Source organism: Chiroxiphia lanceolata, chromosome 24 (assembly GCF_009829145.1).
Source record: "Chiroxiphia lanceolata isolate bChiLan1 chromosome 24, bChiLan1.pri, whole genome shotgun sequence".
Taxonomy (NCBI): domain Eukaryota; kingdom Metazoa; phylum Chordata; class Aves; order Passeriformes; family Pipridae; genus Chiroxiphia; species Chiroxiphia lanceolata.
The window spans coordinates 5147254-5415553 of NC_045660.1; the positions used below are offsets into that span (position 1 = coordinate 5147254).

At 53.7% G+C, this 268300-nt stretch overlaps 22 protein-coding genes across 57 annotated transcripts; 13 read left to right on the forward strand and 9 right to left on the reverse strand.

Moving 5' to 3' along the window:
- Window positions 1-500: 500 nt before the first annotated feature.
- Window positions 501-6210, forward strand: SYNC (syncoilin, intermediate filament protein). Its single transcript, XM_032710024.1, has 4 exons — window positions 501-668; window positions 1944-3351; window positions 4512-4636; window positions 5759-6210. The coding sequence occupies exons 1-4, from the start codon at window positions 625-627 to the stop codon at window positions 5820-5822; spliced, it is 1641 nt and encodes a 546-aa protein (XP_032565915.1). The 5' UTR covers window positions 501-624; the 3' UTR covers window positions 5823-6210.
- Window positions 6211-6704: 494 nt separating this feature from the next.
- RBBP4 (RB binding protein 4, chromatin remodeling factor) lies at window positions 6705-15576 on the reverse strand. Of its 4 annotated transcripts, none has more exons than XM_032710160.1 (12): window positions 15405-15576; window positions 13914-14061; window positions 12866-13011; window positions 11678-11851; window positions 10906-11021; window positions 10603-10763; window positions 10365-10491; window positions 10179-10256; window positions 9023-9099; window positions 8853-8910; window positions 8645-8755; window positions 6705-7827 (listed from the first exon to the last, which is right to left on the reverse strand). In XM_032710160.1, exons 1-12 carry the CDS (start codon window positions 15418-15420, stop codon window positions 7762-7764), a joined length of 1278 nt encoding a protein of 425 aa, XP_032566051.1. In that variant the 5' UTR covers window positions 15421-15576; the 3' UTR covers window positions 6705-7761. The 4 variants fall into 4 exon arrangements, with proteins under 4 accessions (XP_032566051.1, XP_032566052.1, XP_032566055.1 ...); XM_032710161.1 differs by having other exon boundaries at window positions 13914-14058; window positions 15405-15534; XM_032710164.1 differs by lacking the exon at window positions 15405-15576 and adding an exon at window positions 14540-14672 and having other exon boundaries at window positions 13914-14058.
- Window positions 15577-15670: 94 nt separating this feature from the next.
- ZBTB8OS (zinc finger and BTB domain containing 8 opposite strand) lies at window positions 15671-22750 on the forward strand. Of its 2 annotated transcripts, XM_032710184.1 has the most exons (9): window positions 15671-15880; window positions 17176-17342; window positions 19144-19168; window positions 19728-19849; window positions 20076-20158; window positions 20665-20717; window positions 20887-20923; window positions 21583-21679; window positions 22567-22750. In XM_032710184.1, exons 2-8 carry the CDS (start codon window positions 17255-17257, stop codon window positions 21667-21669), a joined length of 495 nt encoding a protein of 164 aa, XP_032566075.1. In that variant the 5' UTR covers window positions 15671-15880; window positions 17176-17254; the 3' UTR covers window positions 21670-21679; window positions 22567-22750. The 2 variants fall into 2 exon arrangements, with proteins under 2 accessions (XP_032566075.1, XP_032566074.1); XM_032710183.1 differs by lacking the exon at window positions 22567-22750 and having other exon boundaries at window positions 21583-22417.
- Window positions 22751-24125: 1375 nt separating this feature from the next.
- On the reverse strand, window positions 24126-29982 carry LOC116798072 (zinc finger and BTB domain-containing protein 8A-like). 9 transcript variants are annotated; one of them, XM_032710175.1, is made up of 5 exons: window positions 29883-29982; window positions 27720-28681; window positions 25960-26129; window positions 24954-25274; window positions 24126-24775 (listed from the first exon to the last, which is right to left on the reverse strand). In XM_032710175.1, the coding sequence occupies exons 2-5, from the start codon at window positions 28651-28653 to the stop codon at window positions 24710-24712; spliced, it is 1491 nt and encodes a 496-aa protein (XP_032566066.1). In that variant the 5' UTR covers window positions 28654-28681; window positions 29883-29982; the 3' UTR covers window positions 24126-24709. The 9 variants fall into 9 exon arrangements, with proteins under 9 accessions (XP_032566066.1, XP_032566068.1, XP_032566063.1 ...); XM_032710177.1 differs by lacking the exon at window positions 29883-29982 and adding an exon at window positions 29587-29650 and having other exon boundaries at window positions 24937-25274; XM_032710172.1 differs by lacking the exon at window positions 29883-29982 and adding an exon at window positions 29587-29642.
- Window positions 29983-31751: 1769 nt separating this feature from the next.
- ZBTB8A (zinc finger and BTB domain containing 8A) lies at window positions 31752-38017 on the reverse strand. Its single transcript, XM_032710178.1, has 4 exons — window positions 37954-38017; window positions 35576-36543; window positions 34971-35140; window positions 31752-34592 (listed from the first exon to the last, which is right to left on the reverse strand). Exons 2-4 carry the CDS (start codon window positions 36513-36515, stop codon window positions 34260-34262), a joined length of 1443 nt encoding a protein of 480 aa, XP_032566069.1. The 5' UTR covers window positions 36516-36543; window positions 37954-38017; the 3' UTR covers window positions 31752-34259.
- A 3871-nt stretch (window positions 38018-41888) lies between these two features.
- On the reverse strand, window positions 41889-48865 carry ZBTB8B (zinc finger and BTB domain containing 8B). 2 transcript variants are annotated; one of them, XM_032710179.1, is made up of 4 exons: window positions 48813-48865; window positions 47149-48081; window positions 44413-44591; window positions 41889-43276 (listed from the first exon to the last, which is right to left on the reverse strand). In XM_032710179.1, the coding sequence occupies exons 2-4, from the start codon at window positions 48077-48079 to the stop codon at window positions 42953-42955; spliced, it is 1434 nt and encodes a 477-aa protein (XP_032566070.1). In that variant the 5' UTR covers window positions 48080-48081; window positions 48813-48865; the 3' UTR covers window positions 41889-42952. The 2 variants fall into 2 exon arrangements, with proteins under 2 accessions (XP_032566070.1, XP_032566071.1); XM_032710180.1 differs by lacking the exon at window positions 48813-48865 and adding an exon at window positions 48622-48791.
- A 25-nt stretch (window positions 48866-48890) lies between these two features.
- Window positions 48891-56394, forward strand: BSDC1 (BSD domain containing 1). The gene is made up of 11 exons (XM_032710181.1): window positions 48891-48955; window positions 49514-49574; window positions 50040-50156; window positions 50964-51134; window positions 51247-51301; window positions 51617-51732; window positions 52071-52139; window positions 52328-52409; window positions 52807-53319; window positions 54289-54392; window positions 54612-56394. The coding sequence occupies exons 1-11, from the start codon at window positions 48945-48947 to the stop codon at window positions 54642-54644; spliced, it is 1332 nt and encodes a 443-aa protein (XP_032566072.1). The 5' UTR covers window positions 48891-48944; the 3' UTR covers window positions 54645-56394.
- Window positions 56395-57131: 737 nt separating this feature from the next.
- KPNA6 (karyopherin subunit alpha 6) lies at window positions 57132-74072 on the forward strand. 3 transcript variants are annotated; one of them, XM_032710165.1, is made up of 14 exons: window positions 57132-57203; window positions 63332-63534; window positions 64208-64303; window positions 64991-65090; window positions 65383-65477; window positions 66480-66611; window positions 66836-66924; window positions 67835-67934; window positions 69213-69376; window positions 70090-70168; window positions 70261-70386; window positions 70931-71058; window positions 71457-71635; window positions 72546-74072. In XM_032710165.1, the coding sequence occupies exons 1-14, from the start codon at window positions 57200-57202 to the stop codon at window positions 72728-72730; spliced, it is 1680 nt and encodes a 559-aa protein (XP_032566056.1). In that variant the 5' UTR covers window positions 57132-57199; the 3' UTR covers window positions 72731-74072. The 3 variants fall into 3 exon arrangements, with proteins under 3 accessions (XP_032566056.1, XP_032566058.1, XP_032566057.1); XM_032710167.1 differs by having other exon boundaries at window positions 63332-63441; XM_032710166.1 differs by lacking the exon at window positions 57132-57203 and adding an exon at window positions 62792-62813.
- Window positions 74073-74747: 675 nt separating this feature from the next.
- Window positions 74748-83729, forward strand: TXLNA (taxilin alpha). Of its 3 annotated transcripts, none has more exons than XM_032710185.1 (12): window positions 74750-74923; window positions 76027-76169; window positions 77078-77386; window positions 77840-77931; window positions 78552-78722; window positions 79444-79638; window positions 80256-80375; window positions 80617-80691; window positions 81143-81235; window positions 81504-81599; window positions 82079-82183; window positions 82708-83729. In XM_032710185.1, the coding sequence occupies exons 2-12, from the start codon at window positions 76052-76054 to the stop codon at window positions 83077-83079; spliced, it is 1746 nt and encodes a 581-aa protein (XP_032566076.1). In that variant the 5' UTR covers window positions 74750-74923; window positions 76027-76051; the 3' UTR covers window positions 83080-83729. The 3 variants fall into 3 exon arrangements, with proteins under 3 accessions (XP_032566078.1, XP_032566076.1, XP_032566077.1); XM_032710186.1 differs by lacking the exon at window positions 74750-74923 and adding an exon at window positions 75527-75895; XM_032710187.1 differs by lacking the exon at window positions 82708-83729 and having other exon boundaries at window positions 74748-74923; window positions 82079-82673.
- An 843-nt stretch (window positions 83730-84572) lies between these two features.
- CCDC28B (coiled-coil domain containing 28B) lies at window positions 84573-87025 on the forward strand. 2 transcript variants are annotated; one of them, XM_032709857.1, is made up of 6 exons: window positions 84573-84695; window positions 85593-85766; window positions 85847-86001; window positions 86300-86454; window positions 86541-86563; window positions 86932-87025. In XM_032709857.1, exons 2-6 carry the CDS (start codon window positions 85612-85614, stop codon window positions 86981-86983), a joined length of 540 nt encoding a protein of 179 aa, XP_032565748.1. In that variant the 5' UTR covers window positions 84573-84695; window positions 85593-85611; the 3' UTR covers window positions 86984-87025. The 2 variants fall into 2 exon arrangements, with proteins under 2 accessions (XP_032565748.1, XP_032565747.1); XM_032709856.1 differs by lacking the exon at window positions 84573-84695 and adding an exon at window positions 84856-84983.
- Window positions 87026-87034: 9 nt separating this feature from the next.
- On the forward strand, window positions 87035-90621 carry IQCC (IQ motif containing C). The gene is made up of 5 exons (XM_032710313.1): window positions 87035-87245; window positions 87943-88104; window positions 89051-89390; window positions 89516-89625; window positions 89876-90621. Exons 1-5 carry the CDS (start codon window positions 87174-87176, stop codon window positions 89978-89980), a joined length of 789 nt encoding a protein of 262 aa, XP_032566204.1. The 5' UTR covers window positions 87035-87173; the 3' UTR covers window positions 89981-90621.
- Window positions 90622-90846: 225 nt separating this feature from the next.
- DCDC2B (doublecortin domain containing 2B) lies at window positions 90847-94783 on the forward strand. 5 transcript variants are annotated; one of them, XR_004360779.1, is made up of 9 exons: window positions 90847-90948; window positions 91378-91660; window positions 91744-91795; window positions 92260-92336; window positions 92513-92692; window positions 93152-93292; window positions 93702-93741; window positions 94069-94549; window positions 94692-94781. XR_004360779.1 is itself a non-coding variant. In XM_032709851.1 (9 exons), exons 1-9 carry the CDS (start codon window positions 91392-91394, stop codon window positions 94695-94697), a joined length of 1050 nt encoding a protein of 349 aa, XP_032565742.1. In that variant the 5' UTR covers window positions 90847-91391; the 3' UTR covers window positions 94698-94783. The 5 variants fall into 5 exon arrangements, 4 of the variants coding, with proteins under 4 accessions (XP_032565742.1, XP_032565743.1, XP_032565744.1 ...); XM_032709851.1 differs by having other exon boundaries at window positions 90847-91660; window positions 94069-94258; window positions 94455-94549; window positions 94692-94783; XM_032709852.1 differs by having other exon boundaries at window positions 90847-91660; window positions 94069-94252; window positions 94455-94549; window positions 94692-94783.
- A 1449-nt stretch (window positions 94784-96232) lies between these two features.
- On the reverse strand, window positions 96233-100478 carry TMEM234 (transmembrane protein 234). The gene is made up of 5 exons (XM_032709860.1): window positions 100401-100478; window positions 99076-99227; window positions 97847-97913; window positions 97597-97689; window positions 96233-96561 (listed from the first exon to the last, which is right to left on the reverse strand). The coding sequence occupies exons 1-5, from the start codon at window positions 100411-100413 to the stop codon at window positions 96464-96466; spliced, it is 423 nt and encodes a 140-aa protein (XP_032565751.1). The 5' UTR covers window positions 100414-100478; the 3' UTR covers window positions 96233-96463.
- Window positions 100447-104922, forward strand: EIF3I (eukaryotic translation initiation factor 3 subunit I). The gene is made up of 11 exons (XM_032709855.1): window positions 100447-100546; window positions 100776-100868; window positions 100952-101039; window positions 101720-101785; window positions 102376-102525; window positions 102614-102741; window positions 103028-103138; window positions 103541-103630; window positions 103901-103974; window positions 104147-104239; window positions 104542-104922. Exons 1-11 carry the CDS (start codon window positions 100544-100546, stop codon window positions 104621-104623), a joined length of 978 nt encoding a protein of 325 aa, XP_032565746.1. The 5' UTR covers window positions 100447-100543; the 3' UTR covers window positions 104624-104922.
- A 658-nt stretch (window positions 104923-105580) lies between these two features.
- LOC116797905 (myotubularin-related protein 9-like) lies at window positions 105581-109092 on the reverse strand. Of its 2 annotated transcripts, XM_032709846.1 has the most exons (11): window positions 108712-109092; window positions 108463-108522; window positions 108122-108230; window positions 107728-107853; window positions 107470-107643; window positions 107141-107358; window positions 106865-107026; window positions 106635-106776; window positions 106328-106548; window positions 106048-106199; window positions 105581-105929 (listed from the first exon to the last, which is right to left on the reverse strand). In XM_032709846.1, the coding sequence occupies exons 1-11, from the start codon at window positions 108891-108893 to the stop codon at window positions 105766-105768; spliced, it is 1710 nt and encodes a 569-aa protein (XP_032565737.1). In that variant the 5' UTR covers window positions 108894-109092; the 3' UTR covers window positions 105581-105765. The 2 variants fall into 2 exon arrangements, with proteins under 2 accessions (XP_032565737.1, XP_032565738.1); XM_032709847.1 differs by lacking the exon at window positions 108463-108522 and having other exon boundaries at window positions 108712-109089.
- Window positions 109093-110010: 918 nt separating this feature from the next.
- On the forward strand, window positions 110011-112139 carry FAM167B (family with sequence similarity 167 member B). Its single transcript, XM_032709859.1, has 2 exons — window positions 110011-110967; window positions 111596-112139. The coding sequence occupies exons 1-2, from the start codon at window positions 110683-110685 to the stop codon at window positions 111857-111859; spliced, it is 549 nt and encodes a 182-aa protein (XP_032565750.1). The 5' UTR covers window positions 110011-110682; the 3' UTR covers window positions 111860-112139.
- Window positions 112140-113075: 936 nt separating this feature from the next.
- On the forward strand, window positions 113076-122037 carry LCK (LCK proto-oncogene, Src family tyrosine kinase). Of its 2 annotated transcripts, none has more exons than XM_032709849.1 (13): window positions 113076-113200; window positions 115980-116086; window positions 116200-116281; window positions 116365-116455; window positions 116584-116682; window positions 116800-116903; window positions 116981-117130; window positions 117741-117893; window positions 118802-118981; window positions 119527-119603; window positions 119697-119850; window positions 120310-120441; window positions 121539-122037. In XM_032709849.1, exons 2-13 carry the CDS (start codon window positions 115985-115987, stop codon window positions 121739-121741), a joined length of 1527 nt encoding a protein of 508 aa, XP_032565740.1. In that variant the 5' UTR covers window positions 113076-113200; window positions 115980-115984; the 3' UTR covers window positions 121742-122037. The 2 variants fall into 2 exon arrangements, with proteins under 2 accessions (XP_032565740.1, XP_032565739.1); XM_032709848.1 differs by lacking the exon at window positions 113076-113200 and adding an exon at window positions 115342-115386.
- A 794-nt stretch (window positions 122038-122831) lies between these two features.
- Window positions 122832-135628, forward strand: HDAC1 (histone deacetylase 1). The gene is made up of 14 exons (XM_032710148.1): window positions 122832-122935; window positions 127286-127398; window positions 127808-127925; window positions 129595-129669; window positions 131185-131323; window positions 131854-131995; window positions 132809-132901; window positions 133191-133299; window positions 133414-133554; window positions 133764-133872; window positions 133966-134096; window positions 134697-134843; window positions 134927-134975; window positions 135304-135628. The coding sequence occupies exons 1-14, from the start codon at window positions 122887-122889 to the stop codon at window positions 135329-135331; spliced, it is 1443 nt and encodes a 480-aa protein (XP_032566039.1). The 5' UTR covers window positions 122832-122886; the 3' UTR covers window positions 135332-135628.
- Window positions 135629-139262: 3634 nt separating this feature from the next.
- MARCKSL1 (MARCKS like 1) lies at window positions 139263-141762 on the reverse strand. The gene is made up of 2 exons (XM_032710254.1): window positions 141651-141762; window positions 139263-140641 (listed from the first exon to the last, which is right to left on the reverse strand). Exons 1-2 carry the CDS (start codon window positions 141711-141713, stop codon window positions 140015-140017), a joined length of 690 nt encoding a protein of 229 aa, XP_032566145.1. The 5' UTR covers window positions 141714-141762; the 3' UTR covers window positions 139263-140014.
- Window positions 141763-157173: 15411 nt separating this feature from the next.
- Window positions 157174-169963, reverse strand: TMEM39B (transmembrane protein 39B). Of its 4 annotated transcripts, XM_032709949.1 has the most exons (10): window positions 164131-165000; window positions 163616-163956; window positions 163347-163523; window positions 160988-161207; window positions 160645-160728; window positions 159877-160031; window positions 158852-159188; window positions 158243-158430; window positions 157778-157898; window positions 157174-157560 (listed from the first exon to the last, which is right to left on the reverse strand). In XM_032709949.1, the coding sequence occupies exons 3-10, from the start codon at window positions 163472-163474 to the stop codon at window positions 157324-157326; spliced, it is 1470 nt and encodes a 489-aa protein (XP_032565840.1). In that variant the 5' UTR covers window positions 163475-163523; window positions 163616-163956; window positions 164131-165000; the 3' UTR covers window positions 157174-157323. The 4 variants fall into 4 exon arrangements, with proteins under 4 accessions (XP_032565840.1, XP_032565841.1, XP_032565839.1 ...); XM_032709950.1 differs by lacking the exons at window positions 163616-163956; window positions 164131-165000 and adding an exon at window positions 169947-169963; XM_032709948.1 differs by lacking the exons at window positions 163616-163956; window positions 164131-165000 and adding an exon at window positions 165504-165579.
- KHDRBS1 (KH RNA binding domain containing, signal transduction associated 1) lies at window positions 165812-191123 on the reverse strand. 8 transcript variants are annotated; one of them, XR_004360786.1, is made up of 12 exons: window positions 190790-191123; window positions 182956-183083; window positions 182243-182359; window positions 181053-181199; window positions 179186-179322; window positions 178152-178365; window positions 176280-176347; window positions 175957-176015; window positions 172988-173188; window positions 169947-170022; window positions 166576-166791; window positions 165812-166406 (listed from the first exon to the last, which is right to left on the reverse strand). XR_004360786.1 is itself a non-coding variant. In XM_032709951.1 (9 exons), the coding sequence occupies exons 1-9, from the start codon at window positions 191106-191108 to the stop codon at window positions 173091-173093; spliced, it is 1287 nt and encodes a 428-aa protein (XP_032565842.1). In that variant the 5' UTR covers window positions 191109-191123; the 3' UTR covers window positions 171780-173090. The 8 variants fall into 8 exon arrangements, 1 of the variants encoding a protein (XP_032565842.1); XR_004360783.1 differs by having other exon boundaries at window positions 166576-168229; XR_004360784.1 differs by having other exon boundaries at window positions 168101-170022.
- A 2267-nt stretch (window positions 191124-193390) lies between these two features.
- PTP4A2 (protein tyrosine phosphatase 4A2) lies at window positions 193391-214392 on the forward strand. Of its 2 annotated transcripts, none has more exons than XM_032709861.1 (6): window positions 193391-193537; window positions 201592-202302; window positions 204056-204148; window positions 209026-209156; window positions 211139-211213; window positions 212272-214392. In XM_032709861.1, exons 2-6 carry the CDS (start codon window positions 202207-202209, stop codon window positions 212378-212380), a joined length of 504 nt encoding a protein of 167 aa, XP_032565752.1. In that variant the 5' UTR covers window positions 193391-193537; window positions 201592-202206; the 3' UTR covers window positions 212381-214392. The 2 variants fall into 2 exon arrangements, with proteins under 2 accessions (XP_032565752.1, XP_032565753.1); XM_032709862.1 differs by lacking the exon at window positions 193391-193537 and adding an exon at window positions 195153-195367.
- The last annotated feature ends 53908 nt before the right edge of the window (window positions 214393-268300 follow it).

Here is a 268300-nt window from a genome sequence, read left to right on the forward strand (position 1 = left end):
GTGTTTGCAGGGCCAACCTGAGGCATCTAAAGAATCCTGAGATACTGGTGTTTAAGACACTGATAATCAATACTGAGGGGATTGTAACACCGTGCTCCCAGCACCCTCCCTCACCCGTGTACAGAATGAGGCCCTGGCATTTGCATCCTCTGGCACTTCCCCTTCCATCAAAGATGAACCTCCACAGCCCCAGGGGACCCCTCCCGGGCACCCCACTATCCCCATCCCAGCCCACCCCCATCCTGCCCAGGACCCCGGCGGGATGGGGACCTGCAGATCCCAGGAAAGGGCCGCGGGAAGGGGGGGCTTCGAGGCTGCACAGAACAAACCTCCACCATAAATCACGGGTGGGAACAGCCGGAGCGGGTGGGGGGCTGCGGGGACTGCTCCCTAGGGATGGGGGCTGGCTGCAGCCAGTCCCTGCGGCTGCCTCTGCCAGGGATGCAGACAGCCTGGCCTTCCCCGCCCTCCTCCTCCTCCTCTTCCTCCTCCTCCTCCCCGGGGCGGAGGAAGGCAGCGCCCGCAGCTGGCACTGCAGGCGGTGGCCGGGCGAAGCGGCTGCTCCGGGGAGTCTGATTTCCAGCCCTGTTTATTAATAACCCCCTCCCGCCCCATGCTAAGCCCATGTGCAGTGCAGAGCCGGAGGTGCTGGGCTCCAGGGGAGGAAGGTAAGAGCCCACCCGGGCTGGGCGGGGAAGGGGCTGATGCCCCTCGGAGGGTCCCGTGGGTGCGGGGTCCAGGGTGAGGTTGGGGGCGTGGGGCGGGCGAGGGGGCTGCCAAAGCCTTGGGTGCAGGGGTGGGGTGGGGGGATCTAAGGTTCAGCATTCCTAGACCCCCAGGAGTTTCCAGGGTGGTCCCTCTGGGGTACCCAGGAGTTCTGGGGTGCCCTGGGATGAGGGGTGGCGGGTGGAAGCGAGCCCCCACGCCCCGCCGGGAAGGCAGGGCTGTGTCCTCCCCTCCCGCCCTGCCCACTCAAAGCAGAGCCGAGAACTTTGAAAAATAAGGGCTGGCACAGAGGAGGGCAAGGAAAAACGAAGCAGAGGAGCCCTTTCCCCACCTTTCCGGGCGCTGCCCCCTCTCCAGCCGGCGGCCGTTGAGTCCGAGGCTGCGATGTGTCATCGGTGCCGAAAACTGCCTTATTAGGAGAGAAAGTATCGGTGAAAATCAGATCTTTCCTTAAAGCCGTTGCTCCGAGCCGAGGGCTGCCCGCGAGTGCCAGCCTGTGCTCATTCCTTAGGGAATGACTAGACATGAGCTCAGCGGCGTGGCCGAGAGGTGAGAGCATCCTCCCGCCGAACCCACCGGCCCCGGCTCCCGGGAGCAGCAGGAAAAGCCCCTGCTCGTACCCGGGGGTTGCTTTCTCCATCCTACCCCAAATAACGCCCGGGTGAACGTGAGACCGAGGATTTAGCGGTGGCAGCTGCGGGTACCGTGTCTGGGGACAATGCCGGGATCGGATGACTCTGCAAAGCGGCTCCTGCTGCAGGCGCTGCCGCTCACCCGGAGCTGTGCGTGCGGGGTTTGCTCCACCTCAGCCAGCCGGGAGCCTGCCTGGGCTCCAGCAGCACATTCCCGTGCCGTGAGGTTATGCCACATCGTTAAAATCCCGGGAAGTTTTAAAGGGAGTGCTCACACCGGTCGCGCCGGTGCTGCCGGGGAGGTTGGCCGGGACACGGTGGCTGTTCCCGTTGGCACCGGAGCAGCTCTTGGGTTTGGGGGCTGGGTTTGCATCCCTCCGTGGCATTCGGTCCCTTTAAGAGGGATTTCTTCCCTTGTTCTGGACAGTTTGGGTCCAAGTTGTCACTGGAATGCTGAGCACAGCCCGTCCAGCCTGTGGGTGACACGGGATGGTCTTGGCCTGCTCTGGGGGTCTCACAGGGTGGGAGGAAGGGCTGAGACCTGTTACACTCATTGCTCTGGTTCACATCTCCTCTCTCTTCCAGGGACATGATGGCACAGGCTGAGCCCCCTCCAGAGCTGCAGCTGGATGAAGCTGGAGCATCCTCAGCCCCTCAGGGAGCGGCTGCAGGCGCTGCTCCACACGTGGATCATCCACACAGCCCGTTAGACCCATCAGGGGGTGTGGGGGTGACATCCCCGCTCAGGGGCAGCCCAGACTCCAGCCAGGAGCTGCAGGCCACCAGCAGGGACACTTCCTTGGAGCTAAACATGCCAGGGACCCAGCTGGATGAGGATGCAGCCGGGGCTGGGATCCCGCTGGATGTGGACGTGGCAGGAGTCCCGCTGGACATGGATGCGGAAGGAGTAGGGGTTCCACTGGATGTGGATGGGGCAGCAATCCCGCTGGACACGGATGCAGGTGGGACAGGAATCCCACTGGACATGGATGCAGATGGAGTAGAGATTCCACTGGATGTGGATGCAGGTGGGACGGGGATCCCAGTGGATGTGGATGCAGCAGGGAGTCCACAGGACTTGAATGCGGGTGGGGCAGGGATCCCACTGGATGAGGATGCAGATGGAGCAGCAATCCCACTGGACATGGACACAGACAGGGCAGGGATCCCAGACGATGCAGACACAGACAGGGCTGAGGTTCCACTGGACATGGATGCAGAGGGAGCAGGAGGCCCTCTGGACGCAGACGCCACGGAACATCAGTGCCTGACCCTGGAAGAGCTGGGGAACTACTTCCAAGAGTGCATTGAAATCGTGGAGCAGCTGGAGAAGGAAAGAGACAGCCTGATCTCGGAGCTGGCCCAGCTCCGGGAGCCGGCGCTGCAGGAGATCCGCCATGCCCACGAGGAGATCCAGGCAGCCTGCAGGCTGCTGGCCAAGGTGGAGCTGGAGAGGGACAACCTGAGGGATGAGATCCGGCAGATCAAGCAGAAGCTGTTCAGGGTGACCAAGGAGTGCGTGGCCTGCCAGTACCAGCTGGAGAGCCGGCGGCACGACCTGTCCCAGCACGCCGCCTACCAGGGCGAGCTGGAGACCCAGGCCGGGCAGCTCTCGGGGGAGCTGTCCCAGCTGAAGGAGACCTGCGAGAAGGAGAAGGAGGCTCTGAGGCAGCGCCTGGAGGCCCCGCCGTGCCGGCAGGACAACCTGTACCTGCAGGAGAGCCGCCGGCTGTCCGCGGAGTTCGAGAGCTTCGTGGCGCAGAGCCGGCGGGGGCTGGAGGAGCACTACGAGCCCCAGCTGCTGTGGCTGCTGGAGCGGCGCGAGGCCGGGGCCAGGGCGCTGCAGGAGATGCAGGGGGAGATCCAGGGCATGAAGGAGGCCCTGAGGCCCCTGCAGGGCGAGGTCAGCCGGCTGAGGCTGCAGAACCGCAGCCTGGAGGAGCAGATCGTCCTCGTCAAGCAGAAGCGGGACGAGGAGGTCGGGCAGTACCGGGTACGTGCCCCCCCCGGGCACCCCACAACCTTCCTCTGGCAGAGCAGGGGTGGTTCTTTGCAGCCAGGGAAATGTGGGTGCTGCAGGTCTTGCACGCAGGGCCAAAGGGAGGAGTGGGGTACAAGAGGAGGGGGAGGATGTGGAATATCTCCTGCTGGTTGGAATCAAAGTTATCCCCCACCGGGCTGGCACGAAGCAGCAGCCCCTGGGCATAAGGCAAACCCAGGGACGTGGTGGGGAAGTTCTAGGGCTTTAACCAGCTTGGAAAATAGGTTTCTCCTGAATATATTCTCCCTTGGTTTTGGCCTGCCCCTTGGAAATGGCCCCAGCGAGCAGGGATGAGGTGAAGGGTTTGGAGGGTTCCTTCCCAAAGCTGCTGAGCACAGGCACCACACGTTTCCCACACAGGGCTGGGCCAAGGCACTTGGAAAAGCCAGTTTTAAATAAGTGTGGCTTTTCTTTAAAACCCAGTCCTGCCGGGGCAGATTCTGCCTTTCCCACTGCCGGGAAGGGTCCCATCTCCCATGCCCACAGCCCATGGGCTGGGCTGCCTCCTGGGAGGGTTATTTCTGGCTGGGCCAGGCCTTTTCCCCCCGGCACTTTGGTCTGAGGGACAAGGCAATTCAATATCTGCAAGAGCACATTTGGCAAAGAGGCTCCACAATTAATCTCCCCCCTTTCAACACTCTCTGTTCTCGGCTCGCAGGCGCTGCCTCCTCCCAGCCTGGCTCCGAGCACTTTCTGGAACTGATGTTCCCCTTCCATTGCAGCTCCTCCCTGCTGGAATGGGGACCAGGCCACCAGCACCCCTGACAAGGCTTGCCTTGGATTTCAGGGACCACTGTCCCTTGGAGGACAGGACTTTGGAGCATCCCTGGTGTGCCTCCACGTTTTCCTTTTCCCAAATTCCTCATTTATCTCCTTCTGACTCATGGGTTTTTAGAGTTCTGGCAGCTTCTCAAAACACACACTGAGTAGTTTAGGGGACAAAACGAAGCAGCTGGGAGAAGCCTAAGGACAAAACACATCCCAAATTCCCACCTTTGTAACCAAACAAAGCTTTTCTTGCAGAGGTTTTTAAAGAGGGTAGTCGGGCAGTGTCAGCCTGGCTGTGCATCTTCCTCCTCCAGCTAATCCATTCTTTTCTTTTCCCCCCCCAGGAGCAGGTTGAGGAGCTGGAAGACAGGCTGAAGGAGCTGAAGAACGGGGTCCAGCTCCAGCAGCGCAAGAACCAGGAGCTGGAGGAGCTGAGGACGAGCCTCCACAGGGAGCTCTCCATCTACAAGTGCGTTTGTGTCTCATCCCTGCGGGGCAGAGGGGTTGGGAAGAGGAGGAGGATGGTGGGGAAGAGTCTGGGGTCACACAGCTGTGGGACACCACGGGCTTCTGCTCCTGGTTCCTGGGGACACGGCTGGTGTGTGACCCAGGGGCCTGGTGGGGCAGCACAGCAGGAATTCCAGCCCCTTTGCCAAACAGCAAATAGGGATTTGCTGGAAATTCCTGCAGAGGAGTGGATTTGCTTCCCAAGAAGCAGGTGTGGCAACTTAAGTGGTGGTTTCCTCAGGAATATGTGGAAAGGAGCTGAGGTTTAGGTTTGGGAAGGTGTTGTGGATGCTCTCCAACGGGAGAGAACTGTGTTCTGCTCATAAAACTCTATGGCTGGGATTTTCCAAAGCTGCAGAAAACATCCTGGAGTTTGTGGACTGTTTTACTCACCAAGCCTGGAGCTGTTCTGTGTTACTCCAGTCCCAGCTGTGCACACTCTAAACCATTTTCCATAGCCTCATTGCTCCTTTAGCATTCCTTTTTCCCCTTCTCCATCCAAACCTCCTCACAGGATATTCCCTGCCCCAAATAGCTTTTATCCAGGTAAGACTTCGGCACGGCAAGCACGGGGAAGAGATCTCTAGCCTGTGTTCTCACCAGATGTATTCAGATCCCAACACCACCCTGTGTCTGCCGTGTGGGGTTCTCCTAAATCACAGACCAACATTTAATCCCGTGGACTCTCTTTTAACTCCTGGAATCTACAAACTGCCCTTCCTGGAAGCGACAGCACCCGAGGCTTCTCCGGTGTCAGGACACCTTTAATGAGGTCTCACATTCGCTCCAGGGAGCTCAGAGTTAAGTGCAGCTCTGAGCTGCCTCTTCCTGTAGCTCACACCAGAAATGACATTCCCGTCTGTCAAATCCTGTTTGCCAAAGGGCTCTGGAAGGGCTGGGCCAGGCCCACACCCCCCCAAAACCCACGCACTCACCGAGCCTCCTGAAGTGCTTCCCAATTCCTTTTCTTCCATACTGTGAAAAGAATGCTTTCCAGAAATAGCACCCCCCCTTCCCTTTTTTCCTTCAGCCAGAGTATTTATGTAAATATTCCATAGCCTAAGTTTCCTTTCTCCCCTTACAGGAGCTGCCTGGAAATCTATGGACACCTTTGCAAATCGGAGGAAAAGGCAGACCAGGACTGTTAGAACTGTGGAATTTTCCTCTTTGTAGCAAAAACAATGGACAGAGGATCTACAAGGGATGTCTCCTCATGCTGCTTTATCCTGCCTGAAGCACAGCTGCTGCCTGGAGTCAGGAATACCAGACAGTCCTTTCCCTGGGTGTGTTTCTCCAGGTGCTGCTGCTGCTGCTGCTGCTGATGTAGTAAAACTGCTTTTCCACAGAGGAGCAGAGCAAACAATCCTTGCACTGAACGATGGACATGGATGAGGAATAACAGATTTATGTTCTGCTGTGTTTGGGAAAACGTATCTTGCCTTGTCCCATAGATGGATTGTTTAAACCTGCACTGAAAGTTCTGGGGGGGTGTTGACTTTCAAAAGTTTACATGCAAGAGAAGCTTTATTCTTTGAACAGGATTTTCTTTTGTATTTCAAGGGTCTCTGCTGTACTGGGATGTGCCCCACAGAAAGGAGGTGGTGGGTAAGAGGTTTTCACTTTATATCGAGTCTCACACTGAAAATAAAGGTCAGGGTTTAAGGAGCCTTTTCATTCCCAAAGCTGCGCCTCCAAATCCCGTCTGTGTGTCCAACCTGGGTGTTTGTACCAGACTATTCATGCTGCAGATTAACAAAAACAGCTCTGTGGCAAGGGCTGAAGGCAGAGCCAGAAGGCAGACAGGCTTGAGGGGGAAGGAACAGCTCAGGGCTTTTGTGGCTGCTTGGGGATTTTAAGTGCTCATTGACTCATTCCACAAAGAAAACAGCAAAAAAATCTACCCCAGCACCCAGTCTCATGGGACACACAGAGGTGGAGACCACACCCTTCCTATCCCTGTTCCCTGAACAGGTCAACCTTACCCTGACAGAGCAGGAAGAAAAGAGCACAGAACTCCCCAAAACTCCACGGCGTTTACGTAGAAAACCTTTATTCCAACTGAAGGACTTACACGCAATTAGTCATGAGGAGATGGAGAGTAACAGGCTGCTGGTGGCACGGGACACCCGAGTGGAAGACGTGCAGGAACCAGTGGTCAAGGACTAACTCCTAAAAAAAGTAGTTCATCCACGTTTAATCTGCTCCACACCAGCTGCCAACGCTGCTCAGGGCACCGTGTCCGCTGGCACAAACGTACACCTTTTACAACTTGGGGGTCCCAAGTCTTAAAAACCATTTCACAGAAAGGAAAGAAACATCATGTGAAAAAACACAGCTCGAGAAACACACAATAGAGCAAAAAAACAAAAAACCAAAAAAACATGGGGAGGGGGTGAAGGATGCTCCGCAGGAATAGCTAAAGAATCCAAAGGGCTGTGGCCCAGCAGGTGGGAGAAAAGGGAGAGGGAGGAAGGAATGGAAAGCCCAGAATTGCCAGGAGAGACAAAAAAAAAAAGAAAGAAAAAAAACCCAGAGAAATTTCACTTCAAGTCAGAACTTGCAAGTGTGTTTTGCATCTGCAAAGGCAGAAAAATCCACAAGATAACTAAAGGAATTCCAAGGCCTCTGAGTTGCACTGAGGAGGCCAGGACCTTCCACACCATTTCTGAGCTGCCAGTGGATTAACACTTGTATCATCCCTATTGGCTCAAGCCCACTGGGCAGCTCTGCCAATTCAACTTTTGTTTAAATTAGGAAAAAGCCCGTGGTTGGAGCAAGGAAAGAAACCAAACCCAAGCTTGCTGTGTGATGAAAGGCAGCTAAAAGGGGACAGCCAGCCTGACACAAGAGGTTGCTGCAGGAATTCTGATCGAGGGGCTACAGCACAGACCTGGCTGAGGGGGCTGAGCCCTTTTTTTGGGGGTGGGTACTCGCTGTCTGGGTGAAAAAGCCTGTGATGGGATCTACAGGTGGATGGCTGAACACAAAGCCTACGTGTGTCTCAAAACCAGTGTTAAGTCAATATTCAGGGCTGAGAGGGAAGAGAAGGAAAAAAAAAAAAGACTAAAAAGAAGAAAAGGTTGTCATCTAGGATCCTTGACCTTCTGGATCCACGCTTCCTTCGGGATCTTCATCGTTATAGATGTTCTCAGCCTGCAAGACAGGGAGGGAGGGATTGAGGAAGCACTTCCCACTGCTCTGGACAGGATTCCACCCCCTCAAAAAGCTCTGGCAGCTTTTAATCTGCAGATACGGATCACCCAAGATCATTTAACATCAAAGCAGCAACACAAATGACCTTTTCCATAAGAGCCACATCTTCAAAACATTTCCCAAGTTTCCTCTAAATTGTTTTAGCTTAGGAATCTGCCTTGTTAAAGCAGAGGCCACTGCAAGGCTTACTTCAGTCAACACTGTTTTGTATGTATTTAGTAGATCCTCTACTTAGCTGCACCTTCCAAAAGAACCACATGGAAAGCTGCCAAGAACAAAATCTACAGGTAAATAAATAAAAAAAAAGGATTATGGTCTTCTCAAAGGTCAAGATTGTTTTCCAAAACCTTCAACAGCTGGGAATGCAGGGGCAGCAAACCATTCCCATTCTCCATCCTCAGGAGGGCATTTGTATCATTTACAAAGATTTTATTCCTCAGGACAGTAACTAACAGAAACCTTAGTTTCACTGTTGGTTCTCACACAGTGTTTTCCTTCAAGCATAGAAGGGAAAAATTTTCTTCTGCACCAGCACTTCCTTATTTTTTTTTTTTTTTAAATTCAAAACAGCTTCTGAGTATTTGGAAACCATTGTTCTGACCAAAGCTAAAGGGGGTTTCACTGTCCCTTTGAGATTTCAGCAATGCTACAAAACGAGCAACTCTGAGAGCTGCAAATAAAAGCAGGAATGCTGAAATCCAGGCATTTCAACACCACCTCTCACCTGCCACTTCCTGCACTCTCCCAAGCAACTCACCATTTGCCAGACTTGCATGATATTATCTTCTGATACAGAACAAATGACCCAGGGCTCGTTGGGATTCCAGGAGAAATCAGATATCTTTGCAGTATGACCACCATGAATAAACTAGGGTTGGGGAAACAAAAAGGGGAGTGGTTACAAATCTACCCTTGTACAAGGGAGCAACTGGTCAAAGTAATTTAATGAGATTGAAAAGACTCACCAACAGCTCTGGGGGCCCATCCTCAGCATCTTCAGGGGATTGCTCTTCTCCAATTTTACTGAAAAAAAAAGGAGAAAAAAAGAAAAGGTGGGGGTTGGTTTGTTTTTTAAGGTGTGATGCAATTAATGAACAACATTTTGTGGGGACAATGTGAGTAATTTGGGATTTACCTCAAGTCCCAGACGTTTAGCCTGCGGTCCGTGCCACTGGAGGCCAGTATGGTTTCATTATGGGGAGACCACTGAACCTACAGACAGGGATGAATTTGGAAATTAAGTTTTAAGAAGCTGTAACGTGACACTGACAACAAACACCACTTCACTGTGTGTCCTGAAAGCTCTGTGAGAATTCAAACTGACAATAACCCGGAATAAAAATACCCCCAACTGAGAACCCTGAGCACAGGAGGCAGTTTGTGAACATCCACACACCAAAAAGGCCTTTCAGCACCAAAAAGGTGCCACCTGGAACCTTTCCTCTAACAAAGCCCACGTGTCCCCAAGTGCAAACAGCTCCCAAGGGTATTGGCTGCTCCTTATCTCAGGAAGGATTATTGCACAAGGCAAACCCAGGGATTCCTTCAGCAGTAGGTGCAGTTCTCACACGAAAACAAATCACTGTAAGTTGAGCTTAGCTGCCCAAAAGCTCACATTTACCACTCCTGCTGGAGATAAAGCTCTCCAAAAACACACCACCTAATAGGATCACAGGATTAGGAAAGAACTCAGAATTCTGCACTTCAGGATTCCGTGTGTAGTTTTATTTAGACATAACCACGGTCTGAACTAATAATCCTCCCACCAAAAAGAAATCTCTGCATATTTTCCCCTCTGATTAAGGCAGGAGCTGGAGATGGAAATATTGTATCTGCTAAGCACGTGCCACCCATGATGTGAACATTCTATATTTACACCAGTAAAATTAGCAGTTGTTTGTTGTCAGAGGATGTTTTGGTGATCCTGCTAACGGGAAGCAGTTAAACCTTCCTCCAGGAGCAGGCTGAGGAGATGGAAACACTGCAGCCATTTCACTGGGGCCTCCTGCTTCAATCTGCTGCCATGAATAATTTAATGGACCCTGCACTGCTGCCATTTCATCCCTCTGCTGTGGTTAAAGCTCCAGAGCATTTCTCTGTTCCCAGTCTGGCCTTCTGGACACTCTTATCTGTACTGGAGCTCTGCAGCCCCACAACAATCACCCAGAAAATGATAAGCAGAGGAGAGAAAAGAATGAGTTTTAAAGTGAAAGTATCTCTAATAAAAAGAGAGTAGAAAAGACTGTTTTTCCAACTCTCTGTGCATAAAAGATAAAGACATTTTGTTATACCTGAAATATTTCATCTTTATGTGATTCAAAGGAGTGCAGCTTCAGTTTTAGGTTCCTCAAGTCCCACAGAGCTACAGTCTGTGAAAAAAAACACAAAACCACATTTTGTTGAAGTAACCAACGTGTACATCCCCACTCACACATCAGAAACAGGACAAGGATGTTGCAAGCTCAAGGTGGATGTACCTTATCAGCTGATCCTGTGGCCAGGATGAACTCACTGTAAGGGTTGAAGGAAAGGCAGTTGACTTCAGCTGTGTGAGCATCCACGGAATGACTGGGTTTGGAGGTGTTGTTTGACCGAGTGTCCCAGCTGGGAATGAAAAAAACATGGAATTGAAACAAAGGTTCCTGTCCCCTTTCCCCAAGGGACTAAGCAGCAAATGGGAAAACACTTGGGTTGTGAAGAGGTTCCCCCACTTACATCATGAGCTTCTGATCGTCAGCAACGGATCCAAAAAGGGATTCATGGAGCAGGTGCCAAGATACATCCTCCACCACTGCTGTGTGGCCCGTGAAGATGGTCTTTGCATCCACCACTTTGCCTTCTTTGGGAACAGCACTGATATCCCACAAGCAGATGGTCTTTGAAACAACAGGAAATTCAAAAAAATTACGTCTCCAGACAGATGATCTCTCCACCTCCTCCTCCCCCTCAAACCCAGAACATTCCTGACCTTCCCAGGGCACACAAAGTGCAGGTTTCAGCTCTATTTAAAGTACTCACATGATCATCAGAGGCACTGAGCAAGTGCCCACTGAGGTTTGGGTTCCAGGACAGCCCATAACCCTCCTTTTGGTGCCCACGAAGACGCAGGTCAGGGTTACACTCTCCAGAAGGATCTGTAACGAGGCAGTGCAAGAACTCCAGTGCCTGGTATCACTTCCAGCACATCCTGGAATATCTGCTTTAAGTTTTACTGTGCTTTTCTAAACTTTGCTGTGCCATTTTCAGCAGCCCAGGAGCCACCTCTCCATGCTTTGGCCTGAGTCACCTGGTCCAGCTGGATGGAGGAAGAGCAGCTCATCTCTCACTGCTCCAAAAACTCCTCCTAAACTGCTGGTGGGATATTTTTCTTTCCCTCATCATCTGTAACTGCACTTTTAAAATAACAAAGGCACTTCTGATCCTCCTCACAAGTGGCAAAACTATTTATACTATCTTGATGAGTTTATAGGTTAATATCTTGACAGGATATCAAGGGGAACAGCTCAGCTCCCCACTAAATAAATCACAGCTTCCAAAAAAACCCACCTTCTACCACCCCAATCACCACCACACACAGTGAGGCGACAAAATAACCAGCAAAAGCACAAGGTTTATCTTTCCATGGATACATTTGGAAGCTTCATACAAAATAACCTTACACTAAACACCCACTTTGCCCTAAACCCCCAAATGACAGGCAATCCAGGCAACTTTTTAAGCTCTTTTTCACCACATCAAGTTTTCCTTTGGGAAGGGCTGGCTGGTAATGTGAGAACAAAGCAGCACCCACCTGGTTTGGAAGGGTGTTTGGTGTAATCAAAGACCAGGACATCACTGGATGGAGTCTTGGTGGCAATGATACAGGGGTTCTGGGGCATGTAACGGGCTCTGTTCACTTCTCCCTCGTGGTTTATCTTGATTTCAATCTCAATTTTCCCACTGACTGACCCAAAGCCTCCAAACTCTAGAAATAAGAATTCAGGAGTTGTGAATAATAAGTTTCAGATCAAGACACAAGGATTCAGATTCAACTGGTGCTGCCAATTTCTTACTGCAAAATAGACAAGTTCTAGTAAAATCAAGTTGCAGTTGGGTCTGGAAAGCAACCTGCTAAAACTCCCTTATCTTTATACTTAAAAGTCACAGTAACTTAATATTTCACAAAATTGCACAGCACAATTCTGGCCAAAAGGAAGGGTTTGGGTTTGTTTTTAAATCGGAGTATGTATTTTTGAGAAATACTAAAATAGAATAGAAACCAAGTATTTATGAGACAATACTGTGCTCATGAACAACTCTTAAGAGGCCCAAAGATCAAAATACTCATTGCACAATCCAGACTTCCTGTAAAAAGAAGGGTAAACATTGGATCATTTAAGGACTTTCACCAGGTGGAAAGACTGATTCAGTCAAGTAAACATGAGAAATGTCTAACTTGTGGCAGTGCTGACACCCACAAAGGTTACAGGAAACATCCAATTCAAGCCTGATACACTGCATAAAACACAATAGAAACCAATTTCTACAATAAAACAGGGGCTGGCACAGCTATCAGGCTGTAAAAGAATATAAGAATATTCTTTTATACGAGTGACTCTCTCATTGGGAGAGTTTATGTAGTGCAAAAGTGACAGTAAAAACACCAATAAGCAGCACTGCATGGAATTCAGTGTCAATTCCTGATGAGAAACAGGGAGGGGTGAGGTTTCCCACAGACCAAAATGCTGTTGCAATAAGCCCCCACCTTCTGTTTTCATCATTAGATTCTTAAGACATCACATACATTCAAAAACCAGAGTGTTTATCCACGAAGGGGCATATTTGTCAGTTAATCTGGCCATTAAGGGGGTAACACAGAAATAAATGGTTCAGTTGAGAAGTAAAAGCGAATCTTGCTGCCTGAACATTGAGAGAAGGCGAATTTTCTATTGGGAAGGGAAGGAAAATGTGGTTAAAACTCACCCCTTTGGGGTCTTACCTCCTTTCTCACTGTCATAGTGTGAGGCATCAAACTGGGCATCGTCGTTGGGCAGCTGCACACTCGCTATGACCAGGTGATTCTGCTCATCTGAGGTGTGGGTGCCCAGGACTAACCTGTGGATACTGAAATCTTTGCCTTCAGGTCTGCGAGGGGAGAGGAGCAAAGCAGGGGTCACAACCACTGGGCTGGTTACAACACTTTTTATTGCGGTTTCTGACAGAATAAGGATCTTGAAATTTATGGTTGTTTTCCTGTCCCAACAGAAAACCTGCTTCCTCTGGAGGAAACCACTTATCACAGGTCAAGATGTCCCACAAGAAAGATGGAGAGGGACTTTTTACAAGAGCACAGAGTGTCAGGACAAGGGGGAATGGCTTCACACTGAAAGGAGCAGATTTAGATGGGATATTGGGAAGAAATCCTTCCCTGGGAGGGTGGGGAGGCCCTGGCACAGGTTGCCCAGAGAAGCTGTGGCTGCCCCATCCCTCGAAGTGTCCAAGGCCAGGCTGGAAAGGGCTTGGAGCAACCTGAGCTAGTGGAAGTTGTCCCTGCCCATGGCAGGGGGTGAGACTGGATGATCTATAACTTCCACTTCAACCCAAATCAGTCTGAGATTTTATGAGCTCAACCTAAAACTCTCTCAGCACAACAGACCACCACTCCCCTGCCTTCCTTTAAGAGATTTTAGCAGCTCAAGTACAACTCTGAACATGGTTATGGAAGCTTAGGACGAAATGGTGGTTTTTCAGATTATATCTAACTCTGTTTCTGATGAGTTTTTTGCTTATTGAAGGGGTGGGTGAACCTGGAATAAGAAAAACATTAAAATCAAATGTGTGAAAACATCTCGATAATACAAGATATTTTCCCAAATTAAAAATGTCTGTACTGATTATCTCTGGTGTTGAGTGTCCTCAATTTGCTGTTGGCAAGGCAGGGGGTTATTAAGACAGAAAGGAATTACACACTGCCTTACTTTAACAAAAAGTGATCCTGGATTTACTATCTATTCTGCTTTAACTAGAAAGCAAAAGGATTAATTTACCTTGTGACATCAGGAAGCCACTGAGCAGTCAAGCTGGGCCACTCCAGGGCGTGGGTCATCACCAGATCATACAAGAAGGGGGTGTTCTTTTTCCATATTTTATACTCCTCGTTGATCACACGTTCTTCCACCGCATCATCAAAGGCTGCTGAAGTGGGTTTTTAAAAAAATACATACAATTAATTAGCCTTTATGAATGCATTTACAGGCACACATCACCCTGAGCAGGCAATGGATCAGAGCCAACTACATCACACCCTGGTTTGCTGTTGGATGCTCTACTAGTTACTAGATAATTAAAAATACCCTGTTGCACACGCTAATCCTTTTATTCTGGATATATACTCGGAATTAATATTAACTATGTCAAATTTCATCCCTGGGAGTGTCCAAGGCCAGGCTGGATGGGGCTTGGAGCAACCTGGGCTAGTGGAAGGCGGCCCTGCCCATGGCAGGGGATAGGACTGGATGGGCTTTGAGGTCCCTTCCAACCCAAACCATCCTGTGGTGGTTCAATGATGATGATGTTGTCAGAAGCAGCACAAAAAAATTTTAAAACTTAGGGCACAGGGCACCACGGAGGCAAAGCCCAGACGTGTAACAACGTTTAAAAGCAGGACACCCACCAACTGCTGTTAAACAGACCAGTCTGGGCGCAGCCTTGAACTAGCAGTTCCCAAAAATCCAGTTTCCCAAGGCTCCTTCTGCTGCCTGGCTGTTCTCACACATTTTTCTCATCCCATCTGCCACCAGCCTCCGCCGCGGGAGGAGGAGAACGTGGGCGGGCAGACCTGGGGGAGCTCACCCGCGGAACGGGGACACCCCCGCGGAACCGGAGCGGCCCCACAGAACCGGGGATGTCCCGTGGAAACGGGAGCACTCCCACGGAAACGGGGGGAACCCACACGGAACGGGGGGCAGGCCCGTGGAACCGGGGCTCTCCCACGAAACGGGAGCAGCCTCACGGTACCGGGGATCTCCCCCAGGGAACGGGGGTTCGCCCCCGTGGTACGGGAGCTTATCCACGGAACTGTGGAACCGGGGGACACCCCTACGGAACAGGGGCATCCCAAAGGAACAGGGGGGGGGGGGGCGGCCCCGCTGAACCGGAGCTCCCGTACGGAACCGGGGCACCCCCACGGAACGGGGGCACCCCCGCGTGGCGCGGCAGCGGCCGGTGACACCTTTGTCTGCACCACCACGTCCTGCCCGCACCCCTCGCACGGCACGGCCCTTCCCTGCACCCCTCACCCCACCGAAGGGGGCCTCACAACCCCGCTCCTGGGGGCTCACGGAGGGTCCCGGTGGAACCCCCCGGCCGGTGCCGCGGGGAGTTGGCGGCGGCCATGACGGTGGGGGGGGGGCTCGAGCGCCCCCTGGTGGCGCCGCCCCCGCTCCTCTAACGCCGCGAGGAGGAAAGGCGGAGGGAGGGGGGGGAGACATCCCCGCGCCTCACGGCGGAGGCCGCGCCGCCCATACGGGAGCCTTTACCTTCCTTGTCCGCCATGGCGGGGCGCGGGGCTGAGGCGCAGGTGGGCGAGGCGGTCGCTGGGCTGGGCGCTCGGAGCCCTCACGGCCGCGGCTCCGTCCCTATTGTTTCCTGCCCCCGCTGCGCGCGGCTCCCCCGGGCGCCGCGCGCACCCCTTCGCGCGCCAACGCCGCCCAATCAGCGCCCGCCGCCGCCGCGCCGCGGCCAATCGCCGAAGGCGCGGGAGGGGGCGGGGCGGGGACGCGAGCGCGCGCCGCGGTCACGTGGCAGCGCTCCCTGCCCTCAGCGGGAGCCGCCATCTTCCCACCCCCCCAACCTCCGCTCGCGCTCTTAAAGGGGCCGCGACCCCCGCGCTGAGGGGGCGGCGGGTTTGGGGTTTGTTCCCGGTTCGCGATCCCGGTTCTCGAGTGGAAAGAACCGTGACCGCGGTTCCCTCCGGTCACCACAGAGCGTGTAGGAGCGGGATTGGACCCGACCGGTGCGTGTGTGGGCCGAGGCGCGGCCCGCCCTCCCTCCGCATAGGGCTGCCCCTGACGCCTTCGAGTATCCTCGCCTTGTTATTAATTATCTATAATCATTAATTATCTATAACCAGTAATTATCTGTAGGCATTAATTTCTTCTTTTCCCCCCACACAATTCGGCGGTGAGCTTTACAGGCGTAATATTTGCTGGTTCTGGTCGGCTGCTGAGGGTAACGTGGGGTCTCACCATCCACAGCCAACAGGTTTAAAATCGCATAGCAAATATCGAATATCGAATCAATATCTGGGTTTATTTCCCCAGAGGAGCCCTGGCTTCTCAGTTTCAGGCTTCTCGTTGCAACACACCTAAAAATCAAAATTGGAAATGCTGTATCTTGCTTCTAAACTTTGGAATAAGAACCAGCTCCTGTTTAAAAGTAGCCTGGATGTTATGGGATATCTATAAATCTCTAATTTGCGTTGTTTGGGGAAGTGTTGGGCTCCTCTGTGGGTAAATCTTAAAATGCACCCCAAAAAAAAAAAAAAAAAAAGAAATAGTGACAGTGGTTATTATGTCTGGAAATCTGGGGAGGAAAATTAATTGTCCTGGAGTTAATCAGATTCTTCAGTTTGAGTCTGGTGGACCTGCTAAGGTCAACTCTGAGAAATTAGGCTTTTAAATGGGGGTTTGATGCAGTTGTTTGGGTTTTTTCAGGGTTTTTTTTAATTAAAAAGAACTGGAAGAAAAGGAACTCAGGAGAACCTCTGCATTTGTGTGATGGCCAGATTTGCCAAGAATTCGCTTCTGGGGCTGAAGGTTTAAATCTAATCCTTGTCCTAAGAGAAAACTAGACTTTTTTTCCCCTGTAAGTCATGTCTAGGGGTTTTTTGGAGGCAGTGGTGTTGCAGGTGGCTGTGTGATGCACAGTGGGCTGAGCTGTAAAATTCAGGAGCAGTCTCCTGAAATATGAAAGTTCAATTCACTGTGCAGCTGTATTTTATTATCTGTGGATAGATGGAATGCTCAGCACACACAGTAAGGAGGGAGAAACATGATTATGCCCAGGAAAGCCCAAAGTCCACAATTTCCATGAGGAATGTTATCCCTTGGCTTCCGTGGCCGAACACACTCGTGGGGCGAGTGCTGTGGGATTGAACTCCCACCTCCCACTTCCCATCTGGGACAGAAACAACTGAAATTCTGTGTGTTGAGGACTCATTTGGAATAGCTGAGCCTGTGGCTGAGTGTTCCCAAGGTGCTCTCAGGGCAGAGAGGCTGAACTGAGAGGAATTCTCCCTGTTCTCCACGGCGTCAGCAGGTTGAGTCACTCCAGGACGTGGCCATGTTTTCCACCCCCAGGAAGTGAGGGAGAGTTGGATCCCACGGCCATGGCAGCAGATGAGAGGGATTACAACCTGACAGAGGAGCAGAAGGCTGTCAAGGCCAAATACCCTCCACTCTGTAAGAAATACGAATGTGAGTATTTACAATAATACAAATTTTCTACGTATTTTGTGTGTTTTATTATATTTTATATAATTATATATTTATACATTTTGTAAGTTTTGTATTTTAGAATTTTATCACACATTTTATATCTTTTATATATCCGTTTCTATATTTTATCTATTAGATATATTTTACATATTTTTTAAAATAATTGTATATATTTAAAATAATGACTTCCTGATCCAGTGTGTGTGTGACACTGCAATCACGAGGGCACAGAAAATAGCAGGACACAGAGAGAAAGATCTCCAATTTCCTTTGTCACAGACAAATGCTTTCCTTGCTTTGGGTGCTAAAAAAATCATGGTAAAAATAAATTACTGAAGTGTCACCCTGAAAACTTTCCCTGGGTGTCATTGCCTCCAAAAATCCCTTGACATGACTTATAGGAGGTGGTTTTTTTAGGGAAAAATAAAAGCCTAGCTTTCTCTTAGGACAAAGATTAGATTGAAACCTTCAGCCCTAGAAGCTCGTGTGTGGCAGATCTGGCTGTCACACAAGTGCCAAGGTTGTCCTGTGTCCCTTTGCTGATTCTTTTAATAAAACAAACAAAAACCCCCCGAAGAACTGTATCAAACATTTATCTCAGACCTGATCTCAGTAGTTGCAAATGTTCCTTCATAAATCCAGCAGACACACACCCAAGAATTCCAAGCCATTTCTTAGCAAGGCAGGACATTTTTCTACCTCTCTCATACAGGAAGAGATGTTCAAGAGTGTGTTGGTTTTCTCTGTGGTGTTTTTACTCCTACCTGCTCTACTTAAAGATCATTATCTCTCCTTTCCCCACCCCTGGAATGGCTTCTAAGGGGATGTCAAGTGAGTAGGTGGCAGCCCAAGGGCCAACTTCAGGCAGGAGACCATTCCCTGTCTGTTTTCCATGTCTGTCTGGAGGGACTGTGCCTATTCCTCTGTTAGAATTTATATTTTTAGGAGGTGTTCAGATCTTTATTTGATAGCAGAGCAGAGATACTGTGACATACTACAGTTTCCATAACTGGGAGAGGTTTTATCCTTCTTTTTACATCCACTGGAATTTGTTTGCTTTAGAGACTGTTGTTGAGAATCCATTAACAGTGTGTGAACTCTCTGAGCAGCATCAGGACAATCTTTTAGCTGAAGTGATGGTAGTGTGGCATTTATTTTGCATCCCAAATTAGTTCTGTTTCTGCCAAAATTTTGGGGTAATTTTGCATTTCTCTCATTCCTCTGAGTGAATATAAATGTAAAACTCGATACATGGTAATCATGTATTGTAAACTTTATTAGTAAAGTTTGCTTTCTGTTTTATACTACATACTCTGTTTTAAATTCTTCTCTTTGCCTAATGGGTGTTTTTGGGTGTGGACAGGTGTATTTCCTCACTGAGCTGGAAATATTTGCAAATCTCATCCTCTGCATGAATAATTTTCAGTCCTGCAGACTTCAGCATAAACTCTTTAGTCCTGGTTAAAGTTTCCTTTTTATTGCAGTTAACTTGTAGAAGCCTGTTGGGTTACAACAGCTAAACCCTGCACACAGAGCTGGACACAGAGGGCACTCACACAATCACATTAAACAAGGGGGTTTTTTATGCTTGGCAAAAATAATCCAAAATTCCCCCTGTGCTAAGTTTTTCTAATATACTGCAGAGTTAGATTTGTCATGTCTGAGGATGAGTGCAAAAAGTTCTTGTTAGAGAATCAGATATCGATGTTATATTTTATATAACCCCTGGGTTTTAAATAATTGTGGTGGCATCATGGCTTCTCTTTTTCCTTCCCCTCAGATCTGGATCACACAGCAGATGTGCAGTAAGTGTTGGGCAGCTGGGATTTCTCACTGTGATAAACTCATTATTTCTTGCACTGCTGTAAGTCTGGAGTAACTGCCAAAGACTGGTTGCAGATGTAACACCTGGTGGAACTATGAAATGTCATTCACTGCCTGTGTTGGGGGTAAATTTTGCTTCTGCTTTTGGGAGAACACAGAGTCATGTTCAGTTCCTTTTCTGATATTCCTGTGGTGCTTCTGACCAAGCCTCTGGAGTGTTATTTGGAAATGTCTTTTGAAATCTCATTTTCACCTCTTTTAAACCAGATTTCTTCTGCCTAGCTTGCTTTTGCAGACATCAATTAGCCATATCAAGGAAGAATTTCCTTGGTGGCTGTAAAACACTTATTTTCCATATTCTAAGAAGCTCTTCTCACAAACCCTTCTCTTTCTGGAAAGCAAGTTTTGGTTTTTTTGTTTGTTCATTCAGCTCCTCTGCACGAATTCTCCCGTTCTCATCGTTCTGGTTGCTCACCTGCACGTTGCTTTGGGGTTATTTCTCCTTGTCCCAGTGCAGTGAGTTGTCCCATGTCCTTTTAGGCTCCATGCCTGGGGAGACACGTTGGAAGAGGCATTTGAGCAGTGTGTCATGGCCATGTTTGGCTACATGACAGACACAGAGACCGTGGAACCCGTGGATACAGTAGAGGTGGAGGCAGAAGGTGAGGCTGTGTTGACTTTTCATGGGGGGAGTTATGAAACCTGAGGGGAAAAAGGTACCAAAAATCTGAATCTTTACATGGGGCAGCACAGCAGTTCATTAAAATCTAATTAAACATCACTAATCTGAGTCTTCTAATAAGCTGAACATCTGATGGATATCCTCTTAAAAAATGTTTGGATGTTCTTGCTGAGGCAACAACTGACATCTCTGCTTCAACCACACAGGACACGACATGTTGTCTCTCCTCTTCCACCTCCTGGATGAGTGGCTGTATAAATTCAGTGCTAATGAGTTCTTTGTACCCAGGGTAAGTGTCCTGGTTTGATCCTTTTCCATCTGTAGGACGAGGTTGTTCCCTGATAATACCAGCTCTGGAAGAAGTGGTGTTTTAGGAAAAAAAAGGAACATGACAAATGCAAGTCCAGGCTGGACAGGGCTTGGAGCAACCTGGGATAGTGGAAGGTGTCCCTGCCCATGGCAGGGGGTGGGACTGGATGAGCTTTAAGGTCCCTTCCAACCCAAACCACTCCACAATTCTCTGACTCTATTTCAGCACAACATGTGGGGAATTGGAACTCCCAGGGCAGAAAAACTTGAGAAATCCTTAAGCTTTGTTACCACAAACACCAATTATTAGCTGCTGTTACACATTCTGCTGCCTTGGTGTTCCAAGTAACAGTGTGTGTCAGGTTCTCTGACATTACATTCCACCTAAACAGTGAAATATGAGCCTTACAAGTGGGGCTTGCTGACATTTTCTGCCTGAAGGTGGGAGATGTGACTGAAATATTTCTCCTCTCCCTTTTTCTGCAGGAGGTGAAAGTGCTTCACATCGACCGAATGCAATTCAAAATAAGATCAATTGGGTGAGTTAAACCATCATCTAAAAAGTGGAGGGTGGACTTCTTTTTTTTTTTTTGCTACTTTTGAGGCTTTAAATGAAAATCTCACTGCTCTATACTCATCAGTGAAACTAATTATCACATTTGGTAAACACTACCAAAGTTCCAGCCTCTCTTCTTTTTGCTTTTACAGGTGGGGAGAAGAGTTCTCTTTAGGCAAACACCCACAGGTATGCAGTGGTTCCTCTGTCCACCTTTTCCATTTAGGGGTGAGAGGTGTGGTGTCTTTTAAATCAGAGTCCTCCAGGGATCCAAGTACAAACATGACTGGGTGGAATCACATGCACTAAACTTCTGGATTTTTTTTTTTTTTTTTGTGAATGTGTTCCTGAAGCTGTTGACCCGAGCCTGACTTCTCCTCAGCACTAGCAAAACTCAACAGTTGGCTTTGGTTTTGTGATGCTGATAACACAGAAAACCAACCATTATTCAGAATGTGCACGTGGGTTTGGGTTTCACACTACTGGCACAGCCTTTGGCTTAGTCAGTTTTTGCTTCTTTCTTCTTTTTTCCCCCCTCAAGAACTGCCAGAAGCAAATCCTGATCTCCTGCCAGCTCTTTAGCTCTGTGTCAGTTTTAGCACAGCACAGCATGTGGGGATGGTCTGTCAGAGGCAAGAGGAGGAATTTGTGGCATTAAGAGGCAATAAAATAAGGGAAGAGCTCCTTTTTTTTTTTAATAGTATGGCATTTTTCTTATCAGTCAATTTTTTGGGGGAGAAGAACTATGAAACTGGATAGCATTTGAGGGAAGTGGTAAGAACTGTGTGTTAGGAACTGTGACAAAGGATATCACTTAGAAAATCCGTGGGTTTGTGTTTCTTTTCCAGGGCACAGAGGTCAAAGCCATCACTTACTCAGCAATGCAGATCTGTGAGGATGAAAAGCCAGAAGTCTTTGTCATCATTGATATTTAAAGCAAGAAGAGCGTGGCCAAGTGGATATTATGGGCTGGCAAAAGTCCCCTAAAACTGTAATCCCTGTGAAAGTAACCAAGGAATTGGGCAGTTAAAATCATAAATTGAAGGGAGTAACTGCAGGGAATGTCAGGCAGTGTTTTCATGTGAAGATGGTGAGACAGAGAATAAAAAGAACTAGTTGGGGTTTTGGGGGATGTTGAGAAGAAGAGATCTGTAGGAGTTGGAAATCTCCCAGGAATGCTGGTAGTCAGCTTTTAAGGCTGGTACATATGTATGAAATACAGAAATTAGTGAAGGTCTTAACTAAAATGCTGCCTTTTTGTAGGGTGGCAGGAGATAATGTTCATCTACGTGATGTCCTTTGCAGATTCCACTATTCTAATTCTGAGCTGACATCCCTCCTCCATTTTATACAAATCCCAAATAGCTGCAGTGGCTCAGATTTAATGTGGAAAAAATTCTGACTGTTGAAAAGACACCTAAAAAAAAAATAAAATTAAACCAATTAAAAAAACCAAACCACCACACCTTTAAAAGTACTTAAAACCAAAAATCGTGCCAGCAGGTGGTGCTGAATTGCTGTAAATAAACTTCCACCTGAAATCCTAAAGCATGTGACCGTGTACCTGGAATCCTCACATCACCTCTGATCCCCCTAAAAAGTTGGCAGCTTTGCCAGGAGCTGCACCAGGTTGGAAAGGGGTGCCCCAGGCTCTCTGCAGCTTCACTCCCAGCTGTGTCTTGTGAAAAGAATTCTCTTTATAAAAGCAGATGGTTTGGATCACCCTTTAGAAAAGACAATGAAGACAGTCCTTTAATGTGAAAGGATTATGGGCTTCACTGAATCAAAATTAATCAAGGATGATGGAAGGTGTGTTTTGTTTTAAATCACAGGTTGGCAAAGGGGTGTTACCTGCCATTGCTATTTAAATGTGGGGAGCACAGCCCTGACCTCTTATTGTGAATGCTTCACGTGCCTCATCTCTGGAGGTAATGTCTTCCCTTCCAAAGTCAGCTTAAATAGATCTGGGTTTTATTTCCATATTGTAAAGACTGAGGGATAAAAACCCCTCTTATTTTTTAAGCGTGCCGAAATAAAACTGGGACTGAAAGGATCCCTGGATTTATGTGTGATTTCTGAGCAGCCAGTCCAGACACTTGTACTTTGCTCCCTGCTGAGGTGAGTGGACTCTTTTCTGAGGGCATCAGTGGGGAGGTGGGTGAGGGGCTGAGGGCAGCCTTTCCTTTTGTCCAGCTCTCTAAAAGGCGAGGAAAAAAAATTAACAGAGTTAAATTTTAACTTTATAGACCAGTGCTGAGATGCCCCGTGTGTCTCTGGCTGCAGCAAACCAGTGAAGTGCTCTGCTTTTTCAAGTGCTGGCAGGAACTTGCTAGAAAAACATTTGGAATGAACTAAGTAAGTGTTACTCATCTGTTTCTTTTTCAGTATTTGTTAAGTGCTTGTGTAAAACAGGCCTCAAATCCGCCTCATTCCATTTGCAGGGGCAGGTTTTAGCTCACAGTGTTGTTCTCCCAGGGCTTTACAGGAGCCCCATGCCTTGGCTTCAGCCTCTCACCGAGCTGGGGACCCACTGAGACAATTAACTGGGTAATTAAAAAACATGCTCAGACTGCAAACCCTTCTGGGGGTACCAAAGGATGCTGTTCATGGAGGAAGGTTAGATGAGTTTAAGGGCAGAGTGGTGGAGTACTTGGAAAAAACCTGCATTGGTGGTTCCTAAAGGTACAAATCCCAAGGCAAGGAAAACTCATAAACTGAAAAAGGCTGGAGTTTGGGAGAGTTGGGGAATTGTTATGCAGGCTTGCCCCATTCTCCTAGTTTAATGGCAACTCTTGGAGAACCTGGATGTGAATCAATAGGCCTGTTCTCAGATTCCCTGCAGGGAATTTTCACTTGCTTGGCAGTAACCTCAGGCTACAGATGCTGCTACCAGGAAAGAAAACACGGCACCAGGCGAGACATGAGACCAAACAGGGGCTCTTTATCAACAGTACCCACTGGGAGTGCCATTCTCTGCTCCCAGGCAGAATGTTTGTACTGTACACTCCCCCTGAGATGCATTTTTTCTAATCATTTTAGCACTGAGCATTTTCAGTTTCTCTACCAAGTGCAGGTTCTCTGATCCAAATGACTGGGGGGAAAAAATGCCATTAATAAAAAAGCTGAGGAGGCTCCAGAATTACAAAGGTTGCTTTGCCTCTGAGGGATTTTATCCTTAGAAACAAATGGTTTTTTATGCTGTCAAGCATCCTAAATTTGTATGAGCAGGAAAACCTTTCTTGAAGTAGCTCCGTGATCTAAGCCACAACTGTCCCACTGAAATTAAACTTGGCATCTTTATTCCTAGAATAAGATAGAACAGGAGTTTAAGGAAATCTTGCACCAGTCCTGAAAAAAAAAAATAATTAAGGAAAAAACCTGACAAGTGTACTTCCAGTGATTGCACTTTTATTTCCTTGGAACCACGTTGGTGTATCTTTCTATAAAATTCACAGTACAAAAGAGGCAAAGTCATACTACCCAAGTGCACTACATATGCTCTGGTCACTACTCTACTCTGGCTGTGGGAATTCTTTAATCATGCTTTTCTCAAGTCTAAGAAGCAGTTAAGTTCACTCAAAAAAAAAAAAAAAAAAAAAAGAAACAAAAACCCAAAGCTCTGGTCAATAAGTTCTTCAGCAGGAAGAATTCCACTTGTTTCCTTTGCTCCTTTCTTAGGAAGTTTTTGAAGCGTATGTACAAGTTAATTACAATGCCAGCAAAAAGAAAAGGTGTTTCAATGTTTCTTAGCTGCTCACTTCAGTAAGACTTTCTCAAAGCAAGTTTGCAATCTTTGCTTTATAAAAAATCTGTATCATACAGAACCTTTGTAGAACTGTAGGTTTGGTTCCTGCTTTCACTGTGAGCAGGAGCTCTGAGCAAGTCCTTGATGAAATATAAAGCAATTCTTCTAAATAGTTTCCAGATAATAAGTGAGGAGATGAACTGTGATGATCCTTGTGGGTCCCTTCCAACTCAGGATATCTTATGATTCTCAGTACATCCTGGATGACATTTAGAAGCAGTTACACTGTTCCATGTCTGCAAGTACAAAACAACTTGGTTTTAGCCCAAATTTTGCTTCTCAAAATAGAATTTCAGCAACACTTCATTTCAATTCAAGTAGCAAACCAGCGTTTAGTCGGTAGGACACGAGCAATTTAACCTCGAATACAACGAGTAACAAGTACACAAATATCTACCTAAGATTTGGTTTCACCTTTTCCTCTACCTCATCCGGAACATCATCATTAGTGTGTCGGACAACCAGATTATACGGCTCCTCCTCCGCTGTCTCTTCATCTGATTTCTGCTCCTCCTCCTCCTCCAGAGCCCATTTGGGGCGTTTGTTCCCCGCGGAGGAGGAGACGGGGGAATGTCCTGCATCGAAATCCTCGGGGGTGCTGCTGTCGAAACTGGCTTCTGCCAAGCACTTGTGGCACAGTCTGTAGCGCCGCGTCCCTTGCTGGACCACGCAGCCCGTCAGCTCCGTCACGTGGCGCTTGCACTTCCTGCAGATCAGTTTGCCGGCCTGGTGGATCTGGAGAGGGATCCGAGAAAAAAAAAAAAAGGACATGTTTGTTTTTTTTTTTGTTAGAAGGTGGAAATGGAACCATGCCAAAAAAAAAAAAAAAACCAGCAAACCAACAAAAAACCAAACGAAAAACCAACGAAATTTTAAATACAGTCTGCCAAGTTAAATAATGGATAATTAAGGTCAACGCCGCATGAGAGGAGCCCCGAAGAAAAGATACAGGGACTCCCTGAAACAACATCTCAGCCTTGGCCATACTGATCACCATAACTGGTCTACTCTGGCCTCAAATCGAGAGGCCTGGAGACACACCATCCATAACACAACTGTCTCCTTTGAGAACACACGCAGGATCACTCTCAAGGAGAAAAGACAACGCAGAAAGAACCGTGTCTTGCAGAATACACCACCTAAGGAGTCTTTCTGCTGTGCCTTCTGCAATCAGACATGTCTATCTCGTATTGGCCCCATAAGCCACCAGCGTGCCTGTAACAAATGTGGATAGAGCCCTTCCCAAATCTTCCTTTGCGAAGCCCAGCCATGAAAATTGGAAAATGAAGGTCAACGATGTGCAGCTTCAAGGAAGCTTTTGGGGTCCCCGGCGCTGGAAACGCCCCGGGCGGCTCGTACCGGCGGACCCTCCGTGGGTTAATTTCCTGGGATACATCCCAGCGGGAGGGCCGTACCGTACCGTTTGGAAGTGGTTGCGGAGATGCTCCAGGCGGGTGAACCTCTTCCCGCAGGCCTCGCAGGGGTACGGCCGCTCCCCGGTGTGGCACCGCAGGTGCCGCTTCAGGTCCGCGCGGCGCTTGACGGTGTGAGTGCAGAACGGGCACTTGAACCGCATGCGGGGCAGGTCACCTGCCAAGGGGGGGCACAGGGGAGGGCTGTCAGCTCGGAAAGGGGCAGTTCCTGCTCCGTCAGCAAATAGGGAAAACCCCCAAATATTTTATATAAATATATTATGTGTTAACTCGGTTGGTTGGGACGCGGTGCTGACAGTGCCAAGGCTGTGGGTTCCATCCCCACCCCACACGGGCCACTGATGACCCTTCTGGGTCCCTTCCCACTCAGAATATTCTGTGACACTATATAATATAGAATAATATGTAATATATATTCTATATAATATAGAATAATATGTAAAATATATAATATATGAAATACAAGCTACAAATATGTAAAATAGAATATATAATACATGAAATGCAGTCTACAACTATGTAAAATATGGGCTTCGGGGGTATATACACGTGTATATACACGTGTATGCACATATATAAAATGTATTTCATCTATAAAATGCATTTCATCTAAAAAATGCATTCCATCTAAAAAATGCATTTCATCTAAAAATGCATTTCATCTATAACATTTATTTCATCTGTAAAATTTATTTCATCCGTAAAATTTATTTCAGCTATAAAATGTATTTAATCTCTAAAATGTATTTCACCTCTAAAATTTATTTCACCTCTAAAATTTATTTCACCTCTAAAATTTATTTCATCTCTAAAATGTATTTCATCTCTGAAATGTATTTCATCTCTGAAATGCATTTAATCTATAAAATATATGAAATGGATAAAATACGTGAAGTAGATAAAATACCTGAAATATATAAAATATATTTAATATGTAAAATATATCTATCCCCCCCCCCAAGCCTGTACTTCTCACTGAGCATGTTAAATGGCCATTTTAAAGTGTTTTCTTTCTTACTGGGGGTATTTTTTAGACATACAGATGATCATAAATATGTAGCTATAATATATATTTGTACTGTCTGAACCATTAGCTTTTCCATCACCTAATGGTTCATAGCTTTGACGTTTATAATCTCTGTTTAATATATGAGGGTGCCTAAAGTCTTCAGAATATGCCATTACAATATGAATAATATGTTCATTTCCAAAAGAATACACATGAGAACAGACCTGTCAGCTTTATCCCACCCTCTCAGGCAGATGCTGACAGTCCATCAGGAGCTTGGATGCTTTATATTTGTGGCCAAACAGCCACAAAGTTTGGGCTGGTTGGACCCCAAGGGAAATGCAACATCCCAGCAGTGCCAGAACCTCTCATGTGAAGGAATTGAGTTGGATTGAGGTTGAATTATTAGTGCCAGGTTTGGGGATCTACAAGAGAAATTCAGTCCTTCGTGTCCCCAAGTCAATTACAGCTCTTGAGGCTTCATTAAGTTCCACTTGGGCACGAATAATCAGGCATGTTTTGTTTTAACTTTACCAGAATACCTGGGTAACACCCTCCCATCCCACTTCCCATGCCCTGTTCTGGCTGCAAAGTCATTCCTGAGTAGATAAATTCACCTCTAAGTCTAGGCACTATTTTGGTTTCCATGCAGCTCTACAAACTCTCTCCAAAACATCACCTGAATCCTCCTAGACAAAGCCAAACTTTTCCAAACCGTTCCTCTTTTTTTTTCTTTACCTTCGTTCCAACTACTCATTACACCCAAAATTGTGGGCATCGAGGTGTACAGTTCTTCTGCCTTTAGCTCCATGAACTCAGGAGTTCTGGAAAGTTCTTGTTCTAGCTGAGTAACAGACCATCTCTTGGGTACCGCCTCCGAGCCGCGATGACACCCGTAATCATCTCGACCCACGTCGTTCTCCGCATCGAACTCGGCCTCCTCCCCGACCCTGGAGATGGGGCTGGAATCCGAGGCGCCGGCTCTGTCCGGTTTGCCCTGTCCCAATTCCCGGCTCTGGGACAGGCCCAGGTGCTTCCGGCGCTTCCTGCCCGAGCCCTGTTTTCTGCCTCTTTTCGACAGCTGGGTCTCTGCCCGCTGCAGAATCACCTGCGAGGACAGGTAGCTGCCGTAGCTGCTCCAGGAGTTTTCGTTCACGCCGGGCTTTTCATCCGGGATGGAGTAGGAACGCCGGGGGTTGCTCTTTGCTTTCCTCCTGGAGCGATAAAGGGCGGGACGGGCAGGCTCAGTGCTCGTGCTTTTGGCCGAGAGGCTGAGGTAATGATCCTTCTCCTTTTCATTAATATCCAGGGAGGACTTGATGAAGGTCTTACAGACATTGAGAATATCTGTCATCTGCAGGTAGCTGGCAGCTGACATCACCTCGATCACATTCTGACCGGTTAAAGACAATATCCCTGAATACACAAAGTCCAGGATAACCATGAACGTCTCTGGAGAGAAGACCTCGAATGTAGCTATTGTTGGCTGACTCGTCTCCTTCGAGCTCTGTGAAAGGAGCATTTTGAAGTAGCCGCTGCTGGCAAACAGCACATTGCGATGGGCTTTGAAGACCTTTCCCTCCACCAGGATGTTGCAGTCGCAGAACAAGTCCTGCTTCCGCTGTTCGTTCAGCTGCTCCAGGAGGTGAGACTGGTGAGAAGAAATCTCCATCCCAGGCAGGGAGCAAGAGGAGGGTTTGCTGTAAAGGAAAAAAAACATCATCGTGACAATCTGCGTCGGCGTTGCCGAACCCTTATCTAAAGAGACGAGCCCCAATTCGAAAAACGTTATCACGTTCCCAGCGTATCTCCCAAGCCCCTGCGGCTGCTACAGGAACATGAGAGAAGAAACTTAACAACTCCAGAAGAGGCGGAAAGACGCGCCAGCGGGGATTACTTAGTATCCCGAAAGAACGGAGATCGCATCCGCCAAGGCGTTAATGGTTCTCGGACCGAGCGAGAGCGCTCGGCCCTCCCGCCCTGGGCAGAGCCACGGTGGGCGCAGCCCCTGCCCGGCGCACCGGGGGCCACTCTCGGTGGCGGCGGCGGCCTCCGTCCCTCGGAGCCGGTCCCTCCATCCCCGGGATGCCCGACGGCGCCCGAGCGCTCCCATCCCCATCCCCGGCACGGACCGCCCCGGGGCCGGGCGCGCCGGCCGCAGCCTCCCTCGGCGGGTTTTGCCGCTCCCTCGGTGCCGCCGCGCGATGCCCGCGGTGTTCCCGGTCCCCTATTGCCCGGTGTTCCCGGTGGTGCTCCCGCTCCCGGGTGCCGCGTGCCCGGCGCTCCCGCACCCGCCGCCCGCCCCGCGCAGCCCTTTGTTGCCGCGCCCGGGGCTGCAAATGGCGCCCGGCGGGGGGAACGCGGCAGCCCCGGCGGGCACCGAGCGGCTCCGTCCGGAGCCGCTCGGTGCCCGCCGGGGATGCCGCGTTCCCCTTCCCCCCGACCCGCCGCCGCCGCTCCCGCCGCCCGCCCGCTCCTTCCCACGGGTGTGCGGGGGCAGAAGGGGCCGCTCGGCGCTCGGGTGTGCGGGCGCTGCCGCCGCGGGCCGAGCGGGCGGGTTCGTGCGGGGGGTCCCCCCGCGGCCCCGCCTCGGGGCTCGCCGTGCCTTGCAGGCGACGCCGCCGCTCCCTCCTCCTCCTCCTCCTCCTCCTCTCCCGCAGCCCCCGCCAGAGCCCGAGCAAAAGGGGAGAGGAGAAACAAAAGGTATTTGCTGACGTGGGCGTTGGACACGGACGCCCGAGGGCTGGGGACACACAATTAAAGGGGCAACGCACCCGTTGGAAGCCGCAGCCCCAACGCCCGCCCCGGCCGGATGCCCCGCAGGCCCTCCCGCACACCCGGGTTTGTGAAAGCCCGGCCCGGGATAGCTTTGTCTGTCTGTCTGTCTGTCTGTCTGTGTACCTTTGAAGGCGCCGCCTGAGTGGGAAGCGTCTGTAGCCCTGCGGTGTGGGATTTGTCACATCGACTCGGTATCGCGGCACTTTTGTAACGGAATTTTTTCGTGCTCGAAGCACCGCGGGCGGGGGGGGGGGGGCGGCACACGGATCGCCCCGCTTTCCGTCCCGCGTGGAAGGTTGGAATCAGGATGCCAAAACTCAGGATGCCAATCGGGATGCCTGTTAGAGGATGAGACTCTTTCAATCTTATTCCTCGAGATCACTGAATCATTTTGAGAGGGAACCTCTGCAGCCATGGGTACAGTTCCCTCCTCAGAGCGGGCTGGGAGAACATGGTAAAAACCAGTTCCTATTTGCACAGTCAAGTGTCAGAGAGAACTTCAGTAGTGTTTAATTTAGTCCAACAGCTAAGCCAAGGCAGGGGAAGCTCTTTCCAGCCACTCCTCCCAGTTTTTTCACAGAACCTCTTGTCCTGTGTTCCTGCTGTGTTTAAAATTCTCGAGGCACCCAATAAGCCACCTCTTTGCATTTCACGAGTTAAACAGGATGAAAGGTTACACCAGCTCCCAACATGGAAGGGTTTTAAGTTAAACAGTATAGAAAATATTTAACTAAATGCTACTATAAGGTTTTCTTAGCAGCTTATCGAGTTATACCCATCACTCAACAGACATAACATTGGTACAGGTTTGGACCTAATGGTCTGGAGGCAGGGACTGGAGGATTGTAAGATCCTTTTCTGCAAAACTTTGGGGCAGAATTAGAGAATTTTTTTCTTCTATTTCATTCTTACATGTGTTGCCTCCAACCAACAATAACTAAAATATAAGAAAGGTAGATACTGGTGTGGTAATGGGGTAACTCTGGCAGTGACCAGATGCTTCACGGAAGAAATGTATATTCCATCATTTTATATCCAACAGAGATTTTTTTCTTTTTCCCCCCTAAGTTATCACTGAAAATTTGAGAGGCACCCCAAAATCCTGGAGGATGGAGCATTCCTGGAAGGAAACCTGCAGCAGTCAGTGTCAGTCCTCTGTGAGAGCTCTGTGGGCTTAGAGGTATTTTTAAAGATTATTTTAATCTCAATTCTTTAGAACTGGAATAGAATATAAATCAAAAGGTTGGAAAGGGAGATTAATTCTGAGGCTGGGTTGGTTTTTTTTGGAGTCTGCCTTTTTTTTTTTTTTTCTAATTAACTGGGGGAGCAAGGGAATCCAACAGTTGAACCTTTAGGGTAAGGACAAGTGACATTTTTTTTGATAGTAAATACAGATGCTCAGGTAATTTAATGGAAAACAAAAAAAAAAGGGAGATGATGTGAAAGAACTGATCAAGCATCACACAAGTCATAGGTTTATCTAGCAGGGAGAATTCTGTAAGAAATACCTGGAAAAGGGGCAAAGAGAATTTTTTAATTCAGCATTTCAGCCTTTGAAAGGATGGCAAGATATTGCCAGAAAACAGGGACAGTTAGAGGTGAGACACTAATCAGAGGATGATGATGACTTTTGTCTTCACTCTTGACTCTGGTTTGTGAACACAACAATAAACACAAGCCAAGCAAAAAGAATCACAAGTTTGGGTTAGAAAAGACCTTTAAGATCAAGTCCAGCACTAAACCTTGTGCCTTAGAGACATGAAGATGAAAGAAATGCAAGGAAAAAAATTAAAGTCAGTGGGAACATCCCTATATGGTCTTTACTTTCCTCCTTGAAAAGAAGGAAAATGTCATTCTGCTGCTGAGTGGGACATGATCCTCACAGGGATATGAAGAAGACAATCAGGCAATGGCAGGAGGCAAAAATAAAACAAATACTTTCATTTCGAGAAAAACAAGGAAAACGTGTGACTGGTTATGAAGGACGTAGAAAACAGAAGGCACTTAACATTTATCTCGTCTTGCAATACAAAAATAAGGAAACAACAACCAAAATTAAGGCAACAAATGCAAAAATGGTAACTTTTAAAAAATATAAAACGTAATTGACCTGTGGGAATCGCAGTCTTGAGCTAAAACTCCAAGCTTAATAAGATACTTTAAAAATGACTACAGATACCTAGTTATGCTACTGAGAATAACATCCACATATAAAACCAGTAAAAGCCCTTGTTTGCCCGGCAAATCAACGATTTATCTGCCTGTGTGTAAAAATTAATTTGTCTTCCTGTGGATAGACTGTTCCACTTGCCCATTTAGGGCCACTCCAGGTCTTGTTCTGAAGCATCTGGTCCTCAGCATTCTTAGATTTATGGTATCTAATTAAATTGAGTATTGATCCAAAAATCCCTCTGCTTCTAAAAACACCCCCCAACTATCAAGAAACGCTTAATAGTCTGACCTTTACAGTTGGCAGTTAAGATTTCAGGCCTAGAGAGACACTTTATTTTCCCCTCCCCTTAATCCATCCCAAACACACACAGAATAAGCCCAGTCACTTTGTATCCTGGGGACAGCAGGCACTGATACCTGGAATTTATTGTCTTACTGTTGGAAACATCTTGGAATGTGATCCAAGTCGCTCCGTATTCTTTGATATATTTTCTTGTTCTCTGATTTAGTTCAGGTTGCTCGGGAATATTTCTGAGCTGTTTAATAACAGGCATTTCAGGAGTAAAAAAAAAAAAAAAAAAAGCTCCAAGAAAATTAAATGTCTGTTTTCACACCGAGTCCATTTCTGGGCTGCTGACCAAGCACCAAATAAAATCGAGGCCAGTCTAAGTCTTGTTTGTAAAGATGTTTTCATGGTGGTCATCAGAAAGTTTTGTAAGTTCTCCCCTCCAAGTCCTAAGCCAGTGATGGTGATTTTTGTAGGACTGATAAAAAAACCATTTCTTGTTTCCTTGGGACATCCAAGCAGGGTGATTCCCATCAGCCTGGAATGTCTGAGGGGAGGGTGCTTAGTGCTTACACTGAGCACCAAGGAAGCACTTGAGTTATCATTTAAGAGACCCTGGGCTGGTCACCTGCAGCCTGGAATGATGGTACTAAAAACAAAAATCTCTGGTCATGATGATACTAATAAGGTTATACAGTTTTTACACGAATAAAAATAAAATAGTGATTTTTCAGCTGTCCCTGGGAAAGATTATATAGTGTATATATATATATACATATGGGATTGTTCTGTAATAAACCCCGGGGTTCAGCCAAACATGCTTACAAAGCTGTAAAAAAAGAAACAAATTGGAGTTTTCTAAGTCTTACAGCCATTGAGTCCCATGATCCCGGGATGAAGAACTGGAATAACACTCAGGTCTGTCCAAAAAATGCAGAGTAGCAGCACCCTGGGAGCATCTTCTGCTCCTCTCCCGTTTACAGTGCTGGGTAAGATAAACTCACTAAGCAACACAACAAAGTGGGTTATTTTGTTAGAGAAGTCAAATTTCTTCATCGTTCCCGACCTCTTGTAGCCTGATTGTAGGTGAAATTACACAAATACGATGCCTAGAACTTCCAGTACATCTTGTTCTCATGTTGTACAGGCTGGAGAAGGCTCACAGGATGGAATATCCTGAGTTGGAAAGGACCCACAAGGATCAGCCAAGTCCAGCTCCTGGCCCTGCACAGGACAACCCCAACAACCCCACCCTGTCTGGCACTTTTGAGAGGTTTTTAACAAAAGAGAGTATTTTATTAGTGTTTATTAAAACAGCCCAGTCCGAGAGCCCAATTTTGAGAACGAAACATCTACTGGCATCAATTAACGATCCATATTTATAGTTAATTTGTCTCTGGTGTGTTGACTAGGACTAGCATTCATGTGCTTATTTTCTTGTAAAGAAACAGGTCTTGCTAAAGATTTGCCTTATTCTAATAAATTTTACAGGAGTCCTTTTCCAGACAAAAGTGCCAAAACATTTTACATGCTCTTTCTTAATTAGCTGCCTTTTTCCTTATGAAGAATAACATGGAATTTCATGGAAGATTCTCTTCCCTTCTGAATACTGAAGGGAGGTTGTCTGGTTTGGGGGGGGTCTTTACACTTTGTTTATCACCCCATGACATAAACCCCACATCCCTACAAGTGTAAAAAGTGGGCAATTCGCAACACTCTGCGACTGTTTTTAAATATTTAGACCTCACTCCCTTGAAAAAAAGGCTTTGAGACGTGCCCCACTGTCTGCTATAAACAGTTATCCATGGAATACTGCAGTTTCCTCGTTCATCCACTATTTAAGGATGGGTTCTTTCTCACGAAGCAAAGTATTGAGGGTTCTGAGAACAAACCAGACCGGACTCAGCGGCGCGTCCATAAATACATGCAAGTCTGGACCTGCTCAACCACGTGTCTCTGTAGGATTAACAACAGCTGGTGGAGGGTGTGTGTGGTCAGTACATTCTCCCTCTTCCACGGGATTCCCGGTTCTCCTCTTGCAGCTACCTAATGTTTGGTTTCACATCCTTCTCGTCCGCCTCGTCCTCGCTGTCGTCGACTTGCTGGATGACCAGGTCGGTCGACCCGTCCTCCACTATCTCCACGTCAGACCTGTTGTCTTCGCCGTAGTGCCACCTGGAATCCTTGTCCCCGTCCTGTGGGAATTCCAGGGGTGCCTCGGCCTCCAAGTCAATGCGGATACTGTCTATGCCGGCCTCGGCCAGGCACTCGTTGCACAGTCTGTACCGGCGCGTCCCCTCCTGCACCACCTGCCCCGTCAGCTCCGTCACGTGCCGCTTGCACTTCCTGCAGATGGGCTTGCAGGCCTGGTGGATCTGGGAAAAGCGACACGGATGGTTTGGATGCAACATCCACAAAGGTGACAAAAAAAAGCAGGGTCGGAGTAGCGTCAAAATAGCGGCGTTAACTCGCTTTGAGGGACATTAAACATTAAACTGCCCCATCCCCGGCACTGTAGCTGCCCACTGAAGCTCCTTTACAGCACCTCTGCAAACCACCAATTAACCAAGAGATTCCTCCCCCACTTTCCTACAAATTAGGCTTCAAATTGCCTGCAGCAAAACCAAATTAATTTTCTATTACCTCTTTCTTTTACGGGAGTCGATTCTATCAACCAAACACGCTCGCACTGTGTTTAATTAGGCAGGGTTTGCACATTAAACAAAAATCAGGCAGTTCCTAAAAGTACGTACTGTTCGAAAATGGCTGCTGAGGTGATCCAGCCTGCTAAACCTCTTCCCACAGGCCTCACAGGGGTACGGGCGCTCTCCTGTGTGACAGCGAAGGTGACGCTTCAGGTCGGCTTTTCTTTTCACCACGTGGCTGCAGAACGGGCACTTGAACCTCATCCTGGCCAGGTCGTCTGTCAGAAGAGAAATTAAACCCCAAAAATGAAGTCATAACGTGTCACGTCACGCGTTAGGAAAAGGAATTTTACGAGCAGGATAGCACATGGCTTTTACTTAAAAAAAAAAAAAAATATTATCGTAGGTCCTTCGGAGCACAAAGATCCTGTGTTTTCCTGTAAATTACACAGAAGTGCAACAAAGGGGGAGTGGACCATTAGCTGTGTTATCACAGCCCAGGCAAGGCCAGGCTGGATGGGGCTCTGAGCAACCTGGACTCATGGAAGGTGTCCCTGCCCATGGCAGGGGTGGTGGAAGGAGATGGTCTTTAAGGTCCCTTCCCACCCAAATCATTCTGGGATTCTACGAAAATGAGGTTAAAAATATCCCAAAAGATCACAAGCTAGATTTACTTCGAAAGGCTGGTTTAACACCCCAGGTACCCCGCTCACCTTCGGCCCAGTTTCCCATGACTCCGAGGATGGAGGGCATGTTCCCGTACTGCTCGTCAGCCTTGGAGGACTTGGATTTGCCGGAGGGACGGGGCGACTCGTGCTCCTGCTGCGACACAGCCAAGCCCCTCGGCATCCCCTCGGAGCCCTGGCTGTACTGGTAGCCCACGTGAGGAGTTTCAACCTCCGTGTCGATGTGAACCTGCTCCTCGGGCGGCGCGGGGTGGCCGGCGGGCTCGGCAGCCCTGTCCTCCAGCTTGCTGGATTTATAGTGGGGGATGTCCGAAGGCTGCTGCAGTCCCAGGTGCCGGGATTTCTTGGCGGAATCCTGCCGCTGCTCGTGTTTGGACAGCTGCTGCTGGGCGTTCCTCTGAGAAGCCGGGTAGTAGCTGAAGTTGCTCCAAGTGTTTCCGCCCATCATACAAGTCCCTGGGTCTGGGCTGGAGTGGGAATGGGGGGGGCTGCTCTCTGCCCTCCAGCCCCCGCTGTACACGCAGGATCGGTCCACGCCGTTGGAACTCACATCTTTGTCCGAGAGGCTGAAGTAACGATCCTTCTCCTTCTCACTGATGTCCAGCGAGGACTTGATGAAGGTTTTACACACGCTGATAACGTCGGTCATCTGCAGGTAGCTGGCGGCCGACATCACCTCGATGACATTCTGACCAGTGAGAGACAGTTTGCCCGAATACACGAAATCTAGGATGACCGTGAAGGTGTCAGGAGAAAAGGCCTGGAAGGTGGCCGTCGTGGACTGACTCGTCTCCTTCGAGCTCTGTGAAAGGAGCATTTTGAAGTAGCCGCTGCTGGCAAACAGCACATTGCGATGGGCTTTGAAGACCTTTCCCTCCACCAGGATGTTGCAGTCGCAGAACAAGTCCTGCCTGCGCTGCTCATTCAGTTGCTGCAAGAGGTGAAACTGGTGAGAAGAAATCTCCATCCCAGAAAAGAGGAAACGAAACGTCGCTCTAAAAAAACGAAGAAAATAATTACACTCTTGACTTCGGCGCCCTGCGACTCAGCCAAAGACTCCAGACACGATTTTATGGACATCTTTTGAAAAATATAATCTCATTTACCGAAACCTATAATTATATTTAAATCACGATACGCACAACCAGAGACTCATTTTCCAAGAGAACTCGACAAAGCCAAGAATGCGTTATTTGGCAGAGGAGGGTGTGCTACAGCTGGGAGCATCTCCATCCCTGGATGTGGGGTTGGATAGGGGGCTGGATGCGGGGTTGGATGCGGGGCTGGATGTGGGAGTGGATGCGGGGTTGGATGTGGGGCTGGATGTGGGGTTGGACGTGGGGTGGGATGCGGGGTTGGATGTGGGGTGGGATGCAGGGCTGGATGTGGGGCTGGATATGGGGTTGGATGTGGGGCTGGATGTGAGGTTGGCATGGAGTTGGATGCGGGGTTGGATGTAGGGTGGGATGCGAGGTTGGATGTGGTGTGGGATGCAGGGCTGGATGAGGGGTGGGATGCGGGGTGGGATGCGAGGTGGGATGCAGGGCTGCATGTGGGGCTGGATGTAGGGTTGGATGCAGGGCTGGATGAGGGGTGGGATGCGGAGTGGGATGCAGGGCTGGCTATGGGGCTGGATGCGGGGTTGGACGTGGGGTTGGATGTGGGGTGGGATGCAGGGCTGGATGTGGGGTTGGATGTGGGGCTGGATGCGGGGTGGGATACGGGGTGGGATGCAGGGCTGGCTGTGGGGCTGGATGCAGGGCTGGATGCGGGGCTGGCTATGGGGCTGGATGCGGGGTTGGACGTGGGGTTGGCTGTGGGGCTGTATGCAGGGCTGTATGCAGGGCTGGCTGTGGGGCTGGCTGTGGGGTTGGGTGCAGGGCTGGATGAGGGGTGGGATGCGGGGCGGGATGCAGGGCTGGCTGTGGGGCTGGATGCGGGGTTGGACATGGGGTTGGCTGTGGGGCTGTATGCAGGGCTGTACGCAGGGCTGGATCCATGCCGCCCGCGGGGGCTGCGCAGCCTTCAGGCAGCTCCGACGAGACGAGCAGCCAAGAGCAGCCGCGACTGCGGCCGCGGCCGTGCCCGTCTCTCCCTCCTCGCCCCACTCCTCTCTCTCTCTCTCTCTCTCAGGCACCGGCATCCACCCGAATCAGCCGCTCGGTGCCCGGGACGCCCGACAGCGCCGGACCCACCGCCCGATCCCGCAGCCCTTTGTTGCCGCGCCCGGGGCTGCAAATGGCGCCCGGCGGGGGGACGCGGCAGCTCCGGCGGGCACCGAGCGGCTCCGTCCGGAGCCGCTCGGTGCCCGCCGGAGCTCCCGCGTCCCCCCCAAGACCCTCCGCCGCCGCTCCCCGGAGTCCCCCATCCCCGCCCCAAAGCCCCCGCCGCCCTTCCCGGCCTACCGGGTGTGCGGGAACCGGCGCTCGGGTGTGCGGGCGCTGCCGCCGCCGCCGCGGGCCGAGCGGGCGGGTTCGTGAGGGGAGTCCCCCCGCGGCCCCGCCTGAGGGCTCGCCGGTGCCTTGCAGGCGACACCGCCGCTCCCTCCTCCTCCTCCTCCTCCTCCTCCTCCTCCTCTCCCGCAGCCCCCGCCAGAGCCCGAGCAAAAGGGGAGAGAAGAAACAAAAGGTATTTGCTGACGTGGGCGTTGGACACGGACGCCCGAGGGCTGGGGACACACAATTAAAGGGGCAACGCACCCATTGAAGCCGCAGCCCCGGAGCCCGGCCCCGGCCCCGGCGCCCCGCGGGATGCCCCGCAAGGGGATGGGATGCCCTACATGCCGCCTTTTCGCACCTTTATCTATAGCCTGGGTGACCCAAATCCTTCCCCTTTCTCTCGCAGCTCCCTCCGAAGGACATGTGACATCTTCTCTTTTCTCTGTTGGGATCTGTTATCTCGCGTCTGAAAGGCGAAACCTGAACCTCTCACTTTCTCCCCTTCCAAGTTTGGTATCTTTTTTTTTCCTTCCTCTTCTTACCACCAGGGCCTTTTTCCGTGCTTTTCGCGCCCCGGTTATATCCCATAAATATTTATTTTCCCATGGAAGCCATTCTGCCTTAAACCGTGTCCTTTGTGTCCTTTTTGCCCTTCCCTTCCGTGAACTGCAGGCATTCCATCCAACCTGGCCTTGGACACTCCCAGGGATGGGGAAGCCACAGCTTCTCTGGGCAACCTGTGCCAGGGCCTCCCCACCCTCACAGGTCTCTCTCTTTCAGAGAACAATTTACAAATGACTCTAAAAAAACCCAACATTCTTCTTGCTGGTACAACCTCCTCCCTGGATCATCAAAGAGGGTTCTTCGCTCACCCTCTGATGGCCCTGGGCTGCCCTGCCCTGCTTTCCTGCTTTTCTTCCCCCACAAAAAGTCCTTTTCAGCAAGGATGGAGACAAGCCTGTGGCCCTCATTCCCCCTAAGTGCTGCAGCACCTCACATCTTCCGTGGAAAAAGATGGAAAACCTGTGTGCTTGCCACGAGATTTATATTTCCTCTTTGAATGAAAACAGTGAAAAGCAAGAGAGGATTGTTACAGTTTTCACTGATATTCTAAATCAAGAGGGAAACACAGTTTTGTTTGTGGATTTTCCAGTATAATTCAAAATTATCTGGAAAGAATATTTGGGAGTCTGTTGCCCCCATCCCCACGTGCTGTTCCTCCTAGCTCAGGTCAGTGGCTGATGCCCAGCATGAAAAATGAAAAGCTTTAGAGAGTTTAAAAAGTTCAGTTAGTATAAAACTACAAAGACTTCAGAAAGCCAAGTCAGTGTTAATAATACAAAAGATTTTCTAAAAAACCCACTTGGCCGGGGTTCGAGTGGACAGGATCCTTTTAGTCCTTTCCTACCAAGAACCTGATTCTTCTTGCAAACTGTCTGTCCCCAGAAATGCATATACCCATTTTTTAATTGGGTTAATTAAAGGGAGATAGTTGTTTTGTAATTTTAATTCAAGAAACTGAAACGTGAGCCTTAATCTAGACACTCCCAGGTTTACTCAGTCAACATCTGAATGGTAAAAAAATCAAAGCAACCCTCTCAGAGAGTTTTATTTTCTAGACAATCAAAAAAACTCCAGAATGCTCCAAGATCCACAAATATAGTTCAGTCACTTCTACAAATAAGGTTCAGTTTATAAGAATCTGTCATTGTAACTGGACTAAAGGACTTCAGTTATGAAACTGTCTTACAAAACATCAGGAAATCAAATGACCACGTTTGGAAGATTTACAAGGGCTTGCACCAAGAGGTTAAATGAGCTACAAATACCAGTGCAGCATGTATTCCTCCAGTGAAATACAGTGCAATTATGTGCAAAAATACATTAAAATGTACATTCCTAAACAAAGTCAAGTACATCAAGCTAAGACTTGAAGATATGTTCGTTCTGCACGGCCTTTAAAAACCTTTGAGAAAGAGATTGCATTAGAAATAACTTTCCTAAAAATGTTATTTCTGATTCTTCATCAAGCACCATTTCAAAACAGCCACATCATTTTCTCAAAGCTTGTAGAGGCTGGATCTACAACGGAAGATTTCAGGGAAAAAACACCCAAAAAACTAAGTGGAAAGCACGAGAAAAACAGATTTACATGAACACACCCCCCCCCAGGTCACAAGAATGTGGGTAAACTACATCCTTTTCTACTACAAAGGCTGAAGGACTCCATAGGAAACAAAGCAGCACAACATGACAATTCCAACAGGAAACACGAGTTTGGTGGTGACTTTCCACGTGGAATGTGCACGGCCAACCCCCCCCTCCCCTCACCCCTCACAGCTCCATTCTCTAGGCACAAGACACACAAGAACAATCTCTAAGACCAAAGAACAGCAGGTTGAAGGGAAGGGTCTCTGCAGACACACCCGCGGCTCTCTCGCGACACTCAGACCTCCCAAGAGGTTGGTTTGCCCTGCTCTGAGTGTCCCCACGGGCTCAGCCAGGAGCTGCATCTTCCCACAGCTGTGGAGCGCTGGCCAGAGCCAGGCTGGGCTGATATTCCATGCCTAGTGGCTTCTGCCAATATTTACAATGAGGTGGCACCTCCACGACCAGCAGTGGGGATGTCTGGTCACTGAGTGTCGTTTTGGATCCCTATTTGCATTCCACCACAAACCCAGATCCCTCGTGTCCCTTTTTCAGGTGCTCTCACATGCACAAGTCCCTCCTCCATCAGACAAGCAGATACCAAACAAACACCCCCCTGATGTTGGAGGGACTCACCAAAACATCGAGCAGGAGCCCAGAAGTCCCAAAAGACAAACCCTGGGAGGCTGGAGGTGGCATTTTCAATATTCCAGCAAGATTTACAAGCCCACCTTTGGCTCAAGAGCAATTAAGGACCCCAAAACCACAGCAGGATTTTCAGAGGAGCTCAGCTCCAAGCCTGGCACCTACAGAAGTTGTCCCTCTGATGGTTTAAATTCAGATGGGCTGAAACAGGGTCTGGAGCAGTGAATTTTGTAAAGGTCTTGCCCCAGTGATGACGTGTCACTGTGACACTGCTCAGCTGCTACAAACTCAAATTTGCAGATGCCCTGGAACAGGGATGACTGAAGCTTATCCAAACCGAGGGACAGAAAAATAAAAGCAGCACGTGGTGGTGGGATCTTGCAAAGGTGACACTCATCAAGAACCTGGACTTCAAAACAAGTCTCTTCATCTTCTGCTCTTTTCAGCAACCACCAGTGAAGTGACTTGCTTAAAAAGAACCTTGTTTCTTCTTTCCTCATCCTGTCTGATGGGGCAAGTGAACCCCTTGTGAGGGCAGAATCACCTCTCACAAGTAAATCCCGACATTGTGATGGGACTGTTTCGCTCAGGATGAAGCTCAATCGTTCTTTTTCAGCACACAAAAGAAAACCATGCAGGGGAAAAAAAAAAAAAAAAAAGGACTGGTTAAATCAGAGGGCTCTTTGCTTTTTTTTAGGTTTGCCAAGAGAGAAGCCTTTACACCAAAAACCTCAAGAAACGCTGCCTTAAGTGGGAGGAACTGCTCATCCTTTGTCGGCCAAACCTGCCTGCAGATTTCTGGTCCAGCCTTTGCTCCATCTAGAAAGACTCACAGAATTTGCCTTCTCATGAAACACTTATGAACAGCAGAGTAAAGAAGCATTAACAGTCTTATTTCACAGTATATTTCAGTTTTGTCCCTTCCTTAGGGAACAGGAGGTCACCCCTAAGCAAACAGGTGGTGTGTTTTCTTCCAAAGCTTCCCAGCCTGATTTTTTTGATAGCTTATATCAGCTTGCTACTGAAAAGGTAACAAATCTCACCTCCTTTGAAAACCTTGAGCTATCCCAGCAAAGAAACAGGAGGTTCACAGTGGAGGTGTTTTTTTTAAAAAAATAAATAAATACTCAGGGAAATTCACACAGCAACATAAACCATGAGAAGGATCCCCAAATTCTAAAAGAAATTATAGTAAAAGAGAAAGAAAGGGGTCCAAAAAGGGTGTTCAGAGCTCTGTTACAGCAGATCTTGATACTTCACTGCTCCTCAGCCACACCAGCTGTGGATCTACTTTTTAATCTGCCAGTGTCAGAATTCCCAAGGAACCTGCTCGACAGCTTTTAACTCCTGCTGTAAAAAGCTGAAGAGAATTTGGGCATTTCACTCAGTCTAAACCAAGAGACCAGGCCACCAGACACCATAATTTGCTTAATATTTCTCAGGCCAAGACTACTGGTGCCTGAGTGACATTAAAGACACATCTGAAGATCTGCAGCCCGAACTCTTGAGAGAGGAAGATGCAGTAAAAATTCAGGAAGAGAAACTTGATCTCCAAATTCCTGCGATTAAGGACACGTGAAATACAACTATTCTTACTGTCTATCCTTTCAGCAGCAGCATATTTTTTGTTATCCTGGTTTTTCTGCCCTGGTTTCCAGGTCAAACCCAGTCCAAGCAAACACTCCTGGTTTACAGTTCAGGTAATACTGTCCTAACACAGAAGGATCACAGTTTAAAGATTTAAAAAGTCCCAAGGTAAGAGATGTAAACTGCATTTCATGTCATCTTCAGATGTAAACTACATTTCATGTCATCTTCAGAGAGAAGGTGGTGCCCCTTTCAGGTCAGGGATTGAGGACCACAACAGCACTGTTTGAAGAAACCTGTTATCAAAACAACACAGAGATGTCCCACCTGCAAAATCAAAACCAGAGAGGCAAAGAAATTGCTCAAGTCCAAGCTCTGCGAACCTCAGAGAGGAGATTCTTCACAGATTTCTGGTGCACAGCACTGAAAACTTAAAAAGCGTTAAAAATTCCGATTTTCCCCACCGTTCTATTAAAAAAAAAAAAAAAGGAATAAAAACCAGCACAGTGTCACTAACTGGGGCAAACGTGCAGTTTTCTGTTGCTGCCAGGGGAGGCTCCCAGTTGCTCCCTCTCCCCTCCCACTGCTACATCAGCGCTTCCCTGTCCGACAAACTCCTGTGGATCTCCTGCTTGTCATCCCCCTCCTCCTCCTCCTCCTCCTCGTCGGCCGGGTCGTTCTCCTCCCCGGATTCCACGTAGATGGGCCAGTCACTGTCGGCATCCCCCTTCTCCTGGCCCTCGGAGGCCGTTTCCACGAGGCTGAGGTTGATGGGCACGGAGTCCTCGTGGGTGGTGGTGACGCACGTGCAGCTGTCGCAGAGCCCGAAGCGCCGCAGCCCCGGGGACAGGCTGTTGGTGAAGGTCCTCCTGCAGCCCTTGCAGATGATGGGCTTGTTGGAGCGGTGAACCTGCAGGGAAAGAAGGGAGACAAGCTGGGATTAAAAAAAAAAAAAAAAGCAGCAACCTGCTGGTTTGGAAATATTTCCAGAGTGGGGAAGCGGCTGCGCTGGAGCTGAAGGGGGGGTGATCCCACGTTTCCAGACACAAAGGTTTGGGCTACGTAAGAATCATGGAATCACAGGATGGTTTGGGTTGGGAAGGACCTTGAGCTCATCCAGTTCCACTCCCTGCCACGGGCAGGGACACCTTCCACCAGCCCAGGTTGCTCCAGCCTGGCCTTGGACACTTCCAGGGATGGGGCGGCCACAGCTTCTCTGGGAAACAGTGCCAGGGCCTCCCCACCCTCACAGGGAAGGATTTCTTCCCAATGTCCCATCTAAATCTGCTCCTTTCAGTGTGAAGCCATTCCCCCTTGTCCTGGCACTCTGTGCTCTTGTAAAAAGTCCCTCTCCATCTTTCTTGTGGGACACCTTGAGCTGTGATAAGTGATTTCCTCCGGAGGAAGCAGGTTTTTTACTGGGACGGGAAAACAACCATAAATTTAAAGATCCTTATTCTGTCAGAAACTGTAATTAAAAAATATTGTTGTAATCAGCCCAATGGTTGTGACCCCTGCTTTGCTCCTCTCCCCTCGCAGACCTGAAGGCAAAGATTTCAGTACCCACAGATGAGCAGAATCACCTGGTCATAGCGAGTGTGCAGCTGCCCAACGACGATGCCCAGTTTGATGCCTCACACTATGACAGTGAGAAAGGGGGTAAGACCCCAAAGGGGTGGGTTTTAACCATGTTTTCCTTCCCTTCCCAATAGAAAATTTGCCTTCTCTCAAAGTTCAGGCAGCAAGATTCACTTTTACTTCTCAAAGTAAAGTGCCAGGGCCTCCCCACCCTCACAGGGGAGACTTCCTTCCCTGTATCTAATCTAAATATCAAACACCTAATGAACCAAATACCTAAGTTATTGAACCCAATACCAGTGGCTTAAACTTATTATTAGAAACCTGACAACAGCTAAACTCTCCTGAGCCTGCCCTGCACCAGCAACGGCCGTTTCATCCGACGTATTTCGGGAAACGCGACTGGAAAATGCCAAAAAAAACCAACTTCCAGGATGAATTTCCCGAGGGACGCGGGCCCAAACTCACGCTCAGGGCGTGGCTCCGGAGGTGCTCCTGGCGGGTGAAGCGCTTCCCACAGGTCTCACAGGGGTAGGGCCTCTCCCCGGTGTGGGAGCGGATGTGCCTCTTCAGGATCCCCTTCTGCTTGGCCGTGTAGGGGCAGAAGGGGCACTTGTGCAGCTTGATTGGCACGACCAGCACGTCACCTTTGGGGGGGACAAAAAAACAAACACACACACACACAGAGCAGCGGGTCAGGCAGGGGCAGCACCGCTGGGAACTGCTGGGGGGGGTTCCTGTCCTGCTCCCCCCAGATCCCAGCCCAGGGAACTGCACCTCCCCTGTCCCTGGGCTGGGCTTACCTGGAATTCCCTCAGCCTGTGCACTTGCAGACACTGGTGCAGCTGCAGATGCCCAAGTGCCTTGGAAACGAGCCTTACACAGCTGATACCCACAACAGGAAAACATTCATTTTATTTTAAGAAGCCTCTAAGTGCCCCAAACCTGCTCTTAGTGCAGGGGGGGGTCTCTGCTCCATCTCAGCCACAGAAAGTTTCCTACTTCCTTTTTTTTTTATTATTATTATTAAACCATTAGCATCAAACAGCATCAGAAACTAAAATCTTTTAACACAGATTGCAGGTAGGAACACTGCACTGTGCCCCATGTGATCTTATATTTAAATGTGGGGAACCCATCTCAAAACATCAACACTTGTTTCTCCTGCTGTTCACTTCAGCCTTCCTGTTGGGAATAACAACAGGATAAAGGACTCCAGCACATTTGGTGACGATATTTCACTGTTCCTAAAATCAAAGTATGGGTGATATCCAATTTATGAGGTCAGGTGCAAAAAGAGAATTAAACTTGAAGGTCACATTTTACACCAACGTGAGCATTGCCAGGTTTGTCAGCATCAGCCAGGGGTGAGCTTCCCTTCCAGCAGAAGGGTGGAGATGTGATGCTAAAGGATTAGTTTTCCCTGTTTCAGGCACTGATTCAGGGCCTTGAGCTCTTCCACAAGCAGCTGAGGTTGCAGAACATCCCTTTATTAAGGTTTATCCAACCCACTATCAAAAAAGGTGTGTCTGATATTAATGGCATGTGAGTGAGAGCCACCTCACCCAATTCTGGACCTTCACAAGGTATTGCTAATCCCTGCTGGGCACTTAAAGCTCCATTAAAAATAAAAACCAAACCCAGTTCTTAGTCCTGACTTGCTTCCAGGCTCTCCAGAGGTGCCTGTTTACCCTCCACCTGCTGTGAAGGGGACCAGGATGACAAGAACAGATGTGGACACTAAAAAATATAAGTAGTATTCATCTGCTGTGCCAGCCTGAGTGCACCATTCCTCTGTCAGGACTTTGTATTTCTCATTCCCCTGGTGTCTTGTGAAAATGCTGAGGCAGCAGCACCAGTGAAAGCTGGGAAGAGAAACTCCCATTCTCCTCAATGCTTATGATGTCCTGTTTTAGCAGGGAAACACAAGGCTTGGTTTCCTTTCCCTCACTCCCACTTAAAGCACATCTACCACTGACACTTCTACTCCACTGCCAGGACATCTGGTGTTCTCCATCAAATTCTGGAAGCATCTCCCTTTTTAATGATTTATTAAACAGTTGGGAGATTTTAAGAGAGGAAAAAGAGAAGTGAAGTTTGTGTGTTTGATGCTCCTGCCTTGCAACACATCAAAAATTTACAGGCGTGATCTGTGACAGCCCTGAGAGCTTCTGGGGACAGTAAAACTGGATTTTGTGATTTTGTCAGCTCCCTGTTTTAAAGCAGTGAGAGAACAGGTCTGTTTTATTGGCTCTAGGATCACAGAGGCAGGCCTGAGCTGGAGATGAAGTGAGCACAAACTTGCTGGGTATGGCAGAGCACCCAGTGCCAGCCCTGTCTGTGCCCAAGGCACTGTGGCATTTGCCACATCCTCACTGTTTGTGGCACCTGCAGTTTGCCAGAGCCACCTCCCGTCTTCACAGGGCTGTTTGGGCAAGGCAATTATCAAAAAAACAGATAAAATGCCCAAATCTTTATTGTCCACTTCAGGGGAAATGCATATGGACATGAGTTTCTTCTTCTTCAGGTCCCTGACACTGCTCCTGGGAGATATTCCTGAGACATTCCAACAGGTGCTGGGCTTGGGGCAGCAGTGGAACCTTGGTGACCAACAGCTGAAAAGTGAGTTTGCCTCTAAAAAGACTCATCTTTATGCAGCACCACAGAGTTTAAAGCTTTTAAAGGACTTGTAGGTGTCCCTCAGTACTGGATTAAACTGATTTCTGCCCTTTGAAGTTCAAAGCAGGAGCAAAGAGACCATCACCCAGCAGATGTGCTGGCAGGAGCTCCGGTGGGATGAGCTCCTTCTGCTGTGCCAGGTCCTGCAGCAGATCCCTCTTGTGGCAGCTCAGCTCCTCCTGGATTGCTCCCTACAACATGACCATCACAAGAGGAAAAATTCTCTTTAAAAATTCACCTGCCATTCAAAGAGGTCTCAAGTGAGTTTGTTTATTTAGAGCAGAATCACCCACACTTAGCTCCAGTTTCTGTTCCAGAGGGGCTGTAAAGCTCTTGGGGATACTCACCTCCCACGGGCTGCACTGAACAAACAAGTACAGCCGCTTTGGAAGTCCACAACAAGAGTTTATTTCACTGTGCCACGACATTCACCGACATATTCCTGAGCAAGAACAGCAGCAACAAGAGAAGTCTGGGCACAACTGAGCGGTTTCCTCAGCCTGCACCCCCCCAGGGTCCTCTCACCTGTGTCCTCACCATACCAGTCGCTGTGAATGTCCACCATGGAGCTCATGGCCACCCCTGCGTCCTCCGTCCTGCCCTCAAACCCCCTCACAAAGTGCTGCACCACGTCCTCCTTCCTCTGGGCCGAGCTGTTGCGCAGCAGGGCCTCCAGGAACTGCTTCATGTGGTAGTTGTTGCAGGCCAGGTCCACGGGCTGCCCCTCCTCCATGTGCTCCAGGGACAGCGGGGCGGGGTACTGGGGCAGCCTCTCGCCCACCTCCACCTCCCCATCGTCGTCGGGGTCGAACTCCACCTTGGGTTCCACCCCCCTGGGCAGCGAGGAGTTCACCCCGTCCTGGGAGTCGCCGCCCAGGGGGTCCCTCACCACCAGCTCCAGGGGGTGGCAGCTGCTGCAGTCCCCGCACGGGGGGTCCCGCTGGCAACCCGAAAGCCCTTCCTTATCCTGCAGGGACGAGCCAGGGGCAGGGCACTGTCCCCGGGGGCCGAGGGACGTGCCCTCCCTGGCGGAGCTCCCGCTGTCCGCCTGGTAGAAAGCCGCCTCCCGCTCGATCTTCCTGCAGATGTCCAGGGAGGACCTGATGTAGGTCTTGCAGAAGTTGACCACGTCGGTCATCTGCAGGTAGCTGGCGGCCGACATCACCTCGATCACGTTCTCCCCGCACAGGTCGAGCTTCCCAGAGTACAGGAAGTCCAGGATGACGGAGAAGGCCTCGGAGGTGACGATGTCCAGGGAGGCGGTGCTGTGGCGGCCGCTGTCCTGGATGTAGTGGATGAGCAGGGCTCGGAAGTAGCCGCTGTTGGCGAACAGGATGTTCTTGTGCGCCTTGAAGATCCGGCCCTCCACGATGATGCTGCAGTCGCAGAAGAAGTCCCGCTTGCGCTGCTCGTTCAGCTCCCCCAGCAGTTTGGTGTAGTAGGACTGCACCTCCATGGCTGTGCCGGGAAACACGGGGCACCGTCAGCAACGGGACGTGCGGGGACCCCCGACGGGACACCAGGGACAGGGGACACCGGGGACAGGGGGAACGCCAGGGACAGGAGACAGAGGAGGGACACACGAGGAACAGGGGGGACACACCGGGTACAAGGAGGGACACACCGGGGACAGGGGGGACACACCGGGGACGGGAGTACAGGAGGGACACAGCGACAATAGGGGCAGCAGCACCAGCCCCCGCCCGCGGGAGGCACCGCCGATGCTCCGGGACACCAAGGACCGTCCGCACTGTCCTGCCCGGAACCGGGATCCCTCCCCTCTCCGAGGACTGTCCTGCCCGGTACACTGGGGGTGTCCGGAACACCAAGGACCGATCCTCCCGGTACCAGGATCCTTCGCTGATCCAAGAACGGTCCTTCCCGCTACCAGGATCCCTCCCTGCTCCAAGGACCGTCCTGCCCGGTACCGGGGATGCCCTGGAATGCCAAAGACCGTCCTCTGCGGTACCAGCATCCCTCCCTGCTCCAAGCACCGACCTTCCCGGTACCGGCATCCCTCTCTGTTCCAAGGACCGTCCTGCCCGGTACCGAGGGTGTCCCGAACGTCAAAGACGATTCTTCCCAGTACCGGGACCCCACGGAACGCCAAGGACCATCCGGACTTATCCTGCCCGGTACCGGGATCGCTCCCCGCCCCACGGCCCGTCCCGCCGGTGCTCCCCGCTCACCTCCGCCCGGTGCCGGTCGTTCCCGGTCCCTCCCGGCCGCCGTACCGGGGCCGCCCCCGGGGCGGTGCAGGAAGTGACGTCAGGATGCACGGGTGAGGGGTCGGTAAATATTGGTGACGTCACAGCGCCAAGATGGCGGAGGGGTGAGCTGGGCACGGGCGGGGGGCCGGGATGTGGGGCCGGGATCGGGGCCTGTGGTCGCTGATCTGAGGTCTGACTCGGTGTCTGGGATCTGGGATCTGGAGCTGGGGTCTGGATCTGGGATTTGGGCTTGGGATGTGGGCCGGGATCTGGGGCTGGGTTTGGATCTGGGTCTGGATCTGAGGTTTGGACTCGGGATCTGGGGTCGGGGTCTTGGATCTGGATCTTGGGTCAGGGTCTGGGATCTGGGTCTGGGGTTTGGGATCAGCATCTGGGATCTGGGGTTTGGGGTCAGGATCTGGGGCTGGGTCTGGGGCTGCAGTTGGGTCGGGGTCTGTGCAGTGTGATCTGGGGGCTGAGTGCCGGCTCTGAAGTCTGGGCTGGAGTTCTGGCTCAGGCTCCGCGTGCCTGTGTCTGTCTGCGTGTCTGTCTGTGTGTCTGTGTGGCTGTCTGTGTGTTTATGTGGCTGTCTGTGTATGTCTGTGTACCTGTCTGTGTCTGTCTGTGTGTGTTTCTGCGTGTCTGTGTGTCCTGACGCCGTGTCCCCCCCTGTCCCACAGGGAGGATGGGGGCTGGTGGCGCAGTTGGCTGCAGCAGAGCTACCAGGCCGTCAAGGAGAAGGTGGGACCTGCAGGGCTGAAGCACGGCCTGGGAGGGCTGAAACTCTGGGAGCTGGGCGGCCTGGATGCTGTGCAGGGATCTCGTGGCTCGGGGGAGCAGCACTGGGCTCTGTCACATGAGAATCACCCCCCCAAGCAGGGAGGGCTCTGTGATGTGTAACTTCCTGCCTGTGGCAGCACTGCTGGTGTTAATTATACACAACACTCAAAACAAGGCTTTTCCCAACCTGTGTTTTTCTATTCTTAGCTTAAAAAAAACACTCCTACTTTAATGGTTTGTGCACAGCAAATCCTGCTGTTATTCTGGTTGCTGTGGCCTTACTCATTACACTGGCTGGGGCAAGGGCTCAGCTGGGTTAAAGGCTCTCACACTCTAGTCTTTGTAACATGCTGGGTGTTCCTGGAGTGACCATGCCTTTGTTGGAGAGAAGAAAGGCTCCACAGCTCCTCTGTTGTCTCCTTGCAGTCCACAGAAGCCCTGGAGTTCATGAAGAGGGACCTGGCAGAGTTCACCCAGGTGGTGCAGCACGACACCGCCTGCACCATCGCCGCCACGGCCAGCGTGGTCAAGGACAGGCTGGCAGTGAGTTGGGGGCTGGCAGAGCTGTGGCACAGGGGAAAAAGGGGGTGCGCAGGGTGGTCCTGCCCCACAGGATGCTGGACAAACCCCAGTTGTGACCGTCAGGTGTCAGGTTTTCTCCGCAGGGCAGATTTGGTGCTGAGCACTGCGTGGGGTTTCCTTGTGGAACTGCTGGAGGTCATGAAATGGTTTGGGTTGGAAGGGAGCTTAAAAGATAATCCAGTTCTACTCCTCTGCCATGGGCAGGGACATCTTCCACTAGCCCAGGTTGCTCCAACCTGGCCTTGGACAGTTCTAGGGGGCAGCCACAGCTTCTCTGGGCAACCCGTGCCAGGGCCTCCCCACCCTCCCAGGGAAGAATTTCTCCTCAGTATCTATCTAACCCTGCCCTCCTTCAGCTTAAGGCCATTCCCCCTTGTCCTCTCTCTCCGTGCCCTTGTAGATGAGCAGAGGAAGGTTCCCTGTGGTTCCTCTCTCCCCTTGTGCTGTGTAGGTGGGATCCTGGCAGTGTCACTGTGCATGGCACTGGATCTCTCCATGAGCTGTCACCCTCAGCCTCAGCCATACACAGCTGCTGCTGTGACAGCCCAACCTCAAACCAGCCAGTCCCAAACCTGGCTGCGTCCTTCCCACAAAACCTGGGCTCAGTTCCCTACAAACCTGTTACAAATCCTGAGGTAGGAGCCTCCCACCATGCCCTTCCAGCCCAGGCACCTCCTCAGCACTTTTTTGAAGGGAGAGACATCCTGTTTCCTTAAAGGATCCTATCCAGGGACCGTCACTGACCCTGTGCTGGTTCCTCTCTTGAAGAGGACAGAAGGTTCCTCAGGTGCCACCGAGAAGGTGAGGAAGGGGCTGTCAGACTTCCTGGGGGTCATCTCGGACACATTTGCCCCCTCACCAGACAAGACCATCGACTGTGATGTTATAACTCTGATGGCAACACCCTCAGGTACCACCGAGCCCTACGACAGTGCCAAGGTGAGTGTCCCATTCCTGGAGGGAAGCTTGGGGATATGGAGTCCTGAGCCCTGTCCCTGGGGCTCTGCTGCTGCCCCTCCCCTCACAGCTCTGCCCTGTGTGTCTCCTCCAGGCTCGTCTCTACAGCCTGCAGTCCGACCCAGCCACCTACTGCAATGAGCCTGATGGTATGGGGGTGTCCAGGGTGGGGGGTCTAGGGTGCTACCCAGCCCAGCTGGGGGTCTGGGATCCATCTGGAATTCCCCAGAGGGGCTGCTGGCTTGGCCTGCAGCTGGAATCACCAGTCATGGAGAGCACATCTGTCTATTGTGTCAGGGACCAGCTTAGGCTAAATTTACTGGCCCAGTTTAAACTGATGCTCTTATGTGGGCCCCGTGTCTCCCTCCCCCTTTGCCCCAACAGCATCTTTCCAGTTAAACCTCCCAAAACTCTTCCTGGTTGTTTGTGCCAAGGCCTGTTATCCCTGTGCTTGTCCCACACAGGCCCTGCTGAGCTGCTGGAGGCCTGGCTGGCTCAGTTCAGCCTGGAGGAGAAGAAAGGGGAGGTGGCAGAGCTGCTGGCAACCAGCCCGTCCATCCGGGCCCTCTACACCAAAATGGTGAGTGAGGCCCTGCCTGCCTCCTGTGGGCAATTCCTCACTTGGGAAGTGCTGCAGGGAAACCCTGAGCTGCCTGGGCCCTGGGGTTGGTATGGAAATCACTGTGATTGCATGGGGATTAGGCAGCAGCTTGTAGTTTTATTCCATGCTTGTCACAGGCCTGGCACAGGAGTTCCTCTGGAACTACCCCAGTGCGTGTTGGAGCATCTTGCCTGAGGCTTGGCCCCGAGTCTGTGCACTGAAAACACAGTGCAGGGGGGTGGCTGCAAGGCCTGGGAGGAGGGAGGAGCACAGCAGCAGCTGCAGCCCTCCCTCTGAAGCAGCTCATCCCATTCCAGGTCCCTGTGGCTGTTTCCCACTCCGAGTTCTGGCAGCGCTACTTCTACAAAGTGCATCGCCTGGAGCAGGTGGGTCCCGGGCTGGGGGGCTCCCTGGGGGTGGGCACAGCAGACAAGGAGCCCTCCAGGGCACAGCAGAGGCTTTTCCTGAAAAAGCAGGGGGCCTGGGCTGCCTTCTTGTGGTCAGTGATGCTGCAGTGCTGTGGGGAGGAAGGGGCTGGGGACATGTGTGGCTGCTGACGGGGAATTCCCTGCAGGATGAAGCCCGGAGGGAGGCTCTGAAGCAGCGAGCAGAGCAGAGCATGCACCAAGAGGAGCCAGGCTGGGAGGAGGATGAAGGTGGGTCTTGATGAAGGTGGATTTTAGGGCTCTGTGGGTGCCTCCTCCTCGCTCCCACAAATCGTGAGGGGCAGCGGAGGAACAGTGACAGGACCCAGGGAACGGCTGGAGCTGTGCCAGGGAGTTGGGATGGATCTCAGGAAAAAGGTTCTTCCCCCAGAGGGTGGTTGGGCACTGAACAGGCTCCCCAAGGCAGTGGGTGTGGCCCCAAGGCTGCCAGAGCTCCAGGAGCATTTGGACAACTCTCTCAGGGACAGGATGGGATTGTTGAGGTGTCCTGTGGATGATCCTTGTGGGTCCCCTCCAGCTCAGGATATTTGTGAACTCCAGCTCCCAGCCCAGCTGCTGCTGCTGCTCTTGCTGAAACATCTCTCGCTTCTCTTCTGCCTCCCTACAGAGGAGTTCTTGGGGATGTCACCCCTGCCTTGTGCAAACATCACATTTCCAGAAGCAGCACAGAAAGAACCCGCCCCGGCAGCCCCGGAGGGAACCCACCCCACTGCTCCCCAGGGCCCCCCCGAGGGGAGCTGGGCCGTGCTCCCCCCGGAGCTGAGCCCCTCGGAGAGCAGTGAGAGCGTGTCCCTTGTGACTCAGATTGCAAACCCTGCCTCTGTGCCTGCTGCACAGCTACAGACTGGAGCACACCCCCCCGGGACCACAGACCTCTCCCAGAGGCTGGAGGAGGCCACCTTGGAAGAGCCAAAGCTCCCAGAACCTGCTCAGCCCTCTGCACCTGCACGGGAATCAGCAGCATCCTCGGAGCCAGCGGCTGGTACAGAGCTCAGAGAGGGGGAGAGCAAAGGCCAAGGCAGGACAGAGACTCTGAGGGAGGAAGGGCCCACGGATCTACGAGTCTTCGAGCTCAACTCGGACAGTGGGAAGTCCACCCCCTCCAACAACGGCAAGAAAGGTGAGTGTGTGGGGCCAGACGGGGCCTGGGGACCCACTGGGGGGGGGCAGCTTTTGGGGACAAGGCTCTGGTTTTATGGGGATGGGGGAGAGGAAAGGGATTTTGCCAAAATGCCCCGTGAAGGGTAGATCCTAATGGCTGAAACAAGTGGAAGTAAATCCTTATGCTGTTGGGTTGGTCACATCAGGTGGTGACAGCTGGTGTCACAGCCCCATTCCATGTTCCCTCAGGGGAACAAAGGGTGAGACTCCTGCAGGACCAGATTAAGGACATGTCACAGCTCTGGTTGTCTCCATTTCCAGGCCTTTCCTTGGGGTGATACTGCCTTGAGCAGAGCCTTGAGCTGCAGCTCTCCCAGGATAGTGGGTGTGCTGCTTTCTGGGGTTAGAAAGCCACTGGAACAACCCAAGATCCACCAGGGTGGCTGAGTGTCAGGAGCTGACTCTCTGTGTGGAATTAAACTGGACAAGAAATCAAAAGGCTGCTGGCTGAGCAGAGCAGGCCTTTGGCCTTGGGGTGCCTTTGGTCCCTGGATGCCAGGGAAAGGCTGGGAAAGGGAATGTGGCAATTCCTTCCCTCTGTCTGTCACCCCAGGAGTGTCCCTGCTGCTCCTCTGCCTCAGGAGGTTCTTTCTCTTGGGGGTGATGACAGTTCTCATATCCAAGTCATTCCCTATCTGTTGTATTTTCTGTGTGAGTGGAACCAGACACATCCCAGCTCTCCCAGGCCAGAGAAGGACATGTTTCAGCATCCACCTCTCCCACTTGTCCCAAGCCAGCCCTTGCTGTGAGGGAAGCACAGCTCAGTCCATCCCCTCTCTGTCAGGGAGCTGGGAATGTGGAGGCTTTCTCTCCTTGGGCAGGCTGTGGGAGCTCTGGCCCTCGGGAATGCCAAGGAATTGGGCAGCTCCAGAGTGTCTGGAGAGCAGGTGCAGCTCTGGAGGCTCAGTGGGGCTGTTTGTGGTTCCAGGCTCCAGCACGGACATCAGTGAGGACTGGGAGAAGGACTTTGATCTGGACATGACTGAAGAGGAGGTGCAGCTGGCACTCTCCAAGGTGGAAGTGTCTGGGGAGGTGAGTCAGGGGGAGCAAAATTGCTCCCCAAAACCATCACCAACCTGAGGGAGGGGCTGGCAGGGTGTGCAGGTTTCCCAAGGGGAACAGAGCAGGCAGATCCCTGCTGGGAGGCTGTGGGAGTATGAGGATACCTCAGGCTTTGTGCTGATTCAGGCTGGGCAGGAGGAGCTGTTGAGTTACAGAACCAAACTGAGGGATGTTTCCTTTTGCTTGCAGCTGGAAGATGAAGAGTGGGAAGACTGGGAATAAAGCAGCTGCTTCCAGTGTGTGTCACAGGCTCATTTCCACCATCGAACGTGAATCAAACCACGGACCGGCTGTTCCTTTGTGTGTGACTGTGCTGGGGGTTGCACTTCCAGGCTGGAGGAGTTTCATTCCCGCTAAATCCTGTGGGCAACTCAAGTGACCCCTTCAGATCCAGGAGGGGGAGGAAGCAGGAGGTCTCTGGCACACGTAGCCCGTCTTCTCTGTAGGTCCCAGAGACTGACCAGGCCAAGACTGACCGCCCTGACGTGTGGGGTGGAGGCAGAGTGAGGGGTCCCCATTGCACTGGGACCCCTGGCAGGGGTGTTTGGTGCTGCCAGGTGCCAGCTTGGCTCCTTGTTTGCTTGTGTGTGCACGTGTAACCCACAGCTGAGAGGCTCCTGGATGTGGCTGTTCCTGCTCCGCACTCCTGGCCCGGGAAGAACACACGGACAGGGCCTGGAAGCTGGAGGTGCTGCAGAAAAAAGGCACTTGGCTCGTGGCTTTGACCCTGGAAAGAGCCAAACCCCCTGCCAAACCCCGAGCTTCTGCCTGGCTTTTTGTCTTGGAAGCTTTTCCTCACGGAAACTCCCGTTTCCTGCTGTGAGAGCAGCAGCTCCTCGAAGGGCCAAGGCCTGCTGCTCCCCCCTTTGCAGCTGCACCACCTTCCTGCACTGGGCTTTGTGTCCTTCCTAGTTAAATTCTCCAAGCAAAGTACTCGTGGCTTGTCCTTACTTGAGCCCTGCTGGGTTTGGGTCACCCCTGGAGCAGAACCCCCTCGTTGTGGTGCCCACTTCAGCCCTTACAAAGCCCCAACCTGACCCACTGACCACTTTAACCCCTGCTTGGCCATTCCCTCTGCCAGCCTGGGGGGAGGCAGAGGCTCCCAAGTGTGGGTGGGACCTGTTGGCTGAGGCTGTGTGTCCCCTCCTGACCCCTCGTGTCCCACCTGTGCCAGGTCCCACAGCCACCAGGGCCACGGGCTTTGCTGTGCTCACTTGGATCCCTTCACTGAAGCCCCCATGACTGCTTGGCAACGCTTCCTTCAGCCCCACAACCTCTTTTTCTGGGGCAGTTTCCTTGTAATGACACACTGTGTTGCTAATACAGAGTTATCCCAAGGGGACAGTGCCCTTGGTGCTCCCCCTGGCCTTTGGGGTGGTGGTTTAGTATGTGATGCCTTCGTCCTACCCCTCCCAGGGCTGCCCCACCGGAGCTGTGGGTTCCCTGCTGGGTCTGGACAGCACTAAATGAGGTGCATTTGGAAGAGTTGGGGGGTTTGGGGTGTGTTTTCTGTGTTTTTTTTTCCCTCCTTTGTGGAGATTCCACCCACACAGGTGGGAGCATCCCAGTCCTGCCAAAGGCCTGGGGGCTGGGGACAGCTCTGCCTGGGGTGAGGTGGCTCCAGCCTTGTCCTTGCTCAGATTTAGCTGTGGTGGGCAGGGGACACCAGTGGGGTGTCGGGGAGGGGTCTCTGGGGGTTTGCTGGTGTCAGTCCCAGCTGGTCCCTGGGCAGAGCTCGAGAGGCAGCGCTCGCATCGGTGTCACTTTTCCTTTCTTCTTTAGTCCAATTAACCGTTGGGTTGGTCGTGCAATATTCTTCTGTTCTGAATCTCTGCATCTCCCTGAGCCTTTTCGAGCTGGGGTGAGAACCAGGAACAATTCTAACAGCTGGTAGTTTTGTAACGATGACTTTCTCCAAACCTTTTACAGACTTGCAGTTATAACAGCAATTAAAGGAATTCTCTGAGTCTCTGCCCTGTCTCAGGTGTTCTCGTTCCCTGTGGGATGGAGGGACACAGACAGGATAATTTAGAGCTCAAAACGCAGGTGAGGTGTATGGAGGGGACACTGGGGCAGGGCATGGGACAGGGTGTGAAGGGATGGGACACAAGGGATGGGTCACAAGGGACAGGGTATGAAGGGATGGGACATGAATGAGGTGGGACACAAGGGTCAGGATATGAGTGATGGGACACAAAGGGGTGGACATGGGATGGGACATGAGTGATAGGACATGAGGGGATAGGACATGAGTGCTGCACACTGGTGATCGGACGGGAGGGACATGAGGGGCAGGGTGGGAAGGAAAGGGATGTGAACGAGGGGGGAACACAAGGGCTGGGACACAAGGGTCAGGACATGAGTGATGGTACATGATTAATGGGACACAAGGACATGAGTGACGTGACACGAGTGACGGGACATCAGTGATGGGTGACAGGACGCCACTGACAGGACATGAGGAAATGGGACACAAGTGAAGGGACACGAGTGACAGGACACGGTGACAGGTGACACGACACGAGTGATGAGACACAGGTGACAGGACACGGTGACGGTGACACGACACGAGTGACACGACGCGACCTCCGGGCCAGTCCCGTCCCCGCCCGCTGGGGGGCGCCCGAGCGCCGCGGTCCCGCCCCTCCCCTCGCGACCGCCCCGCCCCTCCCCGCGCGCACAGGTTTGTCCCCGCGCGGCCACCGTCCGGCCCGCGCCCCGCCCGGTGCCGCCATATTGTGGCCGCCGCCGCCGGAGCCACCGCCGGAGCCGCCGCGATGGGTGAGGGACGAGAGGACTTTGAGGGGCTCGGGGGGCTGCGGGAGCGGCCGCGGGGGCTCCGGGCACGGTCGGGAGGACGGCACAGGGCTGAAGGGGTGACCCTGTGCCCGGGCGACGTGCACAGCCCGCCCGCCCCGCGCCGCCGCCGCCCGCGCCCCTCACCGGCTCCCCGGGGCTGAGGGCGAAGGGCCCCGCGGCGCCGCTGAGTCACCCCGGGGACAGCTCCAGGGGCTCGGGGGGACGCTGGGGGGGTTCTCAATGAGGGGCACGGGGCACGGGGGTTGTTACCGCTCCGGGCAGCGCCAACAGCGACTTTGGGGCGCTCCGGGGGGGAGCGGGAGCTCTGAGGGGGCTTAGTGCTGAAATCATCCGGGTTTGGGGGTTTGGTGCTGAAATCCCCCGGGTTTGGGGTGTCGGTACTCTAATACCCCTGGTTTGGGCTATTAATGCTGAAATACTCAGGTTTGGGGGTGTCAGTGCTGTAAAATTATGATTTTTGCGGTGTGTTAGTACTGTAATACCCCAGGTTTGAGGTGTCAGTGCTGAAATACTCTTGATTTTGGAGTATTTGGGGCTGTTCCTGCTGCACCCACCCAGGTCAAACCCTTGGGAGGGACCCGCTGCAGCCGAACCTCCATCAAAGGCTCTGTGGCTGCTTCATTTAAATTCTCAGATTGCTGTTCAGTTTAAATTCTGAACTTTGCAGGAGTTCAGGGCTCGGGTGAGATCCAAGTCACCTCTTCACGGTTCTGATAACCCAGCAGGGCTTTGTGTCTTCCGTAAAATAAACCTTCAGCCCTAGTGTCACCATAAACGTGGGTGGCACGGGCAGATGTGCAGGGAAGGAGTGGAGGAGTTTATTTCCATCTTTATAAACGCCAGTAAATACACTTAAAGGCTCCCAGAGGTTGCAAGCAGGTCTCTGATGGCCGCAAATAAATCACAGCTGAGCACTGCCCTTCAGAAGGTGCTTTAATACCAGCGGGTTTTTATTTTGATGTACCTGAAGTGTTCAGGGAGGAGAGGTGGCTTTTTTCTGAGGGCTCAAGTAGTAAGAGAGGGTTTGGATGGTGAGGTGGAAAAGCCAAGCCTGGAGCAGCTGTGTTCTCCTTAAAGCAGAGTGGGGATCCTGTGGAAGGAAGGATTAAGGTTTTATCATTTTTCCCTGGAATGTTGTCTTTTTTAACCAGACCTGCTTCAGAAGCTTAAAGTGTCAGAGAGTGGGTTTAGGTTGGATATTGGGAAGAAATTCTTCCCTGTGAGGGTGGGGAGGCCCTGGCACAGGTTGCCCAGAGAAGCTGTGGCCGCCCCATCCCTGGAAGTGTCCAAGGCCAGGTTGGAGCAATGTGGGCTAGTGGAAGGTGTCCCTGCCTGTGGCAGGGGGTGGAATGAGATGATCTTTAAGGTCCCTTCCAACCCAAATCAGTCTGGGATTCCATGAAGCTTTAAAAATACCCTTTGGGGTGGGCTCCTGCTTGTCATGATCCCATCAGGAACTTTCCTCTCCAACCCCGCCTGTGATGTTCCAGGACAAGTCTGGGACAGTCTCCGTGTGTGCAGTGGCTGCTGCACCTCCCCAACCCCGAACAGCTTTTAAATCTTAATTTATAACTCGAGATGTAAAACCTCAGCTGGCAGCTTTGAGGAGAAAAATGTCCTTGGGCCTCTTGTGAAACATCTGAAAACTGCTGGAGCACTTTTATCTGGAGCTGAGGAGTCTGCACAGGAGCTTCCCATCCTCCCCACCACTGCAATTTGAGTTTAATATCCCCCTCCCTTGAATTATCCTAATGAAACATTTATTTTAAAATAAACCTAGACTGATTTTTTTCATTGTTTTGGGTGAGAGGGTAAATGGGGGCAGCAGGGTTGTTACCCCTTCCTGCAAAGTGCAGGCTGAGGGTGCTGGATTTTTTTTGTCAGCAGTTGTGATATTGCTGGAGGTTCTCATTAGTTCACTCCTCATTTGCTATGCAAATTACATATTTAAATGCATTTATAGTGCTGTTTAACCCATAGACAAGTATATAATGCTCAATTCTTAATAAAACTCCTGTGCCTGATGAATTTAACAGTGAATTGGCTGGTTTGCTTTGTTTGCTTGTGTTCAGGAGAGCAAACATGAACTTTGTCAGGGGGAGAGTTTGATCATTACAGTGGTGCAAGAGTGAAAGTCCTGATTCCTTCAGGCTTTCAAAGTCCTGATTCCTTCAGGCCTCCAGCTCTGGGGCTGGGGAGGTCCAGATAAATCTGCTTAGCAAATCACACAGTCCTGCTTGTTTCTGAGGCAAAGCACACATTGGAGAGGATGGATTTATTGGAATTTTATATCCCTCTGAGTGTTTCTGGGGTTTTTTTAACCTGGAACTCTTGTGGGTTGATTTTGAGCTGATGTAGCCAAAGTTAATCCCTGGTTTAGGGACTGTTGCAAAGGACTCTCAGGTGACACTTGTGCTTGATCGTTCCACCCTTAAGGAAATTTGAATGTCTCAGGTTGAAGAGGATTTAAATCCCCCAAAACTCACATTTTTGAGGTGAAAAGATCAAATCAGGAGGAGGCAGCGTTGAAATTACCGTGTTGGCAACAGGGCTGAGGAGTGGGGTGGGTTCTTTTCCCACCCAAAGGGAATCCTAATCTTGGTGCTGTGAGACCTGATTTCCCCCAAAAAGAATTTCTGCCTGTCCCTTCCCCCTCCCAGCCCTGGCCCTCGGCGAGGATCGCACATTCCAGCGGTGATATCACATCCCTGGCTCTGGGAGCTGAACCGGGAGGGATCGAGCCGATGGAGCCAAATAGCTGCGGGGAGAAGGGATTTACCGGCACAGCGTGTCCCGGGGGGCGGGGACAGGGACCCGGGGACGGGGACAGGCTCTGGGGGAGCCTCTGTGGTGGCCTGTTCGTGGGAAACACTGGGATAACCCCTGTGAGAACGTGAAAGAGCAGAGCAAACGTGCAAAGCAGACCTGCAGGAGTGAGAGCCACTTTTCCAGGCTTTAAGGGCAGCTGGTGTAATTCCAGGGCTATAGGGAAAGCCCTGAGTTGCTGATTATTTGACAGGATTTCTTGTGTGGTTGTTCTCCTGTTTAGCTTCGTTTTCCCTCTGTCTTCTGAGCAAAGTGATTTTTTTTTGCCCCCTTTTCTTTTTCTGCAAAACTATCCAAGTGACAATAAAAGCCTCTGATTTTGGCTAATTTCTGGTAGCAGCTCAGAGCTGTCTTTTTATACAGTGTGTACAAATAATTCAACTACTTTTGTGTATTTATTACAACCAACTTCATTTAATTTGTGTTTAAGTAGCACAGATTATTTAGTCTTTTCTTTCTATAGTTTCAAATGATAAAGGAATCATGGACACGCTTTTTCTAGAAGAGAATCCTCTGGAGATGTTAAATATGTTAAACAGCAGGAGGAGCTGGGAGGCTCCTCTGGGATTTCTGGGAAGGGTATGACATGGAGAAACCCAGGGAATGTGATCCCATGAAACTCAGAAGTTCACTGAGTGTGTTTTGCTGCCACTTGTCTGATTTAGGGGAGGTTTTGTTGTAAATGACCAAGTTTATCCTATCCCAGGGAAAACTTGGGTGAAGGGGCCTTTGGAGGTCACCTGGCTCGGAGCTGGGAATGTCCCCAGCAGACACTAATTGGCAGATTAGTGCTGATGAAGTTCATCAAGTGTATTTATTTACACTTGCATCACTCCCCAGCCCTTCCCCACTCCAAGGGCTGTCAGCCCTCCTGGCCAGGCCGTGCCACAGGGATTAACAGACCCTTTTGGAAGGTTCCCTTTGGAAGATTCCCTCAGTGAAAGGGTGTTTTGGCTTAAAAAGAGCCATGTCAGGTCTGTCAGTGAGTTCCTGGCCTGGCCTTTCACTCTGACTCAGCAGCAGAAGTCCCTGCAGTGACTCAGCTCCCCAGGGTTTAATCAGCAGCTGAATAAAAGGTTTGAAGCAAATGCTTTTTGTCATGCAGAGAAATGGGAAGAGGCAGATCTGGATTCCTGATCCAGGAATATGAAGGAGCTGTTATAATCTTGGCCCTGGAAGTACAGTTTTGGCTGAGCTGCTGCAGTTTCTGTTGGCTTTACACAGGGTTTGAGTGCTCTGCTCAGCCTTCAAAGTCAACCTTTCACGCTGTTTTTCCTTTCTTTTAAGTGGTAAATACCTTCTCATCCCTCAATTTATAAGTATTGCTTCCCCATTCCTGACAGCCCAGCTTCTCCAACAGCCTGATTTTAGTGGGTTTTGTGGGTATTCCCACTGATAGAATTTGAGTTCATCATTCACACACAGCCTGACTTGCAGATGAACTGGATGTTTTGTCCTGAAACACCAGAGATACACAGTTTGTCCATGCCTGGAATCCTGCTGGAATCCATGATTCCTACAGTGTCTGACCTCACTGTGAGGTCCTGATCCTGCATTTGTCACATCCATCCATTGCCTGGAAATCATTCCAGATCATCATTCCAGATCCACATTCTCATGTCATTCAAATGCTGACACAGATGATGGGCTGGGAAAAGTCAACGGAAATCATCTGCAGAGATGAAAGGGTGGGAGAGAAAAATAGGAAATTTAGTCCCAGAAAGTGATGCACAGTGATGTGAAAAACCACTCTTGAGGGCTTGTTGTATCTTTGGGGTTTCCCTGCAGGATGACTGTGTTCTTGATGCTCTGGAACAAAAAAAGAAAGCCATAAAGGACAAAGTGCTGAATGTTCCTGAGTGTTCCTGGGTGTTCCTGAGCCCTCAGTGTGTCTCTGGCTGTTCCCCAGCTCTGGGGTTGCAGAGCTGAGTGGGGCTGGGCCAGTTTGGAGGCAGCTGAACTGTCATGTGTCCCTTGGCTATTTATATGACTGCCTTTTTCCTCCTCCTCTTCTTAAAAAACCACCTTTTAATTGGAGACTTCGGTTCTTAAATTGTTTTCAGGATTAAGCTTTCAGCTCTTACTCTCCTGTGTGGCTGCAGGAGCTGTCACCATTGGGGTGATAATATGAATACACAACCTATAATGTTTAACAGGTAGTTAAATACACTTTCTGAATTAAAATCTATATGTAGATGACACCTTGCTACTGTACAGACACAAATCTGTAGATTTGCATCTTGTTTGGTGTCTTTTGGGCTGTTTTGGGAAATCACAGAGCTGAAAGTATTTTGTTAAATGATTAATTTTCCCAGTTGTTTTCTCTTTCCGTAGCAATGAAATGCTGGATATTTGTGTGTTGTGTATGTCTCCTCTTGGCTTGTCTGTGGGTTTTAGGGACTGAAACTTCTCCACTTGATCTTGGAAGGGCTCCAGAGTGGCTGCAGGCAGTTGATAAGTCTGAAACTTTCTGTCAGCCACGGGGCTGAGGGTGCCTCAGGCTTCAAAGTGGGGCATAAGGAGATAACACTGCAAACACTGCAAACTTCCACAGAACACTTCCCCTGGCAGCTGGGAGAAAACAACCATAGTGGTGCCCAAGTGAGCTGTGGAGGAGTAACTTTGTTCAGGGTTAGCTGTGACTGCAATTCCTTCCTGTCCTGAGAAAGGCACAGATGTGCAAATAATCTGTATCCAAAACAGGAGAGCTTGGAGAGGTTCAGAAGGACTTTTGCAGCTGGATGGGTGAGGAACTGCCATCCTTTCATACTTGGCTTGCTGCTTGGCCCTGGCTGCCTTGAACTGTGCCAGATAGTGGAGTGTCACTTCCCTGACCTGGGGGCAAACACCCAGGGAATCAGGTTGGAATTGCTGCATTAGTCAGCTGTGAACCAGCAGAATAAGTAGGTCAGGGACTGAAGCAGCACCTGGTGGGACACACGTGGCCTGTACCTCGTGTACAGCTCTGTGCTTGCCAGGGGTTATTGTGATCATAAAATCAAGGCCGTGGTTCTGTTGGGTTTTCTTCTGCTTGGGGGTAAAAAATGTCCAGTTGTGGTTTATGCCGTGGTGATACCAGGGAAGTTGCTTTGGTTTTGGGTGGAAATTGAGTTTAGTTGTGCACTTGGGGTAAATAAATCTGTTTAGTCTGGGTATTCCCTGCTCCATGCACAGGGAGTTCCTTATCAGGAAGGGCACGTGGATGAAGGAGCAGAGAGTGACAGGAGCTCTGAGGCAGGATTCTCTTTGTTTTCTCTTCACAGAAAACTATCGAATGAAGAGTTACAAGAACAAAGCCCTAAATCTGGAGGAAATGAGACGGAGAAGAGAAGAGGAAGGAATTCAACTGCGCAAACAGAAACGAGAGCAACAGGTAACTGTCATCTTGAGTAGGTTGTGTTCAGCCTTAACACAACCAAGATTGTGCTGCTGCCTAACTGGAATCTTCAAGGATCTGTGCATTAAGGTTTGTTGGCAGTCCTCTTATTTTTTTTTCCTGTTTCTAACTGAGATCTTGCTTTTCTCTTTTTCTTTGTACCCAGTTCACACCAAGAGCTTTCCAAGCACTTTCTTCTTGGGGTACTGGAGGTTTTTTTTGTTCACAGATCCTTGTTGTTAAAGGTGGTGGTGGTTTTTTGGTGGTGTGTTTTGGGTTTGGTTTTTTTTTTTTAATTAGTGAATGGGATTATTTCCTCGAGAAACAGGAAGAGCAAGTGAAAGTTTGGGCTGTGTGTATTTCTTAACTCTGAGATGTGGGTTTTTTTGGCTTGGAGGTCTATGAAAGCACGAGGTGATGTGTGTGGTACTAAATATTTGCTCTATGAAAACATCACCTACCAGCTGCCTTCTGCCCAGTTTCCCTGACTCGTTAGATCAAATTCTGCACTGCCTGTACCAGTGTTTGAGTGACTTGGGCATTTGCATATCTGAGGGCAAGACTTAGCATGTTTTACTGTTGGGGTTTTACTGTGCCAGACTAGTCCTGAGAGAGCAGAGCTGTTATTAATGACCACTTTTTTTATTCAGGTTACCTTCAGTCTTAGCTGAAGGGATCTTGGTTGAGGAACAAGAATGTCTAGTTGTGGAGCCTGTTCACCATTGCTTTCTAATAACAATTCCTGTGCTTTGTTCCCCACCAGCTCTTTAAAAGGAGGAATGTGGAGTTGATCAATGAGGATGACTCCATGTGTGATAGTCACCTTGTGGATTCCTACGTTAGTTCCACAACATGTGGGGTAAGGTGCCTTTCCTTGTTCCAGCTGTGCCTTCAGATTTAATCCTCTGGGGGTGCTGAGGCCCTGGCACAGGTTGCCCAGAGAAGCTGTGGCTGCCCCTGGATCCCTGGAAGTGTCCAAGGCCAGGTTGGAGCAACTGGTCTAGTGGAAGGTGTCCCTGCCCATGGAAGGGAGTGGAACTGGATTATCTTTAAGGCCCCTTCCAACCGAGACCATTCTGGGTTTCTGTGATTGCACGGAAGTGACAGACATCAATATTTTTGTTTTATCCCTTTTTAGAGGACTGATGTCACTTGTGCAGCTGGAAGAGCCACAAACCCTTGGCCAGAATGCAAACAGTAAACTTATTCCCAGTGGGACCCCAGTGGAGCCCTGAGCCTTGTAAAGCTCAGCCAGGGAATCACCATCCCGCTGGGTTATCAAGGGTTATTTCCAGCTTGTCATGGTTTGAGATAAATCCTCCTCCAGAGCCTTCCACATTTACCCCCTTCCACCCAACAGCATTGCAGGTGTTACTGCAGTGAACTGGAAGAGTCTCTCAGGAAGTAAATAGTGTGCTGGGATCTCAGAGTTTTAATCTTGACTCACCAGCTGAGCACAAATCGTGGTGGGTTGTCACGTGTGCAATGCCTTAAATATCTTAGGCTGAAATGGAACCATTTTTCTGTCTCCTCTGCATCTTTTCAGGAGGGATTGATCACAGGAGAGATGGTAGAGATGCTTTTCTCAGATGACCCTGACCTACAGCTGGCAACCACTCAGAAATTCAGGAAATTGCTCTCCAAAGGTAAAAATAACTCATCCCTGCCACGGGATCTGGCTTTTGCAAGAATCTGTGCACGTGTTGCTGTACAGAAGCTTTGCAGCCTTGAGCTTGGGGAAAGAAAGCCATAAACTAGAAATGTGATAATTTACTGTATTGCTAAGGATTGACAGTTGTATGAACTGCACAGAAAGTGACTCTGCAGAGTTGTCCTGCTGAGTTCAGTACGACTTGGGATGATTAAATTAACCCTTCGTGCTTGTTACTCCCCTACATGAGGCCTGTACACTGTTCTGACACTGCTTTGCTGTTCCAGAGCCAAATCCTCCAATAGATGAAGTGATAAACACTCAGGGAGTGGTGGAGAGATTTGTTGAATTCCTGAAAAGAAGTGAAAATTGCACATTACAGGTAAAGGAGATCATGTTATTAATTCTTCATAGCTCTTTAACCTTTGCTTAGCAATGTGAACCCACACATGCTGTCAGGGAAAAGTGATGTTTTGAACCCAAAAAGTGCAGCTTGTATGATCTATAGGAGAAGACAAAGGTAGCCTGTAGTGCTTAGGCAAAAAAGGGAAATTATAAATTGCTCTGAATTAAATTCTCGAAGGAATTCTGGCAAAAATCACCCAAGAGAGTTTGGAATTCCCGTATCCGATATTTCTGCTGGGAGCTGGTGGAGCCATGGGATGAACATGCAGGAAGAAACTGTGTGAGGAGAAACCTCCATTATTAGAGGCATTTAAGTAGAGGCCAAGAGTCTGTTAGAAATGGGTTGGGCAGTGCTGCTCCTGCCCGGGGCAGAGGGATGGACTGGGTGGCTTCCTCAGATTCCTTCCAGCTTGGTAATAAGTCTGGTTGCTTTGGAGGGGTTAAAGACACTTCCATACATGGAATTTGATCCTAGTTGATGACTGCTTTCATCTCTCTTCCTACCCTCTGGCCCCAGGCCATGGACCAGAGGGGCTTAATTTCCAGAAGAACTGAGTGGGAAATCTGTATTTAAACCAAAGAAAGCCAAAACCAGGGAGTTGCTGCTCAGCTTCCCTTGAACTCGAGGAGCCTTTGGGGTGGCAGATGAAACGTAGAAAACTTTCTACTTTTGTGTGTTTGTGCTCTGTGTGTCTTCATTTCCCTTGCTGGGGAATGGTTGTGGAGGTGAAGTGACGTGGTGTGACTGGTGGTGACACCTTCCCTCGCTCGTCCTTTGAGCAGCTGTGGCCTCTGAGAAGGTTTTTAGCAGATGTGGCTCTTTTATTGCTCAAGAAAATAAAATCCTTCGATTGTTGAGGCCTCCTCTTGTGATGTGCTTCCTTTCCCTCACAGTGAAAGAATCACAGCCAAAATGTAATGATTTTGCCATATCAGGCTTGTTTTATTGATTCTTTTGTCACTGATTTGCCTGTTTCAGTTCGAAGCTGCGTGGGCACTGACGAATATTGCATCAGGGACTTCCCAACAAACCAAAATAGTCATTGAGGCTGGGGCAGTTCCCATATTTATAGAGCTGTTAAACTCTGACTTTGAGGATGTTCAGGAGCAGGTAAGGACCACTCCTTACTTTGGGACTGGGGGATGAACCACAGTGGGTTGCACACCATAAAATGTGGTGTTTAAAGTCAGTGACTGGTGTCTCCCAGCTGGCTCCACACCACAGGTGGAAGTGTTGTTTGCCTGGAATTAGGGGAAGATGCTTTCTTAGCACACTGCCTTGTTCTTCCTCTGTTAGAAACTGTGAATGCTAAAACTGTTGCTGTTTCCTTTCAGGCTGTCTGGGCATTGGGGAACATTGCTGGAGACAGCTCTGTGTGTAGAGATTATGTCCTTAACTGCGCTATCCTTCCTCCCTTATTAATGTGAGTAGCCATGAACACTTGCCAGTGCAGTTCTTGGAGTCCCATAGTGCCACAGCAGCAGTATTGCAGCTGGGCCAGTAGATTCCCTGGTGGTGATCACTGGGAATCAAACCACTGGTACCAGATTAACTCCCAGTTCAGATAAGGATCTGATGGATGGAGTGGGACTCGGTGGATAACAGGCCTTCTCACAGCCCTCCACACTGCTCTGCATGTGGAGTGGGTGCTGCTGCAGTGTGCTGGTCCTTCTGGAGTCACAGAGTGTCCCTCAGGTCCTGCTCTCTGCTTGGGATATGGATTCCAGGGGCTTGGAGTGGGCTTGGAGTGGGAGCAGGTCTCTGTACACCCCCTCTCCCAGTGTGGTGCACTCCCACCGCAGTCAGACCCATCTGTCAGGCTCTCATAGCCCTGGAAAGAATTAATCTTCATCCCAGCCCTGGAAAACTAATGCCATGTCACAAATGGCTTGTTTTCCTGCTCCTGGTGTCAGTGCCCTGTCCCAGAGGGGGCTACCTGACTCCTCATCCCACAGGACTCACCATCCTCCTCAGAGCTCAGAGTCTGAGCAGTTCATGTCACCTGGTCTCTGCTGAGGGCTGGGAGTGTCTGGGCTGAACTGGAACCTGGAGCTGCACTTCACTCATGTGCCCTTCCTTCTGCAACCTGCCTGAGGTGGAAGTTGCCTTCCTGCCCCATGTCCCTTGGGATTGTTGGGAATTACAGCTATTTATCCTAAGTAGTCTCATATCACTTCTCTTGCTCATTGAGAGGCTCAGGTGACAAGCAGCATGGCTTGAGCTACACCCAGTGAAGTAGTGCTTTGACTTCCTTAAAATCATACTGGTTTTAGTGCTTTTGATTCCCTTGACTTCCACATAAGGATCATAATTCCTGGTGATTCTCTCTTTAGGCTCCTTACGACGTCCACCAGGTTGACAATGACACGAAATGCTGTCTGGGCCTTGTCAAACCTGTGCAGAGGGAAGAGTCCCCCACCTGAATTTGATAAGGTGAGAATAAATGCCTTGTGGGCAGAACAGGTGGCGGGGAGACACCCAGTTAAGATGTTTGTCCGAGTTATTTTGGGCTGTTGGACTCCTCTAAGTCATTCCAGGTGGGAACAGGGTGAGCTTCTTCCTGCTGAGGTGGATCTGGTTGTTCAGATGTTTGTAATTTCCTGCCAACCTTTCTACCATCAGCTGGACCCCTGAAGTAGGACACAGGCCAAGGCTTCCCTGCAAGGTTTCTCTGTCTAAAAATGGGTTTATCTAAAAAGGGTTTACCCTTTTGTTATGAACTCTCTGGAATTTTGAGACTTCACTCAAATTACCACTAAAAACTTTTCTGAGACTTCAGATACTACAAAGCAGGAGTCCTGTAGCCACATGGGAGCTGTGGCAGCTTTCCCTTTCCTGGGAGCCTAAGAAAAGGTCCTGCTGGCCTTTCAGGTATCTCATCCTTCTTTGGTGGAACAAAAGTATTTTAAATCAGTGTGTTATCACTTTTTTTAAGTGAAAGCTCCCGTGCCAAAGCTGGGAAGCCTGTGGTGAGGGATGAAATCTGAATTGAGTGTAAGCAGAAACCCACTTATAAGTGATTGAGGTACTCAGAGGTGTAACTTGATGGTTGCTGCTTTGAATTATGAAGAGTCAGAAATGGAGCAGAGCTCTTCCATAGGAATATAAGGAGCTTCCAAGGGGTGACTTGCCTGAGGAGTCTGGACTGGGTCTGGGAGGGAGGGATGTAATTTGAGTGTAGCAACGAAGCTGTTGGGGTGGCTTTGGACACTGTGATTAGGAGGTGTGGGAAGCAGTGGGAAGCTGCTGACCTGGGGGGAGGACCCTTTAGGGCCGTGCAGGACCCTTTAAGGCCGTGCAGGACCCTTTAAGGCCGTGCAGGACCCTTTAAGGCCGTGCAGGACCCTTTAAGGCCACGCAGGACCCTTTAAGGCCACGCAGGACCCTTTAGGGCCACGCAGGACCCTTTAGGGCCGTGCAGGACCCTTTAAGGCCGTGCAGGACCCTTTAGGGCCGTGCAGGACCCTTTAGGGCCGTGCAGGACCCTTTAAGGCCGTGCAGGACCCTTTAAGGCCGTGCAGGACCCTTTAAGGCCGTGCAGGACCCTTTAAGGCCGTGCAGGACCCTTTAAGGCCGTGCAGGACCCTTTAAGGCCGTGCAGGACCCTTTAAGGCCGTGCAGGCCTTGTCTCAGCAGCCGGTCGGTGGTGTTGGCCTGCAGGGTGGTGGGCCTGGGCAGGGTGACTAACCCAGCTGGTGGCTGTCGTTCCAGGTGTCTCCCTGCCTGCCAGTGTTGTCCAGGTTGTTGTTCAACAGCGACTCTGACCTGCTGGCAGACGCCTGCTGGGCCCTTTCCTACCTGTCAGATGGTCCCAACGAGAAGATCCAGGCAGTGGTGGACTCGGGAGTGTGTCGGCGGCTGGTGGAGCTGTTGATGTGAGTACCTGGGGTTGCTGCCTCAGGCAGGAAGCTGAGCATGAATCCATGTCAAATCTGTCAGAGCACTCCACACCTCCTGTGCTCACAGGATCCAGGCACCTGGGCTGACCTGGGAGCAGTTTTGTAGGAGGATCTGGAGCAGGTTCAGAGCTGTAGTTTGCTGGTTTGTCTTCTTGGTTATGCTCGACACTAGTGAAGAGACACCTGGGTTGGTCTCAACAGCAGTCCCAAAAATTGCAAATTCACTGATCAAAGAAACCTTATCCCTGTAAATTTCTGAAATTGGAGAGGATGAGTGTGGGCCAGCTACACAGAGAACTTAGGAAGAATTTACTAAGGAAAGGTCAAACTGACACTTCTCATCCGTGGAGGGAGAGAGGGTTGCAGGGTGTTGTGTGCTCTCAAACTTCAGATGTGCTTATGGAAGCCTGGTTATGAGGCAAATCAAAGAACAGTGGGTAGCAAAAGTCAGCTTGGCTTTGTTTCTCCCGTTATCTATGTGGAAAAGAGGATTGAGTTGGGACATAAAGGGCCAAACTGTGTTGCAGTTTTGTTTTCGGTGGCAATACGGTCAACTTACTGTGTGTTTCTACGTGCCAGGGGATGGATTTCTGAGGAAATAATGCAGAGGAGATAAATGGGGAGAGAATATTCCAAATATCCCAGTGATCTGATGGATTTGCTTGTGTCCTTGCCCCGTTTCCCTGCAGGCACAATGACTACAAAGTGGCCTCCCCAGCTCTGCGGGCAGTTGGCAACATCGTGACGGGGGATGACATCCAGACCCAGGTGAGAGGAGAGGCCTTTCCTGCAGGGAATGCAGTGTCCATCAGCTCCAGACCTGGCACTGGTGATCTCACTTCTGCTTCCTCTCTCCAAAGGTGATTCTAAACTGCTCAGCCCTGCCTTGTCTCCTTCATTTATTAAGCAGTCCCAAGGAATCCATCAGGAAAGAGGCGTGCTGGACCATATCCAACATCACAGCGGGAAACAGGGCACAAATACAGGTACTTTCTCCTCCCGGATTCCAAGCTCAGCATTAAGGCTTTGCAGCTTTTTCCTTATCTGGCATTTTAGGGGCTGGATTTGTTCACCTCATTCTGCAGTAATTTGCAAATTTGCTGCTCCCAACCATCTGCCAAGCGAGCTGAAAAAGAACTTGGTGATGGCACCAGCACAGACCAGCCTGAAATGATTCCCACACGTTTGGATCATTGGAATAACAGGAGATACAGCCCTTTATTTCTCCATGCTCAGCCCCTTTGAAGCTGGTTGAGTTTTAATTATCCTTTTCCTGACCTACATAGGGAGGCAGATCAGTGCTGAAAGCATTCCCACAGCATTGATGCAATAGCAGGGATGGTCTGTCCTGCTGGTTGTGGAATATCTCGCGTTTGTAGGATTTGGCTGAGGAAAAAAACAGAGGAATCACTGAAACCTGGGACATTTTTGTGTTGGGAAATGGGGTAGAGGTTTCTTCCAGGTGCTGAGAAGCCTTTTTTAGGAATGGTGTTGCCAGTGCCAACCCCTGTCCCTGCCCTCTCTCCCCAGGCAGTGATAGATGCCAACATTTTCCCGGTGCTGATAGAAATCCTGCAGAAGGCGGAATTCCGCACGAGGAAAGAGGCAGCCTGGGCCATCACCAACGCCACCTCAGGAGGGACTCCTGAGCAGATCAGGTATTCCCTGTGGCTCCTCCTGGGGGAAATCCCTGGGAGCTTTGCCTTGATGGGAACTGCAGGGCACAGTCCAAGCTTTCTGCATGGAGAGTTTTAGACGAGGCTAAATGTCCAAACTTGATGACAGATTAAATTCCAGTGTGGACTTAGCAGCACCTGGACTTTAAAAATAGCTTTTTTTTCTTTTTAAATAAAAGGGAGGTTTCTGAAAACAGGGGCTGTGTATACAAGTGCGAATAAGTGGATAAAAATTAACCTTGCAGAGCAGTAAATACGTATTTTAAGGTAAATTTATGTGTTTTAGATTGACTCATTTCCTTTGCTCTTTCTGATGGAGCCAAGGTGCTGCTTCCCAGCCCCTGAACACCAAGGGTGTGTTGCTGGTGCTCTCTCTCCAGGTACCTGGTAAATTTGGGTTGTATCAAGCCTCTGTGTGACCTGCTGACTGTCATGGACTCCAAGATTGTTCTGGTGGCATTGAATGGGCTGGAGAACATCCTGAGGCTGGGAGAGCAGGAAGCCAACCAGAGTGGGACTGGGATCAACCCCTACTGCAGCCTGATCGAGGAGGCCTATGGTAGGTGGGGGCTTTGGGCACTGCAGGAGGCACTGAGGGGGTCTCTTGGGTGCTTTCCTGCTCTGTTAAGGGGTTTAGTATGTTCCAAAATGGCCAATATTTGTTCCAAAGTCTCTTCAGACTCGTGATTGGGTGAGGAGAAAATACTTGGAAGTAAAAACTATCAGAATTCTGATCCAGGCTTCCAAGGCGTGGAGGCCAAGCTGATTAGTCATGGCTTTCACCAGCTGGGAGCGTTTACTCAGCTCAGCTCATTTCTGGTTAAAAGTGACAATTCTGGGCCTAAAGTTGCTCAAACTGTACCCACTTGAACACTGGAAATCCAGGGAGAGTTTGCTTTTCCCTGGAGCAACTTAATTTGGTGATGGTGGGTTGTTTTGGTTTTTTTTTTTGTCCTTCTCTCAGTGCTTTGAGGAGCAAGTTCCTATTTTGGTCTGGAACTCCCTGTGTACTGCCAGTGTCTGCTTTGCCCTCTGATTATTACACTCTGTGTCCTGATTCTCCCTGTAAGAACAATTCTTGGAATTCTTGGATGTGCAGCAGGGGGATTTAATTAGGGCAGCTAAAAGCTGGAGGCTGCAGACCCTGCTCCTTCCCCTCCCTACCCCCTGCAGCTCCCAAATTCCTCACAGCCAGTTGTGGAGGCTAAATCAGATTCCAGTCAAATTAAAACAGCTGTATGAGCTAAACCTGCCACTGGAAAGACATTAATGCTGCCTGGCAGGGGTGAGATCCTCGAGCAGCTCTGGAATAGCTGCTTTCAGGTCTGGATTTAGGTGTCAGAGCTGCTCAGAAAGTGCAAATCTCACACAGTGAAGAAGGACGAGGGTGGGAGTGGGAACAAATCTGAGGATGAACTGCCAGGATTTCTTTGTTTCATCGCATTCCAATTTTTTTTTTCCCCTGCAAGGTTTGGATAAGATAGAATTCCTCCAGAGCCACGAGAACCAGGAGATCTACCAGAAAGCCTTTGACCTGATCGAGCACTACTTTGGGGTGGAGGACGACTCCTCCGTGGCCCCCCAGGTGGATGAGAACCAGCAGCAATACATCTTCCAGCAATCCGAGGCCCCCATGGATGGTTTCCAGCTATAATGTGCCCTGGGGAGAATTAAAACACGCCACAAACTTTCTGGAAAAGCACCTGGGAGCAGCTGCTGGCCCTTGCTGGGAAGGCTGAACAACACCCTGAGTTTAGGAAACTCTTCTTCCTTCAAACAAAAAAATACAAACGGCGCTCGGTCCTTGCGGAAAGAAGGGGATTCTTCTTATCCTTGTTTCTTTTGGCTGCTGCACACGTGTCTTTAATGCAGGAGGGACACGGAGGTGACAAAGTGGCACCTCCTGGTGGCTTGTTCTTTGTGGTGGTCCCTCCCAAATGCAGTTCTTACCTCGGGTACTCCCGTGAGGCTCCGGCGTTGGCTTGGGTGAGGACACAGATCAGAGAGGGAGTTTTCTGGCCACAATAATTCTGGAAAACGTGGGTTGATCTATTTAATTTTTAATTTTTTTCTTTTTTTTTTTTTTTTTTTTTTTTTTTTTTTTTTTGCACATGTTACTCTATTAAAGACTCTTTAATTGGCCAAGAGCAAAGTTTAACCCTGGCCTTCCTCCTTCAGTGGACAGTCCTGGGTGAACCCAGGCCGAGTTCCCTGAAAAAAACGGACAGAAAAACAGGGAAGTTCTCCCACTCTTGGGAAGATTTTTTTTTTTTTTTTCTTTCTGCTGCTTCCCTTTTGTCTAGATTTTATTTTGTTTGTTTGTTTTTGTTTTTTGTTTTTTTGAAGAACTGCTAGTGGTATTTCCATGGATTTAAAAAAAAAAAAAAAACAAACAAAAAAAAGCAACAAGAGCCCAAAGATGGGAACTGGGGTGGGGTTTTTTTTTCGGAGCAGGAAGCACAGCTACCATTGCACAGGTTTGGTTTGCATTGTACTGACTGACACCAGAGCTCTGAAATGCTGAAACCCACCTTCATCTTTACTTGAAATACTTTATTTTCCATGAGAACATGGGCTGAATGCTGGGGGGTTTTTCCTGCCTTGGGGTGGTTTGATGACTTGGAGGAAGGCTTGGTGGTGACAGGGGTGGTGGGAGCTCCAGCAGCACCAGGTTTTCAGGCTTACATCCTGCTCACAGTTGTGATAATGTACATTTTACTTCCAAAAAAAAAAAAAAAAGGCAAATCTCTGTATTTTTTATATTATATATAGGTAGATATTTGTCTAATTGGGCCACAGAGAAAACTATATATGGAATTTCTGCAATTCCTGTAAATAAAGCGCTGTGAGGCAGGAAACCACCTGGAAACCCACGGGCTCAGGGGTGTCCTGCTGCCTCTCCTGTTCCCTCACGTCCTATCTGTGTGAACACGGAGCTGCCTAAGCCCCCTTTGAGTGACTTTGCCACGATTTCATTAAAAACAGAGGAGAACACAGCAGAGTTTTGTGGTGCCGGGGGTGAGCTGAGCCCCCGCGGGGGTCACGACGAGGGGCGAGGGGGCCCTTGTTGTGCGAGGAATGAACCCCACGGGCGCGTGTGGGGTGTGACGGGGGGCTTGGGGCTGGTCTGAGGTTACTCTCTGACCTTCGGGGGGGACGGGAGGGGACCCCAGGGACCGGGAACGGATGAGACCCGCGCGGGGCATGCTGGGAGTTGTAGTCCCCGGGACGGCCCGGTGCGGGGCATGCCGGGAACTGTAGGCCACATTTTCTTCCCTTCCTCCTCCTCTTCTTCTCTCCTCCCCACGAGGGGTATGTCGGCAGCCATAGGCAACAGTTTCCCTTTCTCCTCATCGCTCCCACGCGCGAGGGGCATGCTGGGAGTTGTAGTTCCCAGTGCCGCACGCGCGGGGGACGCCGGGAGCTGTAGGCCCCGGTTTCCCTCCTCCTCTTCCTCCTTCCCTCCCTCGTCTCCTTTCTCCTGTCCCTCGTCCCGCGCGGTGAACGCCGGGAGCTGGGAGTCGCGCGCGGGGCATGCCGGGAGTTGTAGTTCCCCCCTCTCGCTGCCTCCCGCCGCGTCTCCGCGGCGGTTCCCGGCGTGCCCCGCGCGCGGCGGGCGCTGATTGGCGGGGCGGCGCGGGGCGGGCGCACGCGCGGCCGTTGGAGGCCCCGGGGCCGAGCCGCTCCCTCAGAGCCGGTACCGGCGCCCTCAGCACGGGCACCCTCCGCGCCGGCACCGGCGGGACGCACTGCGGGCACACCGGCACGCATGCACCGCGGCGCCGCGCCTGCCGGCTGAGCAGCGAGGCGGCACCTGCGTCAGACCGCCGGCGCTGACGTCACGGGGGTGCGCGCGTGACGTCACCCCGCGGGGGGGGGGGCGCGGGGCGGCTTTGACGTCAAGGGCGGGGGAGGAAGGGGGTCGCGGGGTTGTGAGGGCGGGGGCGGCACCGGCGGCTGGGCCGAGCCCCGGGGGTGATAACGGAGGGGGGGGGGGGCACCGGGAGCCGCGTCCCGGTGTAACGGGGCGGGGGGGAGCGGGGCCGGGAGTCAGGGGGCGATGGGCCGGGGGGAGCGGGACCGGGGGGCCAGGGGTGCTGCGGGGCCGGTGATCGCCCCTCGAACCTGGTTATCGCCCCCCGAGCCCCGGTTAACCCCTCCCCCGAGCTCCGGTGATCTCCCCCCGAGCCCCGGTTATGGCTCCTGGGCCCCGGTTCCCTCCCGGGAGCCGCTCCCGTTGCAGCAGCAGCGGAAAAGCAGCGCCCGAGGCGCGGGGCAGGTACGGGTGAAGGCGCTGCCCCGCAGATCCCGCACGTGGGCGGTGACACGGGCCGGGCTCCGCCGCCGCTCTGCCCTCGGGTTTGCCCGCCGGGAGGAGCACCGGGAGGGGATGGGCCCGGTGGGACTGCTGCGGGGAGCGGGGGGGCACGGGAAGGGGGTCCCACTGCTCGGGGAACAGCCTGGATGGGGAACTGTCCTGAGCTCCAAAGCGGGAACAGCCCCTCACCTCCAAAATAGGAACAGCCTGGGCTTGGAACTGTCCTGAGCTCCAAACTGGGAACAACCCCTCCCCTCTAGACCAGGAGCATCAGCATCCTCAGCCCATAATTAGTGTCATAAGCAGAGCAGAGGGTGAGAAGGGTGAGAACATCCAAGCCCTGCAGAGGGAGAGGGGATGGAGATGAAGAGCTGGGATTTTGGGTTCTCCTTGCCTGGGGTTTTGGGCTCAGCAGGAATTGACCTCTCTGCTGGAGATGCTCTGGTTTCTGGGTCCCCACCCCAGCGAGGGGGTTTCTCTGTCAGCTCTGAAATCCAAGAGGTACAAACTGGGAACCAGGCCCTGCTTTCCTCAGCACAGAGCTGTGGTGGGAGCTCCTGCTCCTTCCCAGTCCAGGTGGATGGCTCCCCAAACCCTCCAAACGTTCCTAAAGTCCCTGTTTGTTTCTGCAGAGTCTGACAGGGCCGAAAGGCTGTGATGAAGAACCAGGGGGTGGAGACCAAAGGAGCCCCACGTCCCTCTGGTGCTTCCAAAACGAGCAGCGGGATGGGGCTGGAGGAGGGAGACTCACCCGAGGCTGCAGCACCCCCAGAAGGTGGGAGAGGTCCCTGGGAAATGGGGGGGTGGCGCTGCTGGCATTCCCTGGCATGTGTGAGGGTGGGTTTGAGCCCGGAAGGATTCAGGTTGCTGCTTTCTCTGCATCCAGGTCTTTGTATATGAGCAGCTGTGTTTTCCAGGGCAGAAATTCCTGGGTTTTTTCCTCATTTCTGTGTGCAGTCCTGGAGGAGTTCCCATTTCCTGGCAGAATCGTGGAGTCAGTTCTACCTGGAAGCAAAGGGTTATTTGTTGTTGCTTTGACCTTAAGGGTCCCATTCAGAAAATGCCAGGCAGCTCTTTCATGTTACTGATCAAAACTGTTCTCTGGGATACAAAATCCAGGTGTAATGGAGTAGGAGCTTGGTTAAAATTAACCCTGCCTGGTGCTCCCATGCCTGGGGATGGAGGAAACACACAGTGAGGAGAGTTATTTTAATAACCAGCTGCTCTTGGAAAAAGTTTGGAGGCAGGATGTGCTGCCTGCTCCATGCCTGAGTGTCTGCTGGGTGGGATGAGGGATGTTGGATCCCAGTACAGCTGCTCTTCCAATGAGGACAGAGGCTCACCCAGGTTTAAAACCCATTGTCATGCTAAAAAACCCAGCCCTGGGGGATCTGAGCTGCCAGTTCCTCTTGGGGAGGGGGGTGAGGAAAAAGCTCACAGACAACCTGCTTTTGGTTGAGTGGGGGGCTGGGGGTGGAATTTTTGCTCTTGACAGATGTCAGGGGCTTGGTCATGCTCTGGTGATCAAAGGAGAGGCTGTTGGGAATGCCCTGCCATTGTCAGGGCAGCTGGCTGGAGACAAAGCAGCTTATCCTGCTGCAAGTCCAGCCAGGAAAAACTCCCCTTTCCCTGTGTGTGGAGGGGGGGGACCCTCATGCTTTGTGTTTGTGTGTCCCCCCCCAGCTTCCCTCACTCAGGAGGACTCCAAGTCCTCCCGGGATGTGTCCGAGGAGCTGAGCCGGCAGCTGGAGGACATCCTGAGCACCTACTGTGTGGATGCCAGCCAGGAGGGCCCAGCAGAGGACAGTGGGCAGGGGGAGCCCCCCGAGCCCGAGGAGCCCGACAAGGGCCGCCCCGAGTCCCCCCGGAACGGGGAGCAGGAGCCAGGAGGCCCCGAGATGAACGGGGAGAAGGAGAACTCCAAGGGCACCGAGGAGGGCGGGGACAGAGACCAGAAGAAGGCTCAGGAGAAGAAGAAAGCCAAGGGTTTAGGTAAGAGGTTCCCTGCCCTGGGTGTGCTGCAGCCCTTGGGTTTATCCTGCTCTGATCAAATCCGTGCCTTTGGGCGTGTTTGGGAATGGCACAGTGTCCTGTTCTGGGGGGTGTGAGGGATGTACCCAGGGCAGCAAAGGCATGCTCCTGAGGCTGCCACAGCCTCTCAGTTCCATGGATTTCTCTTCTCCTGGACACAGCTGGCTCCAGCCAGCCCAGTGGTGATTCCTGCTCTGAAAACCAGGTCTCTCCCCAGTTGCTCCACTTATTTTCCCACTGTATGTGGTGAAATCCGTGGGGCAGAGCCCTGAGAAGACCCCAGGAACAGCAGCTCTGGCCCAGGGCTGTGAGACCTGCTCAGTCCCCTCCTCTCTTCACTCTCAGGAGCCAGAGCTCTGTGTAAGCCATTTTATCCAGTTTGTTTATTTATTTTCATGCCCTGTCTCATTCCAGGCAAGGAAATCACTTTGCTGATGCAGACACTGAACACCCTGAGCACGTCAGAGGAGAAACTGGCAGCTCTGTGCAAGAAATACGCTGAGCTGGTGAGTCCCTCTGGGGCTGGGGGGTGACACAGCAGCTCAGGGAGGCAGGAGGGACATTCCAGGAACACCCTGGAGCTTTGCAGTGCCCTGGGATCTCTGCAGTGCTGGATACCTGGATAGGAGGGGGTGGGTGTTGCTGGGTTCAGCCTGGTGGTGTTTGTGAAGCATGAGCGTGGACAGGAGGAATTTTGGCAAATCTGGGTGTAAGAGGAGCTCGGGTCTGTTTTCACACACAAAACCTGACACCACGTTTAACCAGAGTTAGTTCTGGGCACAGGTCTAGTTCCCTGCATGGATCTGGAGCAGGGGAGGTGTGGGGCTGCCTGTGCATGTCCAAAGTGTCCGTGGGTGGGTTTTCCCTGTGCTCCATTGGAGCAACACGTGCATGGAGATGCTGGGGCAGTGTGCAGGTCTTTCAGATTCCAGCAGAACGGGAATTTAGGAAGGACAAAAGCCCTGTCCAGGGGCCCTTGGGCTCTGTGTCACTCCTGCTCTGCTCAGAAGTGTCACCTTTAGTGTCACAAAGCTGCTCTTGTCGGAGCACAACCCCAGGGCAGTGGGCACAACACACTGCCCTGCCCTGTCCTGCTGCATCCATGCCCTCTGCTCCCCTTTCCCAGCTGGAAGAGCACCGTAACTCCCAGAAGCAGATGAAGATCCTGCAGAAGAAGCAGACACAGCTGGTGCAGGAGAAGGATCACCTGCAGAGCGAGCACAGCAAGGCCATCCTGGCCCGGAGCAAACTGGAGAGCCTGTGCCGGGAGCTCCAGAGGCACAACCGCACCCTCAAGGCAGGTGTCTCCCGGCTCTGCTCCCAGGGCTGCTCCATCCCAACCACTTGGGTCACTCTCCATTTTGGCAAACCAGTGGTTGCCCACAGTCTGCCCTCAGGGCAGGGCTTTAACTTTGGTGTTAAGCCCTCGTTGTCTGCATTGTCCGAGTGTTATTTCAAGCACAAGTGCTGTGAGGAGAGGCTGAGGGAGCTGGGGCTGTTCAGCCTGGAGAAGAGGAGGCTCAGGGGAGACCTCCTCACTCTCTGCAACTCCCTGACAGGAGGAGGGAGCCAGGGGGGGTTGGTCTCTTCTCCCAGGCAACCATCAGCAAGATAAGAGGGTTTGGTCTTCAGCTGTGCCAAGGGAGGTTTAGGTTGGAGATTAGAAAGAATTTCTTTCCAGAGAGGGTGCTCAGCCATTGGAATGGTGGATTCTCCATCCAGGGAAGTGGTGGATTCTCCATCGCTGGAGGTTTTTAAGATGGGACTGGATGTGGCATCAGTGTCATGGGCTGGGAACCACAGCGAGGTTGGATCGGGGTTGGACTTGATGATCTCAGAGGTCCCTTCCAACCCGGCTGTTTCTGGGATTCTGTGATTTCGGGGTGTAGCCACTGCAGAAAGGGAAGGGGAAGGCCCAGAGTCCCTTCCTGGTGGATATAAGGAATAGTGGGAGGCTGGGTGGGCTCGGAGCATCCCTTTGGTGACGTGTCCCTCCCATCCCTGCCCTCCTCACGCAGGAGGAGGGCGTCCAGCGCGCGCGGGAGGAGGAGGAGAAGAGGAAGGAGGTGACATCCCACTTCCAGGTGACTCTGAACGACATCCAGCTCCAGATGGAGCAGCACAACGAGAGGAATTCCAAGCTGCGCCAGGAGAACATGGAGCTGGCAGAGAGGCTCAAGAAGCTCATCGAGCAGTACGAGCTGCGGGAGGAGGTGGGTCAGGACAGGGGTATCCCCCTGCCAAGGGAAGGGGCTTCCTGCTTCCAGAGGGGAAATAAACCCAGCAGATTCTCCCATCATCACATTCCTGGTAACCACAACCCAGTAAGATGCTCTCATCAAGCCAGTTTTTTTTACTGCCACAGAACATCAAGGCCGTGTTTTGCACGGCAAATGAGTGTTGCTTTGTGTAAGTGCAGCAAAATGGAACACAGGTTTTCAAAGGCAACACTCAAATGATAAAGATTCAGCTGGGGGGGGAAAGTGCACCACACACTCAGTGCTTTAGCAGAGGAAAATATCCAGTATATCCAAAATATCCAATATATCTAAATGTATCTATATCCAGTGTATCTAAATGCACATACAAACACCCAGCTATGTGCATTTTATACCAGTAAAAGTTACATGGTATATTTTAGGTTGTTTACTTATGCTGTTGAGAGTTACCTCAATTCATTTAATGCAAACTAGACATTTTTACTTTGTGTAGAATGTTGAGGTTCATTCGTGCCCTTAACGTACATTAATTAGACACTGCTTACAAATAACCTGCAGTAAGAATATCTGTTTGTCTGGAGTCTTCTGAGCCTGTGGTGTTCCCTTGGCAGCACATTGACAAGGTGTTCAAGCACAAGGAGCTGCAGCAGCAGCTGGTGGATGCCAAACTCCAGCAGGCCCAGGAAATGCTGAAGGAGGCAGAGGAGAGGCACCAGCGGGAGAAGGACTTTGTAAGTCGTGGAGCAGTTCTGGGGTGGTTGTGACCCTTGTTACTGCTGGATCCCTGAGGGCAGAGCCCAGAGCAGGTTATCCCACATCTTGCTTTGCTTCCTGAGCAGCTTCAGGAGCCAGGCTGGAGCTCTGCTCTGCTCCTTGTGCTTCTCCCAGCCCGCTCCCGTCTCCAGGCCCTGCACCAGCTGTGCAGGGATGTGCTCAGAGCATTCCCAGGTAACTGCTTTTGCTCTTCCCCAGCTGCTGAAGGAAGCTGTGGAATCACAGAGGATGTGTGAGCTGATGAAGCAGCAGGAGACCCACCTCAAGCAGCAGGTGAGTCGCCTGCTCTGTGTGCTCAGCCTGTTTTGTTTGGCTTTCTTTTCTTCCTTCCTAAGCAAGGAACAACCCAAAGTTCCTTAATCTGGAAAACACAGGGGGAGGATCTCTCCTGGGCTTTGGTATTGGTGAGCTGAGACTTCCTTCAGCAGTTCTGCCTTCTGGGAGAAAGGTGCCTTGGTTTTTTCCAGTACTGGGAGCAGTCATGGGATCATCCCTCACTGAATCAGCCCCAGCAAGTGCCTCCTGCCCTGGCCAGGGGATGTTTATAGGACACACCAACTCTGAGGGTGTTTCCCTAGGACAGAATTTTCCCTTGGCAGAGCAGCTCTGTGCTGACAGTTTGTTTGTGTCCCAGGACAAGCAGCTCAGTCCCTGGTTGGCCTCATCCCTGCCTGGGTGAGGCTGTCAGTGGGTGCCCTGGTGAGCTCCCTGTCTCTCCCCACAGCTGGCTCTCTACACAGAGAAGTTTGAGGAATTCCAGAACACCCTTTCCAAAAGCAGTGAAGTGTTCACAACGTTTAAACAGGAGATGGAGAAGGTGGGTGACACTTCTGCTGTCCCGGCTCTCCTCCATGTGAGCTGCAAGAGTGACAGCTTCATCATTCTGTTTAATTTTGGGTCTGTGCCAGGGGAGGGGTGGCACCTGAGGACATGTGGGATGTCACTGCAGTGCTCTGCCTGGGGCTTATTTGGGGCTTATTTGTCTTGGGGTGTCCTGGGCAGGGCCAGGAGTTGGACTTTGATGGGTCCCTTCCAACTCAGGGTATTCTGTGATTCCATTTGTGCCCTATTTTGTGATCCTGTAGATGACCAAGAAGATCAAGAAGCTGGAGAAGGAGACCACCATGTACCGCTCCCGCTGGGAGAGCAGCAACAAGGCTCTCCTGGAGATGGCAGAGGAGGTGAGGAGGGCCTGGGGGTGGGCTGGAGCTGAGGGGGGGCAGGAGAACTCCTGCCTTAATGCAGGATGGTGAGGTCTGAGGGGGCAAGGGCAGAAGGAAAGCCTTGATGCAGCTTCAGGTGCTTTGAATGCTGAGTGTTTGCTTGGTCGCAAATATTTTCCCCTCAAGCTTCCCTAAAATCAGTCATGGAATGGTTTGGGTTGGGAGGAGTGTTACAGATCATCCAGTTCCATGGGCAGGGACACCTTCCACTAGCCCAGGTTGCTCCAACCTGGCCTTGGACACTTCCAGAGAGGGGGCAGCCACAGCTTCTCTGGGCAACCTGTGCCAGGGCCTCCCCACCCTCACAGGGAAGGATTTCTCCCCCTCATCCCACATAACCCTGCCCTCTGGCAGTTTAAAACCATCCCCCCCATCCTGTCACTGTCTGCCCATATCCCTCTGGGGTTTCATCCCTCCCTTTCTGCCTCTCCCTGCAGAAAACCCTCCGGGACAAGGAGCTGGAGGGGCTGCAGGTGAAGATCCAGCGGCTGGAGAAGCTGTGCCGGGCCCTGCAGACGGAGCGCAACGACCTCAACAAGAAGGTGCAGGACCTGTGTGCCCACACAGACCTGGCAGAGCCTCTGAAGGACCCATCCCGGGACAGCTCCGACTGTCCCAGCTCGGGAAAGGCCACGCACAGCCCGGATCCTGCGGAGAGCCTGGGAGAACTGAGCCCAGGAGCCACAGGGCAGAGCGGGACTGAGGAGGGACCTCGGGGCACTGACTGAGCCCCTGCAGGGCACAGGGGTGGGCACGGGGAGGGGGACCTGGATGTGGAGACTCCACCTGATGCCCCTCTCCCGCTCCTGGGACAGGTGGAAAAGGACAGGACAGCCCTCCTGGGGATGTGAGATTTCCTAGCTTTTAGTTTGGTTTTTTTTTTTAAATTTTATATATATATATATATATATATATAATGATATATAAAAAATGTGCAGGGCAACGTACACTTTATATATGGATACCCATGGAAAACCAGACTGACCCGCCTTCCCTGCGTGTCAATAACTAATATATGGAGCCTCAACTGATCGTCCCTCTCACTAAAAGACCTTGTCATTGGCAGGGGCTGCGATCCCCAAAATCTGGCGCAGCTCAGGAGGGCAGGTCCCTGGATCTGTGTCCCATGGAATGCGCCGGCTCCGCCTCTGCTGTCCCAGCGACTCTGGCACCGAGTGAAAGCCAAGGAACAGAGCTGGGAGAACCACGGCGCCGGATTCTCCCGCTCCCCTCTCCTCCAGGCAGGAGGGAGCTCCTGGACTTTCTCCTGTGTGAGCTGGGGGTGCAAGAGGCCGTTCCCCTGCTCTGTTCTGTGTGTGGAACGGGCACGAGGAGAAGCAGGAAGGGCGTTCCCAGTCCTGTCCCGCGGGACTTTCGCTCTTCCCAGGACCTGCCAATGTCTCAATCGCCTTACGATTCACAGTTGCCTCTTTGCTGAACGCACATGTGCACAAGTGTATTAAACAGTTAATCCAAAGGTCTAATTCCCAAGTGTTTTGCACAAGTGTGTCATCGTTGTGCAGGGGGACGGGGCCCCCCCGAGCTCCTCTGCCCCATCCCTGGGGGCACCCACGGAGCTGGGGCTCCAGGAGGATAAACCCTGTGTCTGCTCCAGGATCGCCGGGACCAGCTCCAGGACCGTGGGCCCTCCAGCCTGGGGGTACCTGTGCTATCCCAGACCCCCCTTCTCCCTTCCCTCTCTGCCTTCTTCGAAGAGCATCTCCCCAGTGCTGCCTCACCCCGCTCGCCTCAAGGACCCAGCTGTGCTGGGAGGGTGTTCAGGGACAGACGTGGGACCTGCTGGCACTGGGTTTTGGGATTTCTCCTTAGTTTCTCAAGACTTTCTCTTTCCAGTGTTCTTTTGGAAGACTTGACGTGCTTCAACCCTCCTTCGCTGCAGCTTCTCTGTGACAGACTTTATTCCCAGCATTGCCTTCCTTCTGCTGGAAGCTGGAGCCAGCTGGCTGGAGACTTTTCCCACCGTGGATGTGTTCAGTGGAACAGCTTTGGATTCTCTTCTGGCAACGCAGCTGCTCTCGCATCTTTTCTCCGTGAAGGACCTGCCTCCTTGTCCCCCTTTCCTCTGCAGGGACCCCAACGAGCCCAGGTCCAGGGAAGGGTCTGTCTGCAGCAGGGATGGGCTCCAACGAGTCTGCACAGAGCTGTGGTTGAACATCCACTGGGACACATTCCCTGGAGCTGAGCATGGCTTTGCCTTCCAGTATTTGCCTCTGGAAGGGCCTGGCAGGAGCCCCCGAGCAAGTGAATGTAGGTCTGGCCTGGTGGGACCACCCTGTTCCCAGCAGCCAGGCTGAGGAGGGGCTGCTGCCGGGATCGGGTTCTGGGCATCTCTTCCTGCTCCTTCAGTAAAAGGAAAAACCCCTTAGAAATTCACCAACTCCCCCTCCCTGTTTTTTTCTTTTCCCCTTATGGTACAGAAAAGCCCTGTGGGGGCTGTTGTGTGTATCCTGTATCCAATAGAAACGCTCCCAACCTCTCTGCTGCTGCCTCTGTTGTCTCTCCTTCAGTACCACCGGGGTGGGGAATGGGGGGGAGTGAAGATTTGGGGTGGTGGGGTGGGTTTGGGGAGGCCACACCAGCCTCTAGGGGACACGGCTTCCCTGTCTCCCAGCGCTCTGTCCCTGCCTTTCCAATGGGGACGAGGTGGGGGAGGTTGGGAGGGGATGTCCCTGCCCGAGGGAAGGTCGGGTGGGTCTCCAGGACCCCCAGCGTGGGACATTCACCTGTGGCTCTCCCTCCCGGGGATGCCGCAGCCACCAAGTGCCACCTGCCCTGGGGGTGCCCAGCCCCTGGTGCCCCCATTGGCTCCAAAATGTCCAAGGTCGGATTAAAATCCTGGCGGGATTTACACGAGCAGCCGCGCTCCGTCTGCGCGCGCGGGGCGGGCGGGGGGGGGACGGGACTTGTCTAATCCCGTCCCTGCGCCAGGGCTGGAGGCCCTTCCCGGCTCCTTCCCGGCTCCCTCCCGGTTCCTTCCTGCAGGGACGGATCCCGTAATCGCGGCTCTGCGGTGACACCGGGGGACAACGCGGGGTAAAAGCGGGGGGATGGAGGGGGGGGCACGAACGACCCCGGGGCCGCGGGGGAGCGGAGCGGGGGCTGGATCCCGATCCTGCCCCATCCCCGACCCCGCGGGATGCTGATCCCGGGGCTGGGGCTGGGGCCGGTTCTGGGGGTCCGGCAGCGGGGTCCGGCAGCGCCTGGAGGAAGTTCCCTTTCCCTTTAAATGCAAATCCCAGGCTGTGCGGACGGTGTCCGGCGGGCTCGGGGTGTCCGGCAGGTTTGGGGTGTCCGGCAGGCTCGGGGACACGTCTCCGGCAGGTTCGGGGTGTCCGGTGGGCTCGGGGACACGCCGGGTCAGCCCCCGGGCCGGAGCGGGGCCTGGCACGGGTCAGCGCCCGGCCGTGGAGCTCCGGAGGCTGCGGACAAAGGGGCTCCACGGCCCCGGAGCGGCCCCGTCCGGCCGCCGTGCGGGGCCGGGGCTCGGGGGGGGCTCGGCCGGAGCCCGGAGGTGTCGGTGCCCGCACGGTCCCGGCCCTCCTCTCGCCGGGGGCAGCCGAGATTGAAATCCTGTTCTCCTGGGGCTGGGGACACGGCGAGAGCCGAGGCCAGGCCGGAGCTCCGGCTGCGAGCAGAGTCTGAGCCCAAGCCAGAGCCTGAGCCTGAGCCTGAGCCTGAGCCTGAGCCTGAGCTCGGCTGCTGCCCCCCGGGAAAGGGGGTCCGAGCTCCTGCTCCAGCCCTCCCACCGCCAGCGAGCCCCGGTGGCCGTGGCTGTCACCCCTTGTCCCTGGGGGTCCCGGTGGCCGTGGCTGTCACCCCCCCCCTACGCCGGGGGTCCCGCAGCCCCTCTGCTGTGCCCCGGGCAGACTCGTCTCCTTTCCCTGAACCGTCAGGGGAAGGAGCCTCCAAGCTCCGTGTCCGTCCCCGCAGGGTCCCCGCAGCCCCCGGGATGGAGGAGCGGAGGAGGAAGCGCAGCCCCAGGACCTGCCTGGCCCAGCCGGCGCCCCCCGGGGCCCCGCGCCCGCTGCCCCCCAGCAAGAGCACGACCTTCGCGCTGCCGCTGCCCACCTTGCCCTCGCCCCGGCAGCGCGCCCGGCTCCGCAGGTCGGTACGGGATGGGGGGGACCCCCTGCAGCCCCCCCGTAGTGCCCCTGGAGCGATGCAAATCCCTGTTCCCTGTGCAGGACCAGCAAGGAGCGGGCGCGGGCGGGCGCGGGGGGGTCCCGGGGGGCCCCGCTCCAGCACAGCTTCCTCACGGACGTGTCCGACGTGTGCGAGATGGAGGGGGGGCTGCTCAGCCTCCTCAGCGACTTCCACTCGGGAAAACTACAGGCGTTCGGTGAGGAAACAGGGATTGGGGGGCCGTGGGGACAGGGGATGTGGTGGATCCTTCCTGGGGGGGAGCAGGGAAGGAGTGGGATGGGATAGGAGATGGGATAGGGTAGAATGGGAAGGGATGGGATGGGATGGGATGTGTGGATGTCAGGGAAAGAGTGGGACAGGACGTGTGGATTCCAGGGAAGGAGTAGGATGGGATGGGATGGGATGGGATGGGATATGGTGATTCCCAGGGAAGGAGTGGGATGGGATATGATGATTCCCAGGGAAGGAGTGGGATGGGATGTGATGATTCCCAGGGAAGGAGTGCTCCTTCGAGCAGCTGGAGCACGTGCGGGAGATGCAGGAGAAGCTGGCCCGGCTCCACTTTGGGCTGGACGTGTGTGTGGAGGAGCTCCCCGAGGAGCAGAAGAAGGCGGCAGCCGACAGGAACCTGGACCAGCTGCTGGCACATGTGAGTGCCACCCCCTGTCCCCTGCCAGGGCTGGAACCCCCCCTGGCCCCTCCACCAGCTCATCAGCTCTGCCTTTGCTCCCACAGCTGGAAGAGCTCAGCAGCTCCATGTATCCTTGGTGGGGGTGAGTGGTGACAGGGACAGTGGTGGCAGTGCTGGGGGTGGCAGTGAGGGCAGTGATGAAAGTGAAGGGTGGTGGCAGTGACAGTGAAGGTGGTGGCAGTGGCAATGGTGGTGATGGTGGCAGTGGTGGCACTGATGGAGGTGGCACTGGTGACAGTGACAATGGGGACAGTGACAGTGATGGTGGTGGCAGTGGTGGCAGTGACAGTGGGGACAGTAGGGACACTGACAGCGGTGGCAGTGGCAATGGTGGCAGGGACAGTGGGGACACTGACAGCAGTGGCAGTGGCAGTGGTGGCAGTGACAGTGACACTGGGGACACAGCAGTGGCGCTTCCCCTTGACCCGTGCTCAGACAGAAGCTGCACCTGGCGGAGACCTCGGACCCCGAGGACGCGGCCGCCTGACCCCGGCCCTGCCCTCAGCCCGCTCCCGGCCCCGTGCCTGGCCCGGCCCCCAAACCGGGACCCCAAACCGGGACCCCCCAACCTGCCCCGGGGGGACCCGCGGGGGCGGGGCCTGGCGGGGCGGGGCCTGGCGGGGCGGGGCCCGTCGCGGCCCGATGACGCCATCGCCCCGCGCCGGCGCGGCGCAGCCATGGCGGCGCTGGGCCCGCGGGCCGAGGCTGAGGGGCGGCGGCGGCTCCTCCGCGCCCTGACCCGCCTGCAGGTGCGGGACGGGGGTCCCTGTGGGGGGCCAGGGGGAGGCACAGCTGGAAGGGGCTTTTTTTGGGGGGAAACAGCTGGTGGAGGCCTTTGGGGGGGCACAGTGAGGGGGGGCACAGCTGGACAGGGCCCTTTGTGGGGGGCACAGCTGGACGGAGATCTTGGGGGGGCATAGAGGGGTCTTGGGGAGGCACAGCTGGATGGGGACCCTTGGGAGGGGCATAGAGGGGTCCCTGGGGCGGGGGGTCTGAGGGGTCCCTGGGGAGTCAGAGGGGGCCCTGGGGGGGCTGGAGGGGTCCCTGGAGGGGTCAGAGGGAACTCTGGGAGGTCACAGGGGTCCCTGGAGGGGTCAGAGGGGTCCCTGGGGAGTCAGAGGGGACTCTGGGGGGGTCCCTGAGGGGGTCAGAGGGGTCCTTGCGGAGGTCAGAGGGGTCCCAGAAGGGGATTAGAGGGGTCCCTGGGGAGTCAGAGGGGTCCCTGGGGGGGTCTTAGGGGTCCTTGTGGGGTCAGAGAGCTCCCTGGGGTCAGAGAGCTCCCTGGTGGGGTCTGAGGAGTCCCTGGGTAGGTCAGAGGGGTCCCTGGGGGGGTCAGGCACAGGAGGTCCCAGCTGGGTGCCGGTGCCTCATTAAACCGGCACAGGGGGGTGTTTGGGGGTCTCTGGGGGGTCCAGGGGGGCTCTCCCAGCTCCAGCAGCTCCGCAGGCCTGTGCCAGGGGGTTCCTGCTGCGGCGGCGGCTCCGGCGGGCGCGGGAGGACTTCGAGGCGGCCGTGCTGGAGATCGACGGGGACCTGCGGGAGCTGCGCTGGACGGGGCAGCTCCTGCTGCGGCCGAGCTTCGGCCCCGACCCCCGCGGGCCCGCCCAGGTGGGGCCCTGCCCGGGGGGATGATGGTCCTGTGGGGTGTGCCCGGGGCTCTGTGACCCTGCCAGGAAAAGCCACTCAGTTGGCAGTGGCAGCTCCGCAGCCCTGCCCGGTGATCCTGGGCTGGCTTCGTGCCCCTGGGTGCCCCGGCCCCGGGGCAGTGCCCGACCTGCACTGGGGGGTCCTCTGGGCTCCCCCCTGCCCTGCTCCCCCTCCTCTGGCCCTTCAGAAAGTTTGGGATGGCTCAAACCAGACCAGAGCGCATCATGTCAGGGCAGGAGCTCTGCCAGCAGCAGCAGGGCCACGTCTCAGATCTCTGTGTTTTCTTCTACATGTTTTCTTTCATAAATATTTACATTTCTTTTATATATTTTTCTATTTTCTTTTTATATATTTTTCTAATTTTTTTCTAATTTTTTCCTTTTTTTTCTAATTTTTTCTATTTTCTTTTATAATTTTTTCTATTTTCTTTTATAATTTTTTCTATTTTCTTTTATAACTTTTTCTATTTTCTTTTATAACATTTTCTATTTTCTATTTTCTACTTTCTTTTCTATTTATTTCCTCTCTGTTTATTTCCTCTCTGTTTATTTCCTCTCTGTTTATTTATTTCCTTCCTATTTATTTCCTTTCTATTTTTCTTTCTATTTTCCTCATATTTATTTTTCTTATACTTATTTTCCTTATATTTACCCCTTCATATTTACCCCTTCATATTTACCCCTTCATATTTACCCCTTCATATTTACCCCTTCATATTTACCCCTTCATATTTACCCCTTCATATTTACCCCTTCATATTTACCCCTTCATATTTACCCCTTCATATTTACCCCTTCCTATTTATTTCCTTCATATTTTCCTTTGTATTTTCCTTATGTTTATTTTTCTTGTACTTATTTTCCGTATATTTTCTTTATGTTCTCCTCATGTTTTTTTTTTCTTTTTTCCCCTTTTCCTTCCCCTGTATCATATCTCCTTTCCCCCCCCCATTTCCATCCCTCCCCTGTCTCCCCTCTGGCAGCCCTTGGAGCCCCGGGAGACCAGCACCAAAAACCCTCTGGAGGAGCCTGAACCCCCTGAACCAGATGGGACCCCCCCAGCCCCCCTGCAGGGCAGGACAGCCCCGACCCCCACGGGCCCAGACAACACCCTGAGCCCCCCAAATGTGGGGGTTGAGGGTGACAAAGGCACAGAAAGGGAGAGCAAGGAGTGGGACAACGACAGCAGCGAGACCTCGGTGTGGGACAGCTCTGACCTGGGCACAGAGACCCTCGGAGCCCACCCGGGTGAGGGGGCACAGGGGGGGCCACAGGGGAGCCACAGCCTTGAGAGTGCCTTGGAGAGGGTGGAAGGAGCTCCCACAGGCTGGATCTCTGTCCTCACCGTGGGCTGTTGTTCCGTTTCTTTGCAGAAATCCCTCTGGGGGACCTTCCCCAGACCCGCTCCGGGCTCCAGGCCTACAGGACCCACCTGCTCATGGAGCTCATGTGGCTGCAACAGGCCATTGCCAGCAGGAAAAATGTGAGGGCCTGGCCCTGCCTCTTCCCAAACAGCAGGGGCAGCCCCTCCAAAAGTGGGGCTGGCTGGGGACAATCCCATTATCCAGGGATTGGGCTGGCTGGGGACAATCCCATTATCCAGGGATTGGGCTGGCTGGGGACAATCCCATTATCCAGGGGTTGGGCTGGGTGGGGACAGGGGTTTTGCTGTTTGATCTGCCCCTGGGTCTCTGGGATTTAATCATCACTGCTTGTTTTTTTTCCCCTTCCAGTTCTTGATGCTGAAGCGGAAGCTGGGGATTCCTGACTCCTTGGAAGGCATTCCCAACCCCCTGGATGGGTGTGGGGAAGCCGTGGAGCTGCAGCACCACGGGTGACCTCAGGGGAGCTCCAGCTCCGTGGGTTGATGGTTTTAACTTCAGCAGAAGCTTCTTAGTTCTTGTAGATGTGAGTGTTTGGTCAGAGCAGGATTAAACACTGTGGAGCCAGGGAGGTTGTGGTGTGTGCTGGAGGGATTCCCAGTGAGGATCCTTCCACAAGGACCCCATTCCTGTTGGCTGAACTGGGTGATCCGGGGGGGGAAATGGAGGATGGGAAGATTTTTCACTTACAGAAGGTGCTTTTGGACTGAAATGCCTGAAGGCAGCAGGTGCTGGGAGCTGCAGGAACAGCCTGTTCCCCTCTGAACTGTGTGGGAATCTGAGCTGTGTGTTTGGGAGGGCTCTGCACTTCACACCTCTGCGATCTCCAGGATCTCCAAGTGCCCGTGGTGGATTTTGGGAACACTGGACCGGTGCCTCAGGGAGGTTGGGAGGTGCTCTATCTGTTCCTGTAGCTCAGGAACATTCCAGGTCCCTGGAAAAGGGACTTTCCACATGGTGCTGTGGTTCCCCCCCGTGATTCCCTCTCTGCATTCCTGCTGCCTGAACAGCCTCTGTTGCCAGGTGGCAGATGGATCCCCCTGTTCCAGAATAGATCCCCACTTGTTTGTGAATAAAAAGCTTTCCTAATGCTCCTCTTTGGATCTGTTCCTGTCTGGCTTCCTGCCTTCTCCTGGGCAGAGCCAAGTCCTGTTTTGGCCCATGGAATCCCTTTTGGACAAGGTGCCCACTGGGATGTGGGTGCTCATCTGATCCAGGATGGGATCCTTTGCACTTCTGCAGGGGACAAGTGATGCCAGGGGGGTGACAGCACCTGGGCAGTGCTGCTGTGGGTGGGACAGGAAGATCCTGATCCGTAAATCCTGGTCAGAGCCTCGTGGCTCCGATATTGGGCCCCTGTAGTGGTGGTTGAGGATTGAAGAGCCGTGTGGTTCCTGGTTCTTGGGCAGAAAAGTGCTCTGCAGGCGTTTGGTGTGGCCTCCCACGACTCCCTCCTGCTGGGTTTGCATCCATGGAGATGCTCAGTCACGCCAGGCTGGGCTGGGAAGGGGCGGGACAGCAGAGCCCAGAGCGGCTGGTCAGAAGGGTTTGGGACCTGAGGGGCTGCTTGGGGGAGTTTAGGCTCATTGGGAGGCTGGTCAGAAGGGTTTGGGCTCAGCAGGAGGCTGGTTGGAAGGCTTTGGGCTGGTTGGGAGGGTTTGCTTTGGGCTTTGCAGGAGGCTGGTCAAAAGGGTTTGGACTCTGGGGAGCTGGTTGGAAGGATTTAGGCTGGTCAGAAAGGTCTGGGCTCAGTGGGAGGCTGGTTGGAAGGGTTTGGGCTCTGGGGGGGTGTGATTTGGAAGGGTTTGGGCTCAGCAGGAGGTTTGTCCACTCGTCACATCCCCTGTGACCAGTGTGTCCCACTGGGATGAGCCCCCAAGGCCCAGCTCCAGCCAGGACCGTGCTGATCTATCGCAACGGGGACCGTTTCTTCCCGGGGAGGAGATTCCTGGTGACCCCCCGGCGCTTCCCGACCTTCGAGGCCTTTCTGGACGAGGTGACCAAGGCCCTCCACACCCCCCTGGCCGTGAGGAACCTCTACACCCCCCGGCATGGCCACGGTGTCACACGGCTGGGGGACCTGCGGGACGGGGGCCAGTACGTGGCAGCGGGGTCGGAGAGGCTCCGAAAGCTGGAGTGAGTAGAGGGAGCTTTGGGAGCAGCTTTAGGCAGCCATGGCTGGGGTGGGGTGGGGAAACACCCTTGTCTTGTTCCCACAGCTACTTAAATCAGGGAAGGAAGGAGCCTCGTGGGATGAGGAAGAGTCTGCAGGTGGGTCACTGAGGGGCGGGGGGGTGAGAAGCAGCAACTGATGGGACTGAAGTTGGGATTTAGGGCTGTGGGGATCAAAGTGCCCCAAGGATCAGCAGGACACAGGGGCTGCTGCTGATCCCTTCATCCCCCTGAACAGTGCAAGGAAGGGTCTGAGCTCAGGGATTCACTGGCAAACCTGGAACACATCCCCTGTGTGAGGAGCCTCTGCAGCCTCCCTGTTGCTGACAACAAACCCCACATGGCAGCAGGATGGGCTGTGTCCTGGGATGGGCTGTGTCCCACCATGGGCTGTGTCCCAGGACAGGCTGTATCCCACCATGAGCTGTATCCCAGACTGGGCTGTGTCCCAGGCCAAGCTGTATCCCAGGGGATGTGCCAGGGTAGGCAGATCCTGATGGAGAAATGGGAGCAGCCTGGGAGGTTCTGCAGGGCTGTCCCTGTGCAATGAACTCTGTCCCCAGTCCCGTGCTGCAGATCCCTGGAAATCCAACACCTTCATCCAACGGCAGCAGCTGTCCCGCCTGCCCTGCACCATACAGTAAGTGATTCCGTATTTTCCCCTTGGAGGGTCCCTGGGAATGTTTTCAGAGGGAGTTTCTCTGTGAAATCCTGGGAATGCTGCCCCACAGGGACGATTTCCAGTTTCCACCAGGAGTATTTGCTGTAAATACGGTCCAGGCACCGGTGTCTGGCTGTTCTCCCCATCTCCCACAGCTGTGGGAATGCTGGCTCATCCCATGCTCTGGGCTGTTTCTCCTGCAGTGTTTTCCGGAATGGGGATCTGCTGAGCCCTCCTTTCCCACTGGTGCTCCCCAAGAGGATCCCACTGGAGTGGGACACGCTCCTGGCCACGCTGACAGAGAAAGTGGAGTTGGGCAGTGGAGCCGTTAACAAGTGGGTATCCAGGGAAGGCAATTCCCATAGATCCAGGACATAGGGAGCTCTGGCTGGAAGTTCAGACCATCTGCTTTTGCAAACTCGTTTGCTTTTCAGGTTTTCCCATCACTAAATCAGGGATAACCCCAATGTCCTGGGTGCTATGTGATGGGGAGGGCTGATGCTGGTGAAAAAGCAATAAGCAAACAGTAAAAAAACCCCACAACAGTGGCATAAAAAGGAGTTTATGTCTTGAGGGAGGGGAAGAAAACCTAATTCCTCCCCAAACATCAATTTAGCCAAGGAGAAAGCTGGGATCTATTGCATCTCACTGATTACTGGGCGTGATTTCCTCAGAGTAACACTAAGAATGATGGATCCTCTGCCTCGTTTCCCACTCTGCCCTTGTTTTCCACGCTGAGGGGGCTGTTCAGGGATTGCCAGAGCCCTGATCCCTGTGCTGTCTCCTTCCTCCAGGCTCTGCAGGCTGGATGGGACCCCGGTGTGCAGAGGGGAGGAGCTGGAGAATGGCCATCACTACGTGGCAGTGGGAAAGGAGGAGTACAAACCCCTGCCCTACAGGGAGCTGCTGGTGCCCCAGGAGTGCAGGACACTGGGGTGCGTGGGCTGTGGCCAAGGGGTGTAAGGAATTCCCTCTGTGGCATCCTTTTTGTGGCCCCCCTCTCTTCCCTCTGCCTGTGTCAGGGTTTGAGTTGTGCTTCGTGTGTTGGGAGTTCAGGGAAGGAAGAAAAATGTTTTCAAAGGTTTTTGGTTAGTGCCTGAAATCCAGGGTTCAGTGCCAGGGGAAGCAAACTGTTTGGCTGTTTCTTGGCTGCATGTTCCTGGAGCACTGAGAGGGACACCTGCCCATTATCCATGGAATTTCCCAGGCCTGTGGTATCACCTGATGGGATCCACTGTGGAATGTGAAAAACACCTCTGGGCCCCTCTCCTCTGGGAAAAGAGGGGACTGTGCCCTCCCTCAGCTGACCTCTGCCTGACGCTGGAATTTGCTTCTTTGTTACAGGAACCACCAAAAAAACAGGCACAAAAAGAGCCAGGGCAGGGTGAGTGCTCAGTGGCACAGAGTGGTTTGTGCTGCAATCATGGAATCGTGGAATGGTTTGGGTTGGGAGGGACCTTAAAGCTCATCCAGTGCCACCCCCTGCCGTGGGCAGGGACACCTTCCACTATCCCAGGTTGCTCCAAGCCCTGTCCAGCCTGGCCTTGGACACTTCCAGGGATGGGGCAGCCACAGCCTCTCCCTGAAACCCTCTTGTTACAGTTACAGCTTTGTACCAGTCGGGATCAAGGAAAACAGCAGGAATTTGAGTGTTTAGGGACTGCCCTGCACAACTTCTCTTTTATAAACTGTGATGGTTTTGTTTTCCCAGCTGGACAGTCGCAGGGTGCAGACCACGGGAGTTGCAGAGAAAGGCAAGATCCCACCTGCCTTCCCACAGCTGCAAATTCCAGCCAGGGAATCTCCCCTCAAGGAGGAAGAGCCCATTTTCCACGTCAAACCTGTGCGAGCAGGACAGAACAGAAGGAGCAGCAGGAGTGTGCAGCCCGGTCCAGGTGAAGGTGTGAGTGTGGAGGGGGCTGGATTTATGATGCTGAAGGACAGGATTCCTGCCCTGACAGCAGGCAGGGATGCATCCAGCAATCCCTGCAGTTCTTTCCCCTCCTCACCTGGGCACACACCAGGATTCTGCAGCCTCGGCGTGACCAGGCCATGCAACACCCATGGAACAGCTTTTCCCTTTCTTTTTCCTCACAGGAAAAAGCCTCTCTAAACCCAGGGATCCAAGGAGGGAGATGAGAGGTGCTCGGGAAGAGGGTGAACACACCAGGCTGGATGTACCCATTGACCAGGTCTGAGAGGTGATTTCCTGCCTGTCTGGAACCTCCCTGCTCCAGGGAAGGACTCCTGGTCCCCCTGGAATGGCTCAGCCCCAAGGGCCAATCGAGAGTTCACAGCAATTCCTTGTTTTCTCACTGAAATCCTATTTATCAGGTTTAGGACGCACTGAGCTGCTCTCCGATGTGTAAAGCCGAGAGTAACCACGAGGGGGAACTTGAGAAACCCCAGCACGGTGTCACTGCAGGGCCTCGGGTGTTAGAAAGGCAAGAAATCCCATCTGGAGAACGAACAATTCCCTTCTGGAACGTGAAAGCTACAGCTTCCCACTCCAGTAAGGACAGCAAAGGCTCTCCTGGATTCTTCTGTGTTTTCATCCTCACTCCTGTCACAGAAGAACTTACATGGAAACCCAAAATGAGACACCAAAGAAAGGTATTTATTCCCCTCAGTGGTTCTGTGGAGTGTGGGAGAACATTCCCGTGATCTGGTTCCTCCCACTGCAATTCCTGAAGTTCCTTAAGCAGAACTTACCTGTATCCAGGAGAAGCTCAGAATCTGCCAGGGAATAACCACCTAATTCTTCAAATGACTGAACACAACTTATTTTAGTAACAGAAGTTCAAACCTTTGCTTTAAAAAAGAGGGAAAAAATAGTTCTTTCTAAAACAATGTTCTGCATGACGAGGTCAGCAAAATTCCTGTTGTCAGTGGTGTGTTAATGATTCCAGCTTTTCCTGAGGATATTCAGGGTTGCTGTAATGGGTGACAGTGTAGGTGACTCAGCTCTGCCTCCCTGGTGTCTCTGGGTTAATTAGAACTTCAAAGGAAGACAATTCCTTTGAAGTGAAATTAGAGAAAGCCCTGGTGAAGCTTTAGCTGGTGGTTCCTGACCCTTGCTGTGCTGTGTTTGCTGCACTGGGTGCTCCAGTGCTGCTGCTTTCCCTTGGCTTTCCCCCCCCCCCCCCCCCCGGATCACATTCCTGTGCAGTTGGTTTTATTCAGATGCACAGTGTTGTAAAATAATGAAGATTTTCTCCTTTTTTGCTCAGAGGAAATGGCTGCTCTTCTGAGCTCTGAATTGGCTGGTTTGTAGCTGAACTGGGGAAGGAAGAACTACCAAACAGAAAACATGTTTTAATGACAAAACATCTGCCAGGGTTTGCTCTATGTCAGGTGTTTCTTAGAAAGAGATTTCATTGTATCGTTGTCCCTCTGATCTGCAATGCCTGGATAATGTTTGCAGCAATTAAAGCTGTTCCCAAATCCATATATATTTTATTTCTGTCTTAGGAACATCTCCCTGATTTAGGAAAAGTCACAGGAATAAACAGCTCCTGCATCACCCTCCCTGGGCAAGGCTTTCTGATTTCCCTCCCTGGGGTTTCTCATTAATTACAAGGGTGACAATGATTATTTTTTTTTTCCTTCTGTGATTTCTCTGGTACTTTGGACTGATAATTTCACTGAAAAGGAACCCACCCTTCCTTCCTTAGGGACACGCTGCACTTGTGGGTGTTTGATGGATGAGAGGAACTCTGAGGAAAGCCCTGTAGTAACCTGTGAGTGAGGGGCTGTGCAGTGTGAGCTGGGACAGCTGAGCACAGCAGAAAAAGCCATTTTCACTTGCTTGGCTACAAGAAGGAGGAATTCCTAAAAAAGTTCCTTCTAATCAAAAATCAGTCAGTCCCAGAAGGTCCCATTGAATGATTTATTAACCCCTTATTGCCCCTTCAGTGCTGAGCAAATTCAACTGTCGTCGTCTTGAAACACCCACAAAAAAATTCCTTAAGACCTGGAATGGGATGTGCTTTGTTCCATTCCCTGGTGCTCAGGGAATACAGTCCATGGGTTTTGGCATCTGTGTGTCAAAATCCACCTTTCCCAGGCGTGGCTGAGCCAGGAGCCCCCTCAGCCACAGAGGGGGGTTACCCTTGGTCAGGTTCTGTCCCTCTGCTTCTTGTTCCTGAACCAGCCACACACAGTGAGACCCCCAGGATGGTGAGCAGCATTCCTGCCACAGCCCCTGTGGGAATGAACATATTGGGAATGTGCTTATCAAGAACAGGCAGCAGGGGTTGGAATGAGATGATCTTGAAGGTCCCTCCCAACCCAAACCATTGTGTGATTGTCTGCACAGTTCAGACAATGCTCAGGTGTCACAGGGCAGGGATGTCTGGGCACGTCCAGGCTGGGCCAGGTGAGTTCTGAGGGGGTTTGGATGCTCAGACTGTCCCTGTACACTGAGCACGGGATGTTTCCAAGGAAATGTCACCCATGTTCTGTGTCTGTTGGAGAGATCCAGGCTTAAACAACAACAACTAAGCAGCTCAGTGTGTTCTGACAGCTCCTCTTCCTACAGCTCTTGTTCCTACAGCTCCTCTTCCTACAGCTCCTTTTCCTACAGCTCCTTTTCCTACAGCTCCTGTTCCTACAGCTCCTTGTCCTACAGCTCTTGTTCCTACAGCTCTTGTTCCTACAGCTCCTTGTCCTACAGCTCCCGTTCCTACAGCTCCCGTTCCTACAGCTCCCCTTCCTACAGCTCTTGTTCCTACAGCTCTTGTTCCTACAGCTCCTGTTCCTACAGCTCTTGTTCCTACAGCTCTTGTTCCTACAGCTCTTGTTCCTACAGCTCCTGTTCCTACAGCTCCTGTTCCTACAGCTCTTGTTCCAGGTGCTGGAGTTTTAAACTTTCCAGTTCCCTGCCTTTTTCTGCCCTTCTGAGCAGGGCAATGTCAGTGCAGGACATCAGGGAAGGAAAGAAGGATGGGTGTTGACATTTGGGGGCTTATGAGCCTCTCCTTTTCCATGGTGGGCTTTCTATTTAGTGCTTCTTTTATGGTTCAACATCTAGTTAGGTTTATAAGCTCTTTTAGCTTAGAACAGCCAGTTCTAAATTTAAATTTACCAGCCCTGCCCACAAATCTGTTTCACTTCCCTTTCAGGGCCTGCAGCAAGAGCTGCTGCTGAACCAGGCAAAGCCTTGGGGGGGTATTTGCTGTTTTCACACCCTAAATCAGCCAACAGATGCAGGGGAGGGAATGCCTGAAGTGTGACTTACGTTTGCCACCAACATCCTCTCCCAGGATCCTGCCAGTCACCAGGGTCACCACCAAAGCCAGGGAGTTGCAGAGTGGGACTGCCAGGGACAGGTCTGGAAGGGGAGGTTTAACAGAGCTTAACGTGGAGGTTCTTGGTTTGTTTGGGGTGATTCCAAGGCAGCTGCTGGGTGTTGGGTTAAGTCATCAATCAAAGCACTGATCCTCCCAAAATCCTCACCAAGGCACAACAAAAAAGCGACAAGGACTGACCTGTGGATGCCAAGGTGAGGTAGAAGAGGAGGGATCCACCTTGGTTGAGCAGAAAGGGCACCATGTACTGCAGGGAGAGCACAAACCTGTCAGCAGCCCACACATAAATCCCATATATATAAAACCAGGGATGGAATATTTCACAGTTTAAGTGAGGGTATTGAGGCCAGGAGCAGGTAGGAATGATCCCAAAGGAATTTTGACACTGAGCTTATTCCATGCAAAATATGAGGGTTGATGACCTGACACCTCCAAAAACATCTCAGTCCTGCACAGGGAGGGCAGAGCTACAGGGAATTAAATGAAATATTGCTGAGGGTAAGGAATTCTGATGATATATGGAATATTTCACAGTGAAATAAAGGTATCAAGGCCAGAGTGAGACGCAGGAACGATCCCAGAGGGAAGAATATGGAATATACATGGAATACATATAAATATACATATGGAATATTTAACAATTTAAGTGAAGCTATTGAAGTCAGAGTAAGCAGGCAGCAATGGTCCCAGAGGCAGGAATATGGAATATATATACATGTATTTATATTTATATAAATTATATAGATAGAATTTCCATATTTATAAAAATACATGTGGAATATGTAACAGTTTTAGTGAAGGTATCAAGGCCACAGTAAGAGGTAGGAATGATCCCAGAGGCAGGAATATGGAATATATATATATATATAATATATACAAATATAAAAATATATATAGGATATATACAAATATAAAAATATATATAGGATATATACAAATATAAAAATATATAAATATATGTATTAAGAATAGTATATATCTAAAAATACATTAAAATTTATTATATATATTCCATACACATAAAAACATATATGGAATATTTAAGAGTTGAAGTGAAGGTATCAAGGCCAGAGTAAGAGGCAGGAACAGCCCCAGAGGCAGGAAAATGGAATATATGTATAAATACATATATATATATAAAATATATCTAAAAATTCCATATAGATATTCTGTATATATAAAAACATATATGGAATATTTAAGAGTTGAAGTGAAGGTATCGAGGCCAGAGTGAGACATAGGAATGATCTCAAAGGCAGGAATATGGAATACATATTCCACATAGAAATTCCATAAATATAAAAATACACATGGAATATTTAACAGCTTGAGCAAAGGTATCAGAGCCTGAGTGAAGAAGCAGGAGTGATCCCAGTTTGATCCCTGCCAGGCCCTGCTCCAGGTCCCACCTTGCAGTTGAGGCCGAGGAAGCGGATCTCGGCCAGGAGCTGCCCCAGGCGGCCCCGGCCCTGAACATCCTCCATTCCCGCTGCTCCCGCCCTCAGGAAGGGGCTGCTCCCGCCCCACAGCACGGCCACCAGCGCCAGGGACACTGCCTGCCCTGTGGAACACCGGGATCAGCGGGATGGGGCTCCTGGGACCCCGGCCTGGGATCCCACAGAGCCCAAGGGACGGCCCTCAGCCACCCTGGAACACCCGGGAGTGTCCCAGACCAGGCTGGAGCAACCTGGGATAGGGGAAGGTGTCCCTGCCCATGGCAGGGGGTGGGACTGGATGGGCTTTAAGGTTGGAAAAGCTCTCCCAGACTGTCAAATCCAACCTTGTGCCCCCAAGCCCAATAAGCCCTCTCACAAAGTGTCACATCCACTCGTCGTTTGGACACCCCCAGGGATGGTTTGGACACTCCAGGGGTGGATTGGACACCTCAAAGGATGGTTTGAACACCCCCAGGGATGGTTTGGACACTTCCAGGGATGATTTGGACACTCCAGGGATGGTTTGGACACTCCAGGGATGATTTGGACACTCCAGGGAGCTTTTGGATACTCCAGGGATGATTTACACACTCCAGGGACGGTTTGGACCCCCCCAGGGAGGGGGAGACTCCACCACTTCCCCGGACAGCCCCTTCCAAGGCCTGATCACCCTTTCTGTGAGGAATTTTTTCCTGTTATCCCTCCCCTGGCAGAGCTTGGGGTCGTTTCTCCTGGTCCTGCTGAAGGACACGGAGCTGCTGGAGCGAGTGCAGAGGAGGCACCAAGGTGGTCAGAGGGAGGGAGCAGCTCTGCAGGGAGGAAAGGCTGAGGGAATTGGGATTGTTCAGTATGGAGAAGCCTCGGGGTGACCTCATTGTGGCCTTCCAGGAACATGGGGAGAGACTATTCACAAGGGCTGGAGGGACAGGATAAAGGGGAATGGCTTCACACCAGAAAAGGGGAGATTCAAGTGGGATATTGGGAAAAAATTCCTCCCTGTAAGGGTGGGGAGGGGCTGGAATGGATTTCCCAGAGAAGCTGCGGCTGCCCCATCCCTGGGAGTGTCCAAGGCCAGGACACTGGAGCAACTTGGGGTAGCGGAAGGTGTCCCTGCCCGTGGCAGGGGGCTGGAATCGGGCGATCTTTAAGCTCCCTCCCAACCCCACCCATCCCACGCCTCCATCCCCGTTTACCCGCGACAACCCAACCCCGCTCTCCACAACCTCCCTCCCGCCGCCCACGCTGCTCCAGGGACACCATCACATCCCCTTTCCCCGCCGCCATCTCCTTCCCCTCACCCGCGGTCGCCATGGCAACGGCGCTTCACTTCCTGATCGGACCGGAAGCCCGGCACCGTTGCCATGGCGACCGCGTGACGCATTTCTTCCGCGACTCCCCAACCCGGAAGTGACCGCCTTCCTCTCTCTTTAGCGTGGTCGCCATGGTAAGACCGGAGCGGGGTGGTCGCGATTGTCGCGATTTGTGGCCGCTCCTGATGATTCTGCGGCTCAAAGCCCCCCGGTCCGAGGCTCCTGGGGCGCGGGGGGGCGGCTTGGCCGCCCCCCCGCGCCCCAGGAGCCCCGGACCGGGGGGCCGCGCTCGCCCCCCCGCCTCACCCTCCCTTTCCTTCTCCACCTCCCCTCACTCATTAATTAATAACTTAATAATTACAGAAGCCCATCCTGCTGCAAGGCCATGAGCGCTCCATCACGCAGATCAAATACAACCGCGAGGGAGACCTGCTGTTCACCGTGGCCAAGGATCCCGTGAGTGCTCCCCCCTTACCGCCCCCCGCCATAATTCGTTAGTTTATTATTTAATTAATCCGCGCGTTTTTTTCGCCTCGCAGATCGTCAACGTGTGGTATTCGGTGAACGGCGAGAGGCTGGGCACCTACAACGGGCACACGGGGGCTGTGTGGTGTGTGGATGCCGATTGTATCCTTTTTAAACCCCCCCCCCCCAAAAAAAAAAAAAGACCGGTTTGATCCCATATTTTAGCCCGGGATTCATCCCATCAAACTGCCCCTGGGATCCTTCCTGCTGCTTTACCCTTGATCTCTGCACTTCAGCTCTTGAATATTCCACTTATATTTTTATATATATATTGAATATAGATAAAGAATTTATATATATGGAATTTGTATATATATAAAAACTCCATATATATAATTATCTTTGTGTATGTAATATATATTCTTTTATCTATGTAAGTATATGTATTCCATATTTCTGCCTCTGGGATCATTCCTGCCTGTTATTCTGACATACCTTCACTTAAATTCTTAAATATTCCATGTATATTTTTATATATATGGAATTTATATATATTATATATATTTATGTTTTATATACGTATATACACATTTATATTTATATATACATTTTAATATAAATTTATAGTTATATATATCCAATTATATATATAAATATATATATTCCATATTTCTGCCTCTGGGGTCATTCCTGCCTCTTACTCTGGTCTTGATCCCTTCACTTAAACTGTTACATTTTCCATATGTATTTTTATATAGATGGAATTTTTACACATCTGTATCTATAGAATTTGTACATATCTAAAAATTTATCCATGTCCTTCCCTGACTGGTGACACCCAGGGGACACAAGGCACGTGCTCACGGGCTCTGCCGACAACAGCTGCCGGCTCTGGGACTGTGAGACAGGTAAAACCCTTCCCAAAATCCCTGCCTGACACCTCCAGGGCATCCACAGGGATGGGGCAGCTCCACCATGGAGAGCTGGGGGTGTTCAGCCTGGGGAAGAGACCTTGGAGACCCTTCCAGTGCCTGAAGGGGCTCCAAGGGAGCTGGAGAGGGACCTGGGACAAGGGATGGAGGGACAGGACAAGGGGGAGTAGCTTTAAGCTGGAAAAGGAGAGATTTGGGTGGGAGATTGGGAAGGAATTCTTCTCTGTGAGGGTGGGAGGGGCTGGAATGGATTTCCCAGAGAAGCTGTGGCTGCCCCATCCCTGGAAGTATCCAAGGCCAGGCTGGAGCAACCTGGGATAGCATGAGGTGTCCCTGCAGGCAGAGGGTGGAAAAGGTGATCCATAATGTGCCTTCCGACCCAAAGCACTCTGTTATTCCATGATTAAGCTTGGAAAAGCCCCCCAAAATCCGGTGGTCTGTGACTCACAAGTGATTCTGCAGATCCCAAGTCAGGGACCCCTGACCCTCCTGCTGCCCCTGCCACCCCTTCCCCTGTCCCATAACTCCCCCCCAACCCCCTGAGCCGAGGTCCCTGCCCCCCCCAGGGAAGCAGCTGGCCCTGGTGAAGACCAGCTCTGCTGTGAGGACGTGTGGCTTCGACTTTGGGGGAAACATCATCATGTTCTCCACGGACAAGCAGATGGGCTACCAGTGCTTCGTGAGCTTCTTCGACCTGCGGGACCCCGCCCAGATCGGTGAGGGACCCTCCCCGGGGCTGGGGAGGGGCTGGGGGGGTGTGTGAAGGGCTGTGCCACCTCTCTGTGTGTCTGTCCCCTCCCTCAGAGAACAACGAGCCCTACATGAAGATCCCCTGCAGCGACTCCAAGATCACCAGCGCCGTGTGGGGCCCCCTCGGGGAGTTCATCATCGCGGGCCACGAGAGCGGGGAGCTCAACCAGTTCAGTGCCAAGGTCAGGGACTGGGGGGGGGAAGGATGGCACAGCGTTCCTGTGGGGTTCAGGGGGTAAACTGTAGGAATTTGGGGCTCCAAACAGCAGCTTCATGGAAGGGTAGTTCAAATTTGTGGCTCCCCTGAGCAAGGCGGATGTGCCAACCCCCCCTGCTCAGATGGAGTGAGATGATCTTTAAGTTCCCTTCCAACCCACACCATCCCAGGATGCTATTCCATGATCTCCTAAATTGTTTTCAATGAGGAGGTCACCTCCCAGCTCTCTGATTCTGCCTCTTCCCCCCCAGTCAGGGGAGCAGCTGTCGAACATCAAGGAGCACACCAAGCAGATCAACGACATCCAGACCTCCAGGGACATGACCATGTTCATCACAGCCTCCAAGGACAACACGGCCAAGGTGAGGTTTTTCCATCAGCAGTGGATATATCCTGGCAGGACCTCTCCTCAGAGCTTATCACAGGGGTTTTTTCCTCCTCAGGGATTTGAGGAAGTGGAAAGGCAAAGCTCAGTGGGAAAGCTCAGTGAGAAAGGGGAAATGCCACCGTGTGAAGTTATCAGTCAGGCATTGAAAATGCAATTATTTTGGCATTTCCAGAGTATTTTTGGCATTTTCCAGAATATATTGGCAGCTTACCACCTCTGGAAGGCAACAGGTTTACCTTAGGCCGGTGTTTTGGCGTTCTGGGGAAGTACATTTTGGGATTTGAGTGTCCAGGAGTGACTGCACCTGCCCAGGTGAGGCCCAGCAGCTGGATTTGTGTGAGTTAATTAATGAGCTCTCTGCCTTTTTGCCTCGTAGCTCTTTGACTGCACATCCCTGGAGCACCTGAAGACGTTCCGGACGGAGCGGCCGGTGAACTCCGCCGCCCTCTCCCCCATCTTTGACCATGTAAGAATGAGCTCCCTCAGTGTCACCCTCCTGCTGTGACCCCTGAGTTGTGTCACCAGCATGAGTGTCCCCAGCCCAGCTGAAAACCAGGACTGTGCAATGAGGCTGGGGAATTTTGCTGGCTCTGGCACAGGGAACGAGGCTTTGTGCCCTCTGATTTCCAGCCTCGGTGGTTCTGGGATTCCCCAAAGGCTCTACTCCCTCCTCCCCCAGCTGCTCCTGAGTGTGGGACAAGCAGCACTGAAGGGTGGTGGCTTCTCTCCTTTGCAGGTCGTGCTTGGTGGTGGGCAGGAGGCCATGGATGTGACCACAACCTCCACCAGGATTGGCAAATTTGAGGCCAGGCAGGTCCTTTCCCTCCCCGGAGCGCTCCTGACAGCTCAGAACGCTGTTCCCGGAGCACCCTGCTCCTGGAGGAGTCCTTGAACATGCAGAGCTTGTTTGAGGAATCCCTGATTGTGCCCCTTCCAGGCTCCCAGCTCCTTGTGACAGAGTAAATCTCCTTCCTTCTCCCAGGTTCTTCCACTTGGCTTTTGAGGAAGAGTTTGGCAGAGTGAAGGGTCACTTTGGTCCCATCAACAGCGTCGCGTTTCACCCCGACGGGAAGAGGTGAGGCTCTCTGGGGGTCTTGCAGCATGTCCCAGCCCAGCCAATCCCACTTTTTAGTTGGGATGTGTCTGGACCTACAGGATCCCTGTGCTGGGAGCAGAACCAGCACCTTAATCCTCCCATTCCAGCCTCCCCTCAGGCCAGCCCGGGGGGTCACTAACACCCTGTTCCACACTTTGGCTGCCTCACTGATCCTTTCTTTACCTTGTGACTCCTGTGTTAGTTCCAGGAGGGGGTTGTGAGGCCAGACTTGCCCCTGGTTGCTCCTGCAGCATTTCTGACTGTCCCTTTCCTCCCTGCAGTTACAGCAGTGGGGGTGAGGATGGCTACGTCCGCATCCACTACTTCGATCCCCAGTACTTCGAGTTTGAGTTTGAAGCCTGAAGGAGGATTTCCCTCTCCTCTCCTCCTCCTTTTTCTCCTCCAACCCCTTGCCCAGTCCATCAGCTCTGTCACGGGGCTGTTGTGAGGCCTGAAGTTCTCCTGCTGCATTTTGGGGGCTGTGTGAAGGTGGGGAAGTGGAAACTCAGCCAGCTCCAAAGGGCAGGAATGGCTTTTGTGGGAAGGCTACTGGGTTGGCTGCCTGCCTGCCCCGGGGGCTTCCTGCCTGCTGGGCATATTTATACATCAGGGGAGGGAAAAAATCATCAGGAAATAAATAGAAATCTTTTGTAAACACAAGGCAAAGCACCTCTGTGGGTTTTTTGCTTGGTTTTTTTTCCCCAGTTAACCCAAGGACTTTGTTTTCCTGGCTCTGTTGCCAGTGCCTTGCTCCACACCCATGGGCAGACAGACAGTGCTGCTCCTCCTGGGACCTCTGCCCATCCTGGCTTAACTCTTTCCCAGGGAGTGACCCAGAGCCTCAGGTCCAGCCCTGAAGTGTGAAGAGGCTGGAAGTGCAGCAGCCAGGAATTGTTTTCCAGCTGACACGCACGCGCCCGGCCCGGCCGCTTTGTTTATCTGCTGGGCTGACCCTGGGCCAACTTTCCTCATGGAACAGTTATTTCCTGCTCTAGGAGCTCGTGCTCCTCATCCTTCCCCCCTGTCTCACCCTGCCTGTCGGGAGGGGTGGTTTGTTTCTCTTTCCTTCCTCAAATCTGGGTTCAAGGGCAGAATTCCCAGCCCGGCTCTCCCAGCTTGGAGTGCCTGATGCAACAGTGAGGCTGCAGCCTCTGTGCCTTCTGTGGAGAGGGTGTTGGTTTAGTGTGAGCTGCTGGTTTTGCTGTGCCTGGCAGGCAGGCAGGTTGATGTCCTGCTCCACAGCCATCCACAAGTGCTGCCGAAATCCCCCTGGGAAGGAGCATCTTCCTCCTGCCCCTATGGAAGAGCAGAATGCCAGTGTGGGCTGGGAGAGAGGCTTTACTGAAACAAGCTCAGTCTGGGCAGCCCAAAGGCTGGGAAAGGGGGTCTGTTCCTCCCTCCCAGAGCTGTCTGTGGGGTCTGTGTCCAGCACAGTGCTTCCCACAGGAAGCTCCAGTGTTGCCTTGTCCTGGCATCCCATGGGGCTGAACTGCCCGTGCTGCCCTTCATCTCCTGTTCTCCATCCCAGCAGTGGGGTCAGAGAGGGACTGGCTCAGCCTGTTCCCTGTGCTCTCCTTGGCAGGGGCGTTGTTTTCCTCAACCAACCGCTGGATCTCTGCCCAGGCCTCATCCAGGTGCTGGGATGGACGGATCCAACGGAGGAATAAACCTGGGAGAGAAGGGGCTGGGCGTTATTTCAGCCCTGTCAGCGAGGGAAAGGCAGAGCAGCTTCCCCTCAGCCAGCCCAGCTCGGGGCTGAGGATGGATTTTGGGAGGATCCCGCTCACCCTGCCAGAGCTGGATGCTCTGGGGCTCCACAGAGGGCCAGATCACCAGGGTGTTGTGCGAGTAGAGAGGGTTCAGGAGCTTCTGCTGCTCCTCGGGCCGGTTCAGCCAGGCCCAGAGCGAGTGTGTGCTCTCCTTCACCTTGCACAGGCTCCTGTGGGACACAGGGGATGCGTTTCAGTCCCTGCCAGGGCTCTTGGGGTTTGCTGTGACCCGAACTGTGACCAGGAGGGGATTTGCTGGAGTTGCTCCTTGGGGACAGCGCTGTCCCCACCCTCTCACCTCTCCTTCTCGTTGTTGCAGAGGAAGGTGCCGTAGGCCGAGGCGTAGGCGTTGTCGAAGAGGGAGAGGAGGAGACGCTCCCCAAATTCCAGGGAGAAGGGGAACTGGCGGCTCAGCTGCCACACACAGTCGAGGAAGAGCAGGAAAAGCGGTGCCTCCTGCTTCAGCCGGGCGTGGGAATAGGCGGAGTGGGCGCAGCGGAGGTGGAAGGGGTGTCCGGCCTGTGGGACGCCAAGGGGGGGGATATGGGGCTGAGGGTGCCCAGCCAGGCTGGGATCCCCATCCCCCTCGGAGCTGCTGCTCTCACCTGGATCCACTCCCGCTCCAGCAGCCCCTGGAATCCCATCAGGGTGCGGCAGGACGGGTCCAGGATCACCTGGGCCAGCGCTGTCACCAGCAGCGTCGTGTCCGTCCCCTCCGCCCCGTGCACCAGCACCTTGGCCTCCTCCCTGTCGGGATTGACCTGGGCTGGCACCCGGATTTCGTGCCACGCTGGGAGTTGGGGGAAGGAGGGGCTTTGGGGTGCAGCCCCCTTACCTGTCCATGCACTGGGCAGCCAGGCAGGCCGTGCTCAGGGCTGCCTTGATGTGGCTGAGCCAGCGGCTGCTCTCCAGCCGGCCCAGCCACCGGTCCATGCTCAGGGAGGGGTCACTGCAGGCTTCCACCAGCTTGGCGAAGCTCTCCTGCAGCGGGCGGCCCCTGGGAGCGGGGAGAGAGGTGCTGGGGGCTTGGTGACTCTTTTGTGGGGGTGGACTCCCCACGTCATGCCAGGCAGTGTGTCACGAGAGCGCCAGGGCTCAGCACAGCCCTCACCTCTCCAGGGGCCGATGCAGCCTCCTCCACTGTGGGTAGGAGGATTTGGGCTCTGTGCCTCCCCCGGTCATCCGAGCCTGCTTTGCTGCCTGGGCCGAGCGTGTGTCGATGATGAAGCCCCTCTCCCCCTCGTCCAGGATCGTCCCCAGCAGCGTCTCGTCCTCGCGGCACCGCCTGCGGTTGGGTCCCGTCAGGGGTTGGCTGCTCCGGAGCAACACCTGCAGGGTGAGAGATGGAGATCACCCCCACAGCATGGGGGGGCTTCCAGCCACCTTTCTCAGAGGGCTGGCAGCCGTGGGAGAGGGGACGAGGGGGCAGGGCGGACTCACAGTGCGGTTTTTGGGGTGGAAGTAGCTGAGGACGGGGAACCTCCCTCCCTGCCGGAACCGGGCAGCCTTTCTCAGGGCCTCATCGCCCACGGCCGCCGGCACAATCACGGCGGGAGGGTACGTGGGGCAGGTGCTGAAGTCCTGGTTCACGGTGCTCAGCCGCCACTGGCTCGTCTGGGGCAGACATGGGGTCAGGGGGAGCCCCGGTACCCAGCCCAGCGTGGGTGGGGGGGGACTCAGGTCTCCTTCCAGCCTCACCTGCGAGGAGATCTGCTGGAAGTACTGCTCAAGGGGGAACTGGTGCCATCCTTCCTCGAGCTTCAGGCTCGGGGGTCTGTAGAAGAACGGGTACATCATCATCACGGAGTCCACCGAGGAGAGGGCCTGGAGCAGCGGGAGCAAAGGCAGCGCTGATCATGGTGCAGGGAATGCGGCTGGGAATGTCCCCAGGGCTCTGCAAACCCCGTGGCTGTTCCCTGCTCCTGGCCACATCCCAGCACCAGGCCAGGGCTGGGCAGCACCAGCGGCCCCACGGGGCACCCTGTGCCAGCGCTGCCGGAGCTGAGTGCTTATTTACCCAGCGAACGACAGGCGCAGAGCAAACACGGCGGGGCCGCTTTGCCCTGGCAACCCTTTGCTGCCCGGGGCTCACCTCGATGGAGCTGGCGATGTTGAGACATTCCTCCATGCCCGGGATCTCCAGCTGCAGCACCTTCAGGTCTTTGCACCGGAGCGTGATGGTGCCGGAGGAGCCGGTGAGCCTGGGGGAGGCAGGAGGGGGGTCAGGGCTGGCCGGGGGTCCGTGCGCGCACAGACGGACACACAGACAGCGCCGAGCTGCCCTCTCCCCCCGAGGGCTGTGCTGGTGTGGTTGCCAAATCTCTGGCTCTCGTCTGCCCCCGGAGCCGGGATTTCCACCGTCTCCCTGCCCTGGACGGGGCACGGCGGGCGCCGCGGTGGTTGGCAGAGCCAAGGGAGCGTTAAAAGCCAAACCTGGTGTCCCGGGCGGAGCTGTTAGTCCGGGGGGGCTGGTACCAGCCTAAATTCTGCACTCTGAGGAGAAGAGGAGGTCAGCGCCCGGTGCTGCCGTGTTGGGCCGTGAGGGAGAGGAAGGACAAGGCTCGGCGGGCAGCACCCAGGGGTGGCCGTGCTCTGCTCGGGAGCGCTCCAGCTCGGGAGGAAGGGGTGACAGGGCCGGGAGGGAGCGCGGGGCAGCTGCGGGGTGGGGACCAGCACACGCACCTCTTCTCCACGGCGTCCACGTTTCGGATGAGCAGCCAGAGCTCCACGTCCCCGCCGGGGCAGGAGGAGAGGAGCAGGTGGTGGCTGGTGATGCACAGGGTGCCCCTCACCGCCGGCAGCCCCGCGCACGACAGCAGCACGTTCTCCACCGTCGCCGTCTTGATCAGCTCCGAGAACTCCATGGCCGGCTCTGCCCGGCGCGGGGGACTGGGGAGGGAGAAAGGGGAAATCCTGCAGCGCACGGCCCGGCTGGAAACCCCTTCTTCCCTCTGCGTCACGGCCTCACCCCCTCTGGGTGTTTGCACTGTCACCTACAGCGGACGGAGCTGCGAAACGCAGCCAGGGGGACGTTTCCTCCCCGGGGAAACTGAGGCACGGGGCGGGGAGGGCTGAGCTGGCCCCAGACTCCCACCCAAGCCGGGTGTCCCGTGCCGGCTGCGCTGCAGGGAGGCGATTTTTGGTGAAAATGGGAATGCAGAGAGCAGCTCCAGGTCCTTCCCTGCCACCCCGTCACCAGCCGCCCCCGACCCGGCTGCCAGGGCCCCGTGGGTTCTGCCAGGGCCCCTGTGCCCACAGTGTCCCCCCCCGGGCCTGGGGACGGGGCAGGAGGTGCTGCCAAGGCCCCTGGATGAGGAGGAGGAGGAGGGTGGGCACCTGGCAGTGCCCCTGCCACCCCTCTGCTTACCTGCTCGGGCTGGGGGGGCAGGTGGGGGGGACCTCGAGTGGCAAGCAGGGACCTTGGGGTGCAAGTGGGAGGACAGTGGGGTGCAGGCAGGGGACCTCGGAATGCCCACGGGGAGCTCCTGGGCATAAGCAGGGGACCATGGGGTGCAAGCAGGGACGGTGGGGTGCAAGGAAGACTCTCAGGGCGCAATAGGAGACTGTGGGGTGGCACCAGGGACCCTGGGGTGCAAGCGGGGGACCCCAGAGTGCCAACAGACACAAGCAGAGGAGCTCAGGGTGCAAGCGGGGGGGGGGGATTTCGGGGTGTAAAAGGGGGATCTCGGGGCGCGAGAGGGGGAGCTCGGGGTGGGAGGAGGGACCTGGGGGTGCACGCGGGGACCTCGGGGTGGAAGCGGGGGGGGCGGCGATGCCCCGCACAGCCCTGGCGGGCCGGCGGATGTCGGGTTTAAGGTGGCCCGGTCCGGAGGGACGGGGCGCTCCTCGGGGTTGGGGGGCTCCCGGGGTGGGCCGGGAGGCGGGGGTGTCTCCGCGTGGGGTGCGGGAGCGAGGGGACACGAGTGGGGCCGTGGGAGGGACACGCGAAGGAGAGGCGGGGGCTCGCTCGCAGCACTGGCGAGGCACGCGCGGAATTTGGGGGGGCACTCTGGGGGCGCCGGAGGGGTCGGGGGTGGGCGTCCGAGGGGCAGGTGAGACCCGTGGGACACAGGTAAGACCCGGCCCCCATCACTGCTGCCCCTGGAGCCCCCCGGGGCAGGGAGGAGGGGGGAGAGGGCAGATCCCGACGCGGTTCCACCTTAACGTCCCGTCCGGGTGCGGGACCCCGGCTGCCCCTTGTGCCCACCCCCCCACGGTTTCTTTTTCCTTCCTTAGGTTTTTTTTGGGTCCCCCCCCGGGTGCGGGGAGGAGGCGGCTGCGCCCGGGGATAAATCATTCCCGCTCCTCCGTGCCCGGTGAAGGCTTCGTCCGGGAACGGGGAGTCTCCTCCCAGCCGGAGACAATGATGCTAAAAACGAAAAGGAAAACAACAAAAAAAAACCCCACCAGAACAACATCGAATAAACCCAAAAACCCTCCTCCTTTGCACTCCTCTGGATAAGGAAATTCCTGCCCATCGGAATTGTCCTCGGGGGATGGATAAATAGCTGGGAACTGGGCACAGCTGGGGGAGTGAGGGAGTGGGTGGTTGGGTGGTCGTGGCCGGGGTGGAGGTTTCATTTCCGCGGCGGGTGGGTTGTTGAGTGGGCAGAGGTCACCCGAGGGGCTTGGGGGGCTGCGGGGGGTCCCACCATGGCCCTCAGCCAGCTGAAGTTCAAGGAGCTGGGCGAGGAGGAGCCCACCTGGGAGGAGGAGAACCTGGACAGTGTGAAGGCTCTGACGGCCAAGCTGAAGCTGCAGACCCGGAGACCCTCGTACCTGGAGTGGGAGGCCCGGGTGAGGGGGCAGCGCTGGGGCACCTCGGGGGGGGCCCAGGGGGCTGAGCAGGGCCCTGGGCACCCCGAGGACCAGCTGGGTGGTGGCGTCTGTGGCTTTGCCACCATGGAGGCGGCTCTGGAGTGGCTGAGGACGGAGCTGGTGAGTAGCCGGCAGTGGGATGAGGGGTGAGGTGGGACCACAGGGCTCCCCTGTGCCTGACCTCACGCAGCAGTGAGGGGACGTGGCAGGGTCAGCAGGGGCTTTGCTCCTTTGCCCGGCTCGGTGGGTGCACGAGGATTTTTGCAAGGCACACGTGGCTCTGTGGTGCCACAGCTCTGCCCCTGTCCCCTCACCACACTGTTGGGGTCTGCACTTGTCACCCCCCCCCCGCCTGCTCTGCTGGTGGCACTGCTACTGTGGACTTGTTGATGTGGCACGTGGTGGCTTCCAGAGGGTGGCACCCAAAATCCCTCAGAACTCAGGGCAGGTGGAGCTGAGCCGTGGTGCTGCCAGCCCTGCTCCAGGGGCAGTGCCATGGGAAATGCCACCACCCCCATGGGGCACAGGGTGTTTGGGGGTGCCCAGTAGCCTGTCCCTGAGGCAGCAACAGGATAAAAAGCCCACGGGAATCAGACACTTGTGCCCACCACAGGACCGCATGCGTGGGCTCTGTGCTGTCCCAGGGTGGGTTTGTTCCCTGGTCAAGCCCCATCCCTGCTGCCCCATCACCCCTGCAGCTGATCCGGGGGGTGATCCCGCTCCATCCTGACTCCGGTCTCCCTTCCAGAGGGAGATGCAGGCTGTGGACCAGCACCTGGCACAGCAGCTGATGCGCCTGCGGGCGCGGCTGCACCGGCTGAAGGTGGAGCAGGCCTGTCACCAGCACAAGGAGATGCTGGACGACGCCACCTTCGGCCTCGAGGGCTGCGAGGAAGACTCGGATCTGCTCTGCAACATCCCCCCCAAGGCCGCCTTCCTGCTCTCCACGCCCCTCAAGCACATCGGGGTCACCCGCATGAACATCAACTCCCGCCGCTTCTCCCTCTGCTGATCCCCCCCGGGGGCCGGGTGGGAGCCCCGCAGGCACCCACGGGTGCATCTGGACCTGGCAGGGCTCGAGGATCACTCCCCAAATCCCTCAGGGCTCAGGGCAGGCGGAGCTGAGCCGTGGTGCTGCCAGCCCTGCTCCAGGAGCAGTGCCATGGGAAGTGCCACCACCCCCATGGGGCACAGGGAGTTCTGGGGGCCTGTCCCTAAGGACAGTGGGGTCAAACACAGTGGAAAATGTTGGGAGCAGCCCTTTGAGGCGGAATAAAAGGAGGTGAAGGTGAGAGCTGATGTTTTTTTCTGCATTTTCACGTACCCAGGCACCTTCCTGGCCCTGTAGATGTGGCTCCAAGATTTTTGCTGTGGGGACCGGGAAGGGGGGCAGGGAGGTGACAGCACAAGCTGCCACTTGGGGATGCGACTTCCGCAGGGCCCTGTGTGCAAGCAGTGCCAGGGACAATGTGGGGAGACCCAGGGAAGCTGTGGGATGACCTAGGGATCATTTTGGGGGCTGCTTCTCCTTCCCAGGCCACGGGGAGAGCCTGATGTGCCCCCCAGGCTGCCATAACCCCCTCTCCCCTCTCAACACAGCTGGGCTTCCTGTGCCTCACCGAGCTGATACCTGCGGCTTCGTGTTTGATCTCAGAAGCCAAGACAATGGTGTTGTGGTTGCTCTGCTCTGAGCTGTCTCCAAAACACAGGGCTGGCAGACCTGGCAGGGGCACAGGGTGTCCCCCCCAGCTTCAGCCCCTGACCCCGTGGCTGTCTGGGTGCCAAAGTCTGTGGTGACACAGTGGTGGTGGCCAAAAAGGGGGTTTTGGGGTGTAGGATGTGTCCTACAACGGTGTAGGGTCCAGTGGGGTCAGGGGCAGCTGGTGCAGGGCATTGCCAACCTGAGCCCTGGAGAGGGGACAGCACAGGGGACTGGGCAGCAGGTGACAACCCCCTGCCTGTCCCTGACCCTTCTCCCACCCCGTGGGACCCCACAGTCACCACTGAGGGTCTCAGCACGCCCCGGGCGAGGGGACAGCCAGCGCTGGGACCCTCGCGGCGGGGATGGCAGGAAGCCCTCGGGGTTTGTCGCTCGCTCTTGCGGTCGGGCACGAGCTGCGAACGAGCTGCTCGAGAGTTTGCTCATGAGGCAGGAAATCAAGCGGGGCAGGCGGGAGCAGGAGCAGGAGCGAGAGCGCCCTCGGGGAGCACGGCCCGCGCCTCGGGGGGCTCCGCGCCGCGCCCCGCAGGGTCCCCGCGCCCCCGGCGGGATGGGCAGGACGTGAGGAGGGGACGGGAGCGCTGCCCGGGAATGGGGGTCTGAGAGGGGCCGGGCATCATCTCCTGCCAACAGGTAAGAGCTGGGGGTGGGAGGGTCTGCGCCGTGCAGAGATGGGAGACGGGGACCACCGGGACAGCGGGGGGTCTGTGTGCCCCCCGAGTGCCCCTCGGAGGGGTGGAAATGGAGGTTTGGGTTTGCAGTGAGTGGTGGGGGGTTGTGAACGCCTGGGTGAGGGATGGGGGGAGTCAGCCTGCGCCCCCCACTCCTCTGTGCCCTCCCAGTTGGGGTGAAAGCTGCTGTCTCAATGTCCCCTGCCCGGGGTGGGAGCACCGGCCCCCTCACAGGGCTCTTCCCAAGGCCCCCATTTCCAGGGCAAAGTGGGAGTTTTGTCCCCAGGGCTGTGGGTGAGAGTGGTGTAGGGACAGGCAGCAGCTCAGTGCTGGGCTGCTGGGGTTTGCTTCCCAGTTTGGGGGTTCAGACATTGAGATAAACCCATTTTTGGTGCTGCCTCAGCGCAAAGACCCTCCTGCTGCAGGGGCAGCTCTGGGGCCGGCATCCTTTGTGTCGCTGTGAGGCTGTGCCAGAGCAGGGCTGGACACCCAGTGAGTCACAGCTGGCTGGGGGACGCTCTGGTGAGCCTTGAAGAGCATCAGGGACGGGGGTCAGCCCAGCCTTCAGCCCGCCCACACCCGTGAACAAACCAACCCAACCTGGCTGGAGCAGAAAGGTCAGCCCAGGGCAGGGAGATGGGGGGTCCAAACACACTCCAGAGCCAAAACAGGGACAGGAACACAGTAGGACACGCAGATACCTCCCGGGGGACACACTGAACAGGGGGCAGGGGCGCCTACACGTCCCTCCCAGGCACCTTCGCAGCAGAAATTCGGTTTGCACAGATGCAGTCACCAAAAGCCAACTTCAAACGCCCCTTTTTCCCCCCCGACGTGGCCCAGGTGAAACGGCTGCTCGGTGGAAATTACGCTGTGGCTTGGGGCTGTAAGAAAAAAAGGCGCAGCAGCAGCACCTCCCTCCCCACCCCGGCTCCGTGCAGGGAGGAAAAAACACCTCCTTTGGTAAAGGTGCCTGAAGGGCTGTGGGGGAGCTCTGGGGGGTCGGGGGCTTCTCCTCTGCGGGACCAGGGTGGTGCTGGGGGGGTGGAGGGGGCTTTGCTGCTGCTGGGCATCGCTGTGGCCCTGCCTGCTCCTCCTGCCTGCAGCAGGAGCCCCTTTTTGGGTGCCAAGGTGAGTCCCCAGATGGGGTCACCAGAAGGTACCAGGGTGGTTTTTAGCAGTGTTGTATGGCATGGGGGGAAGGTGGGAGTCACTCATCTGTGTTCTCCTCACCAAAACTGCCAGTCACCCGCTCCCCTTGGTGGTGGGCACCCCGAGGTGGCACCGTGGGGATGATCCCTGTGTCCCTGCTGACCCTGGATCCAAGGGAGGGGGCTCCTGGTCTGGAAAACCAGCCCTGGCAGTGCAGGCTGGGGGGGCTCTGAGTGGTAGTGTCCTCTGGCTGAGGCTGGTGGCACAGAGGGCTGGCAGCACCCCAGGGACCCTGCACCCTCCCTGGGGACCCCCTGCAAGCCTCTTCCCTACGTGCCCACTCAAATGAAGCCCCCAGCATGGAAAGGCATGGATTTCTACCAATGGCAGAAACCAAGGCCAAAGTGGTGCCAGCAGTGCCAGCAGCCGGTCTGTCTTTCAGAAAAGCATCTCCCAGGGCTCAGCAGGGCACCAGGAGAGGATGGGGACCCTCCCAGCTGTGCCACTCACTGCCAGATCAGAGCTCCCACTCAGCGCCGGCGCAGTGGCCACCGGTTTTGGGTGGTGGGACAGACACACCCGGGCTGGCTCGTGGTGACTCGGGGCTCCCAGAGCCCGTGGAAACCACGCCGGGGCCCCCAGAGAGCCCCCAAAGCTGAGCCTGGAGAGCAGGGTTTGGAGGCCAGGTCTTGGTGGAGACAGATCCCAGCCGTGTGGGCGTGGGGGATTCTGCGGAAGAGCTTTTTCCGGGGCCGTGGGCCGCCATTTCCACACGATGCACCGTGGGGCTCCCAAAACCATGGGGGTTTTGTGCCATCATCAGCATTTTCGGGAAGGGCAGAGGTGCCCCGGGTGGTTTGCAGAGCCCTTGTGACACTCATGACATCCCTGCCCACACCAGGGTGCAGGGGACACTGGGGACAGCCCCGTGCTGGCTCCGTGTCACCAGGGTTGGTCCTCGAGGTGGAGGTGGAACATCCTCCTGGATGTTTCAGGGTGAGCTGCACAGGATGAGGGGCCTCAGAGCAGGGGTGGGGGTTTAAGGACATCCCTGATGCAGGAGAAACGGGGGTGAGTGTGGGGGAGAGGCTGAGAGCTTGTGGGAGACGGAAATCAGAGGCTGCACAGGGTGGGTGGGGAGCACCTACATCCACCTCTGACCCCAGGAGCTGCTTTTGGGGGGTGCCAGGCCCAGCCAAACCTCATCAAACACAAGGGTGTATTAATTGTTAATGGGGTATTGATGATCAGGTTGTTATCTGGCTGAGGAACAGAGGGATCGCCCCAAGGGAAGGATGGAGGTGGGTGAGATGGAGGGTGGGAAGGAGCTGGAGGTAAAGGGGAGCCTCAGGCTGGGGGACTAATTGCCTTCGGTGGTTTTAATTAATGAGGCCAGAATAAATTAGGAGGAAATAAGGGCTGGTGACAGAGAGTCAGGGGATGTCCCCAGTTCAGCTGAGGAGTGCGCAGGATGGGTCATGCCCTGTGGGAAGCCAGACAGATGGATGCAGGGATAGGGGTGTGCTGGAGTGGGAGGAAAGGGGAGCCTGGGGGTGTGAAGCCTCCCCTCACCACCTCTGCCCCCCCAGGCACCATGGGCTGCTGCTGCAGCTCAGACTACGACGAGGACTGGATCGAGAACATCGACATCTGTGACCACTGCAATTACCCCATCGACCCCGACAGCAAGAACCAGGTGAGGAGGGGGTGAGAGACCCCCATCCCAGTGGCCAAACACCTCCAGAGGTGGCCATGGGGTGGTCAAACCCTGGAAGGTGAGGACTCACGGGGCTCCTCATCCCCTGGCAGAGGCTGATCCTCAATGGCTCCGAGGTGCAAGACCCTCTGGTGTCCTACGAGTCCACGTCCCCGCCGTGCTCCCCCATGCAAGGTGAGGTCTGGCCGTGGGAGGAGGTGGCTGGAACACCCCCCAAACTGGCCACTGCCACCCTGTCCCTCCCCTTGTCCCCCCAGATAAGCTGGTGGTGGCCCTGTACAACTACGAGCCCAAGCACGACGGGGACCTGCGGCTGCGGAAGGGAGAGAAGCTCCGTGTCCTGGAGGAGTGAGCGAGCACCAACCACATCCCAGCACCGCCCCTGGCACGGCCCCACGGCTCCTGTGCTGGCAGGGGGGGCTGTGCAGGGTCCTGGCAGCTGGAGGGGGGTGTCTCACCTCGCCGTGTCCTTGCAGGAATGGGGAGTGGTGGAAGGCACAGTCGCTCACCACCGGCCAGGAGGGATTGATCCCCTACAACTTCGTGGCCTTGGTGAACAGCCTGGAGCCCGAGCCGTGAGTAGGGATGGAGCGGGAGCTGTGCCCTGGCAGGGGGGGATGGAGCCAGGAGCACCCCAGAAGTGCTGGTGGGTGAAGGCACAGCCTGACCCCCCCCCATCCCTGTGTCCCCAGGTGGTTCTTCAAGAACATCAGCCGCAAGGACGCCGAGCGGCAGCTCCTGGCGTCGGGCAACACGCACGGCTCCTTCCTCATCCGGGAGAGCGAGACCTCCAAAGGTACCTTCCCGCGCTGGGAGAGGCCCTGGGAAGCATGGGAGGGGTGTGGGGGACCCACATGGTGCCCGTGTCCCCAGGCTCCTACTCGCTGTCCGTGCGGGACCTGGATGAGACCCAGGGAGAGACGGTGAAGCACTACAAGATCCGGAACATGGACAACGGCGGCTTCTACATCTCCCCCCGCGTCCCCTTCGGCAGCCTCAGGGAGCTGGTGCAGCACTACACACGTATGGGATGGCCAGGGGGGATGGGAATGGGATGGGAATAGGGTGGGAATGGAGCGGGATGGGGTGGAACCGGGGTGGGATAAGAACGGGGTGAGATGGGACAGGATGGAACGGAATAGGGTGGGATGAGACCAGAGGGGATGGGACAGGACAGGATGGAATGGGATAGTATGGGGTGGGAATGGAATAGGAATGGGGCAGGATGGGACAGGATTGGATGGGATGAGAATGGAATAGGAATGGGGCAGGATGGGAGAGGGATGGGACAGGATTGGACTGGATGGGAATGGAACAGGAATGGGGCGGGATGGGATAGGATTGGATGGGATGGGAATGGTATAGGAACAGGATGGGATAGGACAGGATGAAATGGGAATGGGATGGGATAGGATTCGATGGGACTGGGATACGATGACACGGGATGGGACAGGACAGAATGGGAATGGTACGAGATGGAATGGGGATAGCATGGGATGGGATGGAATGGGATGGGATGGGATGGGATGAGCAGGACACACTGCTCCACGTGCCCCAGCCAAGCCATTGGCCTGTGCCCAGATCCCAGTGCCTCTGCCTGCCCTGACCCCCCCCGTGCCTCCCCCCACCCCAGGCAGCTCCGACGGGCTCTGCACCCGCCTGGGCAAACCCTGCCGGACGCAGAAGCCGCAGAAGCCGTGGTGGCAGGACGAGTGGGAGGTGCCCAGGGAGTCCCTGAAGCTGGTGGAGAAGCTGGGAGCGGGGCAGTTCGGAGAGGTCTGGATGGGTGAGTGAGTCAGGGCAAAACTGGGGCCCCATGGCACCCTCGGGATGGGAGGGATCCAGCTGGGATCTCTCATGGAGCAGCCAGCGCAGCCCTGGGTGTGGGACTCATGGCTTTCCACAGGGGTTCTGGGAGAAGGGAGAATCCTTCTGAATCACCCAGAGCAGCCCAAGCTTCTTCCTTTCCCATCCCAGCCACCCAGGATGGAATGACAGGGGTCCTGTCCTCGTGGAGCTGGGCTCTGCTCGCCATGGGAACAGCTGCTGTCTTTGTCCCCACTTGGGAAATGTCCCTTGCTGTGGCTCTGGCTGGAATTCTGGGAGCAGTGGGGGCCTTGAGAGTGTGGTGATCCAGCCACAAAAGCACCTCCTGCTGCTGAGTGCCGTGGTGGGGAAGGCACTGGGGCTGCCCTGCTCCTCCCCCCCACTAAAGAGGGGTCTCTGCCTTCACTCCCACAGGCACTGCCTGTCCCACGAAGTCCCCTCCTGGTTCCCACCCAGAGCCAGGCTTCAGCACCACTGCCTGGCCCCCCCCCAGCTCCCCCTCCTGCTCAAAACCCAGTGACCTCCTGTCCTCGTGGTCACTGAAAGCCACACATTACAATATCTGCCCGGTGGGTTGAGGTGTGATCACAGATTTTAGCCCAGGGCAGGGCTGTGACTGCCTCGAAAATCCTCCGGCCACACCGTGACAGTCCGGGGTGTGGGAGTCCCTCTTCAAGCCAAACTTTACAGCCTTCCACTGACCTTTGCAACCCACGGCATCTCTTCCTCGTGCAGTCTTGGCTTGGGATGCTCCAGACCCACAGAGCAGCCCCCACGCTGCCTGCTTGGCTGGCGCTGCCGGTGCCACCTATCCCCAGGGTGGGGGGGGGTCCCTCTCCCCATCCTGTTCTTCCTGGCTCTCCACAGGCTTCTACAACGGGCACACCAAGGTGGCTGTGAAGAGCCTGAAGGCGGGCAGCATGTCCCCCAGTGCCTTCCTGGCCGAGGCCAACCTCATGAAGAACCTGCAGCACCCGCGGCTGGTGCGGCTCTACGCCGTGGTCACCAAGGAGCCCATCTACATCATCACCGAGTACATGGAGAAGGGTGAGACCCCCCCCAGGTGCTGCCCACCTACGTGGGGGTGGCTGGGGGAGCTGTGGAGAGACGTGGTCGCACGGCCACAGGGTCATTCAGGCTGGAAAACTCCTCCGAGATCGAGTCCGGCCTGTGCCCGATGCCCAGCCCAGAGCACTGAGTGCCACATCCAGTCGTTCCTTGGACACCTCCAGGGGTGGGGACTTCACCTCTTCCCTGGGCACTTCCAAAAGTCCAGTATTCCAGCTCCTGGCTGTCCCATCCAGCTGTTTGTGCCGGTTTATGTGCCTCGAGCAGCTTTTGGCATCCATGCCACGCTCTGCCTTTGCATCGTCTCGGGGATAAAGGAGGGGAGAAGGACCTTGCAGGAAGGGTGTTCTCCTGCCCACCCTCCCCTGCCCACCTTCCTGGGGCACTGTGAGCTTCCCAGCCCCACATTTTGGGTTGCAGTGGGTGACAGTGCCCTAGTGACGCCCTCCCACCACATGACCCCAAGGTGCTGGGGAGGGGGACAGTGTGTGTTTTGCTGCTCAGACCTGCTGCCCTCCCTGCAGGCAGCCTCGTGGACTTCCTCAAGACCTCGGAGGGAGTCAAGCTTGGCATCAACAAGCTCCTGGACATGGCTGCACAGGTGAGGGGGCAGGGACACAGGGCTGGGGCTGGGAGGGCTCTGCAGGGCTGGAGCAGGAGCTGTTCATTGTAAACCCCCCTCTCCAAATTACAGATTTCCGAAGGCATGGCCTTCATCGAGGCCAAGAACTACATCCACCGTGACCTGAGGGCTGCCAACATCCTCGTCTCGGAGGCGCTGTGCTGCAAAATCGCCGATTTCGGGCTGGCCCGGCTCATCGAGGACAACGAGTACACGGCTCGAGAGGGTGGGATCCCTCCTCCCTCCCCTGCCCCGGGGGTGCACAGGGCTTGGGGACACGGCAGGAGGGACCCCCACCCATCCCGGTCCTCTGGGGGGGTCCCCACCGTGCCCCGGGAGCAGGAGGGGGGTGCAGGGACAGGAGCTGCAGGAGGGGGGAGCAGGGAGGGGGATGCAGGGACACTTTTTCCTCCTCCACCTCCCTCCTCTCAGCTGGGGGGGGGCACGGGGGGGGGCCGCAGGACCCTGTTTGCCCACCCGACCCTGCTTTTGGTGGCTACTGCAGGGACAGGGGTGCCAGCCCACCGCCGAGCAGTGGGGGACAGGGGGGGCTGGATGCCACCAAACCCAGGTCATCAGCAGAGATTGAGCCTGACCCGGGGTTTCCCGGCAGATTAGACACAGAGGGGTGATCCCAGCTCTTCCAGGACGCTTCATTCCCTCCCCTCCCGCTGTTTTTTTCCAGGGGCTAAATTCCCCATTAAGTGGACGGCGCCGGAGGCCATTAATTACGGGACGTTCACCATCAAGTCGGACGTGTGGTCCTTCGGGATCCTGCTCACCGAGATCGTCACCTACGGCCGGATCCCGTATCCAGGTCAGGATTTCCCGGCAGCTGGAAGGATCTCCCGTGGCAGCGGGGCTGGCACACGCGAGCGCACGCCCACGAGTGTGGACATGCACTCCCGCACGCACACACGCTCCCAGCCTGGCTCCCTGCCCTCCTCCGCAGCCAGGGATCCAACCCCTTCCCGAGGCGCATCCCCAAAAGACACCTGGAGGGGCGTTTGGAGGCGGTGGAAGGGGGTGGAAGCTTCCCCAGGGAGCTTGGGGTGGCACCTGTGACATGGGGGTGACCCCAATTCAGTGTCCTGTGTATGTCCTGGCAGGGATGATCATCCACAGAGTGGTACCTGTGACATGGGGGTGACCCCAGTTTGATGTCCTGTGCATGTCCTGGCAGGCATGATCATCCACAGAGTGGTACCTGTGACATGGGGGTGACCCCAATTCGCTGTCCTGTGCATGTCCTGGCAGGGATGATCATCCCCAGAGTGGTACTTGTGACATGGGGGTGACCCCAATTCAGTGTCCTGTGTGTGTCCAGGAGGGGATGACCAACCCCAGAGTGGTACCTGTGACATGGGGGTGACCCAAGTTTGATGTCCTGTGCATTGTCCTGGCAGGGATGACCAGCCCTGGGGTGGTCCCTCTGATGTGGGGGGGACCCAAATTGAGACCCACGTGCGATGTCCAGGCAGGGATGAGCAGCCCCAGGGCAATACCTGTGACATGGGGTGACCCCAATTTGATGTCCTGTGCATGTCCTGGCAGGGATGATCATCCACAGAGTGGTACTTGTGACATGGGGTGACCCCAATTCAGTGTCCTGTGCGTGTCCTGGCAGGAATGACCATCCCCAGAGTGGTACCTGTGACATGGGGGTGACCCCAATTCAGTGTCCTGTGTGTGTCCAGGAGGGGATGACCAACCTGTTACAGGGGGGTGACCCAAACTGAGTCCTGTGCATTATCCTGGCAGGGATGACCAGCCCTGGGGTGGTCCCTATGATGCAGGGGGGGAGACCTCAAATTGAGACCCACGTGCGATGTCCAGGCAGGGATGAGCAGCCCCAGGGCGGTACCTGTGACATGGGGGGTGACCCAAACTGAGTCCCACGCGTTGCCCCGGCAGGGATGACCAACCCCGAGGTGATCCAGAACCTGGAGCGGGGGTACCGGATGCCGCAGCCCGACAACTGCCCCGCGGAGCTGTACGAGCTGATGAGGCAGTGCTGGAAGGAGAGCCCCGAGGAGCGCCCCACCTTCGAGTACATGAAGAGTGTGCTCGAGGACTTCTTCACCGCCACCGAGGGCCAGTACCAGCAGGAGCCCTGAAGGGCCACGGGACCCACTCCCCCGTGCTGGGGTGCTGGGAGTGCTCCCCTGCGTCAAACCCCCCCAGACTCCATGAGCATCACGGTGTTGGTGGACTCTCCCCTGGACCTCGGCAGTAAAGATTTGGAGCACTCCAGACTTTGGGAGGGGCAGATTTTACCCCCCTCAGGAGGGGATGGATGGCCAGGGCAGACCCCCAGCGGCGGCAGGCTGGCATGGGGGGCTCAATGGGTGCCCACCACGTTTTTCCAGGGTGGAAATCCAGCCTCCAGCCTCACCTGGAGCTGCCCAGGGGTCCCGGCAGCCCCTTGCCCCGCTGTGGCTGTGCCTCCTTCACCCCTCTGGTGAGGGCAGGAACCCCCCCAACAGCGATAGCTGAGGCACCCCTTGGCCATGGGACGCTCCTTCTTCCCCCCCTCTGCCCCCATGGCATTTGCAGGACCCATTTTGGGGGAAATAAAGGCCTTTTCAGTGGTGGGGCCAGGTTGCCATGGGATGGGGTACAGGGGGTGATGCCCACCAGGGATGGACCCCACTGGGTGACACCCACCAGTGACAAATTCCATTCTCACCAACCCACTCTGGGGGCGCTGCTGGACTCCCCCAGACCCTCCTGGCCCCCTGAGACCCCCTCCAGCCCCCCCCCCCCCATGGAACAACCCGACCTTTGGGGGCTGCTGGACCCCCCCCGACCCCCGTGAGACATCCCCCCCAGCCCCACCCACATGGGACAACCCGGCCCTGGGGGGGGCTGCTGGACCCCCCCAGACCCCGCTGACCTCCGTGAGACCCCTCGGCCCTGAGTGGGGGGCTGCCGGGGGGGCCCCGTGCCCCCCTTCCCCCGCGATGGTTCATCCCCATCTGCCCCCCCCCCCAAATCTAATGGTTCCGCCCCACCCACCCTGACCCCCACCTCCTTTGCCCCCCCCCCGCGATGGTGCAGCCCCCCCCCCCGCACCCCCCGCGCGTGGTACGGCCCAGGTACCGCCTAACCTGCTGGGTGGCGCTGCGGCCTCGCCATTGGCCGGCGGGCGGGACCGGCGCGCGGCGATTGGGCGGGGCGGAGCGGGGGGCGGGGCGGCGGGGCCGGGGCGGGCGGGGTTGGGTGCACGGGGCGGCGGCGGGCGCTGAGGGGAGGCAGGAAAATGGCGCTGACGCAGGGAACGAAGCGCAAAGTCTGCTACTACTACGATGGTGAGGGGAGAGGGGCGGGAGGGGGCAGCGGGGAGAGCGGGGCAGGCGGGAGGGGAGAGGAGGGCAGTAGGGGGCGAGGGGGGGCAATAGGGGGCGAGGGGGGCAGTGGGGGTGGGAGTGAGGGGGGGCTGGGGGGGAATTGGGGTCGCGGGGGGGTGATGGGAGTCACTGGGGGGGGAGTGTTGGGTTTACTGGGGGGGTAATAGGCGTCACTGGGGGGGTAAAGGGGTCACTGGCGAGGTAATGGGGTCACTGGGGGGTATTGGGGGTCGCTGGGGGGGTATTGGGGGTCACTGGGGTGGGGGTATGGGATTTACGGGGGGGTAATGGGGTCACTGGGGTGTAATGGGAGTCACTGGGGGGGCTATGGGAGTCTCTGGGAATGGGATGAGGGGTGGTCTGGGGGGATAATGGGGGTCACGGGGGGTGCTGGAGGATGCTGGGGGTAATGGGGGTATAATGAGAGTCACTGGGGAGGTAATGGGGGTCACTGGGGGTTGCTGGGGGGGTTTAATTGGATTTACTGAGGGTACTGGGGGGTATTGGGGGTTGCTGGGGGTCGCTGGGGATGCAGGTGAGGGTTTGGGGATGGGGGTCACTGGAGGACGTGGAGGTGGGGGATGTTCTGGAGGGGATAAGTGTTGGGGGGGTCACTGGGAAATGTGGTGGGGCTGCCCTGGGGTGGTGGGAGGGGTAGTGGGGTCGCTGGGGGGGTCGTTGGGGGAGTGCAGGGAGGGAGGTTGGGGTCACTGAGGGCCGGGGGGGCAATAGGGACGTGTGGGTCAGGGCAGTGTGAGCTGGGTTATGGGGGGTCCCTGGTGGGGTTGGGGGCACCAGGGGGCATAGGAGGGGTGTGGGGGAGCATGGGAAGGACGTGGGGAGCACTGGAGGGGAGAGTGGGAAGAGTGGGGGGAAGTAGGGGAGCAGGACTGGGGGGAGATGGGGGCTGGAGTGGGGCAGGGTGTGGGAACCTGGGGAGTTTGCAGGAAAGGCTGGGAGGGGTCTGGGGTGGAGAGGGGGGCACCAGGCTGAGGCAGGCTTTGGGAGCTGTGCTGAGGTGCTGGAGAAGGATTTTTGGGAGCACAGGGAGGTGAATCCTCCTGGAGCCACGTCAGAGGAAGAGGCACTCCCGGTGTCAAGAGGGAACAAACCCAAAGGCTCTGGGAGCCAGAGTGGCCGTGGCTGTTTGCAGGGAGCTCCTGTGGCCAGGAGCATCCTCTAGTTCTGGCTCTGGACGTCCTGGGTTGTGGGGTGGCTCACTTTGGTTCTGAGGCGCTGTTTTGGGGCTGTGTAACCATCCCTTTGGAGCAGGGAATAACAGGGTGTTGGGGCTGCCCCCATCCCTCATCCACCCCACAGGCTGGGGGAGAAATCCCAATCCTGCCACCTCTGTGCCTTCACAGCCCCCTCCCCTTTGGTGATGGGCAGGCTCATTTTTTTATAGACTCTGCTCCCCCCAGTGTGAGGGGTGTTGTGCAATTCTCTATTTCATCGTGGTTTTGGGTCTGAAATCAAATAAAAACTTGTTCTTGCTGCTTTTTTCCCCTAAGTGGACGTGGCCCCATGGAGGGGGCTCTTCCAAATGACTGTGTCAGGCGTGTGGGGAGGGGTTTTATTGCTCTGGAAAAGTCAAATGTGAGGTTTGCAACCTGTACTGGGTCACTGACTCAGTGCCTTTGGAAGGGCAGGGCAGGGAAGAGGCAGGGTTGGAGCTGTGGGTGAAGTGAAATCGAGCCCAGTTTCACCACACAGCTGCTCCCTGGGCAACACCAGCCTTCAAAAAATGCCAGGGGGAGCCTTTGGGCCCTAAAATGCCTGGTTTGAACTCAAGGAGTGCCAGAGTGGCACAACAGATTGGGAAAAAAAACCCAGTCTCTGTGTCCAAATTTAGCCTCAGTTTGTAGGAGGGCAGAGTCAGATGGGATACTGGGGGGAAATCCCTACCTGTGAGGGTGGTGAGGGGCTGGAATGGATTTCCCAGAGAAGCTGTGGCTGCCCCATCCCTGGGAGTGTCCAAGGCCAGGTTGGAGCAACCTGGGATAGTGGGAGGTGTCCCTGCCCATGGCAGGGGGTGGCACTGGGTGCTTTTTAAGCTCCCTCCCAACCCAAACCATCCTGGGATTCCATGAAATCCACCCCTCTCTTTGGGATGTAACGTGCTCACAGAGCAGCCTGCTGGGCTGGGAGCAAACCATAAATCTTTGCAGGCTCATAATTATGCCTTAAATACAAAATAACCGGTTTTTTGGTGCGAAATGCTGAGCAGAGCTGCCTCCCCTGAGGTCTTTGCTGCACAAGCTCAGGTCCCACGCTCTCATCTGGAGCTGCCCTCCCTAATTTACACCCTGGTGAAGGTTTCAGTGCCTTTTTTTTTTTTTTTTCCCCCTCCCTCACTGCTCTTTTCTGAGCAGCTGACAAACATCCACAGCGTGGCTGTTGTTGTGGGGCAGAGGCACAACCTGCAGTGGCCAGGAGGTCAATGTGGTTTGGGGCTTTTGTTTTCCACACAGGGAAGGTTGGATGTGCTGGGATAATTCCACACAGGGGGATGGTTTGGGTCTCTTGAGCCCTAAATTTCAGGAGGAGAAGGAATGTGGGATGCAGAGGGTGGGGAAAAGGTGATCAGGTGTCCAAAGGGTCTTTTTTGGAAGAGTTTGGATGTAATTTCTCCCTTATAAGCTCCCCATGAAGGGACTTGTGTAACCCCAGCAGGTGAAGAGGTGTCTGTGGAGTTCACAGTCCCTTAATCTGCTCTGACACTCGTCCAGGGCTCCACAGGATTCCTGGTGGGATGTGCCAGCAGAGGGAACAGGCTCTGGAGGTCAGGGTTGGCCTAGCCTGAGGTGAAGATGATGCTGATTTTTTAAAGCTTCATGAAGTTTTGTGGTTGTATTTTCTATCTGGGGTCACAAACATCTCATATTAAGTTCTCCCAAGCTTGATTTAGGGATAGTTTTAGGGATATGTTTTAGTGTAGGGATGGTTACCCTGGTAAAAGACCTTCATATGTTTCAGAAAACGGAATTATTTTCAGTAAAAAGATGCATTTTACCGGAAATAATTCTGCTTTCTGAAGTTGTACTGAGAGAACACAATGCCCCATTTCCCTGCAGCCCCAGGGACAGGTAAAAATTCCAGCAGCAGAGTTGTCTGGGTGTGGGATTTGCACCATTTGCATCCACTTTGACTGAAAATAGATCCACGTCCACAGGAGGGAAGAGCTCCGGTGCTGTGGGGAAGCAGCAGCTTCTCCTGAGTGTTGAGATGGGTGATGAAATATTAATTCTCCCAACTGAGTCACCAGCCAGACTGGATTGAGTCTCCTGCTTCCTAAACGGACCAGGAGTTGTACAACTCCATGAACAACTTCGTCTGGTTTCCCAAGGAAATGAGGCCTGGGAGACGTTCCTGCTGCTGCCCGAGCGTTTCCTGCTCCTGGCAGCGTTTGATCTGTGCCTGCTGCAGCCAAATCAGGCAGGAGGCACCCATCTGAAAGTTAAATTTCTGTACATTTCAGGGAAATTAAGTTCCCTGGGAAAGGAGGGAGGGGAAAAAAACCCACCCAACCCCAGCGGGGGGAGGGAAGTGTGAGCTGGGCTTTGGCTGGGGAGGAGACAATCCCTGTGGGGAGATGAACTTGCAGGAAGGTGACTTTGTTGCCCTGGTGTCCCTGGGGGTGGCTGGGAAGGCCTGGGGTTCCTCTGGAGGATTGCAAGGAATAAAAAATAAAGGGTGGAAAGGGTTGAGAAGGTGTCAGAGCACGGCTGGGCTGGTGACAGAGGGACCTGCCCTGGGTCTCGTTTTGCCGGGGCAAATAGTAAGAAAGTGAGGCAGAGGCTGTTCCCTGGGATGAGGCACTGTCTGAGCTGGGATTAAACTCCCATGTGGATCCTGCTCAGGGAAACCTGGGAGTCCTGGGGCATGAGGGGGTTTCCTGTGCTGAGTCAGCACAGCTGCCCAAAACTCCTCTGGTCCAGACCTGGAGCTGCCTCCTCTGAACTTACAGAACCGTGGAGTGATTTGGGATGGAAGGGACCTTAAAGGTGATGTAGTTCCAACCCCCTGCCATGGGCAGGGACACCTTCCACGTGCACAGTGTGATGTTTGTGGCTCAGACTCTGCCTGGATTGCCTTCTCCAGAACCAGCATTAAAAACTCCCTCCCCAGATTTCCCCTTGAGTCCAGGATAAACTTTTCTGAATCCCTGGAGATCCCTGTGCAAAGAAGAGGGGACACCCCATCCCCTCTGAAGGACAGATGGATGACAGTGACCTGCTGGCTTGGCTGGGGTTCCCTTGGAAGGAATGGGGGGGTTTTTCCCTGCTGTAACAAACCCCTTTCTGCTCCCAGGGGACGTTGGGAACTACTATTATGGCCAAGGACATCCCATGAAACCCCACAGGATCCGGATGACCCACAACCTGCTGCTGAACTATGGCCTCTACAGGAAGATGGAGATCTATGTGAGTTGTGGGGCTGCCCATCAAGGGAAATAGTTGTGAAAGGTCCCAGTTGATGTGTCAGGTTTTAACTGTGGACCTTCAGACTTGTTGAGGAAAAAAATAAACAAACCCTTAACAGTTGTGCTGATGTATTTCTGGGGTTTTTTTCTGAGTGTTGCAGTGAGATGTTCTGTGCTTCAGAGGAGCTTTGCAGGCTGGAAAACTGCTTTTTTTTCCCCTTGCAAATTAAATTTATGTTGTGTTTCTGCATATGTGATACACTCCAGTAGTGACATTTCTAAAGAAAGCAAGTTTCTCTTGTTTAACACTGCTGGTTTGATACTTTTTTTTTTTTTTTTGCAGTTCCTGGAAGTAAATCTGGGATTGGAAAGGGGAATTTATTTTTTTTTTCCTTTTTCTGTCCTTGCAGCGTCCTCACAAGGCAAATGCAGAGGAGATGACCAAGTACCACAGTGATGACTACATCAAATTCCTGAGGTCCATCCGCCCTGACAACATGTCTGAGTACAGCAAGCAGATGCAAAGATGTGAGTTGTGCTGCAGGTCCTGCCAAGGTTAAAAAAAAACAAACCATAGATCTGGGGAATCCAGGGCCTGTTGTGAAGGTTTGGGATGAAAAAGAGCAGGAAGAACCACGGGGAAATTGTCTTTCTCCTGGCTTCCCTTTTGATTTTTCTGGCAGATCAGTCATTTTAAAGATGGCTCGAGCCAAAAAGCCAAAAAAAAAAAACAAACCTTGACCTGCCTGTCTTTATGTTTTTGTGTTGTGTTTTGATGGAAACTCTCCTAAAAAAATTCCCTTCCTGGCTTGGAGGTGACTAAACTCCATTTATGAGCTGCATGGATTTTGAGTTAATGTGCTTGTCTTCAACCAGAGGTGGGAAAGAGTTGGGTAAATCAAACAGACAAACTAAAAAAACCCTTCTCCTCAATTATCCTCCAAACCTGCAGTAACTCTGAAGGGTTCTCAGGGCAGTTTGGAAGGGTTGAGATCCACCTTAATACCTGGCAGCTTTGTGTCAGGATGGTTTATTGTGAGCTGATGTCTTGTTCTAACCCCTCCAGCCCATGGAAAGGCTCTTTAATGGTGATTTTAGGGTTACAGGGACCTGGTTTTGGTCTCCCTGCAGCATTGAACTCACGTTTTTTTTGGCAGTGGCTGCAGCAAACTAGATTTTTAGCAAATACAGACAAATAATGGGGAAGGCTCAAGCTTCATTTAAACAGTATTTTGGTCTTGGAAACCTGGTGTGAGCTGAAGGGGACAGATATTAAGACCCAAGCACATAAGAGGAAGGGGGGTAATGTGGTTTATGAGTGATATACTCCCTACAGTCCATGATATTCCTTAGTACACCAAATGACATATAGCAAAGTGCATATTTCCCCAAAGTGACCTGTTTACCCCTGGAGCAGATACAGCTCATGAACACTCTGCTCTCTCTGGCAGACAACATTCTTCTGCTCTGTGACTTCCCCAGAACTAAGGCAAAATGGGAAAATTCATCTTAAAGACACAAGGACAGAGCTTTTCTTCAGCAAACCCTGCAAAGGAGCAGCCTCTGTGTAGCTGGAGAGCAGCTGTAAAGGGGAAGAACTGATTCTGCTGATGCCATATTTGGGCAGGGTAACCCAAGGGGGCACCAGGTTTAATTTCTTGTGATGGAAAACACGCAGAAATCAGTGACTTAAATTCTCCTCACTCAGCAGGGGAGGTTTCCAGCCACCTCTGTGAGCTGATATCCAAACTCTGCCCTGCTGAAACAACTGGAAAGTGGGAACAATCACTTCCTTCTGGGTGTCCCTGTCCCCAGACTGGGAGCAGTGAGGCTCCCTCCTCACACAGCCTTTGTGGAGATGACTTTCCAACTCGTGCTGTTCGTGCCTTTCTCATTAAGCACAGAAGGGAAACACTCCACGGATGTTGTTACAAAAAAAATACAACTTTACTTTTGTTTCCCTGTTCGTAAAATCAAACCTTGCCAAATCTGGATTAGACACAAACCTGCTGCTGGGGTTTTTTTTATAGTGGAAGTGGTTCCAGCAGAAATTTGCCAAGGGTGGAACTGCTGAGAACCTAAAAACTGTCTGATGTTGGTCACTCGTCCACTTTGCCTTTTCTAATCTGAGTGGTGGTATATGCTTGGTATTTTTTTTGTGGGTTTACCTCACTAATTGTTTTATTTTCTTTTCCAGTTAACGTTGGGGAGGACTGCCCTGTGTTTGATGGGCTGTTTGAGTTCTGTCAGCTCTCTGCTGGAGGCTCTGTGGGTAAGATCACAAGTCGTGTGCTCTCTCCCTTTTAAGCAGATTTATTTCGTGTGGTTCTGTCCAGGAAACACATTCCTGCAGGGGGTGCTGGGGAAGCTCTGTGAACCCATTTCTGATTTCCTTAATAATTAGATCCAGATTTCTCCCCCTGTGAGCCCAAGCTTTGCATATTGATGGACCCCTCTCCATTTTAGTCTGGGTTTCCTCACTGAGTATGTGAAGGGCTCTTTAAGTGGTGTAACAGCATCACCAGTGGTAGAGTTAAACCAAAACCACAGCAACAGCATTTAATTAAAAAAAAAAACCAAACAAAAACTAAACATGAGCTGCTTTACATTAAAAAAAAAATTGTTAAACCCTTGCTGTGGGCAGGCATAACCTGGAAAGGAGAGAACAGGGTTGCTTTATCTGTTGGTTATAACAAAAAGCCTGAACGTGAACAAGGAGCTGAGGGGTTTCAGTGAGTTCCCTCAAAGCTGGAACACTGAAATGCTTTCACAGTTCTCACAGTTGCAGACAGGCAGGTGTTATTGTGCTGTAGAGCTTTGTGGCTGCTGCATCACAGTGACACCTCCAAGTCTGTTGTTTCCTGTGACGTGGTGCAGCAGCACCCACAGCCACTGGCTGCAGTGTGGTTTTTGGAGCAACTCTCAGCTCTCTGGTGCCAGGGCTGGAGATTCCACAGAACAGGTTGTTTGCTTTGATCCTGGCAGACTTGCACAGGGAGTTTACGGAGGGGGCTGAGGGAAGGGAACTTCCTTTGCCTAAATGCACGTTCAGCTGAAGAGGTGTTGGATAAAACCTTTCATCAAAGCCTTCTGTTGGGGGCACTGAGAAATCCAGAGTGTGTTCAGTGGGACCCCAGCTGGGCACTTGTTTGGGCAGAGTGTTTGCTCTGAGGCAAAAATGGGAAGCAATGAATGTGTGCAGATAGAGCAGAACCTACATTCCCTCTTCCCCCCTTTTTTTCCCCCTTTTTTCCCCCCTTTTTTTCCCCCTTTTCTTCCCCCTTTTCTTCCCCCTTTTCTTCCCCCTTTTTCCCCCCTTTTTTTCCCCCTTTTCTTCCCCCTTTTCTTCCCCCTTTTCTTCCCCCTTTTCTTCCCCCTTTTCTTCCCCCTTTTCTTCCCCCTTTTCTTCCCCCTTTTCTTCCCCCTTTTCTTCCCCCTTTTCTCCCCCTTTTCTTCCCCCTTTTCTTCCCCCTTTTTTTCCCCCTTCCCCTTTTTTCCCCTTTCCCCTTTTTTCCCCTTTCCCCTTTTTTCACCCCCTTCCCCCTTTTCCCCCCTTTTTTCCCCCTTTTTCCCCTTTCTTCCCTTTCCCCCTTTTTTCCCCCTTTTCCCTTTTCCCCCTTTCCCCTTCCCTTCCTTTTTCTTTATCAGTTTGGGGACACATCCAGTGTTAAACCCTCGTGCTCTGTGCGGGACCCAAACCCCCCCGTGAGCAGCACCATGGGAAGGGCCCGTCCCTGCCACAGACCCTTTGCTCTGGTTTTTACCTTCTCTAACTGTCCCCCCCCAGCCAGTGCAGTGAAGCTGAACAAGCAGCAGACAGACATTGCAGTGAACTGGGCAGGAGGCCTCCACCACGCCAAGAAGTCGGAGGCTTCTGGCTTCTGTTACGTCAACGACATCGTCTTGGCCATCCTGGAGCTCCTGAAGTAAGGGCAGCACCATCTACCCCTCTGCTCCTCCTTCCCAGCCTTTCCTTTTTGTTGCCTTTCTGGAGCTGTGTTTTCCCAGGGAGGGCTGAGTCAGCTTTTGGGGTGTCTCCTCCAGGGATGTCTGTGTTATCCACTGTGCAGGGAGCAGAGGCTTCTGGAGCCTTGTGCTGGTGCCCCTTTGTCCCTTCCCTCTGCCACCCACCCTGCAAAAGAGGGCACAGCTGGCACATGTGACAGCTCCTGGCTCTGGGCAAACCTCAGTGGGAGGCTTGGGCATAAAAATGCAGTTTCTTGGCTGAATCTGAATAAACTGAGCTGAGTCTGCCCTCAGCAGCAAAAGGCACTTTATTTTCCTCTGTGGGTCTGTTCCACCGCTGACCAAGGCGTGTGTCCCTCCTCTGCAGCTCTTTCCCTTGTGGAGCCTGGGAACCAGCCCCAGATTCCTTTGTTCTCGTCTTCTCTGCTGGTGAAGGCAGTTTTTACTCTGAATAAATGGAATATCCTGGCTCCTTTGTGCCCCCCCCCAGGTATCACCAGAGGGTGCTGTACATCGACATCGACATTCACCACGGGGACGGGGTGGAGGAGGCCTTTTACACCACAGACCGTGTCATGACCGTGTCCTTCCATAAGTACGGGGAGTACTTCCCAGGAACAGGGGACCTGCGGGTGAGACTGAAGGCCTGGCTGAAAATCGCCCTGGAATTTGCCCTTTTCCATCTGCCACTGCTCTCCTGGCTGTTCCTGCTCTCACAGTGACACCCTTTTCCTGAGGGCAGAGGTGTAGGTTCAGCTGGTGTGCCTGTGGTCGTGTATTTGAACCCAAGGCTTTGGTGTCACCATTATTTTGCTGAGAAAAGGGGCTCTGAAAATGGTGTGTTGGTCACCTGTAGCTGCTTGGTCACCCAAGCTCTTGGGGGAAGGTTTCTGAGTGGATTTATCCTGTTGGCATTTTTTCCTGTGGCTCAGTTCTTTGTGTTAATGAGTCCTGGTGGTAACTGTGTCACTCAGGTAGATCCAGGTGTCCCTCTGTGACTTCTGGCACTTCCATGCCCCATTTCTCAGGGGTGAAGGGTTCTTTACCTCTTTTTATGTGCTTTTCTAGTGAAATTACATTTTTCTGATCTAAATTCTCGTGCCTTTCACCCTTGAGTTGTGTTTTTTCAGCCCTGCCCAGAATTTGCTGTTGATGCAGCTGCAGCATTTTTATCCTGGTGCAGCCACTGTGCACCAGGAATGAATTAATTATTTTTAACAAGTTATTTTTAATAAGACACCTGGGTATGAGAGTGATAATAGAAATGAAAATATATATAATTTTAAAGCAGTGACGTGGTCAGCCCAGACTGGGACTGCGGGCTGGGCTTAATATTGGGATTACACTGCTGGAATTCCAGGCTTCCCTTCGTGCTTTGGAGCACAGTTTCTGTGTTCCAGCTGGACTTCTGGTGAGCTGTGGTCTCTCCTCTCTCCCTCCAACAGGACATTGGTGCAGGCAAAGGCAAGTACTACGCTGTGAACTATCCCCTCCGGGACGGCATCGACGACGAGTCCTACGAAGCCATATTCAAGCCTGTAAGTGAACTCCTCCTCGCCCAGTGGGTCACACTTTGTCCCTGGAGCCATTCTTTGGGGAGGCTGATTGAGTTTTCTGTGCTGAGCCTCACCAGGGGCTCTATTCCCCCCGAACAATCGCGGCCTGTCCGGGAGCTCCAGCGCGTGAGAGCCCCAGTGTTCTGGGACAGGGGAGTCGGCAGCTGTGGGAGCACCAGGGATGTCTTCGTGGCCCTGGCTGACATGGGTGGCACTGTGCTGCTGTGACAGTGTCCAGTGCAGAGCGTGTAACAAGGGCTTTGTTGTTTAGGTGATCTCCAAAGTCATGGAGACATTCCAGCCGAGTGCTGTTGTCCTGCAGTGCGGATCAGATTCCCTCTCCGGGGACAGGCTGGGCTGCTTCAACCTCACCATCAAAGGTAGGAGCACACAGTGCCTGTGCTGAGCTGGCATCACTGAGATTCCATGGAAAAGTGTGTTCTTATGCCATGAGTGTGACCTTTCCTCCCCCCCCCCCACTGCTTTTTCTGCAGGTCATGCCAAGTGTGTGGAGTTTGTGAAAAGTTTTAACTTGCCCATGCTGATGCTGGGAGGGGGCGGCTACACCATCAGGAACGTGGCCAGGTGCTGGACCTATGAGACTGCTGTGGCTTTGGACACCGAAATTCCCAATGGTAATTTTCCCAGACTTGAGGGCCAGTGGCATTCTAGAACAGCTCAGGGAAAAGGTGTTGCTGGGGCAGAGGCAGGAATGCCGAGATTGCTTTTGTCACCTCTTGGTTGTTTCTGTGGGAGAGCTTTTGGATGCCCTGATTTGCTTGTAGCTGTTGCTTTGTTCATTCTGGTGGTAGCTTGGTGTTTATTCCTTTTCATTTGCCCGCAGAGCTTCCATACAATGACTACTTTGAGTACTTCGGGCCAGACTTCAAGCTCCACATCAGCCCCTCGAACATGACCAACCAGAACACCAACGAGTACCTCGAGAAGATCAAGTAAGTGGTTGCTCCTCCTGGGGACTGGCCCTTCCCTGGGACCTCCAGGGAGGCACCTGCTGACCAAGGTGTTCCTTCCCTGGGCGGCTCCAGGCAGCGCCTCTTTGAGAACCTGCGCATGCTCCCGCACGCCCCCGGGGTGCAGATGCAGCCCATCCCCGAGGATGCTGTTCAGGAGGACAGTGGAGATGAAGAGGAAGATGACCCCGAGAAACGCATTTCAAGTAGGTGCTTGTGTCTGGCTGGGTGCCAAAGAGCCATGAGCTGCAGGAGGAGGAGGATGTAGGATTTAGATCTGCCCGGTTCTGGAGTCTCGGTTTGAATCCGTTTTGTGTTCTGGAAGATGAAGCCCTGATGCTGAGCACTGCCCCCTTTGCCAGATGATTTCCATAGTGGAGAAACTCCAGACTTTAATGTGAGAGCTCAAGCAGTTCCTGGGATGTAGGTGCTGGGACAGAACCCTTTCTGGGAGACTGTCAGGTGTGATGCCAGAAGTGGAAATGGTGGTTTGTAGCCAGATTGGCCTTTAGGATCTGGCAGACAGATTTCTCAGTGGGAGGCTGGTTAACCTGCTTATGCTGTCAAGTCTAGACATCACACTGTACCTAATCCAAGTTGTCCATGTGATCTTGGATCCTGGGCATGAGCAGTGAGGAGGGATGAGTTAAAAGATGCAGCAGGTACAGTGTTTTTATCGTGGCCTAATCCTGACTTAGGTAGGCTCCTCAGTTCACTCCAGTGAGTAGATGTACCCAAAGAATTAGTACCTGGAGCCTCCTGACTTGTAAATCTGCTCAACCAACCTCTGTCCTCTTCACACTCAGTCCGCAATTCCAACAAGAGAATATCCTGTGATGAGGAATTCTCTGACTCGGAGGACGAAGGGGAAGGAGGGCGCAAAAACGTCGCCAACTTTAAGAAAGCCAAGCGTGTGAAGGCAGAGGAGGAAAAGGAGGAAGAGGAGAAAAAAGGTGAGCAGGAGAGCTGGGACCTGGAGCTCTGCCTGGCTGGTGCTTTCCCACTGCACTGCCGTGTGTCTTTGTTTTTTTCCTAGATGAGAAGGAAGAGGAAAAAGCGAAAGAGGAGAAAGCAGAACCCAAAGGGTGAGTCTGGAGTCTGCTGGGAGGGTTGAGGGGTAGATGTGGCAGCTGGGGTGGCTTTGTCACAGGTTCTTAACGGGCAGAAGTTTGCAGGTGTTGAGCAGCCCACCTGATAAAACGCTGTGAGAGCCTTCTCAGGGCTCAAAAATGCTGCTTTAAAAAAATCAAAATCAAAACACTGCACCTTCGCTCAGCACTATGTTACAAATTTTAGCTGAAGATGGACCAGATGAGCAGCACTTCTAAGGCTGCAGCTCTGGCTTGTTGTTAGAGCCTGGGCACAGCTCAAGCTGCCTGTTTAAACCAAACCCTTCCCTTCTTGCTTCCCCAGGGCGAAGGAAGAGCCAAAATCCACCTGAGCTGGACGGGCCTGTCCGTGCGTAGTTTGTCGTAGGTTTTTAGCTCCCGGGTTGCCTCCTATTCCACAGGATTTATATTTTATATATGTTTCTGTATATATTTCTATATAATTGTATAAATGACTTGAGGACTGTAAATTATTCCTTGCTGCACTCCTCGCTGGGAGCAGAGGGGAGGATTCTGCGGAGCAGCCAGACCTGCACTGCCCAGATTTGGTGACTGGGAAGTTTTCACTCTTGCCTTCCACTGCCTCCTTAGTGTGTCTGTAAACAAAAAAACAAACAAACAAACAAAAATCACTTCCTTTACTCTCTCCTCTGAAATAACCTTGGAAAAGAATAATTTAAGTAGAAGTAGTATCTGCATTTCAGGTTAGGTGGAAAGATGGCCATGAATTCTTTTTGTTTGTTTTTTTTATTCTTCTTCTTTTTTTTTTTTTTCTTTTTTTTGGTGGTGTTTTGTGGGAGAATCCGAGTTCCCAAATGAAGCCTGTGAGAGACTATTCCTTTGGTCTTCAGTTTGATTCCACTGTGGCAAGTTAACTGCAAGCTGGTGCCACTTCTCAGGGTCAAATAGTGCAGTTCTTGAATAGAGTTGGTTCCTTCCTGCAGCAAACTCATGGAAAGAGATGAAGCAGCTTAAAAAACAACCTGAAAAGTGATTTTTTTTTTTTAATTATTTTTTATTTTTTATTTTTTTAAGTGAATCAACCCCAGAGCCCAGATCTGGAAAATGCAGAATGAAAACCACCCGTGTGTGGTGGCTCAGTTTTCCAAGATCTGGCAGATCCAGGGAGTGTGGCAGCACCTCGAGGAAGGGAAGGGAAGGGATGGAGCTTTTATACCTGTTTTTTTCTATACCTCTTTTTTCTATGCCCCTCTTTGTGGGGGGGAAAGTGAGTTACTGCCCCTTTGGCTTTGTTTTTCCTGCTTTTCTGCCCTTGGCTCCCAGCACTGATCCATGTCCTGGGCTGAAACCACTGCAGAAATCCCCAATCCCTCTCCAGCCCAGCCCCCAGCCTGGCTGAGAATTTAGTTGATGTGTTGTCACTGACTGAAATACTATTTTTTTTTCTTTTTTTTTTTTTCGACCTGAAGTTACAAACGTTTTCAAATTGAATTTTCCTCCCAAGGCCAGTAAATACGAAGAACCTTTTTTTTTAATCTGTTGCCTTCCTGAGGGAACAGCAGATGGGGCTCTGAACGCTCTTTACAGCTCCTTTTTCCTCCTCCCACACATTATCTCACCCCCCGAAGGTCTTTTGTGACCGGCTCTGCCCCTTTCTTTAGCATCTCCTTTTGTACAGCTGATCATTAGCCGAGCTTTCGGTGGAGAAGTTTGGTTTTCAGGCAGTTCCGACTCGCTGCTCTCCTTCCTCAGGGGGATTCCTCCGGCCCTCAGGGGAGGATCTGGAACCTCCCCCGGGAGCGCTGCCGAGGGTTTCAACTCTAATAATGCTGCTAAAAACTTCACACAGGTTATTTTTTCAAAGGGTTTATTTTTTTAAAACGCTTCTTTCCCCCCCCCCTCCCCTCCCTTCCCGTTTTCCACCGTGAGTTTTTTAGTCTCTTTTGGATCCGGGTGTCACTCCTGCTCTTCAGTGTTTGTATGTGAAGCGAGAGAAGAAGAGATCAGTGTAACTTTGTGTCTGGGGGGGGGAGGGAGGGGAGGGGAAATATATTGTGGTTTTTTAAAGATGCGTTTATTTTGAATTTTGAGAATCTTTTTAATAAAAACTGGTACATTTCTATGGTTGGTGTGAGTCTGGCCTGCTTTCTGCTCAGAGGGGACACTCCAGTGGGTGGGGGGGGTCAGTTCATTTCCAGAGCCACAGCTGGATGTAACGTAGATCCCAACAAAAAATTCCAGGTGTAACAATATTTGGGAAGAGAGGTGAGTGTTTAACCCCATCCACCAAAATGTTTTGTTTAGAATCTACTCGGTGAAAAGTCAGTTTCTATAAATAAATGTCCAATTTTTGTTACTTTTTTTCCCCCTCTTCCCTGAAAAAATTGCTTTAATCTAATTTGTAAATGTTTGGGGGGTTTTTTTAGGTTTTTTTGTGGTTTGGTTTTGGTTTTTTGGGGGGATTTTTTGGTGTTTTGTTGTTTTTTTCCTTTTCCCTTGGATTTTACAAAACAGCCTTGAAATTCTCCCCCTGGCTCCTCTCTCTGGGAAAGGTGACTCAAAACACCACAGTTTTGGGGGGGGGGGGGGGTTTATTTGCTCACAGCTCCAACCGAGGGTCACTGGGCTGGTTTTTCTGTCTCTCCCAAATTCCAGCCAGGTTCTCCTCCAGCAGCATCCCTGGTGCTTAACTGGGTTTGGGGTTGGACTTGCAGCACTTTGTGGTGCTCAAAGCTCATCTGGAAAAGGAATAATTAATGATGGGAAGGGCTGAGCTTAATTCACCATTTGGATGAGCTTAATTCACCATTTGGATGAGCTTAAGTGGTTTTACCTTGCGTCGGAGCGAACAAAAATTCTCCTAATTTAATTAGGAGCAGGTTAATTGTGCAGCTGATCACACCTGAAATGGCCACAGGAGCCAACTCTGCTGGTTTTTTACTGCTAAAAAAAAAAAAAAAAAAGGCAGCTTTGTGTGGGCACAGTTGACTTCCCAAACATTTCCCCCCCCCCTGCCTTGGGGGGGAACCCCGTTATCCCTTTCACCCAGAGCACACGAGCAAATCCTCCCCTCCTGGAACAAAAGCCACCCTCCAACCCTGTCCCCCCCGGTGCCGAGTGCATCCGCAATCCCTCTGTTTTCCAGGGATTCCTAAAATGGCTGCCACGATGCAGCTCGGGCGGATGCACCGGGATGTGACAGACCCCGGGCAGGCTCAGAAAGGACGGGTTTGGTTCAAAATGGGGCAAAACACCCCATTTGTTTCACCCCACTCCACCCCCTCCGTGACTAGGGATGACTCCCCTGCTCCCTTGGGAAGCAGGTCCCTTGTTTTTGCTTCCCAGAGGGATGTGCTGCACAAAAAAACAAGGAGTTTTGGGGCATTTCCACCTACCTCGAGGCTCGGGAGGAGCCTGGATGGTCCTCACCCCTTCCCAGGGTGGTGCCTGTTGGGCAAACAATGGTTTTGTTTTTTTTTCCTCTTCTCCATCTTCTTTGCCAGCCAAAACAGCAGGAGCAGGTGGGAATTGGGAGCTGGGATGGGAATTGGGAGCAGGCCATGAAATGGAGGGGCTGGTGGGAGCAGCTCCCCCCCCCCCCCCCAGGCTGTGCTCCTTCCTTCCTTGGGAAAAAAGCCACCTTTCCTCGGGAAAAGCCACCTCAACCCCTGTGCAGGTGACAGGAGAAGGGATAGAGGCACCATTGTGCCCTTGGATTTCCCTTTGTTAAGGAAATCTTTGCTCCCAGCGCACGCCTTTTGTGCTCTTTTCAGCAGAGAGGAGCTAATCCTACTCTAAAGCCACTGAAAAAAAAAAAAAAAACCAAAACCAATTTAAACCAGAGAAACCACGCTCGAAAATGGGAATTTCACCCAGTAACCCTCATTGTGAGAAAAATACCGGATTTTTCAACCCACCACCCCCCCCACACACCAGGAAAAATCGGGTTGGATCTCTACAAAAACAGGTCCCCAGCAGCCAGTTGAGCAGCAATCCGGGGGTAGGGACAGGGCTGGTGTGGGAAAGTCCTTTGTGGCTGTGGCTCTACATCTGCTGCAAGTCAATTAAGTGTGAGCAGTGATTAAATGCAGCAGCTGTTGAACTAAATAAGCAACTGCCATCTTCCCTTGGCCCTTCCCTGGCATCCAGGACAAGAAGGACTCGAGCTCTCCCATAAAGGGGTCACCATTTATTCCTTTCAAATGTTACAAGAAAGCCCCGTACAGCTTTTTTTTGTTTGTTTGTTTTGTGGTTTGGTTTCTTTTTTTTTTTTTTTCCTGCTTTTTTTTTTTTTTTTTTTAAAAGTTAGAAAAATTGCAAATCAAGTGGTTTGGCCATTAAAAAAATTATTTACAGAGAAAACAACGTTTTGCTTCACATTATACAGCTGGCAGGGCCCCCTCTCTCCACCCCACACCCTAAAAGTTATCCCTTAGAAGCAGAATTAAACACAGCGGACTTACAAGCTTTTATGGTTTTAAGCCAATATAAGACATTATAAAAAACTAACCAGATTAGCTTTTAAACCATCGATTTCTATAAAAAGCACAAAATACTTTAAATGAAGTCAGAACCAGGAATGTAAACTGAGAAATAAAGAACAAAACAACAAAAAAAAAAAAATAAAAAAAAATTAAAATCCATTGAACAGTCAGTGGGCTTGGAAAGCTGCTGGGAGGAGAAGGGACAGTCTGGAGGCCACAGAGATCCAGAGCAGGACGTGGGATCTGTTCTTCTTACAAACTGTAAAACTCCAGTGAATGTCCAGGATAATAATCTTCCTCCCCCAGTTGTTTTTTTTTTTTAAAAGGATTCAGGTAAAACTACTCCAAGTGGTGGCAGTGGTGTGGGAATCCAAACCAGCTTTTTCTACCGGGGGGGGGGAAAAAGGAGGGGAGGGGGGGAAAAGGAAGAGATACCTCAAGGGGGGCGTGTGGGGTCTGGGGAGTGGTGTCAGTTCTAGGTGGGCTGGGGGGGGTGTGGGCGAGTCCGTGGTGTTCCAGGATGGAGAGGACGGCGTGAGAGTCTCCAGTGAGGACGATGCCAAGTGGAATCTACTCTTCCTTCTGCTCCACCGCCGCCGCGGGGCTTGTTGTGGGCTCGGCCCCCGCGGCTTTCGAGGGCTCCTCGGGTTTGGCTGTGTCTCCTTGGCTCTCCCCCGCCGGCTGCTGCTGCTGCTTCTCTTTCTCCTCCTCCTCCTCCTCCTTCTTCTCCTTGCTCCCGCCGGCTTCTCCCTCCTGCCCCTTGGGCTCAGCTCCCTCGCTGCCCTCCCCGGGGCCCCCCTGCTCCTCCGCCGACCCCTCCTCGGGGGGAGCCGAGGGCTGCACCCCCCCCGCGGGGCTCTCCTCGCCCTTGCCCTGCTGCTCCTCCGTGGGAGAGGAGCCAGAGGAGTCCCCGGCTTCCTTCTTGTTCTTCCGAAAGGAGATCCCGCTCAGCTTGAAGGATTTCTTGAACGAGAACTTCTTCTTCTTCTTGGGGGCGTCCTTGGGGGCCGCGGCCCCTTCTTCGGGTTTGGGGTCCCCCCCGTCGGCGGGGGGGGCGGGCTCGATGGCGTCCCCCCCGCCCGGCTCGCCCTCGCTCTCCTCCTTGGGGGGTTCAGCCGAGCCGTTCCCGTTCTGGGGGGACACCTCGACCCCCACCTTGGGCGTCATGTCCCCGTTGTAGATCACGTGGCCGTTCTCCTGCGGGGGGGGGGATGGAGCAGCTCCGCGTTAGACCCCAAACCCCGACCTCAAACCGCGACCCCGACCCCCCAGCCCCCCAACCCAAAAAGGAGGAGGGGGGTCCCAGCGGGCGAAACGGAACGGGGGGGTAGGGGGGAATCCAGATGGGGAAAAGGGGTTTTTTTCTGCCAGTGGAAACGGGAACACCGGGCACAGAGGGGGCTTCCATCCGGGAAAAGGGGGTGGGTGTATCGGGGATGGGGCGGGGGGCACCCGTATGGGGGAAAAGGGGCTCATCGGGCACTGGGGAGCACCCAGCCGGGAAAAAGGGATGCACTTGGCACCGGGGGGGTGGGGGGGACATCCAGCCCGGAAAAAGGGGGGTTTCCAGCCGGTGGAAACGGGAAACACTGGGCACAGAGGGAGCTCCCAGCCGTGGAAAAGGGGCGCGCTGGACACCGAGGGGGTGCCCAGCCGAGGAAAACTGAGGGATTCCACACGGTGGAAACGAGGACAGTCGAGGAAAAGGGGGGGCTTTCAACCGATGGAAACGGGAAACACCGTCCACAGAGCGGGGCGCCCAAACGGCGAAAAAGGGGGTCCCGGAGGGAGGGGGGGTGAAATACGGCCAAGGAAAACGGGGTGCACCGAGCCCGGGCGAAGAAGGGTCGCACCGGGGGGATATCCACGATGGGAGGGGGTGGATGTGGGGGGTCCATCCCGCTGCCACCGGGCGGCGCCCGCGCTCCACTCCCGGTCCCGGGGCGCGGCGCGGACGGGACCCGCCCGGTGCCGGGGGGAGCCCGGGGCGCGGCGCGGGCGCTGCCGCATCGCCCGGTGCCCGCCGGGCAGGAGGGTCCCTCCGGGCGGCAGAACACCCACCCCACCCCCGGGGGCACAAGAACCCACCCCCTTGCCCGGACCACCGCCGCCCCCTCCCCGCCGCCTTTGTTCCGCTGCTCCCGCCCGCCCCGACGGGGCGCGGGGGGGGTCCCGGCGCCGCGAGGAGGTTCCCCCCGGTACCCACCTGCCCGTTGGCCTTGGCGGTGTCGGGGTCTCCGCCCGCCGCCTTGGAGCCCTGGCTGCCCATGGTGCGGCACGTCGGGTGCTGCCGGCCCCGCCGCGGCGGCTGCGCTGGGCGGGAGTGGGGCGAGCCCCCCGCCCGCCGCTGATAAGGCGCGGGGCGGGGGCGGGACGGTGCCGAGCCCGCCCCGGGGGCGGGGGGACCGCGATGGAGCCACCGCCCCGCCGGGGACCGGGGGAGAGCGGGGGGATTCTGGCGGCCGCCGAGCCCCCCCCCCCCACCCCCGTCCCTCCTGTGCGACCCCCGGGGATCGGGGCAGCCGCGGTGGGGTGAGGGGAGGCGGTGGGAGGGGGTGGTGGGGAGCCCCCCGCCTCGCCCGGTGCCCTCTCCCCTGCATGGGGCGGGTGCTTATCCAAGCCCCATCATCCCAGGGGTGCTGCTCGCCTCACCCCTGACACCGTTGAGGTGCCTCTGCCTGCGGCCCCAGCACCCGTGGGTGCCTGTGCCCCCATCCCCAGCACCCCTGGGGTGCTTCTCGTCCCATCCCAGTCACTCTGGGAATGTCCCACGGTGCCACTTGTCCCTTCCCCATCACCTCCAGGACAACACCATGGTGCAGGTCATCTCAATCCTGCTCACTCTGGAGTCCTGCTCCCACCAGGGTCCCACTTCCCTCGGAGTCCTGCTCGCTCTGGAGTCCTGCCTCTCCCGGGGTCCCTCTTACTGCAGCCCCAGCGGTCCCCCGAGGGTCCTGCTGTGGGGACAGGTTGTGCAATGGGTCACACCCCGGCTCCCCACCTCACCAAGCACCCTGGCACACACACAGGGAGGTTTTTCCCCTCTGGGTGTGTTCTCTTCTCTGCTTTCCCGGAATAGGAGAGCTCAGGAAAAAAGAAAATGGGACTAAACTCAAGTGGATGCTGATTCTGCCGAGGGCCGTGCAGCATCCCTGTGCTGCCAGGGATGTCCAGCAGTGCCAGTGGGGGATTCACTCCCATGGCACTCAGACACAGCTGGGCTTCACTGGGGGCTCCCAAAATCCAGACTCTTTTGTGCCAGCCCAAGCCACCGACATCCCCTGCTCACGCGCCCGGGTGCCACGTCCCGATCCCTTTGGACTTGGAACCTTCCAGGCACTCTCACACCCTGCTCCCAGCAGAGCCCCCGTCCCCCAGCACCCAGCTGTGCCCCGGAGCCCAGGCAGGATCAAGGCCAGTCTCCGAGGGGGAAAACAATGTCCCGCTGTGTGCGCTGCGCCAACAAGGTCATGTTTTGTCTCTGGCCTCCCTCCCCCCCGGCACATCATCATCTCGCCCCCGTCGGAGTGAAATTGCTGTTAATTAAAACAGGCGGCATCTTCCTTATTGACTTTTGGGTGCCAGTTGATAAAGCCCTTGGATGGCTGCCGGGTGCTCCGGCCGGCGGCGAGGGCCCGAGTGTCCCGAGCAGCACGGGAGCCAAGGAGGATGTTCCCCGTTGGAAAACACACGGATATCAGGGCTTTGGGAAGACAAACTGCCCAAGGGAGCGTGTGGAATTAGTCAGTGAAGAGGATCTGTGTCCCAGCACTTGTCCCCGAGTGTGAGCTCCAGGCTGGTGTCCCCAACCATTTCTTGCTGGGAGCAAACCCCAACTGGGGAGCCCTTCCCGCTGTCCCAGCAGCTGTTTGGCACTGGGCAGTGTCCATCCCAGCTCCACACTTCTCTCCCCACCTTCTGGGAGTTGTTTTCAGTCTCTCTGCTGAGGGTCATTTGGTCCTGGCTCTTCTCTGCAGGAATGCAAAGAGGCCTCGTGCTGCTGTCCCATCCCATCCCACCCCATCCCATCCCATCCCATCCCATCCCATCCCATCCCATCCCATCCCATCCCATCCCATCCCATCTCATCCCATCTCATCCCATCCCGCTGCTGCAGCACCCCCACATTTTGGCTGTGCCATGTACCCCTGAGCCAGCACTGGCTCTCACAGTGCCCGTCCAAGTCCATCCACCCACACAACCACCCCAAGACATTCCCATCCTCCCATCCCGAAGCCACAGGGAACTACTAAGGAGAAAGGCACTGGTGGCCCATCCTGACCTGCACCATCCCCACTGCTGGGGGGCTCTGAGGGGCTCTGGGGGTGCAGCCTGTGGGGTGACAGTGGCAGCCCTGGTGTGGCCCTGGCTGTTGGGTTGGGGACACCAAAGCCTTCCCTGTGCTCTGGACAGGCCTCGTGCAGGGAAGGTGTTTCCTTTGGTGATGGGTGGATCCGAGGGGATTTATGGGGCGGGGGGTCAGTGCCGCTCAGCTCAGTCCCTCCGGTGCAGAGCCAAGGTCTCTTCCATGTTTTTCCTGGAGGGGATAAAGCATTTCACCCCCCCTTCCCTGCTCCCCTTCCAGCACTGATCCCAACCCCAGAGCAACGGGAAGCAGATGTGCAAAGGGTAAACTCGAACGTGGTTGGACAGGTCAAGATGCAGAGCTGGCAGTGGGGTGACAGTGACAGCCCCCCCTCCCACTGTGCCAGGACCTCCTCACAGATGTTTTCCCAGCGACTTTCATCTCCGAGGAATCCCCAGTCGCCACGTCCGCTCCCGATCCCGGCTTTTCTTGAAAACCCTCTTCTGCAGCGCTGCGTAAGGGCCGTGTTTATAAATAGCCACATTCCCCGTGGATTCCCGAGCCGTGCCTCCTCTTCCAGGGCAGATGTCTGTCCTTCCCGCGCTGCCGGCGGCGGCGGCACCGGGATGGTTCCTCTGGATCCCGGGCCGTGCTCGGCGTGGCCACCCCAGCACCCCGTGGGTGTCCCCGGGCAGGCCCACGGTTGGTTATTCCAGCTCTCATCCTGGGAAAAGGCCGTTTTCCCGCTCCGTGCGTGGCCGGGGGTGACATGTGGTGACACCGGGAGAGCGGGTGGAGGGCAGGAACCGGTGAATTCCAGCACGAACCAGACACCAACCCAGACCCTCCCGGTGCAAACCAGTGGCCACCAGCCAGCGGGAACCAGTGGCGGGTCCCGTCCCTCCGCTGCCGCCTCAGGTTCCTCCCTCCCCGTGGGCAGGGAAGCGGAGCAGGGCAGAGGATGCTCCGGTTCCATCGGGCTCTCCCCGGGCTCGGGGGGCTTTGGCTGCCTGGGAAGGGCTGGTGATTTGCAGGCCGCAGACAGACGGACAGATTACGGTCTGTGTGCCCCTCCGGCAGATGGACAGGCAGACAAATCTCTGCCGCTCCCGCCCGCGAGGCCGGGGGGGGGGACGCCAGATCTTTGCGGATGTTGTTTTCCACTTTCCAGACCTACTTAAACTGCGGCTGATTATTAATTTATTGGGTGTTAAGCGCTGAGAGGCTGCAGGGCAGAGCGGGGGAACTTGGCTCCAACACCACAGGGCTGGAGAAGGACGAGGAGGGACCATCCCCAGCCCCTTGTCCTACCTTGGCCACCTACAGCATTCCCCCGACCCTTAACGAAGAATTAAGGCAATTATTTATTCATGTACCCACATCATCTGCTGGGGGGTTTTAGAGTTGGGGGGGACCCAGCCAGAGCGACCAACAGGGCCGGGAACGAAGCAGAGGGATTTCCATATTGATTTATAAATAGCGAAGGAATTAACTAATTAGATCTCTCCAGGGAGAGAATTCCAGCAGGGAGAGTGCGGGGCTGGGCTGTGCCCTGCACAGGGATGGAGGGTCATGGCTTCTGCCACCACCACAGCAGTGACAGCTTGGGATCAGCCCTTGGGAGCAGCCTTTGGCTAAAACAGGAGCATTGAGGGTCTGAGGGGTCTGGGGGCTGCCTGTGCTGCCATGTCCACCCGCTGTGCCCCTTGTGTGGCTGTCCCAGGACATGGACACTGGCCTGGTCCCCAGGATGATGCTCATCCCGGGAGGATACAGGATGAAGGGGCTGGGGCACTGCAGGTGCTGAGCAAGGCTGTGCTTCCTCAGCTGCAGGAGGAAAATCTACCGAGCTCCACACCAGGGGATTCCTGAGGGGCACAAGGAAGAGCCGGGAATCTCTACCCTTTGCCTAAGCAGAAGCTGGGAGGTGCCAAACCTGCCCGTGGAGCCGGTGTCAAGTGACCCTGCAACATCTGCACTGGGGAAAAAGCCTCCTGGACCCAAGCAAGGCTCTCCAGGGACTTTTCCAGGGCTCTCCCTGTCACCACAACCAGTGTCCCCAAATCCTTCCTGCCCTGGGAAAGGCTCCAGCCCGGGAGGCTGTGGAGAGGCGCTGACTTCCCATAGAAACACATGAAAGGGCCCGTTCTTGTATCTGCCAGAGCCCCGTCATTTTTGGTTGTGAAGATCCCATGGCAACCGGCGCCTTCTGCAACTGCTACACTTGCTATTTCTGGGCTTGCTTTTCCCTCCTGCAACATCCCCCTGCATCCCACCCCGCAGGATCAGCTCTGCTCTCCCCCCTCCTGGACCTTTCCCGCCCCATCACCCCCTTCCCCGCTCCTGCTGGGGGGCAGAGGGTGGTGGCTGTTGGGAGTCGTGGAGGAGGAAAGGAAGAGCAACCTCCTCCATATCGTATCTTGGAGACCATCTGCCCTTCTTTTGGGCCAGGAGCTGGAATATTTGCCATCAAAGCCAAGCCCCAACCTCAACCCCTCCAGCCCCATCCTGTGCTGCCCCAGCCCTGGGGTGACAATGGTGGGACTTGAGGGGTCCCAGATGACATGGGGTTTTGGGGTACTTTGGGCATGGTGGGGGATCAACACCCTGTGGGGACCCCCTGCACTGCCTTTCCCAGCCTGGTGATCCCTCCTGGCTGCTCCTGGAAGGACGGGAAGGCCCTGGCCCCGGCATCCCGCTCATCCCACGCGCCTTATCACCCGTATCCCGGCCTTAGGCTGCATTTCGGGGCTGATAAAGGTCTCCCTGACCCTGAGCAGCCCAGCTGGGGAGCACTGCGAGAGCAGAGCAGCTGCCAGAGGGTGTCCAGAGGGAAAATGGGATGCAGAACCCAGCTGGAGGCAGAGGTGGGAGGGTGGTGGGTGGTACCACAGCGGGCTCTGCTCCCCTGACCTGGGCAGGGTCCCCCGGCCGGGGCTGAGCGGGGAGCAGGTCTCAGACCCTCCTTCCTCGTGAAAAGGGAAGTTTATAATGGAAACAAAAGCGATGCTGAGTCCAAGAGGAGCTTTTCCCATCCCGTTTCCTGCGGAGGTGGGACAGGAGTGTTCCCGCACGCCACAGCTGGGGGAGCCTGAGGGGAGGGGGGTGTTTTGGGTGGGCATCGTGCTCACCCAGTCCAGAATTCCTTCCCCATATCCCATCTCACCCTGCCCTCTGGCAGTGGGAAGCTGTTCCCTGTGTCCTGTCCCTCCATCCCTTGTCCCCAGTCCCTCTCCAGCTCTCCTGGAGCCCCTTTAGGCCCTGCAAGGGGCTCTCAGCTCTCCCTGGAGCCTTCTCTTCTCCAGGTGAACCCCCCAGCTCTCCCAGCCTGGCTCCAGAGCAGAGGGGCTCCAGCCCTGGAGCATTTCCATGACCTCCACTGGACTGGCTCCAGCAGCTCCTGTTGTTGGACCCCAGAGCTGGGGGCAGCTCTGCAGGGGGGTCTCACCTGAGCGGGGCAGAGGGGCAGAACCCCCCCCTCCCCTGCTGCCCACACTGCGGGGATGCCGATCCCAAAAACACCCCTTGGCAGTGGGACACAACATCCCACCCCCCCCCAGCGTGGTGACCCCTTTTGCCCGAGTCCCCGGGGCCGGTGGCATCCAGCCGACCTCGTCACGGACCCGGGACAGGGAAGCGGGGCTGGGATGCTCCGGGGCCGCGGTCCCTCCCCCGGGAGCAGCGGGATCTATGGGCCTCTTTCTCCCGGCAAGTCAATGTGTCTTTTTGTTGCGCTGCCGGGGTTGATGCCGGCGAGCGGGGACAGACAATACGTCGCATTGTTCCCTTTCAGCAACATCTGACGGGCCCAGGCAGCAGAGAAGAGGCCAGTGTGTGTGCCCAGGATGGGGACGGCCGTGGGGGAAGGGACCGGGATGGACGGACAGGCAGCAGGAAAGACGCAGGGACAACCCCAGGCAGGCCTGGCTGCAGGGCTGGAGGGATGCCGGGTGCCTGGGCGGCGTGGGAGATCGCAGAATCATGTTATTTTGGGCTGGGAGGGACCTTAAAGATCATTTAGATGAGGGGGGGGTGTTATTTCTGGAACCCAAACAGCCTGGAAAACCAGCTCTGAGAGCCACAGACTTCCCACCCTGCTCATCCTAATGGTATATTAATTATAAAGCCTCATTAAGAACCTCAAGTGTCAATACTGTGAACCTTCCCATTGCTGGTGCCTCTCCCAGAATTCCTGGCTGCTTTCCCGGGACTCTGCAGTTGGGGGTACCTATCAGCCCTTGTAAATCCAGGGAAACCCTCTCCCCAAAATCCCACACAGGCAGGATGGAGCAGGAGCTCAGTCTCTGTGGGGCTGGGCTGCGGGGGGGGGATTTGGGAGCAGAGCTTGGAGGGGGAATCACGGCAGTGCCAGGATTGTCTGCAACTTTCCATCAGAAATCCCCTCCTTCCCTCATCCTGGGCTGTCCCTGGCTGGGATTGCCTCATTGCCAGGAGCAGAATTCCCCTCAGCCTCAGAGCAAAACCGAAAGGGTCCCCAGGGCCACTGCAGCCACAGCCCAGAGACCCCGGGGGTGGGCTCCGGGGGGGCTGCTCCGTGCCCCAGCCCGGTGCTGAGGTTTTGGGGGAGCACTTTGCCGTTCAGGAATCCCAGCTGAGCCGGTTCAGCTCACATCCTCCCGGGGAGCTGGTGGGATGTACTGGGAGGGGGCACGTGGGGGTTTTGGACCCTCTGGTGGCAGGTACCACCCTCCGACCCCCTCACAAACCTCTTGCACAGCTTTCAAGGCCGGGAGAACGCGGTGGGTCCCCCCTGTACCGTCCCCATCCCTCTACAGGGGGGGTCTGCAGCCCCTTTGTGGCGGGACACCAGCCCCCCCGTCCCACCCGCTCCGGGGAAGGTGCCGGGAGGGGACGGCAGCGGGTTTGGGGGACCTGTCGGGGCGGGGGCTGGCGGTGTGGCCCCGTTTGGTGGCAGCGGTGCCCTCCCCGCCCCCACGGCTCGCTGGGATGCACCGGCGGATGCAGCTCGCCCAGACTTGCATGGCCGTAGCCATGGCAACGGCTGCGCCGGGCGGGATGCGGGGGGATGCGGGGGGATGCGGGCGAGGGGCTGCAGCGCTGCCATCGCACCCAGGGCTGGCTTCTCCCAGGGCTTCACCCCACATCTGTCTTCACTGCACATCTGGGTTCTCCCAGCTCTGGATTCACTCCATATCTGGGGTCAGCGAGGTCTGAGTTCGTCCCACATCTGGATTCACCCCACATCTGGCTTCTCCCAAGTCTGGCTTCACCCACATCTGGTTTCATCCTGTGTCTGGCTTCACCCAGGTCTGGCTTCACCCCACATCTGGGTTCACCCAGGTTTAGATTCATCCCACATCTGGCTTCTCCCACATCAACCCATATCTGGCTTCACCCCATGTCTGGCTTCACCCCATGTCTGGCTTCACCCCCTGTCTGGTTTCACCCCACCTCTGGCCTCTCCCCACACCTGACTTCACCCCTGTATGAGCTCACCCAGCTCTGAGTTCACCCCACACCCGGCTCCCCCCTTTCCAAATCCCCCCCATCGCCAGCAGCGGTGCCCAGGCACACACGGACACGCACAATCCCCGGGGTGCCGGTGCCAAAGGGGGGGTGCAGCCCTCGGGGAGGGGCCGGGCAGGGCGTGGACGGAGCCGTCACCGCGTTATCGGGGCCATAAAGCCGCCGCTGTTTGCACTGGTGCGGCCGCGCTTTGTCTCCGCATTAACTTTTAACCGCGCCGGCTTTTCCTCTCGGCTGCTCCCTCCCAGCCCCGCCGGGCTCGGGGGGATGGATCCCAGCACGTGGCAGCGCCGGGGGGGGGGCCACATCCCGCCCCCCAGCCCGCTGGGAGCAGGATGGGGACGGCTCCGGTCGCATCCCGCTCCTTCCCTCCGGACGGGAGTGGCGGGGGCAGAAGGGACATCGCGGCACCGGGCGGCCGCGGCTGCATCGGTGCCATCGGTGCCACGATGCCAGGCTGGTGCTGCCCACCTGCCCACCCCACCGCCCGCCCCAGCCCCCTCGCCGCCAGCCCGGCTGGGTTTGGCAGCAAAGCAGCTCAGCTGGAGAAAAGCCTCGGGCGCTGGAGTGACCCACTAACCTTCTTCTTCTTAAAAATGCATGAAATGCAGGCGGCTGCCGCGGGACTCGCACATGCACCGGGCGGGGGCACGGGTGGGGGCACGGTTTGGCACCGGGCGGGGCAGGGGGAGCCACGGGGAGCCCCCCCGGGGGTACCCACTGCACTCGCCGCCCGGATTTGGGGGGCTGGTGCTCTTTGGTGCCCGGTACATCCCCAGCCCCGGCGAGGGGTGGCACGGGCAGGGATCCCGGGAGGTGCCCGGGCGTGGCGCAGCCCATCTGTGCCGGTGCCACCCGGATGTGGGAACGCCACGGCGGAGCGAAGTCCACCTGGAATGTCACCCAGGAGCCCGCTGCCGCAGTCAGGGCTCGCTCCAGGTTCCCGTTGGGAGTCCAAGGACATCCCAAAGAGTCCTCCCTGCTCCGCCCAGTGCCACAGCCGTGTCCCACTGGAGGCACGGCGTGGGTGGGGGGGTCCCGTGGGCGCAGGCTCACCCCGTCACTGCCAGCACAGCCCTGACCTCGTTTCTCTCCAGCTCCTCCACGCCTTTAATACACCCGGAGCAGATGGCAGCGAGCCGGGGGGGGGGGGTTGGGGGTGGCGGGGGGACGGTGGCTCAGCCCCTCCACGGGGACACCGACCCCGCTCCCCGTGCCCTGAGCACCCCGCGGCCCCCGCGGGACACACGTGGCCCTGCCCCTGGTGTGGCCCTGGTGCCGGTGACCGCGGGGGAGGGGACACGTCCCCACCGCCCTGGAAGGGGTTAAGGGATTCTGTCGCATGCGGCTGATTGAATTTCGGGCTCCTTTGCATGGCTGATTGCGGCTGCAACACCTCGGTGAAGACACTGCACTATTTTTAGCTGCTCTGGGCTGGAGTTGAGCGGCCCCCGGGCAGCCCCGGGGCGGTGTCCGACCCCAGAATCCCACGGCAGGGGGGACAGGCACCCCTGGCCTTCGGCGGGAGCAGCAGAGGATTTGCAGGATTAAGGGTTTGCCTTTGTTTTTGTGTCACAATCCTGTTGGAAGAAGAAGAAACAAACCCCAGGAGCCAACAGCAACCCAAGCTGCGATGCCGTTAGCCTGGATTGAGTAAATCATGGAGCTGCTCCATCCCTGCTCAGCTCCACAGCTCGGAGAGGGGCTCATTCCTTGGCTGGATCCATGTTTCCCATCCTCTTTCCTGCTTGCAGCCCTGCTCCAGTCACCGGGAGCTCCTCGGCCTCGCTGCTGCCCACACGGCTCCGTCACCCCGACCAGTCTCGTTGTGCCTCAGGAGGGAGGAAATCACGGCGGGGAGTTCTTTTCCAAGCCCTTCTGGAAATCCCTGTGGCTTCCTTGGGGTCTCAACCCTGACTCACGGGGCAGCAAAGGCGAGGCAGAGTGTGATGACCCACAGGAAGCTGCACATGCTCCTCCCAGTGCTGCCCACGGCTGAGCCCCTGTCCCTGCACACACACACACACGGTCACACCTCTGTCCCTGCACACACACACACACACACACGGTCACATCTCTGTCCCTGCACACACACACATGGTCACACCTCTGTCCCTGCACACACATGGTCACATCTCTGTCCCTGCAAACACACACACACACACACACATGGTCACATCTCTGTCCCTGCAAACACACACACACACACACAGGGTCACACCTCTGTCCCTGCACACACACACACACACATGTTCACACCTCTGTCCCTGCACACACACATGGTCACACCTCTGTCCCTGCACACACGTGGTCACACCTCTGTCCCTGCACACACATGATCACACCTCTGTCCCTGCACACACACACACACGGTCACACCTCTGTCCCTGCACACACGTGCTCCCCCCAGCCGGGCCCTTCGCGCCCCAGTGCCAGCCAGGTGGCAGAGGAATCAGTCTCTCGACTCCTCCGACTAATTAACATAAATTGACACTGACTAATTAACCGTCCTGCCTCATTAGAGCCCGGATGCCGCATCCCTGGGAGCAGCAGGCAGCCGAGGAGCCCTGGCTGTTGATGCATCATGGCCACATTCCACCCCACACTGGGCACTGGCCACCCCTGATCCCCCCGACCAGAAGTGTCCCCATCCCTGTCCCCACCCCACAGCCCTTGTGAGGCTGCCAGCAGTGATAACGAGATTGGTTCCTAATCCACTTATTCCTGGCTGGAGCAGAGGGCTGGCAGCCTGCTTCCAACACCCAGAGGGCGTTAAACCCCCAGACCCCGGGGCCAGCAGGGAAAACCCTGGTGGTCTCAGCTGTGGGGTGATGCCAGGGGGTGAAACATATGGAAAGACCGTGGAGAGCCGAACCCTCCAGCGGAGGTGACACCATCAGCAACGTGGCCTTGGGGAGCAGCAGGATGAGCAAACCTTGCATCAGTCGGGAAGGGAGATAAGGAGCCCTTCCCAGTCCTCACTGGGAGAGGGGGAGGGATGGGGGGTTGCTTTAGGGAGCAGGGTGCAGGGGTAGGTCACCCCAGCGCGGTGACACCCAGCTCCGCAGGAGGAAGGAAAAGGAAATTTTTCACTTCCCTGTTTGCTCAGGGCTGCCTGGGAAGCGGAGGCCCCGCGCAGGCCCCATCCTGCCGCTGCCTGCTGGCACCCGGGGCTGAGTCACGGCACGTCCGACCGGTTTGGGGGACACCCTTGGGCTCAGCGTGGGAATGTCCTGACCTCAGCACGGCACAGAGCCGGGACCGGCCCCGCCGAGCCGCCTGCAGGACCCTCAGCTCCCCAAAAACCCGGGGAGGGACTTTGCCCTGGGGGGTGTGGGTGCTCCCGGAAAGCTCCCGCTCATTCCCAGTGCCCTGTGTGCGATCCCTGCCGCCCAGAGCGGTGGATTATAAACTAGGTCAGCGGTAGATCCCCAAAAGTGATTGGAATCAGGGAATTGCCGCTCCCTGGGGCGAGCCCGGCGGGAGGTTGGCTCCGCTCGATGCCGTTATCGCTGGGCTGGAAGGGAAGGGCTGGTGGAACAGGGACCCCCCCGGAATCCCCCGACAGCAGCGCCAGGACCGGGTCCCACATGGATCCTGGGCATCGGAGCCACGAGGAAGGCGCAGGGTCTTGGGGACACTGCACCAAGGCCAGGTCACCCCGTCCGAGGCTCAGGAAAGCGGATGGATGGTGCTGGTACAGCCGGGAACGCTCCGTGCGGAGGAGGCAGCGCCGCGGGGCAGGAAGCGGGACGGCAGCGGGGCAGGAAGGCAGCCCCGGCCCTGGGGCCGGAGGAAGAGCGGTGGGAAGGCTCGAGGGAGGAAGCCTGGCCCCGGCCAGGGGCTGCCCCGGTGCACGTGTGGGGGCAGCGAAACAGGGCCCGGCCGTGCCCGCGGTGGGACCGAAACTCGGCGGTTCCCGGGAGAGCCGCGGGCTGCGAACGCCTCTCGACGCCCCAGGGGCTGCAGGTCCCGGCCTGTCCTGCAGCAGCCGCACGTCGGGACTCGTAGCCTCGCGCTGCAGGGTGGGAGATCCCAAACTCAGGGTGCAGGACCCCCTTCCGGTGGTGGCAGAGGCGGTGCTGCCACTCACAGAGCTCCTGGCTGGGGTCTGACCGGGAATCCAGGACCCCCAGGGGCATAGGGGTGGGTTTGGAGGGGGACTTACGTTCCTTTGGAGCTCCGTGAGGGTTTGGGGGGCTCAGCCTACACAGCGCCCAGCCTGACACCCACCTGGGAGGTGGGTGACCTTCCCAAGCTCTCCCCTCGTCCCAGCTCTTGGGAAACGTCCCAACACTCCCCAAGGTCTCCATTCAGCACCTCCGAGTCCTTGAGCATCCCCAGCCCAGATCACTGGGAACATTTAGCTCAGGCCCGGAGTGATGCCGCTGGAGGAGCCCACCATGCCGGGGGTCTCATCCCAGTGTCTCCCAGTGCAGGGGTGGAGCGCTGGGAGCTGCTCCGCACTCGGCGGCGGAGCAGGGGATGGAGCTGTTAAATATTTATAGCGGCGGCTGGAGCTGCCGGGTAAAATGGCAGCGGAAGCGGAGGGGGGACGGCGGGAGGGTCCATCTGGCCCCCGCACTCGGAGTCACCATCTGCTCCCCGCGGGAGCCGCTCCCGGCGCCGCGGCGGGGCCCGGGATGCTGGGGGTGGTGCCTCTGCTCCCGGGCACAAGTGCGATGAGTTTGGTGGTCTCAGGCCATGGCGGAGGGTGGGAGGGTGGCTCAGGGTCCGACCCACCGCCCCGTGTTTGCTCCAGCTCCCGGGTCCCCATCGTGGACTTGTTTGGAGGAGGAAATGAGGGCATGGGTGTAATTGCTAATGAGGATGCGCATATGCTAATCAGGGCTCCCAATTATGGCAGGACGGGGCCTCGTGGGCCGTGTCCTGCCCCGGTTTTGGCCAGGTGAGCCCTGGGCAAGGTCAGGCAGTGGTGGCCGGCTCAGCTCAGCTCGGCTCAGCTCATCTAGGCTCGGCTTGGCTCAGCTCAGCATCTCCTGGGTTTGGGTGCCCCCATGGAGACCCCACAGCTCTGGGTCTGGAGGAGAGCAGGGTCTGGGGTCCCGCTCAGGGGTCCCCAGCTCCCAGCCCTGGGGGAGCAGGGATGCTGGTGGGATGAGCACAGGGAAGCAGCTCCCACCACCCCTCTGATGTTCTTCCCCTCTTGATCTCACTCACAGTCTGCCACGGTGTGAGGTGATGGTGGGCAAACAAATCCTTGATTAGCCACTTTTGGGATTTGGCTTTGTTAATGTCAAAAATATTTATTAAGGAAGAATTAAAGCTATCAGTCTCCGGATACAGGATGGCACAGCCCAGGTGGGATCACCTTTGGCTTGGTGGGGTGCTCCTGTTCCACCCTCCCTCATCCCAGTTCCCACCTCAGCAGCTGCTGGATGCTGGATTTGGCTGTGAACCAGCCAGGGACGGGCTCTGGAATTTCTGGGGGGATGAGGAGGTGCTGGGAAGTGTCTGTCAGGTCCCTGGTGAGGAGGTTGAGCTGCAGGATCACCCAGAAATCCGGGACCCAGCAATGGACAGTGTCCGTCCTCCATCTGTGCCGAGCTGGGGTGGGAACAGCCAGGAGCTGACTGACTGCAGGTCCCAGGAACAGGGATAGGGTGGGAGACGTGGCCTCCCAGGAATGCTGGGATGGGCTTTGCGGGGAAAACAGTCACTTCCCATCAGCTGCATCCGCTGGGAAGCAGTGGGAAGCAGTGAGGGGATTCCCAGCGGGCTGTAGGAGGCTGAAGCTTATCCCCATTTCGGGTGTGAATAGGGAGGGCTCATCCACATCCCCAGCAGTGCCAAACCCATGGAGGGCATTTCTGCCTGGATTTTTGCTCCAGCACAGCTGCTGTCCTGGGGTTCCACTCCTGGGGGCACCCTGCGACGTGTCCCCAGAAGACATGGGGCTCCCTGTCCCTCCTGGCTCGGGGCCCACACCACGATGCTCGCCCAGCCAGGGGGACACTCGGGTGGGATTATCCATAATTGCCTGCACTTTGATGTCCATCACCTCCTCCCGGGGGATCCTCGTTACCTGCAGCAAACCTGGCCTGGCATCTGGCTGCTAATCCTGGGATTAGCGGGCGTGGGGAGGGCGGCAGATGGAGCCCGGCCAGGCTGGGACCCCCGGGGTGCAGCCCACGGGCCAACACTGTTTGGGTTGTCCGGGACCCCCAGGGTCACCAAGGCAGCTGGGTCCCCAGTGGAGCCACCTCCCTGGAGAGCCCGGCTGCTCCCAGGGGAATTCCCACCTGGGATCTCCCCTGGGGCCTCATCCCCTCCAGAGGCCCTGGGAAAGCCCCCGTTCAAGGGAAATGAGACGTGTCACTGCTCCCAGTGACAGCCTTTCCCAGCTGCAGGAAGAGCATTTCTGGGAAGCCAGTAATCTCTGTGTTCAGATTCTTCTTGCCCCCAGAATATCCGCAGTGCACTCAGGCTGGGAAAAAGGGAAGGGAGAAGGAAATGGCTGCACGTCTCCATCCTGTGCCCACCCAAATCCATCTCCTTCATCCCTGGGGTCCTGGCCGGGCAGGGGGAGGAACAGGAGGTCCTGAGGGAGCTGCTCCCAGGGTTGTGTGCCGGGGGGGTGGGTCTCTGCCCCCCAGTTCCCAGTCAAACCCCCCCATCCTGTGGCCGAGCGCCCCACGGCTGCGTGCTAACCCCAGGGTCCCGGCTCAATGGGAGGAAGGAAATCCTCATCCTCGGGAAAGGCTGGACACGGCCGTTTCCTCCCGCCGTGCTGAGGAGGGGGCCGGGGCACCGGCACACCCGCCCTTGGCGCCCCGACATCATCACCCCCCCACTCCATCCCTATGGAAACCCCGTCCGGAGACTGGATTCGGTCCCGGTGGGGTCACACGGGAGCCAGGGACAGGCTGGGGGGGCCTCTCTGTGCCCCCCGACCGCAGGGGACCTTCCGGGGGGTCGGGGGGCTCCCGCAGCCGCCCCAGACAGCGAAGCCCCTCGGTGTCCGCGGGCGTGGGGGGATCCCGGATCCGTGCGGGTCCCGGTGTGGGCTGGGAGGGAGGAAGGGCACAGTCCCGGGGGGCTCGGTCGCATCCGGCTCCCCCCCCCTCCAGCCCTCGGTATTCCCGCGGCTCCTTCCTCTTCCTCGCCCTTCGCCCGCTGACGGCAGCGCTCGCAAAGGGTGCCCTTTGCCCCTCCGTGTCCCCACAGTGTCCCCGCCGCCCCTCGGGGCTCTGCCGGGCACCGAATCCGCCCCGCCGGTGCCCCGGGCGATGCTGCCGCCGCTCCCGGTCCTTGTCCTGCTCCCGGTGCCGCTCCCGGTTCCCCGCGACCCGCTCCGGGGCTCGATCTCCGCTTTCAGTCGCAATAATCGCCCCGGGGGCGGCGGGGGTGGACCGGGAGCGGGACCGGGATTGAGACGGGGATCAGGACCGGGATCGGCACCGGGACCGGGATCAGGACCAGGACCAGGATCGGGGAGGATACTGGGATCGGGAGAGATATTGGGATGGGAAGCAGGACCGGGACCGAGGTTGGGAGCGGGATCGGGACCGACATCGGCACCGGGATCGGGATCGGGATCAGGATCGGGATCGGGATCGGGAGCGCGCGCCCCGAGCGCCCCCTGGCGGCGGCGGGTCCCCGCTGGAACAAAGGCCGGACCCGGGACCCCCCGGGATCTCCCGGGACCCCCCCACGGGCAGGAGGGAGCCCGGGACCCCCCCATTGGGGAGGGCACGGCCCGTGACCCCGGGCCTGGGACACCCGGGGAACGAGCTGCGCCCCTTCCTCCTCTCCCTCCCCGTCCTCCCGCTCCTCCTCCTCCTCCTCCTCCCCCGGCCCGGGGGTCCCACCCCGCCCCGCGCCCTTCTCCGAGAGGGGCGTGTGCCGCGTGGGAGGGACTATTTAACCGAACAACAAACGCACAAACAACTTGTTGGGAGTAAAAAAATATGTTTTTTTTTTTCCTTTTAATTACATCAGTTATCAAAGAAAAAAAAAAAAAGCAGTGGTAACAAAAATACAAAGCTCTGAGGGTTTCTTGTTTTGTTTGTTCTGTAACAAGCTCAGCATCAGTGCAATTGTTTTAATTTAACTTCTGCTCTGAGTCCCTGCTGGCAGCATATGAGTAGGCTTTGCCCAGCACCAGACGGTCACGCAGCAGCTTGAAGAAGGCGTAGTAATTGCTGAAGAGGATCAGAGCCAGGGAGATGGTCTGGTGCCACTTCTCCGAAGAAATCAGCGAGTAGAGCTGGTAGAAGATGACTGCCCCTTCCAGCAGGATCAGGATGTTGAGGATCCTCAGTGGTTTGCTGAAAAAGAACTGTGGGAGAACACAGTGAGGCAACCGAGCGAGAGGCGGAACCTCCGGGGTGGGTTTTGGGTGGGATTCCTCTGGGATTATCCACAGGGATAAGTAACTCCCCACCCTGGGCACTTGGAAAGCCACCCTCTGGCAGCCCCAGGTGTCCAGGACACGAGGACCATGGCCCTGCCCGGGTGCTATCCCTCCATTTCCCAGGAAGGAGACGTGACCTTACGTGGAACCTGAAGTGTGAGACGTCGGAGGGCACGGCCACGTTGTAGTGCCCCACGGCCTTGTACACGTTCTTGCTGTGCTTCACCAACACCCCCTGCGGCCACATGCACTCCTCAGTCCACCTGCAGGGAACAGGGAGCCCTCAGTGCTGCCTGCACGTGGGAACAGGGGCTGCTGCCTTCCCCCTGCCCACGGGGAGCACGGGCAGGTTGGTCCGTCCGGGTGTGTCACCACGGTGGTGACAACTGGCAGGTACCTGTGGCCAGGAGCAGCAGGAACCTTGCCAAAAATCAGCTCTGCTGGCTGAGCTTGGCAGTGGGCAGTGCACAGAGTGTTTGTGCTGTTGGAGGTGTCAGCCCACAACTCCGCTCTCAGTTTTCTCCCTCGTTTTTTATTTTAAGGCTGAGCTCCCTGTCCAGCCCTCTCAGGGAAAACCCAGCCCTAACCCCAGCAGAGAATTCCTTACTGATGCTGCAGCACGTTGGAGCAGAGGGCTGGATCCACCTTCTGCCAGCAGCCCAGGTGTGCTGCAGCCTTGTGGAGCAGGTCACAGTAGCGGGCAGGGAGCAGGTACTGCATCAGGATCACGGAGGTGCTGATGGAAACCAGCAGGAAGAGCTCACAGGACCAGCGTTTGTCGTAGTACTGAGTGTTCTGTGGGGGGACAGGAACGTGTGGCACGTTTGGGCACTGGTGTGACAACGTGTCTGCACAGCCCCACCTGCCAGAGCCATCAGAACACAAAGCACTCAAGGCAGGTAGAAGGAGGCAGCTGCATGCAGCTGTTAATCCTGCTTGGAAAGAAGTGCCCACATAGGATGGCTGATGCAGAACTGCTGTGCCAGCACCAAAAACAGGGGGATGGCTCCTGATGCTCCACAGGCTCAGCTGACAGCGGGTGGGAGCACCAAGGGACAGACCTCCCTGGGGGATGAGTTATGAGGAGACATTTGTCTCATTCACAGATTAGGAATGTAATATCAGTACCACACCTTAGGGGATTCAACGATGTCCCCCTCCACGCTGCCACCACGGCCCAGTGCCCACCTCCCAGCCAGCCCCAGCCCTGTCTCACCTTCACAAACCAGACGGGCACGAAGGCCACGTAGTAGGCACTGAGCATGGAGCTCACCAGCACCTCCTTCATGCGCCAGTTGAAGTCCATTTTGAGGTACTCCACCTCGTTGCGGATGAGGTCCGGGGAGAGGCAGCAGGCGTGGGTGGGCATGGCCTCCATGCCGTACATCTGCCGCGTGTGCTGCTTCCACGTCTCCTTGAGCACCGTCAGGTAGTCCCTGCCCCGGGCCCCCACCTCACCCGTGTCCCTGGGGCCAATGTTGGCCACCTGGGCAAACAGCCCCGCCTTGCGCAGGTCACAGTTCAGCTGGAGGAAGGGGATGTACATCCCGAACCTGGAGCAGCACAGGGGGAAGGGCTGTTACTCCTGAGGGTTTGCTGCAGCACAGCCCCTTCCCAAAGCCAGGAGGAGGTTCCCTGTGGCTGCTCCATGCCTGCAAGTGTCCAAGGCCAGGCTGGAGCAACCTGGGTTACTGGGAGGTGTCCCTGCCTGTGGCAGGGGGTGGAACAGGATGATCTTTAATGTCCCTTCCAACCCAAACCATTCCATGATTCTGTGATTCTAAATGGCCTCTCATACCTATAGAAACTCCTGAAAAGAGCTTCACCACTGATCTCAAGTCTCAGATCTTTATGGATGCTTCCTCCTTCATTTATCAGGGAGAAAGGAGCTATTTTCCATACATGACTGGAAGCAAAACCAGCTCCCTTTTATTAGTTAACACGAAGCAGGGAAGCTGTTTGATTCCCTCCACCTGGAGCCAAGGGAAACTGAAGCCACGAGTTTTTTGAACACTATGGGAAAAGCACACACTCCCTTCTCAGAGGACATGAGCAATCTAAGAATTGGTGTTCAACACAGGTAGATGTCAAAGACCTGCCCTGCCAGCACGGAATGTGACACAGCAAAAGGGAATAGGTATAAACTCTGCGACCAGGTAACTGAGCACTTCCTGAGGCTTCACTTCAACACCCCCTGCAGTGCCCATGAGGGATCCCCCTCCCTGACACAGGGACACTCACGGGTAGCACAGGAACAGGAGGTTGAGGAAGGAGTAGGTTCTGAAGAGGTGGATGATGGATCGGCACAGGCTCCAGCCCGTGCCGGTGAGGACGGCAAACCGAGTGACCACCAGGAACACGGAGCGGGGCAGGGACACTTTGCCACTCTGGGAAGCCTGTGGGAGAGAGGAGAGAGCTGGGCACAGGGGAGGCTCATTCCCTCTTCCTGCAGGGAGCAAAACTCAATCCGTGAATCGAGTAAAGCACCAGGGAAAGGCTGAGTGATGCCAGGATGGGGAGGCCTTCTGTGGAATCTCGACTGTCCAAAACCTCTGGAATCTGGGCCTCATTCCTCGGGCTGGAGGGAGGAGAGCTCTGAGTTCCTTGTTAAACTCTGGCAGTTAAAGTGTGACCAGCCCACCCTCCTGGCCCTGCTCACCACAGGCCATTTCCACAGTGAGCAGACACCCACTGACTTTCCTTGGGGAAAGGTGGAGTGATGGAGAGAACAGGAAAAGAGCCAAATAGGAGGAGGGAAGCAGAATCACTACAAGTCTAGTTGAGACAGTAATTCAGAGACAATCCCAGAAGGACAGAGTCAGGAGAGGTGGTTTGGGGCTCTCAGTTCTGTTCTCTGCTCTTCCCAATCCAAACCATGTCTGGGATTCTGACTTGGGCGTATCACAAAGCTCTTTAGGAAAGGACAGAGGAGTTTGGAACTGCAGAAGGGACACACAGCCTTGCAATTCCCCCCAAAGAACAGCTCTGAGATCTGCCTGGGGACTTTACCTCCTTCACAATAGCACTGATGAGCCGCCGGGCCAGGACGATGGTTGTCACCGTCAGCACGTTGAAGTCAATAAGGTGAAAGTTCTGTGGAGACAAAACCAAAATGATCCCGTTCCCATGAGGCAGCAGAAACCCACATTCAACAGAGAAACTCCCAAGTTATCCTCTTCTCTTTGGACTCTCTTCCAAGATCGGAGAGAGAATGACAAGCAGTATCCAAAACTTGGTAAAGTAAGAGTTGCAGAGTCACGTGTAGTTTACATTTAATATAAATATATACAAAATTTAATGTTTAACGACCCCAGAGACATCCTGGGAGTATCACCAGTCCTCTGGTGCTTACCAGTGATGTGTGGGAGGGAGGGTGGGAGGGTGGGTACCACCACACCGTCTTGTAGATGTTGATGTAGTGGACAAAGAGAGCGACGAGGTGACAGAAGAAGAGCTGGAGCTCGAACAGGACACTCCTCTCCACAGGCAGCTCTGGGATCTTACAGTGCCTCAGGGGGACCACTGTCTGTGCTGCCAAAGGGGGGCTGGAAAGGCCTGTACCTGAGCCACTCCTGCCAAGGGAAGCCAAGAGTCAGGAATGAAGAGGGCAGTGCCCTCCTGCCCACCCACCCAGGCTGTACACGGTCTAACACTGACTGAGAAACCCAAGCTAACAATCAGTGGCTGCCACAAACCAGAAGTGTCAGCACCCCAAAGACGTCCAGGATGACTCTGGCAGGCAGATGTGAGCAGGAATTTGCCAAGAGAAAGCAAAACTTGGAACCAGGCCAGCCCACAGCACCAGGTCACTTGATATTAAATCCCCTGTGTTGAGCCAGGTTCAAACCCAGGGCTGTGCCGTGCTACTCAAGGGACAACCAGTGACTCCCTTAATTAATTGGAACCTTTCAGACCTCAAGTTGCTATTTACATATCTAAGAGTGCTTGAACATGAAAGACAGGGCAATTACACACAAGCCCTTGTTCATTCTTCACCTTCTATTCACCTGAGGAGGAAAAACGAGTTTAGCCAGAGGTGTGTGTTCCTGTGTGAGCACGCACAGGATCCCAGACAGATCCTTTAATCGAGGGGAATTAAGATACACCAGATATATCCCTCCTGATTTGCAATCTCTAAATAACAACAGGCCAAGGAATCTGGGTGTGGGTTTCAAAGAAACTGCAGAGCACAAACTCCCATTGAAAACCCCGAAATGAAACCACAGGTGTGGCTGCAGGAAGGCTGCTGATCCTGGGGGATGCAGCTGGATCAGTCCAGGGTTTAAAACAGCAGGGCTGACAGCCTAAAATGAGGGGGAAATCTTAGGAACCTGAGCTGTCTCTCTGAAATGACCAGATTCCCAAGGTGAAAGAGATTCAGCTCCTCAGGATGGATAAACTGTGGAATCACAGAATGGCCTGGGCTGGAAAGGACCTTAAAATCCATCCAGTCTCACCCCCTGCCCTGGGAAGGGACACCCCTCACTAGAGCAGCCAAGCCCCAGCTCCATAAGCAGGAGGTGCCTTATGAACCCTGCAAAGAAAATGTTAAATCTGTCTAAACACACTCCCTGCTGAGGGCCCTGGGCCAGGAAAATCACAGGGATACAGTTATCCAGGCAAGTCATTGCAAGGCCACAGGTGGAGCAATCCAGCTTTGCTGGGAGAGCACACACAGCTCCTTATCACAGGTGGGGAATGCACAAACCCACACCCCAGCTCATCCCCAAGGAATCTGGGCTTTTCAGGAGGGTATGGAGTGATAGGACAAGGGGGAATGGCTTCCCACAGCCAGAGGGCAGGGTTAGATGGGATAGTGGGGAGAAATTCCCCCCTGGGAGGGTGGGGAGGGGCTGGAATGGATTTCCTAGAGAAGCTGTGGCTGGCCCATCCCTGGGAGTGTCCAAGGTCAGGTTGGAGCAACCTGGGACAGGGGAAGGTGTCCCTGCCCATGGCAGGGGGTGGGACTGGATGGGCTTTAAGGTTGGAAAAGCTCTCTGAGATGGTTAAGTCCAATCTTGTGCCCCAACCCATCAAACCCTCTCACAAAGCTCCACATCCACTCGTTTTAACACTCCCAGTGATGATCAGAACACCACAGGGATGGTTTGGACATCCCCAAGGATGGTTTAGACACCCCCAGGGATGGTTTGGACACCCCCAGGGATGGTTTGGACACTCCAGGGATGGTTTGGACACCCCCAGGGATGGTTTGGACACCCCCAGGGATGGTTTGGACACTCCCAGGGATGGTTTGGACACTCCAGGGATGGTTTGGACACTCCAGGGATGGTTTGGACACCCCCAGGGATGGTTTGAACACCCCCAGGGATGGTTTGGACACTCCAGGGATGGTTTGAACACCCCCAGGGACGGTTTGGACTCCCCCACTTCCCTGAGCAGCCCCTTCCAAGGCCTGACCACCCTTCCTGCGAGGAATTTTTTCCTGTTATCCAACCTCACCCTCCCAGGTGACAGGACGAGGGACGAACGGCTTCAAACTGCAAGAAGGGAGATCAGGATGGGACACTGGGAAGAAATTCCTCCCCTGCGAGGGCGGGGGGGCCCCAGCACAGGTTGCCCAGAGAAGCCGTGGCAGGGACTGGGAACGGGATGAGCTTCAAGATCCCTCCCAGTCCAACCCATCCCAGGGCAGAGGTGGCTGCAGAGGGGAGCAGAGCCTGGCTGGCTGTGGCTCTGGGGGTCCGTACCTGGTCCGGGAGCGCACGCCTGTGACGGAGGAGCCCGAGGAGTGTCCGGAGCCGCCGGCAGCTCCGGGCTCACACAGCGGGTTCCGGCAGTAGGAGGTTCTGTTGGGACCCCGCCGGCCCCCGGCCATTCCCGAGCCGTGGGAGCTGCTCACTGCGGGATCGCTCCAGGCCCCACCACTGGAAGCAGAGATGGATCATTGATTAGGGATGGCTGATCACTCCGGGCTCGTCCACGGCAGGATAACCCAATTCCCAACCCTTTCCCTTGCCTCCTGCGTTTCCCCGGGCTGTGGATGAGGGCTTGCTGAGGTGCTGGGAATTCATGGAGAGTCCGTGTGTGGAGGCTTCCACGGAGCTCTTCCTGCCTCTCTCCCAACCCAAGTTTATAAGGAATTTAATCAGCATCCCTGTGGTGTTATCCCTGTGCCACAGGCAGGGTAGAGACTCAAGAATTCCCCAAAAGGAATTCAGGGAGTTAGGGATATCAGAGGCATCTACAGATGCTCAAGAATTCCTCCAAAGGATCCAGGGAATCAGGGATATCACAGGCACCTAGAGATGCTCAAGAATTCCCCTGAAGGATCCAGGGAATTAGGGATATTAGAGACACCTAAAGATGCTCAAGAATTCCCCTGAAGGATCCAGGGAGTTAGGGATATCAGGGGCACCCAGAGATGCTCAAGAATTCCCCCAAAGGACCCAGGGAATTAGGGATATCAGAGGCATCTACAGATGCTCAAGAATTCCCCCAAAGGATCCAGAGAATTAGGGATATTAGATACACCTAGAGATGCTCAAGAATTCCCCCAAAGGATCCAGGGAATTAAGGATATTACCCAGGTCCTCTTTGCCCAATTTTGTGCTGAAACTGAAGATTACAACTTTTACTTTTTCTTTCCCCAAGGAATTACAGACTGGCTTTTTCCTTTTTGGCTCCTTAGAACTGGGAAGAAGAACCCGTTTTTAGGGAATTTGTTGGTTTATGTTTGCATGGCACTGAGGCCAGTGGGGTATCAGCCCAAATTTAGCTTTTCCAGGGATGCTTGCCACAGTGTAAACCATAACACTAATCCCAAGGTTTTTAAACCTTCCCTGGATCCTGCTTAAACCTCAGGAGACCCTACACAACTTCAGAGAAAGGAGAAAGTGATAAAACCCCCATTTACAAGTGAAATCTGAGCTGTGAAGAAACTCAGGTCACACCAGTTACTGAACATTCCTTTTCCTGGTGGTGGATAATTTCCAGTTTGCACCACTTGGAGTAAAATATACTTGCTGAGGGTTTAGAGACTGTTCTTAAAGAAGTTTTAAAGCTGGAGCTGAGCTCAGGAGTCCTACTGCTGGACAGTGTGGGACACCTGGGAAGCACCAGGATGCAGTTTTTTTGGGGGTGCAGGAGCTCTGGGAGCTCCCTGGAAGCTCTGAGGGAGCAGTGGAGGCTGTGAGAGCACAGACAGGGGGGGTTCGGGGTCTGCAGGAGGGCAGGAAGAAGCCACAGAGGCTCCAGGGGAAAAATGTGGGGGCACAAGGAAGGCTAAAGAAGAGCAGTGGGGGCCACGGGGGGCCTGGGGGAGCAACAGGGGCTGAAGAGAGAATGTGGGGGCACAAGTGGGGGTTGTAGAAGAGCTGAGGGGGCCACCGGGGGCTCTGGGGGGGCAATAGGGGCTATCAGGGGAAAATCTGGGGGTGCAAGTGGGGACTGCAGGAGAACAGTGGCCAGCACAGGGGGTCTGGGGGAGCGTAAGAGGGAACTGTGGGGGTACAAGTGGGATCTAAAGAAGAGCTGAGGGGGCCAAGGGGTCTCTGGGGAAGCAACAGGGGCATTCAGGGGGTGATGGGAGCTCTGAGCGCCCGGGAGGTCCGGCTGGGGCAGCACCGGGACCCTCCAGGGAGCCCGGGGGTGGCTCTGCAGGACCTGCATTAAGGACTCCGGAGGGAGGTGAGGGTTCCATGAGCACGCCCCGAGGCTGCTGCGGGGCTCTCAGGGGCTCCGGGCGAGGCCGCGCCCCCCCTGAGCGCGGCGCGGCCGGGGCGGGGCGAGCCGCGGGGCTGCGCCGCGCCCCGCCCGGCGCACGGGCCGCCCCCGCGGCTGCCGGCGGGGCTCCCCCCGCCCGCTCCCGGCCCGGTCCCGGGGTCCCCTCCCCGGTCCCCCCTCACCCATCGCCGCCGCCGCTCCGCCTGTGCCGGCCACAATATGGCGGGCGGGCCGCGACGGCGGCCGGCGCGGGACAAGCTTCGGCGGGGCGCGAACGCCACTGGACACGCCCCCGACCCGCTTGGACACGCCCATTGAGTACTTGGATACGCCCCCATCCCGCTCGGTCACGCCCAAAGCCACGCCCCCTCCAGGCCGAGGGCGCCGCAGGGTCCCAGCGCCCACCCGTGTGTTCCCCCCTCCCCATAGGGGACAGACCCCCCCAAAACACACCCCATCGAAACCAGTGAAACAACCGCTGAAAGCCAAAAAATATTCATCGTCAGGACTTTATTACACGGAATGAGGGATCACTTCCAACACAAGAGTTGTAGGATCGTGGAATAGCTGGAGCAGAAAGCCCAGTGCTCCTCGGCGGAGGAGCTCGCCAGGCTGCCATCCAAGTTATTGGTGCAGGAGCTCGCCAGGCTCCCATCCAAGCTATTTTCGTGCTGTGATTCACCTTGATCACTTTTCAGCATCTTTATCACCCGCTCGCAGCGTTTTTTTTTTCTCAGTGATCTCCTCCACTTGTGGGCGTTGGTGCTTCGGCACAGATGGAGCGTTTTACAACACTGAGAACCAGCTGGAGGCAAAAATCTCTGAAATTAATGGACTTCCACAGGCCCAAGGTTTAGTTCTTTACTGGCTTTGGAAGGGGCTGCCCAGGGAGGTGGTGGAGTTCCCATCTCTGGAGGTGTCCAAGGAATGACTGGACGTGGCACTCAGTGCTCTGGGCTGGGGGACAAGGTGGTCACAGGTTGGACTCGATGGTCTTGGAGGTCCTTCCCAACCTAAATGTGCAAAGCCATCAAAACCCAGCAGTATCCAGACATCTCTGGTTTAACAGAGTCTTCCAGGAAAAACTATAAAGGTAACAGGATGTACAAACATCAGGTTAAAAAAATTTTCAGGTTAAAATATATCAGGTTTGCTACTACAACATGATGTATTGAAGCTTTTTGGTCGTACCTAGTTCCAAATTCAGTGGGGTTTGCTACTACAACATGATGTATTGAAGCTTTTTGGTCATACCTAGTTCCAAATTCAGTGGTAAAAGTAACAGCTTCAGCAGAAAACACTTTATATTTCAGTGTTCCAACACACAGCTGCTGCTCTCGTGGGATCCAAGGGAGGCTCCAGTGTTCTCCAACACTCCCCAAGATCTGGCAGGTTCCTATTTCCCAGGGAAGTGTCTTAACTGTGCTCCTTGATCAGCTCTGAAAGCAGCTCCCTGGAGACTCATCCCTCCTTGCAAAAGGAGCAAAAGGAGCGTGGAAACAAACATTCCCATTAAAACATATGGCAGCAGTGGAAGGCTCAGCTGAGCAGCAACAGCAAAGGTTTGTGTTCTGTGCTCACAGAACGGAGCTTCCCAGGGAGAAAATGAGGAATGACATCTCCACTGGGATGGGAGTCCCTGGATAACCTGCAGGAATTCCTCCCCCTCACAGCTTACGAACGGGACACGTGTCCAGTGTCTCATCCAACATGTTCCAGGTTCATCAATTAAGGAAGAATTTCCCTAAGCCCCGTTTTCCTCCCCAAAAGCTCCGTATGTGCTCGTTCCCAGGGAAGCCTGTTCTCCTCTGCAGCTCCCAGCAGACACATCCCAGCTGGTCCCTGCTCCTCTGGGGCCGCTCAGAGGGTCCATCCAAGCTGCAGGAACCACCCTCAGCCCAAGTGTTCTCCAGGAGAGCAGCAGGATGGGTTAAGGAAGGGAAAATGCACACTTGAACTGTTTTTCTTGGCTCTGCTCGCGACAGATGCTCTCATACAAATTTAAAAGCTCGTCCTGTATGAAAAGAATCATCTGCTCCAAGTGCTGGACAGGGAATCCAGCTGTGCTCGTAAACCCAGCTTATCCAAGATGGAATTTTGGAGGGACATATCGAGGTAAAGGCTTAAACCACTGTGCTTTCAGAGAGGCTGAGTTAGACACAAAATACCACAGAGGGTGTGGAATCTCCATCCTGGAAGTGTCCAAGGCCAAGCTGGACAGGGCTTGGAGCAATCTGATCCAGTGGAAGGTGTCCCTGCCCATGGCAGAGGCTGGAACTGGATGGGCTTTAAGGTCCCTTCCCACCCAAACCATTCCATGGATCTATGATTCCATATAACAAAGCTCAAAGCCATTTGCTTTATTTAACAACCCAAACAGCAACTTGAAACCAGGGGTGAGGAACGGGCAGGGGATGAGAGTCTCCTTCCAGGGAAAGCTGCCGGGGGTTTCTCTGGAATTTCAGCTCGGTTTCACTCTCCCGTGGCTGTCCAGGATCCCACAAAGCACTCAACCTCCCTGAGGGTGTAAAACCCGGGTCTGTGCCAGCTCCAGGCACGGCCAGGCTGAGTAGTCATACCCAAGAGGCTGGAGAAGCTGTAACCACGTAGGGAAAGGGGCAGGGAAGGTGGGAATGCTGCGTGTTCTGCAGCAGGAGGGTGTTCCTGGAGCCAAAATCTCTTAACAAGAACGGTTTTTGTTGGGAAAAGCTTCCCCAGAGGAGAGGTCCCAGCTGCTGCACATCCCCCTGCACAGAGCCAGGCACGACAGGGCCTTTACCTGCTTTATGGCCTTCACCAAAACCCTACAAATAATAAGGCGAGGGTTAGTCCTTTGGGAAAACTGGGAGATGAAAGATCCCTGGCACTTGTGAGGTCACAGCCAGCTAATTCCACCTCCAGCAGCCACCTGCCAGTAGGACAGGGAAGGTTATTGAGGTGACTCAGACTCAAAGGAATCTCTATCCCTCACAAATTCCTGCATCACCCCCGGAATGTCTGGCTAATTAGAGCATCTTTGAGAGGCACATCCTATGCTGAGGGTTATTTTGGGATCTCCAATTAGCTCTGGCAGACTCCAGGCTAAAATCTGACTGGAGCAGTGCTGTGAGAGGGAGGGAACGTCTGATCCAGGGCATGTTTGCAAAATACTTGTAGCATATACAGCTATCTCAATATATTAATATTTACAGTCTGCCACAACATTTAAGTCTTCCCCATAAACATGCAACAAAGGCAAGGCACGAGCTGGATCCCTCCAGAGGCAGCATCACAAGATCCACTTCTACAGGTAAAAAAACCCTGCATCATAATAGATGATCTCTATCAAATCTTTTCCACTTGATATAAAAGCTGTGCCTATTAAGAAAGAAACGGGAAAGATTGGTACATGGCCAGAGAAACTGATGTTCCAATTACATTGTAAATGAAGATGAATTTGATAACCAGGCCACAAATCCAGACACGTTATCGTTCCCCCTGGCAGGATCCAATTTTCAAGTGGAAGAATTCAGGGTAATCTCCCTGTTGCAGCATTTCCACACATTACCTCTTCCTTGTCCCTAATACTCCTCAGATAAGAGGAGCTCATTTGGGAGCTTTACAATTCCATGTAAAATTAGACTTGTGTCCTTTTATGTCCTGTGCCCAGGTTGCCTTTTGAAGCCATTGGGCTTGTTCAGCACTGCAAGAGTTTATTTCTTTGTTCTTTTATTTATGGAGCTCAGACTTTCAGAGGAAGCATTTAGCTGTTCCCAAAAGCCTTGGGATGCTGCCCTGGGGGAGAAACGTGTCCTTGCTGCCTAAGCAGGTCACTCCACTGATGTGTGATCACCTCCCACTCGTTTTCAACCACTTGCATCCATTTATAAAAGCAATTTATTAGAGAAGCATGGCCTATTCTCCACCCCTGGAATGTTCCAGGCCAGGTTGGACAGGGCTTGGAGCAACCTGGTCTAGTGGAAGATGTCCCTTCCCATGGCAGGGGGTGGAATGAGATGGGCTTTAAGGTCCCTTCCTACCAAAACCATTCTGGGATTCCAAGAGATGTGTCCCAGGATCACTGATGGAGATCTCTGGCTATGCCAGTGGACAGAAATCCTTAAGAACTGACCAGCCAGCAGCCAGATCCCATTTGATCCCACTGATGGGGGCCAGAAGGTGTAGAACTGGCAAGGTCTGGCTGGGTTTAAAATCTGCAGCCTGTAATTTTAATGCCTTGTGGACTCCCCCAGGAATTCCCACCGAGCCATTCCTTCAGCTGCTCTGCTCCTGCAGCATCGGGTGACAAATCCCAGGGCGCTGGGAACCAGATGATCTTTAAGGCCCCTTCCAACCCAAACCAGCCCGTGATTCCATGAAATCCAACACCACCAGGAAGCAGCTCCAAGAGATGGACCTCATCACATTTCTCCCCCTCCCTAAATCCACTGAAAACCTCTTTTCCCTCCGGGGAGGGCTCAAGGCAGGTACAATTCTGGAGCCTCCTCCGCACTGTGACCTCTGCGGGAGCATCAGGCGGGGAGAGCCAGCCAGCTTTCCCTTTTTTATTTGTGTGGATGTGGTTTTAGCAGCTCAGATGGTGCCACCCCCACGCTGTAAAAGCACACACACACACAGAGACTCACCCCCGTGGGCGCTGCCCCTGCTCCTCCTCACCCCCGGGGCGGGAGAGTCGCTCCCGGCGCCGAGAACTCTCCGCTCCTGCAAACCAAAGACAATTTTTTCCGTGAGGCTCCTCAATGGAAGCACAAATCCCACCCTCCCTCCTCCCCCACCCCCTTAAAAAACAGGGGGGAAAAAAAAAAAAAAAGAGAAAGGGAAAAAAAGAAAAAAAAGATTCCCACATGCAATTATTACACATGAAGGAAAACATGCAACTTCAGCTGAGCTGTGGACGTTTCACAGGGAAACAGCAATACTGGGGCGGGGGAGGGAGGCTAAAAAGTTTACATTTTTAAACAACTGAGCAGAATTTGGGGGTTTGGTGTTTTTTTTTGGCGGTAGCAGGAACTAACTAGGTTCATTTTCGTTTTTACATCCTTGGATATTTAAATATTCCTCTTTGCCCACATTCCACCGGAGTGCATTTATTTTTTTCTCTCCGAGGGCACGTTTGTTAAAGTTATGTCTCTAATTTATGCAGAAAAAAAAAAAAAAAAAAAAAAGTGGGTTGTTTTAAAACGTTTTTATTTTAAACATTTTTTTTCTCCTTTTTTTTTTTTCTTTTTTTTTTTTTTTTTACATTGAAATTAAAACATCTCAAGGCTTGGCTCGATAAAAAAATGTTTACGTCACGGGTTTATGGAAAAGAGAAAAATGGGCTGTTAAAATCAGACATTTAGGTTACCTTTTGGGCGATGCATGTTAGCTTTACACATCCTGATTGATTCTCCTGCGATAATTTTCCTTTAAAAGGGGGGCAATGGGCAGATCTTTTCATCAAGCAACACTTTATGCCCTGAAAGCTGACTCCAAACCAGTGTTGAAAATTCGGTTATTTGCACTTTAATAACAATCTACAAATACAACTTTGTGGTTTTTTGTCGTGGTTTTTTTTTTTTTTTTCTTTTTTTTAAAGTATTCCCCTCGTTCATGCGCTGCCACGGTTTTGCTCCCTAATATTCTTATTTTTCACCCCCGAGCAGTTTAATTCTCTCCCCTTAAAGAGTTCCAAATTCGTCTGGGAGATGGGAAACACAAACCATTTTTTTCATGTCTCTTTAAGAAGCATTTACTTTTAAATATATATATATATATATATAATATATCTCTGTACATCCACACCCTCTCAGAAGGATTTAAGGAGCAGCTGCAGCACCGTTCTCCAACAAAAATACATTTTTTTAAGTGGTTTTTCCAAGTAAAAGCTACCGTGAAGTAGGAAGGGCATCATCTTAGCCAAGGGGGGGGGTTTTACAGAAAGCAACTTCCTTCTCCTCCTGGTGGCAGCTAAGCCTTGGAATTTGCAGCATTCCTTTTGTCACGCTACTTAAGCCAGGGATTTCAGACTCAAGCTGGAGTCTGCAGCCCGGAATATTCTCCGAGGCCACTTGAAATCTGAATCAGTAACTCAGCAAAGAACCATAAAACGCTTTCCAAGTCAGATTTCTGCCCCAGTCCAGGCTCAAACTGCTTTTAGCAACTTCCAGGGGGTGAAAAACAAATTTTTCTTTTTCATATATATATATAAATATTTTTTTTTTTTTAAATTTAAGCTCATTCAACGAGCTCGGTAAATTTGTTTGGTTTTTTTGGTTTTTTTTGGTGAGAATTACAAAAAAAACCACCATTTTTTTTTTTTAAGAATGTCTCCATTGTTTTAAAAAGACAATTAGCTTTAGCATTAATTTAAATTTATTTAAAAACAAACGAAACGGAAATTAAAAAAAAAAATAAAATAAAAATCGCTACTTTTTTTAATCGCTCAACCAAAACAAATGACAATTCATCACATTTACTTTGATTAAAAAAGGACTAAACTTTATTGACAAATCGCGACAGACATTTTGACACGTTTTTAGCTACCTAGTTAGGCAGACTTACACATGTAGCATTTTCTCTTCAAGAACAGAGTGGGAGGACAGTGTACAAATCCAATTAGGACTTTATCTTATGTACAAAGTGAAATTTTTGATCATTTGGTTGGTTTTTTTTTTTTTCCCAGCTGCAGTGTCCCTTTTTATGCAAAGCTCGTGCTGAGATACACTTGAACAAGTCAATGGGACTGCTAATATTGATACTGTTTGGGTTTTTTTTGGTGTGTCAGTTTTAAACTTGCACTGGATTATCTGCCCCAAGCACTATAAAAAAAATGATAATTTTACAGAGTTCAGACCTACCCATGGAATATTCTGCTTTCTACTATCAAACACTGGGCAATTAGAGCCATGCTTTGTTTTTTCCCCTTAAAATTGTTCATCCAGAACCAAACTAAGAACCCCTTTACACTGGAAAAATCTGCTTCCCAAGCATATCTCAACACTGCACGGGGGCTAGATTTCAAAATCCACATAAGAAAAGTCAATTTTACAAACCTAATTTTAATTTTAGGTCAATCCTCTTTAAAAAAAATGCTATTTAATTTGTTGGAGGATCCTTCATATTAAAATTTAAACTCCAAGATTCACCAGCAATCTCCTTTTAAAGAAGGTTTGGCATCTGAAGTTACTTTTTTTCTTTTTTTAAATGGTGGCAGCTACTACCGTTACATTATGATTTTAATGCTTAAAAATAGCCCTGAATTTTGAAATGTAGCCTACTTTGGGATTCTGCAACTACAACCTTTATGGGTTCCTTTAAAACAAACTTTAAAAAGTTTTTAAACAAAACCTTAATTTCATAGCTGCTAAGCAAAGCATGTCACTTTGGAAAACTAACATTTTTAAACTGTGGTTTTGTAGTTTTTTTGTTGTTTTTGTTGGTTTTTTTTTTCCTTAAAAAAAAAAAAGGTACAGTTGCGTTTATCTAAACGACAAAGAAAGAAAAAGCCACCTACACACTGAAAAAAAAAATAAAAATAAAAATTAAAAGTCGCTTCCTCTAAAAAAAAAAAAAAAAAATATCTATTTAACTCATCTTTTAAAAGTACTACGTACAGAAGCCGAAATGCAGGGTGAGGATGGAGTGGGAGAAAAAGGGCCACGAAGAAAAACAGTTAGACAATTACTTGTCTGGTGTGGGCAAAGCAACGGGAATCCCGGGAGATACAAGAATCAGTAACAACTGTTTTGCTCAAAAGTGGGATTTTTCCCCTCATGTTTTGTTTGTTTTTAGTAGCGTCCGTAGGGGTGCTCTCGGTAGGCCCCCTTCACTGTCCTGGCCGGCGGGGCCTTCAGGGAGGGCCGGGTCCCATTCCAGTCATCTTGCCCTGTGGAGAAGACAAGGATATGTCAGGGATGCCATGGTGGTGCTTCACCCCAGCACCCGACTGGAAAACGCCCAAAATATTGGATTTACAGGATGATTTAGGCTGCAAAACCCCTTTAAGACTGAGCCCAGTTAACCCAGCGCTGCTACGTCCACCACTAAACCTTCCAGCGTTGTGGGGAAGAGCAGGTGACACAGGGACGTGTCCAGGTGGGTCTGGGATGTCTCCAGACACTCCAAGCCCTCCCTGGGCAGTTGTTCCAGGCTCTGCCACCTCCATGGAAAGGAAGGAGTTCTGCCTCAGGTTGAGGTGGAACTTGGCTGGGTTTTAGTTTATGGCCATTGCTCCTCCTTGTCCTGTCACTGGGCACCAGTGAACAGAGCCTGGGACCATCCTCTGACACCCCTTGGAGATATTTGTATGGATTGGTGGGACATGTATATGGATTGATGAGATATTTGTGTGGATTGATGAGATATTTGTAGGGATTCATGAGATCCCCTCTTAGCCTTGCCCTCTCCAGACTAACCAGGCCCAGCTCCCACAGTCTCTCCTCATAAGGATCCCCAAACTTTCCTGCAGCTCCAACTTGGACAAACCCAGTGCCTTTCAGGAGTAATTAATTCCAGCAGGGCCGAAGCCAATCCCCAGGGCAGTGTGGCACCAGCTGTGCCAGAGGTTCTGCCAGCATCCCTAACCCCAGGGTCTGACCATCAGGGACAGCTGCAGGAACTGCTTCCCTCCTTCCCAGACACCAGGCAAAGCAGGTCCTGGGCAGGTGAAAAGTGTCCCTGCCCATGGTGGGGGGTGGAACGAGATGATCTTTAAGGTCCCTCACGCCCCAAACCATTCCAGGATTCCATGAACCACCACTGAAGCAAATGGAGTTCACATCCCTGTTGTCCCTGAGGCAGCTCCAGCCCCAAATATCCCAGCCCAGCCCTCATTAAGGCCTGTGCTTGCAACATCCATCCTCGTGTTCCTGCCAGTCTCTCCGGGGTCACCACTTTATGAAACCAAGAGTCCCACGACAGCCGAGCCTGTCCCTACCACCACGGAGCACATTCCCCTTTTCTCCAAACTGTCTCCAGCCTGGCCCAGTGATTTATTCCTCTAATTCTGTTTTCATGAAAGCAGAGACCAAAGGAAATTGCTGTGGATAAACAGATTAGCCGTGGCAACTTCATGCCAAGTGCACAATGAGCATTTTGGCCTCCCAATCCCGCCCGACTCCGCCGCTCTCCCACCAAGGCGGAGGCACAAAGGGCTCTTTGTGCTGCGTGACAAACCCAGGCAACAAACCCAGGCATTGAAGGCAGGAAAGAGCCAACGTTCCTGGGAGCAGCAGCTGTCTGCTCAAATGCAGCCTAGGCTGGAAAACATCCCTGCTCAGGCACCTGAGTTTGAACTTCCCACAGCTTAAACCTGGAGCAGGGAACACCCCGAGGCTGGAGCAGGGTATTAACTCTGCTTTCCTGTTACTGGCATGACAGGGCACAGAGGATTCCCAGTTCCCAGGGATCCCAGAAAGCCCCTCCAGCTGGTCATTAATGTCACTACCTGCACTCACTCAGCTGATGCTCTGGGAAAGGGACTGTTTCCAATCCCATGGAATTCCGGGCCTTTACGCTGTGCAGCTTTGGGAACTTATGACATCATGTGGTCTGGAATATCCCTCTGGTCAGCTGGGTCAGTGTCCTGGCTGTGTGCCCTCCCAGTTTCCCCAGTCCCATGCCAGAGTGGCAGTGCAAGGAGCAGGAAAGGCCCCGGCTGTGTGTGAGCTCTGCTCAGCAACAACAAAACATCTCTGTATCGTCAGCACAAATCCCAAACTCAGCCCCAGAGCAGCCACTGGGAAGAAAATTAACTCTGCCCCAGCCCAAAGCAGCACAGGCTTGTTTAGAGGGAGAGGAAAATGCTTCTTACTCATTGCCACATGCAGCTGCCATTCCAAGCCTGGATACAGGAACTGGCTTAAAAAAGAAACGCAGCCACAGCTGAGGGGAGAATTTCTGCAGTGATGGTGTTTGTCCTCCCAAGGAAGCAAGGAACTAATTCCTTGTTTTACTTTGCTTTTCCCATCGAACTGTCTTTATCTCAACCCGTGAGTTCTCCCACTTTTACCCTTCTAATTCTCTCCCCCACCCCAGGAACGGGGAGTGAGTGAGTGGCTGGTGGGGCTTGGCTGCCCCTTGGGGTTAAGCCACAACAGTTTGGCTCAGTCCAGCCTAAGTCAGTACTTTTACATAATTCAAATTAACTAAAGTTCCTAAACTACTTGCAAGTCATATTGAGCAAAACTGTTCCAAAGAGAGGCCTTTATGTGACATACAAATCCATTTTCCAAGCTAATGTATAGCACAGAGTCAGGATCAGGTAGCGGGTTTTTGAGGATAAGGAAGCAGATGGAGCCATATAAAACACAGTCCATGAAGACCAGACTGCAGCAGTAGTGCTGTGGGTGGAAATCCAGACCTCTTAAAGTATTCTAAAGCTACAAGGAAATTAAGATATTTTCATAGTTAAAAAATGGATTTTTTTAAAGTGTCATCTTTGAGACAATCAAGTTTGATAAGGATCTAAACCCACAGAATGTCTTTGCTTGTTCAGATCTAGATACAAATGTTCTACCATGAAAACTACTTGAGGTTCTCCTCAGTTTTTGTTCAGACTCTGGAGTGACACTGGAAAACTGCTGGTTGGCCACAAGCAACTCCCAACTAGGTGCAGCCCCTTCCCAGTGAAAAGAACAGTATTCCCAGACATACCATAAGCTTCATAGGTTTCCTGTGCCTCCCCGTGTCCATAATCATAGTATTCTGTGTCCCTGGAAGAGTAATTAGGTGGTTACATCCAGTGAAATCACATTCTCAAACTGACACAACTTGCACAAACACTGGACAACCAAAGATGCCCAGTGTTGTCCGTGTCATTTCCCAGGCTCTCCTGGACTGCAGCACAACAGGGCATCTTCTCTACAGCTCAGACCCAGAAATGAGTGTTTGCATTCCCTTAAAATGGAAAAAAAAAAAAAAAAAAAAAAGAATAAAGGTCATGCATTATTTGCTCAGGAAGAGAGAAGCCAACTCACCCTTGGCCCTGGCTGTAGTAGCCCTCATAGCCCTCGTAGCTCTGGTCTGCGTATGTGTCGTCGTAGCCCTGAAAGGGATCATGACACAAACGTGTTAATGGAAGGACCAAAGGACAATTCCTGGCCAACAGGGATGGCAGGACTGAATTCAGGCTACAGCAGCTCCCAGAGGAGCCTGGAAATCCTTCCCTGCCACAGGGAAGTGGCAGACATGGCTGAGACCTGCTGTGTCCCGTGGCTCAGGAGGAATGAATCATACTAATATTTATAATTCATGGCCAAGGCTGCAGCTCGGCTGAGGGACAAATCCCTGTGCCAGGAGACCTGGAACTGTGTTATTAGGAAAAGGTTCTTCCCCCAGAGGGTGGATGGGCACTGACCAGGCTCCCCAGGGCAGTGGGCACAGCCCCAAGGCTGCCAGAGCTCAAGAAGCATTTGGATGATCCTCTCAGGGACAGGGTGGGATTGTTGGGGTGTCTGTGCAGGGCCAGGGGTTGGACTGGATGGTCCTTGGGGGTCCCTTCCAGCTCAGGACATTCTGTGATATCTAAACCACAGATTTACAATTAGACAAACCCCAACCTCTGAACTTACGATTGGTTTCAGTGAGAAAAACATTTTACAGAGAAGTAAACCTTTAAGGTGTATCAATAATTGTGATGATTCCCCAAAATGCTGTTGTGCTGTTGTTTCTCCTTTGGGACACCAAGAGCACACATGCCAAGATAAGCTTGGCAGGAGGGTGGTGCTGAGTTATACAACTTGAAACATCCCCCTGTTCATTCACTTATCTGCTTTAAGGATTTTAGTGGATGGAAGAAGCCTTGGGTGTCTCTTGCTTAAAGAATTCTCTTAGAAAGAGAATGTTATGTGAACTACCCCAATCTCTGATGTAATTTTTCACACCATGCACTGAAAGTCATGGAAAACTTCAGTTCCTGGGGGCACATTTATAAAAAAAAACCCCTCACTTTGGATTTAGGACACTTGTAGTTCACTTCTTGGAGGGTTAAAGAGGCAGAGAAGGTCATCAAGCACCATCCCAGTTGTCACTGGGGATCTCAGCATTGTCCCAGTTGTCACTGGGGATCCCAGCGCCATCCCAGTGCTCACTGGGGATCCCAGCGCCATCCCAGTGCTCACTGGGGATCCCAGACCCATCCCAGTGCTCACTGGGGATCCCAGACCCATCCCAGTGCTCACTGGGGACCCCAGCCCCATCCCAGTGCTCACTGGGGACCCCAGCCCCATCCCAGTGCTCACTGGGGACCCCAGCCCCATCCCAGTGCTCACTGGGGACCCCAGCCCCATCCCAGTGCTCACTGGGGACCCCAGCCCCATCCCAGTGCTCACTGGGGACCCCAGCCCCATCCCAGTGCTCACTGGGGACCCCAGCCCCATCCCAGTGCTCACTGGGGACCCCAGCCCCATCCCAGTGCTCACTGGGGATCCCAGCCCCATCCCAGTGCTCACTGGGGATCCCAGCCCCATCCCAGTGCTCCCTGGGGACCCCAGCCCCATCCCAGTGCTCACTGGGGACCCCAGCCCCATCCCAGTGCTCACTGGGGATCCCAGCCCCATCCCAGTGCTCCCTGGGGATCCCAGCACCATTCCAGTGCTCACTGGTGGTCCCAGCCCCATCCCAGTGGCCACTGGGGATCCTAGTCCCATTCCAGTGGCCATTGGTGATCCCAGCCCCATCCCAGTGGCCACTGAGGATCCCAGCCCCATCCCAGTGCTCACTGGGGACCCCAGCCCCATCCCAGTGCTCACTGGTGGTCACTTCTCCCCAGCAATCTCCTGTCAAGTCACGTGGAATACCTAAGACGCGTTTAGCCGGAGTTAGAAAGCCAAAGACAAATAATTCCTTACATATTCCTCGTAGGCCTCTGGCGCAGGAGGAGGAGGAAGGGGTATCCTCTGGATGCCAGCTGCCCGTGCTCGGGGGGCAGGAGCCCCCCGGACTGCCGGAGGAGGGGGCACCCCCCGGGCTATGGTGGCCCCCCGAGCGATGGCCCCTCGCACTGGGGCCCCTCGCACCAGGGCCCCCCGGGGAGGAGGAGGAGGGGGACCAACCCCACGGCCCCTGGAAGGAGAGAAAGAGGGTTGTGAGCAGCTCCTGCGAGGACACTGAGGGTGCTTCTTGTATCTGCTTTAAAATGCAACAACTCGGTAACTAAACAGAGCTGTCATCAGCAAAGCCATGAAGCTTTATCAGCACGAGAATTAACATTGTGCCCTTGTAATATTTGTTAAAACTTCCCTTGGGATGAGAATTCTGCTGCATTCGATGTACAGGCAAAGGAATAAATGATACAAGACTTTGGGCAGGTGATTTCTCGGAGTTCACTGACCTGGGATGGCTTCCAGACCTGCAAACCCATAAGGATCAGTGATGAGATGAGGAGGGACACGTCAGGGCTGAACAGGCAGAAGGAAAGACACTACCCCATGAAACAGGGAGTGAAGAAAGAACTATAGTAACAGTTTTATTGCCAATTTATCCCAGAGCCTTGACAGCACTGACAGAATGATGCCATCCCAGAGCTCTCAAACGATGCCAGTTTAATCCGAAAATGCTTGTTCTGCTGAAGGCTGCACAAGATCTGTTTACACACAGTTTCACAGGCCAATTGTTGAAAGGTTGCTTTATAAAACTATTGATTGCAGACATCAAAAATAACACAGAAGACACCCACTGTGTTAGATTACATCTCCAAACATGCAAAACATCGGATGCCAGCGTGCTCCAGGCGAGCCTGCAGCACAAGGCTGGAAAAGCCTTGGCCAAAATCCAAGGTCGAGCCCGACAGCTGATGTGCAAGAACAAGCAGTTTAACCTCCTCTGACAGGATAACTCTGAGCAAAATGCAGCACTTCCAGGTCTGTGCTTTTGGGAAAGGTACCTTGGAACGGGTGGGGGGGGTGGTGGAGCTGCTCCCCTTCCCCGCCCGGGGACTCCTCGGCCGCGGTTCGGCTCCGGAACACCGTTCAGGTAGGACAGCTCCAGGAACTGCTCCTGGCAGATATCGTCCATCATATCCTGAAAAGGGGGGACAGTCAGTTCCAGAGAACAGCCAACCAGCCATGCTGTGCCCTGGGATATCCCAGCCTACTGTGCTGGGATAAAAATAACTGATTAGTCCTAAATTAAAATCTGCTGGTTGGTTTTACTGGGATTTGCTCAGCAGGTAACGGGGCAGCTTTCTCCAAAGAAGAAATGCATGTCCAGGAGCTCAGGTGAGCAAACAGCTGGTCCCTGGGAAGGGGATCTCTCTCACAGGGCTGCTGGAGGTACCTGATGTCACCCAGCCCCATCCCAGTGGCCACTGCTCCACAGCAATCTTATGTCAGTCATGTTGAGTACCTAAGACACAGCCAGCTGGAATTAAACCACCAAACAGATGTAATTCCTTACATATTCCTCGTAGGTTTCCAGCACAGGAGGAGGAGGATCCGAGGGGATCCAGCCTCAGGAATGAGCTCAGATCCCTAGTGACCCTTGGAAGCCAGGACACCCCACCCCTGAGCCTCACACCCAGGGTCTTCCCAGTGCCACGGCAACAACACAAAGTGAGGAGTCTCCTCCCAGATGTGTCTTCCAAGCCCTGCTGGCTTCCACAGTGACTTCCCTGTCCATTTTCCCAAGTTTGACACAGGGACAGAGAAGACACTTTAAACAGCAAGGCTGCTTTGGCAGCTCTGCACATCCCAGGGGCTCCTTGAACATGACCTCTTTCCTTCAAAGACACTCCACACCACAGTCTCTCCTCCTCTCTGTGTCAGACCCAGGCAAACACACACCACCATCCATATGCCTTTCCCACTGCTCCCATGTTCCACCTGCCCCTGGTACTTCAGGAAGAACTTCCAAGCTCTCCAGGCTCACCTGTGGAGCACAGTGACAGGGTCTATGAATCCCTCTGTGAGGTCTCTGAGTTACAGGCTGAGCTGGCCAGAAGCATGAACACTGCATGGGTCTTTCCCATTTTCCCCCCCCCTAATTTAATGAGCAACACTGTGATTTTAAAACATGTGAGAGACTCCTTCAGGTCCTGCCATCCTCAGAGGCAACACTCCAGCACGGTCCTGTTACACATTGGCTTAAAACAGGAATTTGGCCACAAAGGTCTTACGAAGTTCACCAGTAAAACATGTCCCCAAATGGGTGACAAGTGGCACCTGCATAAAAACATGGTTTACTAAATGATGTTCCTTCACATAATCCACATTTAAAGGAGCAGAAATGCTGATTTAACAGGTGTGTCTCAGAAAACAGTCACCACAATGAATACAGCTCCTGAGCTGCCCGGGCTTACCCTCCTCATCCTCACGCCACTGTATTTTAAGTTTCTGATCTGACAGTGAAGTTTTCCAGCTGGATTTCTACAGTTCCAAGCCAGAGGAACACATCTAAGAATTCTCTTCCATGCCAGGCAAGACTAAACTTATTCTCCCACTAAAGCTGGCACGTGGAGCTGGTCAAGCTGCTCATCTCCAGCATCCACAGCTTGTACTGGGATGGAAATACCTACTCCAAGTGCTCTGTATCATTGCCTTGTATGGTTTGTCATTCTAATCATGGTTAGAGGAATAATAAATACCTTCTGCAGGATTAACAGGGTTATCTGAAGCTGCCACACACATTTCATATTCCAGGTTCCCTCAACTACCCCAAGTGAGATCACACTGTGCAGATCTTACCCACCCTGAGCCGAGTTCACCACCCACCCACCTCCTTCAAAAACAAAAAGAGTGCCAGCATATACATACTGGAACGAGGAATTTCTTGACCTCCTCCATGGCATGAGCCATCAGGGCATAGGCCTCACAGGGGGGGCCAAAAACCTCGATGAAGACGTGCAAATCCATGTTTAGATGAGCGTATTTCGGGTCTCCCCCTTTGCGCAGCTCCTCCTCCTGAAACCAAGCACAGCAAGAGCTTCCTAAAGCTGAACCACACACAGAGGAAAACTGCTTTTCTTTTACCTGTTTTCTGAGCCTTTAACAGGAAATGTCTGTAAAAGCATCTGGACACAGATCATGCAAACAGGTTGTGGATTGGGACAGGGTTTTGTGAAAAGCCACGTACAACCCAAGCCTTCCACCTTCTGCCTCTTCAGGTGACTTATTTTTGCTAATGGCAATATTTTTAATCGACCCCAGCCAATTTTTTTACCCCAAGATTTATATCCAAGCTTGTTGATCTTCCTCTTCCACACCACCTTCCTGCCAAGGTGCTCTTTACCACCTCAGGAAGCTCTAACGCCTCAAACAAGATTCTGTAACTCTGTTGTGAGACACTTCTGTTACTCAGGCTGTTATTCAGTTATTTAAGAAGCTACAAACAAGCTGGAAGTGTAAAAGCTTTTCATGCAGCTTGAGTAAAACCTGAATTAAGTTACAGCTCTGTTGACTCTTAGCTCAGTTTTTGGAACAAGCAGGAAGAAAAAAAACCCAAACATTCTTTTCATTTTTTTTCCCCTGTTATAAAAACACCTCCTGGCACTTTGTGATTCACTAAAGATTACCAGGAACACACTGCTCCAAGATCTTCAATGAACCATGAGAATTCAAGGACTTCAGAGAGAACAGTTAGAAAAAGGATTTCATTTTTTTTATGGAGGGGAAACATATTCCTTTAGTGAAGGACTCTTCAGGGAGTAACTGGGATTAATTCTGATTTTATAAACTCTGTATTTCACGTCTCACATAAGCCATCTCTGCATCCAAGGGTACAGGGTAGCACAAGATGCCTGGTTTATAAGTCCTCCTCATAAAGAAAACATACATCACACTTCAGCCCCCATCCAATTGCTCCCAACGTGCACAGAGCAATTCCTCCTGCTTTGCTTTTGGATTAGAATGGTTTAATCTTTTACAAAATGCTCCCAGAGCCACTGCCTCTCACAGCAGCACGAGAGGAATTCTGTGTGTGCATGTTTTCAAGGTGATGCCCTTACCTTGGCTTTGTCTCTCATTGAGCCCTTCCCCAGCACAGAAATCTTAGCACCAGTTTCTTCCTGAAGTCTCTTAATGGTGTTGCCTTGAGGTCCCAAAATCTTTCCAACAAAGTTGAACTGCAAGTGAATTGAAAAAAAAAAAAGGAAACAAATTAGCTCCAGAGTCCAGCAGATTTAACAAAAGCTTTTCTGAATGTCATGTTGGCTGACAAAAAAAAAATAAATAAAAAAACCCAGTCACTCCATTTGTTCCTCATGAAAAAATAACAGACCAAAAAAAAAAAAAAATTAAGTTTCAAAACATTCTTGTCATGAAGAAAATGCTCCACCAGAAAAACCAAGCTCAATTAACTCCCCTGAAGTGTTTAATTCTAACATCTACTCTGCAGCAGTTTTACAGGCAGCGAGTCTTAACGAGCTAAATGAGTTTTTTTAACTGTAAAACACAAAGCTCTACCCATGGAAGTGTCTATCCCAGCTATAAAATATCCCAGCTACGCATCACCATTTAAGCTTTATCCCAAGACATTTTAGAAATGCAATATATTAGAAACAAGATCCTGCAAGCCTGCACAGGAAAAATTCCACAGTGATAGTGGAACGGTGCATTAAGTCCTGCTGACACTCTGACAGCCACTATCTCTCAGTCAGCCCCAAAATCCACAGAAAATAAGCAAACCCCAGAGATTCAGTAGCTATTTTCTGGCCCTCACCTTGGGGTACTGTTTGACAGGTATCAGAACTCGTTCTTTCAGTTTCATATTCTTGTGGGAAAATAAATCCAGGTAGTTTTCTTCCTCATCCTTCTTTGTTGTTTCACCCTTCTGAATTTTTTCAATTTCTAAACAAGATAAAAATAGGGCTGCTTTATATTCCTCAAACAAGCATCAGTTCAGAGCTGGAGTTATGACAGGACACACCACCCTCATTCCCTGTGAATGGATCAACACTTGGAATGGTCTTAATGGAACATGGACAGGTCACCTCTTTAGTGCTGGAATCCCTTCACAGCCTGGGATTCCAGAGGCTAAAAATGGGATAATGGACAAAAATAAGGAGGAACAGCAGAGAATGCCCCACAAATAATTTAAAAAATGAGAGCAGGAAACTGCAAGTAGAGTTTTGTGTGTCCCTTCTGCTGTGCCCTGAACACAGTACCCTAAATGCACAAAGAAACCAGCCCAAATTGCACTAAAACCACACACATTTGCTATAACACAGCAGAAATCAGCAAATGAGGCAGGTTTTTACCATTCAGGCCGAGCTATTTTAAATCCATAATTTAATTAGTGGTGTCAACACATCCTGACACGACGAATTTCAGTTAAGTCGAAAACAACCCTAATAAACAACAACCCAGTGAGTGAGACAGAGTGTGGTCTGGTTTAGGAAATTCTCACAGCTTCATTTCATTAAATGAATTCACCTTTATCACACAAATAATTACTGTCTGGGTTTTCAAACCCTCAGCTGTGCAGCCATGAAGGTGGGAGTCACAAGTTCTTAAATCCATCCAGGCAACGCAACTATAAATTTTTTTGCCTTTCAAAACAGGATTTTGATTTTTAATTGTCTGTTGTGAATCACAGAACCTTAAAAACCCACTGAGGTGGCCTGAGTGAAGGTAAGGAATGTTGCAGCCCGAGGGGATGTGGGACAGATCCCAGTAACCTGCTGGAAGTAGGTCGTTAAGGGAGGTCAATTAGGAGCTGCCACAAACACCTTAAACCTGCCTGGAAATTAAACTTTCACTGAGAGGTGGTAGGATGTGACCCACATGGAGAAAATTCAAGATCCTCTTCCAGGCAGGCATTTCTTAGTCATTAATGCACTTTTCCTTGTTACAGGGATATAACACCCAGCACTCTCCAGAAGAAGACAGCCCAGAGCTGCCTGGTTTGTCCTTTCCAGAGATGTCCAGTCATGGACAATTTCTATTCAAAGGCCAACAACTAAGTGAGAAGTTCCCCCAAATCTGGAGCCAAACCAACAATCCCAAATTACTGATGAAACATGAGGAATTCTTTGGTCCAACAACAACAAAAAAAACCCCCCACAAACAAAACCAAATTGGTCACATCCAAATCCACCACAAATTATTTACAGGTGTTTATCAGGAGCACAACCCTTCCTTAAAAGTTAAATTGTGCCATTTCACCCGAGGACTGGAAATACATTTTCTGAGTCGAGAGTGCTCTAAGTACTTCTCACATCTCAGGGGAAAGAGACACTTCACAGGATTATACACAGAACTGGAATTGAGCTGCAAAACAAAACCAACACCTGCTTAGTCATTACCAGAATTTCCACAGTGCAGCTGCAGCCTCTCGTATTTCCTGTGATTCCTGCTCACCTCAAACTCTCTGCTTTTGACTAAAGGTTCACATTTACAAGTTTCAGAAGCTCGACATACGGACTTGATGACCTGGGAGGTGTTTTCCAACCTTAATGATTCTACACCAGATCCTCAGCATATTATCCACGTAGGAATATTTTCATATCATCCAAACATGACCAGTGGGTTACCATCACCCTCCTGGACAAGCAACCACCCCGTGGTCTGAGAAGCAACTTTCAAGTGGTGCAGAGCACAGGAAACCACACGTGCAATCAAAAAAAAAAAACAAACCCCAAACCCTTATGAAAACATCACCAAATAATCGATATTTTAATTTTCCGGTTCTGGACCCAGAATAATATAAATTTAAATATAAAACTGGCTTTTAGTTTAGAGAGATCTAAATATAGAACCTGGAGACTGTGGGAGAGAGAGTTAATATTCCAGACCATGTGGTGTCACGTTCAGTGGATGAAGCTGAGGGAGAAGCAGGATGGGGGGATGTTGGGAGTGATGGCACCTTCCCAAGTCACGGCTGGGTGTGATGGAGCCCTGCTTTCCCAACCACTGGGAAATTGGGAAGTGGGGGGATGAATTCCTTGGTTTGCTTTGCTTTTACCCATTGAACTGTTCATCTCAACCCACATTTTCTCACTGTTACCCTCCCAGTTCTCTCCTCCATCCCAGCAAGGCAGTGGGTGAGCGAGGGCTGGGTGGGGCTTGGTTGTCACCCAGGCTCAAACCAGGACACAGAATTATGATAAAATGCCTGAATTTTTTATCTCTGCTCACAACAGCACCTTGGTTCCCTTACAGAAGTGTTACCATGACTCCTTAAAAAAAAAAAAAAACAGCGGATCAAATCGCTTGGAAAAAGATTTCTTGATTTTTGCTCTAAAAAGAAGTGACTTTCTGAAGATAAAATGCAAAAGCATAAAAACCCTTCAAGTTCACACACTGTCAAATTTATAAAATAAGACAAAGAGCTGCCTTGATTGGTTTTATGTAGGTTTTTTTTAAATTTTAGACATAAGAACATGATCAGAGAGTCAAGATTTGGAAACTAAAGGTTTCACTGGTGGCCTTATCCCTGGTGAGGGATGACTTAAAACCCTATAGAACTGACTTCTGAAATAACTCAGTTTTCCTAAAACAGTATGCAAACTTCTGAAAATGCATCCTGTACAGAAACAAGAAGTGTTTCTTATAAACACAATAAGAAAAAAAAAAACCACCCTAAAACTTTCTTGATGGAAATTAAACTACCCAGAGGCATCATCTGGGTTGTTAAACCCTCAGCTATGCAGCCATAAAAGTGAGGGTCAGAAGCTCTTAACTCGATTCAGGCAATGCAACTACAAATTTTTTTGTCTTTCAAGAATAGGATTTTGATTTTTAACTGTCTGTTGTGAATTAGAGTCTTAAAAGGCCCCTGAGGTGGCCTGAGTGAAGGAATTCTGCAGCCTGAGGGGATCTGGGACAGAGTCCCAAACCAGTGAATCCCAGTTCACATCCACCACACCCAGCAAAAATCCTCCTGCAAAAGTAGGAATGGCATCTGGGAATTGGTCTGCAAGGGCAAAAGTTAATTAACAACAAACAGGAAAAAAGAAAATGCTAAAAAAATAAGCAGCATCGGATCCATGTCTTCAAGGAGAGTATAAAATGTGGGAGAGGGATAACCCCACGTTCTCCAGCTGTTGGAATTCAGGTCAGTGTGGGTGACCCAGCAGTCCCCTTCAAACCCCTTCACAGAGCAAAGCCTGGAAATAGGTGTGAGGAAGGATTAAAAACATGCCACTGGTGCCCTGTCCCACTGCTCCGGATTCCAGAGGCATCTGGACACGCTCTGGCCACACAACACAGAATCTCCCGGGATATCTTGAGCTGGAAGGGACCCACAGGCTGAAGTGCTGAGTGAACTGGAGTGGGAGCAGCTGTCAGAGCAGTCACAGAGGGAGGAGAAGCACAGGGATCCCTGGAGGGATTGAGCCCCATATTCCAGGGTGGGATTTTAGAGGAGCAGCAGAAGGTTACCTGCTTGGCACGGGGAATGTCAGCGGGCTGGCACTGCTGGCAGGGGTGGCACTGCTTCCCAGACTTCTGTGGGACAGGGATTGCATTGTCTCAGCAGGACTCCTACGGGGTAGGTAAAGGGGGTTGGTAACAAGGGGCCACAGTGATCCCCAGCCACTGCTCCTCAGCTCAGCCCAAAATCACATTAAACACTGTCCTGCAGCACATCTGTGCTCTGCAGAGCAGAGGCACATTCTGTTTATTCATAATATTGACCCCATGCCCCAAAAAACCCACCAAAACCAGACAGTTTGGGGATAGAAGCCTCTGGAGGAAAGGGAGACCTGACCCCCTTCACTAGTTTGATCCCACAGGAGGGGAAGCAGGGGCCTGCTCCTGGATGGACTCTGCCAGTAAGTGGAAGCTGCAAACACTAATCCCACAGTTTTCCTCCCCAAAATACACCCTCCAGCTTGTATTCCTGGAAATTCCAGCTGGGATTCCTGGGCTGATACCTCTGCTTTGGGGCTTTGCTGGGAAGAGAGGGGACAGAAACTGCCACCAGCACTGGGAGGGAAAGGAGCAGGAAGGGAGAGGGCAGCTGTGAGACATATCCCAGGTGGGAGAGGCTCCCAGGGCAGCAGTGGGAAGAGGAAGAGCCCCAGCAGTGGCAGCAGACCAGCAGTGGGTAACACTGACACAGTTTAGCAAAATATACACTGAAAAGGGCACCAGTGAGATGATTTGGGCATATCACAGCCTGAGACATCTGGGGACAATTTAAGGTGGCAGTGCCAGCTCCTCTGGGGGCAGGATTTATGCTTGGAAGCACAGAAGCTGAGATAATCTCCATTTCAGGGCAGCCTGAACTCCATGTGAGACAAGCTTCAGGCACAGCTCCTCATCTCCCCTCAGCCCCCTCCAACCCCTGTGCTCTGTTCCTTGGTGAGTCACCACCCACCCCTCTGACTTTCCCTTTTTCCTTTCCCCTTCCTAGGAATGTACAGACTGAACCTGCCATGAGATTCCAGCACAGTCAGCAGGGAATTCTGTCCAGGAGTCCCCCAGCACCTCCAGCTGCTCCCTGCTTTGCCTCGTGTTGCTTTAACTCCAACTGCTCCATGCTCTGAATCCAACCCTCACCACCCATTCCCATCCCTCCTGACCACCCCACATTTTGAGGGATGTAAAGGGCTGCTTTTAACAGGAGCACCAAGGAGATGTGGTGGAATGACACAGCTCAGGTATCCATCTGCAGCTGAGGAAGCTCAGAGGTGACCAGCTCTTTTCACTTGGGAGTTTCTCCATGAAATAAAAATAGCTAAAAATACCACAGGAATTTGAAAAAAACCCCAAAACCTACTCCTGGCTAACACAGAGATGGATGTCTTCTGCCTTCCCAAAGCAGGGAAGCAGAGAGGAATGTGCCTTTCACATCACCAGCAGACCCCCAACAGCACAAATGCAAGGGAGAAAAAGGGTTTTCCTGTTCCTGTGGAAGAGGGAGGTCACATAGACCCCAAATCCCAGGAGTGAAACATGGATTACATTCCAGGGTGCAGGAAATCCCAGTTTTCAGTTTCTGTTCAGAGTGCTGGGTAAGAAAATGTAGCCAATTTATGCCTTTTCATCACACAGTACGTGGGTCAGGAATCAATATTAATCCCATCACTGCGAGGCCCCAAATAAAGCCAATCTCCTCTAGAAATGCTGAGCAGCTTTAGAACCACAACAGTATTTTAGGCAACTTTAACATATTAAAGAGTCTTAGACCGAATGCAAGATTCCTGCAGGGCCCCTCTCCCCGAGGCAGGGAGGCCAAGCAACTTCCACTCCTGAAAAAAGGCTGGAACAGGAATTCTGCTGACATTCAATATCAGTCAGTTCTGCGTCTGGAAGTCATTTTGCTGGAGTTGTGCTGGCTGTGTGTGTGTGTGTGTTACATCTTTGGCCCAGACTGAAATTCCAAAGCACAGCAGCCTCTCCAACAGGACATCCCCGAAGGGTGCCACAGCAGTAGGAAATTCCAAGCGATCCAGAGCAGTTTGGGGTCATCCAGGCCAAAAAAAAAAAAAGACTTGACCTGAAACCACCTAAAGATCACCTAAACCTCGGATTCTTCCTCGTGGTTTTCCTGCTCATCCTGAGTCGGGACTAACAGCGAACGCTCCCAAAGGACAGCGATTTTTAAAATACCCAAAAGCAAGCACGAAACATCTGGAGCTGTTCCAGTCTTAAGCCTCACAAAGCTGCAGTCTGCTATCAGCAATTTTTAAATTAATGAAAGAAAAACAACAAACCCACCCTCACAAATCCTTGTTACACCACTCAAGTGAACGAGGCTCTGCTAAAGCGGGCTGAGGATGCTGTTCTTTTGTTTGGGAATCACCAAACTCCTTGGATTTCCTTTGACTGGAAGGCATCACCACCGAGCATCAGCTGCCTCGAGGGTTTTACTAATCAAAACCATTAAACTGATGGAAAAAAATCGGATTAGAAAACTAATTTATTTAGATCAAGATGTTGGCGGGTGACGCCGAGTTTACCCGCGACGATCCCCCCTGGTTGTTTGCACAGTGGGAGAAAGCAACTCCTAACAATTATTCCCTGCATTGAAGGAGCTAATAAAACCTCCAGCACTGCACCAAAACCATGCATTTTTAAACCTTAGGGGGGAAAAAAAAAATAATTAAATAATTTAAAAGCCAAGTGATAAATTCGCAGCGTGGAGATTAAATCCTTGCTCTGGGTGCCTCCCAGCTCCCCACCCTGCACGCAAAGCAGTGAGTGGTGGCAGATTTTTTTAACCCATTCCCATTTTTAAGCTGACTCCGGGGTCTGGAGGCAGCTGAATCGGCTGGATGGAGGCCCCGAAGGCGGGTGCAGCAGCTGCACCGGGGAGATCCAGGGAAATCCAAGCTGCCCGGCGATTGGACAGCGGGATGGGGAAGGAGAAGGCTCGTCTGGGCACAGAACAAAGACTGCCATTTCCAGGCCCTCCTCGGGCTCGGCAGAAGCACGGAACGAGCTCTCCTGCAGATTTCCAGAAGGGAAAAACCCACGGAGATGGCAAATCCTGGCTCGCCGGGACTTCAGCGGTTGCTACGTGGGAACCCCCCGGGGTTTATGGTCCTTTGTGGTCCCTCTCTCCCCAGGGATCAAAGGGCTGCCCTGATTTTGGCTGGGACAGAGCTCATTTTCCTCTCAGCAGCTGGAATAGCGCTGGTTTTTTTAGGATTTATGTGAGAATGTGGGGATTTCTATGAGAATTCCATCGCTACCACCCTGATGTTTGGGCTGTTCCTGAGCACCATTTGCCCCAAGACTCCTCAGAGGCTCCTGCTCTGCCAGCGAGGAGATGCACCAAAAACTGGCCAGGACAGGTGACCCCCGCTGTCCAAGGGGATATTCCACCCCCAGACTGTCATTCCCAGTATTCAAACTGGAAGAAGTCACCTGGAAGGGGTTCAGGGTGATCAGTTAGTGGGCGGTGAGCAACTGGGCACCAGCTCTACTCCCTCTCCTTACCGTCACAATTATCATCATTATCAGCACATTCAGCATCATTATTACATTTTATTTCAATCATTAAACGGTTACCTCAACCCACGGGGTTCTCTTTACAATTGTCCTTCTGCCTGGCTGGGGTTACACCACCACAAGGGCTAATATAACACAGTATAGTATAATATAATGGAGTGTAGTATAATATGGTGTAGTTATAATATAATATAATATAATATAATAATAGTATAATACGATGGAGTATAGTAGAATATAATATAGTAAGATATAGTATAATAAAATACAGTATAATATCATATAGTATAATGTAATATAGTATAGTATGACCTAGCACAGTATAATTTAGTATAATATGATAAAGTATAATATAACACAGTATAGTATAATATAGTATAATATGATAAAGTATAATATAACACAGCATAGTATAATAAAGTATAATATGATAAAGTATAACATAACACAGCATAGTATATTATATTACAAAATAAGCGCCATTATAACACATGCAAAACTTCTGGGGCTGCGTTTCGATCTGAGCTGGATTAGGCTGCAATTAAACAGCGAAATACCCAATTTTATCGAATTTTCACCCCGGGGGGGTCGCACCACCTCGCACCAGAGCCCGAACCGCCCCGTCCCCCCCCACCCCCGGGAGGTGCCGGTACCTGCGGTGAGGAGCTGCATGGCGTGCGTGAAGGACGGGTCCAGGCTGTCCTTCTCCGCCATCAGCTCGGGCAGGTACTTGTTCTCGGGCTCCATCTTCCCGGCGGCTCCGGACAGCAGCGGGGCGGGCGCGCCGCCACCGCCGCCACCGCCACCGCCGCCGCCGCCGCCGCCGCCACCGGTCGCGGGGGGAGGCGGCTGCGCCCCGCTGGCGGCCCCGCGGGCCCCTGTGCCGCGGGGCGGGCGGCGCGACGCTGGGGCGCGGCCCCCGGGGCCTTGCCCCCGGGACAGGCGGCCCGCGGGGTCGTCGCGGCGCTGCATGAGGGGGGGGCGCGGGGGCGGCGGGGGGGACACAGCGCGGGCACCGGAGCAGCCGCACCGCCCGCGCCGCGCCGGGGCCGGAAGTGCCGCGCCGGAAGCTCCGCCCCCTTTTTTTTGGGGTGAGGGAGGGGGGGTGGTGTCCCACCGCGCGACCACCCCGCGCATGCGCAGAGAGCGGGCTCCCTCACACCGCAGACCACCCCCCCCCCCCTCCCCTCACACACCCCGCACAGAATCGCACAATCAACCAGGTTGGGAAAGACCTCTGAGATCATCCACAGTCCAACCTGTGAGCCAACTCCGCCTTGTCACCCAGACCGTGTCACTGAGTGCCACTTCCAGTCTCTTCTTAAAAACCTCCAGGTACGGTGAGTCCACCTCTTCGCTGGGCAGCCCGTCCCAATGTCTGATCGCTCCCTCTGTAAAGAATTTCTTCCTGATGTCCAACCTGACCCTCCCCTGGCACAGCTTGAGGCCATTCCCTCTCCTCCTGTCCCTTGTTCCCTGGGAGGATGGAATCATGGAGCCATGGAATAATGGGATTGTGGGGTTATCAGTGTTGGAAGAGACCTTCAGAGTCATCCCATCCAGCCCCAAAACCCACCGCTGCCACTTTAAAACCCCTAAAGCACCAAACCACATCAGCCTCCTGGGGTGGTGACTCCACCACCTCCCTGCAAACTGAATGGTGAAAGGATTTCTGCTGATATCTGATGTGAATCTCCCTGAGCACTCCAATGATGAAAGGATTTTTTTCTGATATCTAATCTGAATCTCCCCTGTCTCACCCCGAGGCCATTTCCTCAGCTCCTGTCACTGAGCTCACTCTTCTCACTCGCGGTGATAGAAGAGACTGGCCCTCACCTCACTGCACCCTCCTTTCAGGGAGTTGTAGAGAGTGTTGAGACGCCTTTGAGCCTCCTCTTCTCCAGACTAATCAAACCTGGCTGTCCCGCACTGGACACGTTCTCCGGTCCTTTCATGAGCCTTGTTGCCCTTCACTGAACGCGCTCAAGCACCTCAACGTCCTTTTTAAAGTGAGGAGCCTCGTCGAGGTGCAGCCTCACCGATGCCGAGCACACAGAGCCATAAAAATTGTGAGAGGGGCGATGACAGGGTTGGGACCGGGGGCGGGACTCGAACCCGCGGCTCTTCCATCCCGGGATTCGAACCCGCGGTGTTTACTCCTCATGCGCATGCGCGCTTGCAGCTAGCAACACCACCACCCCCCCCCCCCAGGCGTGACATTAGTCTCAGCCCGCTGCGAAAATGTGCCTCGGCGGACTCATTGCGCCTGCGCAGAGCGCCGCGCCTCGGAGGTGCTGCGCGTGCGCACTCGGCGCCCCCGCCATGCGGCGGCGATGAGGGGCTGTGAAGGGGAGGTCGGGTCGGGGACCGGAGACCCTCGCCCGGGGCACGGGGAGCTGAGAGCGCGGCCTGCCCGGGCCACAGGGCTGCTCTAAGGGGCAGGTCTTGGTGGGGTGTGCGTGGGAGCTCAGCCTGTCCTTGCTGCCGTCGTAGCCCTGAGGGACAGGCCGTGGTAGTGCCCGTGTGGGAACTCCCGGATCAGATCCAGGTCCCGGTTCCAGGGAAGCGGAACCCGTGGGAAGCCCCGGGCGGGCTGTACCACTGCCGCCATGCGGGGGGGAAGTTGCTGGCGTGGAAAGCTCCGCGTGCACGTGCGGCCGCAGGGCCAGTCTAAGTGCGCGGCAGCGGCGGGGGGGCGCCGGGCCGTACCAAGGCAGGGCTGGGGACGCTCGGTGCCCGCTCAGGGCAGGGCGAGTCGCCCCCGGGCCGTACCAACACCCGAGATGGGTGGGTGTGTGAAGCGGGCTGTACCACGGGCTATAACGGAAGAGGGGGCTGTTATAGGAGAGCAGGGACACCTCGCACTAGAGCAGGTCGCTGAAGGGTTTTAACACTGTCAGGGCTGGGGCATCCACAGCCTCGCTGAGCAACCAGTGCCTCACCACCGTCACAGGTAGCAGGGTCTTATTAATGTCAAACCTAACCTTCCTATCTATTTGTACCCATTGCTCCTTGTTCCTGTCACCCCAATTTCCGAAGAGAGCGCCCCTGCGGCTTCCCTGGAGGCCCCTTCAGATCCTGCGAGGTCTCCATGCAACCCTTCCTCTTCCACCTCCGCATCCTTCTCCCCCCCCCAACCGCGCCGCCAATGGTCGCGCCCATCGCGCTGCCCCCGGGGCGGACCGTACCACTGGCCGGGCCCGGCGGAGGGGGGGGGGGGAAGGGGCGGGCCGTACCACGGGGGCGCGGGCGGCGGGGGGGGGGCGCGGCCTGTGCGCTCGGAGCCGTGTGGCGGCGCGCGGGCTCTCGGTGTCTCCGGCCGGACCGGGCCCAGCGCTGCCCCAGCCCCGACCCCGGCCCCGGCACACCCCGCCCGGCCCCCGGCCCGCTCAATGCCCAGGGTGAGGGGGCGACCGGGGAGGGGGGGGAGGAAGGAAGTTAAGGAGGGAAAGAAGGGGGAGCCGCCGCCCCACGAGCCGGGGGAAAGCGGAGGGGTGTGTGGGGGGGGGATCCCCGGCGGTTGCTTGGGAGGTTTTGAGGGGAGTCCCTGCTCTGGGACGGCCTCCCTTAGGCCGCTGTGGCTGGTTTGAGGGGGTTGTTTTGTGCTCTGGGGTCTGTTTGCGGGAGGGGTGGGGGGGTCTCGGGGGTCCACGAGGCTCTGGGCTGAGGGGCTGGTTTGGGGGGGCCTTGGGGGTCCACGAGGCCGTGTCGGGGCTGAAGGGCTGTTTTGGGTGGGTTTGGGGAGTCCACGAGGTTCTCTTCGGCTGTTTTGGGGGGGGTCTTGGGGGTCCACGAGGCTCTCTCTGGTTTGGGGGTCCACGAGGCCCTGTTTGGGCCGAAGGGCTGTTTTGGGGAGTCCTTCCTGCCCTGGAGGAAATTCCAGGCCTGTGGGGCTTGTTTGGGGGATCTCGGGCCTCGGGGGGCTCCCTGCCTGTGAGGAGGAGGTTTGGGGGCTTTTCGTTGTCCGTGGGGGGCCCTTTTCTGATTCGGGGCTGGTTTGGGGGTCCCCCGTGGCTGTGGGGACCCCCCAAGGCTGGCTTGGGACTGCAGCCCTTAACCTGCAGGGTTGGGGTGTCCCTTCTACCTGCAAGGCTGGTTTGGGGGGTCCCGACTCACCTGTGGGGTTTGTGTGGGACGAGAGAACCCCAAGGGGATGGTTTAGGGGAGGGAGGACAAGTCCCCCCCTCATACGTGTTTTTTTGGGGGTGTTCCGGATGGGAGGGCATTTCCTGTGGGATTGGAACAGTGGGAGGACAAGGAGACTGCAGAGGGGTCGGTGTGGGTGAAGGTGGGGGGGTTGGAGGGGTGTGTTTGAGGGAAGGGGGTGTTTTGTGTGGAGGGGGGAAGACTTTGAGAAAAGCTGGGGGGTTGTGTTTTTTTTCTGGGGGGGGGGGGAAGGAGATCTCGCCTTGTGTAAAACCTGGAGACGGTCTGTAAAAGGAAGAGGTTTTTTTTCCCTGTGGTGAGAAAACGGAGGGGGAAGAGCTGGGAGAAATTGGGGGGGGGGATATTTCTCAGGCTGGAGGGGGCCATGTGGGGTGGGAAAGGAAGGGTGTCCAGGATGTGGTGGTTTTCCTGGGGTTTGAGTGGGGGCAGGGCTGTGAACGCCCGGGCCGGTTTGTCAGGATAAAGGGCTGCCCTGTGGGATTTGGGGCTGGAAGAGGGGGGGAGCCGATGAATTCTGGCACAGGCAACGCCTGGAGAAAGTCCTGGTGTGGCCGAGGGTGCTCTGAGAGTGACCTGCAGGAAGGGCTGAGTCAGGGAGGGGTGGATTTATTGGGAATGTCAGCTCGGGGCGAGGAGCCCTGACCCCTGAGAGCTGAGGTTTGGGCTTTGGAGCACAGGTGAGGCCGTGGGCTGGGAGGGGTTTGGGGCAGGGATGGGGGTGGAAGTGGCCTCGCTCCTGGTGGTTCCTGGGTGTGATTAGTCACGACCTGTGTTCTCTCTCGGGGCAGCCTGAGCTCGCTGGTTTCGGGGCGAGGAGGAGGAGGAGGAAGGCACAAAGTTGGCTTTTAAAGGCTCCTGTATAAATGGAAACTCGCCTCGAAACTCCCCGAACGAACCAGGCAGGGTCTGACTCAGAACTGCAGTTAGTACTTAAAGGAGAGAAAAAAAGAGAAACCCACCACTAGCAGCAGCCAGAAAACTCTATCTCCTTATGACTCAACGTGTAGAAATACTTGGATTTAATCAACTCAGCTGCTGGAGAGGAAAGATCAGTTGGAGTTAAGGTAGGAGTGGGGATGCAGAGCCAGGAATGGGGGTCTCACACAGGGTCTAGCTGTGATGTTTTTATGTACATCTCTCATAAACTTCAGGAGTTCACTTCAGGTTTAATTCCCTGCAGGTATCCACCCCTCTCTTCCACACAGAACGTTTTCCTGTCTTGGGGCAGAGCTGAGCTGTGCTCCCAGGGCTTCCCTGGCTCCTGCCTGGACTTTGCCCCCCTGGAATGCCGTGTCAGTCACCTGTGGCTGGGAGAGCCGGGTGATTCATGGCTCCTGGAAAGGCTGCTGGCTTTCAGGAGGATGAGCCACACCTGGAAAGGGAGGCCTTGAGATGGTGTAGGGCCAGCAAGGGGCTTTTTACAAAAGCATGGAGTGACTGGACACAGGGAATGGCTTCCCACTGCCAGAGGGCAGGGTTAGATGGGATATTGGGAAGGAATTGTTGGCTGGGAGGGTGGGGAGGCCCTGGCACAGGTTGCCCAGAGAAGCTGTGGCTGCCCCTGGATCCCTGGAAGTGTCCAAGGCCAGGTTGGAGCAACCTGAGATAGTGGAAGGTGTCCCTGCCCATGGCAGGGGATGGAACTGGATGAGCTTTAAGGTCTCTTCCAACCCAAACCACTGTGGGGTTCTGTGATTGGAAATGGTTTATTGTAGGTTGTGTATTTTGACAATATTTCTGGAGGGAAAACATGTTGTCGGTGATGTGCTGTTCCCGCACCAGCAGAGAGGAGCTCAGTGTTGTTTGGTATCTTTGGATTAGTTGGACAGCTGGAGGTTTAAAACAGCTCTGTGTAAACATTGGAAAACAGCCCTGATGGCTTGAGGCTTTGGGCTGGAATTGCTGTTTTTGGTGCAGGTGAGCTGCAGAGCTCCCTGGGCTGGCACCTCTTCAGGCCCATGTGTATCACGGGGCTATAAAACACCTTCACAGGGGCTGTTTGTTTTGGTGTCCTCTCACGGCTCATTTTGCTGATTGGGAGGGGATAAATGAGCCTTAAACCTCTTGATCCTTTCTCGGTTGTAGCACTTGGGGACTGGGGGTTTCTGGCTGCATTCAGGGCAGTGTCGTTTTGTTGCCCCTCCTTTCTCTGTGCTCCGCACTGAAAAGCCCGGAGTTCTCTCTCCCTGAAAATCGAGCCCTGCCCCAGAGAATGGCCTGTGGGCTGGAACAATTGGGACTTTGTGGACATGCAGTGAGATCTATCAGTCAGCTCCAGTCTCAGTTGTCAGCCTGCCTTTAACTGCCCCGGGAGCAGGGAAGAGGAGCCAGCTCCCCACTACGGCATTTTTCCAGCGGAGGTTGATGGCACGTTCAAATAAGTGAGATGAGTAAGATGCAAGTAATTCAGCTCTGCAGCTTCTGTCTTTCTGTGTGATTCAAAATTGCTTTTAAGTCCTGCTTGACTTGTTAATGGGGTTTTGGTGGTGTTTTTGATATTTCATCTGAAAGTGTGAGAATATTTAGTTGCCGGTGATCAGGCAGGACCGTGTTTTCAAAGATCCAGCTTAGACAACTCAGCATTCCCATTTTTAGGAATGAGTTATTAGCGCCACATATTCACAAAGTGTTGTCTGAAGTAATTTTTGATTTTACTTAAATATAATTCTGTGACTTAAACAGGACAGTAGCTTAAATTTCTTTTTTTCGTAGCAGGGGGCCTTTGGGTTTCGACTTCAAACAATTTTAGTAACTTTGACTTCAAACACTTTTAGGAACTTCAAACTTTTTGAGCATGGCATGCAAATAACATTCAAATATGCCCTCTGAAGGATTTTTAAAAACTTAAGTGGTGGATGGAGGAAGGTGTTAAAAAAAAAACCCCTGTGTCAGAACAGCATTTTAAGGACGAAACATGTTCTGTTTCACAGGAAGGAGAGGCTGTGGAGCATAAAACATAAAGGCTGTCAGTCCTTTCTGGAAGGTCTAAGGCAGTGCCCAGTCACTTCCCACTGTCTCCAGGGTGATGATCTCTCCATCCATGCCTGGCTATAGAGCTCTGACCTCACCCACGTTTAGGGATGGCAGCTGAACCTTGCCTGTGTTCTCTCAGCCCTGGGCTTTGCTGCAGGCCTGTTCTCACCCTGAGCCTTTGACAATCCTCACCATTTCCTGACGTGTCACTTCTAAAGTCCAGACTTCTTTCATCTGGATGGGTTTTGGTTTTTGTCTTTTTTTTTTTGGTTCTTGCTGGGGCAGGTCTGTCTCTGCTGCCGTGGGTTCTACAGAGGTTAGTGCAAAAGGAAACGAGTGAGTCACCCCCAGGACTTGTCAGCAGGCAGGGAGGGAGCTGGGAGGCAGCTCTGGGGGTGGAACAGGGTGGAACAGTGAAATTTTTTGACCTCACCCCTCTCCAGGCACGTGTCACTCTGAGCAAGCTTCCTTCAGAGAGTGTCCAAGGATCTCATCCAAGAATGTTCATTCCAGAGGTTCCTTTCTCTGTGTGCTGGGAGAGGATGTTTTAGAAAAGATGGTTCTTGCTAGAAAGGGTGGTTCTTTTGCTTCTTTCCAGTGAGTGTTTCCACTGTTTTAGGGGCTCGTTTTGGAGGTCTCCGAATTCTTTGACTTGAAAAGCACCTCGTGCTCCAGGTGAATTTTGGCAGTGCAGGGATGGGGTGTGGGTCACTTGTAGGGCAGTGCAGGAAGGGGAAGTGGAACCCGACGTGGGCAGAGGGTCAGGAAAAGCCTGGCTGGGCTGCAGTGGTGTCAGGATGGCAGTTTTTATGGGATCCAGCTGCTGATTCCACGTGTGTAAATGCAGGACACAAGAATGAGGTTTTATAGAAGAGGGAGAAGAGGAAAATTCAGCAGCTCGTGACCTGACTTTGATAACATTGAATGTGGAATCCCACTTACAGGAGCAGAATTATTTGAGATGGTTTGAAAAATCCTGGCCTTCAAAACACCAAACTGTTCCTTTAGCTCTGAGTGACAAATTAGCAGGCTCTGCTGTGCATCCTGTGCACTGGGCTATTTTGAAAGGGGATCCCAGTGACCTTTCCAGGGGTATCCGTGTTTTGCAATCCCTGGAAGCTGCAGCTGTTCCGAGCTGTCTCTTCTCTCCGCTGTGTTTTGAAGGAGGTGGTGGAACTGGGAATTCCTCACGATGTCATTCCTTGTTTTCCATTAGACCCCGGGCTCTGTAGGCTCAGCACAGAGCAGAGTGGAGTCTCTAATTTAGGAGTCAATGCAGAACAGCCACTGGAGATGAGGAGGTGTTGGCTTTTTGCTCAGAGCAATCTCAAGTGGAGCTTCTGTCAAGTCAGGGACTCGTGTCACTGCTCTCTCTTTAATTAGTTATTACCTCAATTTATTTATGCTGGTTAATAGGACTTGCCCCTCGCTTGTGCTTTCAGCATCTTCTTGCACATTCATGGGATTTTGAAGGACATTCTCCTCCAGTTGGCCCCATCTCAGGCTCCCTCTGGCTGTGTGGTGTGAGGGGAGCTCAGTGCCTGTAGGATCTCTGTGTGTGTTCAGTTATAACTCCAGTTAATCCCTGCAGTGAATCCATCAGTGGGTGCACAGGCTGTCCCAGCTCCCTCCACCTGGTTGCACAGATAAGCATCTTGATTGATGACTGTTCCCTGATAACCAGCACCATCAGGAGCTCACTCCCAGGCATATCCAGTTCTTTTCAGCTCCATGGATGTTTATGGCTTGGCTGTCTCTGCTTTCCCTCCTCCCCTGGCTCCTGATGGGGCTGTTGCTGTGGAGTGTTGGGTATTCCTCCTGCCTTGCCAGGCCAGCCCCATAAAACATGTTGTAATTTTTTGGTTGCTCTCCATGTGCTATCTCACTTTCTGAGTGTAAAAAGTTGGAGGTTAATTGGCTGAAAAAAAATTATTCCTTGTTTTCTGCTGTCCACAGGCCTGGTTACAGTTTATTGTCACTCTTGGGGTTGTGAAGTGCAAATTTCCTTGATAACACAGGGAGGGAGAAGTTTTAAACTTATTTACTTGGGGAGATCAGAAGTTGTAGACAATGGAGTTTTAATTTAATTAATTAGGAGCCTGGTTTTTCTTTTTAAACCTTAGCAGTTGGAAATCATGGGAGGAAGGAAGGGATCTATGTCAGGAACCAAACCTGTAAAATTAGAGTTGTGTGCTACATAAACTTCTTATCCTTCTGGAAATAGTTTTTCAGCCTTAAATACGGTGCTTTACATTTTTAATCACTCCTCAGCTATTAGCTAATTAAATGCTTCAGGAATATTCCTTTGGGGAAGGTAGGATGGTGTCATCCCTGCTCTGCAGAGGAGCTGAGCTTGGCCAAGGTCACCACAAGCAGCTGCAGATCCAAGAGGAGAACTGGAATGGGCTGACTTCCATCCTTACCTTATGGATCATGTCATCTCCACGTGTCCTTTCTTAATGACTTGGTAAATTGTTTGTTCAACAGGCTTTTAAAACAACTGGGTTGAAATTCCCTGATACAACTCACCAACAGCACTGGGTGAGGCTCCTCCAACCAAAGTCTTGGTGCTGAGAAGAAAAAAATGTTTAAAGGATTTGTTTAAATGTGACTTAACAGCTCCTCCCCTCAGCACAATGTGCTTGGGAATGCTGGAAGCCTCTGGATCCGTGTTTTGATCTCCTGTGCCAAGATGTTGACCACAGTTCTTATTTAGATGACCTTTTTAGGTCCTCAGAAAACTAGTTTTGAAGCTGTTCTGTAACCTAAGTCTGCAGCTCTGGACATGGCTGGGGTGTATGTTCAAATGGAGGGAAAACAGGGCAATATTTGCCTGGGGAAAAAAAAGACTTTCTTGACTTTTGGACACAAGTGGCTGCTCTGGCTGTTCCTGGTCCATCGTGGCTCCAACAAACCCTCTGAGATTCTGGGATGTAAATGAGAGACTTGTGACAAATGTGCAGGAATTGGCAAGTGGGAGGACTTGAGTCTGATGTGTTTAGATGGGACTCTTCCATCTGGGGTGAGACTTAATCCTGTAGGCATTACACTGATAAAATATTCCAGGATTCATTTTTGAAATTTGTATTTCAGTCACTCAGAGCAAGAGCTGCGTTGAGGTCGGGGGAGGTGATTGAAAACATCTTTGTTCTTGCCTCTGGCAACCTAATTAATATATTTTTTGGCACCGAAAGCTGTACTTTAAGGAAATAATTGCTGTTCTTTGGGTGATTTTTGACTTCATGTCAGCGAGAAAGGTAATTTCGTAGCACTTAATTTGCCTGTTTTAAAGGGAGGATCTCATTAAAACCCTGAGCACTCCAGAAGTTTGGGGTGTGAACTCCATGTGTGTGTGTTTTTTCCCCTAATTGTCCCCACTCCAATGTGCCACGTTGACCTTTCCACTCAAGTTGAAGGTTTTGTGACTTCTGGCTGCAAGTTTGGATTTTATTCAACTGATTTAAACCTCTTCCCTTAAAAAAAGAAGTGTCAGCAGTGATTCTCTGGCTTATTTTTAAATGCAGCGAAAAGCCACGTTGCTTATTTAGTATTTCAACCTGAAATGAGTCGAGCTGCTTTGGGATAACTCCATTTTCATCCCCCTAAATTCCATGGTTAAAATGACACTGTTCCATCTTTTATTGCCGTGGCTGAAACATCTGTATTTCAAATCCCCTGTGTTGGACTGGAAGCTGTTGTGTCTCTCAATGCCCTGCTCTGTAAACAGAGATAAGACTGGGAATAACTCAAAGTTATTATAGTTATAACTAAAATAATTGGGAATAACTAAAAGTTATTACTGCTAAATGGCCATTTGGTCATTACTTTGACTGATTTCTGGAGGATGTTTCCTTACCACTGTTGGGAGTTTGGGAGCGTTGCTGAAATTTATCTGCCAGCAGAAGCTCGAATACAGGAAAAATTGATTATACTCTTAATATCTTATTTATTATACCCTTATTTCTGCTCGTCCTGCTGATTTAGTTCAGAAAATAAAGCCACACCAGCACTTTGGGCTGAAGCCAAGCAGGTAAGGACTGTACCTACAGACACTCGAGTGCACAAAGGAGGGGACACTGAAAGGTTTCCTTGTTCCCAGTCCCAGGAACATCCCAGATATCCTGAATATTTGGGCTGGCAGCTCTCAGGAGCCCGCTGAAGGTTGACTTGTGCTTGTTTGTTTTCCCAAATGCTCTTCCCCGGTGTTTAACTGGCGTTTCTCTGGGCGGGTCAGTGGTTGTCGTGGCTGGAAATAGAAGCACCCACCAGCTCTTTTTTTTTTTTTTCCCCCCCTGCTGTTTTTCCCTGTCTCCAGGTGTCCCGTCGGAGGAGACGTCCCACATTTATGGCGATTCTGAGCGTGAGGGCAGAATTCTGCCAGGCCCAGCACAGCCTCCTGGCTCACAAGTGAGCTCAGGGCAGGCAAGGGGGGGGTCCCACGTGCCATAATTCCTTCGCCTCGGAGCCCCCGGCCACAGCGGACCCACTCAGATATATGGGATATCTCCTGCCCCTTGGAAGCGGATCCCTCGCAGTGACTCTGGCAAAGCGAAGCGTCAGGAAAACAAAGTGGAGAGAAAACCTGCCCTCACCTTTCTGCCTCACCAGTGCCTAAATGTAGAACAGGCTGCCCAGTGTTGCACGTAGTCGGAGAATTTGTGGAGTCTGGAGGAAACCACCCGCAGCAGTTGAGGCCCAAGTTGAGTTCAAGTGGATCCTGAAGCAAACCTGCTTTTCTAGAAGTGACATCCGTAAGGAACAAACACGTCAAAGCAAGCTCTGATCAATCCCAGGCATATTAGCGGTCTTTTTGATGTTTTCTGCTGTGAAACCTTTCCAAAGTTATTGATTTTTTTTTTTTAATTTTATTTCTTTTTTTTTGTGTTTGGTTGTTTTTTTTTTTGGCCCCTTACACATTTTATTTGCCATTATGAACCGTCCAGCCCCCGTGGAAATTACTTATGAGAACATGCGTTTCCTGATCACTCACAACCCAACCAATGCGACCCTCAGCAGGTTCATCGAGGTAAGGAGTCAAAAAAAAAGGTGTCCCTTCTCTCCTCACCTGCTCACAATTCCTCTCCAGGTGCTGAACTGTCATTCCTCACACCTCCTGCTCCATGCTTGGGCTGTAGGTTACTTGAAACTCAAGGTGTTTTTATCTTTATTATGTTGTTCACATTCTCCTGACTGTACGAGAAGAGAATCCACTGATGGCTTTTTCTGAACTCCTGCATTTCTTTAATTGCAAGAGGCTGGGTGAGCTCCCATTTTGGAATACAAACACCCCCCCCCCTCCCTGTCATCAAAGATGTCACTCCTTGGACAAGGAGAATGGGTTCAGACTGAAAGAGGGGAAATTCAGGTTAGATATACAGGAAATTCATTCCTCTGGGGGATGGCACAGGGTGCCCAGAGAAGCTGTGGCTGCCCCTGGATCTCTGGAAGCGTCCAAGTCAGGTTGGAGCAACCTGGGACAGTGGAAGGTGTCCCTGCCCATGGCAGGGAATGAGATGAGCCTTAAGGTCCCTTCCAACCCAGACCAGTCTGGGATTCTGTTCTTGTCCTGGTATCTGCAGCACTGCATGTCCTGCAGTACTAAATGTCATTGTTCATTAAATAATTCAGTGCTGATCCATCGACCTGTTGCTCACCTGCTGCCTTTGAGGACGTTGTTAACAGAGCTGGAACTGCTTTCTGAGCTTTCCTCTCCCTTAGAGGACCAAGTGCAATCCTTAAACTGATGTTCCAGCTCGCAGGGTGTGTTGTCCAACTGCCCTGCCCCTCCCAGAATTGCCAGGGATTTCAGGGGCTGTAATATATCCATGAATTTGGCTTCAGCCTGGGTTGAGCTGTGGGAAGAGTCAGGCACAGTGGGTGCTGGGTCTCACTTTTACTGACACATTGGGATCTTAAATATGGCAAGATTCAGTCTCCTGAACAAGTAGCAGATGGCATCATCTGAGAAGTAGTAGCACAGTGGATTTCACATTCTGCTTTGCTCCAAACCTGCTGTATCTTTGTGCCCTTCTGTCCCATATCAAGAGGACTTCTGTCTGCTGTGTGCAGGGTTTTTTTTTCATTCCAGAGAGATCCTGTCATCTCCTGCTGATGTCTGACAGACTTCCATCACTCACAGCGTGCTCTTCACCATGGATCTGCTCAGATACCACTGGTTAATTTTCTCTGAAAGCCACATTTTTTTGGTCTTTATTTTTTTTCCCCCATTATTGTGGCTTGTCTTCTTTTTTCAGGGGTCTTGACTCTGGAGTGGACATTATTGGTAGTTATAAGATGTAACAGTGATTCAGTCCAAACACGAGGGGAAATTCTGCTCGTTGTGTGAACCTTCAAAGTGAACTGGAACAGCTTTTGTTTGATCTTCTGATTATTTATCTGGCACAAAGTGCTACTTATAGTGCATTACCAGGAAGCTGGAATATGGTGGGGTGTGTGTTCTGTTCCTCCCTGCCTCCAAATGTCAACACTGGCTGAAGCAAACAGTCCCTGACTTCTATTTAAAGAGAAGAAGAAGCTGCTTGGAGAATATAAGCAGCTATTTTAATTTTGCTCTTACATCTGCAGTTTTTTTTCCACCTTGCCATTTCCCCAGAGAGGGGAGGAGCTCAGAGGGGTTTTTCATTTTTCCTGTCACTCCTAACCTGTCCCTTGCCCCCTTCCTGGGGAGGACTGTGTAAAATGTCCTGTTTTGTACCTGAGGAGGAAGGTTTTTAATTCATCACCCTGTCCTTGCTCACCTGTTTCCCTTTCTCTTAAAGGAGCTGAAGAAGTATGGAGTGACAACCTTGGTGCGAGTCTGTGATGCCACTTATGATCAAGCTCCCATTGAAAAGGAAGGAGTCCGGGTTCTAGTGAGTTGCCTTTAAAACTGTCTAAAAAAAAAAAATGTACATTTACATGTTTAGAAGTGGTGGGGAATCTCCTGCATGCCTGTGGCTGTTTCAGCTTGGCCAAAACTAATGTGATCCCCCTACATCAGTTAAAGGTGGTTTGGAGAAACTCGCTGTGTTTTCTGAAAGGTGTTTGGTGGTTCATCACTGTTGTCTTCAGCTGGAGTAGAAATGTCCCTTTCTGGGTTTGTTTTGAGATATTTTGATTTGCCTTTTAGTGAATAGTTTGATACTAATCCAGTGTCCAGCCTTGTGGTTGATGCAATTTGGTTTGGTCCTTGTCTGGATACAGCAGTTCTTGGCTCAGGACTCAGATAAAACTCCCTTTTCTTGCTCTTACAAAAAGTGCCACTTTTTGAGCCTGTAGCTGATAAGTTGATACAGAACTCTGTGAGCTGGCTGGATCGAGCCATAGAATCATGGAAGGGATTGGATTGGAAGGAACTTTAAATATCATTTAAATCCAACTGCCATGGGCAGGGACATCTCCCACTCTCCCAGGTTGCTCCAACCCGGCCTTGGACGCTTCCAGGGATGGGGCAGCCACAGCTTCTCTGGGCAACCTGTGCCAGGGCCTCCCCACCCTCCCAGGGAGGAATTTCTCTCCAATATCCCATCTAAATGTGCTCTCCTCACCTCTGAAGGGAGCCAGGCTGCTGGTGGCTTCCCAGTTGAGCAGGTGGAATTCCTTCCCTGCTTACTCACAGCTGACAGTTGTGCAATGGTGTCTGACTGTTGCCTGGTGTTTCAGGGGAGGTTTTTTTAAGAGGTGTGTGCTCATTCTGAGCTTGCAGGCGGTGTTTTTCCAGGCAATACTTCTGAATTATTAGTGTGTGTCTGATACAATCAGTTTGTTTTACTGGAGTGAGTAATAGTCTGTTGTGAGGGCAGAAATTGCATCTTCGTGGTGCAGGTAGTCAGCTTGCCATCGCCTCTTGCTTTTTATGGCTCTGACAGAGGAAAACTGCACTTTTCCATGAGCAGAAAAACTTATATCCTGGCATATCTGTGAAAACTCCACGTCCAGGTCAGTCAGGTTTCTTGGCTCCCAGCCCTAGTCAGCATTTACTCCAGTTCCAGGCAGCCACGTGGGCCTCAGTGTTGTTGGAAAAATCAGTCACTGCAGGGCTGTGCTCTGGAACAGCGTTTTTGCTCCCTCCAAGCTGGCTTGGACTTGGACATCACAGTGTTTTCAGTGCTCTGAAACCTCCAGCTGTGACACTCCTCAGGTTGCCAGAGGCTGGAAGGATTAAACTTGTGGTGAAGAATCCCTCCAAGCCCTGATTTAAGCTGGGGCTTAAGGAGAGTGTTCCTGTGCCAGAGGGGAGAGCTGAGTTCGTCCCAGAAGCTGTAGGGCAGCGTTGCAGGGGTCCAGCCCTGCCCTGGGCAGCTGGGCAGGGAATTCCCACCTTCTCCATGCCATGGCCAGGCCCTGGGGCAGCTGCAGGAGCCAAAGCTCTGTGCTCTTCCGAAATAGCTGGGGGATTTTGGTTCTCAGGAAAGCTTAAAACCTCGGTGCTGGCTGGGCTTGGAACTGAAAGAGGTTTTTTGAGGAAGCTTCACTGAAAAACTGGAAATGGTGTTTCCTCCAGCCCTGCTCTGTTGTGGAGCCTTTCACTATGAGCAGCACACGTGAGAATCTCGTGTCTGAACACGTTTCCCTCAGCCCCGACAAAGCCAAACGATAGCAGTGCTTAGTGTTCCACTGCTCCAGGAGAGAGAGAAATCCACCAGGCATCTGCTGAGGGTGAGGGAAAGCGGGAGGTGACAGGGCAGGTTCGTGCTAATGTCATCGCTGATCCTGATGGCCCCAGTCGGAGGTTGTCTTGGTAATTTACTCTGTTGCTGCAGTGTTTGGCTACTTGAGATAAGCTTAACGACTCCCTGACACGGCCACCTCCCACAGAGCTTTTCCTCCCCACGAATTCCTGCTTTTTCGGAGAGCGTGGTCCTGTCGCTGTGCAGAAATGGGATTGAATTACCTCTGGCTGAGAAAATAACACCTCGCTATTTAAAGCCAATATTCGCTTGCAAAAATAACATTAAGATTAAAAACACAGCCTGGGAGAGATTAGTGTCTGTTTTAACACTGCTGAGGTCAAAAGCTTAGTGAAACCCCTGAAAAGGGGGGGGGGGGGGGCAGTTCAACAAGCCTGGATCGTGTATTGCAAGATGGGGAGAATGTGGCAGCTCCAGAGCTCTTTGGCAGATGGCACAGTGAGAAAATAGGGAATGAGATGTTCCCTGGTTGAAGTAGTACTACTGCATATGCACGTGTTTATCAACAGAGATCAAATCCAGGAGGCAGGAGGTGGGGATGGATTTAGTTCCTGTGGGCTTGTGCAGCTCCTGGTTGCGTTCATGTGTCGGGTCTGGTAACAGAAATGTTACATCAGGAAAAACCTCCCAGTTTTCCTGCAAGTGTTTTTTGCCCTGGTTGGCAGCTGGGGAGGCTGTGGTGGCTTTGTTCATCTTAAAGATCCAAGAGACATTTCATTGTTCTCCTTCTCTTAGTCCTTGATTTATTGGGTCAGGCTTTCTTTACACTCTGGAACAGCCACCACCTGAACACTGCAGGGGAATTCATTGCCATGGGATTGTGGGGTGGAAGGTTCCACACTGGTGGCTGTGGTGTCATCCTGCACAGCTTCAGGCACAGTTCTGGGAATTCATAATTTAAGGGGGTTTTTTTCAGGGGTTTTGAGGTGTCACCTCAAAGTTCTGTCCCTGCTTCTCAGCCATCTCAGTTCTGTGCTGTGCCAACCCCACAGCCAGGACAGGCCCAGAGCTGTTGTGCTGAGCAAGGGCTGCTCCAGAGAAAGGAAAATAAGAATAAAACCCTTTCCTGCCTCTCATCCTTCCCACTGCTGCAGGGTGGCACAGAAGAGCTGCATTTTCTCTTTGTGCAATCTCATCCTGGTTATTAATGACTGGTTTTGTGTGGAGCTTAGCAATTGGTTTTCTATCCTGCCTGACAGGAATTCTGCTGGCAGAACTCATAATCAGGGGAAACAAAAAAAAAAAACCCCTGCAAACTTCACTGCAATGACTCCTCCAGTCCCAGAATTCTTCTCGTTGCTCATTCCAGGCAGTGTTTTATCAGTGCTGCTCTCCTGTGCCATTCCTGAGAGGTGATGCTCCGTGGGGAAATGGCAGTGGGGATTAATTCAGGCCAGCCCAGGAGTTGTGTGGATGTGAAGGTTAATGTGTGAGCTAAAGCCGTGGATTAAACTCCTGTATTTGGTGTGAAGGAAAGGATTTAATTTAAATTAAATTTAGACACTGAACTGATGTGGGAATCCTGTTCTCTGCGAGGCAGTTACAGAAGAAGCATCATCCTGCCTCATCTCTTGGCAGCCTGTGCCTCTCTTCCTGGGACAGTGGGTGACACAGCCCTAAAATAATCCAGCCAGCACTGTGTGATTGAGTGGAAAATCTCATAAAAGCCTTTTATTAGAAAGAACAAGTTTTACTTCGTGATCTTATTTCTGTAGCCTTTTATTTTGCTGTGTTGTCCCAGATATTTTTGATTTTCCAGGTACTTTAAAAAAAGGATTTCTCTGCACTCTTCAGATTTGATGTATCTTTCTGAATTAACCACATATAAAGTTATCCCAGTGACTTAAAGCTTTTTGGTTTTCCACTTCTTTTTATTTCCACCTTTCAACTTTAAGTGCCATCACATTTCTAAGGTGCTCTTGGGCTGGGCTGAGCTGTGTTTGCTATTCAGGAGGTGTTGGAGTAGCAATAAGTGCATTTCAAAATGAAAAAAGTCTGGTGGTTTTTTTACCTTTAGTTGTACTCGTTCAGTGTTCCTTCTTGGTGCTTTTGGACTTCAGAAAATATTATTTCATCATAACTTGTTCTCAAGGCACTACATGAAAGGCTTGGGTTTGGCTGATGAGGGGAGAGAGCTCCTTTCAAAGCAATTTCCTTCCATTTGGAGAGGTTGTTGAATAATGTGGAACTCTGGCTGTGAGTTCCTCTTGTAAAATACATCACAATCATCTAAAGAAAAGTGCTAAATAACTCCTCAGTATTATTTTTTTTTCCCCTGACATCCAGGAGTGCTCTTTCTCCAGCACTCCCTGTGTCCCAGGACGTTCTAAAACATGTGATGTTGTGCTTGGGCTTGAACTGGAGGCCCAACTTCCAGGAGAGCTTTGTGGCCTCCGGAAAATGGGAAGTTCCTGCCATGTCCTTTTAATTACAGCCATATTGGTGATATTAAATGTGGCCTAGAAAGTTCCATGCAGAGATGGAAACGCTGCTTAAGTGTGGCTCTGCTGCTGTCTGATCACCTCCTTTATGCTTCTGAATGTGGCCTTTTTTCGACTTGAAAACACCCGGGTAATTGTTAAATTGGTGATTGGATTCATGGCAGCTGGAGAAGCTGATCCATCAGAGCTGTTATGAGTTGTTAGGAACAGCTTCTCCTCCCCAGAGCTACAAATGGTGCTTTAAAAGGTCGGCACAAGCACAGGAGAAAGTCTACAGAGTTCTCATCGTTCACGTGTTTATTTGAAATGCTTATTGATTTTTACATATTTTTAATAAAATGGGATTTCAAAGGCAGCTATTTTTCTAAAAACCCTATACTGCAAAGGAGCCAGTGAAGAGCTTTATTGAAAAGTGCAATTAAGTGGTTGTTAAACATTTAATGTTGCGTTTTGGTATCGACTGGTGAACTTGTGTGCAAACAGCAGAACACCCGTAGAGCTCTGTGTGTGTGTGTGTTATGCATTTCCTACTGAATTGTTCTTCTCCCAGTGGTGGTTGCCTTGCTGCTGGTTGTGCACTTCAACCCCTGGAGCTGATGGAATTTTTTCCCTTCAAAGGACTGGCCCTTTGACGATGGAGCACCACCCCCAGGTCAGATAGTTGACGACTGGCTAAACCTCTTGAAAGCCAAATTTCGGGAGGAGCCTGGATGCTGCGTGGCTGTTCACTGTGTTGCAGGGTTGGGAAGGTCAGTATCCTGCTGTCTGGGTTTTATAGTCCAGACTTGGAAGTTTATTTGGGAGGTAGGGAAGGTGTTTAGTAAATACCAATTTTCCTGTTTTCTCCTAAATAACACTTTAAACCAACGGCATCAAATCAGTGTCGTTAGAGCAAGAGAGAGAGAGACTTATTGCAGCTTAAAAAAATCCTCGGTGATTTCATAACTCTGATCAAGGGTGAGAGGAAAAGCCTTGGAGAGGTTGTTCAGAGCAGTTCTGTCAATCATGACTGACACGAGGAGTTAGAGACATTAATTTAAAAGTCTGTGTTTTTCTGTAAAATAGTAAAAGCTCTTTTGTTCTTTTTGACACAGGCAATATACACACAGTACCATTTTGAAGCCTTTTTTTTTTTTTAATTTCCTCCTGTTTTCAACTGGTAAACTACCAAGCATGTGGTAATAAAAAAAAAGGCATTGGGAAGACCTACTTTAATTACTTTCTTACTCTCAAGTGGCTTCAGTTTCAAGAAGTCAGCCTTGTGTTTCTTGCTCACTTGCAGATGTTTCTCTCCTCACCACTGAAAATACAACTTCCTACTTTGGGAAGAACCTTCAAGAACCTTTCAAGATAAAATAAAAAATAAATAAAAAAAAAAAGCTCAGGAGAGCTGAATGTTATATTCATATTCCCAAGTGTAATCTCTGGATGTTATGTTCCTCCTATGGGCTAGGAGGAAATGGAACTTAATTGTTTGTATTCTTGGAATAGCCATGGGAGTGTTAATATTTAAGGATATCAATGAGTGGGCGAGAAAGGGTTGGAGTGCAGCAAGTTCTTAAATTTCCACCTCTAGAGAAGGAGAGAGAAGGGGGGAAAGGAAGAGCTGGAGGGAGAAACAGCCAACATTGGAGGAGACAAGAGCCAAAACCCCAAGGCAATTAACATTTGTTTATCCATTTCTGCTCTATTTTTATCTGAGGAACATCTCCAGGAAGGTGGCCACGTGCAACTCAAGTGATTTTTCAGCTCTCCTGTCCTTGCATAAGAGCAGGGCAAAGGGGACCAGGAGCTTCTCATCTGGTGTGTGGCACAAACACATCATGAGTTCAGCTGGTCCTTCCAGAGTGACCTTTCCCTCCACTTCAGGCAGAGAGGGGAAGGCAAGAGCTGCCCAGATTTTATGTTTAAACCCAGCAAACTCTCTTACCTGCAGCGAGGAATTGAGCTTCAGCTGTAGGAGAAGAGTTTTGTTCTGTTCAAAAAGTGACCTTTGAAGTTTCGAATGGTTTCCTTTGGAAAGTGAGTAATTGTGTTTATGCAGGTGCAGGGTGACAGTGGGAGTTGTTTCTCCTGAATTATGTTGTTGTTTAGCCACGAGTACAAATTGTCCCGTTGCTGGCACCTGTTTAATCCTCCCCTGCTCCACTCCTAGAGGTGCCTCTTGCACTGTGTATTTTAGTGGGGTGAACATCAATCCAGGAGAAAATCAGTGTGTACTTGAGACTTCTGCTTGTTCTTCACACTTGACTTCTAAAATGTGGATTCCAAGGTAAAAAGTTCTGTTGCTCCTGGAACGCCCAGTTCCTTTACAGAAGGCATTTAAAAAAATAAATCTCTCTCTCTCTCTGAAGTCATCTGTTGAGTGCTTCACAGATCTGTCTCACACACAGCTAAATCTGCAGTGTCAGGTGCTTGCAGGAGGTATTACAGAGTAGAAAATGAGGTTATGGTGAAATAAGAAAGCATAAAAATGGAGAATTATCGTTTCACGCCCTAAACACTAAGGAGCTGCTATTGATTTTTATTTCCTTTGCTGTGTGCTGGAAGCAGAGCTGTCTCCTAAAAAAGACATTTTACATTAGGTACCAGCAAAGCAAATGTCTTTCTGTAGGTAATGCTTAAAGAGAAAATACTTCAGCTCTTTGGTTTCCAGATTAATTTGATGAATTTTGAAGGATTCCATATATTGTTTCTCTAGATCTTCCTTAAATATTGATTTCTCCTTCAGGGCTCCCGTTCTGGTTGCACTTGCTCTCATTGAATGTGGAATGAAGTACGAGGAGGCAGTTGAGTTCATAAGGCAGTAAGTTAAACTTCTCCATTCTCCAGAAATCTTTCACTTCATTGCTGTGTTTGACCAGCCTGAGCCTTCAGCAGAGCTTGCTTGCTTTTTATTATATAATATATACTAAAAATATATGTCTAATGGTATAATGGACACAGCTGTGAATGCTGAGCCTGGTGCCCTTCCCTCTCTTTGGGGATGAGGATTAACAGGTGATCTCTCTCCCTCTCCTTTCAAAATCTGGGTTTATATATTAAGCCATTGACCAATGGCTCAAAGATTCTGATTTTTTGGGGGGGAGGTAAAAAATGTCCAGGCTGGGGCATTAAAAATTGCCTCTAATTAATAAAAAATGAAAAATAAAATTCTGGTGAGGTTGGGCCAGCAGGTGAGTGAACTGCAAGCACTGCCAGGGGTGTCCTGGGTGAGTGTGACCCACCCAGAAATGGCTGGAAAATGAAGCTGGGACAGGATGAGGCTGCAGAGCTCTGGTTTAGAGATAACATCAGCTCTTGAAATGAAGCTCAGCAGGTGAGATTTGTGTCGAATGAGCTTTGCCAAAAAAGCAATTTATCCTTTTATGGCTTCCCAGGGTCTCCAGTTATCTTTGTATTGCTGTCAACAGCTTTTTCTGAATTTTTCCTTCTTTAAATTCCTTTTGTCTCTTCCTGGGTACGCTGCCTTTGATACCCAGAAGCTTTTCTTTTTTTTTCTCCTGAGAACCTCTTATCTCTTCACATCTGAATGTCAGGGTCTCACTTAGCTAATAAGGAGCACCTGCAGGAGAGGGTGACCTTGATGCTCTTCCATAACTGCTGCAGGTGATGGAAATAAACTCTCCCCCTCCCAGAAAACATGCTCGAATGGGCTAGATTTTTCTTTCAGATTGGCAGGCAGGTGATAAAGTGCTTGTGCTGGCCTGGTTTATCCTTCCTCAGAGTGGTGATGGACACAAATCCAAGCCAAAAGGCTGTTTTGTGGATACAGAAAAGCTTCAAAACGAGGCCTTAGGATTTATAAGGTGACTGAAGCAGTGCTTTTTCCATTGATATGAGCCTTCCTTCTCTTTGTTTTAGGAAAAGGAGGGGAGCTTTCAATTCCAAACAGCTGCTTTACCTTGAGAAATACCGACCTAAGATGAGATTACGCTTCAAAGATGCCAACGGTCACTGCTGTGTTCAATAAAAACATGGTCTCAAACGAAGGCAGAAGTTAACATGGCTCTTTTCTGGACTCTTGGCACCTGGAAATGTGAATCTGGAATCAAACTACGTCATCAAATTAGTGGTGGAGTCAGTGCTCCTCAACCTCTGTCCTAAGGGTGATGATGATTGAAAAAAAAAAAAAATTAAAAAATAATAATAAACCCCCCACCCCCCAATTAAGAGAAACATTTCAGTGAAGGATTGTTTTCTCCTCGAGCTGCAGTTTGAACATCTGCAAGGAGAAAATCACTTTCTGAACCTTCTGTATTTTTAACTTTTTAAGAAAAGAAATAAAGTAAATTTTATGTCTAAGGAAAACCAGCAGAGCATTGGCTTGTGCAGAAACTATTTTCTTGATTTGAGGGAAGTACCCCCCCAGTCAGGGCCTGAGACATGAATTCCTCTCTTAAACTCTTTTAAATGGAGTTGCCTTTTGTTTTTTAACCTTGCTGGGACCTGGCAGAGACACGAGGAGGAGCCTTAGTTGCTGTCTGGGAACAGTCTGACAGCCTTAAGCCCAGTTTGGGCATATCCTAGAGATTGGGTGATGTCTGTGTCCTGTGTCTACGTGGAGTTCAGGTGTGGGGAGAAAAAAAACTGAAGGGCTTTAACAGAAATCTCACTGCCTGATACCTTTGGGGAATCTGCTAAAGCCCTTTTCTGAGTGGTGGGAGATTGTGTGTGTGTGTGTGTGTGTGTGATTTTCTGTGTGTGTGTGTCAGTCTGATTTTTTCCAAAGAATTTGGCTGAAATGTTAATTATCTTTCTGTTGCTGGACAGAAAAATCTATCCTGGCAGAAGACTGATGTTCCAAAGTGTCCTGGGTGAGCGAGGGGCAGTTCAGACAAGGACTTAAAATTAATTTATCTGTCCCAAGGAAGACGAAGAGGCTTTTTTGCTGCTGTCCAGATTCTCTGCCTTGGCTGAGCACAGGAAATCAGGATTTGGGGGAGGGTCTCCTTTGTACCCTGTGAGGTAAAGATGAGTCAATGCCTGGGGTGGGGATTTCAGTTCAGTTTAACCACTTATTGCCTTGTTATTTCTTATTAGGTTCTTTTGGAGGGAGAGCCTCTGGTTCCACACCAACATGCCTGTCATTGCTCACCCCTGGCAGAGCAGAAACACGCTGATTTTTGGAGGGTGGACTGGCACCACCTTCTTTTTGTGCCAGTGAATTAACCAAGTCATTTTTAGAGCCTCTAAGGAAGCAATTTTGGCCAGGCTGCTTCTACCAAACACATGTTACTGTAGTGCCCTGCCCCAGCAGTGACTTCTGTCTGTACTATCCAGCCCTGGAAGGCTCTGGATACAGGTTTAGGGTCCTGGGATGCTTTGCTGTGGAGCACCAAAGGCAGGTGTTGGTCTGTACCTGCAGCAGGTGTGGCCTCGTACCCATCTCTTCCCGATACCTCAGCAGCTGCCTGCCCAGGATTTCCCCCTCTTCCAGACTCCTGCTTTTAGTCTGCAGCTTAACTGTGCAAAAACACAGGTAACAGACTTTTTAAGAGTTCTATTCCTGGGAGAGGTTTATAAATTTAAGCAAAAAAAAAAAAAACACAGGTACTTGTCAGGCCCCTCAGGGGAGATCCCCAAAATCCGGTGTGTCCCTGCCTCCAGCTGTGGTGTTGTACTTGAGCTCCTTCCTCCCTGTACCACGTGGAACATTTCTGAGTTCTTTAATAGATAAAGGAGATGCAGAAGTGTTTGTGGTGTGGGTGCCTGTCCTTGGGAATGACGTGTCTGGTGGTGTCCGAGTCCGGGTGGAAGGGGGAGATGGTGCTGAAATTACCCAATTCTGGCCTTTACCTTCCCCTCACAAACCACAAGCCTGATGTTCTAACTGTTCCTGCAAGTGAAAAGTGATGTTTTTTTAGTCACATGAAATAATTGGTGTTTAGTTAAAGCTGATTTGACAAATGATGGAAGTCAGATTGGAGGGGAAGGTGTTGAGCTGGATTAAAAACCCAAACCCCACGTCCTTCTGAAAAAAAAGAAAACCAATAAAGCAAATTTTACATGCTCTATGTATAACTTTGCATTCTTCCCCCTAGTTTTACTCTTGATTAATAATGTACTAATTATCATATGCTATGACTCTGCAGCCTTAATTGAGGGAAAAATAGTGAAAAGTGCAGATTGTCACCAGAACGGGGGGAATGTCACTGCGACCGTGTCCCGTAGGCACAACACCTGGATCAGCACTTGAACGTAGTGCAATAAAGTTCTTGCAGTAAAATACCTTCCCTCTGGCTCCTGATGAATTTATTGCAGCTCACTGATGTCGGATGATCTTTAATTTTAACCTGAAGGCACAAGTTTGGCCGTGGCCCCGGTGTTGGTTCCCCGTGGCTTGGAATTGCCAGTGGGAAAAGCTGTTTTCTCTTGGAGAGGGGATGGTGCTGCAGACAGGAACAGTTCCCTGCCTTTCAAATGATCTGTTTAAAAAAAAAACCAAACTGTAAACTTACCTTTAAACAATCCAAACAACAGCTCTGAACTTTCCCAAGATCTGTTGCCAAACCCTCTGGACAAGGCTCAGCTTTGGCAGCACCTGAATGGGGAGATTGTTTTGGGGTAACAATGGGGGATTTTGGGAGTCCTGGATCCCAGTCCCTTTCCCTTCCTTAGCAGTGGAAGGCCATTGATCTGTGTAATTTATTTAAATAATATAAGGTGCCGTCTCTGGGTTTCACAGATAAGGATCCAATCAGCTTTGCTTTGCTTGCCATCAAAGAAATATGTTCTTTGCAAATGGGTCTCATGTTTCTAATATTTATCAGATTTTTCCCAGTACTAGAACAAATTTTTAGTCCCTGTTGGCTATGGGATAATAAACCACTTGGACTGGGAGACTGGGAAGTTCCAGCTCCTTTTTGTATAGTTTTTTTTGTTGTGGTTTTTTTTTTTTTTTTTTTTAACACCACACTCTCGTTTTATTTGTTTTTTCACATCTTCTGCCTTTTTGTTACCATGCACTAAAAGCGAGATGTCTTGCTAATTAAAGGCTACTCAGTATAAAAAATATCATGCACTTAATTGGACCTGATATATCCCTGTGTGATACAAGTCACTTGTTCCTCTTGTTAACTTTTTTTTTTTTTTTCACTTAACATCCAGGCAGCTTCAGCTGCTGATACTTTAATTGGAGATAACACTTAATCACATGCATATTTATATCGCTTAAAATGCTACTTTTGGAGCAATTAGGAATGAGGAGCAGAGTGGAGTGACTCGGGGGGGGGAAGGAAGCTGCAGGAATAATGGCTGGCACTTTATGGAACACTGGGATAGTTTGGGTTGGGAGGGACCTTCAAGCTCATCCCATCCCACCCCCTGCCATGGGCAGGGACACCTTCCACTAGCCCAGGTTGTTCCAACCTGGCCTTGGACACTTTCCAGGGATGGGGTAGCTTCTCTGGGCAAGCTGTGCCAGGGCCTCCCCACCCTCACAGTGCATTTTTAAGTAAAATACTATAAATCATTTACTTAACTTGGTCTTAACAAACTTAAGCCTTGCAGATCCCTTGGAGCACAGTTCTGCAGGAAGTCACTCCTGTGGTCAGTGGGTTGCTGTGTGTCCTGGAGGCAGAGGTGGGAACCTGGGGGTAAGAGATGATCCCTATGAAAGTGGAGATATCCAGGAATCCAGCCTAGAACTGGATTTGATGCCTGGTGAAGTCCAAAGGGATGTAATAGGTGATGTTTCCACAGGTGGATCTGGAACCCCTTTCGCTTCAGGCTGTCCAAGGGTGGTGTAGACACGGACACCTTGATACTCCCACCTTAAAATATTTCTGCAAAACCCAAACTCTTTGGTCTGGAGCCAAATCTTAGGCCCTTCCCTTGTTTTCACCGCACTTAAATCACCACCACCAGTGAATGAAGTGATGTAAGTGAAATCTTAATTCTTCCTACCAGATAATCAGGCTGGATCTTGCTACTCCTGACTTGAGGGGGACATCAAAAAGTAAACTGGCTGTCCTGTGGAATGGACTGACAGGTTTTGGTTTCCACCCAGCACAGAGCTCCCCTTCCTGGGCTCTTGCCCTTGTCTGGAGTGTGGAGCAGATCCTCGTGCCAGGGGTGTGGTTGGCACCAGGTAACTGAGCACCTGAGCTCTTTTTGGGGGGGATGGGGTGACCAGCAAGGACCTTGTGCCTGGAAACAGCTGTGGGTGGGATGTGGAGGCTGCCAGAGCAGCTGATTGATTCTGGCAGGGGCTGGAGCAATGCTGGGATTTGAGGTGGCTCAATCTGTGCCTTCTCTTACAGGGCTTAACTCTGGGGGTGGAGACCAACGAGGGACACCTGGAGCCAAAGCTGGAGGAAAATCCCCGATCCAAGCCTGTGGATGGACTGGAAGAGATGAAAAGGGGGAAAGCAGCAGGTAAGGAATCACTTCTCTGTGCAAAATGGGAAACCAAAAGCAGTAATAACATGACTCCTTCAGGGCTGCACAAAGTCAGTGAGGGGAGGGAACCTGGTCCCAGGGTGTGGGACACCCTCTGTGGAGGCAGAGAATCTCGTCCTAGGATGTGGGACACCCTCTGTGGAGGCAGAGAATCTGGTCCTAGGATGTGGGACACCCTCTGTGGAGGGAGGGAATCTGGTCCCAGGGTGTGGGACTCCCTCTGTGGAGGGAGGGAATCTGGTCCTAGGATGTGGGACACCCTCTGTGGAGGGAGGGAATCTGGTTCCAGGGTGTGAGACACCCTTTGTGGTTCCTGAAGCTGCTTTGTGGGACAGCAGGGCTGGGTGTTGCTGGCTGGGGAGCTTTACTGAAAGGATTCCCTGACTGACATCCCCCTGAGGGGATGCACGTGCAGGGAGCCTGAGGGGTGGCATGTTGTGGAAGGCCCCTGCTCCCAGCCAAGCAGGAGGGCTGGGGCTCCCAGCATCTGGAATGTTTGCAGGGAACATGAAGCACAGCATGAACCCCTGGCTGAAACAACACTCAGGAAGCCCTTGGGTTGTCTTTGGCAGGACCATGTGTTTGTGGGGCTCGTGACCTTCCTGGGCTACTGTTCTGTAGCTGTTTTTTTCCTCGTCCTTGTTATCCAGAGGGATCCTTAGCTTGCTGGGTGGCAGGGGCTTGCTGAGCTGGTTATTCCAATTGACTGGACTTGGTGCTTTGGGGTACCTTTGGCCGTGGATGATTCCACATGCAGGCAGCCTCTGCTGCTCCTTGATTTATTGCCACTTCAATTTCCAACAGTAAAAGGGAAGAGGACGTTCTTGCGTGGAATATTAGATGGCTTGAGCAGCTTGAATCACAAATTTTCCTGAACAACAGGGCAGTGAAACCCATCAGGCTGAGTGGGGCTGGGGGGGGGAGAGATGTTAAAACAGCAGCAGCAGCGTGTTGACGTCTAATCCTGGCTGCTGCCTGTGAGCTGGGAGTGCAGGCAGAGCCTCCTGCTCTTCTGAGAGCTCTGATGGGATCGATATGTTCCCGCAGAACACTTCAATCCCATCACTCTGGCCCTTGGCAGGGAGGGGAGGGGAGCATCTGCTTGGCTGGGAGATCTTTGACTAGTCCTGACAATGAGAGGTGGTTCTTTTGTGCGTGTTGCCTGGGGGCAGTGAGTGAGTCAGAGGGTTTCCTGCCATCAGAGGAGGCACAGGAGGGATAAAATGCAGATGGGGTGGACTCCCCGGGGATGGAGGGGCTGGGTGGTGCTCTGGAGGAGGCAGCTGCAGTGTCTTGTACCCAGGGGACCCGTGGTGTGACCCAGGCTGGAGCAGCTCCTGCTGGAGTGGGTGTGATCCATGGATTTCTTCCCTTCTCTCCTCCTTAGACGCCAAAAACAAGATCACAGAATCATTAGGGTTGGAAAAGACCTCAAAGAACATTGAGTCCAACCTTTGATTGATCAGCTAGACCTTGTCAACCTGATCAGAACACTGAGTGCCCTGTCCAGCCATGTCTTTACACCTCCAGGGGTGGTGACTCCACTGCCTCCCCATCAGCCCATCCCAATTCCTGACAACCCTCTCTCTGGAGAATTTGAAGGGTAACAAAATACTGTCAGGCTAGCAGGGGAAAATCTGGAGGAAGAGCTGCATCATGCACAACTGAATGATAATTCCAACCTTCCCAGCTGTTCCTTTAGCTCCTGCCTTGCTGGTCACACTGGGAGCTGTGGGACAGGGACCTGGTGTTACACACAGGCTTTTGGGGTGTGCTGCTAATTCATATTCATGGTATTCAAAGTCAGGCCCGATCTTGCCATGGAGTGGGGCAAGGGAAAAAAAAGAAAAAAGAAATTGTATTAAAAAAATAGAAGTGTTGTCAAGGAAACTGCGAGTGAGGCACAGAGAGAAGTGTCCCCACAGCAGAGCTGTGTGAGCACAGGGAGGGCTCCACACATGGAGTGGAAACAGCAGCGTTCAGTGCTCACTCCAGAGCTGTTTTGATTGCTGGGGGACTCCATCCCAACCTGCTGGAGTTGTTCTGTGCACGTCCCTTAACGAGCCAGCCTTTCTGTGCAGCTCAGCCTGAGATCTGAAACAGGAGGGGGTCAGGAAGGTGGCAGAAATTACAGCAGACTTGCTCTGGGAAGAGGGATCCTTCCTGCAAGGATAATGACTTAAAGCAAGACAAATGCTCTGTTTTTCAGTTAACTCCTCTCCAGCCCCAAATCCATCACAAAACGCCTCGCGTTCCACGTTCTCACGTCTCTGCCCTTAATGATGACAGTAAATTTAAACGCCCCAGGAGGGCTGGGGATAGCTGCCAACTTCTGGGATGCTCCTGCTGCGACTTGGGTGAGGCTGCTGGGGCTGCTTTTCCCGGGAGTAATGAGGGAGCTGAGTCTTCCACACGCTCCCAGCCCGGGTGAAAGCAGGCGTGACGCCGGTAACCCGTGGTTGTTTCCTGGTTACCAGGTAATGGCTCTGTCCCAGGTGAATCCTCCGTGCCTGCAAAGGTAATTTTTCATATGGCTCTGCTGTTTGTGTGCTGAGCTGAATCCAAGCTTTCCATTTATTTCAAGCAAGGGATCAAAACAGGGCTGCCAAAGGGCAGCGAAACTAAACCGTTTGCATCAGCTCGGAGATGGCTTTAAATGAATTCCCGGGGCTCTACCGAGCTACTGGGCACTGCCCCACTGACCCCTGGCACCCCCAAGGGTCCTGCTTTGCTGCCCTGAGCTGGGTGGGCTGCAGGGAGCCCCCCGTGTCCAGCTGCTGGGAATTCTGCCCCTGGATGCTGCAGCGGAGCTCGTTGTGAGTCTGGGCTTGTCCCTCCTAAACAAAGCAGCTCTGAGCCAGGGCTGGGAGCTGAAAATGCCTCTCTCCTCCAGCTCTCATGTTTATGTATGGATGCTGTACACACTGGTATTATTCCACCTGTTTGATGCTAATGGGTGTTTGGGATAGAGCAGCTGCTAAAGTGGCACACACACTGGGGTGGATCAAACCAGCAGGTGACATTTTTCACTGGGCTTATCTCGGGGAACAAGCCGGGCCTGCAATAAACTGACTGCTCCTTCTTTTAGCTGTGGACAAAGCTGCCATTATGCAGGGCCAGGAGAAAGTGAAACCCCAGGGGATGGGCTGAGTGAGTGTGTGATATCCCTGCTCCGACATTAATGCGGGAACTCAAGGTCAGAGGCTGCCCAGCTCTGGGAGCCTGAGGCAGAAGGGGCCTCCAGCAGGAAGAATGGCTGATTTCTTTATCTCCTGGATCCGTGTATCAATTATCCCTGGCGTCTGACAGCCTGGGATGGGAATAGATTTTTCTGCTCTTTAGGAGAGGTTTGGCATCTCCTGTTTGCCCGCGGTGTGGCCTGTGAGAGGGAAAACCCAAGGGCAGCAGCTCTGCTTTAATCTCAGGTGCTCCTTCTGTGGCTGGCGAGGCAAATGGTGCTGCTAATGTGAATTAGGGAAATCTGCTGTGCTCTCCTCTGGAGGGATTGCTGAGAAATTGGAGAGGAAGTCACCAGCCCTGCGTGGCAGAGAGTTGTCGCAGGGTTAAGAAAACCGGATCAGCCCCAAAATGGAGGGATTAAAAATAAGCCATTTTGTCCAGTTTTTAGGATAAAAACCTGCTGCCTACCTGGCAGTGATAGGCTCTCAGCCTTGGAGCCCAGGGGTTCCCAGTCTGTGTCCTCTGGGAAGGGGTGCTCCTGCACCTCCCTTGGGATGGACCTTAGTGAGTCCCCACGGGGTAACCCAGTGCTGTGGCAAAGCCCATCCCCAGCTCCAGGAGAGCAAAACCAGCATTTCTGGTCAGGGTCAGGGTCCTGGCCTCTCTAGGATAACAGGAGGCTGTTTCCACATTCAGATTGATTGAAATCAACTCCTTGTTTTGGGGAAAAAGCCCTCCCCTGCTGCCTCCTGCCCTTTCCTGCTCAGCTCTGTGAGCTCTGGGAACACAATCCTTTGGAAGCAGCGTGTCCAGTAGCCCCTGTGAATGGGAAAACTTTCCTCTGGAGCACTCTGGAGTTTCTTAAAGGACGTGAATTATTGCCCTTGACACTTCCTAAAGTCTGGGGTTCCTGACCTGTGTCTCAGGACCCTTCTCTCTGCAAAGGCACCATCTCTGCATGGACCAATATACCCCCTCCTGCTCTTCCTCACACCCTTCCCTTCCTTGGAATTCCTTTTTTTTCCAGTTTTACTCCCTGCACTAAACCTGCAGCTCCCTGGAGAGCTTCCCTCCTGTGCAGTGTGTCCTTCTGGAAAACCAGCAGTGTCCCTGCTGCTCTGTCCCTCTGGCTGGGGATGTTTGCAGGGATCTCTGTGCTGCCCTGGCTGTCACCCGTCCAGCTTGCAATTTTTAATGATGGGAATAAATGTGACCTCTCAGGGATCAGCCTCGTATTGGAAATGCAATAACAGAGGAGAGAATTGCTCTTGGAGTCAGGCTGTGAGGGCTCCTGACTGCAGCCACAGGGCTTAATGCAGCAGGAGCCTCTTCCTAATGGATGGGAGCTCTGCTCCAGAGCTCGGATAGCTGATCGATACAGGGCAGGGAGGGAGCAGCATTAAATCTGTGCCTTCTCAGGACCTCCCAGGAGAAGGGGAAGAAATGTATTTGCAGCCTCATAAAGTGATTTCCCAGCTGGAGTGGAGCCTGGCAGGACATGGAGCTCTGAGCCCTGCCTGCTGAATCCCATCCCGTCCCCACATTCCCATTGTTTGTGCTGTGTCTCCACACTCCGTAAAACTCTCATTATCTCGAGTCTCCCTCGTGTTTGCTGTGGAGCTGAGGCAGCAAACGGATGGGAATGGCCCTGAGATAAAGGCTGAGGGAATGTTTCCTGCTTGCCTGGAGTCTGGAGAGAAAAGGGTCATAAAGCAGCAGGGCTGTTGATGGAATGTGTTTTGCATTTGGTGTGAGACAAAGGAAGGAGTTTGGATGGAGGCTTTGGCAGAACTCAGGTGGGAGATGATCCCTGTTACCTTGACAAGGACGTTTCAAGGGTGAGCAGTGACCTCCTAAATCTGCACTGTGACATCTGAGTAGGTGCTGCCCTCGAGCTCTGCACAACTTACACCCAGGAGGGGCTCTAGCTCCTGCTCTCCGCAGCAGTGGGGCTGCACAGCTGGGAATCTCCCTGTCCCAGCACTTGGGATGCCCACACTGGTTGCCCAGAGAAGTGTCTGAGGCCAGGTTGGAGAGGGCTTGGAGCAGCCTGGGATAGTGGGAGGTGTCCCTGCCCATGGAGGGGGTGGAACGAGATGGTCTTTAAGGTCCTTTCCATCCCAAACCATTCCATGAACCTGTTGCAGGCAGGGTGAGATGCTCTGCCCTTGGAAGGCCGTGTGTGGCAGATGTTTACCTGGTGTGGGAGTGTGGGCAGAGGGGACGGGATGTCCTTTCCAGCAGCCAAAGCTGGGAATGTCACGGCCGAGGAGAGGTTTTGGAGGTCACCTTCTCATGTCACCAGGTGCTGACTCCTCCATGGCTCCACCTCTGTAAAGCTCCCTCACGAGCCACAGGAGCTGTGTCACTGATCAAAAGGTGTTTGCACTTGGCTGCCTTTGCTGCCCTTGGACTCGGAGTGTAATCAGGAATGTCATCCATGCCCTGTGTGCTGGCCAGGCTGAGCTCTGCAGCTGTAGTTTGGGATTACCAGGGACTGAGGTGCTATTCCCAGTTTGGCTACAGCCTCATTTCCCATCTGTTGTGTGCCTTGCACAATCCCAGTGCAAATCCCAGAGGGGGACAGGACGTGTTTGTCACCTGGCTGAGCATGACAGGTCTGGACCACCGAGCCCGTGGGTGTCCCACAGTGGGGTGTCTCTGCAAACCAGGAGCAGGGAGGTGGCTCTAGGGGTGGCAGAGCCCAGCGTGGGCGGGTTCCTGGCCAAAAAGAGCTTGTCCATAAATAAATAAACTTCCTTGGTCGTGGTCCAAAGTGGTGTAGAACAAGCGGAGAGGCCTGTGGGCTCCGACTCTCTGGTTTTGATGCTGGATCCATCTTTCATGTGCCATCTGGTGGAGCACCTGCCTCTGCCTTGCCAAGGAGGGGGAGCAGATTCCCGTGGGGTGGTACCCCGGGATTTATCCCTCAGCAGTTGGGAGAGACAGGGACAGGGTCATCCCAGGGGGGTGGCCAGGGATCACGGGTGATGGCCGGTGGGAGCCGGGGGTGGCTCGTGTCCTGCTGGAGCAGCTGTCCTGTTCTGAGCCAGATGGAGCTGCACGTGCCTGGGATCAGAGCAGGGATGGAGCAAGGGATGTGCTGTGGCTTCACAAGTGGCTGCTTCCCAGCTCTGCTCCCTCTGCCCTCACTGCTTCCCAGTGTAGGAAAAATCCTTGCTTTAAATTTAAGAAAACGGCAAAAAGTACCTGCAGGACAAGGAAAAATGCAGCAAGAAGTTCTCTGCTCCCTGTCCCCTCGCCACTGGCACTGGGGGAGGCACATTCGTGCCAGTGCCCACCCTGGAATTGTTGGGAGCCCCCTCCGAGCCTGGCACTTGCACCCTGGGCTTGCCAGGGACCCGGCCCAGAAGCAGCCACCCTTCCCCAAGTGTGGGCTGTGCTTCCCAAACCCCACCCGAGCAGCTTCTCCATGTGCTCTGCAAACGTGTTGCACAACCCCTCGGGGATGAAACCTGAGGATTTTATGGCTCTCCCTGCTTTTCCAGGAAGGGCTCTTTGCCCGGGCAGGGCTCTCTGGGCCGCAGTGAAATGGGATTTTCAGGCTCATGTGTGTTTCTAGGAGCCTCCTGTCCTGGGAGAGAGGAGATGGGCTCACAGTGGTGCTGCAGCTCTCCAGTTTCCCTGTGGCTGCCTCCAGCCTGACTTTTAAAAATCCTGTTGAGCACCCTGGAGTGTTTCTGGAGCCACATCCTCGTCCTTCAGAGAACAGGCTGGGGAGTGCGTCAGCCCGAAAGCGTGATGGGAACAAATTTTGAAGAGCTTTTGATGCCAGGAGGAAAAAGGGGAATTGGCCTGCGTGGGAAGGGTCCTTGGCACTGCTACAGAGCCTGGAAAAAAAGAAATCTGCCATTTGTTTAGCGTTTCCTACCCAGTTTTCTCACATTCCTGCGACTGACTCATAAACCTGCTGCTCTGCTTCTCTGGTATTCAGCCTCAGGGCCTCATTCATGGGTGTCTTGGAGCTCTGCAGCCCCTCTGTTCCTGCTGGAGCACGTGGAATTGCTCAGCAGAAAGCGCCCTGCACCTCCCAGGATGGATCTCGGGGCCCCCCCTGGTGCATAGGGAAGTTTTGTCGCTTGGAAACAGCTGATTGCTGTTTAATTAACAACAGTTAACATGTTTCTTGAGGGTTGGGAAGTGTCCAGATGAGCTTTGTTCCAGGATGCTGCTCTTTGTGGTTTGATCCCAGGGCTCGGGTGAGTTGTTCCTGGGGATTCAGCTGCTGCCCTGATGAGGAGTGTGCACATAATCCCTCTCCACGGGTAGAAAACACCCTTTGAAAGTTGCCCTGGATAATCCATAAACACAGAAAGGAGCTCGAGCAGGGTCAGAAACAAATCCGTGACATTTTACATCGGCAGGGAGAAAACAAAATTTCATCCGAGGTTTTATTCAATAGAGAAACTGATAATAAACCTCCCTTCCTCCAAACGGGCCGTTGCCATGGCAACCGGCGGGACATGCCAGGATACGGGGCTGGATGTAAAGTGTCACCACGAGGAGAACTGCTGCCTTCAGGGCACCCGGGGAGGGGGGGGAGGGCTGGGGAATAGGGATTTGGGATTCAAGCAGCGAGAAAGTGCAGCTGGGTGAGGTTTGGGGAGATAAATCTGGAGCTCTGGCAGTGGCAGAGCAGCTCTGGCCACGGTGGTGGCTGTCACTGTCACTGTCCCCGTCCCAGCCTGGCAGGAGAGGGAGAGACCCCTGTGCCCTGCACAGCTCAGCTGCCCCTGCCTTGGGACAGCATTTGTGGGTCTGGGGGCTGCTGTCTCCAAAGGGCTCCAGCTGAAATAAGGGGCTCCAGCTGAAGGACACCTGTGAGCAGAGTGAGGTGTTAATCCCCCTTCCCTTTTTATCTCGGGAAGAAGAAGATCCTGTGCTCCATCCACCCCACGTGCGTCGCTGATATTTGGGGGTTTTGCTTGTTAGGGGGTTTTTTTCCACTCCCAGGAGGAGCTCTGAGGTCAAAACCCAGCACTTTAAAAATCTTATCCCTGTGAAGAAGAGCAGTCATCCAAGTCCAGGTAGCCAAGAGGACTGGGAGCTTGTCTGGGGTGTGGATTCAGTTCCCTCCTGTGAGTGAGGCACTCTCTGGGCTGGCAGGGCAGTGTCACTGGTGGGACAGTGACCGACTGAACCTGTCACTCAGTGAGGGGGAGACTTGCCTTGTGCAGCAGGGAAAGCATTTAGGAACAGCTTTTCTCCCCAGGAATGGCTGTCAGGAAGCAGCAGGAGATGGAAAGGTGCCAGCCTGGAGCTGCCCAGGGCACGGCAGGGACAGAGCCAGGCCCGGAGGCTCCCTGAGAGGGGAGACAGCTTTTCCCTGGCTCTTGTTTTTGCAGCCTTTTTTTCATGTTAAAACCTCCTGGTTTCTGCTCCAGAACCTGGAGCTCCAGAGCTGGGGGAGCTGGAGGTCTTTTGTCTTGTGCCTGTCACCTGCCTCATGTCTGCACCCCAGCTCACTGTGGACTTCAGGATGGAAAATAAATGCTGGAAGTGGAGCAGGTAGAATTCCTTCCCCGCAGGTGGAAATTGTAGGTCTCCTGGGGGCAAGCTGGTGAATGTGGCAGCTGTTCCTGGTCATTATTTCATAGCCTGGAGGCCTCCTGTGACAGCCTTCACCCCTGCCCCCCCTGTCCTTGTTGGTCATCTGCTTTGGAGAGGGGATCTTTGTACTCCCTGGCTTTAAGGAAAGCGTTTGAGGAGCAGTTGGATCTCCTGCAGAGGCAGGAGCTGTCACTTAGCCAGAGTCAGGAGGCACAGCAGATGGTGACCTGTTTTTGCCAGTGAAAGAATGAGGTTGGAAAGGCACTGATGAAGTGAGGACACGGGGAAGACGCTGCCTGGCCGGGCCTGGGATAAACAAGGATTCATTTTAGCCAGCCCAGGACCTGCCTTTTCCCATGCTCAGGGCGAGGAGGTGATGCTTGGGAATGTGAGCCTCCATGGTCCTTAATTTTTAACTCTCAGAGTTATGTTTGATGTCTCTAAAAGATGCCTGGGGTAGGATGGGAAGAGTTTGTCCATCCTGTGTCTAATCTTCAACTGTTCCCACCAAGAACTCCAGGAGAAGGGACCCTTAACGAGCCAGACCCCAAGTTAACATTTCAGCCTGATCCCTGAGAAAGCTTTGTCCAAAACAGGGAGGATGAGGATATTTTCCTTATTTTTTCCCCTTAGTTTTCCTGTGTGCAGGGAACTCTTGTAAGTTGATGTTTTGCATATAAACATATGTTTCTTCTTGGAGTGTTGCTGATTTCTTGGCCTCAGGAGCTTCTTCTGGGAGTTTGGCCGCGTTTGGTTCGTGTTGAGTGAACAAGTGTTACAGCTTCGTGAGGGCTTTCTGGGGGAATTGGGGTTGGAGCTGGGTCCCTGCTCAGGTTCAGCTTCTGCCTTGGAGAGAACTTCATCCCTGGCAGGCTTTTTCTGGAGCAGAAGGTGCCTGAGGCAGGGCTGGATGCCCCTGGCAGGAGAATCCCAAAGTCACCCGAGGTGTGGAGCTGGGAAGCGCTGGATGAGTTTCCCTGGGAGGGATTTGCTGATTTTGAGGCGTTTTGGGTTCTTTGCCCCTTGCAGTGGCTGTCACAGCCCTGTACGTGGCTGTCACTGTCACTCCCTAACAGGGGAGATGAAATAATGGAGAAAGGTTTTTCAGGATCTTTTTTCAGCTTGCCCAGAAAATTTGTGGACTCGCAGTCCCTGGATTGGTTCCAGGCCAGGTTGGACGTGGCTTGGAGCAACCTGGGATAGTGGAAGGTGTCCCTGCCCATGGCAGGGGTGGAACTGGATGAGCTTTAAGGTCCTTTCCAACCCAAACCATTCCATGATTGTGCTGGGAATTCCACCCCCCAAAAATGATCCTGATCCCACATAAGCAGAGGGGCAGAAGGGCTCGTGGTCCAGCAGCTGGGGAACCCCTGGCACAGGTCCCAGGAAATCCCAGCTCTGCTGGAACCAGCCTGGCCAGGGGCTGGTTGTCCGTGTTTGTAACCTGGCCAGGTATTTGGGAGGTATTAATGGGAGGGAGGGAGTGTTTCCAGATCTGGGAAAACAGTAACAGGGCTGGAATGGTCTGCTGGAAACTGGGGACGTGCAGGGAGACAGCAGGATCCAGAGGCTGAGGAGGGTTATGGTAATTAGGACAAGGGATACAGGGAGGCAGATGAGTCACTCGGAGATTAGGTGAATCTCAGCAGGATTATTACAAGGGAAAATCCTGCAGATGTTGGATCTCAACAGCTTGAGGAGTCACCTTGAAAAGGGGAACTTTCCAGGGCACTGACCTTTGAGAAAAGAGCCTTGGTTTAATGGGGATTTGGGTGCAAAACCGTGGCTCGTTCTGGTTTAGGGGATCCCTCCCTCTGTAAAAGAGATCCAGGGGCAGGGCAGGTGGCACAGGACACAGGTCAGTGGTGGCCTCTGGGTGGGACACAGGGGTCTGGGCATCCCAGCTGTCCTTGGACACTCCACTGACTGGCTGTGGAAGGCTGCTCCGAGCCTGCCGGGTGGAAATTCCCTGTGGGATTCTCCTCTCCATCAGCACCTGGTGGAAGCAACACCCTGGGGACCAAGTGCTCCTGGCTCTGCTCCAGGGCATGTGGCACTGTCACCTCGTGTATCCCAGTGACAAACACACTGTGGCTGTTCCCAGGGGGAATCCCTTTTCCGGGGGCTCAGTCCCCACCGAGGGTGGGCTCGGAGCCGGGGAGATGGGATGGGATGGGAAAGGCGGCTCAGAGAGCCCAGGTTTGTTATCCTGGTAGGACTCCCCCCGTGCCTTGGGAAGCTGGCTGCTTGTGCACTCCAGCCTGTGATCCTTCTGGATGAAATATTAACTTCCAGAGCATGAAATGTTTATTAATCAGGCAGCAGCGTTTGGGCACGAGCCGCGCGAGGCAATCACTCCGAGAGAGGAGAGAGAGCTGCCCTGCTCTCTGTTTTCCTTGGCAAACTGTCAGGATCCTCGGCTCCCTTTAATGACCACGCACAGGGAACAAGGAGGTCTCCGTGGGAGGGGTGAATCCTGCCAGCTCAGAGCACCACCTATCCTAATTATGCTTAAAAGCCGAAATGCAGAGGGGTGGGTGCTCTGGGGAAGGAGCAAAGGCTCCGTGGGGCAGTGGGATGGCCACAGAGCAGGGATGCTCCTCACCTCCATCCTCCTGCTGGGTGGGGTGTGCTGTGATGGATTTGGGGTGGGCATGGACCTCGGGAGAGCACTGCTCTTAACCCTTCTCCTCCTGCCGGGTTGTGGATTAGCCACAGGGCAGGGGAAGGGGAATCTGCTGGCCCTGCAATAATGTCCTGTTCCTTCCCAGCCCTCTTTGGAGCTGCTGGAACCTCCCTGAGCAGCAGTTCCAGGTCACACCTGAGCTTTGTGATCCCAGACAGAGCAGAGCCTGTGCTCTGACCTCTCCCAGCAGGGCAACTCTCCCACAGAGCCCCATGCTCGGAGCTGTGACGGCCACAGCAAATCCCTGGAGCAGCCTGTGGGCAGCCTGTGACCTCTGCCCGCTGCTGCCAGCCCTCCAAATTAGCAGGGCCTCATTAGCAGTGCTGGCAGCAGAGCCTGGCACTGCCCTCAGCCGTGGTCGTGTCCCTGTTGGGGCTCCTGGGCTGTCCAAGCATCGTCACACACCCAGCGGGCTGAAGGGTCCATCCCAGGGTTTTTCCTCCTGCTCCTGCAGCTCCAAAACAACTTGGGAATCACAAAAGGGGGGGTTTCTCTGCTGCCAGGTACTGTTAGAGAGTGGAATGATCCCGTGGAATGTTTGTTGTGACTGTGGGTGGGTTTTGTGTGAATTGCCCACTCTCGTCCCATGTTGTGATGACCTTATTTCCATTTTTGGGGGGGAGGAATTTTTTGGTTTGGTTTTGGCCGGTTGGTTTTGTCAGTGTGAGTGAAGGTTGCGTGCTGAATGTGGATTTCAGTGATAATTATTAAATATTACTCTTAAATCAGAGCCCAGGCTCTGAGTGGGCTCTGCCCCTCTCTTTATTGCCAACAGTGATGCTGCTGCGAGTGGAGTGGCCCCAGTGCAGCCCACCCTGCCCTTATCCTCTGTTTCCTGCGGGGAAAAGGGGTATAAAATACTGATTTGGAGCCTGGTAGAACAGAGCTCCCTGCCTTGGTGGCTCCCTGTGAGCCCCAGGCAAGGGAACAAGGAGCTGCCACCACCCAGCCCTTCCTGAGCCAGGGCAGCTGTGTCACCCTGGGTGGGGGTACAGGGGAGTTGTGTCATTTATCTGGGCTGTGTGACAGTGGGGGAACACTCCCAAATCCCTGGCACTGCTCCCACAGTGGCCCTGGCAGGTGACCTTAGTTTTATTCCCAGCCACAGCTCCATAATTCCCCAGGGAGCAGATGAGCAGCAGCCCTGGCCCGGAATGCAGTGCCTGGGCTCGCTATAAATAGATTAGTCCTTAATCCTAAAAAGATAAACCAGTGCTGCTACTCAGGCAGATTAAGTGATATTGGGGGGAATTTTCCAGCCTGTGGAGCGGGAGGATGGAGGTGATGAGCATTCCCTGCTCCATGACTGTCCCATGGAGCCCTCACTCCTTCCCCACAGCACCCACCCTCACCCTCTGCATTTTGGGTTTTTAAGTGTAATTGGGATAAATGGTGCTTCCAGATGGCACAGCTCATGTACCCAGCAGTGGATCGTGGTGTGGGGGACACAGCTCTGCTGTCACATGCAGGGATGCTCAGGAATTGTGGATATACTGGCCTGGAAAGACGTGAGAGGATGTGTATCCACGGCAGATAAAAGCCAGCCCTGTGTTTGCCACAGGCTGCAGCTGGCTCCCAACACTGTGACACAACGTGAGGCTTCCTGTCGTGTGGAATGTGGCTTTTAACAACATTATAATTTAGCAGAGTGAGGATTTCTCTTTGATTCCTTTTTTCCCTCACGTGCCTTTCCCCCCCCGGCTGGAACCATCCTGGGAGTGCTCCTTCCTCAGGCACGTTCTGCTGGGGCTGAGGTGGGGGAATGGGGTCTTTGAGGAAGCAGGAATGACAATAATGACACGCACAGCGTGGTTTGCCAGGCAATGGGCTGAATCCTCCAGTGTTTTCAGTGAGTGCAGGTAGGAAATAACCACCTTGTGCAACACGAGGTCGTTTCGTGCCTCTAATGAGGCGGCGGCAGCGTTGAGGTGTCGAGGGAGTTGTCTGCACCTCGTGCTTTGAGGCTGATTTCAGGCAGAACATGCTTTTCCTCTGTTATCCACATCAATACAAACAGGAGAGAGGCTTGGGGAAGGCAGGGAATCATTTTTAATTGGGTGCTGAGGCTCCAACCTGTGACATTGGGAGCACCCTGACACTGCTCCCGCTCGGAGGATGCTCCTGCATCCCTCTTGTTACTGGGAAGGGGGCTGAGGCTGCTGGGGCTGGTCTAAGCACACAGAGGAAGAGGAGGCATCTTCTGAGGAACCTTTGGGGTCTGTCTATCGGTGTTTTCTCTCTGATAAAAGCTGAATTAAGGCCACAAGGTCTACCGGGGAAGATGCGGAGACGGTGACGTGGCTCGTGGGTGAGAATCGTGGGGAACGTGCTGCTGTTTCCATGAGCTGGATGCAGTTACCAGGCAAAGCCTCACTCCTGATGCCTCTTTCTTGGCCATGCAGGCAGTGAACCCCTTGTTTGGGCCGTGGTTGCCGTGCTGCTGGAGGGAGCAGCTTGGGAACAAGCTGTTCTGAAACACAGCAAACCCACTCGCCGTGTTCCCTCTGGGAAATCAGCTCCCTCCACGTGTACCTTAAACTCACCTGGAGCCTCCAGCTGCCTCTCCTTGGAGGAAGAGGCAAAACTGTTCTGTCTGTGCCACCACCCTCTCCCTGGGAGCTCCAAGTGGGGTCCCTCACTGGGAATTCCAGCTGGGATCTGCAGTGGGGGGGAGTATGGACCAAAGCCCTGCACGGGGAGATGGGGTTCAGCTCAAGCAACTAAAAGAGGATTTTCCGACGTGTGAGGTTTTTCCCTTGTCTTAGAGGGGCTGGAAAAGGTCTCCTGGCAGCTTGTTAAGAGCATTTCACTTGCCAGTGTTTGTTTCTGCTCTGGGAAATGCTAAACATGTGCCCCAGCCTGCAGGAAGGCCACTTTTTAAAGGTTAGAAGTAAATAATAGAGATTAATAGCAATAACAGTCTTGGTATCGTGTTGCAAACATAGGCCTTGAGTAAATCTGAAGGTTAGCAAATAAATAATAGTGATAATGTTGTGTATTTTTACTCCTTTGGCTTTGAAAGCTGGTTTTAAAAGGGTTTCTGAGCAGGGAAGTGGATGCAGGGAAAGGGCTGGAGTCTCCCTGAGGTCCTCGGGGTTATTTGGGGAATGTGGGGCAGCCAAAGGTGTTCCTTCAAAGGCTCTTCCCTTCCATGCTGAGGAGATCCTTGGAGAAGTGATGGGAGCAGAGGAGGAGGCTGGTGCTCCCTGTAATTCCCAGGAATGTGGGGTGGTTAATGCCTGGATGGGGTTTTTGGTGGCTGCAGAGCCTGGAGAGGGGCTGATGAGAGTTTGCAGCATCTGAAGGCAAACCCAACTTTATCCATTAGGGGTTAATCCTGCTCCTGACCCCAAGCCCTGGCTAAAAAAAAATCAATTTATTCTTGTGATTCTGTTTGGGGCAGTGAAGGGCTTTTAGCATCAGCTGGGGAAAGGAAAGGGATGTCTCCTGAGTTACTGGAAAGGGCTCAGACGTTATTTTTGGTGTTTCCAAGCAGGCAGAGGTCCTGCCACAGATCCTGCTGCTTTCCCCCCCCCAGCAGTGGTGCCTTATTTTTGGCTGTGGTCAGCCTTGAGTCACAGCTGCAGCAACACAGAATTAGCTCCAGCACCTCGTGGTGCTTGGAGGGACTTGTCCAACTAGTGTTGGTTTGTCACTCCCCAGGGAAAACAATATTCCAACACCCTCTCCAGGGAGCCAACAGGACTGGTGTGGTTTTCCCTCCTCCTGGTTCTCCAGGCTGGCTCCTTGGCCAGCCTTCCTTTTCCAGGCTCAGCCCTGGGGTTGGGTGTTTGCTCAGGGGGGGGCTTTGCACAATCTCAGGAATTACGTGGAGGGCTTGGAGCCCATCCCAGGCGGTGCCCAATTACTGATGGGAGGGAGCAGGATGTTTCCTGGTCACTCAGCTTTTTGCAGCAGCTAAAAAATCACTATTGACTGTTTCCCCAGGAGGGCAGGAAAATCCTCTGCATTAACCAGGTGAGCCCAGCCTTGCTGCAAAGGCACCTTCTGTACCCACTTGAAAACAGCAGAGTGCTGAGAGGAAGGGGTTTAAATTTTAATTACACCTGGCACAGGCTCAGGGTGAATTTTTGGGCTTCAAATGGAGGGGTTTTTTTCGCTGCTGGGTTTAGTGCAGAGACACCGGATTCGAGGTGGATTTGCTGACTGGTGCAATGTGACACAGCCCTGAAGGTTTTAACTCTGTCACTGAGCACAAAGAGCTTTCCTGGCCCTTCTCCCACCCAGAGCTGGTTTGTGTTAAAATCTTGCCGTGGGCGGAAAAAAGAAAAAAAAAAACAAAAAAACAAAAAGAAAGGATATTCCCAGTGCTGGGCACTGGGAAATCCTCCTGGGGTTTCAGAGAGTCACACAACGGTTTGGGTTGGAAGGGGCCTTAAGGCTCATTGTCCCACGGGCAGGGACACCTTCCACTGTCCCACGGTGCTCCAAACCACATCCAAGGTGGCCTTTAGCACTTCCAGGGATGGGGCAGCCACAGCTTCTCTGGGTTCCCACCCTCCAGAGAGACTCTCCTGCTCCCTGGAGCTCAGTGCATCTGGCAGCTTGTATTGCTCCTGCAAACCAGGGGAGTTTGTGCCTGGACAAGGCCTTTCCTGGAATTGCCTGGGAGCTTTGGTGCCGTAACCCTCGGAATTCCGAGCTGGGGAGCAGAGAGGTGAGCAGGGGATCCCACTCCAGCAGTGTCCAGGCTCTGTCTCCTCCCTTTGGGTGCCCAGCTGCCTCTGAAGGGGGAAATTTCTGCGCCTCTGAATGGATCTCATTCCCTTGTACAGGATCCAGATGGCACAGGGCTCCCTGTCCTCGGGAGTAAACACAGCTGGCACTGGGAATGCTGGGCCCGGGCCTTCAGTGCTGCTTGGCTGCTTTCCTTGGCATGTCCATCCTGGGCTCCTTCACCTCTCACCTCTTTGGGAGCTGCAGGGGTCACCCCATGGCTGGCAGCGGGGTCCTGGCACCCAGAGCCCCCCTGGCACAGCTGAGATTTCCCGGGAGCCGAGGGGAGCAGGGCACAGGCAGCGCCTTTGTTCAGCTGCATGTCCTGCTTTTTGAGCATAAAACAGGGATTTGGAGAGAAACTTGCAGCCTGAGGGAGGGTTTGGCAGGTCTCCATCAAAGCTGGGGTCTGGTCCCCAGGGTCCCCAGCCGCTGTTTTCCCAGGAATACTCTTCCAGCTGCTGGGGCACCTTCAATGTCACCCCACCAAGCCATGGTGCTGGGTTTGGGCGCTTCCCATGAGCTCCTGAGCATCCCCCGTGGCTGGTGGAGAGGCCAAGCCAGAGGTCTGCAGTTCCAGGAGTGCTGGAGAGAGCTGCTTCCAAGTCCTGGGCGTCCCCAGGGGGGACGTGGCCACCAGCACTTGGGACCGGTGGTCCCGTGCCACCAGCCCTGGGAAAGGCAGCATTTTGCTGCCCTCTAGTGAGGTCTGGCAGCCGGGACCCTTTGGGGTTCCCACAGCACCCACACCTCCCTTTGGGGTCCCCACAGCACCTACAGCTCCCTTTGGGGACCCCGGGGCACGTCACATCCCTGCAGGTTGGTGGCACTTTGTGGTGGGAGCCGTCCCTGGGTGGCAGCTCCACATCCCACTGCAGGACAAGTCACCAGCTTTAACTGACCCCCAGAGCAGCTCTGTGCCCCCCTTCCCACGCCTGGTGGGACCCCACCTTGTCTCCCTGCCATGCCCTGGGCTGCAGGGCGCTGTCACCAAGGTGTCACCCCCTGCCACCCCTTTCCTTTGGGATCTGCTCTTTGCCGAGCAGTGAGGAGACATTTACCCTGACTCTGCCCGGGCAGCTGCTGCTGCGTGTAAATAATACAAATTAATTAAAAGGAAAATCAAATCTAGGCTCGTTTATAATTAGATAATCCACAAACCCCTGGTATAATTAATTATGTTAATAGGGCTGCCTGCTCTGCGAAGGCTCAGCGGGTCCCGGCGCGGGGTTGGGAGCAGAGGGAATGTGGGATGAGTGGCTGGGGGTGCTGAGCTCTGCTCCCTGCACATGGATGGGGCTGGATCCCTGTCCCTGGCACGGGGACCTCTGTCCTTTCCCACTGCATGGCTGTGCAGACACAGCCCTGCCCCTGGGGATGCTCATCCCCATCCCAGTGGGTCTCAGCTGAGGGAGTTTTCCATCCCCACGGGTGTTTTGGCTCCTTGCTCGTGGTTCCCCAAGCCCAGGCTCACCCGGGATCCTTTGCTGCTGCTCCCTGTGCTCCACACCAGCTCTCCTGGGTGTCCTGGGAGTGGGAGACCCCTGGCACATCCAACATTCCTGCTGGTGTTTGAATCCAGCCTGAGGCCTCCCACAGAGCATCCCTGTCCTGGGGTGCAAAGTATCCTTGTCTTGGAGGGCAGAACATTCCCCTCCTGGGGTGAAGAGTATCCCTGCCTTGGGGTGGGGAGCATCCTTGTCCCAGGGTGTGGAACATCCCTGTCCCAGGGTTCAGAGCATCCTTGTCCCAGGGTGTGGAACATCCCTGTCCCAGGGTTCAGAGCATCCTTGTCCCAGAGTCTGCAGCATCCCTGCTTTGGGATGTGGAGCATCATTGTCCTCATTGTCCTGGGGTGCAGAGCATCCCTGTCCTGGGATACAGAGCATTTCTGTCCTGGAATGCAGAGCATCCTTGTCCTGGGATCCAGAGCATCTCTGTCCTGGAATGCAGAGCATCCTTGTCCTGTGGACCAGATCATCCCTGTCCTGGGGTGCAGAGCCAGCCCAGGGCTCTCACAGAGCAGGGTGGTGATGGGCAGGCTGAGGCCATGGGCTGCTGGCAGAGCTGCCCGCTGTGGGCAGCCCTGTCCTGGGAGGGAGGAGGATTTCCCTGGGAAGAGGATTTCCCCGGGAGGAGGATTTCCCTGGCAGCAGCTTCACTGCGGCAGAGGGCAGCAGCAGGCTGGGCACGGCGGTGCCCACCGCGCCTTCCCCGGGGTGTGGGGCCGTCCCCCCGCAGTGCAGCGGGGTTTGGGGGCTGTGCCAGCTGTGGGACACAGGGTGGGCACCCCCAGGCATGCCGGGGTTTGTGTTTCTGACGTGGTGCCCGGGGCGTTGGCGGCAGGGGAGTAATTCAGCTCAGGGAGCTCAGGGAGCATGTCTGCAGCAGAGAGGGGGTTCGAGCTTCCCTCTGCTCCCCCCCGGGGGTCTGATCCGACCTCTCCTGCCCAGGCACAGCAGGATGGGATGCCATGTGTGTGCCCCTGCGTGCAGGGGCCTGTCCCCGTGTCCGGGTGCCCAGGTGGAATGTGCAGGTGGATGCCACAAGGATGGGCCTGTTGCACCCCCAGGGACCCTCCTGGCACGGAGCCTCTGGCTGGCAGCTGGCAGTGGGGGTGCCACCAGCACCCCCAACACACTCCCTTCCTGCTCTCTCCTTTCTTTCCCCGATTTTTGCTCTTTCCCACTCCTGCAGGCAGCGGCATTCCCAGCTCTGGCAGCAGGGACAGGGATGGGATGGCCAGGAAAGGGTTTGGGGTCTTCCCAGCCAGCCCACCCCCTCTGCTGTGCTCCTGGCACTCCATGCCTGCCTGTGCCAGCCGGGAAAGGACCTGGCACAGCGTTTTCCTCCTGTTTCATGGTCTGTTATCCTCCAGGGACACGCGGGGAAGCGCAAGGACAAGGACAGGGACATCAGATATGAGAATGGAGCGGGGAAGCCGTTCCCCTGGAGAGCAGCTGGGAAGGTCCTGTCCTTCCCGGGAAAGAAAACACACTGTGCTGTGGGGTGTGGGTGGCTGTCACCACCCCTGTCACCTGTGGGACTCTGTCCGGGCTGGGGGAAGGATCAAAGAGCTCAAAGAGCTCCCCTGGAAATGGGATTCACCGAGTCATCCCGGTGTGACAGGGGTGGGAAGAGGCAGGGCTGGGGCTGCGGGAGGACGGAGCCTCTTCCCGGCAGATGAATGGAGGCTCCTGCCACGAGTGCGGGTGTTAAACGGCTGCTGTCAGTCAGGATTAGGGCTGACACTTCCAGCCTGACGGGGGAGAAGATGTTGTCAGGAAACCTCGCAGGGCTCGGGGCGGGCGAGGAGTGAGTTTGTCTTCCCAGGGATACAAATCCATCACCCCCTGGGAAGTGCCTGTTCCTTAGTTCCTTAATCACAGCCTGGCTGCAGGCGCGGGGCTGCCGGGGCAGGGATGGGCACACACGTGTGCAGGCATGTGTGACCTGTGTGCACACACGTGTGCAAGCATGTGTGACCTGTGTGCACACGTGTACAGGCACACAGGCTGTGCACACACCTGTATGTACAAACACGTGTCCTTTGCACACGCCTGTACATACATGTCCTGTGCACACACCTGTACAGGCACACGTATGTCTTGTGCACACACCTGTATGTACACACACGTGTCCTGTGCACACACCTGTACAGGCACACAGAGGCTGTGCACACTCCTGTACATACACACATGTGCTGTGCACACACGTGTACAGGCACACACGTGCTGTGCACACACCTGCACATGCACACATGTCCTGTGCAAACAGCTGTGCATACATGTGTGCCCTTTGTACACACGTGTACATACACACACATGCTGTGCACACACCTGTACAGGCATACATGTCCTGTGCAAACCCCTGTACAGGCACACACAAGCTGTGCACACACCTGTACATACACACATGTCCTGTGCACACACCTGTACAGGCACACATGTGCTGTGCACACACCTGTATGTACATACATGTCCTGTGCACACACTTGTATGTACACACACATGCTGTGCACACACCTGTATGTACACACATGCCCTGTGCACACACCTGTATGTGCACACACTTGTATGTACACACACATTCTGTGCGCACACCTGTATATACATACATGTCCTGTGCACACCCCTGTACATGCACACACGTGCTGTGCACACCCCTGTACAGGCACACACGTGCTGTGCACACACCTGTACAGGTGGCAGGCAGCCCTGTCCTCCCTGTCCCTGCTTTCTCTGAGCCTCACACGCTCCTCAGGTATTCCGAGAGCTGGGAGCAGAGAAAGCCCTGGGGACACCTTGAATTAAAGGGTAATTGTTCCATATTTTCCGACTGCCTTTTAAATAAAATAATCCAAATAACCCCCTGTGAGCCCGGCCTTTGCGCCAGCCTCCGGGAGATTCCACACGGGGACTTTATAGCCCAAAACTCCATAAAACTGAGCCGGAATTACCTCGTTCTCCTTGGAAACAATTACAGTTTTTATCTGTGGATATTAAAAGGGATGATTGTTCGGTGTAGTTAAATCTTCTCCTTTTTTATATAATTTAATCTTAATGGATCTGGGTTGGCGGGTGTGGGGCTGCCCTGCCGTCCTTGCTGGATGCCAATGGGGCTCTTGGGATGGGGAAAAGGATTTGGGGGGGAATTTGGGGATGCACAGCTGTGATAAGGAGCCAGAAACCTTCCCAGCTTCCCTTGTCACGGTGAGAGGAGGGGCTGGGATAAAGTTTTAGGAGTAGGCAGGACCCCTTGGCTGCATCCCACTCCTGGTGCCCCGGCACCGCTGCCCTGCCGCCGCTCTAATCCCAGGTAATTGGATTTACAGGGAGTGCTGTATCCAATTACACAATCCTAATTAACAGCCCGAAGTTACAAGTGTGATGTGTCTTGCTTTCAGCAATTATGATTAATTTTTCCAGGATACACACGCAGCCCTTGATTACAGGATCCGCGGGCAGCGGGAGCTGAATGCTGATAATTGAGCCGTCAGCGAGGAGGAGGAGGCACCACACGGGGTGATGGGCACAGCCCTGCAAGTCGAGGGTCCTGCTGGTTCCCCCCCTGGGCGACAGCAGCTTTTGGGAAGAGAGAGAGGGATGTGGGGCATGGCTGGTGTCCCCACGTGTGGGGATGTGTCTCTTCTCCGTTCAGGGAGCGTCGGATCCGGGGCTGCATCACCAGCAGGGCAGGAAGGGGATTCTCCCCCCCTGCTCTGCTCAGGTGAGACCCCACCTGCAGTGCTAGGACCCCCAGGATAAGGAGGACGTGGAGCTGCTGGAGTGAGTCCACAGAAGGCCACGGAGATGCCCCGAGAGCTGGAGCACCTCTGCTCTGGAGACAGGCTGGGAGAGCTGGAGGTGTTCACCTGAAGAGGAGAAGGCTCCCTGTAGACCCCTTCTCCAAGCTGTTCCGTGCCTTATTGCTCTGTTTGCCGTTCCTTATTATTATGTTCCCAAGCATCCACAAGTTCCCAGCTTGGGACATTAATCCAGCACAAGCCAGAGGCTTATCCAAATAGGGACTCTTCCTTGGTGGGTTTTAAACTAAACTTGATAAATCCTTCATAAAAGAGAAAGGGCTTTCATCTCCGACGGGTCCGCGGAGGAGCCGACGAGGGATGAGCGCTCCGGTGCTGCACATCTTCATTTGCTCGTGGATTCTCCCCAGGAGCTCCAGCTGCACATTTACTCCTGTTCCCGCTGTGTTTTTTCCTGCTGGTGGTGAGATCCCAGCCTGGGGACGGGACCCGAGGCCGTGCTCCCGGCTTTGGTGTCCCACAGGAGCCCCAGGATTTGGTCTTGGGGCTGGCGGGATCTCAGGGATGTGCTGACGGGCAGGAGGGGCCTCTCCTTTGATTGTGCCTTCCTGGGAGCATCCCAGTGGCTCTGTGCCTCCTGCCAGCATGGCATGCAGGGCCATCTACCCACGTCCCTGCCAGCTGCCCTTGCTGCCCAACCCTCTGTCCCCCTCCACCTCTGCTTGGCTGCCTGGATTCGGGAGCGGCAGGATGGGGCTGTGGGGCCACATGCGGTGACAGGGACATTTCTTGGCTGCTGTGCTGGCCGAGGGCAGGGGGGCTTAGACTTCCCTTTGCTGCCCATGATGCTCTGCCCTGCTCAGGAAGCTCCAGAGCACTCAGAGCCACATCTCCGGCCCCTCCTTCCTTTTTTTCCCCCAGCCCTTGCTCCCTTCCTCCCCTCCTTCCTCTCCCTCTCCTCCCTCCAAGCCCCTCTGCTCCTCCGGTGCTCACGCAGGGCTTTGATCTCTGGAGAGCCCCTTCCTCACTCCGAACCCGCCGCAGCAGCAGCGCTCGGGCGCAGACTCATTAAAATAGATGAGGCTCCCTTTGATCGCCGCGGTGCTCCCAGGACCTTTCCCACTGCCAGGCTTCAAGCGCGGCCGCCGCCTTTCATCCCTGTGCCGGCGAGGAGCTCGCCAGCCTGGAGACCCGGAGCTTCCGGGGCCGCTCCTCACTTTTCCAGGGAAAGGCTGGGGAGATCCCGGCCCGGGGGGAGCCCACGGGGACGGGGCGGGGCTGTGGTGCGTCCCCAGCACCCGCCACGGAGGGATTTCGGGACACCCGGCAAGGATACGGGAGCGTATGGATGTGTGAGGAACGCTGGGGAAAACAGAAGGGGGAGGAGAAGGTGAAGATAAAAACAATCCCGGGGAAAAAAAAAAAAAAAAAAGAGAAAGGCTTGGAAAGCAAAGGAGAAGGCAGCAAGGGTAGCTGCCCCCCTGGGCAAAGCTGGAGCTTGTTAGACCTTCCGAGCGACGTGTCTGAATTTGATAAAATAGGACTAATTAATCGTCTCCCCCCTCGCGGGTTGGGCTCTCTGTGCACTCCCGGCTCCGTGTGGTGCTGCCGGGCTGAAAATTGGGGAGATTTTGGGGAGGGAGGTGGTGGTGAAGGGTGCAGGGAGTGGGGATGTCGGACGCAGGGGTGCAGCTGCAAGGATATGGGGATACAGAGGTGCAGGGAGTGGGGATGTGGGATGCAGGGATGTGGGGTTTCAGGTGTGTGGGATGCAGGGTGTGGAGATGTTCTAGGGGGATCCCCAAAGGGAAGGCCCCTCTTGGGACCTGCCTTCCCACATGCACTAAGGGGAGATGTGAAGGTGACATCCAGGGCATCCTGCAGGGCCACAGGGCACCCAGGGGGACACCGAGGGACAGACGTGGCTCCTGCCCTTTCCCAGTCTGGCTCATCCAGCTCCATCCCCACAGGAGCCAGCCCAGTCTGCAGGGAGCTGGAGAGCCAGAGCTCCCTGAGCAAATATTTGCCCAGACTGCTAAAATGAGGCGAGTCCTGCTAATTACAACTAATGAACTGCCAGGCAGGCAGCCCTTGCCCTGTGTGCCACGGCCCTGCCACGGGCACGGGCACAGCCTCAGCTGCTGCCGTCCCGGTGGGGACTGTCCCCAAAACGTGCACGTGGCACCTGCCCTCTTGGGTGAACAGCAGCACCAAGGATGGCACTGTGTCACCAAGGATGGCACTGTGTCACCAAGGGTCACATTTTGCCACCAAGGATCACAGGGTGCCACCGAGGATGGGATCATGCCATCAAGGATCATACCATGCCACCAAGGATGTAGCACGACCCCTCAATCCCACCACGGCCCCTCTGTCCCACCATGATCCCTCTGTCCCACCACGGTCCCTGTCCCGGCTGGCAGAGCCTTCGCTGAGCCCTTAATAAGACGTGATTCACACACTGTGCTTAATTAGCGATTCAGTTAACGGCGTGTAATTCAGGCGCGACCCTGATTGCATCCGAATGCTACTTTATTTCTTCTCTGCCGCTTGCATTCTGAGCACTAATTATGCCTCTTTGGATGCTAATTGCTTCCCAGCCCTCTGCCGCTGTCTTTCCTGAGCAACATTTATTTTTCATGCGTCCATGTGTTTAAACTAAGAAAAGCCGGGAGGGAGGTGGGAGGAGGGAGCTGCATCGGTCCAAGGCTTCGCCAAGATCAAACATGCCAGGAAGGTGAGCTGGGACGTTCGAGCGCTGCCGGCGGGGAGGAGTGAGCGTGGGAAAGGGCCTGGCTACCCTCTCCTCCTCCTCCTGCTCCTCCTCTTCCTCCAGCCTCTCCATCAAACCCCTCCGTGCTCCCCGGGCTCGTCTCCCTTCTCCATGGGGTGTCCGGGATGAGGGTCCCGGGGCCGGCAGCGATGCTGCTTTGCCACCAGGGACAGGAGCTCCCCGCAGGCTGTTGGTCCCCTTGGGGCATCCCAGTGTGGATGGAAACCACCCCTGCCAAGGGGTCAGGCTGGGATAGGGATAAAACAGCCCTGGGAGAGCCAGGCTGGGGCTCTGGGTTAGGGGTGAAGCCTTGGGGGGCTCAGGCTGGGGCAGGCAGGAGGTGCCCATGGATGTTAATGAGCCAGGGGGTGAGTCCTGCCCACTCCTGCCCCTGTGCCTCAGTTTCCCTGATGTGTTCCCCAATACCTGCGTTCCCCAAAACCCCAGAAGTGGAGCAGCGTTTTCGGATCCCAAATGCAAGTCTCCCATGTTTGCTGAGGTCCTGGGGGGTGTGTGGGCACCCACTGATCCCCAGGGGCTCGGGGGGCACCGGTGGAGCCGGGATGGTGGTTCTGGGGGCTCTGCTGGAGCCCGGGCTGGTGGCAGATGTGCTCCCAGGGCACACACAGCACACGGGTGTCCCGTGCACACCAGCACCCGTGGGACCTGTCCCACCCAGGCCTGGGGGTGCTGTGGGGAGCGCTGGTGCAGGAACGTGGCTGCAGGAACGTGGCTGCAGGAACGTGGCACGATGCCGAGCGGCGGGGCCAGGGCACCAGGAGTCGGCTTTTACGGCCCTCGGTAATGACTGTATCATTAACAGCGATTTAATTAGCTCAGCCACTCTCGGTAATGGCATCGCGGGGCTGTGCTTGAGACGACGAGCGGTGCACCAGAGGTGTCGGGGCCAGACAGGCAGAGCCAGCAGTGTCCCTGTCCCCTGCCTGTCCCCTGCCTGTCCCCTGCCCTCCTGTGGGGTCAGGCTGGCCCTGCCCTGCTCTGTGCCTCAGTTTCCCCAGCCCTGAGCATGGCCATGCCCAGGGGCACATCCCGGTGCCCTGGGATGTTCCAGGGATGTGCCGGGGGGGGACTGGAGGACTGTGGACGTGCAGGACGGTGGCAGTGACTGCCCAAGGTCACACCACGAGGGGAGAGACCCTGGTGCCCTGTGACTCCCTCCTGCCGGCCCCTGGGTGCCCCCAGCAGCCCTCAGATGAGGGAAGATGAAGGGAGATATCCCTGTTTTCACGCCTCTCCCGGCACTGTCTGCACCTGCCGTGGCACAGGGGGGTGAGGGTTGGCAATGCCAGGGCTGGAGGAGCTGATTCCTGGGCCAAACCTGTTGGCATTAGCATTTTGCCTGGTGTTTCATGAATAGTTAATGGAAAGAGCCCACAGAAGGGTCCCGCAGTACCTTGGAAAGCATCTCCATGAATATTCATCTGCTGGGGAGATGGAGACGGAGACAGGCTGAGTGGCAGCTGTCAGTCTCCCAGCCCTGGGCATCCCAGGGGGAGGGATGTGCCTGGCGTGGGGCCGGGGGTCCTGGGGGCCCTGCTGGGCCTCGACAGCACCAGACTGATGGCTGTGGAGCGCAGGGGGTTGGCACCGACCCTCAGGCACCGGGATTTGGAGCTGGGAGCTGGGATTTAGGCTGGCTCAGAGCTCTGAGTGCCGAGGGAGAGATCCCCAATCCCTGGTGGGGAGGCTGGACACGGCTGCACGCGGCCACTGGAGGGTTAAATCACGGCAGAGGTGGGAGGTGGGAGATGCTGCCTCTTGATTAGTGTCTGCATTGCGGGACATTAATGCAAAGTGTTATTAAGCCGTTGTTTCCCAGGGCTGACAGTGCTCTGGGATGCCGGATGCTCCCGACAAAACCCCTTTCCCGGCTCCTGCGGGGCTGACTTTGGGCTCATCCCGCCGTGGTTTGGGCTGTGGAGGAGCTGCCTGCACCTGCGAGCCTCGCTCCAGGATAATATTGACGCAATCGCGTTTATTTATTTAAAATGTTTGGCAGCGGGTGAGGGAGCAGAAGAACGCGAAATGCTCTTTGCATTGGATTCCTGCAGAATGGCCCTGCCACCCTGGCAGCCACTCGCCAATTAAAGATCCATCAGCAACAAGGAAAACAAACTCACGGATCCCTAACGCTCCATATTAAAAGTTAATAATAGAGCCGGCACCTGCAGCAAGAGAGGGGAATTAAGAGCAGCGCTTGGAGTAACGCGGTAAACGGAGGAGGGAGCAATTAACAGCCATAAAGAGATGAAGAGAAACAATTAGGAGGGGGCTGAGCACCGGCACGTGCACAGCCGAGCACAGGAGCGATGCGGATGTGCCACATCATAGTGCCACATCATAGGATCGGAGAATCATGGAATGATTTGGGATGGGAGGGACTTAGAGCTCTTCTCATTCCACCCCCAGGTTGCTCCAACCTGTCCTTGGGCACTCCCAGGGATGGGGCAGCCACAGCTTCTCTGGGCAACCTGTGCCAGGGCCTGCCCACCCTCCCAGGGAGGAATTTCTTCCCAATATCCCATCTAACGCTGCCCTCTGGCAGTTTGGAGCCATTCCCCTCATCCTGTCCCTCCAGGCCCTGGTCCAGTCTCTCTCCATCTCTCCTGTCGGCTCTTTCAGGTCCTGGAAGGCCACAATCAGGTCACCCCAAAGCCTTCTCTTCTCCAGGCTGAACAATCCCAGCTCTCCCAGCTTTTCCTCCCAGCAGAGCTGCTCCAGCCCCCTGATCCTCTTGGTGCCTCCTCTGCCCTCACTCCAACAGCTCCACGTCCTTCCTGTGCTGGAGACCCCAGAGCTGGAGGCAGCTCTGCAGGTGAGGTCCCACTGCCTTTCCCACCATGCCAGGAGTTTCTGGGATGCTTTGCTGTCTGCAAAGACCTGAAGGGCCTGGGATAAATCCCATCCCTCCCCGGCCCATCCTTCCCCCCCCAGCTTCCCCATCCTAACTCCCCAGCCCCCTGAGGTGCCCCCACCTCCAGCACTCTTAGGGGTGACCTGGGCAGCTCCAGCTCCTCGCCACCACTCCCTCCCTGCCTGCATCGATCCCGTTTATTAAGCTATTAAATTATTTCGCTGTTTCAGAGCTGGGTCAATAAACACAGAAACGACCTTTCCCGTGGGCGGCTCCGAGCCCGCGTCGCATTGAGCGGTGTGGGGCTGCTGCTCCTCCCCTCCCACCTTTGGGATGTTCTCCCGGGAAAAAAACAGGGAGCTGAGGCGGTGTGGGGCTGCTGCTCCTCCCCTCCCACCTTTGGGATGCTCTCCCGGGAAAAAACAGGGAGCTGAGGCCACTTTTGCAGCGCCGGTGGCTGTTGGAGGAGCGGTGGGATCGGGAGGATGCTCCCGGCCCCGGGGCAGGGTTGGGGAGGCTGCCCCGGGCTGTGACAGGAGCTGGTGGTGGTGGCACCCGCTGGAGTGACAGTCCCTGGGCTTTCTGTGCCTGGGAAAGGAGACATAAATCCGGGAGATTGAAAAGAGGGTTATTTTTGTGCATTAATTTCAAAACAGGGGCAGGAGGAGGAGGAAGAGGAGGAGGGGAAGGAAGGGGAGGCTGGTCTGGTGTTTGCACCGTGGCCCAATTTCCTGGTGTCTTGCCCCCTTCTGAGGTCTGGACCACTCCATCTCCCAGCCGTGGGATGGGACCAGCCCGACTGCACGACCAGGGAAACTGAGGGTGTGGCGCTGGGAAGGGCAACTCCTTCCTTTTGGGAGCAAGGCTGTGGTTTTAAGGGATCTGCTGCTTCTTTGGGAAGCACTCCCAAGGAATCAAACCCACGCTGCAGCCCATGCCCATCAAACAGGGAGATGTTTGCTGGGGGGGGGTGTTGTAAACCTGTGCTAAATCCGGGCTGGGAGAGGAGATGTGAGAGATCCTGGGGACACCGGGCTGAGCAGGGGTTTGATTTTCCAGGAGTTATTTTGAAAAGTGGGGGTTTAGGTTGTTTTTTTCTCTTTTTTTCTTTTTTTTTTTTCTTTTTCTTTCTTTTAAATTGGTTATATCACAGTCCAAATGGGAGAGCTGGATATCTCTGAATATGCAGCAGGAGCATTCCTTGCAGGCTTTAAACAGAAAGTAAAATGTTTTAACTATTACAATAGAATATTATTAGAAGGGCACCGGCAGGACGGAGACTTGCTGCTGGCATAGCAATGAAAGGAGAATAAAACCCAGCCCTGAAAGCTCAAAGCCAAACGGTCTCTTCCAAGCCCTGACTTTTTCCATTAGATATATTTTTGGAAAGAAAAAAAAAAATTTCCATTTTGGAGCGTTTTTGGTTGGGTTTTTTTTTGATCTGACAGATTACTAAACCCCCCGATTTTAGAGGGGAAAAGTGAATATCTTGTCAGGGAGGGAGCTGGTTAAAATAAACCCTGGCCCCCTCGTGTCTCCATCACAGACCCTGCCAGGTTGGGGGTGGGGGGTGAGGATCAGCTTATTAATAAACTTAATGAGATGAGTAACATTGGCCGCTAATAAAACGGGAGCAAATCTCCCATATTTCACCGCTGGAATCGGAATTACCGTGTCTCACCGCCACTTACAGCCCCTGGAAAGCTTTATATCTCCAAAACCCTGTAATGTCATTAGCAACTAATTGATTTTTTTGCAACATCTTGGCGAGATAAGCGAAGCAGGATCCTCGTTTTGCAGCGAGACAAATGGAGTGACCACACAGCTTGAGGCGCTGCCCGGCTCTCCCAGCAGCCCACGGCGCGCTGGGGACCCCTCGTTGGCTCCCAGATCGGAATATTTTTAATATTTTCCCCGGTTTTTTTCCCTCAGATTTCACCACCGTGGCTCTCCGTGCCCAAAAATCCGGAGCCGTGTTTGGGATATCCCGGCACGAGCCCAGCCGTGGGGAATTCCAGCAGTCTCCTCTCCGTAACCGGGATCTATGCCAGGAGAACCAGGGAGCCGGAGGGAGAGATAAATTAGAATTATTTTTAATAAAATGGGGATCATTTTTAATCACGTTTAAGTTATTTTTCTCGCGCCACCTCGCGCGGCGCAGATTCCCCTGAAAAATGGGGAACTTTCATCTCTTACTGCTTGGAAATTAATTCCTGCCTGACAGCCGTGGTGCTTAATGTAGATAATAACTATTAGTTCTACCCCAGGCAGCACATTCCGTCCTGCGGGGCCGGGGCTTTCATTTTTCTCCCTGGATTAGACTAAGTCCTTCGACAGGCAGAGAAGCCCTTGAGAGAGGAGGGGTTGGGGGGACACACGTGTTGTTAAAGCCATATGGATGCTCCTGAGCTCCATCCATCCCTCTTCCCAGCCCTGGCAGCCCAGGAGGGTTTTTTTTCCTGTGTGTGTGTGTGCAGGTGACGGGTTTTGGTGGAGGAAATAGGGGATTTGGGGTTGGTCCGAGGGTGGATCCGTGGATTGCACCATCCTGAGTGGCCAGGGCATTGCCACAGTCCTGGATCCATGGATTGCACCCTCCTGAGTGGCCAGGGCATTGCCACAGTCCTGGATCCATGGATTGCACCATCCTGAGTGGCCAGGGCATTGCCACAGTCCTGGATCCATGGATTGCACCATCCTGAGTGGCCAGGGCATTGCCACAGTCCTGGAATGTGCTGCTGCCCTGGGCATCACCCACCAGCAGCAGGGTGGAGGGACAGGATCCACGTCCTGTTCAAAAAGGGGCTGCAGATATGAAGGGAATGGAGCTGGAAAGCTGGATGCTTCCTTGGCAGCAGATCCATGGGTTTACAGTGGGAGTGGGAGACAGGACAGGGCTGGGAGGCCTGTGGGAGTACCCAGAGGGGTTTGGTGGATGATCTCAGCTCCGAGGGGTTTGGTGTCTGCCCTCTGAAAACCTCGGTGACATCGGAGAGGAACGGGAATAGAAAACATCCTCATGGAGGGGAGGCTGGAGAGGGACCTGGTGGGATGCAGAGGGCACCGAGAAGGGCCTGGGGGAACCCCCCACGTGCTTTTGTGTCCTGGTGGCATTGCAGGAGTGTGGGAGCCGCTGGCAAAGAGCCCCCTTTTCCCAGGATCTGCCCTCCCGGGTGACCCAGGACGTGCCCAGGGGACTCTGGGGCCTGGGGGTGGATGTGCCTGGGGGTGGATGTGCCTGGGGGTGGATGTGCCTGGGGGTGGATGTGCCTGGCAGCCCCAGCATCACCTCTGCCAGAATCTCATCCCTCCATCTGCGACGTTCAGGCCTTTTCCCCGGGAGTGGGGAGCCACACTTGCCCTCCCTGGAGTCACTAATCCCCTCGCCTCGCTGGGCTCGGGCAGAGATAATCTCCCTCCATCCGCCGGGGCCCGGGGGCAGCAGCAAGAGCTGCTTAAAAGCAGCACGGAAGAATCCGGCAGTAATTTAGGAGCAATAAGGGTTTTCTGCTGCTTTCCCCGCGCGGTGCCGTCCTTCCCTCGCTTCCCTGCAGCCTCACATCCCCGCAGTCCCGCATCCCTGCATCCTGGCATCCCCAAATCGAATCCTTCCTTCCCTCTCCTCGCCCCCGGGGCTGTTTTGCAGAGCCTGTGTTTCAATCATGTGCTCCCCACGCAGGGCTGGGAGAGGAGGGGATGGAAAAGTCCCTTTCCTCCTTGTGGGAGCCCGGAGAGCCCCCGTTGGAAGCGTTTTTATTCCTGTCATCCCTGCGAGCATCTTCCTGGTGCCTCTGCTGAGGGCGGGCGTGCTCGGAGCAGGGATGCTGGTGGGGGGATCAAGAGCAAAGCCAAGATCCCGGAGTGCCTGGTCACTCCTCAGCCTCCCCCCTGCTCCAAGGGGTGTGGAATCACCTGTGCCAAGGTCCAGCATTGCCCACCTTGTCTCTGAGCCTTTTCCCTGCTCTGGGTGTGGGTGCTCTGGCTGACCCAGGGTGGCCCTTCTGGTGCCAGCTCAGGGCTCATAGTGAGTTTTGGGGGGCAGAGGCTGGGATGTGACTCACCACCGATGCTCTGTGCCCCACCAGTTCCCCTGTGGAAGCACCAGGCCTGTTTTCCTGGCGCTGTCAGCCCCTGCACAGTTATTGTAGCAGCAATTACTGCTCTGTGCTGACATCCAGATCACAGGGGCTTTGATCCGGCCTGTTTTCCCTTTTGCTGCCATTTCACATTCATTAGCTGCACCATTTGCTTACTTAAAACTTTGCAAAACACACCGAAGGCCCCGGTTTTTGTTAAAGGGATGGTTTCCCTAAAGGGACGGGTGGTGATACCCTCCTGTCCCCTCTGAGATGGGGGGGCAGAGGGGATGCAAACAGCTCTGGGCTCGTGGCACAGTGTGGTGTGTGATCCCTGATGTCCTCAAGCTTTGGGATGCTCTCGCTGATCCCTTAATTAAGGAGGGAAGGAAGATGTGAGGATTCAGCGACTGGAGCCATCAGTCCCTAAATAACCCCCAGCAGAAGGGAGCAGCCTCTGCCCCCCCCCCGTGGGTGCCCGGGGTGGGGGCTCACCCCACTCCTCATCCTCGTGATCTCCCCCCCCCGCCCGCTGCCGCCGCTGGAAAAGGTTCTTTTAATCAGGGGTAATTTTATGCATCATTAATATCAGGCCTGATTATAAGGAATGAAAGTTCAGCGGAGGGAAAGATGAAAGGAGGAGGTGGCCACCCCCTTCAGCCCTCACCACGGCCGGGGAGGGGGCACGGGGGTCTTTGGGGGGTCTCTGGTTGGTGTGGGGCTTTGTGCTCAGCACCTTGGTGTCCCTCCTGTCCCCCGTGTCAGGCCAAGGGGATGGGATGCAGGATACCCCATTCTTTGGGAACGCTTTGGCTGTGGGTGTGCACCAGGAGTCTGGGGACAAAGGAGGAGTCTCCTGATGCCGGAGCCGCCGGGGCTGGGGAGGGGATTTTGGGGAGCCCTGCAGAGCCCCGAGCAGCACAGGCAGAGGTGATTATTCTCTTCCCTCGTTAATGCCATTTTATGCCTTAACGTGCTTTGGAGCCTCTCCTGCATCAAAGGAATCTCTTCCACAGGCGATGGATCAAACACGCCCCGAGGGTTTGGGGTGGAGCCAGCGATGCTCATCCTGCAACTCCCCCTGTCCCCCGCTGGCTTTTCCATGGGTGATGGGCAGGATTTGGGGCTGGACACCCCTGACTTTTCCATGGGTGATGGGCAGGATTTGGGGCTGGACACCCCTGGCTTTTCCCTGGGTGATGGGCAGGATTTGGGGCTGGACACCCCTGGCTTTTCCATGGGTGATGGGCAGGATTTGGGGCTGGACACCCCTGGCTTTTCCATGGGTGATGGGCAGGATTTGGGGCTGGACACCCCTGGCTTTTCCCTGGGTGATGGGCAGGATTTGGGGCTGGACACAGTGCCAGGGCTTAGTGAGACCCCCAGGAGCAGCCTGCTGGAGAGGGGCTGCAGTGTAGTCGGATTTTACTCCAATTTCATGTGGCTGCTCCACTCCCTGGGAGCGAGTGCAAAGATTCCTTGGAGGATTCCTTCCTCCTCTTCCTCTTCCTGACCTTCTCCTGCTCGTTTTCCCTTCGAGTGTGGGTACAGCTGTAAATTAGAGCCTCCACGAGGAAAACAACATCTGTTTACCCTCCTTGGATGTGCAGATCATAAGGGGAGAAGGAGGAAAAAATGCCCAAATGCCACCTCAACGGGTCATTTTTTTATCTATCCCCTGGAAAAATTCAACCCCAGCTCTTCCAGACGAGGCTTCCCCTCTCCATCCCCTCCACTCACTGTGGGAGACAGAGATGGAGAGGGACAATTTTCGTTGCCTCAGGTGTTGAAGGAAAAAAAAACCCCCTCGCTTTTGTTCCTCGGGAGGCGCAGGACATAAAACCTAAATGCCAAAAGCACCTTTACTGATGTATTTATGAGGATTCACCCCAATAAAACCTGAGGAGCTGCCAAGAGATGCCTGAATCCCACAGGAACGGACCGTGATGGAGAACTGGTGGGAGCCGGGGAGGGGGGGGGAAAGGTTCCTGCTGCCGGGATCTCCCAGTGGAGATCACACATCCCAGAGAAACTGCGAGTCCCCCGGCGGGGAAGCGCTGATGAGCATGAAATAAATTATGGTTAATTGGATCAAAACATCTCAGCGGTTTTGTTTCCTCGCTGCCGGGGCGGGAGCTGCAGCAGCTCCTGTCTCCAGCTGCCGGGTGTGGGACACGGGTGGCACGAGGAGGGGCTGTGCCCACCGTCCCCGGGAGGTGCCACAGCCCTTGTTCCTGCCCCGGTGTAAGAGGCACACGCTGCACAAGCTGCTCTGAAATGTCACATTAGCCAACGTTAATGGGTGCATGTTTAATTAAATACCATTTCCCCCCTCCCCTCGTCCTTTCCCAAGGATCGAACGCCGCCGCTCTTTAGCTGCCAGCTCCAAACTTTGAGCAAAATGTAAAAAGCCCAAAGTTCCCCTCTAATATTAACTGTAATGAGATAAACTTAATTGAACAATTTCACGATGTCATACTCATTTCCCTTTTTAATTAGGTCCTTCTTCCATAACAACATGAATCCACACGATTGTGAACTTCCAGGAGCGGTTCGTTACCGAGAGCTGGAATTAGCAGGAGGGTTTGGAGATGCTGAAGCAGCTCCTGTTGGGTGCTTTGAGGGAGGGAGTGATGCCATGGGGGGTAAAATTCCAGTGCTCCTGGTGCCTGGGGGGTGGCAGGAGAAGGAGGTGACACGGAGCCCCTTGTCCCTTGCTGCTGGGTGCTCTCCCTTCACTGCTGTTTCCCAGTCAGGAATTAATTGCACTTAGCAACATGAACAACCTAATAAAATAGAAAAAAAAAATGAAAATAAAGAGAATGGAAGATGAGCTACGGCTTTGAGAGGCCTGGGAGGCGTCAGGAACTCGTGGCACTGGGATGCTGTGGGTCAAGAGGGTCTGAGGGCAGGACCCCAGGTGAGAGGGGGGCTGTGACCAGACCCTTCCTGGCACCGGGAGTGTTGGGATGTCCAGAGCATCCCTTCGGAATGTGGGAGCCACTGTGCCACTGGGACCCGCTCAGGCACAGCCACCCTGTGAGTGACAATATCAAGGACAGCGTTGGGCGAGCCCTGTCTCATCCCTGCTGCAAAAATCCAGGGATTCAGCCTATTTTTCCAAGCCAGCTTTTCGAAGGACTGACTAAAAGCGGGGGGAGAGGGTGGCTGGGGATGGGGGAAGAGGGGTCCCAGCACGAATGGGCACCAGTTGGGTGCCTGCCGTGGACTCCTTGTGCTTTCCATGGGAGCTGGGTGGGAATGGGAGCCTCCCCCAGGGCCTGCCAACCCGAAATTGGGGCATCCCCCAGCTTCGTGTGCCCCGTTTGCAGGGCGGCTGCTCCTCTCCCTGCGGGCTCCGAGCAGGTATTTTGCAGGGGAGAGCACTTAGTGCATTAGCAGAGGCTGCTCGGCGCCCGCGGCCGGGCTGTAATTAATCATTTATACAGCTCTGGGACCCCTGGCAGCGTTGGGAGGGAGTAATTACACCTCTCCCGCTCCTCTTCCTCGCCGCCGCGGCCCCGCTCCCCCCACCCGGCGAGCGGGGAAGTTTTGACAAGGTGATCAATGAGGTCTGCGGAGGGGGATGCGCCGAGGGGAGAGGTAATTAGAGCAGAAAAAGGGGCCTGGAGGAGGCAGCCCTACCTAATGGAGCAGCCGGGCGGCAGGTTGTGGTGGAAAAAAAGGGAATAAAAGCAGGAACGTGGCCACTGACCCCTCGCTGAGGGCACGTGGTCCCTCTGAGAGGGAGGTTGGGACCAGTTTCAGTGTGGGGTGATCAGGTAACACCACCCACTGCCGGCCCCAAAGATGCTGCAGGGTTGCTGTGTTGCCCCATGCACGCAAGTTTGCCTTCCCACAGCTTCCCTGCAGCTGGGGAGAGGGGGAAAATGGCCAAAAAAAAGCACTATTTGGGATTAAATTTACTTCCTCAGCTGCGTGAGGACTCCCAGGATGGGCTTGGAGAGAGGGGTTTTGGGGGCTCAAGGGAGAGGAGCCACACAGCTGGTCAGCTCCACGTGGACAAGGTTTGAAAGTGCTCGTTAGCCCTAAACATCATTAGGCAAAACCTCGTGGGGAAAAAAAAAAAAAATCCCTGGTCCTTAAAAATGCAAATAACATGGGATGCTGAATGTCCTTGTTTGCCTGTAATTGCAAAATTCTTAGACTCAATCAGCCGAAGATAAACTGTGTTATTTAGGAGCAATTTGAAAGCAGACAGATTGAAAACAATGGGCCGGATTCGGCTGCCGGCAGCTCAGGAATGAAGCCAGGATCTCTGCGGGATCAGCTGGGCCCTGTAGGATCCATACCCCTCGGATGGAGAGCAGAATGAGTGCCTGGAATCACTTCCAGAGGCAAAGCCTGTGGGATGCCCCTGCCTGCACACACCTGCCTGGCTCCAGGGAGTCTTTTCATGGAATATCCTGAGCTGGAAGGGAACCACAAGGATCCAACTCCTGGGCCCTGCCCAGGACACTCCAACAATCCCACCCTGTCCCTGAGAGCGTTGTCCAAACACTCCTGGAGCTCTGGCAGCCTCGGGGCCGTGACCAAACCCTGGGGAGCCTGTTCCAGTGAATGTTTCCCTGCAGAATTCCTGGGCATTCCCAGAATTCTTGCAATTGCAGCCTTGGAACGCCTAAATTGCCACAAGCATCCTCCTGACTCACAGGTGGAGAGGCAGCCTGGACCAGCACATCCTGCTCCTGCATCCCTGGTGTTTATTTAATATTTAGGGAAGAGGAGGCAGCAGGAGAAGGGCCAGCAGCCAGTGACTTATAAAAGACACTTTTCCTGGTTTCTGTGCTGCAAATAAATCACTCTGGGGACTGTCCCTGGCTGTCTCTGCTCCGGTGAGCTCTGCACCAGCCGCCACTTCAAAGTCCCCAGGAGGGAAGTGCCCGGGCTGCCGCTGGCACCACGTCCTGGTGCTGTCAGAGGGTGACAGCTCATGGTGGCAGCGCTCCCTCCTGCCTGTAAACACACGGATTCTCTGCTCAGCTCGCTGGGAGGTGGAAGTTCTGACTGGTTCATCCCCACCTGCACTGCGAGAACTCAGAGCAGGGCAGAGCCTTCCCTGGGCTCTCAAATCCAGCTGGAGATACTGGCTGGGTGCTCACCTTTCCTTGACCACACTCCCTTCCCTGGGCGCTCACCTTCCCTGGGTGATCTCCCTTCCTTGGATGCTCCCTCTTCCTTGGATGTTCTCCCTTTCATGACTGCTCTCCCTTCCTTGGATGTTCTCCCTTCCATGACTGCTCTCCCTTCCTTGGATGCTCTCCTTTCCCTGTGGGCTCTCTCTTCCCTGGACATCCTCTCTTCCCTGGGTTCTCACCTTCCCTGGGTGCTCAGCTGTCCCTGGCTGCTCTCCCTTCTCCAAGGGAGCCTACAAATGTCCCATAAATCCCAGAAATTCCAGCCTCAAGCCTTTGCCTGGCTCTGAGAAGCAGCTCTGCCAGGTGCTCTCCGGAGCTCTGCTGGGAGCAGTGGGACTGGGAGGGTGGAGGAGCAGGAGGGACCACCCAGTAACTCAGAACATGCAGGTAATTATCTCAAACCCATCCCATTTTCCCTTTCCGTGCAGACCTACAAGGATGTAAACACGATTCCCTTTAAACACAGGCTTCCCGGCCATCCATCACCTCATCCAGACTTTATTATGCCCCACTCTATACGTTATAAATTACATTTTAATGATAAATTACGCACTCCTAATGCAAACTGCTGCCTCCCGGGGCCGGCAAAAACAATAATAGATTTGTACAAAGTGAAAATGGGGAAATGCATATTTATGAGGCCGGGCAGTTTTGGGGGGGAAAAAGGCAACTGTGCTCTGAAATATTTGTGTTTATGGATTGCTTCCTGTTTTTAAAAGGCCTCAGTGTTTCTCGTGCTCAAAATGCCAAGTCACTGCAGGCGAGGAAGGTGGGAAGTGCTCCCTGTGTTGAGTGTTGGGATCCAAACTGGGCTGGAGCGAAACCTGGTCCTTAATGGGATTTAATGGGATGAGAAAATCCCAGGGGATGCTCCAGCATCCCAGGATGATGGTTGGGCTGCGGGGTTGGGGTGAAAAGAGGGAGCCCCAAAATTCTATGGGCTGCATCTGAGATGTGGGTGGGGAAAATACCCAGAACTCTGGGAATAATGGGGCTGTGATGGGGGGATGTGATAGGGAATGGGATGGGGATGAGATAGGGAATGGGATGGGGATGTGATAGGGAATGGGATGGGGATTTGATGAGGGATGTTATAGGGAATGGGATGGGGATGTGATGGGGAATGGGATAGGGATGAGATGGAGGATGTGATAGGGAATGGGATGGGGATGTGATGGAGGGATGGGATGGAAATGTGATGGGGAATGGGATGGGGATGTGATAGGGAATGGGATGGGGATGTGATGGGGAATGGGATGGGGATGTGATGAGGCATGTGATGAGGGATGTGACAGGGAATGGGATGGGGATGTGATGAGGGATGTGATAGGGAATGGGATGGGGATGTGATGGAGGGATGTGATGGGGGGATGAGCTGTGATGTTTGTGAATGTTTTTCAGAGCAGCGAGGAAGAGGAGGATGAGCAGGAGGAGGTGTTCCTGGGGGTACCTGGTCAGGGAGGGGCTGGCTGCCAGCACGGGGGTCTGGTGGTGCCAGGGGGGAACCGTGGCTGCTGCAGAGGAGGGGGGTGAGGGGGCCCTGCCAACCCCGTGCTGCCAAGTCGGCTCTTTTGTCTGCACATCCATTACTGGAGCAGCTTTTGACTCGAGCAGAGATCGCGTCTCTGGCCTTCAGCAAATGGCTTTTTCAAGGTGAACATCAGCTTTCTGCCAGAGCCAGAGCTTTTGGGAGCTTTTAAAAGAGCATCCTTTATTCGGCAGAGGCAGCTGGAGTCCCTAAGTGGGATCAGGGCCCCGTGGTGTGAACCCCTCGGCTCCTGCCTGGCACGACCAGGAGGAAAGGGGAAAATAAGAGGAGAGGGGCAGGAGGCAGGGAGGGTCCTGAGGGGACGCAGGGTGTGTGGGGCTGTGCAGGGAGGAGGGAGGTCATGCATGACCCTGGCATTGGGAAGAGGATTTTGGAGACAGGAGGGGGGGGGATATTCACTCCCAGGAACAATAAGAGCAAGGACAGCACGAGCCAGCGCTGGAGACGCTGCTCCATTGCCAGCCCTGGCAGCACCCGGGGTGATGGAGAGGTGAGAACGAGGGGATCAGAAGGGCGGAGGAAAGTCTGACGCGGGCGATGACGGTGACATCGGTGACCTCGGTGACATCGGTGACCTCGGTGACATCGGTGACCTCGGTGCCGCTTCCTCCATCCCCTGCGGGCGAGGGGCTCGTCCCAGCCCCGGTCTCCATCGGGTACTGAGCCGCCCGCCCTCGGGCACGGGCGCAGGAGGGGGTTGTGCGGGAGCACCCGAATAATTTATGCATGAGCAGCCCTTCGGCTCACGCACAAGTGCGCGATTAGTTCCTGCATGGCCACCCAAGCAATCCCTGCCCAGCCCTCAGTTCACGCCTGGGTGCCCCACACCCACCCCAGCCCCTCAGGAGCAGCTGAGGGGGGTGTTGGCAGCCAGGGGAGGCCTGGGCTGGGGCTGCAGCATCCACAGGAGCTCAGATCCTGCCCCGGGGAGCTTCACTGGAGGATCCATCCTGAGAATCCCAGGCCCTTTCTGGCTGTTCCATGATCCTGGGAAGGAGTAAAGGCAGCCCCTGGCAGTGCTGGGGAAGGGGGGCAAGAAGAGCTGCAGCTGGTGGGGATCTGGGATTTCTGGAGTCTGTGGGAAACTGGGCTGAGGGAGTCAGGTCTCTGGGTGGGAACATTGGCACAGGGCAACCTGGAGGGGAGCTGTGAGTCCCTTGGGGTGCAGGGGGGAGCAGCAGGGCTGGGGGTCCCCCCCATCCCCCTGAGCTCTGTGCTTGCCCACGGCTGCTCACAGCAGTTCTCATGAGCAGGGGATCAGGGTGGCCAAGAGCTGAGCACCAAGTGGGGACAGGATGTTCTCTGGAACTTAGGGACAAGTGGAGAGAATGAGCTGAAATCCAGGATGGCAACTGCCTGTTAAGGGAGCTGGTATCCAGCCCAGACACGGCCCTGCAGTGCAGGGGGGTTTCCACGGGCACCATCGGACCCAGAGGGGCAGAACCCCGAGCAAAGCAGCCAGAAAGGAGCAAATGGGCCTCAGTTGTGCATCAGGCCCAGCTCTGCCGGCAGTAAATGGTGTCCAGCAGGCAGGAGAAAGCCCCAAATGTGGCCAGGGATCCTCTGCACCCACTGCAGCACTCGGCCATGTTCCCATCATCCCGTTCCTTCACCAGCTGTTGGGGACAGGAGGCACCTGGGGACGTGCCGAGCAGGGATCCCTTCTCCTATCCTTTCCCCTCCTGCCGGCAGGCTCAGCCCCGGCACAGCCTCCGTGTTCCCCCCGGTAGTTTGGGAAGCAGAAGGTGGGAGTGAGTGTGTATGGCGAGCTCTGCTCTGCCTTCCCTCCTCCTCCTCTGCCGCCCGGTGCCAGCGGCACGACGCCGGCACTCACCACCAACGCCGGGGAGCGGGAAGCTGTTCCCATCTATTTTGGGTCTGGCTCCCCGTGGAGGGGGCAAATGCAGGGAGAGGGTCCATCGGGATGTCTGTCTGTGCCCCCCGGGTGCCATCAGCCCCTTGGTCCCACTCGGCCACCGCTGCCGAGTGTCTCACGGGCAGGATGGGAGAGGTGCCACGGGATGCGGGATGGGGACAGCGGTGCTGGAAGCCGTGGGCTCAGCACCCCCACATCCCAGGGCTGGACCGGGCCAGGCTCTCCCGAGCCGGGTGAAGTGGCAGCACCTGGCTGGCTATATTTAGGAGGAATGTAGGGCAGGCTGGAGCATCCCAGGCGATCGCCTTCCCGCACGGCATGTGAGGGCTGGAGTGGGGGCTGTGCCGGCTCGGGCGGGCATGTGAGGGGGGGGTCCCAGGGGGCTGCCTTGCCCCGAGCAGATGGGGGCTGCTGCCCATCCGTGTGTGCAGGCGCGCTCCGGCCCCGGCCAGCTGGCCAAGAGCTCGGGAGATTCCCTCCGAAGGATTTTTGCCGTGGCTGAGGGGCGGCGGGGCTGCGGTGCACCCATGGCAGGAGAGCCCCAGCTCCTGAGGGGTGCAGGGTGCTCCCCACCCCGCCGACCCCTGCTCCGGCTCCAGGGCTCTTTACCCGGCTGCCGCGGTGCTGGCAGTGCTGATCTCCGCTCGACAGAGGCCTTTGTTCTGCTGCGCGGGAGATGTTTAGTTCCCATTACCGTCATTAGCATAACAGTACAAAGAAAGGTGGAGGGAGAAAAACCTCTGTCGTCCCCTGATCTCCCGGATCTCTGCAGCAGGGCAAGTGGCGCCAGCGGCACGAGGGAGCTGCCAGCCCGGCGTTGGGCAGGATTTGGCACCGGGGAGGGTGCAGGGGAGGGGAGAATACCACTGCATTTGGGCGAGCGGGAGGTGCTGCGGGCATTGCTGCCTGCTGGGCATCTCCCAGCCTGTTGGCATCAGTCCTGTGCGCTCCATGTGGACACACTGCCCTTGGCCAGCTATGGTGGGAGCTCTTGGCTGCATTCCAGGAGCTCCCAGATCTCTGGGAAGCTGCTCCATCCTCGGGACCAGCCTCATCCGTATCCCTGTGCTCATCCCCATCCCTGTGCTCATCCCCAGCTGCTTCCATCACCACGTCCTTTGGGCAGCTGAGCTCACACAGGAAGGGCTATTGTGGCCTAATAATGCCGCAGCTCAGCCTCCAAACCTCTCCAGGCTCCTCATTCCCGCGGATTTCCATGTGTTTTGGGTGGAGTAAAGCCCATTGTCCCCATATTCCCACAGGGCTTGGCTTTGGCTGCCACGAGGTGCCAGAGTGGCCATTCCCAATGCTCTGCTCCCGGAATCCCCTCAGGGCTCCCTGTCCTGTCCATCAATCCCTCATCCCTGGCTGGCCAGCCCAGGCTGGCAGCTCCCCTGTCACCTCCATGGTGGCTGTGATTTGCTGTCACCACAGGATTCGCCCCAGCCCAGGGTCCCTGTGCCACTGGGGTCACCTCCTTTGCCACTCTGAGGGGCTCCTGGGGATCCACTGGGGCTGTGTCCTGGACTGTGGAGAGGGGGATGCTCTTGGACCCCGGGGATCACTCGCCCAGGTGATTCCTGGGCTGCTCCACGTGGGAACAACGGGAGAGAGGGGAGAGCTGAGGAATAGGCTGGGAGCTGAGCTGGGCTTTGGATGAGAGAACTTTGCTGGGGCTTCTGGATGCTGAAAACAGCTTCATCCACGAAATTGCAGTGGAGGGCTTTCCTCCCTCCTGCCAGCCTCCCCCTCTGCAGGCCCGGCCGCTGTCGAGTGGCCAACGCAGATGCTGCCGATTGGGGCATTAAATTTAAAGAGCTGATTAAGTGCAATGAAAACCGTGTCAGCTCCTTGTCAGCGAGGAGAATGCATCAGGGCTGCGGATTAGAGGCTGAGTGACGGCCGGGGATTGCGGGCAGACAGCAGATCCATCAGCCCGGGGGAGGAGAGGGAAGCTTTCCCAGCCCTGGGTGCTCCGTGGTCTCCTTCCCTGGGTGCTCATCTCCACCTTGTCCTTCTCCCGCCGTGTTTGAACCTGGTGTTTTGCCCCAAACCCGCTGGAAAACCCCAGAGGTGCCCAGCTTTGGGCAATAAGCTTTCTCAAGCTCAAGCAGGAGGGCTGGGGTTGAATTTGGTTGCAGCCACGCAGGAATCAGCCCGTGTTGAGCTCTCCCTCTGCAGCAGGGGCTCGCCCAGAGCTCCGGCTGCTGCAGCTCCCTCCCCACGGGCTGCTGGCAGGCGCTGCCGGCTCGTCACCACTTCACACCTTCCCCAATCCCAAGCCTGGATTTCTCACTCATCTCTCCGAGGCGGGAGCGGCAGCGCCGGGACCGTGTGGGGAAAGCGGGGGATGGTGTGGGGTTCAGCGCCCACCCCCGCCCATCCCACGTGCTGGATCCAGCGCGGAAATGCAGATTGAACCACCCCCAGCTCTTCTCCTGCTTCATCCCCCGCCTGTAAAATCCGGAGGACCAGAGGCTGCAGAGCTGGGGCTGTCTCAGATGATCCCAGTGGACTCGTGGCTCTGATCTGTGTGGCCAAAGCATCCTGGGGACTGGCAGCAGAGGGGCTGACCTGCCTTTAATTCGGGTATAACTAAATGTGAAACCATCATCTGTTCTTCGGGGGGCATCCAGCCTTTCCTCTCTTTCCCTTGGTTAATTAATTTAATGGTTTTATGATTGCAAGGAGATTAGCTGGGAGATATATAATCTATATATAGAGGTATAGAGGGGACTATAGATAGCACATAAAAGTGAGAACAACCCCCACTCCCCTTGAGTTGGGAAGTTTTGAAGAGAAGGGAAGGGAAGGCCTTGCTGGAGGACAGTGATGGAGTGCCTGGATCCAGCCAGCTCACCACAAATCCCAGGAGATGCTTGCTGGGATTTAGCAGGGCTGGCAGGGAGGTGAGGGAGAGGAGGGTGGGGATCCCAGAGCACTGAGCTGGGGTTGCAAAGGCTGTAACTGGTGCTGGGTGAAGCAGAGGGAGGGGAGGGCGGCACATCCTGGGCTGGTGAGTGTCTGCCCTGGAGCCCACAGCACCCTCTGCCTCGGGGTCCCTGGGGTGCCCAGGGTGCTCTGGCAGGTCTGGCTGTGCTGCAGAGCCTGCAGTGTCCTGGGAAAGATGGAGACACTCCTGCTCCACCTCACCTGGGCTTTGGCACCTCTGTCACCATCCCCATGATGTCCCCATTGTCACAGTGGTCCCTCTCCAAGGGTTCCCTCATCTCTGCAGGTCAGGGACCTGAGGAACAGAGGCAGATGCACCCCATAAAGGGCCTTCTGGTGCATTTTTGGGATCAGGGGGATCAGCAAGGACCCACGATGATCCTGGGGGATGGATGAGTCCCTTTACAAGACCTCTGGCTCTTCCTCCTCTCCCTCTCCCCTTCCAGCTCAGCCCAGTGCCAGCGTTCCTGGCAGCGCTGAGACGAGCCCCATCCTCCTCCCACCTTGCAGACAGCCCTGATCCCTCTGCCTGGGCTGTCACCTGCTCCCTGGCAGCTCCCTTTGTGCAGGGAACAAAGCCAGGCTCCCAGAGAACACAAGTCTGTCGCGGGATCGACAGCTGTCACGGAGGGAACATCCAGGAGCACCCGGAGGGAACATCCAGGAGCATCCGCTGTCCCCTTCCCACGGGGCAGGGGAGGGAGTGTGATGGGTGGGGCTGAGCCCCAGCAGCTCATGACAGGCACCATGGGCCGATGCTGGAGCTGGGGGTGATGCTCCTGCATTTGTGTTTGATCCCCTTGGAGCACCGTGACTCCCTCCAGGGAGGACCCTCACCCAGGGGGGGGACACGGACACCTTCACCTCGTGGCATCCACATGCTGGTGGCTCTTTTTTTCTGGTTCCCAGGAATTTGCATCCCCGGGGCTGAGGAGAGCAGGGACTGCACTGGGATGGAGGGATGCTCCCAGTAGCACCCCGGGGAACTGCACTGGGATGGAGGGAAGGTCCCAGCAGCACCCCAGGGCCCCGATGCTGCCCGGGGCTGGTGTGAGGATCCGTGGGCAGCTCGGGAGCAGTCACCACCGTTTGTGTCACCAAGGCTGGATGCCACTATCATGCCGGAATCTCCGGAGGCAGCGAGCTGCAGATTGACTTTGACAAACACGGCCCAGAAGCTGCGTCTCGGCGGATGCAAATTATTCAGCAGCTCCCGGGAAAAACGCGCTCTGACAGCGCGCCGGGGGGGTTGAGAAGGGGCTGCAACACCCTGTCACAGCCCCTGCCGGCAACAGCTGTGCTGTTCCCCCGCCCCTGGCACCCTCCTGGCATCCAGAGGTGGGGGGAAAAAGCCTGGGGGTCCCCGAGGGCAGGTGGGTGAGAGGCTGGGAGGTGACACGGGGTGTTTGGCCTCAGGATGGAGCCCCCTGAGCTGTCGGAGCGGGCAGCAGAGCCATGGACTGGGCGTGCAGCAAGGAGTCTGTGTGAGTGTGGGTGCATCTCCAGGCACGCGTGGGGAGACACCCAGAGCGCCCCAGTTCATCCCAGTTCATCCCGGTTCATCCTGGTTCATCCCAGTTCATCCCTGTTCACCCCAGGACTCCATCCTGCTCCCCAGGGCTGGGCTGAGTGTGGGCTCGTTCCCCCAGAGCCGCTCAGGGCTCTGTGCTGTGGGGCTGTTTGGATATCGGCCGGGAGCTGATAATGAAGATCTGGAAGATGTCTCCTGGGATCGTTTTTCCTGATGTGATTTGCCAGGTGCTGGGCAGGTGGATGAGGCAGAAGAGCCTGTAGTCAGCTGAGGTTCAATTTGCACTCAGAACATAAGCAGCAGCACAGCCACTCCCAGCTGTGAGCCTGCAGCAGGGCTGTCCCCAGGGCTGTCCCCACGTGGGTGACACCTGGGATTGGACACCTCAGCCTTGTCCAGGGTGTTATGGACCCAAATAGGTGCTGTTTGCATGAAGAAATGCGGGGTTTGAGGCTATCCCCTGCCCCAGCCCCAGGCAGACACGTTTTCCCTCTCTCCCAGGTCCCACAAAATGCAAAGCCTTTGCAAACTCCGAGGATCAAGTATGCAAATCCCGAGGAGGAGAACGGGAAACAAATGACAAGGGGAGAAGCTGTTTGGAGCCAATCCCTTTTGGAGGTGGCATTTAAGCAGATGGAGGAGTGGAGCGGTGCTGTCTGAGGAGGATGTGATGGAAATGTGAATACGGAGAGGATGCTCCGGCTGCCTGGTGGGAGCTGCTGCCCTCCAGGATCTTAATGAAACAACAACCTGTGGCCACTGACCCACAACCAGCTCTTTGTACAAACACTGCCGGCCCTTTGGAATGGCAGGAGCAGCTTTCAAGGCTCATTAGGTGCCTCGTGGGGCTCCCTCTGCTTCCCCGGAGGTAAATGGGAGCTGGGCAGTGCCGGGGCTGCCTCACCAGCCAAGCCCTTTGGAAAAGCTCTCCCTGCCTCTGCTGCCCTCACTCCAGCTCGTCCTGGGAGCAGCCAGGGCACCTGACACGTGTGGCATGTGGATGCTGCCAGCTCCGTGCCAGGAATTGCTGCTGCCTCGTGCTGGGACAGCAAAGCAGCTCCGTGGCACTCGGGGCTGGGCCGCGCTCAGGAGAGACACCCCTGCCAAACCCTCCACACACCAAGCTGAATTTCTCACTCCTGAGGGTTAGGAATTAATATTTATCTATCACTGTCTTGTAATTAGGCCTCTCAGTGATGCTCCTGTACTTGGTTGGAGCAGATAAATGCAGATGATGTGCGAGTGGAGCAGTGGGCTGGCTCGGGTATGTGCCTGGCGTCTCGATCAATACCAGGGCTCGGTTAAAATTTTCCATGATGCTTTTCCATGGGCTGCCATTCCCGCTCGGCTCCGCTGCTGCCTCGGGAAGGGGGACACGTGGCAGGAGTCAGGGCTCGGGGGGGATTTTCCCCTCCAGGTGTTTCCCCATATTTTTGTGGCTCGGTGTCCTGCGGTGATGGGCAGGGACAGGGATGAGCTGGGCAGGAGGGAGGATTCCTCTAGTATCTCTCTCCATGCTGCTTCCCATCTGCTGTATTATTTCAGCATTTAATTATTTACCGCAGGCTGTGTGGGCAGCTGTACAGAGGCAGTTATTGCTTAATTGAGCTACTTGACTCCAGCGCTGCCAAAAGAATAACACGAGTGGAAAAAGGATCCCCCTCTTGTTGGGCAGCCCAGGATGTGTGGGCAGCACCTTCCCAGGGCTAGAGCCGGGCTTCCAGGGCAAGTCTGGGGTGCTCACCACCCACATCCCACCTCACCCCTCACTCCAGCCAGTGAGGACTCCAAACCCAGCCCCGAGGGAGGGGGATGCTGCAGGGAGCAGTGCTGGGGTGTGGTTGTTGCTGGAGCAGGGATGCTCCAGCCAGGCAGGCTCACGTGGGAAGCAATGCCCTGCCAAGGAGATGCCAGCATCCATCTGCTGAGTGTCCCACGCCTGGAGCTGGAATGTCCCCTGGCAGTGCTGCTCTTCCCTGTCTACTGATGCAGAGCTCAGGGCTTCCCCTCCAGCTGAGGTTGGAAATGAGTTTTGCAGCGTTTTCCCATTTCCCAGAGGGAATCCAGCCCTGCGCTCTCCCTGCTCCTTCCACCACTAATTCCCTGTGACCTCCCCATCTGTCACCAGGCTCGGTGTCCCCAGGACCCCCAGCCCCTCTGACTGGCAGTAAAGCAGCTTCATCCATCTCTATTTCCAGAGAACACAGAGCTCTGTGGATGAAAGCTTGGGATAATTGATATTATTATCGGATCCAGCAGGATGCAGATTGTCACAGAGCAAACATCTGCCTGCTGCTCCTCAGGGAGCCTGGGGGAGAGCAGAGGGAGAGGGGCCACCACGGTTGCTCCCAACTTCCCTGGGAGTGATGATGGGAGTGAGGATGAAGTCAGGGAGACCCGAGTGTGTGCGGTGGGGGTGTTGTGCACTGTCTGCACCCCTGGGGTGTGTGATTTGGGATGGAGTGAGGTGGGTTGGGAAATGGGGACCTGGAGGTGGCCAGACCCAGTGCCCACCAGCATTCCCCACTGACACATGGGAGGCAGGGATTTATTGTCCTCCAAAGGCTGTGTGTGCCTGGAGGTAATGGCTTGGGATGTGTAAAGGACAGGAGCCATAAATATGCTCCAGGACGCTCCTTGCCCTGAGGCTGAGACCTTTGGCTTCCCTCAGCCCATAAATCACTCAGCCCTGCTCTGCAGCCTCCTCCTGGCATTCCTGGGCTGGGAAGAGGGATGGCTGCAGTGGTGGGGACAGCAGGGACAGTGGGGAGCCCTGGCTGCCAGAGCCAAGATGCAGCTCAGCTTCGGTGGGTGCCCTCTGAACACACCGGGGTGGTCGAAGGGGAGCATGTCTCTGGGTTGGGGGATGCAGAGGTGACACCTGTTCATGTGTCACGGCTGGTTTGGCATTTCGGAGGCTCCAGCCCCTCACTCCCGTTACCATCCTGGCGGGAGGAATGAGATAATTTATGGATGCCTTTTACTGCCTTCCCAGTGTGGCATAAATACAACTCTGCTGCCTCCACTGCTCTGCTTTCCCCACCCATGTCCCTTGCAGGGGTGGCCCCTGGGCTTTAGTGGCTTCGTTCCCCAGAGCCACCCTTGCGGGAGCCGCGTCCCCGAGCGCGTTTGCCGCCGGCCGGGAAGCAGCCGGTTGTGTGCGGAGCAATAAATTAATTAAACCCATCACATAAACCAGCACAACAGCCCCAGTGGGATCCCCCCCCCGCTGATGCAGTCGCTGGCTGCATTTAGGTACTAATACCCTGACAGGAGGGCTTTTAATTATCAGCCTTTAAGCCCGGTTTTCTCCTCCCCGCCCGAGCGTCTCCTGGCGCGGGTTCCCGCATCCCGTGGGAGCCTCCTGTCAGCTCGCATCGCTCTCCGGGAGCATCCCCGCTCCTCTCCCGGCACCATCCCAGCCTGTCTCCCGCAGCCATCCCCTGCTGCTCCACCAGGACCCCGGCGAGCGAGGATCAAGCCGAATTAGTGTGAAGCTCTTGCATAAAGATCCGGCAAAAGGCAAAGCGATTCCCGCCCGATCCGGTGGCGCTGCCGGAACCCGCCGGAGAGCCGGGGGGTGGCGGGGGAAGAGCTCGGCGGGGAAAAGGGCCAGCGTGGTGTGGGTTTTGATAAATTGTTGATAATCTTGGCTGCTGGAGGAGCTCGTGGGATCTCTGTTCGGGGAGAGAAGGAATCCCGAATCTGGGAGCTTCAGCAGCTCCGGTTGTCTTGGTGTAGGACACATTGGGAGGGTTTTGCCAGGGAATGGTGGCATCGTGCTCCAGGCAACCAGTGGCACTGGGAGGAGGTGTCAGGTTAAGGTACAGCGTGGTTTTGCCTCTGTGGGGTCTCTTCATCCTGCCCTGGGCACTAGAATGTGGCCATTCCCCTCTCGGAGCCGTGTCCGGAGCCATCCTTGATGCCAGCTCACGTCCCTCTCCATCCCCAGCCTCAAATCCATCCCTTGTAAATGGAAGAGGGGATTTCCCAGGAAAGCAGCTGAAGGGAAGGGCCTCTCCCTGCTCATCCCAGGCTCCCTCTAGCCCACACAATCCCATCCCCTTCTCCCAGGGAGTACCCACTGGTCTTGCCCTCCCGGGACGATGCCACAGTGCCCGGCTTGCCCTGCCCCTCCTGCCTGGAGCTTTGCCTCCTGGCAGGATGGGATCCAGCAGAAGGAATTGCACAATTTAACGGGATATTACAGGCCTAATAGCACGGTCATGAGGAGTTTGGGAAATAAAAGAAGAAAAGTAAACCAGCGCCAGGTGTAAAGGGAGAGGTGGCAGGGAGGCGCTGGGTGGGATTTGGTTAAATTTCGAAGGGGGAAAACTTTCCTCTGGGAAAGGAAGGGAAAGGAAGGGATGTGGGGTTTGGGGTGCTGGAGCAGCTTCAGTGCTGTTTTGGTGCGAGGGTGCTGGGAGTGCAGCTGGAATTTCCCAGCCCAAGGAGCTGCCAATCTCCAAACCCACATCAGGAGGAGCCATCCCGTCGGGAAGGGACACGGAGTTTGTCTCCCTGCCAAATCGTGCTCATTGCTCCCACACGCCAGCTTGTGCTGCTAATTGTCTTTTAATTGTAATGGAGCTGTAGTCAGCTGTGGTTTAATTAGCAGTGTACCTTATCCATGGAGCTGCTCCACACCATGTGTGTGGGACTCACGGGACACCCCGTGATGGAGATGGGATCATCATGTGGGAAGGAAGTGGCAAGTCCTCTGGCATGGGAAGTGCAAGGAGCACTTGAGGAAAAGCATCGTGATGGTGTTGGAATGAGCAGGGGGGAAGAGAGGGTCCTCTGTTGGATTCTGGGAGAGACCCTGGCTGCACCAGAGGGGTTTGGTCCTGGGGGAAATCCATGCAGAGGGAGGCTGGGAGCGATGAGAAGGGCTGTCACGCTGGGGTGTGATGGCTCTTCCTCTCAGGCCCTGAGACGTAGGGTTGATGCCTGTGGTGAGCCTTGGGAAAGCCAAAACCCTCTGAAGATGGAGGGGGGCACTCCCAGCTTCTGGCATTTTCCCTGGGGTGCTCCAACTCTGACCTTGTGCCCGGTCCTGTCCCATGAGGAGCATTTGCCAGTGCCAGAGAGGGCAGCCCAAACTGCTCCTTTCCTCAAAAATCACTCTTTATTCCTTTCTCCTCCCCACATTTCACCCCAGAGAGTGGGAATGGAGAGGCTGCTCCCCTTTATCTGAAGATTTTCCCAGCCTAACTTCTTTGCCAGCTGCTGCTTTGGGGCAGCATTTTGGTGGGTGCTGGGCTGCTCACAGGGTGCAGCTGAACCCCCCTGGCCATGGATCACCCACCCGAGATCTCACAGTATCCCAAACTCGGTGCCTCCAGGGGCAGTGGGAGCCCACCCACCTCCAGGGGATGCTGACAGGAGCAGGTACAGCTGAGGGATGGATGGATTCCCACAGGAGGGTCTGTCCCAGCAGAGCATCTGCCCGAGAAACAGTTGTCAGGGCTGCTTTGCCAGCACCGTGTATTTTCCCACCGATAATTTCCTTGCCACAATTACCCCATTTTTTATCTTTATGGCCTCGGACGCTGCGGGAGATACTGGATCCATAACAGAGCACAAGAGGACATGAAAAAAGCTGCTGCTGAAAGCAGCGAGGAGATCAGTCAGGCTGTCGGGTGAAATATGCTGGTTTGATTCAGGGTTCTGCAGGTAAACCAGACCGAATTTATGGGCCCCAAACGGCCGCACACACCGGGAGCTGCCTCCTTCGGAGGGCACTGTGCTGGCATCACCCACGGCTCATCACGGCTCCTGCAGAGCAGGGGCATCCCCAGGCACCCCCAGGGAAGCCTCACAGCCTGGGAATTGTCCCTCAGGATGGCTGAGGTGGATGAGGAGCCTCTTGGTTGTGCTCAGGTGGAAGAAGGTGTGAAGGAGCAAAGCGAGAGGCAGCGACAGAGGTGCTTTCCAGGAGCTGGGAGTTAATTGCTGGAGCAAAGGAAGCCTCCCTGTGTCCTGTGGCTGGAGGAATGCTCTCACCCCCTGCAAAGCCAGGGTTGCATTGCAGGGTGTCCAGGATGGTTTTTGGGCGGTGGGGCTGATGTTCAACCCCTGCCTTGCACCGCTGCCCCACGGGCTGGGACGCGCTCGATGCTCCCGCACTGAGGGGACGTTTATCCTGGGCGTGGTTTATGTTCCTCATCCCCTTCCTGTGCTGATCCAGGCATTTGCAGTCCCTGTCCTGCCCGCAGCTGACGTGTGGGCTCAGGCCTGGCCGTGGCAGCGCTGGGGTTATGATGTGTATTAAAAATAAAAAGTCGATAGGAAAGGGGCAGGAGGGATGGCAGGACCCATCCATCACCCCCAAGGCTCATCCCGGCCAGAGGACCGTGGAGCTGGCTGGCAGCTCCATCCACACAGCTCCTGGCTGGGGGGGGTTGTCTCCCACCTTGGTCACCCCGTTCCCTGGCCATCCGTCACCCGGCGGAGGGGATGGCAGCAGGGCTCGGGGTGAGGAGACAGGGATTTATGGGAAGGGCTCGGCAGCAAGGCTGGGAGGTGACTGGGGGAGAGATGCAGGAGTGGAGGACCCAGCCAGCAGTGGCTGGGAATGGGTAGGGCAGTGCTGGGGGGGGGCTCCTGTAGCTGAAAGGGTGCTGCACCCCCCTGTGATCCCCCTTGTGCCACTGCCACGAAATCTCCACAGCCAGAGCAGGACAGAGCCCAGGGGCTGTGTGGAATGTGGGGTTTTTTTTGGATATTGATGAATGGAGGCCAGTGTGACTTGGGGACAGGCTCAGGTCAGCCCTAAGTCCCAGAGTGCTGATGATGGGGGGGCTGCTGGATCAGCTCCTGGGTGCCTGGGGAGGAAGAGGAGGCGTTTTCCTTGATTATCCAGCAGGAAAGAGGCATTGCAAGAGCTCAGGGGCCTGGTGATGCCAATAGGGATGTCCCCAGCTTTCGGGCACTGCTCGGTGGCTCTGACCTTGTCACTCTTCCCCTGGTTTTGGGGGGGGATGTGGTGCTGTTTGCCGTGTGGCATCGCTGGGTGCTGCCCAGGCAGGGATGGAGGTTGGGAAAATCAGGCACAGCTGGGCACAGTGCCGGGAGGGACCATCCCCGAGCGGGGCTGGCATCTCTGGCTTGTCCCAGATCCTACCCTGGGGATCTTGGAAGGTGTCCCAGAGGTGGAGCTCCCCCCAGCAGGCAGGAGGGAGCGGTGGGCAGCACCCCTGCCGTGCTCCGGGGGCGGGGGGCTGTCACTTAACATCAGTTAATGAGCACTTAACAGC

Bases quoted from the DNA above. Each gene is read 5' to 3' on its own strand.
- IQCC (XM_032710313.1), top strand. From the start codon at position 87,174: ATGGCGGCGCTGGGCCCGCGGGCCGAGGCTGAGGGGCGGCGGCGGCTC. The intron at 88,105-89,050 runs GTGGGGCCCTGC...TTTTTCTTTTTT, and splicing joins ACCCCCGCGGGCCCGCCCAG to CCCCTTTTCCTTCCCCTGTA. The intron at 89,626-89,875 runs GTGAGGGCCTGG...TTCCCCTTCCAG, and splicing joins CCATTGCCAGCAGGAAAAAT to TTCTTGATGCTGAAGCGGAA.
- LOC116797905 (XM_032709846.1), bottom strand. From the start codon at position 108,893: ATGGAGTTCTCGGAGCTGATCAAGACGGCGACGGTGGAGAACGTGCTG. The intron at 108,523-108,711 runs GTGCGTGTGCTG...TCTTCTCCTCAG, and splicing joins GTGGACGCCGTGGAGAAGAG to AGTGCAGAATTTAGGCTGGT. The intron at 107,027-107,140 runs GTGAGGGCTGTG...CCCCGCTCCCAG, and splicing joins CTGCATCGGCCCCTGGAGAG to GGGCCGCCCGCTGCAGGAGA.
- TXLNA (XM_032710185.1), top strand. From the start codon at position 76,052: ATGAAGAACCAGGGGGTGGAGACCAAAGGAGCCCCACGTCCCTCTGGT. The intron at 79,639-80,255 runs GTGGGTCAGGAC...TTCCCTTGGCAG, and splicing joins AGTACGAGCTGCGGGAGGAG to CACATTGACAAGGTGTTCAA. The intron at 81,600-82,078 runs GTGAGGAGGGCC...CTCTCCCTGCAG, and splicing joins TCCTGGAGATGGCAGAGGAG to AAAACCCTCCGGGACAAGGA.
- BSDC1 (XM_032710181.1), top strand. The intron at 51,733-52,070 runs GTGAGTGAGGCC...ATCCCATTCCAG, and splicing joins GGGCCCTCTACACCAAAATG to GTCCCTGTGGCTGTTTCCCA. The intron at 52,140-52,327 runs GTGGGTCCCGGG...AATTCCCTGCAG, and splicing joins AAGTGCATCGCCTGGAGCAG to GATGAAGCCCGGAGGGAGGC.
- KPNA6 (XM_032710165.1), top strand. The intron at 69,377-70,089 runs GTGAGTACCTGG...GTTTCCCTGCAG, and splicing joins CGGCTGGTGGAGCTGTTGAT to GCACAATGACTACAAAGTGG. The intron at 70,387-70,930 runs GTACTTTCTCCT...CTCTCTCCCCAG, and splicing joins GAAACAGGGCACAAATACAG to GCAGTGATAGATGCCAACAT.
- TMEM234 (XM_032709860.1), bottom strand. The intron at 97,914-99,075 runs GTGGGACCTGGA...CTCTCCCTGCAG, and splicing joins TCCTCGGCCTCAACTGCAAG to TACATGGTGCCCTTTCTGCT. The intron at 97,690-97,846 runs GTCAGTCCTTGT...CTCCCCTTCCAG, and splicing joins CCTCACCTTGGCATCCACAG to ACCTGTCCCTGGCAGTCCCA.
- CCDC28B (XM_032709856.1), top strand. From the start codon at position 84,889: ATGCAAATCCCAGGCTGTGCGGACGGTGTCCGGCGGGCTCGGGGTGTC. The intron at 85,767-85,846 runs GTCGGTACGGGA...TTCCCTGTGCAG, and splicing joins CAGCGCGCCCGGCTCCGCAG to GACCAGCAAGGAGCGGGCGC. The intron at 86,455-86,540 runs GTGAGTGCCACC...TTGCTCCCACAG, and splicing joins TGGACCAGCTGCTGGCACAT to CTGGAAGAGCTCAGCAGCTC.
- LOC116798072 (XM_032710168.1), bottom strand. From the start codon at position 28,907: ATGCGATCTCCGTTCTTTCGGGATACTAA. The intron at 26,130-27,719 runs GTAAAGAAAAAA...CCCCCTTGGCAG, and splicing joins AATGAGTAGTTGGAACGAAG to GTGACCTGCCCCGCATGCGG. The intron at 25,275-25,959 runs GTACGGTACGGC...ATCCCTCTCCAG, and splicing joins TCCGCAACCACTTCCAAACG to ATCCACCAGGCCGGCAAACT.
- SYNC (XM_032710024.1), top strand. From the start codon at position 625: ATGTGCAGTGCAGAGCCGGAGGTGCTGGGCTCCAGGGGAGGAAG. The intron at 3,352-4,511 runs GTACGTGCCCCC...TTCCCCCCCCAG, and splicing joins AGGAGGTCGGGCAGTACCGG to GAGCAGGTTGAGGAGCTGGA. The intron at 4,637-5,758 runs GTGCGTTTGTGT...CTCCCCTTACAG, and splicing joins AGGGAGCTCTCCATCTACAA to GAGCTGCCTGGAAATCTATG.
- PTP4A2 (XM_032709861.1), top strand. From the start codon at position 202,207: ATGAACCGTCCAGCCCCCGTGGAAATTACTTATGAGAACATGCGTTTC. The intron at 204,149-209,025 runs GTGAGTTGCCTT...TTCCCTTCAAAG, and splicing joins AGGAAGGAGTCCGGGTTCTA to GACTGGCCCTTTGACGATGG. The intron at 211,214-212,271 runs GTAAGTTAAACT...TCTTTGTTTTAG, and splicing joins GCAGTTGAGTTCATAAGGCA to GAAAAGGAGGGGAGCTTTCA.
- FAM167B (XM_032709859.1), top strand. From the start codon at position 110,683: ATGGCCCTCAGCCAGCTGAAGTTCAAGGAGCTGGGCGAGGAGGAGCCC. The intron at 110,968-111,595 runs GTGAGTAGCCGG...TCTCCCTTCCAG, and splicing joins AGTGGCTGAGGACGGAGCTG to AGGGAGATGCAGGCTGTGGA.
- TMEM39B (XM_032709950.1), bottom strand. From the start codon at position 163,474: ATGGCCGGGGGCCGGCGGGGTCCCAACAGAACCTCCTACTGCCGGAAC. The intron at 161,208-163,346 runs GTACGGACCCCC...TTCCCTTGGCAG, and splicing joins GGCGTGCGCTCCCGGACCAG to GAGTGGCTCAGGTACAGGCC. The intron at 159,189-159,876 runs GTGAGTGTCCCT...GTGCTGCTCCAG, and splicing joins CTCCTGTTCCTGTGCTACCC to GTTCGGGATGTACATCCCCT.
- ZBTB8A (XM_032710178.1), bottom strand. From the start codon at position 36,515: ATGGAGATTTCTTCTCACCAGTTTCACCTCTTGCAGCAACTGAATGAG. The intron at 35,141-35,575 runs GTGAGCGGGGTA...CTCTTCTGACAG, and splicing joins CATGGGAAACTGGGCCGAAG to ACGACCTGGCCAGGATGAGG. The intron at 34,593-34,970 runs GTACGTACTTTT...CGCTTTTCCCAG, and splicing joins TCAGCAGCCATTTTCGAACA to ATCCACCAGGCCTGCAAGCC.
- DCDC2B (XM_032709851.1), top strand. From the start codon at position 91,392: ATGAGCCCCCAAGGCCCAGCTCCAGCCAGGACCGTGCTGATCTATCGC. The intron at 93,742-94,068 runs GTGAGTGCTCAG...TTGTTTTCCCAG, and splicing joins ACAAAAAGAGCCAGGGCAGG to CTGGACAGTCGCAGGGTGCA. The intron at 94,259-94,454 runs GTGTGAGTGTGG...TTTTCCTCACAG, and splicing joins GCAGCCCGGTCCAGGTGAAG to GAAAAAGCCTCTCTAAACCC.
- ZBTB8OS (XM_032710184.1), top strand. From the start codon at position 17,255: ATGGCAGCAGATGAGAGGGATTACAACCTGACAGAGGAGCAGAAGGCT. The intron at 20,159-20,664 runs GTAAGTGTCCTG...CTTTTTCTGCAG, and splicing joins ATGAGTTCTTTGTACCCAGG to GAGGTGAAAGTGCTTCACAT. The intron at 20,718-20,886 runs GTGAGTTAAACC...TTGCTTTTACAG, and splicing joins TTCAAAATAAGATCAATTGG to GTGGGGAGAAGAGTTCTCTT.
- RBBP4 (XM_032710160.1), bottom strand. The intron at 11,022-11,677 runs GTGGGTGCTGCT...GCCTCGTTACAG, and splicing joins CAAACACCCTTCCAAACCAG to ATCCTTCTGGAGAGTGTAAC. The intron at 8,911-9,022 runs GTAAATCCCAAA...TTTTTTTTTCAG, and splicing joins CTAAACGTCTGGGACTTGAG to TAAAATTGGAGAAGAGCAAT.
- ZBTB8B (XM_032710179.1), bottom strand. From the start codon at position 48,079: ATGGAGGTGCAGTCCTACTACACCAAACTGCTGGGGGAGCTGAACGAG. The intron at 44,592-47,148 runs GTGAGAGGACCC...TCCCCCCCAAAG, and splicing joins CTGGTATGGTGAGGACACAG to GTGACGTGCTGGTCGTGCCA. The intron at 43,277-44,412 runs GTGAGTTTGGGC...CTTTCCCTGCAG, and splicing joins TCCGGAGCCACGCCCTGAGC to GTTCACCGCTCCAACAAGCC.
- LCK (XM_032709848.1), top strand. The intron at 116,904-116,980 runs GTACCTTCCCGC...CCGTGTCCCCAG, and splicing joins GGAGAGCGAGACCTCCAAAG to GCTCCTACTCGCTGTCCGTG. The intron at 119,851-120,309 runs GTGGGATCCCTC...GTTTTTTTCCAG, and splicing joins CGAGTACACGGCTCGAGAGG to GGGCTAAATTCCCCATTAAG.
- EIF3I (XM_032709855.1), top strand. The intron at 100,869-100,951 runs GTGAGTGCTCCC...TTCGCCTCGCAG, and splicing joins TCACCGTGGCCAAGGATCCC to ATCGTCAACGTGTGGTATTC. The intron at 101,040-101,719 runs GTATCCTTTTTA...GGTGACACCCAG, and splicing joins GTGGTGTGTGGATGCCGATT to GGGACACAAGGCACGTGCTC.
- MARCKSL1 (XM_032710254.1), bottom strand. From the start codon at position 141,713: ATGGGCAGCCAGGGCTCCAAGGCGGCGGGCGGAGACCCCGACACCGCC. The intron at 140,642-141,650 runs GTGGGTACCGGG...CCCCCCCCGCAG, and splicing joins CCGCCAAGGCCAACGGGCAG to GAGAACGGCCACGTGATCTA.
- HDAC1 (XM_032710148.1), top strand. From the start codon at position 122,887: ATGGCGCTGACGCAGGGAACGAAGCGCAAAGTCTGCTACTACTACGAT. The intron at 127,926-129,594 runs GTGAGTTGTGCT...TTTCTTTTCCAG, and splicing joins CAGCAAGCAGATGCAAAGAT to TTAACGTTGGGGAGGACTGC. The intron at 132,902-133,190 runs GTAAGTGAACTC...TTTGTTGTTTAG, and splicing joins ACGAAGCCATATTCAAGCCT to GTGATCTCCAAAGTCATGGA.
- KHDRBS1 (XM_032709951.1), bottom strand. From the start codon at position 191,108: ATGCAGCGCCGCGACGACCCCGCGGGCCGCCTGTCCCGGGGGCAAGGC. The intron at 183,084-190,789 runs GTACCGGCACCT...TATCTTGTTTAG, and splicing joins CATGCAGCTCCTCACCGCAG to AAATTGAAAAAATTCAGAAG. The intron at 182,360-182,955 runs GTGAGGGCCAGA...ATTCACTTGCAG, and splicing joins CTGTCAAACAGTACCCCAAG to TTCAACTTTGTTGGAAAGAT.